Source organism: Parasteatoda tepidariorum, chromosome 8, assembly GCF_982258835.1.
Source record: "Parasteatoda tepidariorum strain Cologne lab strain chromosome 8, Ptep-v5.0, whole genome shotgun sequence".
NCBI lineage: Eukaryota > Metazoa > Arthropoda > Arachnida > Araneae > Theridiidae > Parasteatoda > Parasteatoda tepidariorum.
In genome coordinates this window covers 26,503,963-26,792,320 of record NC_141762.1, presented here as the reverse complement: position 1 = coordinate 26,792,320, position 288,358 = coordinate 26,503,963, and the positions used below count along the sequence as shown (strand labels likewise).

General features: G+C 29.1%; 2 protein-coding genes and 1 long non-coding RNA gene across 7 annotated transcripts; 1 reads left to right on the top strand and 2 right to left on the bottom strand.

Annotated features, from left to right (window-relative positions):
- Positions 1 to 77,515: 77,515 nt before the first annotated feature.
- Positions 77,516 to 207,767, top strand: LOC107451685 (neural cell adhesion molecule 1). Of its 5 annotated transcripts, none has more exons than XM_087150048.1 (17): positions 77,516 to 78,029; positions 169,969 to 170,304; positions 186,646 to 186,945; positions 188,256 to 188,510; positions 189,249 to 189,530; positions 190,468 to 190,734; positions 191,468 to 191,806; positions 192,820 to 193,116; positions 194,208 to 194,393; positions 195,054 to 195,149; positions 197,970 to 198,061; positions 199,021 to 199,204; positions 200,915 to 201,058; positions 201,774 to 201,804; positions 203,203 to 203,294; positions 205,378 to 205,581; positions 206,772 to 207,767. In XM_087150048.1, exons 1-17 carry the CDS (start codon positions 77,870 to 77,872, stop codon positions 206,930 to 206,932), a joined length of 3,426 nt encoding a protein of 1,141 aa, XP_087006174.1. In that variant the 5' UTR covers positions 77,516 to 77,869; the 3' UTR covers positions 206,933 to 207,767. The 5 variants fall into 5 exon arrangements, with proteins under 5 accessions (XP_087006174.1, XP_071036675.1, XP_087006173.1 ...); XM_071180574.2 differs by having other exon boundaries at positions 203,203 to 203,372; XM_087150047.1 differs by lacking the exon at positions 77,516 to 78,029 and adding an exon at positions 110,537 to 110,902.
- Positions 189,172 to 215,309, bottom strand: LOC122269535 (uncharacterized). Its single transcript, XR_006225246.3, has 2 exons — positions 215,174 to 215,309; positions 189,172 to 189,494 (listed from the first exon to the last, which is right to left on the bottom strand). It is a non-coding gene; the product is annotated as an uncharacterized LOC122269535 (long non-coding RNA).
- Positions 215,310 to 217,687: 2,378 nt separating this feature from the next.
- Positions 217,688 to 287,086, bottom strand: LOC107451606 (uncharacterized). The gene is made up of 40 exons (XM_087150045.1): positions 286,900 to 287,086; positions 283,053 to 283,237; positions 280,704 to 280,960; positions 278,508 to 278,567; positions 277,455 to 277,565; positions 277,165 to 277,283; positions 273,587 to 273,645; positions 272,418 to 272,470; positions 269,390 to 269,511; positions 268,151 to 268,277; positions 264,859 to 264,920; positions 263,809 to 263,921; positions 260,681 to 260,784; positions 257,983 to 258,024; positions 257,778 to 257,905; positions 256,186 to 256,256; positions 254,542 to 254,606; positions 252,920 to 253,067; positions 251,833 to 251,950; positions 247,931 to 248,028; positions 246,493 to 246,564; positions 244,922 to 245,028; positions 242,800 to 242,872; positions 241,699 to 241,800; positions 239,203 to 239,361; positions 236,913 to 237,047; positions 236,172 to 236,256; positions 235,962 to 236,050; positions 233,981 to 234,043; positions 232,306 to 232,398; positions 229,223 to 229,282; positions 227,988 to 228,088; positions 227,843 to 227,906; positions 226,485 to 226,648; positions 226,110 to 226,188; positions 224,869 to 224,923; positions 224,689 to 224,765; positions 223,239 to 223,341; positions 221,447 to 221,521; positions 217,688 to 217,950 (listed from the first exon to the last, which is right to left on the bottom strand). Exons 1-40 carry the CDS (start codon positions 286,961 to 286,963, stop codon positions 217,886 to 217,888), a joined length of 3,927 nt encoding a protein of 1,308 aa, XP_087006171.1. The 5' UTR covers positions 286,964 to 287,086; the 3' UTR covers positions 217,688 to 217,885.
- Between the last annotated feature and the right edge of the window lie 1,272 nt (positions 287,087 to 288,358).

The window sequence follows — 288,358 nt, the reverse complement described above, 5'->3', positions numbered from 1 at the left end:
GGTGCGAATAAAATTCTGGATGTTTAACCATATTGTGTGGAGGCAGTTAATAAACGGTTTTTCTCGCAAATAACAGTTTGAATACCATTTTATTTATAGTTATTTGACTGCTTTGTTTAAGTACGGTAAAATAACAATTAAATAAATTGTTATTTAACCATTTTTATTTTTAACGATGTATACGCGAGTCGAAGATTTTAGCAAAATATTTATTTTGGGGATGATACAGGTTGTAACTCCTGTTCTGAAAACAAAACAATGAACGGGAAGCGTACAGATCGCAACTTAAAAATCGATAATATTATTCGTAATAGCAATAACAATGTTTGTAAAGAACAAACAGTTCGTAAATTAGAATATATTCCCGCTGTAACTCCGTTTTGAAATATTTTTATTCTTATTTTGTAATGAATTATTCTGCTTCAATAATGTAGTGGGTCATGACTGAAAACTTTTTCCTCAGTTTTCAGGAAGTTCATCATTTTTGAAAGATATAACAAAATTAATCACGGCTATTGCTTTTCTAAAAGCATTTATTATAAAAGGTAAACAATAAACCAGGGTATTTAAGACATTTTATTTTTTATTTTACCAAACATATTTAAAAATAGTACTATTAACAATGGAATTGAAACTCAATTCATAAATGATACAAATAAAAAAAACAAATAAAAAATATACTGTAAGCAAATTTAAAAAAAAACGATGCAATTTTAAACCATAAGTAAATTACTAATGTTTTAACGATCATTCCGTGGAAGATTGTTTTGTTTTTTTCTCATAAAAACATGCTGCATCTGTGGAAATTATAAACATACTTTTAAACTTAATTATTTAATTTTCACAAATGAACTTCTGATATTTACTCTATTGGGTAGTATATTTCGATAAATGTAAAATCAAAAGTCGCCACTCAATCAAAATTTGAGATCTAAGGCGTGCAATGTTTTAGATTCTCAATTTATAAAAATTATGCCAATACGATTTTGCAATGAATATTTTTTGATAGGTAGTTAGCTAAATAGTTTACATTTGCCTGTTCTTAGCTTTTTGATTATCTTTTTTTTTATGTAATTAACGTTGACAGAATTTTTTAACGTCCTCTAAATCGGTTTTCATTAGTTTAAACTGTAAAAAAGCTGAGAACTATCTAAACACCGGGGAACATGTAGTTTTAAATTATTGACTCAAAACCACAAAAAAATTCATACAAGTTCTAAAAATTATCAAACTCTATTTATCCTAATTTAATAAAGCCTTCCCATTATATTCAATCTTTTTGAAAAGTATTGTGCTGTCTAATAATTCCATATCGTCAAAAGTTTGTTAAGTTCCAAAAGAAAAAAAAGAAGAAGAAGAAAACACAAATTAAAAATTTAAACAAAAACCTAAGATGGCAAGGGTATAGGCCTCTTAAATCTTAGCTCTAATTTTTTCAATGGTATTTATTGAAATGAGCAAACTAAAATCTACACCGCCATTAAATATTTACAAAGTGTTGAACTAAAATATCATTTAAGTTTTCAGCACTCTTAATAGGGTACTAAGTAGAACTAAATTAATGTCTCTATTAGATTTCAATATCTGATACTATGGTTCAATTTAAATGTAATCATGGTTAAATTTAACACTTTATTAAATTTGCACCTCGTTATGTTTATTAGCACTAATATTATATTTCAATGTTTATAGGTAATTTTTTTAGACTGAAGTATAATTTCTAAAAAATTTATTCTTCAAACGTAAGTTTAAAAACATTAAAGTTTAAAAGACGCTGCACATCAATTCAATTAAAACTCAATTCAAAAATGATGCAAAGAAAATTTTAAAAATTATTCATTTTTCGGATTAAAAAATGGTGCAATTTTAAAAATTAAAAATTTATTTATTTATTAATTATTTATTTATTAACATTTATAACGATTAAAAAAAAGGTCACACAATGAACAAACTAAAAAAGGATGCAATTTTAAAAAATGAAAACGCATTTATTCTCATAATGATTTAAAAATGAGCACAATTAATAATTTATTTACTTTTTAACGATTATAACATTTAACAACAACAACAAGAAAAAGAAAAAAAACAATGAACAAAACAAAAAAGGGTAATATTTAAACAAGGAAAAGTACTTACTTCTTTTTTTAGAAATTATTTTAATTAAATTTTTTCAGACAGTTATGATAATTCAGAAAAAAAGATACATGCTGGTTTGAAGAAGTTGTGCTCAACAAGCTTTAGACAACCAGTACTAAATATTAAAATTCTTCTCATTGTAAAGATTTCCCTTGTGTCAATATTCCTTTTAAAACTCTTCACTATATAAAGAGCCATGGGTAAAGACTGAGCAGACAGCACTTGACCTTCTCTTGAAAAAGGGATGTCGGCAAATATTGACTCTAAGAATATTAAAGACGTATGGCTTTTGTTGTATGAAAGAACCTTTATCTGGTTGTAACTGGATGTTTTCTTCCTTCTCCCAAAAAAATATATATCGTTTTTATGTTACCATTCTTTACCACTCTTTGGTACATTTTCTTCTTCCTCTTCAATTGTAGACCTTCTTTTGTTTACATTAAATCTCAGTTCTTGTTTGTTCCTAAAGAACACTTGGATCGAATTTTCTACCACCACCCAAATATGCGGTGGAACTTTTTTTTTATTTGCGATTCGTTGGTTTTCGTATTAAATATCGCCTGTTATTTTAAAAAAGAATGAAATGTTTTAGTAAAATCTATTTCTATTTTATTTAATGTTATTATTTTATCTATCTATTTAATTATTATAATTATTTGATTATTTATTTATTTTGTTATTTTATTAATTAATTTAATTAACTTATTTATTTATTTACTTTTATTCTAGAATCTATACTTTAATCAAATCGACTTCGATCAAAATTAATTAAAAGTTTGACTCTGAAGGCTGAAAAAAGTATTTGATCTTATGTAATTTGCTTAAACAAATATACATTATTATGTGAACAAAAAATATTACTTTGAAAGAATATTATGGGTATTATTTAAATTATAACTTATTACAAAACTAGCTTATTAATTTGGAACGTTTTTTGAATATTCTCAGTACTCGTACATGACTATTTAAGAAATTTTCTTGATGCTGGCATTTGTACGAGCGTGTACGTGCTAGATATTAGTATTTATAGTCAATTTTAATCTATAAAATCGTTTTTTTCCCCCTTGAACTTTCAAATTATAGAGAGTGCAACTCAACTTGTTTTTGCTTATTTCTTTTTACCTCTATGGAAATAAAATATATTTATTTTGATAATGTAAAAGAGTTTAAACTTGTTTCATTTACTTATGACTAGTCTGAAAACTCTGACACCAAATAGAATTATTTCACTATTATAATGCGAAGTTTAATAAATGAGTATACGATTATATCGATAGCTGTTTGTTTAATTAAAAGACCACGAGAGGAATATATTCTGCTTGTCAAAACCATCAACGTAAAATTTTTATCTGAGAAAATCAGGTAAAATTGTTCTTAAGCAATCTTCTTGTTAAAACTTTCCCGCCTTTAATGTATAAAATCGTTTGCTATTTGTGCACTTTGAAATCATAGAGGCGTAATTCGACTGCAACTCAATTCGTTTTTTCCCATTTCTCTTTACTTTTTAAGTCATTGTCATGGCAACGAATATTTGGGGAAAGGGAAAAGAATCGATGTAATGTAATACGCTTTTGTTTTGATTGCTTTCGCTATCACTAATTAAATTTTTTCTTCTTTTTTCAGGTAAGAAATTGAATTTCTTCTGCTTTTGCCTTCAGATCCCCAAAGACGAAACGACGTAGTCTTCCTTTTTGATTTACCGTATACAGTTTCTCTTTGACTTGGCTGGACAGCTATTCTAAAAATTCTCAGAGTAAAATAAACAATCATTTCCTTTATTTGTGTTATTACTTTTTTTTTCTTCTTTTTTTGCAGGAATTTTTTACATGAGGCATATTTAATTCTTTGTGTATCTTTTTGAAGCTATCGTTCGCCGAAAGAACAAATAATAATTAGGTTATTTATTGTTTTAAATGAGTTAATTTTTTTAATCTTATTTTCACTTTTTAAGAAAAATATTTAGTTTACTGAAGTAGTGTATGTACTTTGGATTAAATTCAACACATAAAGGAAATAATTATTTTATAAAAAAAAATAATAATAATGTAATTCGTTCGCTGAAAAATAACAAAAGAGAAATTGAAACAATGAGTACATTAAATATTTCTTGTGTTTATTTTAAAATAAATTCTAATTATAATTTTGTTACTATTACTTTAGAAGTTTAGATATTTATTTAGTTATGTTATATTTCTATAAAAGAAAACTATTAAATTGGACGTTTTTTTTTTTTTTTTTTTTTTTGCTAAAGAAAGGATTATCTTTAAAATAAAATTAATCTCTCCCCTTTTTCTATTGCTCTTTAAAGTTATTTTGTGCAATTGTTTATTTAAGCTATCTAATTAAATGTTTATTTTTTATACAAATATTTCGACAATGAAATAAGCTATTCATTAAAAATTTTAAAATTCCGAGAATGTAATAAAATTTAACTGTAATATCTTAACAAAGTAAACGTAAATAATTCAAGTCAATTTCATCAAAATTTAAAATAGAAACTTTTACCTCATATAAGAAAATATCGTTGCTTCATTTAAATTAAATTGATTAAACAATTTAAATATATAAATGCAATAGATATTATAGTTGGCTTGACAGTTATTTAATAGTCTTAGATTATAGAAATATAGTTATTTTACTCAAACTCAACTGATTAAAATATTTCGATAATAAAATAGTGTATTATTAAAACTTCTTTATATTCCTACAAATTGTACGTCAATGTACGTTATTGTTCATCATTATTGTTAAGTCTATTTATTATCAAAAAACATTAACGTATAAAAAAGTTATAGATAATGTAACCAAAATAATGTAAATAAGTAAAAAAATCACCGAAATTCAAACTGAAACTCTTCTTTTTTGTGGAAAAATACAGTTGCTTTGTTCAAATTGAGTTGATAAATCTATTTTAATTTCTAAATTTAATAGTTATTTAATTAATGCTATTTGATATTTAAAGAAAAGATAGTTTTAGCCCAACTAAATTGGTTAACAGTTTGAATTTTCATACATATTTTTTTAACTATGTAATGATTTATAATTAAAAGTTATTATTCGAGCTCAATTGATAAGAATAAAATTTATTTTCCAATAAAAAAATTTTCAATAAGGAAATAATTTATAACTGAAACTTTTTATAATTATTAAAATTTCTTCTATTAGTTATTATTCATCTTTATTACTACTGATAATTATTATTAAAATTCATAAATATAACAAAAAATTAAAGATAATGTTTAATCAAAAAAATAAAATAATTCAAAACAAATTCAGCTTTTATCTTGTAAGGAAAAATATACAGTTGTTTTAATGAATCTGAATTTATAAAACTATTCTATTTGATAAATTTAATAGTTAGTTCTTAGATATTTAATGAAAATATGGTTGTTTTATTCTTTCTAAATTCTTTAACAGTTTAAAAATTTTTCGATGATAAAATTATTTGTTATTAAAACAATTTAAATGTGAATAAAATCTAAATTATAGATTTTCAATCAATCGTCATTTTACTAGCTATAAATAATAATTAATGTAATAAACTATCTTATAAATATAATAAATTGATTTACATTAAGGTATTTTAAATTTCCCCGAGGTAAGCTTTCCAAAATCTACACTCAAAACTTTCACGTACGTGACTATTTTCGCATAAAGTCCTTCAAGTTAAACATTTTCATAACTCAATCATATTTCAAGAAATATTTGAATTTTATTCAAACTTTCTCGTTAAAAGATTGCTCCAAATTGCTTATTAGTAGCAATTTATGCACAAACGCAGCTGCACATTTCCTTCATATTATCCAGGATAAAATTCCAAGAAAGTCGTTTGTTTCAGCTTTTACCTCATCTTCCAGAGTCAGCGAGCAACAAGTTGTTATTAGACCCATAACTCCCATCCAATGCTTTAAAGCAGTCGACTAAACGAACTGTTTCTCTAATTAGCTATCAACGCAAAAGGTAAACATTTATGGGCTTCGTTTTCGACTGGATTATTAAAGCACAAAGCTGGGGACTACTTGTTTACGCAGAAACCGTTAGTCGATAACTCTTTTGATGTAAATGAGGAAGTAATTAACCCTTCTCAGAGTAAAATTCCCTTCGCCATGACGGATGAAATCAATTAAATAGCTACCCCATCGATTTATCTGCGCAAAAAGAAATGTATCTTCCTAAATTGCGGCTGAACAGCTATTTTGGTCTATAAATAATGAAGTCAATAGCTTATTTGTTTCAATTAACTTTTTCCTTTTTGTTCTTCTTTATTCCAGCCATTTGTCAATTTCGTCAGCAATATGTATTTGTCACAAGACAAATGATCGTTTGGAGGTATTTGGGGAAAAATTAAAGTGTGAAATGCCTGAAAGAAGAATGGGACGTATGTCATAGGTGCCAAGAATAATTGAAAAGCTTAGTGGGATAGATTAAATTGAAGAGCTCAGATGACAGGACAAATAGAAAAGTTTAAAAGAAATTTTAGAGAATCGGCTTAATAGTATAGAAAGCCCAAGAAACTGTTTATAAAATTTCGTTTTTCAATTTATAACTGTCTTATTTAAAGATTTGACAGTATAAATTTACGTTTTATACATAAAGCAGATAAAAACATTTCGATAAATTTAAGTGTTTTCAGAATGCCTCTTAAAATTTTCGTTTACTGAGTTCTTCAATTTGGATTTTTTAAATTTGAATTTATTCCAACTCCATGTTTCTTAGATATTTTTGAGTCGTGTATTGTATTGTGTGATATTTTGAAATGTGTAACAACTATCGAATCATAGTAACCAAAATCAGGTTTAATATTTATTTTTTATTTGTTGCTTTTTTTTTTCCTTCACAAATCTGATTTTTGTTGGTTTTTTAGTATTCAATAAAACAAGTATTAGTGACTTTAACTGCATCGACGTAAATTTCACGAATTAGTAAGAAACTATAACAAAAATTACAAAACATTTAACCACGTGGTTTTATATATCCAATCTTAAGTCAATGGAAAAGGCAGAAATCAGCAAAAAGTTGAAATAGTAGTTTTTACGGTCTGTCTAAGAGATGGCGCCTACATCACAAAAATCAGCCATTTTATTATTATATTTTCCATATTTTGTGTTTGTAATTTGTATGCTAAAACATCTTCTGCTGTTTGGTTTGCTATCGAGATGCGTTAATGGTTAAATATCAAAAGTTAAATATTTAATCAAGATTATTTACAATTTTTCTTTTAAATTGTATTCTGACATATACTCTAAAACAATAAAGAAGAACTTGATTTAAATAAGGAAAATTTACTTACTCTAAAAATATATTTAATGATACTGTATCACAAAAAGTTTATTTAAAATTAAAACAATGAAAAAACTGGATTTAGAAGTTGGGCCTAAGTCCATGATGACAAGATTAAATGGTCTTAAAATTGAAGAAAAATATCATTAACAATTGTATATTAATATTCTGATATGTTTTTAAAAAAACAATTAAGATCTATTTCAACAGTAACTAACACTATTCATTCACTTATGATATTTTTTTTTACATATTATTTTAATTTTTTTTAAAGCATTTAAATCAGATTTTAAATCAGCATTTAAATCAGACCATCACTTCATTCCTTTAATGTTTAGATTTAGAACAATATACCATTCTATTAATCATAATATAATAGTCAGTATGTAAAATTAATAATTGGTCATTATTTAAAAGTTGAAAAAAAAAAGTAAGTGACTGTGTAACAGATTTATCTAAAAAAAATCCAAGAAAATATATGTTTAGTGAAACGTCGAGTTAAATTAAGGAACATGAATAAACTTAGTTGACTTATCGAACAAAAAAAGAAAAAATCATATTTTACGAGAAAAAGAATGAAAATAATACAAAGAAATGAAGTCTCATTTGCACTGTTCTTAGAATTCCTGCATACTTTTATAAGATTTTACAATTTATTTTCTTAGGAATAAAAGGAAGAAAAAAAGGCATAAGTAATTTCAGTTTTAACAAGAGAAAGCAATGATAAAAAATAAAGAAAGTCGTCTACAAATTATGAATTTAAAGCAAACGAAAATAGAACTCGACTTGCAGACGACATCGAAATAACAGTTGGGGGAATTGTTAAATTCCTCCCCTTCCCATAATCCTTTATCGCAAGTCTTTGTTATTACAGTTGTTATTATTGCTATTATTTCCTTTGCTTGCTACTATCACCGAATAAATTTCCCTTGTGGTAAAGAATCTTTAGCGAAAGAATAGAATTCCCGCGTTCAAGCTAATTGCCCGAGCGAATGGCTTGAAATTTGCGAGGACAAAATAACGTCTTCTTCGCTCGCTGTAGCCGCGACCATGGAACTTTTTAAAGTGCACCATTAGTAAAACTATTCATCACAGCAGACCGAGGAGTCTACGGCGTTGGCAATTTAGAAACAAATGAGCAAAGGTTTCTCTTCCGATTGCTATGAAGAGCACTATTCCATTTTGAGGGTAATTTGAATTTTTGGCAATAAAATGTCCGCACACATCTTCTAGGAATGGAAAATGGGACAGAAAAAAAAAATAGAAATTTCCATTTGTAATGGTCGAAACGCGACGGTATTGTAGAGATACTAAGTTATTCTATGCAGCTGTGAATATACAATACCGTTTTGAAGTTGGACTTATTTATGAAGAGCGAACAATTGTGTTGCAAATGCGAAAATGGAGCAGTTGTTAGGTGTAGGAAACTTTTTGCTTCTCTTTTTATATTTTGTACTTTCATATTTATTTCCATTTTTTCCTCCCCCTTATTTAAGATTATTTCGAGATATTTTATTTAAATTTTCATTTTAAAGAATTCGTGATTTCGTTTATTGTATTTAGAAGTTTACCTCAGTGACTTTGTAATCTTTAACTTAGCTCGTAGTAAAAATATACAATCAAAATTTACGAAATTTTCTACTTTTTGACGAAATTATTTCCAGCTTCCGAGGGAACATTTCGTTAATTTGAGAAAATTACTATCTGGCAATCACGATATAATTCCCATACAGTGGCTCTCAAATGGTGTCTGCAAAAGGGTCACGAGAGTTATGAATTTTTTTTCTTACTAGTCATAATTTTTGAAGTCTGTAATTAAATTTTTTAAATATCCAAATAATGATCCGTTACTTATTTAATATTTCCATTATTTTAAGGAAATTATTTAATGGAAATGCTTGTGATGAAAGAAATAGTAACAAAACAATTTTTTTTTTCTATTAGCAATATAATGAATGAATTATAAAAAAAGGTATGCAAATGTAAAAAATTCCATTGGTATTTTTCATCAAATTAAAAAAACCAAATTCAGCAATGAGGAAGTTTCTTTGAAAATCATTTTCAACTTTTATTTTCTTCTCAACGTTCGTTTTATTTTAATTCATATTTAGGCTTATTCATTTTCAGTATATACATGCACTAAAATCAAATTAAGAACTAGACTGGACGCCACTCCAGACCTGTGAATGCAGCTGTCTGATATAAAACCCAATTTTATGCCTAATATTGATAAAACGATGTGATGAAAAAATTTTATCCTTCACTTATTCACTAAATATTTTCAAAGTAGTATTTTAAAACAACGTTAGATCATTACATATTTTTAAAATAACTTGTCGTCTGTTAATTAATCTATTCACAATTGCTGATGAAATTTATTAATTTAGTCTCAAGGTCTGGTTTCTTAGGACAAGCGCCTTATCTGAGCGTCAGCGGAAAGTTGACGTAGAGCTGATGCCAAAAAAATGCTTTTTTGTCAGCTCAGCGTGAGCAGTCGGTCCAACGCAGACATTATCTCTCATTGCGCATGCGTTAATAACGTAAACAAATATTTATTATGAATTTGTATTGATTTTGTTATTGTCGACCAGTGTTTTAGAGAACAAATAACTTTGTCCAAGAAAAAATACATTATAGCTGAGTTAAATGAAGAGTGCTATGTTAAATGAAGAAGCTATGTTTAATGTCAAAATCTTTTCTGATTTCAATGTGCTGTTGGATGTCGTCCGCCATTGTTTCTGCGGTTAACGTCACGTTGTAATCCAACTGCAGTTGAGTTGGACGGCAATTGTAGTTCAAGATGAGCGTTCGATGACGTATACTATCAAACTCACAAATGGACCAATCAGAGGATAGCGCTGATTTCCAGCTGACGGCGTCCTGTCCTAGCTCCACCAAAAGAAGGTCGGTCATTTAGAGTTCCACAAAAACAATTAGGAACCGCTGCCCTAATGGACTAGTCTTTTTGTTTTTCGGTGAAGATAAATCTCTTGATAAGATTCTAGATAGCTAGTTTCAACTTCGTGATTGGTTTTAACCAATATTGGAGCTTAGAGCGAGATTTTAAACTTCATCGAGAGTTCATCTTTCGATTGCCAGATAGCAAATTTGACGAAAAAACATTTTTGAGCTAGTGACAACAGAAAACCTCGTTTTTAGGCCTCGTGTAAACTGGGTGTAAAACTTATTTAAACAGTTCGCGTTATGGACTGCAAATTTTGGGGGTTTTAATTTGTTGTCAAAAAGAAGATCTTTCTAAGGTTACTCGTCGACTGTTAGCTGCTAAACGCACTGGGAACCTTCTTCTACTTAAAAAAAAAATAATTAAAATTGTGACTAAGTACTGACTGGTGAAATGTTTTGTAATCATATAGGATTTAAATAAAATCTCTTCCCCGTAAATCTCAATTTTTTTCAATGATGACACATAAACATTCTTCCATTAAGCTCTTCAATTAGGATTATATTTCTTAAATTATCCTCTTCAACTGCATTTTTGCTTAACTGGCTTATAATAGGCATCATTTAGGCTTGTTAATAATGAAGTTTTCCCAGTAATGCCATTTTATTTTTTAATCAGTCATTTTAAACCAAGTTTGATCTTATCAAATTTCAAAATTAAAGTCTCGCTTTTTACATCAAGTTCTACTAATTTTCTCTCTCCTTCTATTTCCTATCCTTGCGATAAAGATGATAAGTAATTTTGTTCCAAATGACATTATCTCTTTTAAGCTCTCAAAAAATTATGTCATTGCACTATTCGAGAGAAAAAAGCGTCACACTTCTGTTACTTTGCATTCTTTTTATCGGAATCTTTAATTCTGTAATTAACTCTATTTGAATTGCTAATTAGATACAAAACAAATGATTTCTTTAGCCTTAATAAAAGATTAATTTTCTTGTTTCTGTATAAACAAGTAAAAGACGCGTTTTTATATGAGTCTTAAATTGTATGATGTATCTTCTATGTATTAGCATTTGTCATCCTTTAAATAGCCGCCATAGATTAACTTATTTTGTTTAATGATTACAATGCTACACAACACATAAAAATGCTAAAGCGTTGAAAATAAAATTACATCACATTAAATGGTCGAAAATGTCATAAATGAAAAAGTACACTTTAATATGCTTAGCAAAAAAGAAAAAAAAAAAAAGACACACTTTTAACAATCACAATTTACGTTCTTGTAATCGCGTTTCAACTCCTACTTGTGTCCTTCAGCAATCAAACAGGTTTTGCTGTTTTCAGTGCTGACTTCCTCAGTAGTGATTTGTTAGATTTCAATTGCGCATTTGTTAGATATTTCGGTTAAAAAGATTAAATCGTAACCCATAATGTGAAAATTTTTATGTTTCAATTTGACAAGTTCTCTAAAGATACATATTAAGTGTGGCTACTACAAAAGCCTTAAATTATTATGAGCGGCCATCTTGAAATATCTATAATTTATTGTTGCATTTTTCGTACTAATTAATCTTTCGTAAACATAATTCATTTTAGAACCGAACATCGAGTCTAAAAATTAATTTTATTGTTGACATTTTGAACATGCAAGGAGGAAAAAAAGTCCGATAAAATTACCATACTGCTTGGTAATGACATTTCTGGCAAGGGAAATCATATTTCTGGTTAATGAAGCCACAATAAACGGTATTTAATCTATTTATTTGGTGATTTTTCCTTTCCTATAACATCGGTTTACCGGAAATTTTAGTTTTCGAAATTATAGTTCCTATAATTTAGCAAAAAAATACTAAATTGAAAAGTAAATGTTACGAAATAAATGGTTTTTAAGTCAAGCTCTAAAGCAGTGGTCTTGAACCTGGCAGTGGTATTTTATTTTGAGGGTCTGTTTAAATACAATTAAATTTGATTAAATCAAAGCAGCTTAAGATTTAAACAAATTAGAGTAAAAAGTACCGACATTCCCGGTAACGATACTTTTTGCCGTTAAATCCATTTATATCTGAATATATTACGAGACAAGAAATCTGATATACCGAAATTTTTACAGTAATAATTATCGTAAAATCACTGAATAATTCTAATTAAATTAATATTGCTGTAAGCATTACGGTCTTTCTTTCTTTTTTTTTTTTGCAGTAAAAGTGTATTTTACTGTAAAATTGTTCTTCACTGATGATGTACCCAAAGTGCCGGAACTTAATACCCTAATTTGATACGTAATTTTTTACAGTGCACTGAGATCAAATAATAAATATATGCTTAAAAAAAACATTTTTTAATAAGATAAAAACCACAACAAATGAGAAGAGGGAAAAAAAGGAATTTAAACTTAAAATGACCTTGTTGGCAAAGACATCGTCTGCTGTTAAAAATGAATATTTATAAATATAAATTCTTTGTCTCTTACTTGTCGAAAGAAAATAGAGGATGGCCTCATACATTTTTATCCATTTTCTATTTGATGAGAAGTTTAGAGGGCGTGGCTGTAATTGAAACGAGACGCTTGTTAACAGGTTTCAAATTTCAGGGTCATTTTTAATTAGTTCAAGCTGTATACCAAGCAGTTCCAGACAGCTATTAAGAAAGGATTGCGCAATTCAATATTTATTGCATCTCATTTTATTCTGCCACTAATTATAAAAGTTTTTATTTTTTCTATTGCTTTGACAGAGCAACAGATATGTTTAAGCAATATTTTAGTTACCATAAAACATAAATTATTTTTTTTTATGCCTTCAAAAATGTTTTAGTGATGTAATTTTTGGGAGTTGAAAAGTCATGAGTTCTGCTGAGAAATGTTTCCTTTTGGTTGCAAATTTAACCTTTATTAATTTATTTTTTAAAGCTTGCTAATGCTTACTTACATCAGTGTTTCTCTATCTAATTGACTTCAAAGGACCGATAAAATATTTCAGCGTTTTACTGATGACCAGTAATGCTAGTAATTTGGATTATTGGCAAAATTTACTGTAAAAAAGGGATAATCAAATTTCACGAAACTTTCTTCATTTGTGACGAAACCGTTTCCTGACATATGCTCCGAGCGAAAATTTCATCAAATTGACGAAATAACCATCACTTCTTCAAGGAAACGAATTTTGTCATTCTATTTTATTTCCAAAAAAGGGTAAAAATAGGAAGAAAACCTCACAATGCCTAACTTTTCTAATAATCACTTTATTGTGGACAACATGTAGCTAAGTCAATATCACCTTATTAACGCACGAAAGACAAATAGAATAGTGAGATAAATTTTCCCTATGCCTGGTACGCAGTTTCTGGTATGATGCAAAATACAAACCAGTCAGCTTATTTTGTTTCTTATTTTCGATCGTCTAGTCTTCTAATTTTATTCTAGTTTACAGTCTCCCACAACTCTCTACGATGAGATTTCGAGTTGAGGATACATTTAATGATATATTTGAGAGTGTCTGTTTTGTCACATACAGCGTGATTTCGTGACGAAATAATTCTCATAATTAACGAAATATGGCTCGAAGATTGCTGAAGTGTCAAGAGTGTGGGTTTTAATTTCGAGAGCGTACAAAATTACTGCACAAAAACAATATTTCGATCGTTTTTTTTTGTGATTATTCACATACACTCTGCTATGAAAAATTTTAAAAAGCCTAAACCTATTTAATTATAAATAAAATTTATCTATAAAGGCAGTTTTTTTTTTTTTTTTTTTTTTTTTCAATCGGGCAAATCAGACAGGTTTGAAAACGTGACATTTCTTATTTTCTACTTTTGTGAAACAATACTTTTTATGAAACGAGTTAGTCACGTGTCAGTGGCCGTTATTAAATTTAAGTTCACGCTAACAACAAGGACATAAATATTTTCAGTTGATCATTAGATCGAACTTCAAAAATTATTCCGAAATAAGTCTATTTTCTTAGACTTTAAAAACCAAAATCTACTATAACCAACTGTGAACTCCAAAGTATGTATTTCTGTGAATAGTATATATTGCCAATGAGTTGTATCAAAAAGAATATGTGGTGCCCTTCGCCAAAACTAGACAAGTCAGACATTATCTGGAAAAGAAGCCTTAAATATAGCAGAAACAAAATCAATTCACTGACTTACAGTGACTGATTAAACGTTTTCATAATATGGCGCTAAGATAGATAGACTTCGAAATTGGGCAACTCAGAGAAACAAGGCACATCGACCACAGGTCTATTGTACCCAATATAGCACTAAAGTTTGAGATCCGTATTTGAGCATGGGTGAAAGCCCTTATATAGCAAGACGGAAAAGAGAAAAACCTGGTACGTAAAACATTTCATTCCAGCAGTTTTTTCGAAAAAAAATGAAATATCTGTAACTATCAAGATTTCTTTTATAATTCTGGCATATATATAAAACTGCTTCTTTTCCAAGATAAAGTAGATATTGTTGAAAAATTTGAAAAAAGAATAAGTAAACTCCTCCCCAAAACTAGCTATAACTGAAATAGTTTTACTACCAGCCTTTCCTCTTTTCCGTCTCGCTTTTACTCCTGTATTTGAGTAATTAAATACAGAAATAGCTATGGGAAAGCTGTAAACTGTTTTAAAAAATGTGATTTAGGCCTAATATGAACTTATGAACCCCCCGTGGTGATCTCAAGTCTCAATCTGGAGCTTACTGAGGGGGGATTTGCACTTTTCCATCTAGTGACAGAATATTTTGATATATATATGTTTTTTTGTTCTGTTATTGTATATTATTTATTATTGTAACATAAGGCATTGTCATAATTGCTGCATTTCTATTGTTGTTTGTATTTTAAAAAGTAATCATAACCAATCAATAAACATAATAAAGACTATTTTAGTTTGATGATCACATTCATTAATGTATTCTAAACAATAATTAGCTACTCACTCATACGTTAACTTATTTTTCACAAGTTTGGTTGCTAATACTTTTGATAATGCCTCGTGCTATTGTTTTGTTCAAATTTTGGTGCCTTTTCAGCACAAAAGTTCGTGTAAATCATCATCTTTTCGCATAATTTGAGCTAAAGAAGTCCTCAAAAAGAAAAAGTGGCTAAAAAACTCTCCCCCCCCCCCAATATCTTTTTTAATTGTTTTGGCCCACTTAGTTAACATCCCTTAACTCATAAATCAAAAATTACAATTAAAAGTAATCGAAAACGCATCATGGAAACGTAAAAAAATATTTTTAAGTCAGTAACTTTGACTTCCCGTTTTTATCGTGAATAAAAAAACAATAATTATTTAATTGTATATTCCTTTATTTTTTTGTACGTCTTGATCATTATTATCTTTTTACTATAAATCATTTAATAATTTGCAAATATTATTCCGTATTTCACAGCAATTTAAAACTCACAGCAACTTCAATAATTGTTATTAATGTGTTTTCAAACCATTAACTTAACATCATATGGGATTTGTCCTCTTTACAAAACTCTTTATTATTCTTTTAAAAAATAGTACACAATAAATTCTCCTATGAGTTCATTAAGATATTGCAATTAATGTTCGTGCTAAATTTTTTTACTTCTAATGAGTATGAATGGATACCGAAATATTTTGAAATATACTGCTGTTGCTGTTATTTTTTAACTTCTACTTAATTTTTTTTTTCTATTTTCAGTTTATGTTTAAATGTTACTTTTTCTTACTCTTGGGGCACATTTTGTCCCTTCTTAATGAAATTCAAATGCGTGTATCTGTATTTTTTATGTGTTAGTAATCATTGAAATAATTTGCAATAAGCTCATTGCAAAACTTAAATAGTTTATTTATTTTTTTTAATTACTTCAAATTCGTCTTTATTTTTGTCTATTACTTTAATATGTAGATATAAATTAGAATATACTTTTCAAAGTGTGTGATAAATATTTACGTATCACAAAGACTAAAAAAAAAATGAAGAATATATAAATATTTTATTATGTTTTTAGTATTTTTATTGCAAGTAACATAACCGAAATGTAACCAAATTTTAAAGTAATATACTTGATTTTTGATTTAAAAATTTTATGAAATTTTTTTAAAAATATGTTTATTAGTGTCCATAAATTAATTTTCATGTGAGAAAAACGAAATTGTTTTCAAAGTCATCATTTCTGCATTTAAAAGTATAAGTAAATTACTTTTTGTATTACTATTATTACTTTTTGCTTTTCTAATCCCGAAGTTAGTTTTCCCCAGTTGACTTATTTTTGGTCTTGAACTTTCTTATTTCAAGACTAAAACTAAGTCAACGTAAGTCGCTAAGCTCTCAGTAATAATTTTAATAAACTTTATTCTATTATTTATTTTAATTAATTTTTAGCTGGTTTATTTAATTCTAAAAAGTTTTTTTGTTTATTTCAGTTCAATCGGAACTTATTTTAGCAATTTTCACATTGTACCCAAAATGCCTATTATTTTAATTTCCAATCACCGTCACTCACTTTTTATTACAACTAATCATTACAGATTCACTTATCCATTCCCTAATTACTTTTGACGACCCATCTTCGCTTCCAAGAACCAGTTTTAGTGTCTTTAGGTCACCCAGTTGTCAATAGATTCTTCCTAATTGCTTCCTAAGACATTCAAAATGCATCTGTCTCATCAAAAAGCATTTTTTCTTTTTTCTCTTGCTCAGATATTAGTCGTGCTTGGAATAAAACCTGTTTATCCACCTGTTTTTTTTATTCCATTTCAAATTCACCTGCTTGGTGCACCTTGATTAAGAACCGTAATTATTTTTGCATATTTTAATAACAAAGACGAGTTTTATTATGAAGAGAATGCTTTCAAGCCAAACTCGCGATATTGCTTATGGTGCCATTCTTTCATTGCTTTCGAAACGGGTTTTGTGTCACAAACTATTGTAAATAATGTGAGATCTAAAATATGAGTTGGTGGTACGGCTAGTTTTATTAGATAGCAAATATTGAGAATAAAAAATAATTCCTAAAAATCGTTATTCATAGAATCATTTGTTAAAATTGCTTAAAAATCTTTCAGTATGGTAAGCAATAGTAGTCGTTTGTTATTTTACTTAAAAATCGTCCAAAATAACAATAAAATAATCGTTTGCTACATTGCTCAAAAATTGTTCAATACAATAAAGAATTATAAATGCTTGATTATTTTCCTTAATTACGCAATAAAGCAAGTCATTGTTTGTTAGATTTCTTAAAATTCGTTCTATATAAAACGTTAGTAATCGTTCTTTACATTGTTTAAAGAACCTTCAAAACAAGAAATAATATCAATAATTTGTTATGTTACTCAAAGTTTATATAACAAAACAACTAATAATTTGTTACATTGTTTACAAAGTATTCAACCTAACAAACGTCAGTAATCGTTTGTTGTATTGCTTAAAAATCGTTCAAGGTGCTAAACAATAATAGACGTTTGTCTCATTGTTTAAAAATTAATACAACAAACGTTAGAAATGCTTTGTTATATTGCTCAAAAATTGTTCAATACAACAAACAACAATAATTATTTGATATTTTCCTTAATTATGCAATAAAACAAGTAATTGTTTGTTACATTGCTTAAAAATCATTCAATGTAACAAACAATATTAATTGTTTGCTATTTTTTTATTATTTTGATTATGTTTATGTGCTTAAAGAGATTATGTTTTAAACCATACTTTTTTCTCACTATGCTATTTTCTGTATTGATATAGCTGTCTTAAGCCTTGTAACGTTTATATTTGTCCCACAGAATTTGCACACTCTAAAAAAAAGAAACTTTTGAATTATAGCATTAAAATAGTTTAGATATACATATAAGAAAGTATCAATAACCAAGATATCAAAAGTCTTATGAAAACCTCTCAACTGTTTGAGATATAACTCTTGAGATCTGATTTCTCAACTGTTTGAGATACGTGTAAAAATGAAAAACTCAACTGCTCCAAATTCAACTTATTGCTCCGAAATAATGGCTCTAATTATTAAATATAAGAATACAATCGAATGAATAATGCACAGTTAAAGTTGCAAAAAGAACTCACGCCTAAATAACTCACTTTAAAATGTATTAATTGCATTGTGTAATTTACTCTAATTTCAAATGAAGCGAATCATTTGTGTAAAATGGAAACAGAAAAATCAAAATTGTCTCAAAACAGAAAAATTTCGAATGTGATTTATTGTGAAGTGCATTGAAAGGATTTCTAAAGACATTATTAAATTACTCAATTCATTCGCTTATGCCAGATACTAAAAACAATGGAACAAAAATATTATTTTCGGTTCAGACAACTATGCCATTGTTGTATATCATGTTTCGTTTCAAAATTGTTGAGTACATGTTGAAAGTAGTTCATGCAGAAGTTGTCGAAAACCTTTTAAATAAGTCAAACCTTTAGAGTATCTTAAAATTTAATTAAAAGAAAGATTTAGGTAATTTTTGTGAAGCCGGGTACACCACGTAAGAAGAACACCAGGTTCTAGGTCACCGGCTACGTCGATCACCGGTTACCGATAACACATATAGTTGTTTCAGATACGATAATACCGCGATTGATAACAGTATATATCGAATGTGGAAATATAGTGATAATTATAGATTTCTATAATTAACATACATGTTATTATTATAATCATTATCAATAATATAACACGGAGATAAAATTCTGTGAAATTACCGTATCGCATTTCTGCTAAAAAAAAAAAAATTAAAAAAAGAAAATAAGAAGAAAAAGCACAACTAGTTAATGAAACCAAAATATACGGTATTTAAACTATTCATTTGGTAATATTTCCGTTCATATGGTAATGATGGTTAACTGGAAAATTTAGTTTTCTTCATTATAGTTTTTATTACTGCACATTTAGTAAAAAATACAAAACTAAAAAATCAGTTTAACCGAATAAACGGCTTTCATGCCATCCTATTAGATATCATGATAAAATTACCAAATTTTACCACCTGTATCAAATTTTATCACACATTATAAAACCTTATTCTGTAGTTAATTTTATCAAAATCCATACCAAAGCGCTTTATAAAAAATTATCAAGCTTTTTCGTGTTCCCATAGAGCTAAAACACGGTTAATTCTCGATATTCCGGTACTTTTGTCCGTACATCTTTTATCAATGAATAAATTAAAAAGATAATATCGCAAAAAAAAAAAAAAAAAAACGCATAACCATAATTAGAGAATACGATATTGTGAATGCCGATAAATTTTATTCGAATAAGGCAAATATTGAACAATGTAAATAAATCAGTTAAATTGGAAAAATATCACAATATACTGTTAAACATTGATATTTTTGACCTTGAGAAGTTTCGCAAGGTACAACAACATGCTTTAATGCCCAAAGGTATAGTCATAGCATGATTTAAATAAAAATCAGAATTGTGGTCAATCTAAATTAAATATCATTATTTTCTTATATTAATTTAAAAATCTTTCTTCCCCTGAAACAAAAGGCAATTTAGTTGAATAGTTACATAAATTCATAATCAGAAAATAAATATAGAAGTGGAAAATGACATTTTAGTTAAGTTTTTCTCTCTCTAAAATTTCAATTCAATGCTTCGGATGCTACCTTTTGCTTTGATGTCATCGTTTGGTTAAGGTTATAATTAGAAAAAATATCGCTATTGTTGCCATTAGGAGCTCAGAAACTGTTAATGTCCCTAGTAATCTTCGACAAGGATTCGAAATGTAACTTGAGAAAGGTATTGATCCCAGAACACCGGGTATCCGGTTTTGGGCAGTTGTATAAAATTCAGTTCTTTTCTTTTCCGAATTTTTTTCTGTTGAAAGTTGCCGTTCAAAAGAAACTGCTTCATATCTCTAAACTCATCCTAAGCCAGATTACCAGATCATAGTTAAACATTCCATTAGCCAGATGATATGGTCAATCTCGAATGTCAGCCAGAATATCATCAAACTCATTGCTAGCTAAGTCATCGTTGTCATCATTGTCAGTAAAATCGCTGTCAGTATGCTTTTGGAACCACATGCATGGTCGCAAAATGGTTGAAAAAAATCACAAAGATTACCAGCTTCTAAAGTCATATTTCGATTCTGTCGACAACGCCAAAAATTCATTTTTATTTCCTGAAAAACACTCCCTTTTGTCTTATCGCCAAGCAATTCGTGAGAAACAATGTGTTTAATATTTGTCTCAAACACAAATTTATGTTCAATTTTCTTTTTAAAAAAATCCAACATCACCAGCCGGTAGGACGTACGTGGACAGAAACAAAATATGAATCGAAAACTTCCAAGATATTTGCTTTTTCTTGCAAGCCACTATATCCCAGGGCCATAAACTTTGTTTTATGTCGAACTAGATAATAAAGATGTAACATATTGAAAAAGAAAATTTCTGTTCCATTTTTTCCCCCCGTCAGCCAATCACTCCACAGGTGGGAGTATGGAACAGGAAAAGAACAAAAAAACATTCCAATAAAAATACTCGACGTGTTGATCAGAACCTAGAGAGGCATTACTTTCAAGAGAAGTGATATATAACTTATACGTTTTATGGACTAGGGAATACAGAAGGTGTGTTTCAATCCTTCGAACTATCGAAGAATAAAAGTGGACTGTGCAGAGAGGATTATGTGGATCCCAAAATTTTGATTTAGGATCCATAGGTCCTTACTTTGGTATGCAGGCGAAGGTTCCGTGCAGAAGCCATATTTCACGTTAAAAAATAAACATAAATATAAAACTCGCGCTTTTAAGCTTGTTTTATTTTAACGTTACGAGTCCGTAAAAAACTCGACAAAGTCTAGGCTGCAGGAGAGATTTGCTTGTCGGGAATACTTAATTTTTCAACGTTATTTATAGGTGTGCTTTTAAAATTTTGAAAAAGACATTACTGGTTGTACTATTCTTTCCCTCCTATCGGTAATTTATAGTCTAGACACCATATTTCAGAAGGAAAAAAAGTATAGTAGTTCGCAAAAATTAAATTGTCCTCTTACTCAGAGAAAACAAGAATGATCTCGACTTTCTTGAAAAATCTTGCGCCAACTAAACACGAACTTAAGTAATCGCTTATATTCCTGCTTAAAAGCTCTTCACTATAAAAAATTCCAAATAAAAAACGTTAGTAATCGTTTGTTATATAGTTTAAAAAGCGTTTATTGCTGCAAATTTTGTAATAATTTAATATACTATCTAAAACGTGTTCAATAAAACAAACATTAGTAATCGTTGCCTTAAAAGCGTTCATTTCAACGACCATTAGTAATAGTTTGTTATATAGTTAAAATACGTTCACTATAACAAAATATAGTAATCGTTAATTCTATTGTTTAATAAGCGTTCATTACCACAAAAGTTAATGATTGTCTGTTACATTGCTTAAAAAGCGTTAACAGACTACAATAAGTCGTATTTGCTTTTCTTAACGGAAGTGTTTTAGTGATTTCTTTTTCGTGAATATTTAATTTTTTTAACGTTACTTATGCACGCAATGTTACAATATTATCAATACTCTTTTAAATTTTTTAAACAGAACGAAGTTGTAAAAATTTTCCCTTTTGTGGCTTAATATATTTGAATAGATTTATGAGCCATATAATGACCTGAATAATGTTTTGTTCAGAGAGTTTTTGATGAAAATCATAGAGGTCATTCATTGGGCTGTTGCCTATTTCAAATTATCTATCTAGTCTAGAAACAATACTGAGCAACTGTTTCATGTAAAAATGTCATTTTTTGGGTAAAAATGTAATTTATCAGTAAGTGACCTACATTATATTTATTTGGGGTGTGGGGTGTAGGATGAATGTAAAATTCAAATTTGCAGTTTTGATGTTGTATTGGCAATTATTATTATTTGCAATTTCAAAAATAAGAACTCTTTATTTTATGAATTTATTTTCCATAATTTATTGATATACCTCCTCCCTTCTGTATCTCTATCTTTCGAATAATTTATAAAATTGAAACAATTTTCAAATTTGCTGAGTCAAATGAAATTCTGTCGAACAATTTCTACTTTTTGTGTAGAAGATATAATCGAAATATAATTTAAAGACATAATTTGTCGAAGATTTTCGAAGAAGAGATAATAATAATAAGAGTAAATAAGCGCGACGATTTAAATTAAAGTTTTCGCAGATAGTACGAAGACTAAATTATTGAGAACGTCAAATCTTCACCGAATTTAAATTTGAATATTTCTCCACTATATGAACGTATTTTTTATTTTCAAAAACAGCTTACCAAATCTTCTACGCTAATGAAAACATTAAAAGCGTTCAAAAATTAGTTATGCAAATTTATTCATAAAAGTTTCGCCCTTGACGTCTTATCCTTTGTGTACACTAATCATCACGGTTAATTGCGTCCGATTAGATACAAGAATGGGATATCACTACTGTTTAAGAAAATCTCATTAAGAACAATTCATAACCTTTAGAGCCATTTTTACGGCCTTGGTGTTGGGAGTTCGCATGCTTAAAGCTCGTGCACGAACGACAAAATGGCACGCAATTTTCCATTTAAAGCCGTACGAGCAGGCTCCCCCTTTTCTATTTGTCCGCAAAAGCGCGTGCAATGCGCCATGCATTATTATGCATACTCCGGTAATTCGTTTTTAATTAATCCGAAGCAACGACAGTTGCTCAATGTCGGTTTGTGGTCCTCTTTGTATGGGGGTTCGTTATTTTAAATCATCCAGAGTTTGTTTGGTTAATCGTTCGAGAAAGATATTAATCGTTATTGTTGGGAAATTTAATTTGTTTAATATGTTTGGATGAGGGAAAACACGAATGTTTTTTAGGTAAACAATGTTGGAATCTATGTAGAAATGCAGTGTTTTTTTTGTTTTGTAATTTTTATGTTCGTTGAATTTTTGTATGGAATGTATTATAACAAGATATGAATTGCTTTATGTTCTTAAAATGGCAGGGTCTTTCGTTTGATAATATAATTAGTTCTAACTAGCCCGCTTTCCTTTTGAAAAATTGCTTTACATTAAGGGAAAAAATGAGGCAAAAAAAAAAAATGTTATTTCATTACATGTTATTATAATAACTAAAACTCTTGCATTTTTTTTCTATTTTTTATTATTTTTTTATATTAAATAAAGATTTCGAACATCTTTTAACAGATAAGACAACTATTATTATGCTAATTGCTTTAAAAAGTAATAAAAGTTATGCTATTAGCAAATTTTTATTAAGTTAGTTCACTGTAAAAAATGGATACTCAAATTTCAGGAAATTGTTTCCTGGTATATGCTCCGTAATATCGTTTGTAAAATTTCGTAAAGTGGCTGAATAACTGCAACCACTCCTTCATGGAAACAAATTTCATCTAAAATAAAGAAATATTTCGTTATTCTGCATTGTTTAAAAAAGAAAAGAAAAAAAAGTAGCGTCTAACGTACTAAACTTTTCTAATGATCACTTCGTGGGTATAACTATATATGGGTGGATTTAACCAACACAAGAATTACACCCACTCTCACAGCGGGATTCAAGCCCGTGATCTTACTGGTTCGAGTTCAACTCCCTGTTAACAATCTCCCACATTGCACTACGATGAGGTTTCGAGTTGAGGAAACAGTTTCGTCATATATTTGAGAGTTCGTGTTTCGTCACAAATCACGTGATTTCGGGACGAAATGATTCTCAAAATTAACGAATATAGCTCAAAGAGTGTTGAATCGTCAAAAACGAGAATTTAATTTCTGAGAGTGTTGTGTTAGTAAATGCACCATATTAGCATTAATTTTTTATTTTTTTATTTTTTTTATTTTTTTATTTTAGTTTAAAAGACATAAATCTAGCTCGAACTTTGTAGCTTTTATTTCATAATAATTAAAAAAAAAAGCAATCGCACCGATCATAATCTTTAACGCTTTTGGTACGGATTTCTTTATATGCAATGCACACAGTATTCTTTTGAAATCTAAAATTTCCAAATAAGTCTACGGCATTAGATATTCAATTTAAACTTACTTTAAAAAGTAAAATAAAGGTCTAATCTACTCATTTATTTATACGTGTAAATATGAAAAAGAAACATTTTCAAAAGAAACAAGATTTCCAAAAAAAATTTATTAAGTCCAAAAGAATGAATGCTTTAGCAACAAGTTAAAAAGTAAAATGAATTTTTTCTGTCGAAAAATTTTCAGAGAATGCGTAATATTTATTAAATGTAGTTTTATTTTTTCTCTGGAATATTATATTTTTTTATGTCTCTGAGTTTTGAAAAAAAAAAGAAATAAAAAAAAAAGATTTAAAATTGTTTTTGTTGTAAATACATTTGTTGGGCTGCAGTTACCAATTTTCTGGATAAACATTTTTTTCAAGAATTTATTTATTTAATTTAGAAATGGTAACACCTGTGAAACAGCTAGCAAAAGTTCCTTAGCCTTTTTTGTTTTTTTTGCATTAATTCATAAATTGTAAATATTTTAGTTGCCATTTTTGGTTTGTAAGTTCACTGAATTCTTCAGTTCTGATTTGAAATTGAGTTTTCTCTACCAAAATCTTTACCTCGCTAAGAAAACCTTTTTTTCCTATAAATTTTTTTTGCGAAGAAGGGCCAAGCGTTTAATTTTTAAAAGTAATTTTTAATTAAGTAAGCCATTGTTAAATAATTCTTTTATCAGAGTTGTTTTGTATTTAAAATTCATGTAGTATACTAGGATCGATTCAAAACCTTTCTGGCTGCGAAGCAGATACTGTTGTTGCCCCATAAGTTACACATCTGCAATGTAAGTTAATTAAGTATTATATTTAAGCCTCTATTTCTTACAAATAAAATATTCCATGTCCTTTTCTTTTAAATTAGTTTTTAACTTAATCTTGTTGGATTTTGGTCCGAATTATTTTTCATTTCATAATCACATAGAACTCGGGGTCGATCTCAAAATCTTCAGGTTGAGGCGCAGATACTTTTACTGCCATATAGGTTCTTATTGGCATTTTGTAAATAAATAAATCAATTGTGTGTGAAAAAAGAAGAAAAATAAAACATTAATATTATTAGTTAAAATTCTCAATGAAATTTCCCCGAATTCACTGATTTTTTAAAACATTTTTTCAGAAAAAAAGTAGCACTCCTTTAATCAATTTTACTCTAGAATTCAAAATAACCAGAAAACTAATTAGAATTATGAAAATTCATAAAAAAATATATAAGTGCAAAATTTAAAGCATGTAAAGGCTAATATCTTCAAAATCATCCTAAATATTTTATTTATTTTAAATGTTTCTCCGATAGATTTCAGTATCGTACCCATTGAATTTCTAGATCGTCCTATCTTGGCGAACAATGAGTATCCTTTGGACAAGGTCCTATGAACTTTCCATGCCCATTATTTAAAGGAAACTCGTGAAATCGAATGAAACTGTCCATGAAAAAGTAAGCTTCCGTAAAATTCTGAAGAATACACTGACATTTTGTAGTATTCATATTAATTTGTTTAACAGCTCGATTAATAAACAACTTCATGAACTAATTTCTTCTCAATAAAATTATAAATACGAAACACAGAGAAGCTCATATTCTCAAAACCATCATTAATGTTTTATTTACCTAAAATATACGATAAATTTAAGTTTCGAACCGAAAGATAGATTCGATCATAGAAAAACCAATTGAAAATTCTTCAAGCCGGTGAGTTGGCAGTCGGCTTCAGTCTCTATCGATACACGAAAGGAAAAAAAAACTAAACGGAGCGGGTGAGGTGAAAGCGGGAGGATATTTGTTTTCGCTAGTTCAAAATTGAACATCGGCAGTCCTTTAGTGAAGTATATGTATATGTTTTCTAAGGGTAACGTTTTCCCAATAGAGTTTTTTTTTTTTTCTTTTTTGAATTTTGCCTCTGGTGGTGTCGATAACGGATTTTTTTTCTTTAAATTTATTTATGTTTTTTTTTTCTTCAACTTTCTACACTTTAGCACTGCTCTCTTTTTTTTCTTCCCCGGAATCGATTCCAGGAAAACAATTTAAATCCCGTTACAGGAAAAAAACATTGCAATTGATGGGGAGAATGTATATAACGGAAAGGGGAAGGGGTGAGAATAATTCGCTGAAAGAATTTTTTTTACCTTGGTTAAGATAACAAAGGTAAAAAAAAAAATCAAATACACTTTGCATTCAAAAGTCGAATTAATTTGTATTATTTATGACGTAATAAAAAAATATCATAATTTTTTCTGCAATTTTTTTTAGCCAAAAAATACTTCAAATATGAAATGTTTTCATACTTCTATACATGCATGACTAATAACGTTGTTTGTAACTAAAAATAAAAAAATAACGTTTTTTTTTTTTAAATTTTAAGATGATTAAAACATTTTATTTCTTAATTTTCTAGTTAATAATAACTCGTATTAACATTGTACTTGTTTAAATAGTTTATTGATTTAACTTTGTAACAATAATGTATTTAAGTAGTTAGCGAGATATCTTGCTAAACTTAATCAGTAGCACTTTGTTATAACAGAGATGACATGATATAAATAAAAATTTCACTGTTATAACGAATAAAATAAAATCTTGATAAAAAATTTTAACAAATTACTAGTTAAAGTTGGACTTGAAATGAAAGAAAATAATTATTTTAAGGCATTTTTGCAGTTAAATATTATTATTGTTTTAAAAATAAGTAATTTATTAAAAAGATATTAAACTTACTTGCTAATTCAGTTTAACTACTAAATTTCATTAACTATAAGGCTATAATATTACTATTAGTTTATGTACTATAGCATCTACCCCTTTGTTTTAAGCCCCCCCCCCCAAATATTGTCTCTCTTTTATACTAGCATTACCTCGCTGTTAATTTCATTTAGAATAAACCCTATTTTATGGTTTCTGCAGTTTACTGCTTATGAACATTATCCGAAATATACAGTAACTTCAATTAGCAGATTATATAATTTATTATGTATTACATTAGATTATTATTATGGTATCGATATTTTTGGTAAAAAGAACCCATAATTGTGGTTAACGAAACCAAAATATATGGTATTTAAGCCATTCATTTGGCAATTTTTGCTTTCACATGGTAACGGTTTACCTGAAATCCCGGTTTTCAAAATTACAGTTCTTATTGCCTCACAGTTCGTATTACCACACAGTTCTTATTACCACACAGTTCTTATTACCAAAATATCATGATAAAATTTCCAAATTTTATCGCACAATATAAAACCATATTTTACTGTTAATTTTACCAAAATCATTAATCAAGCGTTTTGGTTAAAATTACCGAGCTTTTTGATGCTCCCATAAATCCGAAAACGCAGCAAAGTTTACCATATTTTGGTAGTTTTGACCATGCTTACCTTTATTCTCATATAAGCACATATTTGCTAAATTATTTACTTCAAATTCCAACGTGTTTTATGGTACTTGTAGAATCTTTGTATTTTAAATTGATAAATAACATCTATTATCAAATAATCAGAGGATGATCTCGTAGTGGCTGGAGCGTATAATTTAGGATATCGTGAAGGTATTTAAATACCCGCGCTTACAACGGTATAAACATAAATTAATTATTAAATTTGTAACATGATCAATAAATGAAAAATTTGAAGGAAGAAGCAGTCCATTGTTCCTATAAATTTCTAATTAATCCTTTAAAATATTTTTTACATTTAAAATATTTCATGAATTCCTCAATCTTATTTAAAAAGCTCTGGTATTATTTATTTTCGTACAATCCTTTCAAAAAAAAATTTTTTTTTTATTTTTTTTTTTTTTTTGTCATCAATCTGAAAATACAGCTTAACATCTCGCACAATTCTTTGCTTGAGTTGTTTTCAATTAAAATGGAACAAGACCAGTTGATCGAAGTCATCCATCATCAATTTGATGTCGCTTTCACACTTCGATGCTGCGTTAATGAAACAGAATATGAGTAAGTGTGTACCAGAGGCAAGTTAAAATTATCTTGAGAGTTTGGGTACATTAAATCAGCTGTTTGAAAACTTTGAGGGCTGTAAAAAAAATCTGTACTAATACTAGAATATCTCTAGGAAAATGGGATTCCATTAACTTTTCTGGTAGAGTTACTGCATTAAATTTAGTAAATATGTTTACTAAGTTTAAAACAGTAAGGTTACTATAAAAGTTTATAGAATCTCAGTTTCCTGGAGATTTTCTAATATAATTGCAATTTTTTTTAACTTGGAAGCGAGTACTTTCTGAATGTCGTAAACACTAAACGGATTTTACGTTTCTTACTTATAAAAACTAAGCACCTGATAAAAATAAACTAGCAATATTTGGCTATTTACATAAAATGACTTACTTCAGCTTTGCTAGTCATCTTATAGACATTTTGTATTCTTTTTCGGTTATTTATTTTGTCATCTTGTTTAAGTATTTCATTAAATAGTTCTGATTATTTACTGCATTTATTTCTTCTCCACCATTAGCATTTTTGGTCTTATCTGTAACAAAAAGCTACATTTGGGACTATGAATCTCATCCTTAACAATAGTCTCATTTGTAAAGACGAGCATCTTTTGTTAACAATATTTGGCCATTTATAAGATGACTTATTTCAGTTTTGCAAGTAGTCTATAAAGCATCTTATATTCCTTATTTTCTATTTATTCCGTCATCTTGTTAAAGTATTTCATTAAATAGTTATAACTATTTACTGCATTTATTTCTACTCCATTACTATTATGATTAAATTTAAGCATTTTTTTAGTCTTACCTATAAAAAAAAGTCTTCATTTGTAGCAATGAATGTCATCCTTAACAATAGTCTCATCTGTAACGACGAGCATCTTTTCTTAACAATGAACTCCATTACTATTATGATTACATTTAAGCATTTTTTTAGTCTTATCTATAAAAAAAGTCTTCATTTGTAGCAATGAATGTCATCCTTAACAATAGTCTCATCTGTAATGACGAGCATCTTTTCTTAACAATGAACTACATCAATTATCATTAGTAGCAATGAGTCTCACCAGTAACAATGAGCCTCTTATATAACAATGATCATTTTCTGTAACAATGATCCTTTTCTGTAACAATGATTTCTGAGTTACGTCTATTATCGGCAGAAGAAGGAAAAGTAAGCATTTTGGGAAGCAACCCAAAAAGTTCACGGTTTTTATACATTGACTAACGCAACACAATTCGCGCTGGATAAAACGTAAATATTTCACTTTGAGGAGCAGTTCACTGGCAGTCGCTAATGTCTGACGAAACTATAAAAATGTAAATTATGCTCTTGCTAAGGGTTTACACTGTGTAAACAACATGCAGACTCTACGAGTGTGAGTTCGATTTTACCTTTTGTGGCAACTGCAGTTAAGAGAAGCAGTTTGGACACAACTATCCAATACCATGTTTTTTATTTTTTTATTCTTTTTGATACGTTGATTCAATTAAATGACAAGCCATAAACTATGTTCTTGTCCAGTGAATAGATAGTAAAAGCTGTGCAGACTCTTCGAGCCCATTGATTTGTATTCTGCGTGTGATTTGAATTGTGATAATCTTCATTATAGTTCAGATTGGAAAATGTTTCGGTGACGCCAATGTTGCAATTTTTTCATTTAAACTAAAAAATATTTCCATGAATTGTTGATTTCTTTCGCTTCTGAGATAATAACTAATTAACTTTTTTAATATGCAACTGACATCGCTTAATCCTTTTGATTTGAAAGAACCTTCTACTCTTTGTCCTTCAAAATCTTTGCATGAAGATACATGATGAAATTTCATTGTCTTCAGAATTTAGATTAAAGTTGCTATTGAACGTTTTTAATGTTTAACAACTACTCTTCATCCTTCGAAATCTTCATAATAATGTTTGAAGTCAGTCCATCGTCTGCAGAATTTAGATCAGAAATACCGGTGAACGTTTTAAATCTGGAACCAACTACATCCTTCGAAATCTTCGCATGATGATACTTTATGAAATTCCATTGTCTACAGAGCTTAGAAACATTTTTAATTTGGAACCAATCAAAAATGTTTCTAAGCTCTATAGAAACATTTGTAGTGTTGTCTTCATCCTTCAAAATCTTTACATGAAGTGATATTACATTGACAAAATTCCATTGTCTTCAGAGTTTAATAAATCAGAATTACTGGTAAATACTTTTAATTTGGAGCCAACTATCTTCGCTCTTCGAAAATCTTTGCATGGAGTGATGATACTTGATGAAATTCCATTGTTTACAGAGAGCTTGGAAACGTTTTTAATTTGGAACCAACTACTCTTCATCCTTCAAAATTTTCTCATGCAGTGATATTACATTGACAAAATTCCATTGTCTTCAGAGTTTAATAAATCAGAATTACTGGTAAATACTTTTAATTTGGAGCCAACTATCTTCGCTCTTCGAAAATCTTTGCATGGTGTGATGATACTTGATGAAATTCCATTGTTTACAGAGAGCTTGGAAACGTTTTTAATTTGGAACCAACTACTCTTCATTCTTCAAAATCTTCTCATGCAGTGATATTACATTGACAAAATTCCATTGTCTTCAGAGTTTAATAAATCAGAATTACTGGTAAATGCTTTTAATTTGGAGGCAACTATCTTCGCTGTTTAAAATCTTTGCAAGAGTAAGGATACTTGATGAAACAATTCTTTTATGTTCAGAGTTTACATCAAAATTACTGTCTAAGATGATTGTTGCTTATTCATCGGCGTCAATAAAATTTGCCAAATCACGAAAATAACTTTACTTAAATTTCTTCCGATTTATATTAATTCACTAAATCAAATCCAAAGATGGTCCGTAAAGAAAAAAAAACATTAATTTATTCCTAAATGGACGTTCAAATTGCAAAAATAAACCGTTCCCGGCACGGAATACCCGAACTTGAACATAAATACGCTAAATTAATGGGTTAGTCTCGAAAAGGAGTGTTAAAAGGCTAAAGAGAGTCATAAAAGAGTCGTAAGCAATAGTTATTTACCTTCTGTTTGTGATGGTAGGTGTCGCGTCAGTAGCATCCGAAAAATGAAACTCTCTGAGGCCAAGAGTGCAGTTGAATGTCGCAAGGTCTTTAACGATGAAAGCAACATCGAAACTGTTTTACATTACTTTCCTAATGTGCCCATTTATATTCTCTGCCTGTGATTGAAGTTGCTTTCCTAAAAGATTTTGAACAAAAGCCAATCGTGTGATTACTTAGAAAGCAACAACTTTATATTCCTTATTTTCCAACAAAATGGATTGAAGAAATATTCAGACAAACGTACATTAACTTAACGGCTTTTTGCTTGTTTTTTTATATAAATTCTTTCTTAAACACCTCATGAGGATTATTTTCTACTTTAAACGTCTGGTAACACAAGAAAAAAACATACTATAAAAGCTAAGAAATAGTGATATTTTTTAGCGAAGTTTAATCATTTGCTGTAATAGTGCTAATTAATTTTTGTAATGACTTTTTTCGTGTTTAATTAAATTTTGTTGTTAATGCAACTAAAAGCAAACTTTATCGTAACGTACATTCAATTAAGATCTTCTTTTTTTTTTATTTACTTTCTTTTTAAGTTTAACAGAAAAATGAATGAAGAAATATAAATTTAAAAGCACATTATAGTATTATAATGAGCATTTGCCTCATTTATTGTTCATAATTCGTTTTTTATGTATTCAAGATAAAGTGGTAAAAAGAATTGTTTCAGGAATTAAGAATGATTTATTTGAGTTTATGAACTCCTATATTAGTTAAGATAAAAAAATTATTATAAAAAAAATAACATGAATTAAAATAAGTATTAATAAAATTTTGAAAATAATGAAATGTTCCGGGTAAGTGAGTTGTATTTTATTTTAATTTATTCTTCAAAAATACCCAAAATTATCAATTACATAGTAATTATAACAGCTGCTATAACTTATTATTTTAACAATAGTTATAGCATAGCACAATTGATAATAACAATTACATAATACAACTATTATTATTGCAACTAATACAACTATTATTAACAACTATACATAAGAGTTACAACTAAGCAATTCTTATAACATTAACGGTTAGAACAATTGCTAAAAGTTACAACAGCAGTTATTAATAAGTAGAATAAAAATGCAATTCTCATTACATAACAGTTATGACTTAGTTGTTTTCATAATATAACAGTTATAACAATAGTTATTACATAACAGAATTATAAAAACACCTATTACATGTCATAGCAGTTATAAAATTAAATAAAATAAGTAACAAAGCTCTTCTCATAGCCTTATAGTTTGTAACAATAGTTGCAGCACAACATAGACGGCAGAGTCTCGCACTTTCCTGTCTCGCTTTTTCTATTCTTTTTACAATCACTCATTCATTTAACGGCTTATTCACTAACTATATCAAAAACTTCACTTGGACGTCACTATAGATAAGTCAAAAACTTCACTTATTCATAACTTCACATGGACGCCACTGTAGATTAGCCAGAAACTTCACTTATTCATAACTTCACATGGACGTCACTATAGATATGTCAGAAACTTCACTTATTCATAACTTCACATGGACGCCACTGTAGATTAGCCAGAAACTTCACTTATTCATAACTTCACTTGGACGTCACTATAGATAAGTCAGAAACTTCACTTATTCATAACTTCACTTGGGCGTCACTATAGATAAGTCAGAAACTTCACTTATTCATAACTTCACTTGAACGTCACAGTAGATAAGTCAGAAACTTCACTTATTCATAACTTCACTTGGACGTCACATAAGTCAGAAACTTCACTTATCTACAACTTCACTTGGTAAACTAAATCTAAGAAAAGTAAAGTAACAGTTGTCATAGCAAAAAAAATATTCAAAAAATTTACAAATTTAATAATACTTATATATTATAGTTAATTTTATAATATTATAATTATAGTTAATTGCTCGATAAGAATTGATTATAAAATTATTTTATATACATAATTAATTGTATGATAAGAATTGATTAAAAATATTATATTATAATTGTTTATTATTAATATAATTAATTGCATAACAATAATAATTGATTATAAAATTAATATTATAAATAATTATTATTAATATAATTATGTGTATGACAAGAAATGATTATTACATTAGTATTATAATTAATTATTTTAATTGTAATTAATTGTATGATGATAATTAATTACAATATAAATAAATAAAGTTATGACTAATTAAAGATAATTATTTGTAAGATTCGAATTAAATATAAAATTGATGTTATGATTAATTATTATAAATAATTAATATTGCTATAATTATATACCATATTTTATATATTATCTGTTACATTAAAAAATAACTTTAACCTGATGAGAAGTAAACTTAAAATACCTCCGGACCGTTAAGGGTTAAATGTTTGTTAATTTTTAATGTTAACCACGTAATGTTTGCATGGTGTTTAAATTTTATTTTTGGCAAGGAATAAAAATGTATAGGGAAGGCAGCGATTACAAAACACCCTGTGTATAGTGCGAGGTTAGGTACTTTTTATCTCACCTTAAGAAAAAAGAACCTCACAATAATGCAGAATTTATTTGTTCTTAACTATACCTTCATAACTAACGACAGCCACATCTTGAATTGTAAAATATAAAAAAATGTTCTTTTCTCCGCTGTAAACCATTTACTTTTTATGTGAAAGTGTTATCCCAAATATCGCTCTTACATACTATAATATTTTTTTTTTAGAGCACAAAAGGCTCGTATTGATATCTCTTTCCCAGTTTATACCAAACATAAAAATTAAATCCATTTCTTCACTTCAGTTCAATGCTGTTAACAGGTTACGAAAAGCTTTGGCCCTAAAAACTTGGTTACGGCTCTTTTAACGAAATTTATGAAGCGAACTTCAGGCTCGTTTTACTCTCCGGTACGAAATATTCCCTATTTTTCTCTTATATTACTTCATTTTTGTTATTATTATTTCTTTCACTATTTATCTATTTTATTGCTTCTATCGGCGACACACAATAAAATACATCGGATGGGAATCCGAGAAAAAAGAATTGCTTGATATATCTGTGGAAGAAAAATAAAATAATACCCTTCATAGTGAATGAAAAGCAAAAAATATAGCCTCAACTTAAAACGCGCCTGAAATATATTTTTTCTCAACTTTACCATTGGTGACCTAGAAGGGAAATGAAAAATCACCACAATACATTTGTTATGTTTGCGCATCGATTTTAAGCCCCTGTGTGTAAGCACCAAGCCCCAGTACAACGTGGGGCTGAAAAACAAAAATGGGGATTGCGAAAATGACACGCTTGGCGCCGTGGTGTCGGCGCACCGTCCCCTGCCACCCCCTTTGCCCGCAACAAACCGTCACTTCTCCTTTTGTTCCCCTCGAAGATGATTCTGCGCCCCTTTTTGCGCCCTCTTCTTTCTCCCACGGGTCTTTCTCGTTGATATCTTTCCCTTTGCGCCCTATCTTTTGTTAAACAAATTTTTCGGCGGAATCGTATGATTTATAAGATTGAGAAGAGGGCAATAGCCCAAAGAACTGGAGATGGAAATATAGCCCCTTGTCGCAGTTCATTTTGATATTCATGAGAAAGATTTGTTCAAGTTCGATTGTAGTTTCAAGCTATAAAAATCACATGATATGAATTGTTGAAGCATTAATTACTGTTGAAAAACACGTTGATTACATTATTTGATGCCTGATGACTTCAATTATGGACATTGAATTTAAAAGTAAAGAAATAAAAATCACATGATATGAATTGTTGAAGCATTAATTACTGTTGAAAAACACGTTGATTACATTACTTGATACCTGATGACTTCAATTATGTATATTGAATTTAAAAGTAAAGAAATAAAAATCACATGATATGAATTGTTAAAGCATTAATTACTATTGAAAAGCATGTTGATTACATTATTTGATGCCTGATGACTTCAGTCATGAATATTAAATTTAAATGTAAAGCAATAAAAATCATATGATATGAATTGTTGAAGCATTAGTTACTATTAAAAAGCGTGCTGATTACATTATTTGATGCCTGTTGACTTCAATCGTGAATATTGGATTTAAAAGTAAAGCAATGAAAATTACATGACATAATCAATTGATTATACCTCTTATATTGCTTATAGCTCATATCTTGCCATAGCTTAATATCCTAGGTAACAATTGTTTATACCTCTCCTCCCTCCTTTTCAGTAAAAATCTGTAAATCATATGCCCCTCTCACTATTAGCTGCTTGCGTAAGATTTGAATAGATCTTTATTTACCCCTCTTTCCTTGAGTAAATTCAAAATGGCGGCTTAAGCTCAAATCGGGGGAAGAAAATAACTTCAGTTTTTTTATATTAGGCCTAAACAACACCTCCTAGAACGCCTTCGAACAGATCTCTTTAGTAGTCCGAAGGAATTAGCATAAATTGCACAATGGGCGAATCAAGAAAGACATCACAAAGTCGCACAACTAAGGATCCGATTTCTCTTTTAGGGAAATGTGTGCGAAGGCCTTCTCTCTTCTAAGATGCATTTTTTTAAAATTTTGTACCCTTCATTGAACAGCTGACTCAATTTTTTTTGAGTTTGCGACTACTAAAGTTCAACTCTGCAACTTTTCAATTTTGAACCTAATCCAGAAGACAAGGGTTACAAGACAGGGAGACAAGAAGACAAGGGAGAAATTTACCTTCGTTGAGGTATTATTATTATTATTTTTTTTTTTTTATTTGGTGGAACTAACCCGCATTTGCGTTACGTGGAAAGGAAAACCACGAAAGTCTCCTACGGTTATCCTGACGACAAGGGGACTCTAGCCCAAGATCTGTCTACCACTGAGTATATTTTACGTTAGCACAGTGGTCGCTGCAAGCCGAGAGTGGAATTCGTTTGGACCGGCCATCGCTGGGATTCTAACCCGGATCACCTCATTGGAAGGCGAGCACTCCATGCCCTGAGCACCACGGCACTCTCAGAGGTATTTTCCCAAATCACAATTTTTAAGTTTCCCCTTATTATTTTCATATGGAAATAATATTTTCTGTGACGTAGAAACTAGCCCGTAATTGTCACAACTAATTAAAAATTTTCAACGAGAGATCTTTGCTCAATATTTAAAAAGACCTATTTTAATTCGTATAAAATTTCTGCGGTGTTAGAAGGTTGATCTTCAAACACTAGAATTCTTTCAGCTTTCGCCTAAAAGAACTTCCTATGCATTCCTTGGCGCAAAATAGAAAACACCAGACGCTAAAATTCCTCAAAATTTCGTTGCATTATCTAAAAGAACTGAATGAAGCATATTTCTCAGTTTGTACATTCTTTCATGGCCCTAGCTCAAGTCGTTTGGAAGAGAATTACGACAGAGATGCTAAATTTTCCGAACATCCCCCAACTCGACACTAGACTCTTCTAGGCGGAAGCAACTCCTTCGTATCCCGTTTGTCTTCCAAATCTATCCCGTTTTCAACAACTCCTCTTTCACCCCCACCCGTACCCCGTTACCCAGGGTTGACATCCCCGAAAAATGGATGACAGAGCTTTTGCCTTGTTCTCCGAACGGTCTGTCAACCCCTTTGTCCACCCCTGAACCCCTCTTTTTGTGGGATTTCATCCATATCCGTCCCTATAGGAGTGACCTTTAGAATAAGTGTTTAGGAAATTTTCCGGAACAGATATAAAATAAATTTTTAATACTTAATTTATCGTTGACTTGGTTTATTTTTAAACATTTCAAACAATGTCGGTATTCAGTGACGTGGCACTGAAATTTAGTTTATAGTTGGGAACATTTTTATCTTGTTTTGGCTTAAAATAGTTTTTATTTTCATAATTTAAATTTTAGTTTCAATGTTTTTCAAACAATGAAATGAAAACGTAAATAAGAATCAATATTTGAAAAGTGATTACGAGTTTTGAAATTTATCTAATTAATATAAGTTGGATTTAGAAATTTGTAATATTCAGTTAATTAATAATCATTTGAGTTTAAGAGATAGAAAAAATGAATAAAAGTCTTAACTTTGAAATAAAATATTAAGTAATGCATCCTAACGTGCTAAATAAAAACAAAACGATTTATGAAATGAAATAAATTTTTTATACTTAGTTTATCATTGACTTGGTTCATTTTAAACATTTCAAACAATGTCAGTATTCAAAGGCGTGGCACTGAATTTAGTTTATAGCATGGAATGTTTAGTTTTGGCTTAAAATATTTTTTATTTTCACAATTTGACTTTTAACTGCAATGTTTTGTTAATTTATCTTGGGCTTGCTTTATTTTTAAACATTTCAAACAATGTCGGTATTCAGTGACGTGGCACTGAAATTTAGTTTATAGAATAGAATCTGTTTAGTTTTGGCTTAAAATATTATTTATCTTTACAATTTAAATTTTAGCTGCAATGCTTTTTTTTTTTTTTTTTTTTAAATTTATCGTTGACTTGGTTTTATTTTTCAACGTTTCGAACAATGTTGGTATTTAGTGACGAGGAGCAAAATTTAGTTCTTTTTCATAGACTCTTTTTTTTTTTCTTGTTTAGTTTTGGCTTAAAATACTTTTTTATCTTCACAATTTAAATTTTAGCTGCAATATTTTTTAAATAATGAAATAATAAATTAAACATAAATTTGTGGTTTATTATTGCGTTGCAATATTGCATTACAATCCTTCAACTCTTTAAAAGATAGATATGAGATACGATATTTTATAACAATCGCCGATTTTGATGTAGCTTTTCTCAGAAAATGCAATTCATTTCTAAGAAGACGATATATATTGTTTCGTGCGCAACGCTCAACTCCTATTACGTCTGTTAACAATTTTTCAAACTATTTTTTAAACAAAAAAAAGAAAGAAGGATTTTTTTTCAAAACTATATCAAAGAGACTAGACGTATCCAAGAGACTAGTATAGCTGGGGGGGGGGGAATTATTTCTTCCAGAAAGGGGCTACAATAACATAGCATTAAAAAATATGCTTCAGTATACAAAATGTACTACAATTTAAAAAAAACTCTGCAATTTGACAGCTTTTAAAGTTTACTTCAAAGAGAATACTAAAAGGTGCTTTAAGTAAACAGTATACTCGAATGAGCTACAACATAACAACTTTCAAAGCGTGCTTCAAACAGAATCGAAAAATGTGTTTAGAACAAGAATCATACTAGAATGTGCTAAAATCTAAAAGCAAGTTATAATGTTTCAGCTTTCAAAGTGCACTTCAAAAAGAAAACAAAAATAGGATTTAAACGAACAACATATTAAATTGTGCTACAATCTAACAGCTTCCAAAGTGTACTTCAAAAAGAATACTAAAATGTGCTTTAAGCAAACAGCTTACTAGAATGTGCTACAATCTAAAAACGAGCTGTAATTTAACAGCTTTCAAAGTGTGATGTGTGCTTCAAACTAAATACAAAAATTTGTCTTAAGCAAACAGCATACTAAAATTCACTTCAAATATGCAATATTGAAAAATGTTCTTAAAAAAAACAACTTGCAAAAATATATTTCAAGAAAAGCAAACAACGTATTTTCTCAATTACTACTAAGACGAGAAATTTGTTCTTAAAGCACATTTCAGAAGTCGAGCATTAATTTTGGAACATCTGGTAGAATGTAGGCTCTTCTAAATGTCCGATCAACAATAGCTTCATGTCTTTGATACAATGTTAAAATCCGGGCTCTACATGCTTCTATTAAAGCTGGCTGTCAAAGAGGCAAGGGCTTTGTGACAAATAGCTCCAAACAGGACTCGATTTAAGGTGTATGGGTGGTGTTATCAATTTTCTAGAACGTTTTCCTCCATCGGAAACCATTGCCGAACACGAAGAAGTTTTCTTTTTTGAAGTTATAAGTCCATCCACTATTATAGAGAAGCGCCATTTTATTTGAATCTTCCTAAAATCTCTTTTGGAATATTTCTTTTAATGCCTCCAAAACGCCAGCTGGCTTTCTTTTGTCAGTAAATTGGCGACGGAAAAACATTTTGGTACGATAGCTGGCTTTTAGGCCTAAGTGTTGTCTCTAAAGTTATAATGTTTTTTTCTTCTTTCCCTTCTTTGAAATCGTATAAAGAGCATTAATTTACTTAGACACTACTGAAGAATATCAGTTTTCCAGTTCAAGACACTAATTTAATAAAGAAATAAATTTCATTGTGAGTTCTTGATTGTTTTCTTTTTTCTTTTATTTATTTTGTTATTGCTTATAATTAGAAATAAAATTAGTACATTTACAGTGTTAGTCTTTATCGCCCGGTAAAGTTACTAATACCCCCAGTCACGATAATGTGACGTGAATTCAGTTGAAGGGCTTAGGGCATTATATCGAATTTCTACTTCAAACTGTTACTCGTAATTGTTTTCAGATAGGTACTTAACAAATCAGTAAGAGATATGTTATGTTTTTTTAATTTTGATTATGATTCAAACGAGTTTTTACAGGAATTTTAATTTTCCCCCAGAAAAGGTTGGTGGTGCAGTGAGCAAAGAAATAAACGGACCACCTTGAATAACTTTAAATCTAATGGGCGGATCTTCACTTTCTAGGACTCAAACTTACTGGTTCGAGAGGGTGACTTAAAATATGCTAATAAGCACAAACGGTATTTTCAAGTTACGAAATCAGACCCAAAAGCGTATTTTCTCTTACTAAACATACCTTTTTTTTCAATGGATTTGGATTTCTGATACTCAAAATATAGAGGGTAGCCGCAATCTGGGACACATCGTCCCAATAGTTTGGACAGGAGAAAGGTTAAAAGTTTGGACCTCTTAATGTTAAGTTTATTTTTCACATTTCACATATCTCGAGTACATTTCGTGCGAATTAAAAAAAAAAACTTATAGTAAATATTTACTACTTACTATTATTTTATCTAATAATAAAAAAAATTATTAATAAGGAACACAATTTTTAGATCATTTTAAAGAATATAATTTAAAATGACAAAATACGAAATTTGAGCGAAATCAGTCGAATAGACACTGAGAAATCCAATTTTAAAAAAAAAAAGTCGTATATTTTCTTTTTTTTGCTCTCGGTACGTGTGAGAAAAGGTACTAGTACAAAAGCGGCCGAAAAAAATAGTTTAAAATCAATTCACGAAAAAAAAATAATAATAGCTGTCATCTCACAATTATTGATAACTGAATGAAATTAATATACAATTATTGAATACAGAATAAAAATAACACATAATTATAGCATACAGAATGAAAATAATATGCAATCATTGAATACAGAAGGAAAATAATACTCTATTATTGAAAACAGAAAGAAAATAATGCACAATTATTGAATACAGATTGAAAATAATACATAATTATTTATGACAAAGAATAAAACTAATAAAACTATTGAAATCACCAACTATTCGCATTTACAAGAACGTGAAAAATATTGACTCTTTTGTATTTATATTCAAACAAATGCAATAAATAAAAGTTTAACTATCACCCTCAATTTTTTTTTCATTGGTATTAAAGCAAATATCAATACAAGATTATACACAAAGAACTTTTATTCTAATTATACTAATATCGAACTTATGTCCAAGCAAAAAATGTTTGTCGGTTTCTCAATCTTTTTTTTTCTGTACTCCTTACAGTCAACTCCCCCTGACTATTACAAGATATAGAAATCTTCCATTTTCATGCTGTTCAACCATCCATAAAAGCAAAAGATTTTTTTTTTCTTTTGGACCCTTTGTAGGGGTCTGATACAAGTGAATTCTTACAGTCACATGTCGTCTGGCCAATATTTATCCTGAAATCTCCTTTGTCATGCTACTAGGGGTTGAGAGATATCAAGCTTCTAAAAACATTTCATGAAGAAAATAGAATTTAAAAAAAAGAAACATTTATGTATGAAGCATGCCTGCATTTTTGCACTTCGATACATTACACTTTTATTTTTGTCGCATTCGATGGAATTTTTTTTTTTGTGCGCATTGTAATGCTGCAAATATTTGGAGAGTAACATTTAGAATGTTTGAAGTAACACTTGTCGCTTCATTTGCATTTTTCTTAGAAATGATTTATTAATAGATTTGCGAATATTTTTTGTGAACCTCGGGGTAGTTTTACGTCACAAAGGAAACCGGTAAATGCGTTTGATTTATTCAGATGCTACAAAATGTTTGTGAATAATTAACATTTTTCTGGTTGTTGTTTATTTTTTCACACTAGAACATATTAACTCAAATATGCAATTAAAACTCTTGAAAGCTACTAGTTTTTATATATTTTTTTTGCTAGTATTTCTATTTTTACTCACACGAGCATAAGAGTTATATTTATTCTGAAATAAACATAATTCTCTTAACAAAACTGCGTGAAAAGCTCAACTGAAAAGATACAGGAAACGTTTTTGGTACTGTCATTCCACCACGACAAATTGTAGAGAGCTAAGTGAGCCTAAAGCGAACCGGTAGAGTTTATTCAAGTGATTTAGGCAACAAAAAAAAAAAGTCGAAGCGGTAGAGAAACAGAAAATCGGGATAAAGTAAATGTAGGCAATTTATTTGTCGTATTTTATTTTATAACTGTCATATTGAACAACAGACCTAATCTTTGTTTACGATTGCCAATGCTCAACTCCGTAGCCTTGTAGTTTTGAACACAACTCAGAAGATAAGGAAACTCAAGCATCGGGACAAACTATAGTCTTCATGGAGAACTTTTTGATCAAAACTAGCATTTCTGTTACATAGAGAAAGAAAACCAAACGTTCCACGGTTAGTCTGATGGCAAGGGGACTCTAACTCACGATTCATCTTCCACTCAGGATATTTATCGTCAGCATTGTGGTCGGTGCGAGCCAAGTGCAGAATTCTGCCAAGTGCATATCTGTCGCACGCATGAAGTATTAATTGGACGAAGGTTCTAAATGACATTTTAGTGAATATGAATAGATTATAGCTTGAAAGTATATGCGTTGACAATTGGAAATAAAGATGATGCCTTGACTTTATTTCTTGTTCGATAATTAAATGGAATTTTTAAAAAAAGGTAGATTATTTGTCGATTGTTCGCTACAATCACTTCAAGATTGTCACTTAATTTTTGCATCCAATAAGATTTACGAAATTTAAAAAAAGTTTGAGAAACTAAAATAGGACGTTATTGTTAAATTAGACTATATAGTAAAAAGTTATTTCTTCTATAAATCTTTTTCTTTTCCTCAATTAGTTCGTTTATGACTTTCTTCCTCGCAACTTGCAAGCATATTTCAACGACAGATGAAACATGTTTATCCAAATATACTGCTTCATAATTAAAACGATTTCAAGCATACTTCTCATTCCTTTAAAGTACATATTCTTTTCTCAGACATTATGCTCAAAACACGTTAGACTATTAGACTAAATGATCGAGTCTATGGGCTCAGCAATTCGTTGAAACTCAAACAGATATCTTCAACTAATATGAAGTCCTAGACAAAAGATTTGAACAAACTACTTTAGCCAATAGTCAAGAGAATGAGAAGGGAAATAAGAAAGGAGATTTTCGATTGCCCCCATCGATCGTAAGGGAGTGGAAAGAGCATCAGGAAATGGACAGCAATCAATCCTGGTGTCCCATTTCTGCCCTGTAAACCTTATTTATTTATGCAATGATTACAAAAGAATCGAATAGTTTCGTTCTATGGGAGGAAAGAGAAGTAGCCCAATTTAGGGTCTAATTACAGAAACCCGGAATGGAAGACATCAATAGCCACTATCTAAGAAACCTGTCTGTTCTTTTTTCATATAAACAAATAAATACATTAACATCGCAATACCCCTTTGAATTGATCACTTGCACTTTATTTGCCATCACTTTAATTATTTTATTAAAAATAATCAAAAAAGCGTTTTGAAATAGAGAAGATGTATTTGTAGTGTATTATAAGTCGTACGAAGTTAGTCAAAAACTTAGTAAATAGTAGTTCTGTATTTCAGTCTTATAGTTTTATCAATGTATTATAGGTAGTAAGAAGCTTGTCTAAAACCTAATAAATAGTAGTTCTGTATTTCAGTCTTATAGTTATATCAATGTATATCAGTTATAGTTATATCAGTTATATCCTTTATATCAATAAGTAGTAAGAAGCTTGTCCAAAACTTCATAAATAGTAGTTCCGTATTTCAGTTTTAGTTATATCAATGTATTATAAGTAGTAAGAAGCTTGTCAAAAACCTAATAAATAGTAGTTCTGTATATCAGTTTTAGTTATATCAATATATAAGTAGTAAGAAGCTTGTCCAAAGATGAATGCTTTTGTCATTCGAGCAAAAAGTATTCAAAATGGTCCGTTTTTCTTCAGCACTGTACGTTTACTGATACAATAGAAATCAATGATTCACAAAAAATGATACTGGAAATAAGTTATAAAAAATTACATGATATGGAAGGTAAATTCGTAAGATTATTAGGCACAATATTCAATTAAATTTTAAATAATTTTAATAATTAGAGAAGATTATTAATAATTTCTTTTAATTAAGAGAATGGTGAGCTTTTTTTTTATTCCTATATTTGTATATTAAATATTGATTAAGAAGATGCAAGCTATAAGCTTATACATCGACCAATTGGATTTAATTCACAAGAAGAGTGTCGGACTTTCAGCTTAGCAGAAATAAGCCGCCGAAGCGTAACCAATAAACCACATTACGTGCAGGACCAATATAAACAATTTCTTTCAATAATATAGTGGGGAATTAAAGCAGAAAGTAATTAAGAACCAAAAAAAAAAAAAAAAAATGCTATTTGCTTTTACAAGATAAATTCAAGAAAAGGAATATTATTATTTATCATTTACAACAGCACTCGAACAATACACAAACTTTTGCGCTACCTAATTACGCTGTTATTTAACTTAGCAACTAAAGTACATAATAGTTTGCACGATAATTTCACAAAGGAACGACACGAGTTGCTTTTATGCAAGTTGTTCGTATAATTAGGTAAAAGATCAGCAAAGGGTCGTTTAAGGCTACTGCACGAAGTTGCTTCATTCTCGATCTTTTATTCCATTTGTGCTTTTTACAGTTCTTACATCCTATTATTTATGCACCCTTAGGATGTGTGCATCTGTCGTTACCTTGGCAACGGAACGCTATCACGCAAAGACCGAAACTAACTTGTTGTCAGTTACGGCAGAGGGTAGTGGGTATATAATAGACCGAAGTGACACGTAACGATTTTGCGTGCAAAATAGAATGCGTATCTACTCGGAAATTATCAAATGAATATAGACAAACGATAATAAGGTGAATCCATTATTGGTAACAATTGGACAAAGTCGTTACTGTTTAGGGGTGGGGGTTACCAAAAGGGTGACTAATCTAGCATCAAAAAGAGCCTTTATCGAAGGTGTGTCCGTAAAATATAAAAACAAAGAACCTCATGGAAAGTGGGTATTGGCAATCGATAATGCAGTGAAGCGCTGTAAGAAAAAAAAATTTCAATAACGCTTTTTTTTAAGGGGGGGGGGTGAAAGAAAAAACTTTTTGCTTCTACGTAACTGAAGTTATTTATTTTTTTTTATCGTAAAAGTAGTTAGTTATTGAACATTTTTGTTTTATAGTTACGAAACAAAAATTAACAAGATAGCAAGCATTCAATTTTTTTTTATATAATAAAAGAATATTTAAAAAAATTAACTATTGTCTTTAGATTTTTTTTTTATTTTATGTTTAGGGCAAGTAAATGACACATATCTTGATTCAATATAATTATCTTACTACTCGTCATTTGAATTAAAGATACCAGCTTTGTTATCTTTTTATTTCATTTTATTGTGAAAATTTTAGATCTTACTACAACTTGATCGAAGATCGCGATTTACCAATACGATATCCGAAGCATTCGTAAATGTATTGGTGATAACTTGGCGAACAAAGTATTATTATTATATTAGGTATTCTTTGGCCAAGGGTGATAATATAGGTGGAGAATCTGGCACTTGTACAGTTATGATATCCAAATCATTGGTTAATGTATCGGTGATAATATAGTTGGTGAATGTGGCACTTGTTCAATTACGATACCCACATCATTGGTGAATGTGGCACTTGTGAAGTTATAATATAAGAATCATAGGTGAATGTGGCACTTGTTCAATTACGATACCCATATCATTGGTGAATGTGGCATTTGTGAAGTTATAATATAAGAATCATGGTTGAATGCATTAGTCTTAATGTAGTTGGTGAATGTGGCACTTGTTCAATTACGATACCCACATCATTGGTGAATGTGGCATTTGTGAAGTTATAATATAAGAATCATGGGTGAATGCATTAGTCTTAATATAGTTGGTTAATGTGACACTTATGCAATTACTGTATACGAATCATTGGTGAATGTATAGATTATAATATAGTTGGTTAATGTGGCACTTATGATAATACAGTATTCGATATATTAATATATTAGTGCGATGATATTATGAATATATTTATTAGGGAATATATTTGGTGAATGGGGTACTTGTATTAATACGATTTTCCAATTACTGATGATAAGATAGCTAGTTAATGTAGCCCTTGTACCAATACGATATTTTAAAATATTAGTGAATATATAGGTGATAATGTAATTAATGACTGTTGCATTTGTACTAATGTGGTACGAATTAATAATGAATGTATTGATGATAATGTTGTTAGTTAATTTGGCACTTAAGCTAATACGTATTCGAATTGCTGGTAAATGCATTGAAAAAATTAATAATAGAATCTAACACTTGAAAAAGTAATATATAATATCCTAAATAAATATATATAATAAAATATATAATATATATATATAACATAAGAACATTTTGCAAATGATATATAGTTTGACAGAATTGCCGTGCAATAGCAGAATCAACGCAAGCGACAAAAAATTATATTTGGCATTTTGTATGATAAGCAATTTATGGCTAAAAAAATTTTTTTTTTCAAAATTTAATTTTGTTTTTGTAAATTTTTCAAGCTCAACCCTAATTTAATCAATCACTTTTAATTAGAATTATTTAAATTTTTCAAAGTTTCTATGCAAATTTTACATCTCCTGTTGCTAATGCATTCAAACAAATTTAAACTGTATATATATATATATATATATATATATGACAGGGTGTGACATAAAGTAGTAAACTTTAGATGCATAATTCATTCGCTCAAGATTCTTTTTCGTACAAACTGGACTGCGAAATATTTCATTTGACAGAAATATTACGTAAACGAAAATTGTTCCTCGTCTGAAATACATCTAAAAACTAAATCCAGTCTGTTCCATTATCTATATCAACAGATCAAAATAAATATCTTCCCCCATTTTCGTATCCGTTGTTGAATTTTTCTAAATGTTCCAATCGATTCCTAAACTAGAAAACATATATGACAAGTAACCGATTGCCTGCATATATGAATAAATTCTTTAAGTGCTCCAACGGAGACAGAATCGGAAAAGAAAATGTGTCACTTCGCCGCCCTGATCGAAGGTCCTTGTGTATCTTCCAGAAAAGTTTGCAAGTTCCGCTTTTACCTCAACTTCCTTTTAATTGCTCCCTGCTGAGCGAAAAGATGGAAGCTTTCGGGATAGTATTGATTCAGTGATGCTAAGTTTGCTTACTACTAAAAGCATTGGTACTCTGCCATTTCTGCTTAAGAGTAAAATTGAATGAGTGTTAGTGCTATGTACCCCCAATGTATGGTGAAACAAAAATAGATGTGTAATTTGGTTAGTGCGAATTACAAAGGGGAAGTGATTAATGGGTTCTTTGCTAACACTACATTTAGCAATTATTTAGCGATGGGGATTATCCACTATAGTATTAGAGTTAACTATAATTGAATATAATGTTATTTTATAAGCATGTAAACATCTCACCTTTTTATTTATTTGGTTTGGCGTTTTGATTTTGGCTGAATTTATACGAAAATGTGTCATTTTCTGACTTTTAAAAGAGTGTTAAGCATTTTACCGTTTGTTAAAGTCCATTTTATTCTGGAGAAAGTTGTTTTGAAATGTGATAGCTTTCATAGCATACTTTTAATTATTAAAAAAAAATTTCTGACATTCCATATAAATCAAAATTTTGCTGCTAATACAGATATTTATGCTGGCGTCACTCCATTTGCTTGTCGGCTGAAATTTATCAAACATGAGGCAGTGTTGCCAACGATTTTAAACAAAAATGAAACCCAAACAAAAAAACTACGTGGCAAAAAATATTTTTTTCATCTTCTTGCGTGTGCTATGTTTCTATGCTTTTCCACTTCATAGAAGAATTTAGCATACCTTTAATGTAGTATGAATGTTGAAAAGACCTCAGCTTTTATGTAGTAAAGCTGTCCAAAACTTGGACGATGAAAATCGGTTATCATCCAAAACGCTCATAGAGGTTAAGGTTTCACAATTTTGCAGCAGGATGGTGGCAATGCACTACCAACAGCCTTTACTTTCCAGACAAACTCGAACCCTAAATCAGTCTGAAGCTGTTGTGACACCCAAGCTCGTGGTTATCACCACTAGGGACAGAATCCTTCTTCTTCCCAATAACACCGCAATGCTTTAACCAAGCTCGAGGCTCCTTTAATTAAGTAGTATATAGGATGTTCCGTAAGGACTACCCTTAATGTGTATTTTTTCTATTCTTATGAAAATTGGAAACTAAAAAATATGCACATTGACGGTCGCAAATCAATATTTAACTGAGAAAAAACGAAAACAAAATCGTTATGAAAATCTGACGTATCACACCACAAGAAGGCGAATGCAATAAACATTAATAGTTCTTGCAACTCGAGAAGAAGAATACCTCTGAAATCACATGGTTTTGCCTAATCACGTGGTTGTGCATAACTTGCTAACGGTACAGCAATAAAACTTGGTTTATTATTACGCTGATTCAATTTTTGGATCAGATTTAATTGGATACCTGTAAGCGACGTCAGGTGTGTTTATCGAACCTGATTGACAGCTGCATCGTGGCATTAACAAATGAAATGATTTATCCCACCGTGACGTCGCTTGCAGGTATGCAATCGGAGTTCAAAACTTAAAGGTGTTTTTAATAGTCGACTTTTAACCACTTTTTGTTTCCGCCAACATCAAACCTGTCTTGTTGCATTTATTATATTCGTCACTATGATACGTAAGTTTATCATAACGTTTTTTTTTTTTCTCAGTCAACTATTAATATGCAACCTGAATATGTATACTTTTTTGTCTTCATTTTTGATAAGGATTATTAAGAACGATTTTTAAGCAGTACCCTGTTTGTTGCAAATACATTAGCTTTTTTTTTCCTCTAACAAATTTTAAATTCAACTATGTCTAAGACTTATGTTTAATTTTGTCACTATTCCACTAATCTAATCGTAATCCACTCAGGAACTCGTGGCTGCAAAAAGAAAAAAAATAGAAAAGAAACGCCAGAACTCTTAATGAAAGTATAGTTAAAAATATATGGGTTTTAAAATAATTTTTTTAAAAACTAAGCTTCAGTTCAGTTCATAAGTATCATTTTTGAAATGCTTACTAAAACAGAAACATCTAATTGAAACCGACTATTAAAATTAAGATCAAAGAATTGTCTTGAAAAATAATACGCTAACTGACAAATTTGCTCTAATTATCATACGCAATTAGAGCCTTTACTCAGCGATTCCATCTGATTCTCGGATGAAAAGGTCGAGGTAATAATATTCTTGGAATTAAAATCCTTTTAGCTTTGCAATAATTAGACATATTTGTGAACGCAATAAAGATGCCTTGCCGATTTCGATTTCTCGAATTTAAGAACATTTACATATTCATTCCATTTACACAAATTATTTGAAATATGTAAAGACATTTAGAGTATTCTTCCTTGAAGCGATAGAAATGGAACGATTATTTCAAATTTTCCGCTTTAATCACGCCTAAATAACCCTGAAAATGTAAAAATTAAACTTTTATTTTTATTAATTTGCTTGCTTAATTAATTCAAAATGTCAGAACTTGTTAAAATGTCATTTATTTGTTTGTTTTTCTGCTATGCATTAAATAATTAAATATTCATTTATTTATAATTATTATCTTATATATATATTCTATTTCAAAATATTATAATGATTTTTTTAAAAAAAACGTCTATATTAGAAATTAAATTTATCATCTTGAAACTAAATGTTCAGTTATTTTCTTTTATTCTCAAGGCAATGTCAAAATATTTTAGTTCAAATTGCTTAAAATTGTTCATGAATGTTTTCTATATATATGACAATAGAAAAGACTACGAACTATTGGATTAAACTATTAGCTTATATCTAATAGCTAAAATAAACATAATTAATTGCAATTTTAGACTTTTTTCTACCAAACAAGCTTTTACATTTGCTGCAAAATATCTGAATATTAATATTATGTCTAATGCTTAATTTACAAAGTTGTATTTTTATGAGTATAATGAAGCATGTAAATAATGAAATAAAAGTAGCTTTTAATGTAGTTTTATGATTTCGTAAAAATGCCAATTTTTGGTCTGTTTTGACCAGCTTGCCATATTCCTAATATTATTTTTTTCTTTCCGTTTTTTGTATCCATGCCAAGTTTTAGTGCATAATACACAAATATATATGAATTCAAAATGAAGAATAAAACAAAGAAAAATTATAGACATATGAAAAAAAGGGGGGTGGGAAATAATAAGTAAATAAAATAACAAACAACAGTTTATTAAAAAAGAAAAAAAAATTATTAATTAAAAAACCGGAAAAAAAGCCGAAAAAAAAGATGTAATCTTTTCTTCAGCCCACACGATTATATCCGCAAAACAGAGTGCTTTCTGATATTGTATCAATAATATATATATATAATATATAGATATTGTATCAATATATATATATATATATATATATATATATATATATATATATATATATATATATATATATATATATATATATATATATATATATATATATATATATATATATATATATATATATATATATATGAGCAATTCTACAAATAAACGCCAGTTAGGCGGCCAAAAAATAATAAAAAAATTTTTGGGAGGCACACTATTTCTACATGAATTTTCTTCTTCCTTACACCCTAAAAAGGCGAGAAAAAATCGTGAACATGAAATTTTTTCTTTGTGACATACTTTAAATGTGACATACTCTTTCTGACATACTCAGATAAATCTGAGCCGTTTATTCAGATAAAACGATTTTTACATAAATATAATATTATTATAATGTCTCTCTAATATGTATTTATAGAGATTTCATAATATAAGATTATATTTTAGTATAAAAAACAAAACTAAAAAAATTTAATCAAAGTTCGTAAATTGAAAAAATCGGGAAAAATTCAAAATTGGTATTTTATCATTTAAAGTATGTCACAAAGAAAAAATTTCATGTTTAATATTTTTTCTTGCTTTTTCAGGGTGTAAAAAAGAAGAAAATTCATGTAGAAATAGCGTGCCCCCCCCCCCAAAAAAAAATTTTTTTGTTGTTGTTTGCCTAATTTGCGTTGATTTCTAGAATTGCTCATATCGTCGCTTTTATCGTCCTAAAACTTAAAAAAAATCGAAAAATGAGATATTTGGGTCATTTTGTGTAAAAAAATCACCCTTTTAGAGAAAAAAAGTATTATCTTCATAGTTCAATAAAATTAATTCAGAGAGCAGATAAATCGTTATCGCATTGGCGTGATTAGCATTAGATAGAAATTTCTCTCCTGAAAAATTTGCTTTTTTGAGTTACCGCGGTTTAGTTTCAAAGCGACGATATGAGAAATTCTACAAATAAACGCCAATTTTTATACTAAAATATAATCTTATACTATGAAATCTCTATAAATACATATTAGAGAGACATTATAATAATATTATATTTATGTAAAAATCGTTTTATCTGAATAAACGGCTCAGATTTATCTGAGTATGTCAGAAAGAGTATGTCACATTTAAAGTATGTCACAAAGAAAAAATTTCATGTTCACGATTTTTTCTCGCCTTTTTAGGGTGTAAGGAAGAAGAAAATTCATGTCGAAATAGTGTGCCCTCCAAATTTTTTTAAATTTTTTTTTGGCCGCCTAACTGGCGTTTATTTGTAGAATTGCTCATATATATATATATATATATATATATATATATATATATATATATATATATATATATATATATATATATATATATATATATATATATATATATATATATATATATATATATATATATATATATATTCTGAAAATATTCGAGTACCTTAACTTTGTTAGTTCTTAAGAATTTTCGCTTAACATAATAACGTCATTGTATTATTACTATGTACTATGCATTGTTAACGTATAATTCATAGAAGTGATAAATGAAATTTCTAGTTTCCTCCGAAAATCAATAAAAACTTCGAAGTTTATTTTCTTTTTTATACTTTTGTTGCGATTGATGTAGGGGGGGGGGAACTCCTTGTGATCTGGCTTCTCAAAAGTATTAGTACCTGGATAAATGTGACATTTTCTCAACTCCAACCTCCGCTTTCTCTTCTTAGAACGACTCTTTTCTGCTCATTTAACAGAATTTTCTACCGAACTTCCTTTGAGCCACCCTTTGCCACACCCCCGACGCCATTTCTACAGCCATTAATTTCTCAACTTTTACAATCGCGTGTTCTTCTGATAAAGACTCCTTCCAACACATCTATCGTTAAAGCCTCTTTTTGGAACCGAACCCCCGACCTTCACCCCTTTAAAAGCCTCTCTTGATAAATAACGAGACTTGACCAGATCTCCTCAGACCATTAAAAGTTTTAAACTTTAATTAAGGTCTGTACACTCTACTCTAAAAGCAGTTTCTCGAAGAGGACTGTTTGCTCTAAAAATTGGCGACTTAGAACAAAAGAACGCATTTATTCGAATAATAGATCATCCAGATCCATTAATTTGACACTGATACTAGCCTATGGACTTTCTTTTTTTTTTTTTTAGTTTGCTTTGTGAAGTTAGTCTTGGACTAGGGCTTTGTAATGGCTTTGGTCATTAGTCGTGAGATATTTCGTGAAAATGCCAAATTTTGATCAAACAGATTAGAACTTTTTTCTTTCTTTATTTAATGGTTTAACCTTCCTAACAGTTGAATTAATTTGGCAAAATATAATTAGTACTTTTTATTTTTTTAGTTTTTTAATAAAATTGCGTAGAATGTAGTTAAATCTGAAAAAAATTTCAGAAAGGAATTCTTTTTTTTTTTCTTTAATGCAGGTAAAAAAATAAATTTCATTAAATTTCAATGTTCTAAAATATTCACAAAAATCGCAAACTTTATTACATTGACGGATACAGGGTGTCTAGAAGCTTCTTGTGCAAATTTGCAGGGACATCATAAGAATTGAGAATTACTTAGCAACCGATGACCGGAAATGAACTCCGACGCCACTAGGGGCTCTTTTTTGTATGGAATCTGCTTGTGTGCATTTAAACCGGTACTTTTATTGGTCTATATTATGTTAATTTCGTGTTTTCTAATAATTATTGCCAAATATTGTAATCCAGATTAGCTCAGATTTATCTCTTTTATCGAAGCTTATTTATTTGGCGACAAGCTTGCAAATTTGTTCACCAAATGAGTAAATTACTTTAAAATTACGGAAAAATGTAGTTTTCGATAATAGTTATTCGAAGACATAAAACTAACGAAAAAGTAGAGGAATTTGAATAAATTACAATACTGATTCAAATATGCGCGGACAAACGATGCATAAAACGGAAATGACGTCAGCCGCGTACGAGTACATTTCCGGCCATGTTTTGCTGTGCAATTTTACAATTCTTATGATGTACCCTACGTCCCTTATCATGTTTGTATTCGAAGTTTCGGGACACCCTGTGCATAAAGCTTTCCAATAAAAAGATTATTTCGTAGAATATATTTTACAAAAAATATTCTGCAAAATAATTAGTTTGTTCAAGTAATCTATGAGAGTCAAGATTTATGAAATTTTCTGGAAATAATTCAATGTTTGCTTCTGGAAACAACTAGGTTAAAAAAATCACTAATTATTATTTTCCTTTTTTCATTTTAGGAAAGAAATGAATTATATTTTACGAAATATAATTCATTTCTTACCTAAAATGAATATATTTCTAGATACAAATGAATTATATTAATATATTTTACAAAAAATATTCTGGAAATATTCTGCAAAATAATTAGTTTGTTCAAGTAATCCATGAGAGTTAAGATTTATGAAATTTTCTGGAAATAATTCTATGTTTGCTTCTGGAAACAACTAGGTCAAAAAATCACTAATTATTATATTTTCCTTTTTTCATTTTAGGTAAGAAATGAATTGTGCAATGTGTGCTTTTTATGATTTCAGTAAGTAATAATATTTATTTTGATAAATAAAATTGATTTTTGTAATTGTTAAGGTTGTGAAAGAAGAAAAAAAGAAAAAAGGTTTGTTTAAAATGTACTGAAAAGGAAGCAATTTGCCTTTCTTCTAACAATGTCATTTCGTAAAGTAATTATTGGTGTTATAAATAGTCTAAAATACAATAAATAAGATATTTTTTTAAAAGTTTTATGCTTGCTAGGAGGTTCTGGTCACCATCCCTCTGGGTGGCCTTTCACTGCCCCCTTTAAAAGTTGATATTTTTCAACAAAAAACATCATTTTGTTAATAAAATTATCATATTATTAAAATTGTATAGTACACCAAAAAAATAAATAACCCTGAATATTTTTGATCTAATGATCGGATTTTCGCATTCTATGATGGTTAGAGGGGGTGATCTCAAATATGCTAATTGTTTAGTGCAGACGATATTTTAAGTTATAAAATCAGACACAAAAACGTACTTTCTATGAATAAACATACTTTTTTTAGACGGATTCGGATTTCTAACTACCAAAATATACGGGGTAGTTGCAATTTAAGAAGCATGGTCCCCATAGTTAGATCAGGATTTCGATCCAAAGTTAGGACCCCTAATGTCAATTTTATTTTTTGCGTATTTCACCATATTTCGAGAACTTTTTTTAGCGAAATTTTTTTTTTTTTATAAGAAAGACCATATTTTTAAGCAAAAATTATATAAGTGTTATGATTTACATCTGGTTTGTTACATTACATTCTTATTTTTTTCTTTGTTTTTTTCTATTTCATTTAGACATTTTTTTTCGGTTTCTTTTTCACATTAAGTTAAGCACGAGCTATTCAAATAAAATCTCGAAAATTTTTTCAATACCAATACATAAATAATCACTATTTAAAAGGAAAAAAATTCACTAAAAAGATGCAATAACTTTTGAACAAATTGGAATTTTCAGAAAAAGCTGTTCAACTGAAAATAACCCTTTTATCACGTTAAATTGCAACTCTGCAGTTGCCTGTCAGTGGGCACTAGATTGGCCAGAATGTTTATTTATTTTTACCACAAGTTTATCAATTAATAATTCTTAAATTAATAATCGAGAATCTCCAATTATCTTCATTCCATCAAATACCTTGTAGATTTTTTTACAACCTTCGTAATTTCAATTTCGAAATTTTGAAACAAATTAAAATTTCAAACAGAGAAAAAAAAAGAAGAAAAAAAAAAGAACTTGTGTTAAGTTTATAGTTCTTTTAGCTTGTCAAATTTCAACTTCATAGTTTCATTTTCAACTACAAGAAAAACAAATAGCTTAACCATTGCGTCACGGAAGCTAAAAAGTTTCATTATTTTATAAGTAAAAGAACTAAAATATTAAGGGGGCATATTTTACCTAGGGGGGGGGCAGAAGCGGTAACTTTTTACCCCATCCAAAGATTTCAAACATGCTCTTTAATTAAACTTTAATTTGATTTCAAATCAGAATTTACATATGTAGTACACTTCCCTTGTTAGAGAAGCACTTGTTGTAAGTTAAAAAATTTAACTAAATTGATGAAAAACAGCAAAGAATTTTTTTAAAATTATAATAGTTGTTTGCGCAATAATTTAAACGCAAGTTAATTAAATAATATATCTATTTTTTGTTTTAATAATGAATAATTATCATGCTTATTATAATTCAATGAGAGTAAAATAGACAATAAAATATCTCATCATTATAACTATAATATTTTTCGGATCATTAAAACTTTATGTTAAAATAGATCATCATCATGTTTTTTTTTTTTATTTCTTATATAAAGGAGTAAGATTAGCGAAAATAGTATCTCTTTTGCGTTGAATTTAGCTTAAACATTCATTATCTAAAACTTGTTATTTAGTAGTTTCCTTAAACAACATTGCATTTACAATAATTATATAATCTGAGTTTTAACAAATTGCAATTATATCAACTACCAGCTTCAAACTACCTATTAACCAAAAATCAGTTAATTTAACAATTATTCAATATCAGACACTAATATTATATGCTTAGTGTGCAATTTTAATTAATCCAATCTTTCCTCTTTAATAACAGCGTTGGGAAAGGCCAAACATGTAGTCATCAATTCTGTCTAACTACCAATGCATGGAGGAACTAAGGTGGGTAAAAGGTATAATCAAGGGAAATTTGCCGAAATGTTCCCCCGATATTGTGCACCCTATCGAATCCGTCGGTTTTTGAAAAGAAAAATACTGTTATTTGGAACATTCTTCCCAAAATAGAACATATCACAATCCTTGGCTCCCTTTCAGGTGAGAAAACGTGTATTTTAGATGATGACCACTTATGCTTGGTTGGCCAGCAGATATGTTCTTTTAACTTTTCCGATCTGTGTTCCTCTCTACTAAAGGTGTATTGGAAATCATTCAATTCAAATGGGAAAATAATGGGGGTGTTTATAAACAATCTTTGTTGTAAATTTCCTTATTTAATGCATTTTGAAATGTAATTGTTTTTTTTTTTTTTTTTTTTCCAAATTAAATTTCGGAAAAATAATGATGATATTTTGGATGTTTATAAACAATGTTAGTAGAAAATTTTATCATTAATTAGTTTCAATATTAATTGTGTTTTCCCAAATCATATTTAGGAAAATAATGAGGATATTTTTGATGTTTATAAAAAATGTTAGTAGAAAGTTTTATTATTAATTAGTTTCAATATTAATTGTGTTTTCCCAAATCATATTTAGGAAAATAATGAGGATATTTTGGATGTTTATAAAAAATGTTAGTAGAACATTTTATTATTAATTAGTTTCAATATTATTTGTGTTTTCCCAAATCATATTTAGGAAAATAATTGGGTTATTTTCTATGTTTAAAAACAATGTTAGTGGAAAATTTCATTATGTAATGCAGTGTTTCCCAAAGTGTGGTACGCGTACCCCCAGGGGTACGGGAACAGTTCAGCGAAGGTACGCGTTCTTAAGCGAAATATTTTGCAACAAACGAAAATTTCAAAAACTTTTATTTAAAAACAAAGCTAGCCATGGAAATTTACGATTGTTTATTTTTCTATTGGCTATTTTTTGCAGAGTTAACAGTTAATAATTAGTGGGTGATGTCAACAGATAATTGTGATTTTTAACTTTTATGCAATTTCTTTATAGTAAAGGTTTGTAATAAATTCTACTTATTTTTTATTATTTTTATAAAATATAATATTTATCCCTAACATAGAATATGGATTGCTGGTTAGTATCTACAAAACTTTGTACCACAAAAGAAATACACAGCGTTACGAAAAATTTAGAAAGGGTACACAAAAGTCATAAGTTTGCGAAACACTGATGTAATGAGTTTAGCAGTTGTGGTCGGTGCGAGCCGGTTGCGGAATTCTTATCGATGAGCAATTGCTTGGATTCGAACTCGGTTTACCTCTTTGAAAGGCGAAAGCTCTAACCCCTGAGCTACCACGGCTCTCAAGAATACTTTGTAGTTGATACTTATAAGGAAGTATCACTCACAAAGTGAATAAATTTCTTTGAAATATTTTCAAATGCATTCCCTACCACGCTTTAAATATCATACAAAGATTTTAGCAAGATATTTTCAGGAAAGCACTAAGGGTAGGAATTTTATTTATCGAATTATAATTTAAGCTCCTTTTTTTTCTTCTAGAAATACCCTAAGTTCGAAATGTATCTAATTCACCGAAGCAGCATCGATTCCCGTGAGTCTTGAAGTCCAAATTCACATTTCATTCAAAACGGAGCATAAGATAGAATTTATCGACATTTTACGTTCGATAACCCAATTAAAGGACTTAACTTAAAAGATGGCATCGTCGCAAGATATAAAGTTAAGTTGTTTCCCTCCTTCTCCTCCTACTTTAATACTCCAGTTTCGCATTTCTGTTTACTCAAGAAAACTAACACCACACATTTCTCTAAATATTGACTAAAGCTTTTGGCGCGCTATCGATGCCCCATACCTATTTACATATTCAAAAGCACTTTCTGCCATCATCTACTTTTAAGAAGCAATGTCGCCATATCCAATATGCAAATTAAGCTTGTTGAAGTTCCATCGCGCCATGGCTATTATAAGCACTACTGCCTTCTAAAATGCTCTATATTACAATCTGGGACCCGTGCATTTGATGAATAGCCTTTGGCAGTTCTAAGATTTAGACTGCTTAGAAAGTACATTTTCTATTATTATTTATCACCATCCCTGTTAGAGGGCGCTGCAGACGATTGAGGGTATCAGTTTATGGAAACAAATGGCCTTATTTAAAGCGCAAACGCGATTGCGAGTATTTTGACAAATCGAACTCAAATCTTTTAGATATTTATTCTCATCTGTTTTGAAATGTAAATATCTTAAGAGAATCAGGAAAGGTGGAACATTTTTGGGAAGTAAATAACAACACAAACAAAATGTAGTATTATTGTTGTTTTCATTTGTTGGAAGATGGATTGGGTATAAATATATTTTAAACCTATTTATTCGCGAGAGAATGGAATATTCACTATTTATAGTTCCAAGATGTTCAATCAAGTTGATCGAATTCTTTCAATTACTGTTTTTCTTTCTTTTTTTAAATTGAAGATTATGTATTTGACATAGAATAACTTATCATTTTTCTATTTCATATTCATTCATCTTAAATTATGATACAAATAAAAAAATTATAAGTGTATTTATTGATATTAATTTATTGATTATTATTATATTTATTATGCTCAATATTTGTTTGTTCTATACATTAATGATTTTTTAAAAAAATTAATGTATCAAGTTAATCAGATCAAAAATTCTGCATTTATCATCGAATAATTGGGTATTTTATCTTATAAGTTCTTCCTTTCTGAACTGGTTTTTATTAAAATTAATTAAATTTAATTAAAATTAATTAATTTATTAAAATTAATTAAATTTAATTAAAATTAATTAATTTATTAAAATTAATTAAATTTAATTAAAATTAATTAATTTATTAAAATTAATTAATTAATTTAATAAAATTAATTAATTTATTAAAATTAATTAATTTATTAAAACTAATTTCATTTATATTAATGCAAAAGTATTGGGATTAGCTAAATGTAATTGTAAAGAAAGTAAAGCATTCCGGTAACGGCCGTTAGGGCTCCACAATTTCTTAACCAACATCATGATTTTGGCAATGTGGTCAGCATTGAGCACAGGCCACATTTACATCCTAGATAAGCTGGTACCCATCGATCTGAAGCTCAATGGTCAAGCCGCTACTGGCGATCAAACCTCCGTTCTTCAGAATGATAGTTCAGCGCCTTAATCATTGAGTCATAATGACTCAAATGTAAATGTAATTAGTATTAATTTATTAGTTTGCATTATTTTGCTTGTATATATCTCAATAAAATGAGATTTTAAATCTATTAATTCCTGAAAGTTTTTGCTGATAATTTTTGTTTTTCAAGATGTTATTGATATTTCAAAAGATTGATCAAATTTAGGTGGGAAATTCAGTATTTGTCATCAAACTATTCAAATATCACCTCTTCCTCCTTAAAGTGCTTTTGTTAAATTTAAATAAATATTATTTTCAATAATAATATAAAAAAATATTATAGATGTTTTCATTTGTTTGAATAAAAGAAGATTTTCAACCAAGTTATTTCAGAGAGAATGGAATGTCTTATATTTATTGTTTAAAGATGTTTTTGATTATTTTCATAAGCTGATAAAATTTAGGTTGAAGATTGCAAATTTATCATTGAAACAATCACATTTTTTATTACGTAATTCTGATTTGAATAATGATTACTTACTTACTTCCTGGTGCTACAGTCCGTATTGGACCATGATCTCCTTCTACTCAAAAACCGTCAGTTTCGTAATTTTATTTTATAATTCCTCATTTTTAAAGTCTTGAGGTCTCGCAACCTCTTTTCCTCTGTCTTCCTAGTTTTTGTTAAATATGGTGTTAACCATTTCCAATTTTTTGTGCATCTGTAGTCATCCATTTTTTCTATGTGTCCCAACCATTAGATTCTGTAAATTAAATCATGTGATGACAACCTCATGATTTCATAAATTAATTTAAAAAATCAAGTTGTGTCTACCAAAGATTAATTAAAATAATCAAGTTGTTTACTTAAAATTAATAAAAAGTCAAATTGTTTACATAAAATTAATTAAAAGAATCAAGTTATTTATTTAAAATTAATTTTCAAAAAACAAGATGATTACTTAAAATTAATTAAAAATCGAGTTATTTACCTAAAATCAATTTCAAAACCAAGTTATTTACTTAAAATAATTAAAATTCAAGTTATTTAGTTTAAATTAATTTTTAAAAAATTAGTTTTTTTTACTTAAAATTAAAAAAATTAAGTTGTTTACCAAAAATTAGTCAAAAAATCAAGCTATTTACTGAAAAGTATTTAAAAATCAAATTCTTTACCTAAGTTATAAGTTTTAAATATCCTTATAAGAGTTTACTTATAAACGTACTTTATTTCTCTTACTATTTTCTGTCTGCCAATAATTTTTCAAACATTTAACTTTTATTTATTTATTTTGAAAAATTTTGTAATGGTGCCAAAAATAATTAAACACAAATATATACATTTGTACAATTTATTTGCTGGCTAAATCAAACTTTCAAGAACAACAACAAAAACGCGTATGCTACATTATCTTCTAATTTCTGTAAAAGGAAGATAAATAAATAAAAAACAATCGTTGTGGAATTTTAAATGGAAGGATCTACTGAAAAAAAAATGGTAAGTCAAAAGATTACTTTCTCGGTAATTGCACGAACTTATGGATAATTTGTTTCACTTAAAAGTTACTTTCCTACAAATTGTAAACAATACTTTTAAATGAAATCTACCTCTAAGCGTTACTTTTTGATCTGTTGTTTTCGACTCACGAGGAGTGCCACAAATAGCTGTAATTTCCTTAAACGGCAAGCATTTGAACTTAAACGCGATTTAGGAAAAACCTTTCAAGACGGAATTATGGGATTATGCGGGATTTCTGAAACTATTTTGCCAGTTATGATAATAATCATTGTTTCTGTTATCGTTTTTGAAATGGTATCAACCCTTAGGGTCCCTTTTCCCAAGATCGTTCTAAACATAAGAAACGTTCTCTTCAATTTTCTTTTCCTTGTGACGTTTCCTCTTTCCAATTAGCAGTTGAGGGTGAGCCTGCAGGCCTCTTGCCACTTTAGCACCTCAGCACGTACTGACAGTTCCCACGGCACTGTAGTGGGGCCTTCAAATACCCTTTTATTATTTGAGGGTATTTTTCGAAGCCAAAGAAAATAATAATAAAAAAAAGCCACACGTTGAGTGTCTTTTAAGAGGATGCCACATCGCGGGAGAAACTTTTCCTCTCTTCCACGAGTAATTTAAAATTTAATATGGCTTTTCGAAGCTCTGTCGCCAAGGAAAATAAAAAAGCCACAGTCTAAGTTACTTACACTGGAAACAAAACGATGATTTTAAACTATATATATCATCTTGCTGTGAAGAATTATCTAGGCCAATAACTTTAATATTTTTAAAATTCTTATTTTTTTAAAAAAATCACTAATTTGGCGACATTTTTCAACCTAAGAGAAAATGATCAAAACTGACTTATTCTCAGTTTTTGCAAAAATTTTCACGAGCCCATATAATGCAGCATTGGAGTAAGTTTTTAAATATTAAGAAAGTAGACCCAAAACGCTTTTTATTTCCACAAAACTGAGACTTTTCTCGATATTAACGTTTGGCTCCATTTTTAGAATAAGAATAGACAGTGCTAGTTTTTGATTGGCTAAACGTGTCGTAACAAGTCGTGAATAACTGTTGCTAACTCACAGCAATTATGAAAATAGCATGTTATTCGCCATAAAAAATAATTTCATATGTTGACGAAGTCTCCGGAAAACAACCTTTTAACGAATGAAAGAATTGGTATCAGGCAAACCTAGATGAACCACCATGAAGTTTCAATAGTTGAAAAAAAAAATGAACTTATAGAAATGCAAACAATTAATTGAAAAGAACTTCCTCATGTCGTAATCCTCATTTATCTTCTCATAATTTATTTTCATTTTGATATTTTGAAAAATTCTTTTCTGTATTTGAAACTTCATAGCTTACTCTAGGTCTGCCTGAGCTCATTTTTTCATTGATCTAAATTTTAAATTACTTATAAAGGGGAAAAAGAATTTGCGATGGGAAGTTTCTCCCGTGGTATAGAGTCGTCTTAAACTCAAAGTAAAAGTTTTGATTTAACTTTTAAATAATTTAATCGTTTAACATTTTCAATTTTTTGAATTTTCTTAATTTTGCCCCAGTATATGGTATATTAAATCTGTAGATACTGCGGTAACAATAAACTATGCATGATTACTCTAGCTGAATGCTTGTTCATCGCTCAGTGTGAAAAAAAAAGAAAACAATCAATAATTCAGTACTGAACAAAAACTACGAAATCACTCTCAAATAAAGGACATTACTGATTAAAAGAATTCTATTTTTTTTAAAAACATTTATTATTATCTGTTGCCCTTTCCTGTGACTTTACGTTATTAGATTATACAAAAACACGTTTTTAGTTGTTCATTCATCCCAGCAAAATAAAGACGAACTAAATACAGTATTGTTTGGCAAAATGCTGATGCTCGAGGCCATGAAATACAAAATTTTCTGATACCAAGCAATTTACTTCCGTATTTATATCCCTTCCGAGAGGCCATAAAAAGCATATTTTCACAGTACATATATTGAAAGTTCTCAGTATTGGTACAATTTTAATGCGTACCTAACATATTTATGAAATATTATAAATTTTGTACCTATATTCGAACATCCAGTAAAACTGCACCAATCACCATAATACTACCTATTACTAAAATAATTTAAGCGTTATTGGCGTCAATAATAGCATAGTTATTTTTCATACTTCTCTAAAAACGAAGTTAGTACTTTTTCTCAATTAATTTTGCTTTTTAGTAGATAACTTATTTCTTTTTATTTCAATTATTGTTTAATTTAAAGTTATTTAGTAATATAGCTACTCGTTTTAAAAGCATTATTGTAAACAAAATAAAATCGTGATTTCAGATAACTTTAGGAATACTAATTTGGTGACGTAGTCTACCTATGCTACCACGTTTACGTTGATCGTTGAGTTTATCTGACATAATGAATAAAAAGTAATTAAATATTAAAGGTCAAGCAACAAACTCCCTTTTATTTTTTTATTAAATAGAGCTATGATCTAGGAAACGTCACTGATGCTATCTTTAAAATATGTGACAAAACAGAATTGGGTACTTGCAACTCGAGAAGAAGTGAAGTGATTACGCCTAACCATGTGATTTAAATGAGATTTAATTGGATATCGGTAAGCGACGTCACGCGTGTCTGTCGATCCTGATTGGCTTCTGAATCGACTTTACTAACGATGACGACACAAGAATATAATTAAATCGGTATTCTTCAGGTCAGAAATATTAGATAGTTAACAAATTATTTGTCTATTAACAAATTAATTTTCAACTAACGAATTAATTGTCAAGTAACAAACTCGATAGTTAGTTTGAGTTGTTTATAAGGATAAAATTTTAAATATGTCAAATTCATGCAAAATTTTCTAAACTATTTTATCATCAATATTTTTTTTTCTTGCTTTGCTTTGGCATTTATCATTCGAATCTTTGCATTGCACTTCCTCGTGCCAATTAGGAACAACTGAAGATCGGGACACGTGACATTTAGCGGAGTATCACATGCCGACAGTTCCCACGACGAGAACTTTTTAACACCCCCTTTATATTTTTTTCCGTTTGGAAACATTTTGCAGTACCCTACACCCCCTTGTCTAGATCGTTTTCTCTTTTGTAAAGCACGCCCCCTGCCATGTCACAATAAGTACTTAGTGGGTGGTTAAATAGGAATGTTGGTTGCCGGCATGGGGTGGCCGACTGTGTCAAATTAGGCTTTCCTAAAGAATAAAATAGTTGCTATTTTTTGGGCATTTTTCACGTACTTTTGGGGTGGTCAGGTGATTTTTCTTGGAAGTGTCTGGTTTTAAAAAATTTCTCTACAGGGGTTGGAGATGAACCAAAACGGTTCACAAGTTTGCAATAAACGGAGACTTTTTGATTTATTGACATATGAATGGCACGTGTTCAGTCAAAATTTTAAAGGGGGGTTTCTGTTTTGGCTGCAATTCCTAAGATTTTGTGAGAGTGAAAGCTTCGAAATTACTTTTGAGAGACGCTATTAGAACTAGTAGCAAGAGAAGAGGTTCCGTTACATGGGAATGCAGTATGTTAAAAAATAAATAAATAAAAATAAGAAAAAGGTATAAGAAAAAAAACTTTTTTTCCCCATCGAACTTGCAAATTGCTTCGAATATAATATTTTTAAGAAGTGCATCATACTGATAAGTTTTTAAAACTAAAAAGCTGCAACATTTGAATAATTATTATAACTAAATTAAAAAGAAAACAATTAAAAAAAACATAAAATGTAACTTATTATTAATAAACTCATTATTATTAAATGTTTGAAAATGATCATTGTACCCGGTAGATTTGTAGGTTAAATTCAAGCATTACTTATTGAGCCGCGATGGCTCAGGGGATAGATCGTTCGCTTATGCGGCGAACCGGGTTCGAATCCCAGTCGATACGAATTTCGCATCCGGCTTGCACCGACCACAGCGCTGACGTGAAATATCCTCTGTAGTAATGGGTTAGAGTCCCCGGGCCGCCACATTTACCGTGGGAGGTTTTCGTGGTTTTCCTCCCATGTAACGCAAATGCGGGTTAGTTAACTCAAAAAGTTCTCCACGAAGGAAAAATTTTTCCCAATACTTGAACCAAGAGTTCGATTGTCTTCTGGATTGGGTTCAAAATTACAAGGCAGTCGTACATTAGCAGTCGTAAACCCAAAAATTGGGTCGGCTGTTCATCGAAGATTATAAAACAAAATTGAACATTATTTATTGGAGCCGCAATGGCTCTAATAAATCCAGCGTTAGCCTTCCAATGAGGTGAACCGGGTTCAAATCCCGACGATGGCTGGGCGATACGAACTCTGCACCCGGATCGCAGTGATCACAGTGCTGACGTAAAATATACGCAGTGGTAGACGGATCATGGGTAAGAGTCTCCTTGCCGTCATTCTAACAGTGGGAGGTTTTCGTGGCTTTCCACTCCACGTAACGCTAAATTTAAAATTCAGTGGAAGGAACTTTTAATACTTTATGTTTCTTGATGCAATTATGTTAAAAATAATTGTATAATAAATAATCTATCAATTAAATCAATTAACAATAATCTCTCAAGGGCTTAATCTTTTAAAAAATTAAAAATATTTCGATTTAATTCAATTTTTAAAAAAAATAACTAGTTGAATAATTATTATTTAAAAGTTATTATTTGCATTTAATATAACAAATCACAATACACGAAATCTAATTTTCGAAATTTAGAACAATTTTAGAACTGCCTTCAAGTCTTGATCATTTTGTTACATACACGATTAAAAAAAAATTCTGTTAAAATTACCGATCTGTATGGTAATGACATTTCTGGTTATAAGAACCAAAATATACTGTACTTATTCCGTTCATCTTATAATAGTTTACCGGAAATTCTAGCTTTTAAAATTATAGTTCTTATTACTTCACATTTAGTAAAAAATACAAAACTGAAAAGTAAATTTAACCGAATAAATGGTTTTAATGCTATGCTCTGAGGTATCGTTATAAAATTACCAAATGAATCAAATTTTATCACGTATTATAAAACCTTATTTTATTGTTAATTTTACCAAAATCATTACCAAAGCACTTCGGTAGAAATTACCGAGCTCCCATTGGTGTTCCCATTGAGTCAGAAAAGCTGTAAATTTTACCATATTCTGGTAGTTTTGTCAATTATTTTTCATTAGTGTAGGATAAAGTGGGGAAAGTAACTTTATGTAAACTGTAAATTAATCATACATCTAATTTCATTCAAATAATTAAATACTTAATTGCATTAAATTCTGCCTTAACGACCCGAATTGAATCGGTTGTAATTCATAAAATTATTTGAGAGGTACTTTTTCCCGGTGTTCTTATTTACCGGAGCTTTTTTTTCGGCTCTCTTTTTTCCGATGTTCTCATTTTTTCAGGATGCTTAAAAGCTCGATATTATTTGTTAAAAAAGAAAGGAAAAAAGAGAAAGAAAAAAAGAAAAAAAAAAGAAAGGAAAAAAGGAAAGAAAAAAAAAGAAAGGAAAAAAAGAAATAAAGAAAAAAAAGGAAAAAACGAAAGCAAGAAAGGAAAGGAAAAAAAAGGAAGGGAAAGAAAGAAAGAAAAGAAAGAAAGAAAGAAAAAAAAGAAGGAAAGAAAAAAGAAAAAAAAAAAGAAAGAAAGGAAAGAAAAGAAGAAGAAAAAGAACGAAAGAAAAAAAAAGAAAGAAAAAAAGAAAGGAAAAAAAAGAAAGGAAAAAAAAAAGAAAAGAAAAAAAAGGAGTATTTTGTGAGACGACAGAGCTTTCAAAAAATAGTCTTTCGAATTTAAATTTTAGGGTTATCGTTAAGTTTTTATCAGAACATTATTATTATTAAATTCAGGTTGAAAAAAATAAATAGATACGAAATCATGAAATTTTATGAACGTGAACTTTTCATAACTCTCTCCAACAAACTTTCTTTAAAGCCCTAGTGTATTATCTTAGAAAGAGTGGTTCTTCAGTTCGGAGTTTATCTTAAGACCAGTACGAAAATTCCTATTCTCCTTTCACTTTCTTTTAACTCACTGTTTTTCTTAGAATCCTATAGCTATTTCTCTTACAGAAGATTTCGATTTGTTCTTTTTTTTTTGAAAAAAATTTCTTTTTTTAGAACGGGCTGACTACGGCTTTTATTCTAGAACCTCTTATTTTTGTTCCTTTTTTACATTGAACTTGTTATAGGATTCTAAATAGAAAATAAGACAACGAAAGTGGATGAAATAAAGAATTTAAAAAAAAAAAAAAAGTTACCAAAGAGCTCCTTGTGATTGGCCGATTTTTGTCTTTCAGGGAAAAAGATTTTTTAATGGGAATCGAAAATAAAGGATTGAAGGAATGTTCGTTTTAGGACGATTGTTAGAGGGTCAAATATATAAATTTGTTGATGTTTCGGAGCATTTTATTACATTTAACTGAATGTTTTTGAGGACAGTGAACACAATTCAGTGAAAATTTTGAACTGAAGCAAATAGAAGTGATGAAAAGGTAAAATACGAGTTTTAAAAAAAATTTTAAATTCGATTTTCTTACAGCACTATTTGAGTTTACGAATGTGCTCAGTTGAAAGCTAGATGGAACTTATAATAATTACAATAAATGTATACAAAAATAAGATTTTTTATTTTCCCCCTTATTTTATTTATTTACTTTTTGTTTATTATTTTTTAATGAATTTAAATTTGGAAAATTAAATATAAAAAGGCAGAATATGAGAAAGCACAACAAGAAGATCGGCACTCAGGACAAAATTACAGGAGCATGAGATGAAAAGAAAATGATTTAAGATTAGCAATACATGAGTGGTAAGAAGAAAAACTTTTAACCCTCTTGGTGGCGCTTACTTGAAATAGTTTTACTCTTAAATGGGCAAACATATTTAAAGGAGTTCCCCCTGAAATGGGCAGGAGTCAGACAAAAGGAATGCCTCCCCCCTTTTCTTCCGTTTGCTGTTAAGGGAATTATTTACGCTCTATGTGGTCAGCTTTAGGATGGGAGGGTCAACCAAGGAAATGACAGTTTGATGGATGAATTTCGTTTTGTAGTTCACTTTTCAACTATCTTTTTTGAATCCTCCTGCAATTCAATGTTTGTTTTTAGAATGTTTTAATCTTTTTACAATTTATATTTAAAAGACATGACTGAATGGTTCTCGCCTTTCTCATTGATGAAGATTGTTAGACAAATTTTATTCCAGTTTAAGATAAAAATAAAAAATTAATTAATGAAAAATTATAATATGAATTTTGAAATAAAAAAAAATAAAGTTGAAAATAATTTGTAGTTTAAGTTTCTTTCTTTTTTATTATTAAATTTACATTGATTTAGTGCTTATCATCACTATGCATATCGTTTATAACTACTTTTAAGATCCTTTAATTTTCTATAATATTTAATTTTGCAGAGTGGCAATCTTTTTCTTTTATTTAATCTAAACCATGATCATTATCTTCTTTTCAAGTTATATATTCTCTGATTTGGAAAGTATATAATTTTAAATATAATTTTAACAACAATATTCAAAATGTAGTCACTTGTAATTTTGATTCGTGTTAGTTTAGCTCTCTAATTTTTATAAAATTAATGCTTTTTAACTCCTTATGTATCAAATAAATTTCATTATAGTTTATAAATAGTAATTCCATGCAGAAACTGGAAATTTTACACTAACTGAGTAATTACCATTATTATTTGCCTCATTACATTTTGAAAAGTTCCAGTCAACTATCATTATTTTTAAAGAAATGACATGGCTTGATAGCCTTTGATAAAATACTTAACTATTGAAGTCTGAATAAATCTTTGTAAATTTTTGCCCTATAAAATTTTATTCTTCCATTAAGGATTAGTAAACTGAAGTAGTATTTGAAGTAGCAACTGAAGAAGCACATTTGTAGCTTTTCTTAGAGAGAAAATATAGTTAAATTTTTTCTTCCTATTTCTCTGCTGCTTGATCTTTATCGATAATTTTTCCAAAAATTTTGGTTTTATAAGGCATACGCCATCAATTAAACAGAATTGTTTATTTTTATTTATATATTTATTTTAGTTGACATTTTCCTTATACAGTTGCCCCACTTAATTGCATAACTGATATTTGAATAACCCGCTTGCTTAAAGTAGTAGAAATTTTGAGAACCAAGATATATTGTATAGAAAAAATATTTAAATTTCCCCCGGGCAACTATTTAAGATTTTTTATTATCGCATAGAAACCTACCTAAAAGGAAAAAAATTTGCTCATTTAAAGTATTTTTTCGCTGCTCGGAGTGTATATATATATATATATATATATATATATATATATATATATATATATATATATATATATATATATATATATATATATATATATATATATATATATATATATATATATATATATATATATATATATATATATATATATATATTAAATGCCATTATATTCCACTTATATGGCAAAAGCTGCTTTTCTCTCGCTATTTCTGAGGAAAAAGCATAAAATAACTGATATGATATGTTTTAAATCAAATTGTTATGAATCAACTTGTTTTAACTAAGCTGATATTTTTGAACTGATGCTTATAAACTGATATGTTTGAATATATGAAATAAAATGTTTTAAATAAATATTGTTGGTAAAGTTTTGATATAAGTTTTTAAATTTTTAATAATTATTTTTGCAATCTCATTTCGAAAGCAATATAAATGGTTTATTAAAATATGCAAACTTTATTGTGTTCTTTTTAATCTCATTTCCGCAGAATTTTCATGGTTTTGTAAATTGGTAATAGTTTATTGCTAATAAAGGGAAATAGTTTTCTTATTCGATACTAAAATCAGAACTTTGGCATTTTGGAACATTTTCTTATTTGGCAGTCTTCAAATTAGTAAGTTCTCAAATAACATTTTATTTTTTTTTGAGAAGCCAGCTTTCAAATTCTTGTAAAGAATAAATTAGAAAGTTTAGAGACCAATTGGATGAATTTTATAAAGTTATATAAACATTATCCTTGCTAAACTTTATCACATTTCAAATTGAAATTTATTTCAGGAAAAATGAAATAAGGAAAGAGAAATTCCTGAATAACATGATGGAATATTTAAATTAGTTTGAAAATAGTAATGCGTATCCTTTAAATCGTTATATTTCTTGGTTCAATGCTATTATTAACGTATGAAAATTTTAAAAATTGCCCGTAATATTTTTTAATCGATGCAAACTATGTGTTGCATGGTTATTAGCTTGGTTTGCTATTATTCATTTTGTTTCTGATCAAAATTTTTTATTTTTCTGAATTTTTCAGAATTTAACAGATTTAATTCTATTTGAATTTTCAGGCATTCAAAAATAAATTTAAAAAATTTACAGGTAATTTACAAGTAAAGTACAGGAAATATAAGTGAAAATTCTAACTTGAGGGAATTCTGGCCCAAATAAACGTTGGTGTTAATAAAAACGAGCACACCCCCTAATCACTCTAAAAAATTATTCATTGTATAACTCAATAAAAAATTTATTTTTTAACTTTAATATAAGAAGATATCCAAAGAGCATTCATTTTCACATTTCTTTGCAGTTCTCCGATTTTTTCTTCAGTTTTTAGATTGACTTGAAGGTGGATACCTCGAGAGCAACTATTATTTAAAGTAGGCTTGATTTTAAATAGTTCAATGTTTCAAACAGATTGTATTTGAAACATTTTGGCAAAATCTTTTTTTGTCTATGATATCTATGAATATTCAATAGTATTCATCACATTATGCATGCCATAGACATTAGGTATAAACTATAAGATAACGATTAAGAGAATAGCTTAAAGCAAGTTTAAAATGAAAAACTTAGGTGGTTAATTGCAAAATTTTTATAGAATTTCCTCTTGTGGTTGTTTTTACTTAAAATCTCTACCTTTTTTGGTGTAAAGAAGAATAAAGGAAGAATATAAACTTAAATTTACTATTGATTTCAACATTTTTTTTTTCAGTATTACTTTTATTGGAATTTTGAATTGCATAAATTTTTTTTATTTTATAACGAATCAATAATTGAACAAAAAAAGAAGAAAAAAAAATTTGTTTTAGTAATAAATAAAACGGACCTATAATAAACAAACGTAAATTAAAAAAAATATACAAAGATCATAGTCTACATTTATGAATTTATATCCTTGAAATGATTCCATTTTTTGTGATTTCTTCATAATTATTTATATATCCAGTCTCTATCCATATCAGCAAACGTCATAGAAAGAAATTACAGATTGATCCAAACTGCGGTCAAAATTTTTTTTCCAATTTCTTGCATAGTCATAGATCCTTTGCACACACCAAGTTTAAAAATATGTAACCCTACTGAACAGAATTTTAACCTAATTTTCAGTCTAATAATATGACCAGGTTTAGAATTTCAATCAGGGAAACTGAATATTTCAATCAAACTTCATATTTTGTGATTTAATTTAAATGTTGGTTTTTCTATTGAAAATCATATATTTTAGTTTTTAAAAAAATCACTTTTTAATAAGAAAGTATTCTCAGAATAAAACAATTTTCTACTCATAATGTTAAAAAAAAATTAAATGAGCACTCCTATGTTTATGTTTAAATTCTCTATATTTTTGTGTAAAACTTCAATTTCCTTTTTTTACATATTCACATTTTTTGGAAGCTCACTGGCGTAAGAGCATGATCGTAGTCTTACTTCTAACTCCTTGCACGAATTTTGTTTTACAAAATATTTTTCAAATCTGATAAATTGAAATATATTCAGCAATAACGAAATGCAAATTAGTATTAAAAGTCTAAAGTTAAGATTACCAAAAAATTTCTTATTAGCTCTTGAGAAATTTTTAAAACTAGAAATGATTTTAAAGTGGTAATTAATTTGATATAAAATAACGCATTAAAGAAAATCTTTTGTTCAAACTACTATTCATAAATTTCTGGTAAGAGCTTTATAAAAACAGCTTTAAAATCCTTCAATTCTAAAATCAAAAAATGTTTTCATTAAATAGAACAATTTTATGATGACTGATTAGTTCAATATAATTATATACTCAGTAAACACGAATATACACGAACTGCATTGATTCTGATACCCCTATTAAAATTTAAAGTTTATAAGTTAGTAAAATAATTATTCTGAAATAAGAATAGAAATCAGATTGAGAAGCTGTGGACAAATTATATTGAATTTAGTTAGGAATTAGTGATCTAGAAGAAGGAAAAAACAAACATTATTTAAGAAATCACGACTTCATGAAAATCCAACACCAATAAGAGATAATTGATTTAAAAGTTTTTGCAACATAAAATATTTGCAGTTGACAATCTTTTTACCAATTAAATATAGAGTGAAAAAATTCATTGTTACAAAATCTATTTTAGACTTTGAGAATGGTCTATATTCAGCTTTTGGGAGTCTTGAAAGAGAGTATATACTCGCTTTATTTACACTACTTCAAAGTTTTATATCAAATCTACTTTTACTAGATGACATGACCATTTTAGTTATTTTATTAGTCAACTTATTAGAGAAAAAAAAAGGGGTGGCATATTTCATTTTGCGCTTTCTTTTGAAGCAATAATACATTCGAACTGAAGGAAACTGAAGATATCCTGGGGTCAACACTGTGTACTAAGTGTTAGTTTTCAAAGAATGAAAGCAAATGTTGCAAGAAATTTCTTGAAGAAGAATTCTTTCTAAGATTACAATAGGTGTATTCAATGCATGGGGAAATGGAGGATTGGCGTTTTGAAAGAGTGATATTTCCTTCTCTGCAAGGGGTCATTTCCTGTATCGCAGCCCAGTAGTTGCTAATTGTGTGGAATTCCAAGCTTCGTACATTTCTGGAAAAAAGGATAAATCACTCACTGAATCCTTGACACTCTGTTTTTAAACCTAGTCTTTAAATTTCTCTCTTCTCTGCCGGTCCTCTTACAAGAAAACATTTCCGGAGAAAAATTATTGCCTAATAGCTTGCAATGAGAAACGTATTTATATATGTAATTTGAAAAAGGAGGGATAGAACAGAACTTAACTAACAGTAAACAAATTAAAACCAAACATTTAATTTATTGTCCAAAATTATAAAGTAGTGCATAAAAATAAAATACCTTCACAGTAAAATAAAATTTGAAAATAAAATGTCCTTTAAAGATCATCTTTCTATGTAATAGAAAAACAATAAGAAATAAATCTTATCAGTTGAATCTGCTAATATACCTTTTTGAATAATATACTTTTAGATTTATTGTCAAGGCTCATCTTGAAGAATTCGTGTTCAAAATTGCAACCATTGTCAGAATGGTTGCAATATATATATATATATATATATATATATATATATATAAACTGCTGTTTGTAGAAAATGCAACACCATGAAAGAATCATCAGAATCAAATGAAATTTAATGCAGAAACGACTTGTACTGATACAAATAAATGATGAAATTTTCAAAACAAAAGAAACAAATTAAGCGTCCGAAATCAGTATTTGGTGCAGCCACCACGCGCTGCAATAAGTGCTGCTATACGACGTGCATGGAGTCAAACAGATGTTGAATATCTGCTTGAGGAAGAGAATTCCATATCGCTTGTATGCGCAACCAAAGTTCGTCTTTGGAAACTGCAGGACGCGGATCACGAGTGAGACGCCGACCAACCATATCCCACACGTGCTCAATAGGCGACATATCCGGCGAATAAGCAGGCCAAGGAAGAAGTTGCATGCGTTGTGCTGAACAGAAGTCTCTAACAGTCCGCGCAACATGTGGGCGTGCATTATCCTGCTGAAAGATAGCTCCAGGGATGCCTTGAAGGAAAGGAACGACTTCGGGCTGTAGCACTTCACGGACGTATCTGTTGCTATTGAGATTACCCTCAATTCGTATCAAATTGGATCGTCCATGATACGAAATCGCACCCCAGACCATAACTCCGGGTGTTCGACCACTATGTCGTTCAATAATACACTCAGGAAGGCAGCGTTGACCGGCATAACGTCTAACACGAACACGGCCATCATGGGTCCACAAATTGAAGCGTGATTCATCTGAAAAGACAACTTGGTGCCAATCAGCTCGCCAGTCTCTGTGCTCAAGAGCCCACTGCCGACGCAGCCGTCGATGATCCGCCGTGAGGGGAATCCTGTATAATGGCACCCTTGCACGCAATCCACGGCGCAGCAGACGACGACGAATTGACGAAGCCGACAATTGTACACCTGTAGCAGTAGACCAATGTGCTGCCAGCTGCCTGGAGGAAGCTGTGCGATCATTCACCGCCATGCGGAGCAGGTGTCGATCATCGCGCTCTGACGTCACCTTCTGTCGTCCAGTGCCTGTTTTTCGAGTTGTTCGGTGCTCGTCGGTCCACTGCTTCCAAACTCGCATCACTGTGGAACTGTTCCGCTGCATACGAGCTGCTATTGCGCGATAGGAAAATCCTCCTTCTCGAAGGCCGATTATCCTCCCTCGTTCAAACTCCGTAAGTTGCTTGAATTTCTTATTCTTCCGTCGTGGAGGCATACTCAGGTCTCACTAAACGTTTGCCACTAACAAATAATCATAGACTATTTTCAACGTCCCGCTACAGCACTTTATTTATACGCTTTCAGCATCAATTCAGAGGGCGCTGCGCGCACCACGCACGCGCGATGGCTCTGAAACTTTATTAATTTGCATAATATCCTATAATTGACATTTGCTGCGAATTTCATTTGATTCTGATGATTCCTTCATGGTGTTGCATTTTCTACAAACAGCAGTTTATATATATATATATATATATATATATATATATATATATATATATATATATATATATATATATATATATATATATATATATATATATATATATATATATATATATATATATATATATATATATATATATATATATATGGTTGCAATATAATAATATATATATATATGTAATTTTAAAAGTTATCCTTACTTTATCTCGCAAATAATTTTATTGTGACACCTTCAACGATGTTTTCTAGAATTTTAATACCTACCAAGATTGCAGGACCATCATATTTGATATTTTTGAAACAAATATTTTGTTATTAAATTTCTACGACAGTTAATTCATAAGTAAAAAAATTAAACATTTTTTGAACCGTTCGAAATGTTATCTTAGCATATATTCATTTCGCTAAATTATCTAGTAAAAATAATTTTCTTTAATTTCTCAAATATTAATTTTTGAAAAAATTTTTTTTACACCTTACTAAATAAATATTAGATTGTTTGGCCTTTTTTTTTTGGTCAAGTAAAAGTAAAGAACTGTGTAATACAAAAAACTTAACTTTGCGTTGCCTTTTCCTTTGATTATTGTCCTTAATATGTATTGATTATAATTAAATCAGAGATTTGAAACAAATACATAAAAATAGTATTATTAAAAAATTTTGATTGAAAAAAGAAACTTTTAAAAAATAAAAATTATTTTATACTCTTTCTTTTACCTAGTCTTGTTTTTTGTAGTAAAATGAAGTTAGTTTTGGATACATTTTTAATCAATATTAGTTTATTAAATAATAGATAACTTTATGAGGAATAAGAAAACTACTAAGCAATTTCTTGTTAAATAATAAGAATCCGAATCCGAATAACTATCCGAAGTCCATGCTAATTTGCAATTCGTTAAATTCCTTTATTATGACGCAATAAAACAAGTATCTTACTTAGTTTTAAGAATTTTACTCTCATTATTAATAAATTGCTTGATAGTATCACTTGATATTAAAATTGTCACAGGAAGTAATCAGAGTTTAGCTGGGAAAAATTGCTTCAAAGTATTATTATATGGTTTTAATATAAACTTAAAACTTTTAATTAAAATTAAACCTAAAAAGATATTTAATCTCGTTGGTTTCTTTGTAGTTATAAGATTTTTGATTTTGCAAAAAATGTTTTGAATATGCAAGTTATTTCTTAAAAAAATTCAATAACTGTCTTTCGTATTCTGTTTTTTCAAGATTTTATTTCTGTATAAATTTCAGACGCGATAATTAAAAGGAAATGCTTAAAACATCAAGAAAAAAAAAACAGAATTTTATTTATTCGCTCTTTATTTATTTATTTATTATTATTTTTTTTTTTTTTTTTGCATTTCCTTCTTTGCTTGAAAATTTTTAAAATAATGTAAAGAAAAAAAATGACTCTGATTAAAATAATGTTTGTAAAGTAAAATTTTAACATTTCAAAATTAGTGAGCTTGAAAAATAAGTAAGGAGTACTTTCTGGCAGTTGGAAAGAAATAAAATAAGTCAAAATCTAAACTAAGTTAAAATCTCTTCCAATTAAGTTCACAAAATAAAATTCAGTTAATGAATATTATCAAAATATCGAATTTACAGTACTTATAACGAAACTGCAGAACATTATTAATAGAGATATTCAAAAATTTATTCAAAATAAACAAATATTAAAAAATTTGAAAGTAATTTGCGATAATCTATTCCCCCCTCCCATTTTTCTAATTTTACCACGAAGAACTTCAATTTAAAAAAAATAATAATAATAAAAATTAAACAGCAATGAAAGCAACGAAATGTTTGATTTGGTATTAGCAAAAGAAAAAAAAAATTGAAATAAATAAATAAAACTTTAAATTAATTTTTCCACTTCACCAAAACCTTTTCTAATCAGTACCTTTTAACTACTAATGTACTATGAACTCTAAAATAGACTCACAACTCCTCTGTTATAGTGATTTATGATGACAGCTATCCCCACCTCTCAATTAGTACCCAGTCGGCGGTCGTAGGGGAAGGAAAAAAAATACCAGCGAAAAACTCGGGCGCGCCGCTAGAGAGGCAGATAGGCAACCCGAGTTATTCCGGGCTTGCCGCTTTGCGTGTAGATATGATTCCCGAGTTATTACGGGTTCGCCGCCAGGAGGGTTAAGTTATCAGGCAATTTAAGTCTCAAAAAAAGATTAATAAAAAATTTAAAAAGAATATTGAGCACAATAAACAAGCCGACTGATTAAAAAGAGTAAATGTTATTAATGGAATACAATAGTAAAACCAATATTAAAAAACGGCAAAAAAATAAAGTAATGAAGTTTTAAAAATGTTGATAAAGTTCAGCCAGTAAAATTAGCGTCCATAATGTCATTTTCTTCCAAATCGTCCTCAGGTGTTTGTTTTACTTTTTCAATAAAAAAAAAAATAAATAAATAAAAAAAAAGAGAGAGAACATTTTTATTATGGTAAACAAATTACACATTTACACTTTCTTTGAGAAATATCTTAAAAGTATGAAATGCATTATTTATTATTTAAAAACATTATTATTTATTACAAGAAATTAAGTAAAAGTAAGTAGTTTTTTAAAAAAAGTTATCGTTAAAACAACAGTATAAGCGTAAATTACTCTTTTAAAGTTGTTTTAACGATGTTATAAAAAATAAAAACAGTATTATTCATTAACAATAATTTTAATTAAAAAAAAGAAAATTATCATTCAAATAACCATAGAAGTCAAACAAAAGTTTCACTTTTATAGTTGCTTGAACGATCTCAATAATAATGAAAACCTAATTTCTTATTAACAGACATTTTAACTTCTATTGTTTGAACGACATCATTAATAAAAATAAATATTATTGCTGCAATTTTAATGTTTTCTTATTTTTAAGAAAAAGAAAGCTATTTTTATTACAACTGTAAAAGTGAAACAAAAGTTTCGCTCTTATTGTTGTTTGAACGATATTATTAATAATACAAACATTATTACTTATTTGCCGTCATTTTAACTTTTTTCAAAAGAAAATTATAAAGTTTAACAAAAGTTACATTTTATATTTGTTTGAATTAATATTTTTGAAAAAAAAAGCTACATTCCAAACGACATTAAAAGTGTAACAAAATGTCGTTTTATACTGTCTTAAAAGTTTAAAACTTGCCGCTCTGATACACCAAGCATTGATCACATTAAAGTAAAACAAAAAACGATTTTTTTCCAAGCACTTTATTTTTTTTCGTTCTGTTCTTGCTGAGCAATTTACAATTCGGAATTATCAAAAATAATAATTAGTTTGACGAACAATATTGTTCCCGATCCGCCAACTGGCCGCGAATCTAAAATGCTTTCACCTTCACCTGACGATACAACGAAACAGAAAACAGACAATGAACAACTGGCAGATGGGAGTAAAAGATAATAATCGTAATCCTCAACGAAACGAACGATTGCGGAGAAGGGGGGGATGGAAGAATCACGAATTTTGAACTTGCGGTGAGAGAAGGGAAGAGAGGGAGGTAGCATCAGCCGGCAAGAACGAAAAAACCGGAATCTCCCTTTGGTTTTTAGTCTGCACGTTTTCGTCCTCGGTGGTGGGTGACTGTGTAACGCCTGCGGATTCTGTATCGGCAAGAGTGCCGCAGAAGAAAAAATTCCTAACCGCAGTTCTCGTTTTAGAAAAGTTTTTATTATCGTCTGTTTTTTCAATATCGCTTGGATTATGACGAGTGCAAAACGGACCAATTCCTGGATTACAATGTTTAGGTGTTCATCTAGTACTCTGTGCGTGTGCCTTATGTTTATATTATTGTTCCTGTGTTTGTTGTCAACAGGGGGCGTAAAAGCTGCTCCTCAGTACTTCACCGATTTGGATGCAGAAGGTAAGATTTGTTTATAGTTTTTTAATCACGTGGTATTGCGATTTTATATAGGCGGAATGTTTCTGAACTAATTAAGTTATTTTCGATTCAACAAATAATTAAAGAATCAATTCGCAGAATCATTCTTAAGTATTATAATTGTAATTAATTAGTAGCTATCTAATTTGTATACATAATTAATTTATTAGTGCTTACGTAATTATATCGGCTATTTATTTTTAAATTTTTGTTTTTATGTAAAGTAGCGTTTCGGCAATTGTTGAAAGTTATCTTAAATTATGACTCATTTTCTTTCTGTTTATATGTAATTTCCTCTTTTTTTGCTGTCTTTTTTGACAAAATGATCGTCAGTATTCTACTGTCTTATTATTAAAAAATTACTTTAAAAATTAAATGTTTCAAACAATAAAAAATTTTTGGATTTTTTTTTCTAACTTTATTTATTTTTAAACGAAATAAGCTGAAATAAGTGAAGTGAAATATTTCATAAATCTGTTTTATTTAATACATTATATTTTATACATTATTAACATACATCTAAATGCATGTTTTTTTTCTTCTTAATTTAATAATATTTATAATACGTTTGGTGTAAATATACTAAGCTAATTGAAACACTAAGGAAATTGAAAACTGCAAAGTAATAATATTTCTTCAAATATTTTTGATATTTTAATTATTTTTTGATCTAATAATTATCGGATTTGACGTTGTCAGAAATAAAAAAACAACTATGTACTTCCTTTTTTTATGCATAAGTAAAAACAGAGTTATCATTTAAATTCATTCTTATTAACGTTAAAAGTTTTCTTTTGTAACTATTATATTTAGACTTACGAAAATAATCAGAAATGCGTATATTAATAATAATAGAACAAAGTTTTCGTTGCACTTCTGTTTGGACGAAATTTGATCCAACATTTTGTTGAAATTTCTTAATAAAAGTTTTAGTAAAATCAATAGTAACTAAGTAAGTTTTAAATATGCGTATTGTTTCCTTTTTTTTAAAATAGTATTTAAGATTTGCGAGCTCCAGAGAGTATTATTTTCTCATAAAATTTGTTCAATTCGTTTTGTTCTATTTTTCTATTCGTTTTATTTTCATTAAAATTATTCACTTTCTAAATCTAAGGAATATTTTAATTAATTTTGTATTGATTTGACTAAAGTTTTCTAACAGTCAGTATTCTATTCAGTTTAAAACGCTTTAAAAATCCCTATGTTCTGTAATGTTTTGATCGTAGTGCTGGTTTCATCCGGCAGATGGCGTTAGTAACAAAAGCCAAAACATCGTTAAAGAGGCAAAGGAGTACTGAAATACAATGAGAGGAAAATTGACGGGGGGCATAATAATTTCATTTTTCAGGAAACTAATTTTTTTTAGATATATTTTTTTTTAATCATTGATATTATTTCATTGCTTCCAAACTAAGAGAGTTCTTAAATTCTAGGTAAATTCCACAAGCAAGTTTTTAAATAAACCAGGTCCGTAGTTAAGTTAAAAATAACTAAAAATTTTTACTACTAAAATTTCTGATAGAATACGACCCGTTTCGTATTTTATTCAAAAATGATGGTTTAAAACTAAATGAGAAAACCATTCCGCAATTGTGGAGTTTTTAGTCAAAATTAAAAATTTTTTTTCCTGCTAACAACCCAAATTTGTATATTGCTGTTATTATCACTTTCTGCATTAGGCATTCTCATTAAAATTCTAAATTACGTAATTAGAAAAACCGAGTTCTGGCTGTTATCACTTTGGGAACAATTTAAATAGAAGACGGAATCTCGGCATCCAGTCCTTTTTTTAAGTTTTACCTAGATATTTGTTTTCGAATAAAGTAAAACTAATTATAATACTTTTTGAGTTACAAATTATTCTATATATATTAGAAGAAAACGGCTTACATTTGCTTTAGCAGTTAAAAGCGCTTTCACTTCCTAATTTTAACCTCTGATATTCTAAGTAAAGTTCTTCATTAAATTATCTTTTGGAAAAAGATGTATAAGTAAAAACGTAAGATGCGTTAAAAAAAAAGTTGTCGACACGCCAAAAATACATTTACCTCTTTTTCTTTTTTTTTTTTTATACTCTCCTAGAATTTTATTAGGAGTTTTTGATTGGACAAAAAAGAAAAACTTTTTTTTTTTCAAACCTCTTACAGAATTTGATATTCTTAAAGCCTAAACCGTGATTGATTAATAGCTATGGTTAAGATAGAAACGAAAAGAAAAAAAATATTATCTTCGAAGAAAAATGAAACATGACGCTGATATTTTTCCTATCTTGCTACTGTGAGCAGTTTTTGAAAATAAGAACAAAATACCTAACCAAGCAAATCTTGTAAGAGTTTCTCTTTTTTTTCCTACCCTCCCTACTTCCTCAAGCGGTTATTAATTTTCAATCGATAGAAATGTTCCATCTTAATCACAAAATCGAGGACTTGCTAGTAATTTAAATTGTGTAGATAATAGCTTTCTAGAGAAGTGACTTTAAATATATGTTCTAACTCCATTGTGATTTACGAATTTTTCATTAAAGTAATTAAAAACAATTGTTATAATTTTAACGTAATTAACACCATCAGAAAAAAAGTTATTCTGGTTGCTTGAAAAACAATGCCATATATTTTTCTCTAAATAAAAATTTATTTTATTGGTCTAAGCCAGTGGTTACCAATTGACGCCCACGCATTCGGCCCACGAAGCCTTTTTTTTTAGGCCCGCGAACTAAAATATATTAGTTGTCATTTTTTACGGACAATTTTTGTATGGGTTTAAATACTTTTCTTTCATTTAAAAAAAAAAACCCAATTTCTTTATTTCTGTGAAATTTAAGAAAATATTTATTATTATTGAAGAAAATATTTATTATTATTTGTAATTCAATACTTTTGTTTTGTACAACTTGTTAAAAATCTGACAGTAATATTTCATGTTCCTTCAAACAGTAAAGAGTCCTATATAAATTTTTGATAAAGTTGCGGCTCGCCATTTGACTGGTATTTTTAACTGCGGCCCCCTGCCTCATGTAAGTTGGATACCCCTGGTCTAATCAACCATTTAATTTGAAATTTATTTTTAAAAAAAATTACTTAATTTCATTTTATTGTAGTATAGGTACCATAAAAATTTAGAAAGAAATAATTGCACTATTTTTTTTCTCTACATTAGAAGTAATTAGGTCCTTATGTATTTATCCCATCGACCATCTGTGCTATATCTGAAAATAAATTTGGAAATGTTTCAAAATTAAATATTATCTTTCTTTTCTTTTCATGCTATGAGTTAGTTATATTTGTATTCTGACAATTTATAATCAATGATTTTATGAAAATAAATTAGAAAGAAATTAAAATGATTTTGACACGATGTTGGCGAAAATGCTTGACGGGAATATACGTAATACCAGTCCTATTTATTATTTATATGTTTCATTTATTTCAAAATCCTTGTTAAAAATCGACCTATTAATTAATGGTTGTGTGTCGCATTATGCCGGTTACTGAGTCATAGTGTTTTTTATGTTATAATCTTGTATGTGTCGTAAGTTAGTTGGAAAATATCTATCTAGCTTGTTGCATTGAGCTCAGATACTTTTAGGACAAAAGGAAACTACGTCATTCATTGTTTGACCATCCTGGTTTTTACAGACCTCTTCCAATGAACCCATACAAATACTTATAATCTAATCTATCATTATTTTATTTAATAACCGTCGTTGAACAGCCGACCCAACTTTTGAGTTTACGACTACCAATGTTCAAATCCGTATCCTTGTAATTTAGATCCCAATCCTGTGTGAAATTTGCCTTCGAAGAGGATTTTCGGATATAACTAACCCGCATTTGCGTTACATGGAGAGGAAAACCGCGAAAACCTCCCACTGTTAGCCTGACTTCAAGAGGACTTAACCATGATCCGTCTACCAATGCGGATATTTTTCGTCAGCACTGTGGTCGGTGCAAGCCAGGCGCGGAATTCGTATCGCCAAGCCATCGCTGAGATCGAACTTGCGTCACCTTGTTTGGAGGCTAGTGCTCTAGCCTCTGAGCCACCACGGCTAACTAACTGAGCTTATTGCTCAGTTACACTGGTTCACTATATTTCTCTATTCAAAGTGCTGGTGTAATTAAGCTTATGCTATAAGCCTAGGAAAATTTAGGCTGATTGAATAATTCTTTGTACATATTTCAATTAGCCAAAAGATATTTGAGCTATTTGTAATGAGCCTGAAATAATAATGTTGAATATTGGAATTGGACACTTACCGGGAGTCTGTCCAGACATTTTGTAAAAGGTCCGTTTTTCGTGAAATTGTGAAAAAATTACTCACATTCTTTCAACCAGGGTCCGCTTTTATGAATTTGTGCAAATAGGGTCCTTTATTGCAAAAAAACACTTTTTCAAGGAGTTTTTAAATTGTAAAGACATACAAGATTATGCTCAACACTGTAAAATTATAATTAAAAAAATTAAATTTTAAAAAATAAACATTAATTGCTGTTTCTAAATTAGAGATGCAACATACAAATATTTGGTATTTAGCCTATACTGCTGAACGTAGAATATTCATTTCGGACGAATAATGGAAGAATCGTCTGCCGAAGACAAAGCTTAATTCGTTTACATCCATCTTTCTTGCTTTCTGCCCTGGAAAGGGTTTATTCGATTAATAAAATAATAATGAAGATAAACAAATTTGTGAAGGGTCCGATTAAAAGAAAAATCATTTTGTGAAGGGTCCGATTAAAAGAAAAATCATTTTGTGAAGGGTCCGTTTTTAAGTTAAAGTATTTTGTGAAGGGTCCGTTAACGGACCCAAATTTCTTCTAAACAGACCCCTGCTTACAATTAGCCGACCAGAAATACATAAGAAAAGGATTTACTTTAATAGAGAATATATAGAAGAAGAATTAATACAATATTTCAAGTTTCAGCTTTAATTATAAATATGTAAGAATATTTACAGAGAATTGCTGTAATTATGTTTAGATACAATAATTTCATCAATTGTATATTTCATAATAGTTAAATGTAAATAATTTAATCCGTCATCTATGTACTCAGATTTTAAAAATCTTCTCTATGCGTCAGTCAGAACTTAGTCACTAGAACAAATTTCGTTTATTTTCTATCATGTTTCCGTTTATTTTAATAAGCTTATATAAACACTTTAACAGTACCGCATTCGTATATTTAATAATTCTATTTCATTTTATGAATATGAGTATTGCAGTTTCGTTGGAAAACTATAAAAATATCGGCTTCCGTTAATAAAGTAGGGTATGTCAGCTATCAAAGTTTCACCTGTCTTTTGTAAATAGAACACTAGAATGGTACTACTACATTCGCTGTTCCATGGTATTCTATTAAAGAATTCCGAAATAAAAATGGCTTTTCTAATAATGAATTGACTTATTCTTTTCCCAAATAATAGTGTCAAGACGAAAATGCAGCCTACCTACTTATTTAAATCTATATTTTGATGTATGTTATTATTTCCTGAAAGTGAAATAATGTTTTCGTTTATATATAATGTAATAATAATTATTTATATATTCGTGAAATAGTGCTTTAAATAATGCTTTCCCTCAAGGAAAACAAAAGAAAAGCTTCCTATTAATTTCTCCGAAATAAATTTAAGTCTTTTTTAAAAAACAATACTTTTTTTTATTTATTTTCTTAAAAATATTTTATATTATTAATGTTGGCAAAATTCTGTTTTCAGTTGTGTTCTTATTTTTTAATTATCTTTGTCAATTTATGGAATAGGATTATCTTAAAAAATTCATTTTCGTCTTGATTAGTATTTACTATTTGTTCGAAAATTTGTGCTATTTTATTTAACAATAGTGTAAAGACTTAAATGCATCTAAACTACTTATTTAAATCTATATTTTACTGTGTTATTATTTATTATTTTCTGAAAAGGAATTGTTATCGTTTGTTTCATTTTGAGATGTTTAAATATTGCTGAAACTTAAACAACTTCTATATATTACTCCAAAAATAAATTTAACTCTTACTAGAAAAAAAAAAATATTATTATTATTATTTTTTACTATATTCTTACAGAATTCTGTTTTCAGGTGTATTGTTAGAATTTAATTATCTTTTCCATTTATGCAACGGGATTATCGTCAGAAATTCATTAAATTCTAGTTTAATATTTACTATTTGTTCGAAAACTGCACTTATTGAGAACAGAATAAGTAGTTTGCGTTGCTAATGGTGATAATATTGATCTATAAGGTTAAATCGATTATCAGTGAAATCGATAACATAAAAATGGATGTTTGTCAAGGAGATTTTCTAATGCATGCAGTTGGTATTGTTCATGTCAGAACAGTTACTTTGCCCCATAAATATTGTTTGTCTCAATCATAAAATATTGTAAAATGGGACAAAATTGACGATAAATAAATGCATGTAAATGATTATTCTATGTCGAATTGTCAAACGATTTTATCATTTTTTTAAATTAAAATTATACGTAATTTAGAAATTCAAATGATGAATTTTGTTCTATTAATATTTTTTTTAAATTTATGCTGAGGATTTTTTTCTAAAGATAAATTCTGTTTTATTAATTGCAGCTTTTATTATTATTTATAAGCGCAAACGATTTTTTCCCTTGTAAATTTAAAAATTAAAGGAAATCAAAACGTATAAATGATAAGTATGACATTTATTGAATCTTTACTTCCCTTTAATTTTTGAACAAAAATAATTTTCACTTTTGAAGCTGACAAAATTAATGTGTGTGAATAAAATTTAACCCGCCTTTGATATGTATTTGCTTGCACTTATAATTTACATCAATTTTAATTATCGTGTTTCTGAACATAAGATAGTTTTATTACTTTCTTCTAAAGTAATTACTCTGTTAAAATTAAAACCATATAAAGTTATCATTCGTCTCCAGTTTTAAATGACTTTTAAAAAGCATTTCACTGTTTCCATGTGAAGGATCTTATTTTATCGCTTCTATCCAATCAAAATATTCTTTCTTTATTTTCAAGAATCATTCCCTTTTAGTCGTAATTTACTTTTCCTTATCAAAAACACTTCCGACTAAAAACTAATTTAAATACTCTCATCATTGAGATTAATTTAAATGTCATTCGAATTTTAAGCTAATGAAGTCAGTTGATTAAATTTTCCTTTAAGTAAATTTATCAGTTATTATTCTTTTTAATTTCAGTTTCTTAAACTTAAGTTTTAATGGTTTATCTTTTATCTTATTTAATAAAATTATTTTAGTTATTTTGGATAATGTTTAGTTACACGTAGCACATATTATTTTATTAGGATATTTGTAATAATTTTTAAGTTTATGAGGTTTATATTCATATGTTATGTTATTCTTTCTTATGTTTATGAAGTTTAAAAAAGAAGGTAGAAAACACTATTAGTTACATTCACAATGTATGTAACACTATTTTTCAACTTCAAAATGTATGTTACATATATTACTTTCACAATGTATGGCTGGCGTAAATTATATTATTAATTCTAAATATTAATTCAAATGTGTAATTACTAAAAAAAATAGAAACAAAATAGCTCTCTTTTAACTCTATTTTAACAAAATATTACGCTTTGTTATAAACAAAATATTGTGTGTAAACTTTGTATTTTATCTTGAATAATCTATTTCATTATTATTTTTAAATAAAAGCTTTATGAACTATGCTTAATATCTTTTAGACTTCTCGATTTAAGAAAGTAATTATTCTTTATTTAGTTAAAAATGAAAGTCAGTTTAAAAATTTGTTTTCTAATAAAACTATAATAGTCTGTTCAAATATGTGCAACCCAATTGATTCGAAGTTGAAGCAAAAATTCTTAAATTTCCTGGAAGAGTTTATTTTAAAAAATTCAGAATTTTATTAGGACATTTTTTTTTCTTCTTTCCTTTACAGTTTATGAGTACGTGTAATATTTTATTTTGCACCTCATTTAACTTGTAATTGTATTCGTCTGTCACACGAGAATTTTCTCCAAAATATTTTTCGGAATTAAGTTCCGAATGCCGTGGCTTGACATACCTCCTCTCGATCTTTTTGGGAATGGAACAATATCCTGTCGAAATATTCTCACTCCTCCCTTGTATCGTATTTTCCCCACTTCTAATATAAAGTTATGCGATTTCACGGTAAAGGGGAATAAAAAAAAACTCAGGTTATTGACTTGTTTCTCTTCCGATAAATCTGACACTTTTTTTTTTCTATTTCGAAGAAAGAAATAGGAGGGGGAAAAAATACAGCAATTTGTCGAATCCTTCAATCGAGAAATTAACTTCGAATCTTTTTATTTATTCGTTTTATTAAAAACTTTTTAAATGAGTAGAATTAATAATATTATTTCGATGCGTTTGTCTTTTGTAAATCGTTTTGTTTTTAGAAAATCGTTTTCATTTTTGTAGTTCGTTTTAGTCATTTGCTAAATTCTTTTTTATTAATTATTTGTCTTGCTTATTTTTTATTCATTCTTTTTTGAAGTTCAAACAAGCGTTGTTAATCTCTAACTGTGACTTATGAAGAGATAATAATTTATAGTTTGTTTAAATGAGAATTTATTTCTATTGTTTAGCCCTAATTAAATTTGTTTTCTGTTCTCTGAAATAAATTGAGTGTTGTTTTTCTTCAAACGATTTAATTTGCAACTTTTTTTTGTTGACATTTTCGAGATTTTGACATCTTTTGGTTAATAGTTGTTCTACCTTAGTTGTGGGATCGGGAGGTGAAAAATTTCGCTCAATTCCGGATACTATTAAAAGAAGAAAAAAATTTATACTCTACAAATAAAGTACAATTATTCAATTATATATATCTTTTGATTAATAATTTATTTAACCCGCTTTTTAAAAGATAATACAAATGAAGTTAATATATCTTTTGTTATAGTTTATTATTCATGAATTATCCCTAAAAAATCGTATAGCAATAAGATGATTGTGCCTTACGCTATTTGAAAAATTCGGTTATTTTCAAACAAGCGATGTCCCTTTGAAATGCTATATCTTATAGCAGATAATCTCCAGTATATTGTAATCAGCTTCGCAGTTTTTTGGGCTTATTGCAATGAGCTAACTCACCTTTAGGCTAACTAAAGGACAATCTTTGTTTCATTCTTTTTGAATAATTATTTTCGTATATTTTTTAATTAACATAAATTCATATGAGCTGATTGTAATGAATCGATAAAATACCAGGGTGAATATGGGAAATACTTTAGACTTTTCCAATTGGGCGATTTTTGCAAATAACAGCTACAAGCCGGATTTTCCAATCAGCCTACAGCATTTTCATGTATATCTGCGAGTGTTGATATATTTCTTTTCCTGTAGTGGTTTTACACCATTTTGTTACTTATTGTTAGTACAAATATATTTGTTAAAATTAATTCTTTGGGTGTTATAATATAAATTGCAATTTTAAGTAAAATACCTTTAATCGTTTTTAAAATATTGAACTATTCAGTTTAAAATTAGCATTTAGTGACAAACATTAGAAGCCGTTCAATATTACATAACCATTTGATAGGAGAAGGGGTTTGAGATTTGCTTATTTTTATTGACTAGAGGGCGTAAATTTAGAATCATAAATTCTGTTTTGTGCAAAGTTGTATATTTTGTTTGAATTTATCCTTAATAATAGTAATCAAATTTAAAACAAAAACGATGGGTGTTGCGAACTTTTCACGCAAACATAGGAGTATTTTGATATCTGTTTATTTTTGCTGACAAAGGGGGGGGGGGTCTAAATTTGAAAAACAAGAACTTGCTTATGTAATATTTGAAGAGCTGCGTAATATTTTCTTAAGATCCACGAGAAATTTTAAAAGAGAAAAGTCGTAGTTTTTCAAAAGTTTTATTTATTAAATGTGTACCCCAACCCCCTGAAGAAACATTTTTCCCTTGGTCATCTTTGCTCATCAAACTGGTCTGTTTTTTACTTTCTCACGCATCCACTTTAAATGTTATTCTTTTAGAGGTGTTGTTTATATTTGCGAGCAAATACTGTTCCGACCAGTGAAAGTAGGTTCTGGTCCACTGACCTCTGCGGCCACCTGTTGCTCATCTTCCCTTCCCATCATTCCCTGCGCCATCGTTACCTGACCAACAAAGATTGATGTATAGATAGATAGCTGTTGTGGGGGAGGGAATGAAACAGTTCATCATCTTCCAGAACAGCATCTTCTTTTTAGCTAGTTGCACTCTTCAACTTGTTCTAAGGAATAAAACCCTTTCACAATCACGTATCTTACAACTATGATGTATGACTGTTGTTTATTCATCGCAATTTTACAATCGGGGGTTGTATACTGTTAGTAGTTGCTTAAATGTAGGTTGTTTTTAAAAACCATAGTACTTTAAATGGGATGTTTATTAATCGTGCATTCTTCTAGCCGTTGGGGATCGTATAGTGTTTGTAGTTCCTTAAATGTAGGTTATTTTTTATATACAACATATTTTAAAGAGGATGCATATTAATCTGTACTAAAAATTCTTCCGGTCACTGGGGGCCGTATAGTGTTAACAGTTGCTTTATCTAGGTTATTTTACATGCAATATATTTTTAATATTAAGGATGCATAATATGTTTATAAATATAAGAATGTAAAGGTTAAAAACTTGAAAATGAATCTTCGTCGCTGATTTATGTGTTTGAAAATTTATTCGAATGTAAGCTGATTATAATGCCGAAATTTTTTTCAAACACAAGGAAATTTCTGAATTCGTTCTGAAAGAAATATGCAAAGGATATTATTTATGATTGTCTAAATAATTTCATAATTAGATGTGTTTTAGTACCGAAAATGAAGTGCTTGAAACAATATAATGGTAATCACTTATTCAAATTTTAATCTTTCGAAAAAGTGTGACGGATTATTTTATTGCTTTAAACCTAAACTTTTAATTTGAATATTAAATAAAATATATATATCACGTAGGCGCGCGTGTAGGTACGTATAATTTACGTGGGCCACATAAATAAAGAATCGTTATCTTTATGTTTCTAGTTTACTTCAAAAAAACTTCGTCTTATTTTATTTATTTATTTTTGTTTATTTATATTTTTTATTTATGTTTTTTTATTGCCAACCCTGCGTTAAAACTTTTTTTTTTTTCATTTTTACAAAAATTACAACGAATATTCCCAATTGTAGTTGTTAAGTTATTCATAAATCCCTAATTTTAAATTGCATCTGACAATGGTTTTATAACTTTTTTCGTCTTTATGTTTAGTCCAACATAATTAAAAAAAAAAGCGAGGAATTTTTGGTATATACTTAAACTATTCAGAAATCTGTCATGTTTATTCAATTGTATTTTTAAAAACTGTTTTAAGTGTTGAATTCCTTGAAGAATTGTCATTTTTATTACGTTTTCTTTCATTCCTACCTTTATTATTGCCATTTTCTTATTTGGAAAATTATTATTTTGATGTCATTTAAAAAATAAAGGGGGGGGGGATGAAAATAAATAGAAGAATTAAAATGAAAGTTAAAAGTTGACAATATCATTTTCGTGTAAATTGATTGTCATTTGAAATATGAAAACGTTCTTCTATTCGTTCACATATTCCATTATTCGATGCATAGTTTCTTATACATCGTTTGCTTTAAGTTAATATTCCAAAATCTATTCAAACAGTCTACAAATCATCGTTTGGGAAGTGATATTAAAAAGGTAAATAAAAATGCGCCATATTTATTTTTCAATTTGCTTTCATGCTCTTGAATAAGATCTTAGCATCGATTTCCGGATAAAAAGTAAAATGCATTCTAACTGTCATGTTATTCTAAGTTATTATTTAACAGAAAGAAAAAAACCCTTCAAAAGATTTATTGCTGTTGTGCCAGCGAAATTCATTATTTAGGCGCTACGTACTTACCTATACAAATGGATTGGCAGACTTGCACTTCTCAAATACTTTCAATAAAATTCAATTTGGCACAAAAAAACGCTTGTTCTTGCTTATTTTTCTTTATAAAGTGCCAATTTATGCTGTTGCTTTTATTCTAAAAACTCTTTGTCGTATGACTTTGTCCCTAATTGACATTTCAAAATGATTTATGTCATAGCCGTAGCCTGCTGCTTTGCATGGATCCTTATCAACTAGTGAAGTGCTGTTCTTACATTTTTAAGGCATGCTTGTTCTAAAGTTTATAGATCCTCTCCCCCTCCCAACCAGCGAAACAACTCCTTTTGCCCCTTTGTTTATTTTTTAATATATTCTGACAATAAATTTGTTTACATAGCATTTTAAAAAGCTGTTTTAGAAATTGTATAGTTGTCAGTAAGAGTTATGGACTCAAAATCTTTGAAATTATGAACGTAATCTAATGAATGTCGAGCTGTGACAGTTTAGATAGGATTCAAGTACCGAATTATTAATCAAATACAAATAAAAATTTCTCACCCTTCAAAATAATTATTTTATTTCATTCTTGTTTTTCTTGGTGATATCATATTTAGTGTTCGTATTTTTATATTTCCTGCTAACAACGATTAGAATTTGTAATAATAATTTATTTTACAATAATATTTTATTCAAAGTTATTCAGAATCGTTTATTTCAGAGATAATTCACTTTTCCTTTTCAAATCTTTTCGCAACTTAGTAACTTCAATTTAGAAGTCGCCGAAGCAAACAATAATCATCTACATACTTTTAAAATCAAATCCCATACGAATTAAACCAAAAATATTTGGAAAAGTAACTCTTCTCCGGATCATAGTGCTACAAAAGTTACTTCAACTTTCAGGAATTTGAATTTTAAATTCGAATAGTCGTGAGAAACGAAAATCCACTGCCAATCTTTTAAAACTCTAAAGGATTATTCTACCTTAAAAGTATTTATTCGTCGCTAAAACTTCTTGGACAAAGCGAGATCTAAGCTTCCTTTAAATCAGATCCACGCCAAGATATCTTCGGTTTGGGGAAGGTGGAATCCCGGCAGAGATTAGAACACTAATGAGTTCGATAAGCCCTTCCATTGGGGATGGTCAAATGCTTAAACATAAGGATACGTTCATCAAGATGAACAGACTGACGCCAGAGCCGTAGATGTTCATAATTCCCGAAGTATCGATGTCTGTTAGTACCCCATTGTCGCTGAGGGAATCTTGGTCATTTGTACTAGCTAGGGGAATTGAATTTGAATCAACGGTTGCCGTTAAACTTGGCAGTGTAATTACTAATCTCTACTGACCAGCAATTTCAGTTCATTATAATGTATCGAGGCGTGTCTCAATGATACTAGGGTGATGAAATATAGCTCATTTGTAAAATGGTGGGCAATATTGTATGATATCGTTATTTGGTTCAAAATTAGTCGAAAGTCATTTAATACTTAATAAGCTTTGTGGCTAATTTGCTACTGCATTTTCACCTTAAGGGCATATTGTTTTGGACGATCTTTTATTTAATTATAAATGTCGTAAGCAAATTAAATAATCCGACTCTTTGCAAACAGCCGCCATCATTTTGCACTGCACTAGGCTAATTGGAAGATTCTCTACTATTATTGTTTTCAGCGCTCTTTCATTTCAATTGGAAGCTAAATAAATAATCTGAGTCTTTGATCTCCTTAGACTTATTGAAGCCATATATCTTTAGGCTGATTGGAAAATATATCATTTATTGCTCAATTAAAAAACTGAATGTATATCAGGTAGTTAGCAATAAGCCCAGAGTAGTGAAAGCTTATTGTATGCATTGCCTTAAAGGTTTAAGCAAATCTCACATTTTCATTAGCCTTAGGAATGTAAGGATCATTGTAATAAGCTATCTGATAGATTAAACTGAAGACTTTTCCAATTCGCCAGACACTTTGCAACTTTTAACCTTAGCAAAGTCCGGATTTTTCAATATGCCTAACTACTTTAAAAAATGTGATTTCTTTATTTTCATTACAAGCCCAGTTAAAATTTATCCTGGTGTCAAAAAATGCTGATCGTTACTGAAGCTTGTGTGAAACATTATTTCTAGAAACACTTCTTTTTTGCAGCAGCAAAAAATTTTTTCCTTTCGATAAAACCGAAGACTGAAACATCTTCCATAATCAGTACATAAATCGCGAAACGGCTTATCATTAGAGACATAAGCCAGCTCTGTATTCTTTCTATCGCAATTTGAACTTCATCCCTTACCATATTGCACGCTTCAGTACTCAATATATCGGTTAGTTTTGGCGTGGGGGGATCGTTACCTGATGGGGGTGGCGCGGATGAGTGACCCCAGTGGAATTAATGACGCCCTGGGATTTATGGAGCGGAAGGCTAGATACCTGGCTAGTGTTCTTCTGTCTCTCCCCCCCCCCTTTTTTTTTTGTTCCGTCTTTTCCAACCACCCTCAGTTTTCGCAGATGATAGTTCTATCGGCCCACGGGGTCCATATCCGGTGTATGTAATTTGTATGGATTATATCGACTTCATCGGCATCGAGTGGATATTTCACGGTCGATAGTAATAGAACGTTGAAATAGAAAAACGCTGCTGCATCACAATTAGCTAGCAGTAGCCTGATTGGCAGATACAGATAAAACTATATCTATTTTTCAATAGATATTCAATATTTAGGAGATCCGAGGAATTTTTCTAATTTTTATCAATGCTAAAATCTTACACTGGGGAAGAGTTAATGGACTTTTACATTTCCCCCCATGTATTATTTTATTAAAATAAATAAATAATTAAAATTGTTAAAATTATTATTGCTAATTTTTAAAATTATTAATAATTTTCCTTAAAGCGGCTCTGTATTTAAAATATGAATTCTCTACTTCTTTATCTGTCTTTTTATAATCGCATCATTCGTAATTATTCTACCTGTTGATATTCATAACGTGGAATTTCTAAACAAGATGAATTATATTACTATAGATCGAAACTTGGACTGATAAAATACCTGCATCAAGGAAAAGCGACGATGTAATTTAAGAAGAATATTTAATTTTCTCTAGTGATTTTTTGTCTTCTTCGATTTCTTAAGTATCGTGTAAAAACGATGTTTTATATATGACAGCGCACGTTTTTATCCATAGCGATGATTTCATCAATGGAATTTCGTATTTTCGATACTGTACCTAAACCACATAACGCCCGAAAGTGCTGATTGCATACAAACCACCCTTAAAAATTTGCTTACTGGGAGAAAAAAAGAAAAAAAAAACCTACCCAAATTGGTGTTTGAGTCATTAGCGAACATGTATCCAGACAAACTTTTACTTTCATATACATATATATATAGAGAGAAGATTAAGTTAGGTTATAATTTTGTTTACATAAATCTGCCGCAGTTGTAACTTATTTTTTCGCTTTCCCTTTATCAATTTTGGCATTGGCATAGGCTTGTCATTTTGTGAAAACGGTATTTTCATACGTTCAATATGATGATTAATTGCATTGTTTAATAACATGGTATTTAATTGTTTACTATTTAGGTTGCTATATATTCGATATTTTTATTTATACCATTTTATGATTAAAGTTCTCTAAATGTTTTTTTCATAAACTTTAATGACGTAGCTCTAAGAATGACGGTTATTTTACGTAAAAGGCAATTATTTAAACCCTGGTGGTGCAGAGATAACGGTAATTACTTAATTTCGAAAGCAATTATCAAATTCTAATGATAGTTATTTAAATTCTAATGGCATAGTTTCCCACTTAAAAAAGAATCTAAAATCGTATCCCAAAAAGAATTGGCATTCTTAAGAATTCCAACGTGGAATTTGGGACGCTTCCTTTTGAAAATGAAATGCTATTTTATTGTCCATTTTATTTTTCATTGCAACTTTGTTTAAAGCATGGAAAATTATACATTTTTAAAGGCTATCTCTAACGTTATCAAATCTTCTCTAATGGCGTTTTCAAGTAATGATTCATAAGGATTGCAAAATTACAATTCCGCGCTAACGCCTTGGGCCATAGTGGGTGTTGAATTTTCATTATGGAAAGTTGGCATCTTTTATGCTATGGAATAAAGAAAGTACATTTCCTTTTCGCGTTTTTTTTGTAGGTCACAGTTAACTTTCAATTGAACTTACTTTCATATTCTGAAGAAATACGTGTCTTGGAAGAGTTCTTATTTTTGTTTATTTCTTTGCTTTCTTACTTGGATTAACTGGGCAAAAATGTATTCGTAGAATGGGGTTCATAGGTCAATTCAAATCAATTCAGTTATGCTGGTTTTATTAGGTTTCAATTGAGAGGATCTGTGTAAAAAGGGGTCATATCAGTTTTTGTTCAATATAATTTTTCTTTCAAATCATGGGATTTTATTTAAACACCATTCTTTCCTGCGCTCCTGTCATTTATAAGCGAGAGGCAAAAAAGGTCATGTCAAAGGTGGAAAAGTTTTTTATATCTACAAGATAGAATGGGAAAAAAAGCATGTGGTAGTTATTGATTCATCATATAGTTAGTGATCTCTTTCTGATATATGTGACTAATTAAAATTACGTGTATTTATGACAGTTATCTGTCGCTACATTCAAGTTTCTATGGACTATAATTAAATGTTTTCTTATAATTTATCCATGACTTTTGATAATCATTATTACATTTTACGGATTTATAAAAATTTTATTGGATCCCCTCATACAACTTTCCATTAACTGTTAATGATCATTACTCCATTAAATCTGTTAATTATTGGATGTTTTCATACAACTTACCAAAAACTGTTTATAATCATAATTCTATTAAATAACTTGATGTAAATTTTAATGCACTGTTTTGGATGTCTTCCTTCCTACAACTTATTGAAATCTTCCATTAAATCGCAAAAATTAAAGCGTCACAATTTGATTGTGTGTAAACTTGTCTTTGGAAAGATACATCTCATCATTAAGTTATTCTGTCGGATGTATTGAATTTCTCAATTAAGAATTGCAATATAATTTAAGGCCTGAACTAAGGATTTCAAATTATTAGCAAGTAAATTCGCCGAACATCAAAATCTTCGCCAATTTTCTAAAGTCTTCGCCAAATGCAAATCTTAACAATTTTTTATTATTAATATTTTTGTCATAGAAAACTATTTTACGGTAGTTTGTTTCAGGCTCATATTATTTGGATCCGATTCTAATTGGTCAGGCGGCGTATCTACCGAAAATCACTGTAATTAAATTTAAAAAAAATACAGATTTTTAAAAAAAAATTCATTTTGACATAATTTTGAGGATCAAGTAAAATATATATTTTTCTTTCCAGTAGAAAAAATCATTCGCTAATACTTCCGCTAGAACACAATTTTATTCGCCAAATGTATGATTTTATCACATTTGGCGAATGTGCGCGATGTGATATTCTTGAATAGCATAATTATTGCCATAAAAAATTTAATACGATCAATACATTCAGTTTTTCATTTAGAAATTCAATATAGTCAAAAATTTAAATTCTGTGAAAGATTATTCCTCGAATCCTCAATATAATCATTAGATAGTATATTTTTAAAAAGTATATTTATTGTTATAAAAATGAAGTACGATGTTTTGAGTTTCTCCACTTAGAATTTCACTGTAGTCTAACATGCAAATTCTATTATCGATGAATCTTTTAAAAATCTCCAATTCAATAATCTTCTTCGCGAACAGCATTTTAAGAATCTACGATCTTTAACTCAAAAATTTCCTTCTGATTCTAAATAGCTTTAGAATGCATGTTAATTGAGGCGGAACAAGTCAGAAACAGCAATTTATTTTTCATTCTTCCTTCCTTTTTTTTTCTTCCACGAAATTGTTATAAAAGAGAAAAGAGTGATTTATATATTATATTTTTTTCCCTCCTCTTTGAAATATGGTTGCTGGCCTGCCTGATTAACGCACTTGGCGATGTGGAAGGTAGCATATGGGAACATTATTCAAAGCCACGCAGAGATGTATGGTGTGATGGATTGTTCGGGGCCAGAGATCGGGCCTTTTTTTTCCGGAATTAACGATTCCAAGAGTTCTATGGATGCGCAATAAACGAGCGTTAATAGGCAACGACTGGTGGAATTCTGTGTGGCAATTGTTGATTCGACCATTTGTGATAGATTACGTCTTCAGCCACAAGAATCTTTAAAACCTAGAATTCGTGTTCTTCAGGCCTCTTCGTAGGGAGTCGGTGTTTTTGATGCGTTCGGATTCTACTTGCAAACGAGTTCTGAATACTAATTAGTCGTTTTCTTCTGACAAGGTTCTGTTTTTCGAAGAAAAGATAACATTTGAGCGAAGGTAAACTGGAATTTTGGAAGAAGAGTTGTTTTTGTTGAATTCTGATTTGATTTTGTTAAAAGCAAGGAAGAACAAGTTGAACTCAACTATACCTGAGGATAATAAGTAGCCCGCATTTTTTCATGGGTAAAAACAATCTAGGCAATAAGAAATGCCTGATGTATTGTTTCAGGCTGTAGATTATTTATTATACAAGCTAGCAAATTTGATTTTCTTGAGTTTCTTAAAACTTTAAGGTGATTTTTACTTTTTTTTTTGGTTGTGTTGATTTCCACTGTAAAAAAAAAAGCCTTTTTTTCAGTTACTTAAATTATGAAAGTAAAAGTTGCTTCAAAATTACAAAAACCGATTTAAATTGCGATTGATGATAGGAAATTGATAATTGGAAATACAAGCAATCAGAATGACTTATAATCTTAACTTCAAGTAATTAATTATTTGATCATAAATTAGGACTATATTTACATGAATTAATCGTCATTGTGATTTAAAATATAATTGTATGGTTACTAGTAAACACGACTACGATTGTAATAAAAATTATTATTACTTGAAATTTATGAAATTTTTTTTTAACAAAGGTTATGTTTGCATATTTTTAACTCTTCAAATTTTCTTTTCGTTACGTGGCATTTTTATTTTGACTGGGTGTTATCTTAAATATCAATTATCAAATATTGTTTTGATATATGAAATCGGCATACTAAATATATTGACATTAAATTTTATGTTTTAGGCAATGTAACGAGAATGGAGTATAAATGCTTTTATTCATTGTCGCAGTCATTAATTTAATTTTCTTTCGAAGTCATTTCATTTCAAAGTCACGACTAAACCAGGGGTCTGTTTAGAAGAAATTTGGGTCCGTTAACGGACCCTTCACAAAATATCTTTTCATAAAAACGGACCCTTCACAAAATATTTTAACTTAAAAACGGACCCTTCACAAAATATTTTAACTTAAAAACGGACCCTTCACAAAATGATTTTTCTTTTAATTGGACCCTTCACAAATTTGTTTATCTTCATTATTGTTTTGTTAATCGAATAAACCCTTTCCAGGGCAGAAAACAAGAAAAATGGATGTAAACGAATTAAGTTTTGTCTTCGGCAGACGATTCTTCCATTATTCGTCCGAAATGAATATTCTGCGTTCAGCAGTATAGGCTAAATATCAAATGTTGCATCGCTAATTTAGAAGCAGCAATTGCTGTTTATTTTTGAAAATTTAATTTTTTTATTATAATTTTACAGTGCCGAGCATAATCTTGTATCTATTTACAATTTAAAAAGTCCTTGAAAAAGTCTTTTTTTGCAATAACGGACCCTATTTGCACAAATTCATAAAAGCGGACCCTGGTTGAAAGAATGTGAGTAATTTTTTCACAATTTCACGAAAAACGGACCTTTCACAAAATGTCTGGACAGACCCCTGTAAACTTTTTACTATCTCTATCCAGCGCACAGTCACATAAATTCGGCTGGAATTTTGTATGTGAATTGAGTTACACTGTTAATGTTTCGTTGAAAAAAATATATTGAATTAGCCACTTTTCTCAAAATGGCCTTTTGTTTTTTTTTGAGAAGAGAAAAACAAACAAAAATTCTTTGAAAAGAACAAAGCCACTGTTTTTGTTCACCTTTTATGAACCATTTGTGAGACAAAGACCACATTTGGAGAACTTTCAACTTTTATCTTACTTTTTGAATGATTGCTCGAGTGATGTATGGCTTTCTGGAGTATTTTCCAGTTTTTATGTTTTAAGATTTCTTTTTTTTTTGTCTTTCGGCTTTGTTGACAGCTGAAATCGATTGCCATTTACTAGGGCATTCGAAATTGTCCGAAGTTTGGACTTAAAATTGTGTTCTTATTTATTTCTTGGTTTTCCATCAAGAGCTAAAGTCAATTTTTACTTTGTGGCAAATCATTATTTATTTATAACTTTGAACAGTAAGTTCTGAAGTGCTCCTTGGTTAGTGAGGCAGTCAAGTCATTTCAACACTTTGTCATCATTGCATTTCGTTTATGATTATATTAGTTAACATCATTATACTAGTTAGCAGAAATTGCAACGTACGTCGCAGAGCAATCAAACTCCTTGTTGGTCACTATATGTTGGAGCAGAACTTTTTACTGCAGAAGAATAATGAGGAAAATTGTATATGCTATTAATAATCTTCGTTTCATTATTTAAGTGTAATTTGGTTTCTAAAGATACACAGTGTGCTAAAATGTTGCAAAAAAAGTCAAATGACCATAAGATATCGACACAAAAAATAAGCCGTATGTAATATTCCACAACAAATAATACTGTAACTCTAATAATCGTTCAAATTTGGTCCCACCTTAATGTGGTGCTAAGTAAGTTAAACCAAAATAACGTACTTATTAAATTTGATTACACGACATTAAGCTTCAACTTACACTCTACCTTATAAAGTTTGCAACGAATTTACACCGTATTATGATTCTGGGTACTGATATTATGATTTAAAGTTGAACCTAATTTTTTAAGGGTGTACAAGAGTTGGTAAAATAAGCTACACGGATGTCAAATGTACTGTAAACCTATATATCAAATTATGATCGAAAAAAAGTTGAAAAGAAAATAAACCTTTTTTTTTTTTTTAACCAAAATGACTTGTATTGTCTGTGTCAAAATGCTTACTAAAAACATGAAGTGTTATCAATATATTGTGGTGATAGTTGTTATATTTCGAACGCTACATACGTAATATCCATTTGTGATAACTGCTTAAAGAGTAACTAAATACTCGATTTGAGCAATTATTATTAAAATCATTTCTACGATCTGAGTTATTGGCATTTAAGATGGTTAAAATCTATCTCTTTGTGCGAAACAACTGATCACGCTTAAATAAAATTTCACTCGCGCCATTTTTATGATGGACCGAAACTTCACTCGCTTCAATAGCCAATTTTTTTTCTTTTTTTTTTTGTTGCTCCATTTTAAAATTCTTATAACCCAGTTATTTTATGCTTCTAGGGCGATGCCAGCCGCAAGAACATTTATAAAATACCACCACTTACTCTTGATTCATGGCAGTAATTGCTTGGCGCTATGTGGGGAAAAAAGTTCTTTAACCGATAAAAATCATTCATATTTGCTTGCTATTTCTGTTTCTTAAGTTGGCAGCAGAGTGCATTTATATCGCACTGAGAGTCGTTTAAAAAGACATTATTTTAACCCCCTTCAAGAATTATGGAGAGATTTCTAGATCCTTAAATTCTACTTGGTATTCTGCGCGAAAATTTCTACCGGTTGTATTTATGGCTGGAATTTTTCTTTTGTGGTCTCATATTAGATTACGGGACCCCCCCCCTCTATTTCAACATTCTAAATTTTGTGAGCAAAGCGCCATTTGCCGCATGAATAAAACTATTTTATCGTCATGGAACTAGGAACACATTTGCGTAGGTGATGGCTATTATGGTATTTTATTAGGATGGAATTTTCCGGCCCACCCCCTATGAGGTCAATTTATGGCCTTATGATTTGTATTAAAATAATTAATGGTACACCACTTTAATATAATTATGACAAATTTAATTTATTGTATAGGAATGGATATGTTGTAAGAAAAAATTTTTTTTTTCCTGTGATTTTATTGGCTGTATTAACTTCCCGTTTATGGAAGTGGATAAAGTTGTGTTGTATTTAAAGTAAAGCGTCTATGGCAGTTAAAATTACCATTGCTTTTCGAAATGAATTGGACTATGTTTTTAAGATTAGATGATACTTCTCAAGAGTAGGGTACATCACTTTCAAAAGTAGTGGATGAATTAACGATGGTGATAGAAGTAGATTACGATTCGCATTACGAGTTTCGTTGCACATATGACAAAGTAAAAATACCATCTCCTTTTTAGTCTTCCTTAAAACGCAGTTCTTTTAATTTAATATAACGCTTCTTTTTTGTTTTGGGTCTTTTTCGTTAGTTAGCATCAGAAAAAATGTAGGAACCGGAAATTTCGAATAGCGATACATTTTATTCACATCATTTAGGAAACAGCAGTCCAGTGGCTAGAGAATCGAATTCCGGTCCGATTCGCAGAGTGCATGCGATATACGTGCTCAAGATCTGTGGAATCAAAAGTTACTTGTGGTTGGTCGTTTTGAACTACAGGGAAACCGGTTGAAATTTGATTATTCATAAATTTCTTTTGTCGAAAATATGGTACAAATAATCTTTGTGGCAGTCAGGTATCTTTTATTGCAGTATAATCCAGTACTACAGAGTTCCAGTTAAAATGTATGACTAATTGGACTGATGACTAAATTTTGATTCGCGATAAATTGTAGTCATTTTAAAACGTCGCTTTCAAATACCTGGAGGAGTGACAGACAAAACGTTTAAATACGTGAAGTTTTATTTTTTTATATTGTGAGACATAATCTTTTTAAATAATGGCAAAAGGGTGATTTTTGCTTAATGTGCAGCTTTCTTTGGAGCAAATATTAGATGTAATTTTATAAAAATAAGCTGAATTATAGTTGTCGAAAAAAATGTTTTATGAACTTTGAGAATTGTTAATAGCGAAACTTAAATCGTTGTACTTGAATTTGATCTTTTTATTTTGAATTAAAAAGTTCTACGCGAAATACTGCTTCAATTTTTTATAAATTTTGCCAGTTCTTCTTTTTTTCTTTATTTATATTTTACTTAAATAATTTTATAAAAATATCCAAACTATCAAAGAAATTATGGTTTATTGTTTAGATATAAATATAATTACATGTTTCAAAAACTCATTACTGATATAAAAAATTTTGAACTCGGAACCCCTGTGACTTTTCCACCGAAGCTCAGGGTTCTGCGGAACACCACTAGGGAACCTCTGAACTAATCTATTGTGATGCTGCCGTAGTAAAGGAGAAGAAGAGTTATTAATCTTCTTTTTTCTTTTAATAAAGATCTACAATTTTCAAAATAAATTTAAAGTATTTTACCTCGTTTATGTCTGTTGAAAGTGATATCATTTTCTCATTTTAGTTGATTCGATTAGAGTAAAATTTTATACTTTGTACCACGCCGTACTAGTTTGCAAAGATTTATATTTATTTATTTTATTCCAACACAAAGCTCAGTACGTGGAGCAAAACAGTAGCTTTAAATCGATTTTTCTTATCGATAAATCGATATTGTTTTTAAGTCTGTAAAGAAAATTAGATTGGCTTTATAAATTGAAAACTTAAATTTCAATTTGCTTGGCTTAGCTTTTGTGTTTTTATTTCACTGAAAGAGGCAGTGTATTTAGGAAAATGTTTTAAGATAATATTATTTACTTTTCTATCTGCAACTATAATGGAAATTTTAATATTGTTGATACAAAGTTTGCTTTGGTTGTTTTTCTTTATTAAATATTTGTAAAATCCATGCATGATGTATTTTTTAGATAGAGAATAATTATATATGCATTCCTTGTTATTTTATTGACAAATTGTTTCTGATGATTTTAGTCAAATGTATTGTTTTAACTCAGTATTTCCCAATATAATTGTTTGATTAAACAGATGGTATAAACTAAGTCTGACGCAGAAATTTAGCAAATCAGAGAATAGAACCATCGCTAAAGTTGTGGAATCCTAATAATGAAAGTAAATCCTCAGATGGAATTTGCCAATATGAAACTATTGTTTATTTTATAACCGTCGTTGAACAACTGACCTAATTTTTGGGTTTACGACTACTAATGCTCAACTCCGTAAACTTGTAATTTTGCACCCAGTCCAGAAGACCGGAACTCCTGGATCAAGTATGGGGGGGGGGAAATTTGCCTATTTGATAGAACTAACTCACATTTAAGTTACATGGGGAGGAAAACCATGAAAATCTCCTTCAGTTAGCCTGACGGCAAAGGGGCTCTAACCCATGATCCGTCAACTACTGAAGATAATTTAAGTCAGCACTGTGGTCGGTGCGAACCGGGTGCCAAATTCGTATCGCCCAGCCATCGCTGGGATTCGAACCCGGTTCACCTTATTGAAAGACGAACGCTCTATCCCCTTATCCCCCACGGCTCATGAAACTATTATTGTGAAAGCTATATGATCCTAACATCTCGAATTCCAGAATGTTTCCATTGTAAGTTTGGCTTTAAATTTAATTTATCGCTTCGCCAACATAAACTTATATGTATGAAACTGTTATAGTGAAAGCTAAATATGAACCTAACATCTCTTGAATTGCTGAATGTTTCCATTGTAAATTTAACGTTGAACTTCTCGCTTTGTCAACATACATTTTTCTGTTTAATCGTGAAATGTTCTTTTTTCGAGGAAGATTTGTTTTTGATCAAGTACTTTCATTTAAAGCAAATTCATTCGCACGCGTCTGTGAATTGAGGACAGTTTCAAGTCATTTAAAATTCACGGAAATGATAAATGAATAAATAAATGAATGGTTTTTCTGTGTCCACATTTACAACACTCATCTCTTTCTTACACTTTAATTCTAATAGAAATGAAATGGATTTTACTTGTATTCAAAATCATTGTTGTGACATTGTTTTTTAGAAATATATGCTATTTAGTTGACAACTCTGACTGAATTCTTTGCCAGAATTTGACGAATTGTGTCAAAAAGTGCTCGAAAATTACAGAAATCAAAAGTAAACGGTAAAATCTTATGTAAAAATTCACGGAAAGAGTTGAATTATATATAAGCGGATGCTTTTTTACAGTGTCTACACTTAAAACACTGCGACACGTCTTTATCTTACTTCTGTATCTATTAGACATTTAAATAAATTTTATAGAATCGTTATTATATCGTTTTTTTTTTTATAGAAATATGTGTCATTTAGTTAACCAGTATAACTGATTTTTTACTGGAGCGTGTTGAATTGTGTCAACAAGTGGTAAACATTTTTATAAATCAAAATTGTGTTTAAAATTTCGCGAAAGAGAAGGTGAATTAATTGATGATTTTTCCTTGTCCAGGTTTTCAACACTTCAACATATCTCTTTCTGACTGTTTTAATTGTAGTAAAAATTAAATAACGTTAACATCTAACTCTAATCTGAATCGCCATTGTTTATAGAAAAGCGCGTTAACAAGTTGGACACTATGCATTCTTTACCAGAGCTTGCCAAATTGTTTCAACAAGTGGCCAATCTGTGCGCCTGTTGGCATGGATACAATTTTTATGCCATGCGAGTGAAAGTTAGCATATGACATTTATTATTTTTGTCCTAAACACATTTAATTTTTTTTTTTTCAATGGGAGTGGTTTTTTGAAAACAGTCCAGACGATGCTTGGAAATTCTTTTGGATTCAACAAGTGTTCCCAGATTTTTCAGACTGAAATACTTGTTGAATTTCTAAAAGAAACACTTGGAGCTTTTTACAGCGGCATTTTTATCTTTTTTGAAGATTTGTAAATTAGAAGTGTACTTATTATAAGTTTTTTTAATAAGACTTATTGTTTATTAATTTTGGTCGACATTTTTAAAATGTGTTTATTTAGGTAAATTATTGAAACTGTTATATTATATCCATGTCTACGAATTTCATCAACAATGGTTTGAAATCTTAAAGTTTCAGATTAATGATTCTGAACCAATGCTTTAGTGAAACATTGGTGTTCCGCTATTTTATAAAAATTTAAAATTGTAGTAAATGAGAGCAGTACAGTACTATAAAACTTTCGGAAGAAACCTATATTATTTTTTAAGTAAAAGTGGATTGGTTGGCAAGTTGAGGAACATATTCAGAATTCAAAATAAAGCGCTTTTGAAAATCAAGATAAAACACATATTTTTTACACACAATTGGACAGAACAAGTATTTTCCAATTTGCCCTTATTATTGTTATTATTTACTATTTTTCGTTAATAATTGCTATATAAATTTATTTTATTTTGATCACACCTTGTACTCAACAACGTTGTTATTAATTAGATTACTAAAAGCATTTGCCTGATAATAATAAAAAAATAAATTGTATAGATATTAAAGATCAAATAGCGGACTTATCTATAGATTAAATAGTTGACTATTTCTTCCTCTCTTTTGCTCAGAAAGCTTATGATGTTAGTTTCTCTTCGGAAATGTAGATGGAGCTCTATAGGACAAAATTAATGAGTACTTTTTGATTAGCCGGGGTTTGATTAGCAAGCAAATTTAACTATTTTATTTCTATTTTATTTTTAAATTTTATTTAATTTTTTATTTATTTGCTTTTTATGTGTTTAAAAAATTTAATAAAATAAAAGTTGGTTTAGAGGTCTACATCGAATGTCGGACTTCCTAATTTTGCCCCATATGGGGCTCGAACTTTTGAAATTATAATATGTGCTACCACAAATTTTTGAAAGTGCTTTTTTTTAATGAAAGTTTTTTTTTTTGAAATTGCTCTTATTAACTATTGCTTTCAAACAAGTGGAAAATGAGGAGAAAGGTTAAATCTTAATTCAATTTTATCTCTGTTTTGGCAAAATATATAGTTTAAATTATTTTTAATGGAAAATTGAGCTATAATTTTTTTAATTAACCCACTAGAACAATAACAATATATTCAGGAATTAGCATCGTCTTGCGTGTTAGAAAAATAATAAATGTCAAATTTCTTGCCAGAAAGAAAAATCGCATAATATCTCTGATAAAGAGCAACAATGCAGCACTCAGCTTGCTTTGCATAATTTATTACTTACCGAATTTCTAAGATTTTTTTTCATCACCATATTACTTTAACTCTGAATAGGGGTGGGAAAAACAACGATTCGTGGATCGTGAGGTCTTCGATAATGAAACGAACTTTTAACACGTTCTCTGGAATCTTGAGTATGAAATCAGGAGCTGAAGAAAAGCTCGTCTGCCAAACGATTTTTTTTTTTACTTTACCTCTCTTTATCTGTTCCTTGATGGCGAATCCCTGTTCATGGTAAAAAGCACGTTTTTGCTTTCTTCTTTTAATACTATCCTCCACGTCGTCACGCGCAGGTCCAAAAATGTGGTAAAGCGCTGACCCAACATCTTTTTTCTGGACTTGTACTCAAACATTAGTGACCAAAAGGACGTCACGTCCGCGAGGTATTAATTTTTATGACTTCTACCCGGTGGTTTCGATTTTATATATTTATTCTTTTATTACTTTTGGCAAAATTCCCAATTCGTGGAGGTTTTTTTTTCTTCCTTCATCCCACCCTGAATATAATGACGGTAGGTAATGAAATTATATTTGACTACCACCCTTTTTTAGGTAACTGAGACCATTTTTTTTTTGTGCAACTGAATATTCTACTCGGGAAAGGACGTCGTAAATCCGTGGTAAATTTTTATACCTACGGGAAAATTAAACTTAACCCTCAGCTTAAATGCTGGAAATGGTATGAGATAAGAGGTGATTTTTATACTGTTCATACTGTACCTGGATAATCAGCTGTAAACTTAAAAGTTTTACGCTTTTGATGTCTGTATTTACAGGCAAATTATATTAGCTCTTAAAAAAGTTTCTATCGAAACTAGAATATACGATGATAACTTCCACGCGTTTATTGAAATCTTGCCGTATTACAAAGTTTTAATGAATTCAGCCATGAAAGAATATCTATTAATATCGCTTAATATTAAGCTATCAGTTATAACTCTGAATTATTGATACAGAATATACTTTGAACTTATTTAACATATTAGTACTCATTAAAAACTTACATTTTAGTACTTATTGAGAAATATTACAGACATTCTTATTTGAATTGTGATACCATTCCACGAAGACACAAATTCTAAGAAAAATCTGTTTAACGTTAAACCATAATATCGGTAGTTTGAAGTATAATATCGGTACCTTAAACCATAATACGGTGCAGATTTGCTATTACCTTAATAACGTGCTAAATTGAACAGTATTACTGTCAAATTTAACAGTATTATTGTTAAATTTGAGCATTTAAGAGGAGGCTCTATTATACCCGCAAAAGTAGTTTAAAATTTGTAGTATAGAAAGAGTGAGTTCTGACAAACCTAGAGCAGGGGTCTGTCCAGACATTTTGTGAAAGGTCCGTTTTTGTAAAATTGTGAAAAAATTACTCGTAATTTGTGAATATAAAATAAACGTTAAATCACATTCTTTCAACCAGGGTCCATTATTGCAAAAAAAAAAAAAAAAAAAAAAAAAAATTCAAGGAGTTTTTAAATTATAAAGACATACAAGATTATGCTCAACATTGTAAAGTTATAATTAAAAAAATCAAATTTTAAAAAATAAACGGCAATTGCAGCTACTAAATTAGCGATGCAACATACAAATATTTGGTATTTAGCCTTATACTGCTGAACGTAGAATATTCATTTCAGACGAATAAAGGAAGAAGCGTCTGCGGAAGACAAAATTTAGTTCGTTTGCATCTGTCTTTCTCCCCACCCCATTCCTGGGAAGGGTTTATTCGATTAATAAAACAATAATGAAAATAAACAAATTTGTGAAAGGTCCGTTTTTAAGTTAAAATATTTTGTGAACGGTCTGTTTTTATGAAAAGATATTTTGTGAAGGGTCCGTTAACGGACCCAAATTTCTTCTAAACAAACCCCTGTAGCCATGAAGTTTCAATGAAATTTTCAAAATGAAAATAAATTTTGAGAAGATGGCTTATCATTTTTCAATAGGGAAGTTCTCTTTAAATAATTTTTTTGCATTTTAATACTTTAAAATTTTTTTTCTTCAGTATTTGGAACTCTATGGCTTACTCTAGGGTTGCTTGAATTCACTTTTTTTATTTTTTAAATTAGTGATGGTGGTGAAATAGAATAATGCTATGAAGGATTTTTCTCTTGGTATGCTGTCCTCTTAAGAAGTGTATTAATATAGCTACAAGTGCTGGCCGGCTTAAGACTGAAATTTACCTCATTGAGCAACAGGCTGCGTTGAAATTTTTAATTATTATGATTAATTAAATTAACAAAAAATTAATGAACAAAAAAATAAATATTAATAAATTAAAACAATTGAAATTGAGTAGAAAAATTAATGAGTTAATAATATTTATAATTTTTTTTAAATATATTTTTGATTTTATGAAATTGTGTTTTAAATTTAAATATTTTTTCTGGAAGAACAATTAACTTATTTTTTGGTTAACATCTATTATTTTTAGTAGTTATTAAACTTTTTTATACACTTCATAATATTTTTCCTACATTTAAAGATAAATGAATACCGCAGAATTATCGCATATAAATGATGACGGCGATGGTCATGCGCTTAGTGTGAAAATGTTTTCAGAGATTAAGATTTTAATTGTTAGATTTAGAAACAAATTTGTCATTTCATACCATCTCATTTAGAATTACAAAAGCCTGTTTATAATCTTAATAAAATGTGTGTTTGCTGGCTGACATTTTTTTTAAATAAAAAATTATTTTATTAATATATTCCGACACTTTTTAGTAGAAGCTTGTAATGGAATTAACCTGACAAGAATTTATTTAAATTTTTATTTTGAATTGTTTTATGAATTATATTAAAAGAATTTAAAACCTAGGCGCTAATTGGAATGTAAATATCTAAATTTTATTAATATTTTATTTAAAAATTAATTCTGTTCTCTCAAATTTTTATTCCTTTTGCCGGAAAAACAACAAAAATAAGTTATGCATTATAATTCTTATTTAATTAAATCCATGTCTTGGCGTAGATATTTTCCCCTTGGAGCTTCAAATGTCCAGTCTTTTTGCAGAAATTTGCAAATGACGCGCCAACAGAAAAAAGCAGTAAATGCAAAACAACTATAGGGAACGAAGGCTAAACAAAATTCTTTATTTTTGAAGTAAATAAAGCAGTATTTTCTGTTCGGCTAATTCTTTAATCCCTTAGTTAAGTTTTTGGGCTCGAGGCTATAAATCCAACTTGACTTAATTCTTTCGCATTTATAACAAGTCTAGGTTAGGCTTGTTCGTATAATTTCCTGTTTTAAGTTCTATCCGCTTGGCTGAAAATTTTTAATCGGGATTTTCATTTTCTGCTTGAACTATTTTACCCTGTTTAAATTAAAAGCCATTTCATTTCATTCCTAGGAAGAGCTTTGTTAGTTTTGCTAATAAGTTTTGGGGCTTGGCGAAGATTTTTGATTTATTTATTCACCGTGGCTCACTTGCCTTATTTAAAGAGATTGTGGTTAATGAATTTTAACTTTTTTTTTTAAAGAAAGTAACTACATTAATCTACTAATGTTTTTCTAAAAGATTTTAAAGATAAATTGTTAAAATAGTGTATCGTGTGTTAATTTTTTTTTACTAATTTTAGGTGAGTAGGTGTTTCGTTTGTCATTAAAAGGTGTCGACCAAATTAAAATATTTTGTTCGCAAAAAAAGTTCTTAAAAATGACAGCTATAAAATCTGTCCTGATCATAAGCGATGTATTTGAAGTTGCCGCTGGTGATATCATCAGCTTATTTAAATCTAAATTTATTTACTTAGTATTTTGTGGAGGTAGATTTCTTTGCTAAGATTTTTATATTTCATATATAAAAGTAGTTCGGATTTTTGATTTCAATTTAAAACTGAAAAACATTATTTTGGAAGGGGATAATCAGTAAATGACTTCTTAAGGGCATTTTTATTCTATTTATAAAATAGGAATTTTCCCTGGATTTATATTAAATATATCTTCGAGAAAATTATATAGAACCATATTTCTACGGAATTTTTTATTTCTTAATTTTATTTAAACATACATCTTTCAAGGTTTTTTTTTAGAAAATAATATTGATTATGATTTATAGAATTTAAAAAAAAGACGCATAAAAATTAGAAAATCTAAACATATTTTCTAAATTCTGAAACTATAAAATTAAAGTTTTCATGTTTTGTTTAAAACGCGCTGTTTTTGGAAAGTAATATAAAATCAAATAAATTATGAGTTTGTAAAACTAAAGGTGGGAAATATCAAACTTTTAAATCATAAGAAAGAAAACATACGCCCAAAAGAAAATGTTATGAATTCAACTGATAAGTTTCAATTTGTGACTATAGAGCTCCTATATAAGAACAATTACAATCCTGATACCCTGATATTTTAGTACCCTGATCCTGTTACCCCTGCTTTTAGATCTGTATAAAATGTCGGTTAAAAGCAATAATATATTGTAACATAGTATAGAAAATATGAGACAAAAGAAAAAGGTTTCGAAATCTACTGATAAGTTATCCGGGTTGGCAGCACTTTTACGCATTTCAATAAAAACCTTGATATTTTTAATTTTCCTCATTTATATTCTTCCGGATTTAATAGCATATAGAAACAAGAACATTGGAATTCACGGAAAATGTGGGATAAAATAAAAACGATTAAAATTCTACTATTATATAAAAAAGCCTATAACAGGGATGATAGTACTTAATGACCAGCGAATTCCACTGATAAGTGCGAATCCGTGTTGACATTCTTATTCATTTCTATTGGAACATTAGCAGCCCCGATATTTTCTTATTTTTTTTAGATCCTTATTGAATTGATAACATTAAAAATTAAGAGTATTGGATTGTTTGGAAGATCTGAAGCGAAATAAAAACGCTTTAAATTCTATTTTTATACCGAAATACCTTTTTCAGGGATGATATTATATTGAAACAAGAATCTTAGAAACGATAATTAATTAATGTCGAGAGATAAATGCGAATCCGTGTTGACACATTTCTATAGAAACCTTAACAGCCCTAATATTTTCTCATTTATATCCTTATATATCCTTTTGGAATTGATAACATTTAAAAACAAGGATTTTGAAGTATAAAATCGAAAATGTAAGACAAAATAAAAGCATTTTTGAATACTACTGATAAGTGTGAATCCGTGTCAGAAAGAACTCCCCCGCATTCCTGTAGGCAGGAACCGTTTAAAACCCAGTCATTCATAAGCGATATTACTAGCCCTGATATTTTGAACCTTCCTATTTCAGATCTTTTATGCTGATGATAGCATTTAGAAACTAGAATATTTAGAAATGGTAACAACTTAATGATTTGGCCCAATAAACTTTTCAGACGAGAACAATAGCCGCCGTTACTGCAGAGGTTAGAATCAGTGCACAATTTCGAATTCCACTTCTATTTTTATCGAAATTATCTCCTCTTTTTCTGAAGTATTGAAAACAAAAATACCGGATGATTTGGTTGTTCTCATCCCACAAATTTCCGGTTTCGACAGTTGGTTCCCCTAGCTCCTGGAGCAAGTGGACACGCAAGAGAGGATATTCCAATCTTTCTTTTCCATCCTTCCTCTCCACCCCCATAGAACGTCTTCAAGAAGACAGGATACACGGTCAATTGCTAGAACGAAAACTTTACCTGCTTTCTCACGGAAAAGTTATATTTTATTATTCACCATTTAGAGGGTTGAGAATAAGTTTCTTGTGTGGAGTAGATGACCAATCGAACTGCAGGCCGGTGCTGTCTTCTGAGTTCTGTTTTATTCTTGGATTTATTCCTTCGAATATTGTTTTTGTTTGTGGATGGATGTCGTTTCTTGGATTGGTGTTCTGAAGTTAGTGTTTATTTGCAAGTGCGCGTTCTGTTAGGAATATTTAAAAACATGTTGGTGGACCTGTGTACTATGGATATAATGATCGCGCGGTTGTGCAATATTGTGAGGATTCTAGATATTACCACAGGTTTGGATTATTTTGTTTAGAAATAGAATGAATTACTTTTTTATATATTAAAATGTTGCGAAATGCTTGTGATATTACCTCAGGTTTGGATTATTTTATTTAAAAATAGAATAAATTACTTTTTTATTTATTAAAATGTTGCGAAATGCTTCAATTTCATATAAAACAATGTTTCGTTTATGATATTTTTGTGCGCGTGTTAATTTACATGTGTACGAATTTTTTTCATTAAATAATATTTGTTTGCTTTAGTTATTAAGACATAATTATTTATTATTAAGGTATAATAACTTTTGTATTGAGGTATAAATTATCTTTTCGTTTTAAACAATATTTGCTTGTCCCTAATATTGAATAAAAGTGAGTTTAAATTGGATTTACGTTAACATAATTAACAAAAAAAAAATAAATAATAATAATAATAAATAAATAAAATAAATAAATGTAAAAATATTTTTGGTTTAGCTTCATTTCATCGATAGGAAATATATTTAAAAGGGAAAGAAGAGAAAAATTACAAGCTTTAAAAAAAGCCTTCTTTGGATAGAATTTTTTTTAATCAAAATTTTGTTTTTGTGTAAATTATGATGAATGAAAACTCTTTTTTATTTTGTAAATGAATAGCGCTAGATCAAGAATGAATTCAAAGGCTCAATTTATTTATTTGTAATGTTTTTGTAATTTAAAAAAAAATTTTAAAAATATCCGGTGCTAATAATTTTTTTTCCTTTCTGTTTACATTTCGTTGAATGCCGAATTTTTTAATATTTCTTTTAAAAATTTATTGATTAATTCATTTAATATTTTTTCTATTTTAATTTGATTATGCTTTTTTATTAATATTTTCAACTAATTTATTTTTGTTTTCATTTTAGGTAAGATTGTGTTATTTTATACTGTTTACAAGTTTTTGTGGCTTGGTGAGTAATGAGAATTTTAAACCAACTCTTTGCAAACGAGTTTTAATATTACATTTAATGACTGAATTTTAAAACAAAATATTTTACTTAAGTTCCTTACAAATTTATCTACCAATTACTTTATAAAATTCACAAAATTAATTTAAAAAGACTTTATTTATTAATTATCAATTAATTATCTGTTAGGAAATAAGTTAATTTAAACTTTATTTTCTCCTCATTGTACCTCATTTTATTGTCACGGTGAAAGAAAGATCTATTAATAGACTATGTATAGCGAAATTTTTTTTCCTGGACTATTCGTTAAAAAAAAACTATGTTATGAGATAGTTTTAAATTTTGATAGAAAAAAGCCATTAATAAACTTATTATTGCTTTAGTAAAATGATTTTCAATTTAGTTTATATGAATTCATGAAATTACATTATTATTTTATTCATGCTTGCAAAAATGTTTAATAGTTTAAATTTTTTAATTGGATAATTATTTCTTCATTACTTTTAAAATATCTATTAAAAATAGCTTTTACCAATAAATTAGAATTTACCACTAAATGAGTTAATTGCTAATATCCTTTCTTTTTAATAAATAATTTAGAATTTTTTTCCCATAATTTCTTATTGTATTTTTATGTTATTTATATCATTTAGTAAGTCTATTCAATAATTACTTAAAAGAGAAGATGAATAAAGTAATAACTTTAAGATTTATTCAACCTTTCTAAGAAAATGTTTACCCGAAATTACATTAACTTAAGGACACTTAAATAAACTTTTATACCTCATCATAAATTAAATACCGCGCTTGTTTGGCGGCATTTGTTTTTATTTGCAAATATATTGTTAACTCTCTTCAGATTTATAAATCAGTGATAGGAATTAAAGCTATTAAGGAAGAAATTGTGGTAAATCGAATCGTTTGGCTAGAAATCACTTTACGATCTAATAAATTACGACCACTCATAACTAACTGAAGTTGGCGACAAAATGCGCGAGAGGGAAGAAAAAAAAAATACCTTTTGGCACCTTAGGCCCTGATCATTTTACTAAGTTGGTAGTGCCTCTTGACACCAAAGATCATAAAGTACCGGGTTTATACCCGTTATAAAAATATGTGCATTAAACGAAAATGAACGAAAGCATAATAAATTTATTTTAAGTACCATATAATGCAAAATGAGAGATCTTCACCCTTGGTAAACATGTAAAAGAGAGAAAGGTTGTTTATTAACCTAGGATTTTATGATGTTGTTGTAGGACAAGATTTTTATGCGATCTTCGTGATGAGCTCTAGGACACTGCTGTACTTACTAGAGTGGTACTGTTGCGTTCTTAGATGAGGTCTGATGATTAAAGTATTTTTTTTTTTTTTTTTTTACATGTTTTGGCTTTGATTACTTCTGGAAGTTAGATGATGCTTGGACTTTCGTTTTTAGTTTTAGACGAGTCTCGTTTACGAATCGTTGACTTTTGGCGATAATTATTTCGGCTTGGCTTATTTTGTGTATTTTTGAAACTTTTTTATTTAAATCGGAGTTCTCTGTAATTGCCACTGATTGATGCGTTGTTTTAAACAAATTAATCATCATAAAAAAATTTGTTTTAAAAGGATACTGATTTAAGATAGTTGTTCATTAATTGAATACTAGCTGATTATTTTATTATTATTTTTGCGTTAGATAAAAATGCTAAGATTGTTGTTAGATTTTTATTAAGGCTCTTTTTGAAAGTTCTGTTGTCAGATGAAATAATGCTTTTTAACAAATACGCTATTTTTATAACTGTTGAGTTTGTAACAAAAAACGTGTGTTTCTAAAAATAATTGTGAGCAGCTTGTAACAATGCACGTGAACTTGTTAGATTAATCGTGAGTTTGCGACAACACATGCGAGTTTATTGCAATAATTCTGGTCTGTTAGGTCAAGTTTGGTCTAACTTTAGCCTTTTACGCTAATTATTAACTATGAAAATAGCGTGAAATGTCAATATGAAGAAAAACTACAATTTCGTGAAAATTAAAAACGTTCGCGATCTAATATTTTATTATTTGAAAAATTACAGCTCAAGGGATAGAGCGCTCACCTCCCAATGTGGTGACCCTCGAGCCCAGCGATGGCTGTTCGATACAAATTCCGCTCCAAACTCGTACCGAACACAGTAAAATATCCTCAGTGGTAGACGTATCATGGGTTAAAGTCCTCTTGCCGTCAGGGTAACCGTGGGATGTTTTCGTGGTTTTCCTTTTCATATAACACAAATGTGGGTTAATTCCTAAGTCCTCCGCGAAAGCAAATTTCTTCCACTGCTTGATCCAATAAGTTCTCTTGTCTTCTATATTGGGTTCAAAATTACGAGGCTACAGAGTTGAACATTGGTAATCCTAAGCTTCGAATTGGGTCGGATATTCAATGCCGGTTATAACTAATGCTCATAACTCCCATAAAGATTTATAAAAATTAAGGATTAATTTTTGATTTTAGAGATTCTTATGTAGGTTAAAAATATTGCCATTTTATTATTTAAAAAAAAATTTTTTTTTTTATATATTTAAAGCATAGACTCTCGCAAAAACTCTTTCGCAAAGCAAAAAAAAAAAAAAAAAAAAAAAAAAAAAAAAAAAAAAAAACAGTTTAAATACCTTACACTCGAGGCAATGCAGTAACTTTAAACTATATACGCTTTCTTGCCATAAAAAATTATCCGGTCTTTAGAACAAACCAATAACTTTATTTAAAAATAAATTAAATTTTTAAAAAAAAATTGCCAATTTAGCGAGATTTTTCCTCTTAGATGAAAATCCTCGTAAATCATTATTACCACAGATAATGCGAAGTTTTCACAAAATTGTGACTTTTCTTCATATTGATTTTTGTGCCTTTTTTTATATAATTAGTATAACTCTGATTAAAATTATGGCCTAACAGTCATTAATACCTGTCACAAACTCACAATAGTTAAATTAACAATATATTATGCACTAAGAAGCGATTTTTTATGTGATGATTGAGCCTTGAAAAACGGCATATAAAAAATTTATTTGTGTATTTCACACAACTTACACGATGAAAGTGTGAAGAAAAAAAATGAGAATTTTCGGCTCCTTAAATTTTGTATTTGTATAAAAACAATAGTATTTTGGTGCTAAAAAGGTTTTTTCGTTATTTAAATTTTTACTTACAAAATAGGTTACCAAAAAACGCATTTAGAAATTCTAAGAACGTTCCATAAATATTTTTCAAAAGATATCTGCAAAATCGAATACAGCGTGGCAGAATAAAAATATAAAACCACATATTTCATTTTTATAGCGTCCTTATTTCGACTACACGAAGTTGTTTTTATTTTTTTTTATCCTTTCAACTTCTGGTGTGAAATCCAGTGAGATTTCTTCAAGCACAAAATAAAAGAAAGAAAGAATATGTGTAATACAGAGCTTTACCACGACTTTGGGCGATTGCTCTCGGCCAGACTTGCCTGATAACAGCCCCAATGTCCAATCTTTGGGTCCCAGAAAACGATTAGTGCCGGACAAAGAATATTTGGGAATAGTCCATCCGGGAGCTTAGACTGCAGACTTTACTTCTGAACTCCTAGGTCTAAAGATTGGAGATTCTACTACGAAAGCGTCAGTACGACTTTTCTTTTGGGCTTGTCTAGAACATAAATTCTTGCCGTGTTTGTACTAGCATGTCTTTATTTTTCTTTTCTTTTTGTACAAGTTCATTTTGTCCAGAAAACAGGCATTTTCTTCTGTTTACTTTTCTATCTTGCTTTTGTCTCGATGTGCTAAATGGACTGACTTGTTGGGTGTTGGGGTAAATTCGGGCAAAAGCTTCTGAATTGTTTTTCGCTTCTTTGCTTTCTTAATCTTCTTTATTTCTTTATTTTTTTTGAGAGTGTTAGATTTTGATTATTGTTGCTGACATGACGAAATCTTGGCAAGTTAATTATTTTTTTAAACAAGGTGCTTAGCTCTATTTGTTTTGCCCTGATTGTGTAACAGCTGATTGGGCATATTTTTGTTTCAATTGACTAACAGTTTGCAATTGAACCTTTAATATTTTAAATTAACGTAAGCTAACCGATATACCTCTATCTTTTCGGTTGTGTGTTATATCAGGATACGAACCCAGAATATATCTTATTAGTTATTTTATTTTATTCTATTACCGTCGCTGAGGCCCAATGCTTAATAGTCCTTGAAAACATTGGGATACTGGCTACGTCGGACAGTCGATCTACATTGAATTTGTGACTGCAATTTTGAGTCAGACCCAAAAGACAAGGTTACTCCTAAACATAGCAATGGGCAAGCTAGTTTTTGAGAATGACTCGCATTATATTAAAAGGAAAATCACAAAAACTTTTTATGTTTAACTCTACAGCAAGAGAAGTCTAACCTAGAGCAGTCTGGCTCTGGGGAATATTTTATAACAGCGCGAATAAGAGGTAGTTTACGAATCACTGCGATTCCAACCCAAGTCGCCTGCATGGAAAGAGATTGCTGTACTTTTTGAACCTCCCCATTGCTTTTGACATTTATTTTATATTTTCGGTTGTTAATTAGCACTGGGTTATTGAGCTATTGAAAATACAATAGTTGTTAATTAATACTGGGTCATTGAGCCATTGAAAACACAACAGTTGTCCATTAACAATAGGTTGTTCAGCTATTGAAAACACAACAGTTGTTAATTAACAATGGGTTATTGAGCTATTGAAAACACAACAGTTGAAAATAATCAATTGAAAATTATTATAATAAATGAAAACACAGCAATATCCACGCTTTGTAAGTTGAATTCAGCTATCATTTTAAACATAGACACATTACAGAAAGTTTTTTTAACGACCTAGTGCTGACTTGATTAGATTATGACAACCATAATAAAACATTATTGATATCATTAAAATAACCACCTACTGAATTTCTCTGTAATAATTAAGCAATCAGGATACCCTGTCTTAGGCCTAAATTGCATCTGCCACTGAGAATTACTGAATTACACATTCGTCACTTCCTCTTCAACATGAATTGCGGTCTAATTAAGACCTCAGCTGCTATATGCAAATATATTAAAGATGGTGCTCCTATTTTCAACAAAATTAGTTGTTCCTACCATATTCGGCTGCTTTTTCCATTGGCTTCATGCTGTTTCTGGCAGGAAATTGAGTTCCATGGGGTTGGCATGTGGGTCTGTTTGGTAGAAGGGTTGAAACCCCGTTGTATTAACACGCGAAGGGTGGTTCCTGGGGGCAATTAGCTTTGCTCCCTTGGACCGAACTTCCCCAGCATCCAAATTTTCTGGTGATGCTCCATTGCGTTTGCTCTCGACTTTTCTGCTGTCTTGTCGCTTTCAGTTTCTTTCCGGGCGAATGCTTGTTGTAAACACTTTCAACTTTCTTGATGTTATTTTCAACGACTCTGGTTTCGAATTTCTCGCAAATCACTTTTTTTTCTTCTTCTCCTGATATAAATCTTGCATTTTTCAGTCTTCTTGTTCAATGACTTCTTGAAGTTTGTTTGCATCAGGAAATCATGCATTATTAGTTTTTTTTTTAAATTTTTATTTTTTATATTTCATTTCTTTACTTTATTTATCTGTTTAAATGAGGCATGTTATGCGACAAAGCCTTTTGCCGTTTTCATTGCATATTTAAATTGTTTTCTTTTTTTGTTTTGTTTTTGAAAGTTAAGAAGCAGTTCTGGCATTATTTTATTTGTTTCTAAGTATACTTCAATTTCCCGCGTTATATATCTGATAATATCAAATGAAGAACGCGAGAAAATAATTAATATTTTTATGTTAACCCCTCTAGCAATAATTTAAATTTTAATTTTTCATTTAGTAATTCATTTGTTAGTCGAAATTTTTTTTTTTAATAGATATGTATAAAAAAGTAATTCTCTTAAATATGTAAACATTATTCTCCAGTTGCGCATACAAATAGCTCTAATAAATGCGTATAAAAGTAATTCATTATTTTACTATTTTACTACATATTTTTAAAAGCAAGGAATGAAATACGTAATTATTAAGAATGTTTTTAATACTATTTAATTTGTATATGTATATATCCATTTTTACATCAAACGTTCCCTTAGTATCGTTTCGAGATAGTTACTTTTTAAGTTTTCTGAATTTATTTCTGATAATAGCAGCATATATAAGCACTCTTTATTGCCTACATGGAAACAGTGGTTATCTTTTTTCTAACAAAAAACATCTCTCTCAGGCAATTTGAAAGTGTGGCTCATCATTATATTGTCCCACCCCATATTTTTCTTTTAGAACCTTAAATACTGTTATTACGCATATTCTTAACACTTATAGTATTAAAAAATATTTATATACAAGTATAAAACAAAGGAAATGAAGAAGTAAGGGTAAATTAAATTAGAAAAAAGTAAATATTATTTTCTCTACTTTCATTTCTATATTTACGAAACAAACGTTTGTTATTTGTTTGTATCTAAACATGCTTTCTCAATTTAGAAAACATAATTATAGCTTTAGTAAGATTAAAATTTCACTTTTGTTTTGATCATAAAAAAAGAATCCAAACTTGCATTAGATTAATTAAAATTACTTACTGATCCATGCATCATTTTGCGTTTTCTGTATTCTAATAAGTTTTCTAAAATGAAAATTAACCTTAAATTTTCCTTCGCCAATGGCGAAAAAATTACGTGATATTGGTAGCTAGCATGAAAGAACTCAATTTAAGCTAATTAGACATAATTAGCACGTCTCTGAAAAAATTCTTTCATTTAAATTTTTCGCCTTCATCTTTTTAGCTTCTCCTTTAAGCGGCAAAATTTAATTTTTCTTCCAATTATATTAATTTAATTCTTAATAGTATATGCATTTTGTTAAAATATTCCCAAAAGATTGTATTAGAAAGGAACCAAAATTTATTCTTATTTTTAACGGTATTTTATTTAAGAACTACTTATATGTTTTTGTAATTAAATTTTGATCTTAGTGTTAAAATTTTGATGAGGTTTAATTTTGATGTAAACTTTAAATAAAGAAAAAACTTAAATATTTTTCCGTATGTCTTTACATGTTAGGGATATATTTTTTTTTATTAAAGTGTTATTCCTTCCTCAATGGCACGACAGCCCCGGGTGGGCCCTGGCCTTCTCAATCAACTTCCTCCAGGCCTGTCTCTGCCTGGCAGTTGTCTTCCAGTTTGAGACTTTTAAGACTGAAAAGTCTCTTTCCACGCAGTCGGCCCATCTCAGCTTTGGTCGACCTCTGGGCCTTGATCCGATGGGCTGAGCCGAAAAGATTATGTTTGTCGGACGCTCTCTGTTCATCCGAATGATGTGACCAGCCCATTTAATTCTTTGAATTTTTACGTACTTGACAACTTCAGGCTCTCTAAGGGCCCGATAGAGTTGTGAGTTTGAACGTCTGTACCAAGTACCATCAACTTGTTTGCCCCCAAAAATGGATCTTAGGATCCGACGTTCGAAGATTCCCAAGGAATTCTCATCTTTCTGTGTTGTTGTCCAAGTTTCTGAGGCATATGTTAGGATAGGTCTGATCAAGCATTTATAAATTAACAGTTTAGTATCTCTTTTTAGTAGGTTTGAGTTTAAATATTTTTTTAATCCATAGAAACATTTACTTGCACTATTGATTCTTCTTTGTATTTCGGGTGCGATATTGCCATTAACGTTGACTTCAGAACCAAGATAAACAAAACTGTTTACTTTTTCAAACTTGTATTCACCAATTTGCAAGTGAGTTGTAGAATCAGTTATTTTGGTGCATTGCATGTACTTGGTTTTCTCCTGGTTAATAGTGAGATGCATTTTTTCTGCCTCTTTTTCCATGGATAGAAAGGCTTGCTTTAAGTCAGATTGTGTTCGAGCTATGATGTCAACGTCATCGGCAAAAGCGAAAATTTGGACAGACTTATGAAAGATATGTCCTCTGGTATTGATTCCTGAATCTCTGATAATTTTTTCTAATGCCAAATTGAAGAGTAGGCATGCCAAAGCATCGCCTTGCCTTACACCATTTTTTACCTCCATTGGTTCCGAGAAGTCATTTTGGATTTTAACTTTCTGCATGGTCTTACACTGTGTAAGTGTGGTGAGTCGTACAAGCTTGTCCGGGATATTGAATTCTCGCATAGCTTCAATGAGTCGCTTCCGGTTTACACTGTCGTAAGCAGTTTTGAAATCCACAAATAGGTGGTGGGTACCAATTCCAAATTCCCTGGTCTTTTCCAGAATCTGTCTTATGCAAAATATTTGGTCAGTGTGTAAAGTGTTATTAGTGTTAGTGTGTAAAGTGTTATTAGTGTTGTAATTAAGTTTGTAGTGTATCTACCACTACAAAAATGTAATTCTAATTCACTAGTATAAAAGACATGTTAACTTTATTCTATGAAGGGAGTTGATTCGTTCATCGAATTCTATCACAGCTATAATTCTGGTGGGGGAGTACTGTAGTGTATCTACCACTACAAAAATGTAATTCTAATTCACTAGTATAAAAGACATGTTAACTTTATTCTATGAAGGGGTACCCTTTCATAGATGACGGTTGACATGGTCGATAACTACTCTCCCCACATTGGTGACCCGGACGTGATGTGAACAGGCCTACCTTGACCAAAACTCATACTTCGATAAGAACACGACTACCTTGACAGTAACGCCCACTTCGATCTGAATACGCCTACCTCGATGGATGGTCCACATTGAACAGTTGACTTGCTGCTTGTGATTGCGACATTATCCACCTCCTCGTTATGTTGCTACTCTGTCTCGATCACACAAGTCTGCTTGCATACACTCGACTGCTAATGGCAACACAGGAGCGACCACGATCGTGAACTTAGTACAGCTCTCACGATCAGCAAACAGTACGGTGATCTTAATACAGCTCTCCCGACTTCTCACAAAACAGCAATGAATCAACTAGTGGTATTCGTTCATCGAATTCTATCACAGCTATAATTCTGGTGGGGGAGTACTGTAGTGTATCTACCACTACAAAAATGTAATTCTAATTCACTAGTATAAAAGACATGTTAACTTTATTCTATGAAGGGGTACCCTTTCATAGATGACGGTTGACATGGTCGATAACTACTCTCCCCACAAGTTAATTAAAAAATAACTATTCGTGAACTAAGAAATAGTAAATATTTAAGAAATTAAAACGATTTTTTTTTTATTTCAACCAAATCTGCGTTTAAATGATTGTATTTTTCTTTTCGTGTACATATAAAAAAAAAGAAGAAAAAAAGAGAACTTCTGTTTTTCTTCCTCTTTCTCTCTCTCTTTTAATTTTATTTATATACGTGGTTCTCATTTTAAGAACAATTTCATTTAATGAAATTATATGTTTCTGTTTACTAAGTTCGTAAAGTTTTAAACTTTTTAAATGAACTAGAGTAGTAATTTTTTTTTTTATTTTTTTTTTATGCGGATTAGGAAAACTGAGAAATTTTTAGAAAAAAAAAATTCTTTTAATTATAGTTTTTGAGTTCTTATTTACTTTTTTTGATCACATTTGACTTTGTTATGGCACGCTATGTTTTCTATTGACAAAATAAAAAAAAAAAAAAAAAAAAAAAGAAAGAAAAGAACGAAACTCTTTTTTAAGTAAATATTTACAATGATGAAAAATACTTTTTATTTCTTTTTTTTTTTTTTCCTTTCAAACTTTCATACAATATTTTAAACTATCCAAATTCCTTTAAAACAACTTTTTACGTTAAAAAAAAAAATCACAAATAGATATGATATTTTATTTTTAAGTAGCTAAATTCAAGAATAGTGTAATCTGTTAATTAGAATAAGTAATAGTATAATAATTTAAAATGTCAATTTTTAATTTATGTTATTTATCAGGATTAACGTAATCAAAAAGTTATAGTGGAATGTGGAAAGATTAAATAAATAAATTAATTAACAACTTTAAGGACTATTATTTTTTCACATAAAATATTCAATGGATCCACTTTGTTGATCAATAATAGTTTTATTTAAAAATTTTGCTGATCACAAATAGCTACGTTCCTCATTTACATACAAATCAAAAGAATACTGCTTCCTTTGTGGAGTTAATAAATATTTGCCTGTCATTTGCAAAAGATAATAGCGCTGCTGCCATATTAATGATATTGTGAATATCGTCTGCTTTTAAAATGGAATTCGAATAGATGTGGGAGTTGTTTATGGAACAAAAGAACTTGGTAGTTATTGGTAAACGGCCTGTGTCATTATTCAACGACAAATAAAATACTTGTGACGAAATTTAAAAAGGCAGGCTATCTAAAAGAGCAAAATATATCTTCTTGAGATATGTCTGACTGGATACATTTTGTTATAAATAAATAGCTAGAGCAATTCTATCTACAAATACGTCATGCAGAAAAAGTTAAAAAGCTTGAAGTTGTCGACAAATTTTACGCCCTTAACAATGGAATTTATGGACCATATATTGATGTTTTAAATATCGTCTGTCGGTACTCCTTGAATTATATTTCGCCATTTCACGCTTAAATAGTTCATAGTTTTAAGAAAATGTATCATTGTTTCTTCTTTCCATTTGGTTAATGTTTTACTGTTTAAATCTTTAAAGGGGCATTATAAAATAATTTTCTAACTCAAAGGCTTTCATTGCATTACGGTTTTAAAAATACTTATTAATGGATTTTGTTATAAACTTAAGTAAAACACTTCAATTTGCGATTAGAATAACTTAGCTTATAAATATTTTCTTTTTCGTAGTTCTAAAGGAAAATGCATTCTTTACTTGTTACCTTTTCAATAAAAATTGGTACTCTTTCGAAAATATTGTTTACGTATTCGAATTTGCTCAAGTTTATTCTTTTAAATTTGTTCTTTCGGTTTTTTATAAGAACTTTTTTTAAAAGTCTATTTTAAGATATTTAAAGAGGAGAGGATACAGCAAATAAGCCCTCAAAACTTCTGTTTTGGGGTCTCTCAAATATTGCATAAACATATTTTTGATTAGCTTACTTTAGCTGACTATACTATTGTGTAACCTGCCGCATGATGGTGACAATGTGCTTAGAATGGCATTCCGACCCCTTTTATTTCCCAGACTGGTGCCTATCGATTTGAAGCTGAGTGGACTTTGAGCCTCCACTGGGAATCGAACCCCAAACCTATGCAATGACAGTTACATACTTTAACCGCTGAGCCATTACGGCTCTTTACTGACTTGAGATTTATTTTTAAACGTACCCCTCACCCAAATTTGATTACTTTTGCAATTTACAAATTATTTCGTGGGAAGAATATTGAAGTTCTTGTTACTAAATATGTCACCTCTAATTTAAGCCTTATCGTAATTTCCATGCTCAAAAAGGTACTTATGTACTTTTTTAATCAGGCTCTTGGATGAAACTCAACTGATGTCTTATTCTACTTTTAAAACATTACTTATTTTCTAATATGAAATGACTAAATTTATCCGTGTTTACAAATTTACTTAATAACTTAAAGTACAAAAAAGCACATGGTATTACAAAGGTAATGTGCGCTGAGTAGTACACAGCAAAATGCAGTAAATCACTGCTATTACGTCTGCTAACTTTTAGTAACTTTCCTAAAATTATCTACCTTCACATAGGCTTTTAAACACTTGCCACATCTATTAACTTGAAAACTAATACTTGGCTTTATATTGGCGCAGAAAATTTCAATTCTCACACTAAGGGATATTAATTTATTATACTGCCTCGAACTGGGTGTTAGGTCACGCATTAAATATGACCTGTCAGATCATTGGAAGCTCATTTTTTGGTTGGACGGCGATATTTTTGGCTCTAGACCCCCGCCAATCGATATCCCTAAGGCCAGTTCATTAATTTCCCTGCTGGAGATAGAATCGCCAAGTGATTATTACTAATATTTGATAGTAGACCCCATCTTGACGCCGGGGAATGCACTTGCATGGCAGCTAATAGCCCAGACATTTGTTATCCTTATCTATTAAGAGTTATTGTCCGAATTTTCCCTGTTATACTTGGAATAGTTGACGCTACACATTTGTATGCATTATCATTAAATAAATATGCATCATAAAATGTTACGTTTCGCTAATATATTTAAAATTTTACTTCCCGGATAAAATATAATGTTTGATTTAAAATAATAAAATTTTATACGATGTTATATTAGCTTTTCCTTATCTGTTTTTTAATATATTTATTTTTAGTATCTTAGTGTTATATTTGGAATACTAGTTCGCTACGCATTTGTAGGAATTATCATTAAATAAAGAAGTATCATAAAATAATACGTTTTGCTAATATGTTTAAAATTTTACTTTGTATATCTCGGATCGAAGATTACGTTTGATTTTTAGTAATAAACATTAATAGGCTTTGTTAGCTTTTTCTTGTGTGTTTTAATTTAATTTTTTTTTCTGCTTTCTTTCTAGTATCTCAGTGTGTAGCGATATACTTGGAATAGTAGATTTGTTCGCATAATCATTAAATAAATATATACAATAAAATGTTATATTTAACTAATATTATTGATTTTAAAATTTCGTCTAGTATATTTTTAAGATATTTTTGACTTAAATCAATTAGATTTTTTTAAAGAAAATAATTGATCTATATCATTTGATTTTTTATTAAATAAGTCATTAATGAAAGTTTTAAAAGAATAAATAATGAAAGGGTACATAATTATATTTCAAAATAGACTAATAAATAAATAAAATTAGAGACTAAAAAGGTTAAGAGTATGTTAGATAACTGTTAAATTATAACTTTTCATTAGCTGCATGTAAAATAATTTGCTGATAATAAACATATTTCAACTATACCTATTTACTTTTATGTTTATATGAATACTTGAAATGCTTTTAAAACCTATTAAGTACGTAGTTAGTGTTTATCAATATTAAAAAAAAACTTGTTCTGCACAGTGAAATTTACAAAAAAAATTTTTTTCTTTAACATATTCTGATATAAACTAATTTACTCTTATTTGGATATCTAAATGACTAATTGTTTCCCTGTATTTTAAACTTTGGGATTTTTAGTTTGCTCAGAAATAACCATGATTTTATTTATTCAGTGATAAGTTTCGAATAAATAAATATTTTTTGAAACATTTTAGTTCAAATAGCTAAAATATCAATTATTTTAGCTATGTTGTTGTTTTTAAATATATTAAGTACTGTTAATACATATTGACAGTTGATTTAGCTCGTAAAAAAAAATCTGATTTCAATCAAATAAATTTCATTTATTTATTTTTTCAAATTTTCTACTTTGCCTTCATTTTTTTTTAATAATTTTTTTTGCCAATGTATGTCTATATACATAGGTTAATAAACAATATCCTTTTGAGAAACTTGCGAAATGATTTCCTGTAATTTTTTTTCTTCATTTCTTTATAATATTTCACTTTAAAAGAAAACTCAATCAATTTCAACTTAAGATAGCTTATACTAAATTTGTTTTTTTAATTAGACGATTTGTATTAAATAGGTTTTATGAATCATGCTATGTGAAGAAATAAAGCGTGAAAATAAATCTTAATATAACACCAATAAACAAGATTTTTAATTAAAAAGTTAATAAATACTTTTTATTCTCGCAATTAATAATTGTAGCTTTATTTATCCTTTATACACTTCATAATGTCACTAGCCATTTTTTAATATATATGGCTAATTGTAAATTGCAATTTGAAACTTATTTCCTAAGATTGTGTCATAATAACAATGAAAAGAATGGTAAATGATTATAATATGATAATGAATTTTGATGAAAAGAATATTTAAAAAAAGATGCTTTTGACCTATAAGCATGTTAAACTAAAATTACTTAAGTTATATTTTGATTATTCTTTCCATTATTACTTTATTTATTTTTGTGTTATAATTCATAATAATGAATCAATTAGTATGTATTAATTAAATTTAAATACGAATTTCTAATCTAGAGTTATAAGCAAACAAAATATGAATTGTATTCTAATAAGTCAACGCTTTTTTTTTCAAAAAAAATAGGAGGATGCAATTGGTCTTTAATTTCCAATTAAAATATTTATTTTTTTATGTAGGAGTGTCTTTTTCGCAAGTATTACCAATGGAAACATGAATTTTTAAATAACGTATGTGTCTTTGTTAGAAAAAAATAAAGCAAATAAATAATTTTAAGTAGAACCATGAATGGAATTTTTTTGAGCTTTAAGTAACGAGCATTGTATGATCGTTTATTTGCTTTTATTTCCATTTTTTGTTTGTCAATTATTGTTAAAAAGTAATTAATAAAGAAAAATTGCTCTGATGTAAGGGACTATTGGGATTAATTAAAATGTAAAAAAACTGCTTGTTAAAGATTAATTAAACATACGAATTACAAAAAGTTATTTTGTGATTTGTATTTAAAGTAAACTTATTTTTGCATTTACAAATTCCCACATGTATATTTAATTGATATCAATTGTTAAAATAAATAAATCAAATACATCTTAATTTCAAAAATACATAAATGATGAAATGATATACTACAGTTAAATATGCGAAAAATGTTCGAAAACAAATTATATTTTACTTTATTGTTTTTTATGTTATTAATTTGTTTTTAAAACAAGAAGAAAAAAAGTTGTTTAAAACCGAATAAATTTTGATTTGAACTTTTATCTTATATTTTTCTGAAAAAAGACCTAGATATGTCTTATTTTAATAAAAATTTAAAATTCAAAAAGCATTTTGTCTCAAATATTTTCTTCAACATATTCTCAAATTAAATTTTATTTTTCTCATCTTAGAAAAGTATTATTTTTAATTAAATTCGACATGCATGAGAAATTTTTTTGGCAATTATTTGAGCGACTCATTTAGTTTTGGCAAAATTTTGAAGCTACTAATTTTAGCGTATTTTAAACAGAAACTAAGTTCCGTTACCTTTTAAATAGTAAAAAATCGTTTGCGCCTCAAATTTGGTGCAACTGATTTTAGATTTTTACTGATATTGTCGGGAAATAGTGACTATCTCTGATATCCTTCCGGTTTCAACTTCTTAGAATGTGAAAAGTACTGATAGAGGGTTCCTGGGATTTAATATACGTGATAAATCCTTCTAATTAGGTGTGTCCGTACGGTAGGTTTCCTGTTTTCGTATAATTACAGACAACGGACTTGCGTGAAGCTCTCAAGCCATGTATCCTGTTTCCGAAGTTTCGACAATAGGGGTGGCGCACAGGACAACACCCCATTCCTGTATTTCTTCCGGGAAAAGACTTAATTTAATTATATCCGCCGTTTAAAGGAACAACTGACAGGAACGGAACATCTGTTCTAGGATTTGAACTGAAAAATCCGGGCTTTTTCACGGACTTTCCACATTCTGTTTAGACTCATTTGCATGTTATTGAGTCAGAAGCGTTACGCTTTGCTCTAGAGTTTATTAAAATAGCGAAGACTTCTTTTTAGTTTCACTATAGGCTGATAATTAGGTTTTAGTTTGGTATTAACTCGGGTTCTCCGATTTACTTGGATAGTTTTCTTTTTCTTATTCTATTAAAAGGCTCAGTTTTTGGGGTGTTGCTAATGAATGTATATGAGGAAATTAAAGTAGAATTTTAACTAATAGATGCAGAATTTTATACGAAATTAAATAAAAAAAAATATTAATCATTTCATAATTTATCATAAAATGGTAGTTTATAAAAATATGTATGTAATTTTTTTAAATCTTAATACAATTTTAATAATATTTTTAATATGTTTTATGATTAATGTTATAAACGTTATTTATATTAGTAATGTCATGATTGTCATTAAAAATAATTTAAATCATAATTATGGTTTCCCATAAGATTTAACAAAACAATTGCAGAATTAAAAATTGTTTGTAAATTTAGGTTTTGCGGAGAATACTTTCCAAATTTTTTACAACGATAAATAAATCATCCACAACCACTAAACAAAACTTTTAATTACTCCATTAGAAATAGAGATTAGGCTGGACGCAGTTGAGAGGGACCTAAAGATAATATGAATAACTAACTAGAAGGCCATGGCACAGAATTGATCAAGATGGCAAAAACTTATTGGGACGGCTTTGGCCTGTCATGGGCTGTAGTGACCAAACAGAAGAAATAGAGACTGTTTAAATATTACGCAAGCATGCATGTGATAATTTTGGACTCCTCCTCTTTCCTTGTCAGCAAAAATAAACAAACTACAAACGGCTTATTATTCCTGCATAAGATAATCACAACACCAACACCCTTTCTTTCCCCCCGTTAACTTTAACTGCAAATTCGTGATTTTAAGAATCATAAAACTTCATAATGCACAAAAAAATAATACATTTTTATAAAATTATATTGAATTATTTTCGAATTTTTTAAAATTCTTGAAGGACTCCCCCCCCCCCTGTTTTTTTCTTCTCTAAAATGTAACTTTTATTTCAATTTAAAAAAAATTGTTACGTTTAATTTGCATTTTTTTATGTTAGAAAATAAGGAATTTTTGTCTAACCTAACCATGGCTCATACACCTCCCCACGTTTCAGCAAACCCACCCCCTTTTTGTCGCCTACATAATATTTGAAGTTCTCTATACGCAGAGTAATAATAAAAGAAGGGAAAATGTATCCAAATGTATCTAGTTGTTTTTATTTTGTAATATGATGTGTTAAGAAAGGTGTTGTGTGTGTTTTGCATCAACTTTTTATTCTTCAAAGAAAGATGTATCATCGATGTCTTACTATGTTTGGATTATCCGTGCAATGTATGTTGAAAGTGTTAGTCCTATAACCTAGCTCAGAAAATTATCATTATGAAATCTATGAAATTAATTGTAAACAAATAATAACCGATAACTTTGACGAAATCAGCTATATACATGCACAAAAAGGAAACAACAACAACAAAAAATACCGCTGATGTCTTCTGGTGTTATCAAATATATGCTAGGATTTCACATCAATAGTTCTTGCTCTATGAACTAGATAATAAAATTATCTTATGAAATTCGAAAACTTATCAAGATCTGTTATTATATGGACGACAAATTTTCCGCTGCCGTCAAATAAACGATGTAAAACAACAAGCAAAAAAATTCGAAAAGCATTTTTGCTGAAGGAAGAAGAAAAAAAAGCAATCGAATAAATTCATCCAAACCAGCTAACGATAACTTTGAAGTAGTCAGTTACACACAAAGTAACAGCAAACGAGAAAAATAATAATAAAAAAAATATATCGTTAATGCCTTGTGATGTTAAGTTTGTTATTCAAATATATGCTGGAGATTTTATGTCGATAGTGCCTCGCTTTCTCGGTAAAAGAAAGTACAGCAGGGGAAAGAAATCGAATAAAGAATAAAAAAAAAAAAAAATATTCTTGCATCTCATAATTTATTCAGTGCAAGAATGTTGCTGTTCTTTAACGAAGAGTAAAACTAATATGAATAATTCATTAACGAACTAGAAAATTTGTCACAAAGAATTTTGGTTCTGTTGAACTAAGCCTCTAACATCTCTTGATATTTTTTCTTTTCCTAATTTTTTTTTTTGTTCGATATGATATGCGAATAAAAACAGAAATAAATTGAAAAAGCCTTTTGCTTTCATGGACTTGAAATTTTGCCATATTTTTATTGGCTTATAGGAACAATTTATCCATTAATTAATTTTTTTTATTGACATTGACTTAGTAAGAGTATTCTATTAATTTTTTCCTGAGTTAAATGTTATGCTCGAAAGTTGAAAACCTAATGGTAAACGAATGGTAATGTAGCAAATGGTTTTTTTCCCCCCCCCCCCGCATTTAATTTTTTTTTTTACTAAAATTTAAAAATCATTTGCGTTTTTTCAATTCTGAGTTAGAGAACTTTGTAAAAGTGCATGTTATTTGACTTTTTATTAAATTTGCGAAAACCTACTTAGGAACGGCTAGAAGCATCAAGAAACTAATTCGAAATATATAATTTTTTTATTCAGAACTTTTGTTTTAAGGACATTTTAAAATAAAATTAGTCATGGCCGTTGCTGCCGTTGATTTCTTTCGAAGGGGAAGCTAAGTTAAAGCACACAAAATAGTTCGATAACTTTCACAGACATAATAGCAATTCTAACCAATTTTTACTTTTTTTGTGTGTGAAATTTATCCAGGTAATTATGTTTTTTTTAATAATTTTTTTTACCTGTTTTAGCTTAAAACCAAATTTTTTATATTCTAAAATTTAAATTTAAATAATTTATTTAAATAAAAAAAGAAAGAAAATGATTTATAAATAATGGAATGAAGTATATATGCCTATAGCATGCAATACATTTTTAAACGATGACAAAACATAAACGGTATGCAAAAACAAAACATGTTTTTTTTTTTTTTAAACTGTCTTCATATTTTTTTTAATTGCTTGAAGAATTAGGGAGGGGGGGGGAATTTTTAAAGATTTCCAATTTTTTAGGAGGCATATTCCTCCAACAACATTTTTTACGTGAAATGTTTGATCTTTAAGGTTTCCAAGGTGTTATTTACATATTAAACAACAACACATGGATCCACCTACTATTTTAACACTGTAGTAGTTGAAAAATCAACCGGTGAGATTTTTTTCTTCATAATTTTGAAACTTTTACCTCTTTTAAATTCTTTTTTGAATTAATGTTCTATAATATAAACCCGTCGAAAACCATATTTTAGGCTTCTTTTTAAGAAGATAGCCATATTATGATTCAAATAAAATCAAATAATTTTTTGTCACATATAGGGCAGGAAATATCCTCATTTTTTGGTAAATCACTCTAAAATATTCAAAATCCCTGATTAAATCTTTAAGTAAATTTTTTTATATAAAGAAAAATTGCCTCTACAATTCGTCTCTAATTCATCATTATATGAAATTCTTCAATTCCAACCTTCCGAAAAATTCATAATTATTTAATCACGTAACACTTCATGTGTATTTGGTTCAGTTTTTACCATATATTTTTGAAAGTCATAAAACAAACTTGTTTCCCTAAATTTTTATTAAATAGGAATCTAAAATTAACACTTCAACTAGTTTAAGGCTTCCTATATAGCATAATTTTATAAAAATCATCGTTTTACGATTTTTAGTATCAGTGAATTATTTTTATATTAAAATACATATCGCTTATCAATTACGAGCGAAAAACACGTTTGCCTCTAAAATTAAAAAAGAACTTTCATTAACTGACTTGAAAGAGAGTATTTTACTCGGTTAAAATCCTGCATATTATGAAGGGGGTTTTGGCAGTTATTTTTCTACAACCCTGATTAGAATTTAATTAAATGGTGATTTATAAAAGGGTGCGAACCATCATTGTTTGCCAGTTACAACATTGTTCTTATAATAAAAGCTGTGGCAACGTTCGAGAGAGGGGCGAAAATGTCGTGGAAAGGAGGTTGTTAATTGTTGAGATAAGTTTCCATGACAAAAAAAACTTCTTCCTCAAAGCTGGCAAACCATTCTGCTGTAATGTCAAGCTTCTTTTTGACACATTCTTTTCATTTTTTGACTTATAGCTATATTCTTTCATAATTTTATGAAATAAATATGGTTGGTGTTATAATTATTTTTATTTCTTTTACCAAATTCTTGTTTTGTGCCGATGCTTTTGGTAACTAATTGAAATGATTGGCTAATGTTAAGTGATGTAAGCATTTTATAAATTTATATGTGCTTCCCCCCCCCCCCCCCATTGAAGAACTCTTTCATTCAATGCTTTTGCAAAGTAGAGCAACTTTTAATATAGTTGACTTATTCCAAGGACTTCGGAATTCTATTAATTATTTTTTAAACAAGAATAAAACTTTTATTAAAAAAAATTTTGTTACGGAATTGTTCAAACATTTTTAGAAATGCAGTCTTTTAGTTAGGCTTACCGAATAATTCTATTTTCAAACATTATTAAAATATTCAATTCAGAGATGGAACAAAATGTTTTCATGAAATTGTTCTCTTTTTTTCAAGACTTAAAGCTTTGCCTCCCTTTAGCCAGTGACCTCTATATCAATTTTGAAATTAGCTCAAAATGTCAATATGAGGAAAATCCACAATTTTGAGATAATGAAAAGAGTTTGTAAACTAATTTTTTTTAATATTTAAAAGTTACTCTGAGCTGTATCGCCTTGTCTCATAAAAATTTGCAAAACTTGAAAATTATTTATTTATTTTTATGTATGTGAGAAAGTCTTGCCTAATTGACAATTTTTGAAAAAAGTTAATTTTTGATAACGTGTTCAAAATAATGTGTTTTCTGGTCAGTAAAATGTTTAAATGAAATATTTAGATTTTTTTTAAAAACTTTTCTTCTATAAAATGGTATGCAAATAAATAGAGAATAAGTCATTGTTTTTCAAACTGACTTCAAAAGAAAATTTAAATGCTGCCTAGAACAAGGCGAAAGTTTTTTCCCACACGTTTTATTCCAACAAGCAAACCCATTGTCTTTCAGTTATAGAATAAACAATAGCGGAACGCCAAATCCAGTCTGCAGATTACCTTTTCCAACAGTTCCAGAGACAATATTCGAATGTTCTGATCTGTAGCTACTGTGTCGTCGTTACTAGAATTGCTTTTAAATCCACTTACAGATATTTCTTTGAGTACAAGCTGCAACTTTTCGCACGATCATTAAGAACTAGAATAAGGAACAGAATCTCATAAATACACACATCTCTTGCTTTTGTTAGTATTCGTTCTTTTTTGTTCCTATTCCCGTCTTTGTTAATCCTACCAGCTTTGCGAGAACTTGTTTTTTCTTCTTTTTTATTCCATCTTTTGATTCATACAGTTGTATAAATAAATCGAGGATTCTTGTTTGTTCTATCATTTATGGGACACGGACAGGTACTGTTGTGACAGTTTCACCATCTGCGTATTGTTGTTGGTATATCCAACGACTATTTGTTTCATGATTGTTGGAGGGAGTTTATGAAGGTATAAGTGATCTAGATTGGCAATGGAGTGCCATTTTTTATGATTCAAAAAATTGTATTGTATGTTATTGTTAATTGTGCGATAGAAATAAATCGGAGATAGTTTGAAGTTTCTCACAGTAACTCTTATTCAAATTCCATTTTATGATACCGTTTAATACCCATAATTAAAACAAAAAAAAAATCTTCTCTTGTTACTTAGGAGAGTATATCTTTCTTGGTTCCATAAATAGATTTTGAGATATAAACAAAAAAATGCCTTATAAAAATTCATCACTGTGCTCACGCAATATAGTTTATTTTTTAATGTTACTTTTTCTCAAATTTATTTATTTTGCAATTTTGAACTTATTTTTTATGGTAAAGAGAATTTAGTGTCTTCTATCAGTATATCAGCAATCAGTTTCTCGAATGTTAACAATATCTATTAGAGTTATCGCCTTTTAATAAAATTTATAGTTAAGTGTTCCTTTTTTTATCGATTTTTTAGCGTTTTTAATTTTGAAATATTTTATTCCACTTAAGAAATGTAAATAATGTGACAAATGTAGGTGAATCTAAAAATACATAGAACATTTTGGACAAGTTGAGGTTTAAAAGGCACCCCCGATTGTTTTAAGTTTGACAGTCACAAAAGTTGACGGAGAAAAAAGTTCTGATAAAAGTCGTATTGTTTGGTAATGGCATTTCTGGCAATAAAAAAGCATAATTCTGGTATTAAAGAAACCGAAATATGTGGTATTTATACCATTCATTTGGATATTTTTCTGTTCATATTGTAAACGTTTGCCGAAAATTCTGGTTTTCAAAATTATAGTTCGTATAACCACATATTTAATAAAAAACAATACAAGAAATTTAACCGAATAAATGGTTTTTATACAATGCTCTAACTAAGGTATCATGATAAAACTACTAAATTCTACCACATTAACCAAATTTTATTACTTATTATAAAATCAAATTTATTGTTAATTTTACCAAAATTATTACCAAAGCGCTTCGGTAAATAGTATCCAGCTTTTTGGTGTTCCCACCGAGCCAGGAACATTGTTAATTTCTGGCAGTTTTAACCATATTTTTTTTCTCAATGTAGGATAAGTTATCACAAAAATACGCATTTAACATTTGCCCGAGAAATTCCATTAAAAGAAGTAAAAAAAGTACGTATACACGCTATAAACATGCAATTTCGTTCGATTTTCTATAATAATTTCGACGTAAGTTTTTGTTCCTTCTTTCTTTTCGAAAAGAATTTGCATCTAAAATTTCACCTAAAATACCGAACCCTGTAAGATCGTGACATTTCTTTGTAAGAACATAAATACGTGTCAGTTTCCAAAAATATATTTCTATTTCTATTTATCTAAAAAACAGCACCACTCTTTTGTGACTTATTTTATACGAAATAAATTTCTCGTGAACATCTTTATTTCGTGAGATTTCGAAGTAGTTAAAAGCATTTGTCGTCCATAAAAAAAAAGGGGGGGGGAAATAATAATTCATTCGAAACAAAGTGCATAGTCCACTTTGTTCACAGAGATGACATGTTAGTTATAAACAAAAAGTAGAAAGTACTAAACAAAAGTTTATGTAAAATTTCGCAAAAGAACAAAAAAGAGAAGTCATTAGAGTTCCCAAGAAAAATTTTTGAGTCCCTGAAGGGAAAATGGCGCAGCTTTTTAGTTATTCTTTCTTTCTTTTTTATGTTCTTCTGATGCATCCATGCTCTTCTTTTCCTTGATCTCGTTATTCACGCTGCATTTCTTTCTTGATTGAAGGTATTGTTTTTAACTTTTCAGGATTTGTTAGTTGCCACGATCGGATCATTTTCTATCTAAATTTTTCCACTGGACTTCATATTTCGAAGCCTTCGCTACTGCCATTTTGAATATCTCTAAAATAATCTTGGCTTTTTGCTACAATTATTTCTGGGAGTTTTGAAATATGTAAATTAAACTATTGTTGTTTTGTTTACTTACATTATGTAAGTGTTACTTCTTCTCATTTTTTTTTTTAAATCTTCGTAATATTTAAGAATTGCTTGTTATAATGAAGCTAAATAGGTGATACTTGTTTTCTGGATTTGCTTTTTTTTTTTTAAATTTTACCTATACTTTTGTTAAATTTTTTCTAGACGCTTAGGCTTTTTTTAATAACGTTAAGTTTGAACAAAACTGCTGCTTTGTTTACTCGATTTGACTTTATTGAGACTCATAATTTCTATCATTTATTTAATTCCATCTTACATTCTTTTTTTTCCACATTTTTCTAATGACAAAACCTTTTTGTTGTTATTTACCTTAATCAAGCATTTTTTTTTGAAAATTTTAAAATTTTTTTTTAATTATTGTTGTTTTGTTGCTTAGTTTATTTACCTGTATTTTAATTTTTTTGCTAATGTTCACTGTTATTTTTATGATCTTTAAAGTATATAATCATCAATAACATGTTCGAAATTTGCTTTTGAAAATCATTAGCTGCTTTTCCCCCCCTTCAAAACTTATTTATTTTTTGTTTCACATATAAATTGTATTTTAAGGGGAAAAAATAATTTTATGATTAAATTTTTTTATTTTTGTAATCTATGTTTGAACTATTTAAATAACAGCTGAGTTTTTGTGTTAATAATAAATACTTTAGAAATATTTTACGTTTTAATTAATGTTCTCTAATAAAATCAAGAACGAGAAATTTTTTTTTTTATTTCATCTTAAGTAAAACAAATTTAAATTTATCGTTTATAAAAAAAAATGCTTTAAATGTTATGAAAGAACAAGAATAAAGCTCTTTAATGTAAATTAAGAATAAAATCTGCCAAAATTGCATAGTTATTGTTCTTTTTTTCCATCCGTTTTGAACCGGAAAAGAAAAAAAAAGAATTACATTGGAATTGTAAGCTGCTGTTGAAATAAGGAGAAAATTCATTATTTTACTATTTAAAGCTTGTTTTTTTTATTTTTCTTTAGGATGTCATTTGCTGAAAACGAGAAAAAAATTAAGAGCAGCTTTTCTAACTTCATGCGATTACATAACATACTTGTTCATAGCAATTTTATGAAGGAAAAAACAAAAATTTGTTTCGAAAATAATTAACTTCTCGGCGACAGCTTTAAAATGGACTGTTAAATGCATTCATAATTTTCTACAATCAATTTCTGCAAGAAATGTTTTAAATGATATTAATTATTTGTTTTAAATTTTTTTTTTCTAAATTACATTTTTAACTCGACTCATTACATTTTTAACTCGATTCATGTTGAAGTTTTTAATGTTAGTAAAATGTTTTTAAAAAGTACTTAAATTTTTACCATACATTGTTTGTTTCACTAATAATTTTTAAAAATTTCATAGCATAAAGGTTTTTGTATCTTAGTGTCGATTAAACGTTTAGAAACTGATGTTATAAATAATATTTTGCTAAGTTACATTTAAAACACAGTGTAATTTATTAAATAACAAACTTAAAAATATAATACAGTAATAAAATTGCGTCGAAACGTTTTAGTTTTTTTCTTCGTTTTTGCTAGCGTTGATTCCTCTAACGTCTTTCATAATACTCTTGATTTTTATTGTTCTCCTGCAATTTCGAATGTATAACAAAAATTGCCTCTTCCTACAAAGAAATATTTCTATACAAATTACTTTTTTTTTAATGAGCAAGTAACTTTAGATTAACCTTATGGGAAAAACAAGTTCCTTTAAAATTAAGCCATAGTTGCTTAGGATGTTACAACCTAGGTGACTTAATTAATCCCTAGGCTTAGAATTGTAATAATCTTGCTTCTTTTTTTTAAAGTAAAATTAATTCAAGGAATATTACATGCAACTCTCTGCAAGACATCCCTGCTGGAAGAAGAGTTGTTGCTCATTACAATCCTTCCCTGCTGGGCGACTCAATTACTACAAGGAACCCTTAGAAATGTCTTATTTACGAGGCTTGTTAAGATTTTCCGCCGTGGCCAACAGCTTGTCTTCATCTATCCAAAAGCTGAGTTTCTTGGGAGGTCATCCCACATTTAATCCACCCGGCGTCACAACGCTGATTAATAATTGATTGCTTCTTACTTTCCGTCCCAAAAAGCAACCAGTTTTGGTCTTAACCATGATGGCATATCCAGCAAGCAAAAATGACACGAATTGAGCCCCATTCAGTTTTCTTTGTGACACTTTCCCCCCCTTCTCATACATAATATATTTTTATTTTCGTTTGCTTTTTTATTATCGTATGCTTTTTTATTATCGTTTGCTTCTTTATTATCGTTTGCTTTTTTCCCCCAACTTCTTTCGCCATTTTTTTTTCTTCTGCAGAGAAAAATTAGTTTGGGTGTGTATTGAGTTACAAGAGCGAGTTCTTGTTACTTATTTGATGTTTTTGACACGGTAATAGGTGAGGTAACAAGTTGTTTCAATAGAGTTACAGAACATTTTTGAATAGTGTAAAATGATATCCCTTGCTTGTGATGGATATGATGATAAAAGATAAAATTTTATCCCGTAGGAAAATATTGTAGCCATTCATCATTCCTTCTTGGGCAACAAATTAAACAGTACTTTTAAAATTAATTATTTTAGCTTCCTGTAAATTGTTTTAACTTATGCTTTAAAAAGATTCAGTATTCTTGCACTATCTGACAAATAAGCATATCTTTTAACTATACAATTTTTTTGTTTATTTGTTCCAAAATATTTAAAGTTCGTTCCTATTCCGCCTACTTTGAAAGTATAGATAAGAGAAAATTAAATTTTCACGTATAAGTTTTATGATTTGCTTATTATTTAATGATTTTAAAAAAATGAGATAGTTTTTAATCTTTTTATATTAGAAACTCGTATTTTGTTTCCAGTTCTAATTCATTTTAGTTTAACTCATAAAATTCTTCACAAGAATAAAAAGCTACTCTTTTCTACTTCTGAGTGTCTAAGAGTCTTTCAGCTCCTTTTTTCTTTGTTCGAAATAAGATAGAAATTAACGTAATTACTTAATTTACTGTATTAATAATCTGTTCTCAAATAAATTCCAATTTATTCTCTAGAATCTATTACTATTTTTCTATCTTCTCAAATATTAACAAATGTCTATATCTTAACGTTTTTCACCATTCAAATTATATTTTAGAGCATTTTCTGTTCATATAAGTATGATATAACATGTAAACATACCTTTATTGAGTAATAAATTTATACTTTTATCTATATTTTTTTATTATATAGGTTTCTTTTTAAATACAATTTCATGAAATTTACAAATGCTCGCTTCCTTTGTGTAGTGATCTTGAAATTACAACCAGTTCAGTAAGTTTTATTAAAAAAAGGGACCGCATAAAATTTCCTTATCTTAATTTATTCTAACTTTCTAAAAAAAAAATCTCTTGCAGGATTTTACAAACTTTGTTTAACTAAATTTCCGTAATCTAGTTACTTTGTGTTGAATAACATCGTCCGCAGACTCTAAATTAATTTATCGACAAGTTTATTCTTTGTAAGTGACTTAGTCGACTGTATCATTAGATAAGAAACCTAAAAGTTACGGGGAGGCATTGGAAGCATAAATCTCATTGAAGGAACAGCCAGGTGATTAATTTTGTGAATTTGTTGTTTAGATGTCGGATCACACACACTCTTAAAATCTGGAGGAAAAGTTGTTAGTTTTTTCTTTTATCATCAGCATAGGCAGAAGTTAATACGATGGAAAATTTTGACGCATGTCGATGAAAATAATTTTTTTTTTTCATTTCTTTTTTATTACTTTATTCTTTCTCACCTTTTTTTTGCCATACATTTTTTTCCTTCTTATTACTTTTCTTCATAATTCTGCTATTTTCTTACGTTTAACATCGAACTTTTATCCTATTTGCATCTAGTGGTAATACAAAAAAAAAAAAAAAAAAAGAACTTTCTGACAGATTTTCTGAACAATTGTTAGATTAATTGTCATAAAAACATATCTTGCAACCAACAAGGAATCATTAAAAATACAGTTAATGCCTGTTTATTAATAAAAGATGCATAGTTCTTGTAATAAACATAAAATTTTGGATAAACAATGATTTCTCGGAAATAAAACAAATTCACAGATCATATTGACTGCGAAATGGCGCCAGAAATATTTAAATTTTAAACTATTGTATTTAAATGTAGTAATAAATATAATTTTGTCAGATTAATCAATATGGCAGTGCATTGATAGTCGTCACGATTTGTTTATTCAAAAATAAGCCTCGTTTACACGTCATTCTAATTAGTAAAAGTAATAGAGTTAAGGAGAAAAAGAACACAAAAAAAAAATTTAAAAAAAAAAGCGATTTAATAATTGGCGGCTTTTTTGAAAACGTTTTGTAAAATTCAATTTTAAGCTTTTGTTATTGTAGAAAAAAAAGCGGCATTTTGTGTACTATATTATTCTACTGCAAACGAGATTAAAACGTTAAACAAATCAATTATGCTTAATGTTATTTTGTTTTCACTGAAGAATACAGATGCAGATTCGAACGATTCTTTTAAAAGCACTTTCTTTAACGGTTCGTTTTTCCTTGGAATTCATACTACAATCCGAGAATTTCGAAGGATTAATCTTTACGTAAAATGTACTATAACGATTTTTTAAAAAATTTTTTTACATATAGTTATAAAACAGTTTTTTTTTCTATACAAAACTATTGTATAAATGGCAGCTTTTTGTGATCGTTTTTTATTTCAAACTTTTGTTATCGAATGAAATTAGTAACATTTTAAGTGGCAAATAATTCATCAGCAAAAGACTACATTATTTTAATATTTAGTAATCAAATTTAATTAATCTAAATATTTTGGTTTAATAACAAAAACAGTGAAAGATGTTAACTATTCCTGCCAATGCACTTTCTTCCAATTAAAGGATTTCTTCTTCATTTGAGTTCCTCTCAAGATTCGATTCGAGAAATTCGAAAGAGTAATCTCGACGTAAAATATACTCAAACGATCCAAAAACAAATATTGATATAGATCGTTACAAATGCAGAATAAATATTTAGTTTTAAGACGAATGGAATATATTTCGTGCGTTCCGTGATGCCATTTGTTCTACTTCATTGTCTTCTTAATATAAACAGGAACTCATGAATTTTGGTTTCTGTGTTTTGCTTAGTTCGTTTGTGATATTTACTTAATGGAGAGTTCATTCTTTTGCTCAAAATAAATTGTCGTATTTAGCTACTCTGTTTGTGCCGTATAGAACATTGTATACAAATTTATCTTAAACTGTCAAATTTCATATTAATAAATTTGTTAACGGAGAAGATTTCTATATTTTATTTAGTTACTACAGCTTTTTTTAAAATATTTTTTTGTTTAATTGGTCGATTTATGGTTTTTAAATTTTTTTTTATCAATCATTCATAAATTCCTTTTGTAGATCTTAAAACATGTTTATTTACAACTTTTTCTTGAAAATAAAATTCCGTAAACTCATTCGCCTTCAAACGTTATTCTCAATAAATAAAACAAAAACTTAAAAAATTAAAATGAATTTTAGATTGAAATAACCTCAAATTATATTTTAATAATCATTAAAACACATAGTTATAAAATTTCATATTTTTCTTTGCTCATATTATTTATTAGTTCAAGTTAGGCGTAAAAATATTTTGTTCTCTAGTCATTCGGTAATATTTTTACGACATACTTACTAAGCTATTTAAAGGCGCGGCTTACGCTACCCTTTGCCTAATTAGGTAACTCATTCTGCTACTTTAGCAATTTCGTCTTGTATTAATAATTCATATTACACTTAAGTTTATATTAGGTGATTTGCAAATGTATATATATATATTCTTTGATTAGTCCATTTAAATTCGATTAATAGATAGAGCTAACTTTTATTACTGTCTTACAGATAGGGCGAGATAAAATCTAGAACAGGTTTTAAGAACGTAAAAAGCAGGTGTTTTTAGAATTGTTTTCATCTTTTCTGTCATTTTTTCTACAAAATACGAAGGTCGCCGAAGTGACGCCTTGACAAAAAAAGAAAGAAAAGTATAATCCGACAGAAATCTTGAGTAAAAAGTAGGAAGGGGGGAAGGAAGAACTTATAAAAGAAAAGAAATGTTCCAAAAGGTCAGGTACATAACTCTTCAGGGCTGAAAGAACGTCCAAAGTGACACAAATCTTTGTCGCAAGTTTTGGATAGGGCGAGTTAAAGGTGCTGCAGCGCCCATTTTACATTCAGATTCATTTGTACAGGGAATGTAACATACCCCTCCCTCCCTAGTTCGAATATCGTTTGGCAGGTGATGCTGTGACAATGCCCCAGAACTATATTTTTATTCCATTGCTTATGCACTTCACGTACAAGTTTTAAGCTCTTTTTTCTCCTTCCTAGCTATAAATTTTCTTGGCTGAAAAATTTTTTTTAGTACAAAATATTCTTTTAAGTGGAAGGTGCCCTGCGTATATGCTACTCACTCTTCTATTCTTTGCGCTTGTTATTATGTCTTATTATACTACCAGCCTTATTTTTTTCCCCTTATTATTTTTCTAAATCTTTTGTGCCTGTACTCTCTTTCCAAAATCCTTATCACTCATGTAAAAAAAAGAACATTTCTTTTTGTTGCTATTTGAAAAAAGTTCTTTTATTCTAAAATGATGGATAACATCTATTTTTTTACTCGGGTATTTACCTGGAGTTGAGTTAATTCAACATAAAGGATTTCTGTTTTTCCGTTCGCAAATGAGAGAAAAGAATTTTGTAAATCAGAGAGCGTGACCGTGGTTTCGTTAGTTTTTTAAAAACTAACGTTTTTTTTCCCCCTGCCATTTATTTTAACTTTTACCATTTTGAAAAATGTAATCGCTCATTTTACAAGATGGGTCTGATCGCTCATAAACTAAGGCAAATTATGTTTTAATTTTCCATTTTCTGTCATTAAATGAAAAATTTGGAACTGTCGTAATTTTATATTTATCAGAATTTACAATTATAAACTTTTGATGCTTAATCAAAACACTAAGATGCCATTGAAATTGGCTGCAGTTTTAAAGTTACTACTAGTTTTATTCTTTTTCTTTTTTATCATTTATTAATCTATTCATTTTGTTGTTAAGTTAGAATTTTTTAGAAGCGTCCTTTTACCCTTCCATTTATTTCTACTAGTTGTTATTTTAGAAATTGTAATCATTACATTTGCAAAATGGTTCGCAATGCCGTTGTTTAATTTATTTATGTTAAAAATTAATGGTATTTACTGAAGAGAGAAGTTAAAATCTTACTTATCTTTTCCTTACAAATTTCTATCGATCTTCACTGTTAATCAATTGTGTGCAATTGGATTTTCCTCAAGAATTAAGACGAAATACGAAAAAAAAATTGGAAGTTGTTTTAAATATGACCTGATTTTTATTAGTTAATGAAGGTAATTGAAACTTAAAAAGAACGAATGTTTTAGAAATAAACGAAGTCTTATTTTGAATCATTTATTAAAAATGTTTTATTGGACTTAGTAAATGCATTTAACTTCTTTTTTTTATTTTATTTATATGAGTTAGTTCTAAAAATTAGATATTAAAAGAACTTTAGTATGAAGGGCCTTTTAAATATTACTTAAACGTCCAGGGAGGTGACTTGTTTTAACAAGCAAGGAAAAAACATCAGTAGTGCTTAACTTTAAGTGGTTTTTATCAGAAAAGAAATCCCTAACAATTAGAAACAATAATTTTGAGTTAGAGTAATTAAATTAAAGGATAAAATTTTAGTAAACATGGGGGCGAAAAGTTGGAATTTTGCTTATTTTTTTTTTGTAAGAGAGGAAAAAGTATAAAATCACTAAAAAGATTTTTACGAAACATTTTAATGGATCCCTTATTGTATGTATTATATAAAAACTCATTATCTCAACAACAACAAAAAAAATATTTGAAAATGTTTTAATTAAACCAATTTTTAATAAGTCCTTATTGTGATAAAATATATTTTATTTGTTTTATCAGTGTTGGCCGTTTAATTTAATTTTGGTTTAATATAATAATTATTAGTCATTCTAATTAATAAAGCCGATTAAAAATGCTGCCTTATTCCAATAAAGATAATTAAAAAGGTAGTTATCGAAAATAGTTAATGTAAAAATAAAGCATTTTTTAAAATTGCTAGTTTATTAAAGCATCCCTAGTCCAATTAAAAAAAAAAAATTCAAGTTTATACTAATTTTATTTTCTATGTCCAAGCTTTTTTAAGCTTTTAAATGCCTTGATGCACTCCATAACCAATACAATGACCATAAATTTAGATTTTTCGTTGTTCTAAGTAAAATTGAAAGAGAGACAGATCCGGACAATACGCTGGATTAGCTTGATCTCATAACTGAACTTTCGTATTTGGCTTTTTTTGTTGTTATGTTTAAATTTGTTTTTCTTTTCAAACTCACAACTGTTACGAAAATAGCATATTATTAAAATAAAAGCATTATTTTTTGCAACAACAGAATCTTCTACAACGAGGCATTATGTTCGACTTATTTTTTTTATCGAAGATTTTAGTTACTTTTATATCATATCACCCTTAAATACTATCATTTCTTAAAATATTCGAAAGATTATTCCGTGAATGATTTCATTTCTTTTATTGATACAGCTCTATCCGCGCAAGTCCTGCGTAAATAGAATAAGACCTCAATATCCTCCGGTTTTTCGTAATCACGAAAAGAAATATATTTCTTGATACTGTGCCCCATCCTTCAAAGTGCTGTCACTTGCTGCCGACAGCTCATTAGTAGAAAACGAATTTATTCCCACAACATATAGAAGGAAAATCCTGGAAGAATTGTCAATGGAAAGGCGACGAAACTGGAGCTCCTTTCTGCTCAAAATTTTTGATATAAACATTAAAAGAGAAGAAGAAAAAAATTCAATTGATTGATATTATTGCTTAATGGCAGATTATGTTAGGTGATTTTCGAAAATGCACAATTTTACAGGTTTAAGAATAAGTAATCCTTACAAACATTCATAGATATAAAGTCCCTATATATATTATCCCTAGATTAGTCTCTGGTAGAGATAAAAGAATTTTATGAATTTGAGAATAATTAACATTATTAATTGTAGAGTTAAATGACAACATATTGAGCAATATTTTAAAAAATGCTCGATTTTCCGGGTTTGTTAATACAAACATTCAAAGAGAAAAATTAATTTATATCACCTAATTAAAGAGCTAAATGTCAAAACATGTTAAGTTGTTTCTGAAAAAACTCTCTATTTTATATGTTAAAGAAATATAATCCTTATAAATATTCATAGATCTAATTATTTCACTTCATAATAATCAGTAATTGATATTATTGATTGAAAAGCTTAATAACAGAACATGTTAAGTTGTTTCTGAAAACACCCTCTATTTTATAAGTTGAAGAAATATAATCCTTACAAACATTCATAGATCTAATTATTTCACTCCATAATAATCAGTAATTGATTATTGATTGAAGAGCTTAATAACAGAACATATTGATTTTCATTTTAAAAATACTCAATTTTTTAGGTTTATGAATATATTATGGTATCAAATATTCACGAAGAAAAAAGTATTTCATTGATTTAACATTAATTGATTTTAGTAATTTGAAAGCTTAGTGTTAGAATTTGTTAAGTTACATTTTGAAAACTCTCCTTTCTAAAGGTTTAATAGTTATAAATATTTGTAGAAAAATTATGATATTACAATTATCGTTACGATTATCGCATTTTTCGAATTAAATATATTCGAAAAATATGATATTTATTACTCACAATAATATCGTTATTTTCGATATTTATTATAAGGCATGGTATTCATGATACATTGTGAAAATATTTTTTAAATTATTGTTATCGCGATATTTAAAGGACATCGATATAACGTTCAGCTCAAGTTGATAGTGCGTAGTTTTTTAGAACCGAAATATAAAGATTTTTTTTTTCTTTTTTTTTGTATGAAATAATCCATACTTCCAACATAACAGCAACAATCTAAACATTTCAAACACGCCAACAACAACACACAAAAAGAAAATCCTACAACCAAAATACCCCTCAAAAAAGAAAAGATCTACACAACTGCTGCATGCAGTCAGCATTTCCACTATTTCTCAATCGGACACATTATTCATGAGGGAGGAAGAACTTCAGAAGGCAAAAATAGTGGACAATGCAACTGACGCAATGGGAAAGTCGAATTTCTTCTCAGAGAGTTGGAATACCTGACTTGAGATTCGAACAGATCGAATTCGAAATCCTCCTGGCCATTGTGTCGAAATTCCAATGAGAGGCACGTAGCCGGTCTTAGTTAGAATAGAAGATTTTTCTTGCCACATTGGAAAAGGATGGGTGAGACATGGATCAAGAAATCAAAGCCAAGGATATAGGAAACGCGAATCGGCATAAAAAGTCCAATGACAAACATCTACACGAAGAATAAAAAAAAGTCGTTCTGAAAACAAAGGGATTCTTTGGCGCAACATTGATTTTGATGTTGTGGCAAGGTTGGGCACCGTCTAAATTGTTATCCTTCCGCCTTTTAGGACTAACCTTAATAAATTTTCCTAGAATAGGCAAAGCATTTTAACTTTTGAAATGAAGGTTGTGATTAAGAGAAATTAGAAACGGCAAATTTGCCGGGATATATGTCGTATTCTTTGAATGAGGAAAATATTTAGGAATTAAATTATAGATATAAAACATTTTAAACAAGCCATAACGAAGAATAGTGTTTCCCAACAAATAGGTGTGACCCAAAAAAACAATTAAAGTTTTGTACTCTAACTACATACGTGTTGTAAACATATTTCTTAAAATATTTAACTTTTAAACAAAATTTTCCCTAATGCAATATGTTGCTATTTTTTTTCATTGCCTTTTTTTGTTTAATTGCCATCTTATTATAATTAAAAATCCGCAATATAATCGATGCTTGTGATTAAATTTTAATTAAATTTTTTATTTAATGAATATAATGCTTTGATTGACGAAGCCTTTGATTAACATGTTGAAAATACTATTTATTGGGATTTGGAAACGTGATTAATTAAATCCTAAGAAATAGTAAATTATTCCTTTTTCATAATTGGTAAATTTGATATATTCTCATACGCTTATACACAATATCTTAGTTTTGGAATTATTCATTATAATGGGTAATCATTCACAATCAATAAACTAAATTATTTAAGTCTTGAATTTTCGCGATTCCTTAAATTATTAAAAATTATGAATTGGATTTAGATCAGTAGTTATGCTTGTTTAATTCTTGTTATTACTTATTTACTAATATTGTTATTTTTTTCTTTACAGGTAAGAAATATTTCTATTTTCGTTATTCTATTCTTCAATATGGGTGAGTCATAATTTTTGTAAAATAAGTCTCTCCGCTAGCTGTATTTAGTTTGTCAGAAGTAATTAAATTCTTTCTTAACATCTTAAAATTATGATTGGTATAGTTTCGGATAACGAAAGCAATTCTCTTTTCCTAATTTTAGATCAAAAGACAAAAATTCGATTAAAAAAAAAAACGTTGAAAAATACCCTTTTTTTTCTACAAATTTATCAAGAGAGTATTCGGTTGGAAATCAAGGAATGATGTTCTGAAACAAACATCTGTTGGAACAACTGTTCTTCTAATGACAAGCATTCCCTGCAGATGGCACTAATCCTCTCTTTTCTTGATAAATCATTATCTCTGGGGTTAAAAGGAGTTCGGGTTCTGTTACTGAAAGTCTTGTCAAAAATAATGGAAAATAATTCCGTTTTATACAGTTTACTTCATTGCGACCTCAAAAAATTAGTCCATTTTGTTTTTATTCTTTTTATTATGAACTTATACGTTTAAAGATTAAGGCCGAATGTTTTTTCCCCTCCTCAGACAATGCTTTTGAAAATGGCTCATGGTATATTTCATTCAGTGTGTTTAGAAATAGTGCATGAGTTTTTAAAAATAGAGTAAAAACTGGCTCTCGTTTTTTGTTGTTTTATATATATATATATATGTATGTGTGTGTGTGTAAAGAACAAGCGCATAATTTTTTTTCCTGCAATAATTTTAAAAATGGCACATTCTTTATTTCACTAAATATGTTAAGGAATGTTACACAAAAAAGGTACATTTTTTAAAATTGCAACAAATTGTTTAATAATGACCCGCATTTTTTTTATGCAATGTGTTAAACTAGCGCATGATATTTTTTTTGTTGTAAAATTAGTAAGTGGATATCTTTTTTTTTCTTTGTACGTGATTTTTATGCATAAGAACTTTTATCTTTATTAATTTGCCATGGTTTTATTTAATAATTACTACAGCCTTTTTTTTCATCAACTAGACTGCAAATGTTTCGAGTAAAACAAATATTTAATTATTATATGACATACGCTGTATTTTTATAAAATACAGCTTAACTACAATTAACTAATTTTTTACAGACATAATTAATTTACGGTTGTTAGTAAATTTATTAAATTAAATAAATTACATACGACACTAAATTCCCTTTGTGTAAAATATCAGTAATTTATTTATTTATTAATTATTATTTTTGTTTTTTTTTGTAATTTACTAAAGTTATGTTTTGGAAAATATTTCCCTTAAACATAAGAAAATATGTTTGCGGTTCGATTATTTTAGCTAACAAGGGGTCTCGAAATTACCAAAAATATGCTTCCGTAATATTTGAACGACCCCCTTTTTTTCAAAAACTTAATGTATTATATTTAATATCTAAACATTGTTCGTTTATTGTCTTATCAAATATAAAATGTTATTTTTGAAAAGCGTAAGTTATTTAATTAAAATAGACGATAAAGTGATCGTAATCATTAATAAGCATTAATAATTTGCATAAGCAGCATTAATTTGAGTTTAAAATTGCTATTATCTCTCCATCCCCATTTATACGAAACGGTGAAGTATGCATATTTTCTCACAGAATAAACGACAAGCAGCTAAATTCTTTTCAAGTACTACTATTAATTACTCTTAAATTACAAAATTGTTTAGTTACTAGTTTACAATAGTTAGTAAATGTATGAGTCGCCTCTAAAAGAAAATAGAACAAAATTACAGCAACTCAAAGGAGTAAGCATTTGTGTAAACGAACTGAACTTCATCACGAATCCCTTTCAGAATTTGAAAAAAATTAAATAAACGCATCTTTAAACACTGCATTTAAATTGAAAGGACTTGTTCATCATAACTACTTCTAGACTTATATCTAGAACTACTTCCTGAAACCAAACAAACGCGACGAAAAAACGTTTTTAAATTAATGCAGTACTGAAATGGGTAAGTGCTCTCTTGAAATTCGAAAGAGCTTTTCGGATATTCAAAATTAACTCGAGATTCCAGAACGTTCACGAACGAAACCTGAGAAAGATCTTATTCCTTGCAACTGGTGGTTTTCATCTTTGATGTAAAATTCAAAAGAGTTGGCGAATCTCCATTTTGAAAAGAATTTTTATCCTTTACTGTAAACTTGAGTTTAAAAAGGAGAAAGGAACGCTGAAGACATAGGAATGTCTGTGAAGAACTGTTATTTATGAAAGAGAAATTAAATTTGAATACGGGCAACAGTATATAAAAAAATTTAAAGTTAAATATTTAAATTGCTTTTGAAAAATGAGATCGATGGAACAAAATTATAATCATTGTTGAACTTATACCTAAAGGTATGGTTTAACAGAAAATTTCAACTAATATTTGTCTAGGTTTTTAAAATAAATTTTCTCTGTTTTGTCTGTGTTTTTTTAGCAAATTTTATTTTCTTAACTCGCGTTGACTTCGTAGTTATGAAAACTTAAAATCAAGGGCATCTATGATAAAAAATAAATAATTAATCTTAACTAATAAATTCCTACTAATGGCTTGGTTATTGTTCATTGAAAATATCGTTTTTATCTTTAAAAGAAACTACTTTTTAAACATAGATTATTTTTTGTTCGTGGAAAGCTATTTTGTATTCAGAATGGCTCAGATTTCCTTTACTATAATATTGATAAAAAAAATAAAAACATTCACATAGAATAAAAAAAAAAATTCTTGGAAGAATTTTATTGATATTACATAAATTTTGATTTTTTTTTCTAAATGGGGAAAAAAGAAAAGGAAAACTTTTCAAAATTGATTACAACTACAACATCGCTCGTTACAGAACACTTTTTGTAAAAACTCATTTCCAAATACAATATTTTCGCTAAAGCAGTTCATCCATAAATTATGATCTTTATTATCAGATCTCCCACAAAATCTGATCTTGATTTACGGTCAACTTATACTAATAGATCTTTCAGAAAATATGATCTTTAAAAACAGATACTTCGTAAAATGTGATCTTTAAAAACAGATCTTTTGTAAAATATGATCTTTAAAAACAGACTTTACTTAAAATATGATCTAGAGAAAGTTGCTTTTGTGGAAACTTCAGTTTCCATCTTTAAAAATGAACAAAAACAGGATACAAATAAGAAAATATTGATGAAGTACTGCTAATAATATTATTATTCAAAGTATTTATAGACAGTATATAACAGATGTATTGGTTTAAGATAGATTTTAGTTTTAAATCAACGAGTATATAATTTCTTCACTCTTGTTTATAATAGAATTTTTTCCATTCTCTTTATACAACTTCCCTACGCTCTTCAAGCTGCTGTTCACAGTGTTCATTGTCCTTGAAAACAGCGAGAATCAATGTTAGGTAGCAGGTGGGAAGACGAAATGGGTACAAAAAACTGTATTTTTTTTTTACTTCTGGAAAGAGTAAATGAACAGATGATTATATGTCTTTAAAAAAAGAATTCTGTTCTTAGTTTTTTTTTTCTCTCATTCCATCTTTGTATATCCCAACACCGTAGATTTGCTGAAAGAAGATGTCATTTCAGGTTGCGCCATTTTACCCTTACCAGTCGTTCTGTTCTTTTTGCCCGGTTGTTTATCGTCTTTTGTTCTAGATTGCTTCTATTTCTTTCTTTTTTTGTTCGAATATATCTATATGATAAGCTTGGTGGATTTGCTGTAGGAAATTTTCCAGGAAATGGGTGCCTATAAATGAAGTTGTGTCGGAGGATGTAGGGAGGGGAAAAAAATATTTGTCCTATCTTTTTCGCCATTTTGTTGCAAAATAGTACTCTGGAAGAAATCCTATTTGTTTCTTATGATCATTTTCGACACTTGGGAAGAAATTATTGTTAATGTTCAATAAGTTAAGGAAATTTGAAAATTGACAATGACCTGATTTGAAATTGAAAATACACTTCATTTGGTTATGCCGTTTCAAATTTAACGCACCTGTGTACAATTTTTTTGCATAAGCATAAACGCAATAGCTATTTAATATTAGAGCCTTATTTGAATAGAGGTTCAACTACATCTTTGCAATACAGAACTTTTGATTTCTTTTAAAAAATTTCATATCTTGCCTCATTTGTAATTCGCTTTTGGCAGCAGCAATAAGCTAGAGGTTTACTAGTTTTAAATTAAGTCGAACTAGATCTCTAATCAAATTAGGTCTTTATATAACCAACCAACATACATGTAGAATTTATCTTCCTTTGAGGTTATATCGATATCAATATTTTTAGTTCATTCTAGTTAACGGTGTGTAAATTATTGCTAATAAGTAAATATATGAAACTTTCTTATTATTTTAGTTTGCATATTGTTCTAAAAACATTAATTTAATTACTACATTATTTACTTATGTATTTTATCAAAAATTGATGCAACTGATTATAACGTATAAACTGAATATAGATGATTGAAAATAAATAAATAAACAAACATAAACTTTATGATAATTTGGTCTTTTTGTATATATGTTGTTCTAATAAAACAATACCAATTTAATAATTATTTTATTTCTTTATTTCATTTAAAACTGCTCAAAGAATATTATCTTAATATCCTACAATCATGTATCGTAATTTTGCAATAACAATGATATTGAAAATATAATGGTGTGGAAATGAAGAAAATTGTTTAATAGAAAAGTTTTTGACATGAAATCAAATTGGATTAATTTTAAATTACAACTAACGTAAAAACAAGTCTCAGCTCTGTAAATCCATCCGTATCCACAAACCTCTGATGCTTTATTTCAATTATTATGATGATGTTTGTTTGTACGTTTTTTTATTCTTTTATTAAAATAACGTACGTTTTTCTTTTCTCTTTTATATTTCAAATAATTTATAATAATCTCTCCTCCCTACTTATAATAAACTCGGCTAGTACAAACTATATAATCCGTTATGAAATCGAGTTTAGAAAGAAACCGATCTCGTTTTCCAAACGAACCAAGATAGAAGCTTAGATTTTTTTAAAAAAAGAATAAAATCAGATTTCTTTTAAAATCTCGAAAAAGCCCGTTTATGTCACAAACACGTTCATCTTGGATCAAAGGATTAGAATGATATGAAAGGCGTGACTTAAAGATAAACCGGGTTTTTGTTTGCAACGCCATTTAAGAAAATCTAGACTTACACGAACAAGAACCAACTCTCCTTCAAAAAAACCGGCTATATTGTGGAAGGAAAAAAAAGAAGAGGAAACAGAAAGTCTGGAGCATCTGCCACGAAATATTTCCTTCTGAACAGGTGTTGGAGAGATGGGCCAATGGAGGGCCCCTTCTGGGAAGAACACAGAGGCCCACCATTACATTAAGTGGCCTTCTTCCCATTAGCCTCCATCTTGAAAAGACCTGCCACTTATGACGTATCATTCACCATCATCTGTATCAAGGATACTGGGGAAACGCTCTCTTATGCATTTCTTTTGGAATGGGTTATAGATGGCATCTTAAGGGGAGGGGGAGTCTAATCTAGGCTAGAGAAGGATGTTGACCGAAAAAGAAAAGAAAAAAACGACTTTAGAGAATTCCAAGGTAGCGTATTTGAATATCGGTTTCTATTATTTGAAATATGAAAACGATTTTTGTAGTGTAATTTTTTTTTTAAAATTCATTTAGTTTTTTTGTTGACATTTTCCCGAATTTCGTAATGACAATCTTTCATAAAAGATGCCGTAATAAGTAGTAGTTGTTTTATCGAATGTGAAACATTTTATAATTTATAAGTTAGTATCAAATGGAATATGTGATTCGATGATTTAAAATGCGAAGATGAATTTTTATTATTCAATTCTTTTTTTTTTTTATATTTAATTCTTTTTTTTTATGTATTTAACTCAATTTGATGCTGATATAGTCGACTTTTTTTTTCACTGTTATTAAATAATAATAATTCATAAATAAATTAAAATGAAATAAGTAAGTAACATAAGTAAATAAAGAAATACCTCTTTAAAGGACTCACGAAAAAGACTAACTTGAGTTATAAAATTTTATTGTAACGCATTGAATTTGCTAAAAAGATCCTGTAAGATTCATGATAAAAATTGTTTTATAATTCTTCTCTTGTTAACAAAAATTTGCAAATTGTTTACTTCCACCTTACATAATGTATTTGGAAAAAAAATTAGGATAGATATTATTTATTGAATGTTTTATTTATATTATTAATTATTTTAAATAGTTCTTACATTTTTGATGTTAATGTGGGACTTAACAATAGAAACTTATCATTTCCGTTGTTTGACATTAAGAATATCTAAATTTTATATTGAACCATTTACGAAAAAATTGCATTGTTTGATAGAAGAAATTGTCAAGGATTTTTAAAGCCTTTGAAAAAGTAAAGAAAATCTAAACGTTCAGTGTTGTTGGCTTTTATTCTATCAACATAACCTTACCTCTTTTTTTTTAAATTCAAATATTTTATGATATCCTGTTAAGCCCCGTTTAAGTATTTCAACCTTTGTTTTTATATAAAGAAATAAAATCTATGGCATGCAAAAGATTCTGAAATGGTATTAAAATTTTTTATTCCAAATTTTATTTGGCTTTCCTGTTTTATATGTTTAGATACCTTTTCCTCTTCCGTAATCTTCTTTTTTCTTTCGATTTTTTAAATTTTACTTTTTTACCTGCTTGAACTTATTTTATTAATATAAATTGCAGAGTTTCATTGCATTTTTTATTGATTAAAATTTGATAAAATAGATTTGCAACCTTTTTTTTAATAATGTTAAGCAATTTTCGTTTTTTTACTATTTTTTGGTAAGTTATCATAATTTTTAGTCGTCTAAAGTAAATTTAAGTAGTTTATTAGTATTTTTCAGAGAGTTTCAGAATTTTTCGCTGATTATAATATGTTGTAATACTTTTTACAATAGCATTTTTTAATAAGGTGCAGTAATTTTTAGCATTCTTTTTTAAGTTTTATATTTAGCATTCTTTAATAAATTTTAATTGTTTCGTGGTAAATTTTAGAAATTTTTAGTATCAATTTTCGTCATTGTGACTAAGCTGCAGCAATATAAGTTCCTGTGATAGAAAGAGTATGTTATGATTCTCTTTGTTGATAAGAAAAGAACGGTCCAAAATCGCCAAAAATAGGCTTTTTTACATAATATTTTACTGGACCCAATTTTTTATTAAGGTGTAGCTATTTTAAGTTGATAATTTAAAGATTAATTTGATTACGAAAGCAGGATTAGTTTAAAGCATTTAGAAAAGAAGAAAAAAATTTTTACCATTTTGTTAAATGTTAATATTCTATTGAATCTCTATTCAAATTTATTCTTCCGGTCACTTGGAAATTCTAGAAATGTAAATTCCAAAACATTATACCCTAATATATTTAGAGATTTCATAGATGATTTCCGCTGTTGCTGAATTTCAGTATAATCTGTCCATTTTTTTACCAGTTGTCTTTATTAAGTTAATAGCAATTTTAATGATGTTTTAATAGGATTTTTTATTAGCTCTGTGTTGTCTAATGCATTTTTTTTCTGAACAATTACTGAAATGGACTGAATTATTTCAGGGTAGTCATGAAATTATAAGCTTTATTCTATTTTAAAAACACCGAGTTTTATTACTTTAAGTGGCTTGTAACGAAAGAAAAAATGTAATAAAATATAGAGAAATCGAATTTATCGTATAATATTCTATTCCATTATTCTTCCTATCTCTCTCTCTTTTTTTAATTCCCATAAATTTCTTTCCGCCTAAGGCAATACTTCCATCATCTTCGACCATTTCGAAATTAGATTCTTTTAAATGGCAACACTCATCCCTTTGCTCCAATCCCATTGACAATGGCAGGCGATACTTTTAGAACAAGATTTTTCGCTATAACTTTATAGCAGACGATAGAAATAATTCTGTGAATTGTTCTCTCGTGGCAACATTAATTGTACAGATAAGACCATTTACTTCCATTCGAGGAGTAACCTATGTTGTTAAATGGGCCGTCACTTTTTAGGAGTCGCTGGATGTCTCATGGGTGAATGCGAGTTACAACTTTCTTAAAGGTCGACATTATCGAGTTGAGCTTCCATTAATTTGAATGAGGGAAAAAATTCCCGTTCGTATTCGATTTTTAAGTGCAATAAGATTGTCTTCCAATCAAATTCGGTGTACCAGAAGCTAGTATGAAATCTTTTTTTTTCTTCTGCTTTTTTTAAAAAGATAGTCTTGACTTAAACGTTTGTAGTTTTTTCTTTCTTCCTTTTTTTTAAAGCTGTGGTAAAACGATAAAAAATATGAAAATACCGGATTTAGTATTTTATTTATAACAGTAATTTCACACATATGGATATTTATTTAATATTGAATTTAAATATGTAGCTGAAACACTGTATGTCTAATATTACATAACCATATTTATAGAGAATTTTAACTCCTTCTCCTATATTCTCAGCTAAAATGAGTAAATCACAACTACCTCATGTTCACATAAGATTTTTTTTCTAAAGTTAATCTTTTTTGAAGATTACAAGTTGTAATTTTCCAATAAAGGTCACGATTTACGTAAGCAATGCTTTTACCTCTCCAGCTTTATATTTTCATAATGTAAAATTTGAATAATCCTTAAAAGAGAAAGCAGTAAGAATATTTGAATGATCCTTGCAAGCGAAAGCAATAAGCACATTTGAATGGTCCCTGAAAGAGAAAGCAGTGAGCCGAATTTTTTATAAGTCTATCTAATAATTTATTTTAAAATTGAAGGTAGCAATTTAGTTTATATGCAGCTTTTCTGCTGCACTTTTCAAATATCAGTAGCATTCTTCTTTTGAAATTTTTTTCTTCTAAAAAATAACAATTTGAGCTCGTTAAGTTAGTTCATTAGATATAATAAATAATATATCGCCTTGTGTTAGATGAGCGATAAAACATTACATTGAGTCTATCGACCAATAATACTACTTCTCATTTAATCAAATAAAAATAGTATATCTCATTAGTTTGATGTCATCAAGAAACTACAGCAATAGAACTAATACATCTTATTGAGTCAGTCTATTAAAGAACAATAATTCTTTTTCAGTTTTCGAGTCGGTAATCCCATTCCTTAGCCTCGTGGCAATAAAATAATTAGCTCAACAACAGTAATACCTTATACCAAATCTAGTTCGTTTAACGGCAATAAAACTAGTTGGCCCAACATAAATAATACATAAGCTCAAGTAAACTCTACTAAGTTTACATAGTTCATCAAGTTGTGTACTTGATGAACAGTTAATTAGTTTTATCAATAGAATTTTGAAGAATCAAAAATTCTTCTTCAAGCATTAAATATTTTTATTCAAGAAAATTCACAAATTTGTGCAGATACCTATCTAGATCTTGCTGTTTCTCATTTAATTTTGCAAATTGATAATATATGCCGAACCACGATCTCATACTATCTTGATCAATTGAAATTTTTTTCAAAAGGATTTCAAAGTATCATCAACAACCATGGCAAGGTTGAATGAAACGTATTCAAGCCATCACTAATCCATAACTATAACAGAACTTTGGTATTATTGCTCAGAGGTAAACTAAAGCTTGCCTTTTATTAGGCTTTGTAGAGCTGTGATTATCTTGTTGTTCGTCTAATGGGAGCTAGTGTTTTATTGTTGTTGGTTAAGCTTTAGACCTAATGCTGCTAAAAAGTGAACAAGATTTAGTCTAAGGTCTTAGCTTAGGCTAAATCTTGTAAGGCTTAGTAAAGCTGTAGTTTTATTGTTGTTTGGCTAATAAGAGCTAATGTTTTATTGTTGTCAGTTTATTTTTAGTCCTATTTCTACCAAACCTAAACAAGATTTAGTCTAAGGTTTTATTATTGTTGAGCTAACTTTTTCCCCCTTTGCCACCAGCCTGACTAGATGGGATTTCCGAATCACTAGTTAGAACAAAGGCCTTCGGCTCAATTTTATTCCAATCGAAATTACGTTTGTATAAATATTATCCTTTTTTCCCCTTAGGTTTATTTTCTATGAGAAAAAACATATCCCTACCATATTTCTTTATTTTAAATGACTTAAAATGCCATAACAAACCTAATTTTAATTAACATTTCAATATTTAATTTGAATAACTTTATTTGACTCGGCAATCAGAAATGAAAATTTCGGAAATTCGTTGTGCTATTTTAATTCTTGCTTTTGCGAAACAATCTTAAGTCATCCCCAACTCGTTCGTCGATTGAATGAAGAACCATTATGGCTTCAAGATTTAATTTCCGGATCTGAATGTCCATTTAGCATTTTAATGGAACTCTTGAGAGAAGTTCCTTAATGACTACAGAATGCGTTCGGGAGCGATTAAACCCTTTTCTGCCTTTTAGAAACTGCCTCTTCTTTTTCGTTCCATGCAACTGGCATTAAAGAGTCCTTCCATCGAATTTCTATTTCGGATAAATGCTTCCTGTTGAAAGTGAAGAAGTTTTAAAAGAGTTATTTTGCATCACCATTTCCTAACCAGTTTTTCCCCCATACATTTGTTTCGCTAATTTGTTTTCACTTTGTTTAATTGGTAAATTTGTAAGCTTTGAATCTCTTTTTTTCCCCCCAACAAAATCGAAGTTTGAGATGCTGATAGGTTTGGTTGTTAGCGTCTCACTAGAGTTACACTAATGAATTCTTGCAACCGGTCTAGAATTCATCCTTAATGATGATCGAAAGTCCTCGAAGATCTAAAATGATGATCGATCAGTACCACAATTTAGATGTCACCAGGGCTCTTCTTCAATATATATATATATATATATTATATGAACAATATTAAGGTTCAGCACGCTCCAAAACTTTATAGAATGAATCATAAAATAGCATAGAGGGAATTTACCATTAACTATACAAAAGAATTTTGTAGCTTTGAACTGTAGAAATCATTCTCAGGGATCTGTATGGGCCGAATTTACTACCGTTTAGCGGTACCTTCACAAATTCAACTCTAGGGAAAACGGTAGTTTCACAAAATAAATTTTCTTAAAATTTTATTTTTTTATCCCTTAAGAAACGATAAATCCATATTTTTGTGTTGATTTTTCAATATAATTGTTAATTGTTCACAAATTATGTCAACATTTTCACAAAATAGGTATCTCTCAGAAAAACCTAGACAGACCTCTGATTCTATGTCTGATGTATTTTGATGCCCTTGAGTCTTATTTCATTCCAATCACAATGTCGATTCTCTAATAATTGATTCCAGTTCATGTCATTGGAATGGTATTCTTTCTTTGGCCAACAATACCCCATTGGATACCTTGGTTTTTTCCCTTTTAATTTCCTTCCGTATTGTTTGTTAGCTATTCTGCCTTTTCTAGCCTGTACGTTTTCATTCACATTAATGCCATCTTTACGACGTCGTGTTAAGATGTTCAAAATATGTCAACCTTCTTTTATTTCCATTCAAACTATAAATCGAAATAATTTTTTCAAGTTAAATTGTTTGTTTCATTTTTCTAGAGTGTGTTTGTTCCATGCGTTAAATATGATTAACAAATGATTCTTAAGTAACCATTATTGATTAAGTTTGTTAAAATTTAATTACGTTTTATATTCTTTAACCATAAATTTTTAAGTTTTAAGACAGGTTCTTCATTTATTTAATTTAGTGCCTCATTAGGGAGTTTTCTTTGGGCATTGACTAGTTCTTAATTAAAAATAAACCTTTCATTTTTATTCGAAATCGTTTATCTTACTTGACTTCTTAAATTATTCGCAGCGATTCAAACGAACAAGCAATTCTCATTCCTACTTGCAAACTTCAGCATTCACTTTGACAAGTTGAGCTAGAATAATTTAAGACTTAATTAGCACTTAATTTCTGAAGCAGTCGTTCCATTGGAACTAAATCCTTGTAAAGGAACGCAAAGGGTACAAAAAAAGAACAGCAAAGAAATGAAACTTACGTTTTACCTTGTTGCCACGACCCGAAAATAAATAACCTCATTAACGTGCTGGCGTTAAGAAGATCCCAGTGTTAATTGCTGTCAATTATTCAACTGTTTGTCGCCCAACTCGACTTAAACTAATCTTAGAGATTAAATTTGGCGACAGAAACTTATCGGTCGCTCAATATTTGGCATTCCTTTAAGTTTAATATTTATTTTTGCTCTCTCGCCTTACTGGTTTAATCAATTAAATATTAATTTAAATACTTTCATTTAAAATATTTGTTTCTGCTCGTAATTTTACATTGAGGCAATAGGAAAAAATGGAATCTCAATAATCTGTCTAAAAGATGTAATTAGATTTCGTACGTAATAATGTGATATTGTGAATGATTGAGGGTTTTTACTTTTTTAATTCTTTAATTTAATAGAAAAATTTAATGTAGGTTCAAGTTAGATGGTGGTGTCATTATTTCATAAAACTAACTTAAAGTAAGCCTTCTTTACTAAAGCAAGAAAAGGTTCTTATTTTTATTTAAAGCTTTAAAGCTTATTTACAAAAATAGCGTTACATAATTAGTAGGATGCTCCATAATTTACATCACCCAAACGATCGCGGTAGGAATAATCAAGTTACTCTGATCGCGGTCAGATGACGAGGACAACGCCTGAGCTGGTTCTAACCCCTCCAAACGCTTACGCCTCTAATAACGAGATGATTTTCACGACAGATTTAACTTGCAATTTGATGCATGTTTACGCCGGTTGAGTAGTCTGCCATAATCGAACTCACGACCTACTATCCCACCAGATTAGTGCGTTACATCTTTATCGACTACGTCACCGGAGTGCTGGTTCCGTAATTAAAACACGTATATATTTTTTAAATATTCGTGCAAAAATTAATAAATACACACATTAGAAGTCGCACATTAATATTTTAAGGTGGAGGGGGAGTTTTAAAAATACGACGAATCATTAACAAGGTTGTTCACAGGAAAATAAATTATAAGCATCAAAAGCAGAATTTTTTTTTCTTGAACAAACTTAAAAACAGCTGTGAAAAGAGATAATTAGAACACAGCTTTTTTTAATAAACTCTTCCCAATTGTGATTGAAATCTATATTGGTTCGACAGATTTTAATAACGTCTTTGATTTTGTCATTTAAATATTAATTTGCGACTGGTGTTTACATATTTATTTTAATTTCGGGCGTCTGACTCAAGCGTTGACAACTTTTTCTTGAGAAATACTTGGGATTTTTGGTGCGATGTAAAATTATTATGTAGATAAAATCTTATCAGAAAATCTTATCTGAAAAATAAGTAATCATAATCTTAAATATTTTATTTATTTTTAAAAAAAATTACAATTGTTTAGTTTATTTTAAAAAATAGTATAATAAAAATGTATTTCAATAAAATAAATATGTTATTTTATTTACTATAATTTTGAATAAATGAAGTAAAAAATTTTCCTATGCAAAATTTTATCGTAGCGATGATTGAAATTTTTAAAGCAATAACTTTGCATACTAAACTAGGTTAAAACTATATAAAAGCTGCCGACAAATTTAAACATCGCTGCAAAGTAGTTGAAATAAATTGCAAACAAAAGAAAAAAAAAATCTATTTTAGTTAATATTTTTAATGTTCCTTGATACTTCAAAATTGTAAAGCATGTACTCTTAGACTTTTTTGTTCTTTGCTTTTTTTATTTATTTAGTTAGTCAAGTATTCATTTTGTTTCACTTACCGAAGTTTCCGTCCTTTGATCATAGTTTTTCTGTTTAGATTTTATGTCCATAGAAAATGTTTTGTTAGGGAAAAAAAAGATAGTTTGGGTTTACCGGGAACTTTGCCAGTAAAAACTACTTTAGGAAATTTCCTGTTTCACGAACTTTTCTAGCAAATGATAGTTGTTTCGATACTTAGAAAACGGTGCTGTTATTTTTGAAGTGAGAATTCGATACTTTTTTAAAATGGAAACACTACTTACAAAATCAACCTAAAGATTGACCTTATTTATTGCATATTGTGATTAATCTCATTCTTTTTTTTTTCCTTCTTTTTCTAAAATGTTTTCTTTGTAATAATGTTAATTTTGTAACAAATAAATGTTAAATGATAATAACAATAAAGAGATTTTTGTAAGATCATTAGCTTTAAAGTTGCTTTTTCTTTTTAAGGTGGTAATAACAAGAACAAAAGTAACATTTTTCCCCAGTAGATATTGATGCTCTGAATTCGAATGTGTTCTTTATATTAGGTTATTTCCCAGCGATGATTGGTCGAGACGAATTCTGCACCCTGCTGGCACCGACCACATTGCTGTCGTAAACTATTCTCAGTCTTAGACGGATAATAGGTTAAAGTCCCCTTGTTGTCAAGCTAACCGTGGGCCGTTTTCGTGGTTTTTCTCTGCATGTAACGCAAATGCTGGTTAGTTCCATGAAAAAGTCCTCCACGTAGACCTACTTGTCCTGGAGTTCCCTTGTCTTCTGGATCAAAATTACAAGGCTGCGAGATTGAACATTACTAGTCCTAAACTCAAAATTGGCTTGGCTGTTCATTGACGGTTATAAAATAAAATAAAATTTTGTCCTTACAATTTTGAATAAAAAAGCCTTTAAATGATTAAATTTAAAAAAACTATCTGGTTTTTCGAGTTTATTATTTTTATTTTATTAATTTCTGTAATACATTAAAATTGTTAAGTTTACGCTGTTAAACAAAATCACGAAAGCGTTCTTATGTACTCTAAAAACTTCCAATGTTTCTCACTCATCCAACTAAAACTCCCCGCAAAAGAATAAACTTTGGTTCCATACTGAACCAGATTGTAAATTCTAACGTGGTACATTAGAAACTGCAGTGTTAGTTGTATTAGGCCATAGCACACTAACTGCCTCTATTCTAGTAGATTCTGCATTGCCACGATGGAGGAGGCACGTGACCGCTTCTCAATCTTCCAGAAAACTCCAGACTTAATCCCTTCCCCAGTGAAATCTTTTATAGGCGGACGTGGTAACATTTGAAATATTCATCTGGGACTTTATTCAGACTTCAGGATGGGTGTCGATCTTGAAAGACCGGCCATAAAAGTCCTAAAAATAGTTCCGGGTGTGCGGAAGATGCTAGTACCATGCATCATCCCCTGGGAACTTTTACCTGTCAATTTCTGGAACGTGCCTGTCGATGCGAACGTTCTTCTTGGAAAAGTGATTATTAGGTTATTCTTGTGAAATGCATGTTTGTCAAATGGATGTTTTTTACGTGATTAGTTTTTGTGCAATGATTTTAAGGCATTCGGGGGTGTAGATTGTTCGAATCATTATCGAGCCATTTTGGCAAATTGGTTATTTTCAGGTTCATTATTTTACTATTCTATTTGAGCGCTGTTTCATGTTCCGTAGCGTAATGAGCGAATTTGAATTTACATTGTAGCGAGTATAAAATAAGCAGTAGCAGGTAGTATACGTACCAGATAGGAATAGGTCTAAATATCCGTAATAGATATAAACTTAATAGCAGTTATAGTGTGTAGAATATTTATTACTGATGTAAGTCAAATATAGTCAGTCAAGTAGTATCTTTGCTGGCAGAGACAACATCTTAAGAGGACACTATATCGCGAGAGAAATTTTTCACGGCAAATTCTGTTTTACCTACATTAGTATTTAGAAAATTTAAATTATAAAAAAAGTCAGTTCTAATAAGCTCTAAAGTTTGAAAATTACTTTAAATTTTAAGTAACCGAAAATTTTATTTATTACACTTAAAATTATAAATTACTAATGACGGTAATAATATACATTATAAGTTATAAGTATTAAAAATCTGAAGTGTCTAAAATGTGTAAATAAACTAACATTTCATTTAGCTTTGCAAGTTTCCAAATATTTTGTTTATTTTTACTAATTCACATTAATTTTTTAAACTCTGTTTAAATGAAAGAAAATTGCTTGCAAGCTGGCCATTATTCAGATCTGTTAGAAAATCTCTTCTGACGCACAAGTTATTTTCAGTAAATAAGATCTTCTGAACTGATAATTATAATCTAAATATCTTCAGTAAATGGGTTTGATATCTACATTGTAATCGGATTATTATTTACCAAATATTAATCTAACAACAACTCAGATTTCAGATGGTTGTTCGTCTTGGAAGGCGAACTATCCTATTACTTAAAATAATTAATAATTTTACCCATTAAGAGATTGTCTTTAATTCTGGAAGAGTCCTTTAACGTAACGTATTATGCCTATGCCTTTGGTTTCTTGGTGGGATAATTGTTAATTGGTAATGTGTCTTTGTATATTTGAAGTACAGATTTGCGCATTGATTTTTAAAATTGTTCTTAATTGTTAAGTAGCCTTAGAAAGTGGGTATTTTTTAAGACAGTGCTTCCGAATTCCGCAGTGCTTTTAAGACCAACATTTGTTTTTTCATTGACATGACGGTATGACCAGGTAACAGAAACTGAGCTACCTATTTCGAATACGTAGTAATTATGTCCATTAAAAGATTACAGCTTATAATCTAGATTCCTTTAGCGTTACGTATTATGCCTCCAGTTTCTTAATTGTAAAGTGCATTGCTAATGCCTCTTGGCACATATGAAATACAGATTTGCGTATTGATTTTAAAAATTGTTCTTAATTGTTGAATAAGCTTAGAAAATAGATATTGGAACAGTGGTTTGCAAAGTGTACTCTCCGCAGCGTTAAGACCAACATTTTTTATTTTATGAACTTCATGACAAGTAGCAGAAACCGAGCTATGTAATTTCTAATACGTAGTTGTTTTGTTCATTAAAATATATTCTGAAAGATTCCCTTAGTGTAACGGTATTATGACTTGAGTTTTTTGATGGAAAAATGTATGGTTATGATGCGTCTTTGCATATCTGAAGAACAGAATTGTGTGTTGGTTTCTAAAATTGGTTTTAATTTATGATCAAGCTTAAAGAGTAGTTATTATTTAAGACGGAAGTTGACCATGCAAAGCTGTACTTAGTTGCAGATTATTTTTGGCCTCAAATTTCTGAAAATAATACGTCAACATTTTCTCTTAAGATTAAACCTGAATCAGTGTTGGTTTTGAGCTTTTATTTCTATCACGTAATTAACAAGGATTTAATTATATTCAATAAAATTATTATATTAAATTAATTATACTCCAATTAATTATATTTAAACTTAATTAAATATTTTTCGGCCTATACCTTACATACTAATGCTGAAAATTCTTTTACTGAGTCTCTGTGTTACAAAAATAGAAACACAGAGAAACAAAAATGTGTTACAAAAATTGCAATATTTCATTTTTAATATTTTTTCGCAATATAGATATATAGATATATTTTTATAGATATCGACAGGAATCAAGCCGAAATTCAATTATAAAAAGGAATTTTAAAAAAATAGCTACCATCGAAAAAGTTTATTGAATCTACAACTTTAAATATTTCGTTTTTTATTATTTTTATTTTTTGGAAAACGTCAGTTAAGTTCTTACAACTGACGAGGAAATCTACAAAACGTAATTTAACACAGCATTTTTTTTTATTTTTAAACTCACCTTTAAAAACTTATTCAATCGTGCCAAGTCTCCACTTGAAACATCTTTACATTTTTTTATTAACATTCTACTAAAAGTAATTATCATTTAACTAATATTTCAAGCAATACTCGTTCTTCTAAAAAAAGTTTTCTGCTCAACAATTTAAAGTTTCACGCTCCAGTTTGCCGCTACGAAACTTTCACGTCATTGAAAATTGGGCCAAATCCAAAGTTTTACAAACTCATAGTAACAAAAACTACCGAAAAAAAGAAAAATCAAATGGTTTTTCTTCCGTTGTTATTAATCGTCATATGCAATACCGTATTTCACTTGACAATGGGAAATTCTTTTACCCTTTAAACAATCTATTTACAACATTTTATTTTGCTCATATAACTATTTATCATTACACTTGCATGCACATGAACAGATATTTCTTTCTGAAAGATTTAAAATTAATGGACTCAAATTGAGATACTTTTGTTATTATATATTTATATGCGTTATCTTAATTTATGTAATTATTTTTTTTCTAATTTTTTTTTCTTTTCTCGATGGTATCTCAATTTATTTTAGGATACTGAAATTGTAATGAAGTCATCTTTTGAAAGAATTATTTTAAAATATATTTTCTCTTCATTTATTAGAAAAAACGGAAAAAACTATGTTTTGTAGTTCTTTTTTTATATCTAGAATATTATATACATAATAATTCATGCATGAAAAGTTTATTTGTTCTTGTATATTTACATAAATTGTCACTAAAGAATTTTCTCGATTTTTTAAGGGTACTATTACTTAAAGGTACTACCACTCTTTATTCTTGTATTTAGTGTTTTATGTACGCTATTTTATTTTTATAATATTTGTTCTTAAATAATAAAATTTCTTGTTTTAAGAAATCTTGATTTCTTTTAGAAGTTTAAAATCATATTTTGTAAGGTAAAGAATTTTGTAATCTGGAAACAAATAATTGTATTTAAAAAAGAAATTGAATCCCTGCAAGTGACGTCATCATAGGTAAATCGTGGCCTTTCTCGATTCAGAAGCCAATTGGGTATAATATAAAAAAAACACAACTACTTCCACTTAGTAGGAATAACATTTACCATGACGCAATGCTAAATTCTATGCCACTATCCACATAAATCAATTATTAATCAAATATCGAATATCAATTACTTTTCTTTATAATGCAATAAAATCTGGCGAGCAGCTATTTAAACGATCAAACACTTCGTTTGTTTATTTGTGGCTTGAAGTTAGGCTCGCAGAAAATGCCGTTCATGGGTTAAATTTAGTAGGAATAACACAACCTGTGACGTAGGCTATAGTATACCCAATTAGGTTCGACACAAACGTGTGACATAGCTCACAGATATCCAATTAAATCGGATTTAAGTCACATGATTAAGCATAATCACTTCACTTCTTCTCGAGTTGCAAGTACCCAATTGCATAACGAAATCTATTTCTAATCTATTAAACTAAATCTATTAACCTAATTAACAAAATCTATTAACCTAAACGGTTTGGTTTAGATTTAAAATCGTCAAATAATTCAAATCAGTTAGAATATATGTATTATTTGCTCATTCCAATGGGTTTGATTATTGTGACTTAAAAAGCATGTTTATAAAATTGTAAGTAAAAGTATTTGCTTTAAACAAAATCACCGCACAAATTATAATCATCAATGTTATCAGTAGATCCTACTTTTATCAATTTAACGAGTTAAAATAATTTATCAAAAGATATTATGAGAACTATTATAAATTTTTTTTTTTTATCTTATTCAACTATTAATCGATTTCTAAACCAAACCCAAACGATAAAAAATTGTCAAACGATATTCAAATCAGACAGAATATTTTTATTATTTGTTTATTTCAATGGATTTTATCATGGTGATTTTTAAAAGCATATTTATAAAATTATAAATAAAAGTATCTGCTTTAAACAATATTAAATAATATCCCCGCACAGCTCATAACGAGCAATAATATCAATCGAACGGGTTAAAATAATTTGTCAAACGATATCATTGCAGTAGAAAACAATAATAAAATAAAAAGACAAACGTAATGTTATTTTTACGCATATTTTCTAACATTATTTCATCATTTGTAAATCAAATAACAAAAATTCCGTCTCTTTTACATTCGCCAGATCTTTTTATGACTAGTGCTATAATTTCTTTTCCAACACCAGTCTGTTAAAAGAAGGTAGAAAACCTTTCGATATCCACTTTTAGCAAAGGATGGATGCTGTATTCTATCACTTATGATCAACGATCCAAATTGACGTTCGATTTTCAACAGAACGAATGGATTTTTCGGCGCTACTTCTTTTATTTTTCTTGGCGGCATTTGGAATCCATCAAGGAACATTTGGCGTGAATCTTACCACCGATATATCTCCAGAGAAAGTGAGGGTACGAAGCTGAAGGCACTATTGATAAATATAGATAGATTCTTTTCAATTTCCAACCGACTTATATATGCATTTATTCCTAGTTGGAGTAGGCGACTAGGCTTGCTTTAACATGTATCGAATAGTTTGACTTATTTTTATTATTTTTTAAATCTTAAAAGGAATAGTTACTTTACTCAGTAAATTTTTTTCTTTTGTTAAGCTTTATGGAGTTTAAATAAATTGTGGAAACGGTTTAGGAAATGTATATGCAAAACGAGTGTTTTAGAATGTATCATTGCTATTTCAAATTAAAAAAGAAATTTAAGCGAGCTCTCTGCCCAGTAGATGTAAATTTGTATGAATAATTGTAGAAAAATGTGAACTTGTGCCCATACTTTGAACTTGTCCTTTTTTTTAATATTCTTACATAATTTACATTAAATTTTATTTTATAACGAATGTTTAACTTAAAAAATTTTTTTTATTAAAAACATCGTCATATATTTTTAGAATTTTTTCGAATCATATTTTATTTCTTACAATAATACAGTCATTTATGAGGGTAAAGAACAATAGTTCGTCATTATTTTTCTTTAGATCAAAATCAACAGCTGTGACAAATTGTAAAATTGTTTTGGAAAAAGGAAATATGAAAAAAAAAAAAAATCCCTTGGGGGGAGTTAAAGGCGATTAATTCGGTGTTCCTGCTCATTATGTTCGAATAAAAAATTTATATATTTACTCAGAATAATGACGAAAAAATATCATCACCTGGTGTAATGTGAAAAGAAACGGCAAGAAAATAAAGAAAAAAAATAGTAGAATAAAAAACCTAATAGCCGTGAATCAACAGCAGTTACAAAGGTAGCCGAGAGAGAAAAAAAACTTATGCCGACATTCCTTACAACCTTTGTCTTGAACGCTTCTCCGAGAAGTTCTCACTTTCTTTAAGTAGAAAAAAATATATTATAAAAAAATATTCTTTTATATATTTGGGCGTCATCTGGCTACGCGAAGAAAACTTTTAACTGTAACCTAGTGGTCTTCTCTATATTCAAAAGAAGTTACTGAGTGAATCGTTTGCGAAAAGAGCTTTATGGAAATGAGCTGGTATCCACAAAGTGAAAATAATTGCCATCCCTGCGTAGAAGAAAAAAAATTAATCTGAAATAAATTCCGATGCCAACGGTGAAAAAAAAACTTTTTCGAAACAGAATCGTTTAGTGTTTGTATTGGGGGAGAGAGATATAAACTCTTCTTAAAGCATTTTTTCCCCAACTTTTCCCTTCATTTGATGCCAACAGTAAAGACGGAAATAATTATTCTTGTTCTATAATCCCCGGAGAATGTTTCTTAAAGAGAAGTACAAGGATTAATTTCGAATTTTTTTCTCGTTTTGAATGGCATTTTCTGGCGAAAATAAATAAAGAGAGTGATCTGTTTGTTACGAAAATGACTAAAAAAGAAATAAAAAGCAGATTTGTGTATGGGGGTACTTAGGAATCTTTAAAGAAAGATAATTACCTTTGCCAAAGCAAGAAAGACATATCGATATTTGCAAAAGATTTAGTTGATATATTTTTTATTATTATTATTAGTTTTGTAAAAACAATCTGATTTATTTAACTACCTCAAAATTCTAAAGAAGAATATATTATTTCATATTTGTATTTTCTAAATCTTGTTTTATGAATTGTGTAAATCACCAAGTGATCTTTCTTATTTTTATTATATATAATCCGTCTCTCAATGCTATTTTTTTTTAAACAAATTCTATTATGGATCCATTAAGAATAAATAGTTGCACACTTTTTCTCTTCTAAATTTTGCTTTTTTGCCAGCGTAATTTTAACAATTATAAAAATATATATTTATAAATTATCTTTTTTTGAAAGTTTTTTTAATAAAAAATTTATTTAATGTTTTTATGAATTATTCTTATACGAGTATTAATTAAAATTAATTACTCTTTATCAGACGTAAGATCAATATCAAACGTTAAATTCTTATTAAGCGACAACGATGTATATACGATTAGACAGTTCGAAATTGAAGAAATATGTAATACTATTCATGACCCTAGTGGGATTCGAACCTGCTACCATTGGCTTCACAATTATGCACCCTTACATTTCGGCCACCTAGCGGGCTCTTAATCAAACATAAATTCATGTATTTAAAAATATAATGTATAATTAAAAAAAAAATTCTTTTAAGAAAAAACTTATTTAAAAATCATTTTTAAATAATTTTATTTAATGTTTATATTATTTATAAAAATACGTATCTGTTTTTAAAAGATGAGAAATTAAGATAATTTGTAAATTATCTCTTGGAGTATAAAAAAATCAGAAAAATTCGTTAAAAACATGATTTTAGCGTTTTCAAAAAAATAAATTTTGTTATTGTAAATTTTATATCCTTTTAAAAAAAATGTAAGTTTTTTTTAATAATTTTTATTACTTCTAAATTAATCTTGTATCAATTCAAATTAATTGCACTTTATCATTTGTGCGATTAAATTATTGTTATATATATCAAGCAGCAACAAATTGACTGGTCCAAAAATTAAAGGAAATGGTAAATTATCTGGACTAATGTTAAACGTAATAGGAAAAGGGTTCTTAAAAGTTACTTTACGGAAATTTTCAATTCGTCATCAGTGATTTGCCGAAATTCTCCGAAAACAATAAAAAATCGAATAAAGCAGGGTGTAAAAGCCAAATTGCATTCTTCGAAGAACTGTAGCGTTTTATGGGACACCATTGACGGACGTAGCGTGATTCTTAAGAGAAAATGTTTTAATATCAAGCACTCCTTTAATTTCATTGCTCCAAATGGATGGGGCGGCCCTTACTGTTCTGCGCCCTCAGAGACTCCCTTTGATTTTTAAAGGTTTTACGATACTTTGACGGTGCTCATTCGCGTGATTGAAGCAGTACTTTCAGGGTACTGTTTTCGAATGGAATGACCTACGATAAGAAAAATCGTTTTCTTTTTCTTCTCAAGGAAAAATCGATTTCTGACTGAATTGTTTTAGCATACATAACGTTGGTATTCACTTGGTGGTTTCAACGATTTGTAGGGTTATTTTATCGTTTGAAAGGCGGTATGTATTATTTGTGTGTAAGTATATCGAACATTAGACTGGTATGGGTCTATTGAGATTATGACCCATTTGGAAATGTAACTGTATTTCTTGCAGTAGGCTTAAATCATATGGCGGTCAGTTTTTTTCTTTTCATTTTTTTCTTTTTTATCATTACTAAACGTAATGAAACGTCTGACTGTAAACCTGGAATTAGAATTTATTTTCATTATCGTAATGTTTTACCATAACGTCATGCAAATTGATTATGTATGTGATTTTAATTCTTAACAAGCAATATTTGCATTATTTTGCTTTTTAGGCGACTCAGCGACAAGAACGTTTAAATAATGTTTAACCCTTTGAAGCAGATGGGTTTTCTCATATATATATATTTCTGATACTTTAAATTACGAGCAAAAATATATTTTGCTATTTTTTAATTATCGAAAACATTTCAATAGTTTATGATAATATTATGAATTGTTTAGTTATCGTAATTTAATTTTTAGTTAAAATATAGAATTTGGTTTTTGCCATGCAATTTAAGCTCAAATTTCTACAATCGGTCTTGCAATGGAACAATCGATTCTTGTACTACAATGTTAAATAAAAATAATGACAGTGAAACATTGCATTATAATTTCATGTTAAAAATAAAAACAGAGAGTTCTCGTGATGTGGTTTTAAGTCAAAATCATCGGCTTTTTACAATACAAGTTTTAAGTCAAATTTGGACATGGGTCTTACCATGCTGTTTTAAATATAACGAAGGGTAATTTCTCTTGTAGTTTCGATGTCAAATTAGGTTCTTGCAAATGCAATTTTAAGTCCAAAAAAAAAAAAAAAAAAACTTTTTGCCATTTATTCAACTTTAAACGATATATTGATTACAACTTTTGTTTACCTACAGGTTGTTGCTCTGGGCAAGTTATGCTAGGTGATAGCAGGGACGTAGTACAAGGTGAAAGTTTACGACTTCCCTGTAGATTTCATTCAGCCTTAGGATCAAGTACTACGCTCTACTTTTGGAGTAGAGTGAATAAAGATGGTAAAGACAATGCAGCTATCAATGCTGCGGCATTGGACCCTCATTACAATATAGACTTCAGCCCTCAAGAGGGCAAATACGATCTGCTCATATCTCAAGCGAATTATGACAAAGACAATGGAAAGTTTGAATGCTGGTTGAAGGAAGGGGGCAGCGGAGTTGACATCTATAGTGTTTCTTACGTCGTAACTGTTTTAAGTAAGTACTATTTATTTTCTATTTTTTTTCTGTAATTTTAATAGCTAGAGTAAATAAAATAATAAGGAGCATAATTGGGCCAACTTTTTCTTTAGGTTGCCATAGTAATGTAAATTTCTTAATAACGTTTTATTTCTTATTAACATCTTATTTCGATCAGTACTTATCGGAAATCGGAGTTTTAAATTCCTTCTAATTTTCTGATTTCTTTTTAAAATTGTGATCTTTGAACGTAAAGAGCATAATTGGGCCATGGTCAAACTAACAGACATGGTCAAACTAGCTTAATAATATCTGCAACTGTTAAAGTTTGTTAATACTGTTCATAATTATGGTTTTAAAAATTAGCTTACTAGTTAATAAATATAGTGCTTGAAAATTCTTTAGCTTTGTTTAGAACAGCTTTTTAATTTTCTCCCCTTACGTTGTATTTTATATATATATATATATATATATATATATATATATATATATATATATATATATATATATATATATATATATATATATATATATATATATATATATATATATATATATATATATATATATATATATATATATATATATATATATATATATATATACACTACCGGTCAAAAGTTTGCGAAAATTTTGAAATCTACAAAAAAAAGTTCTAAATTCAAATGTTCATAGAACTGCGAAAAATCATTCAAATGGCATGAAAATTTGATATGTTCTAAGGTGAACTCTCTACAGTTAGTTACATATGATCAAATTGCAATACTTTGTTTTTTGCGAACTGAATCCAGCTTTTCATCATGAGTTGTTTCTATGGTGAAAAAAGTTGTTAAGTTTGAACACTTGCCAAACTTGCAAAAAAATTTTTTTGTACTTTCTGTTAATAGAAAATAGTTATTTGAACAGTTCTATGTAAGTCCTCAAAATTTCAAATCGATTTATTTTTTTTTGACGAAGTTATATAATTTTGAAAAACATGTGTAATTTTCTCGATTTTTAAGCATTCCACATTTGCGGTCCTTTGGTCTATACATCTTCGACCAAAGAACTTTTTAATTTTAATGTTTTCTATATTTTCAAATAATTAATATTGATTATAAAACAAATATTCTTATTTATTATTGTAATTATTGTTACTACAAGGAACTTATTATGAATATAATTAAAACAATATCTCATAGATGTCACATTTCATCTAAAATTTGTTTGTTCTTGCAAACGATGCTCTGATATTTGAATCGAAGTCAGTTATGGGACATTTTACAACAGGAATGGAACTCTATATCACTTGAAGTGATTAATGGTTTATTAGAACGAATGCTATGCATATGTAAGGCTATAATAAAAGCAAAAGGTGGATGGTTCGAGGAATCTAAGATTTAAAAGTTAATTTATTTAATTACAAAATACGAATAAGAATATGTTAAATATTTGACCTGTTGTAAATAAAATAGTTTAATAAAAATGCAAATTTTTTATACTATAGTTATTATTTTTTTAGAATTATTTATGTAATTATTGTTATAACTTTTTAATTTAATTTAATATAAAGTAAAAATATCACAACAAAACTAATACAGGTAAGCAATAAATATAAACAATAAATATAAACAATAATAATTACAATAATGAATAAGAGTATTTGTTTTATGATAAATATTAATTATTTGAAAATATAGAAACATAAAAATTAAAAAGTTCTTTGATAGAAGATGTATAGACCAGAAGACTGCATATGTGGAATGCTCAAAAATCGAGAGAAGTACACATGTTTTTCAAAATTCTATAACTTCGTCAAAAAAAATCGAATCAATTTGAAATTTTGAGGGCTTACATAGAACTGTTCAAATAACTATTTTCTATTAACAGAAAGTACAAAAAATATTTTTTGCAAGTTTGGCAAGTGTTCAAACTTAACAACTTTTTTCACCATAAAAACAATCCGTGATGAAAAGCTGGATTCAGTTCGCAAAAAACAAAGTATTGCAATTTGATCATATGTAACTAACAGTAGAGGGTTCACTTCAGAACATATCAAATTTTCATGCCATTTGAATGATTTTTCGCAGTTCTATGAACATTTGAATTTAGGCCTTTTCTTTGCAGATTTAAAAATTTTCGCAAACTTTTGACCGGTAGTGTATACTAAACATGTCTGTTAAACGGTTTTGGTTGTTAAACAAACATTTAGCTATATCTGATGTACTTTTAAAAATAATAAAACAAATACAAAATATAAAGTTACAGAATTTTTAAGGTTTGCATAATTTTTTAATTTTAATACGACCGATATTTAATTAGTTTTACGACATTTTTATTAAATGCGAGTAATTTTAAAATTCTCCGTAACGATGCTTTAATCATTTTATGATCTCGGTTTCGAAAATTTAATCTTTTATTACGGATCCAGGATAGGAAGAAAAAAAAAAGCTTAATTATTAATTAAATTTTACACGACATTTGAAAATTTTGTTCTTTAAAAAAGAATTCGTGTCTTTTTATGACAATTTGATGTGGAATCAACTTTCCATTGTTGTTTCCCATTTTCGTATCATAGCCCTCGTAAATCGCACCTCGTTACTTGAAATTCTCCAAACGAGGTTTGAAGAGAATAGAAAAAAAAGAACAATCAATGCACGTGATGAGCCTACGAAAAATATTCGATTTTGGCTTCCTTCCGCCTTCCAAAGAGCGCGAACTTGAGAAGATAAACAAAGCTCGATGATCGTTGCGAATTCTGGCATTAAGTTTACCATCGAAAAAAGAAAATGGCAAGTATTTTTGCTAAATGAAGCGTATAAGAGATGATTTTTAAGGTGTGTAATAATACACATAAAACTGAACTCCGTGTGCTATTAACTGCATGGAGTTGCTAGACCGTGAAAGAAAAATGTGGACTTGGCTCTACAAACTTTTAAGTTAGCCTTGCTAATTCAGGTGCATTTAAGCATTTCATATTTACTTTCCGTTTCTGTTCGTTAAATTTACTTCAAAAATTTAATTCGCTTCTATTATAAATTTTATGTTTAGTCTTAGTTGAGATTTGTTGTTGCATTAAAATTTTACTTTCTGGTCTTGTTTTATATTCTATTTTCTTTTTTCTACGAAATCCTTTGTAAAGTTGAGTTGTATTATTATGAACTATTTAATATTTTCAAAATAAAACAATCAATAAGCTAGTTAAATGAACCTCTTTACCCAATTTTATCGTTTGCCCTTAATTGTTTCGAAATTTCTCAACAACTGCTTGTTATTTTAATTGTTATCCATACTTTTTTTATAGCTGTTTATAAAAATATCTGAATAGATTTTACTTTTTCCTTTTTGTAAATTTTGAAATTATCGTCATTTTTAAAATTCTTGTTGACGATGATTCTTCATTTCAAATTTGCTTCGTATGATTTTATTTGATATTTTTCATTATTTCCATTTGATCCATTGTTTAAATTTTTAGTTTAAGCAAATGACAAAAATATAAAGCTAGTTTTTATTTCACAATCTCGGCTTAATTAAATTATTCCAGACACCTCCTGTTTTTTTTCTCCCAGTTATAATTTTTAACAATAACTTTTCATCATTAAATGGTGTTTTGCAAGAGGAAATCATGCCGAATGCAAATTTAACTGATCAGCAAAAAAAAATATTAATATTCCTAGAAATAATTTATGCTATTTTTTTTTAATTCTAGGAATACATCGTTAATGATCTGCAATTTAAAAAAAATTATTTCTTTGAATCGTTTATATATATTTTATTTTCGTGTTTGTTGGAAGTTATAATAAAGGAAAGTACTTTCCAATTACTAATAATAACTGATACTTTTTCAGAAATTATTTGGGAAAAATTTGAAATTATAATTTTGAGCATTTTTAACACTTAAGTAGCTGATCTTAGTGAAAAAAGATTAATCTTCGTCTATAACATAACGCATCCAAAATATCTGCGGATATTTTTAGGTGAAAAAAAAATACTTATTTTCAATCTTTGTTTCCTACTTTAGAAAGAATTCTACTTTTTTTAATAATATATTTTCATTATATTGTTATTCGTTGAATATCTTTTCCGTTTTCTTTATATCCGTCCTCATTTCTTTTTCTTTTTTCTTCATTGACTTTTGATAAAGCTCCTGAAAATAAAAATCAATGCAAGAAACAATGATATTCGAGAATTAGGTCAAACCAATACCGTAAAAAGAATCACGCAAAAGAAGTAAAGATGTTAAAACTGAAATATTTATTATTTAATACTTTTCTTTGGATTTGTTTTTTTCGATAGCTTAGTAATGTTGCATAGTTTTAAAAAAATAAATTTCTATTTAGTAATAAATTTTTATTTTAACGCACCTGCCAACTTTTATGCTTTTCAGAAAAATTCCTTCCCAGAGTTTAGGAAATGCTAATTCACTTAAAAATTGTGAGCTGGTATTTTGTTAAAATTTAGCCAACTATTAAAAAAACTTTTAAAAAACTTCGGACCTAGTATTTATGTGTTAAAATTATTTAAATGTAGCGGTTGCTAAAATTATTTTAAACCGCATTTATTTAAGCAAGAATAATTAATAAATTTTGCTACCAATTCAAATATAAAAATAAAATCATCGTGAAGAGTTGGCAGGTAATTTTATTTATAAATAACATTTTTATTTTTAAAAAAATATTGTCCGACGTAATTCTTCTAACACAGCTATAGAGATCAGACTATCATGTCAGCTACGAAAAGTCACAAAGATTAATAATAAATTAAATATAATTATGTTTGAAGTAAATAATGTTGGTGAGATTTGTCTTTAATTTACAAGTGTCAATTTACGTAATTATATTAAGGTAAAAGTAACAATTCTGACAGCACCTTTTTCCATGAAAAAATTGAATTTATTTTATTATGGTTCGCATAACATGTGTTATGTAGATTTAATAAAAAGAAAAATTTGCATAATAATATTTATCCAAAAAAATATAGGAAAAATGAAAAAACATTGATTTATTGTAGCCATTATATTTGATTACAATACGTTTTGAATTTTTGAATTACAAAAACGTAATAATGTTAAAATTAATCATACTTTTGCAAGATTTCATAGATTCATGTATTTTGTTTGAATAACTAAGAATAATATACCAGAATTGTTTATATCGCTACCATACTGTTAAAAAGAAAAAAAGAAAATTCTGACAATTATTAAGAAATAATTCAAGCGTTCAAATTTTGTACATTTTTTAAAAATTACATTTTAATGTAAAATCAAGTTTTATTTATCTTATTTATTATACTATTATCCTAAAATTAGTACTTAACGATATGCCTTTTTGTAGTTGGAGGAAACATACCTGCGGGAAAACTATTTCTAGTGCAAGTCCGAAAATATCTCTCTTGTGTGCATGCAGCGCCATCTCTTGCCAGAACTGTTATATAATTTTCGCATGTCGATCGATCGATGAATTTGCTCATCGATGAAGGCTTTTTATCCTCGTTGAAGTGACGTCACGCAGTTGGTAGAGGTGTCGAATGTCGCCAGGATGGCGGAGGTCAAGGCTGGCCCTTTTCTTTATTGAAGCACCCCTTTCGCATCCTTGCTTATCCCAAAAATATTTTTTAGAAGAAAATAAGCTCCGCCGGAAGCGGTTAAGTCGAAGAATCGATTCAACCGTGAATTATTGTTGCCACTATGTCTTAAATACGGCTGGCTGAACTCATAGCTAAAGCAGTCTTTAGGCTTATTCTTTAATGTTTTGTACCGCAATAAGCTTCATTACTTTCTTTACGCCAGGAGAAGAAAAAATAATAAAATGAGGAGAAATGCAAATTAAGAGCAGTTGTCTGGGAAAGTTATATTTTCTGCAAGACCTGTTCCTTGACGGGAAAATGCCTTCGGAAGAGTTATGCTGCTCCTCTTTTTATTTCATTTATCATTTCTGATATTAAGCTTATTTTATTATCATTGATATGGCAATCACCCTAAAATATTTTCCTTTTATAATACGCAATGAAATATTATGTTTTTTAAATACTCAACTAAGCTTGGTGTTGATAAACGGCTTGAATTATTCTAAAAACAATTGTTTACAATACTTGAACAATTGCTTGAATATGAATAAAATAGAAATATTGTAGAAATTTAAGAATGTTTTCTTAGCAAACACTAGTTTTTTGTTAGAAATAACTTAAAAACAGTCTACAATCATCACTACAATTTATAACCGAAGAATTGTTTACGCATATGGAAGAAATTTAAGGACGCCGTTTCTTTGGCGAAAACTAGTTTAACGTATTTATTTTTAAAGCATATTCAAACATTTAACATTTTAGTCAATCTACACACTTAAAAGATATTTATAACTGAAAGAATGTGTTTAAGGGAAATAGTTAAAGTTAAGTAGGGTAAATTTAAATGTTGGACTTAACAGTTTGGTAAAGGTTGCTTTCCTGCCTGGCGACCTCAGTAAAGGAAAAGCAGTTTTAAAGGATAAACAGTCAAATTAAAAACTTGTAGCCATTGTGCTCATTACCACAAATATATACAGCTTTGCTTTTAAAATGATATAATTCACGTTAAAATAACAATATTTCGTTATTATAAAATCTATCAGAACAACATAAATACATTTTTTGTAAGAGTCCTATTTTAATTGAAAATATTTTAGTGTGTTAAATAATATCGCAATGCCGTACACAATTCATGTTAGGCTTGAAGGGGATGATAACTAGAAATGTGACGTCACCCATTTTAGTTAAAATAAAAACTTTTAAAATAAGTAAGTTATGTATTTTTTAAAATTATGTTAACATATTACGAAATGGTTTGGATTGTAAGTTCTCAAAATTCAGTTCTACGGTTTGAAGATGTTACGCAATTTATAATTTATAACATTTTTAAAAAATTCAAAAACCACATTTTTTTTAAAAATTATATCTTAAGTTGGGAATCAAATATTGCATTGCAAAATTACAATTTTATATATATTATTGACCTCTAATATAATAAATTCTGTAAGCACAGTTTTGTAAAACAAGAGATAAATATTTCTAGTGCATAGAAACAAAATCACTCGAATATAATTTTTTAAAAAAATCACTTGTTTTTATAATTTCATCTTTGTTTTCTTTTAAATACTAAACTGACTAATATCATTTAACAATACATGCAAATCGTAAAACGAGCTTTTAAAACTATACTTAAAGTTGATTTTACGTGTGATTAAACTTAATACAAAGAACATACAGTTTTGTGTTTTTCGAGACTCTGTAAAAAAAAAAAAAAAAAAAAAAACTCTTACATCAAATAGGCACCAACGTCATTTAAAGTATCTTGTAAAACTTGGGGCTCCATTTTAAAGAAAGAAATCGTAAACCGAAAGGCAATCAGAATATACAAAAGAGATAAAAAAAAATAAATCTAATAAAAAAATAGAAAATAATTCAAAAAACAGATCTTCCATAAAAGCGTTTGTTTTTGTTCCATTTTGAAAGCGGGGGAATCAATAATTCAAAAGGATGATTGTTACTGTTTAGCCTAGAATAAAGTTTTAGGTCTTTTTCAAAAGCATTTTATGTTATTCTTTATCCATATTGCTTTTGAAGAAATGGTTTATTTTGGAAAATCTAGGATTGCCGAAATGGCTCACTACAAAATGTTTATCCTACATAGATAGAGGGGTTTTTCTTTTCGATGTTTCCTATGGAACACCTTTTTTTCCTCTCCTTATAACTTTATTTCTTGTTATCAAATACAACGAAAGAATTCTTAAAACGTAAAAAAATAATACAATTCTTTATAGGTTTAGGGTTAAATAAAACGACTTAAATATACAAAAGAAAATTCTGAAATGCCAACGATTGTTTTCGATGCATTGACTTATTCGTTTGTGTTTTAGTCTTATAAATTCTTTTTTTTTAACCAGTCATTATCGTTTTCATTTTTAGCAACAACAAAAAAAAAAAAAAAAATTGGCTTTTTCTATGATATACATTTTATATTTTTAAATGTACTTTTGGCAGACATTTGCATTAAGTTTTTTCTTCTTCTCATTTTATGTTTTTCACGATGCAGTAGTACAAAACTATAAATTTAAGAGTTACATTGCAATATTCGTTACATCTCTTAGTCATATGTATTTAATTTTCATCCTCCTCTTGTCCTTATTATTGCTTCTTTTCAGCAAACAACAATTTACAAAAAAGGATTGTATCTATTATTATGTGTTCGTATTTTTATATTTTTAAAGCACAATCATTTTTTAAAATTAAAAAAAAAAAGCTTATTTTTTCCCTTTTTCTATGGCGAAAAAAAACAGCATTTTTATCTTCGTTCAAGGTTGTTTAGCACCATTTTGAATTTTTGATTAGAATTTTGAGATTTATTTTCCTAATTTTATTTTTAAAAAAATTTTGATGATAGAACATTATTCAACAATCTAATACTTCTAAAAAAAGGGCATGGAAGAAAGGGATGGTTTTATTTGAGTGGGGAAAAATAGCGTGTGGTAATTTTTAGAACTTTAAAAAAAATTTTCTTCAGAACTTTTGTTTAAACTGGGAAAAACTGATTTGTGGGAAGCTGAAATTTTTTTAAGCATGTATTACGATAAAACAAAATAATTATTTTAATAATGCCGATTTCTGCTTTTTCTAATTGTACAGTTTTGTCATGAAAAAAATGATATTTATTCGATTTTGCCAGAACGACGAGCTTGTATTTTTAAATGTTTCAAAAGACGCAGTCAATTAAAGGGAAAAACAATTATCAATTTGCTTGTGCAGCAAATTAATTAACAATGATTAAAAACATATTTAACTTTTCCCTCCCCTTAATCACACGCAGACTTTTTTCAGTTACTTTGGCAATCTATTTTTATAGCAACGTGCTTATTTATTTTTTAGTAAATTATATAAATTAAGTAGGCATAAACTTATAATGTTACGAATATTTTTTGGTAATTATTAATTTTCTTTATTTTACAGTATCAAATATACTAAAAACCTATCTTCTGTCATCGCATTTTTTCTGAAACTTCGTTTAAAACCGAAATTATTGATTCCTTTTCATTTCCCAACTCTTACATGTTAATTGAATTTAAAAAAATTTTTTTTCTTCCTTTTCTGAAAAAAGGTCTAAACCTGAACGTTCCGTATTGAATGTTTCGTAGAAATGCCACGAAAGATGCTTTTTATGAAGATTCCATTCATCCTAATAAATGCAAAAGCATTTCTTTTCCGAACCAAAACCGTCTCTTAAGCTTCAACAAACTCAACAGAGCATGAAGCGTAGATATTTTCCCCATTAATGAGGGAAGAAGAATTTTCTTGTGGGAAAAAGGATGACGGTGGCACTGACTTGGGATAGCACAGGAAAGCTCGGTTGCTTTTCCGGTCCGTGGAGTCCGTCCGCATTACATCCCCAAATCTTCTGTGCTTTGGTGTGAATAATTCCGTCGCCAAACTGTCCCCTTCTCTGACAAAATGGCAATTAGCTGGGGCGAAAATTATTCCCGGGCAGAAAATTCTCGTGTAGAATTTTCAGATTTGTTTTGAAAAGAGAAGGATAACGCACGAGTTGTCTTTCCCCCAAAATAGATCGTTTTATCTTCTACAAATGGTTGAAGGGGTTAAGATGAAAATTGAAGTCGCAAAGTGCTTCTGATTGGCCCTCTGCTGCCTGCGTGTGCGACAAGGCAGCAAATTGTCTCGATTCGCAAACAATTAAATGGAACTAAGTCATTTGTCTAAGAACCACCAATGCATGCTGCTTAAGTTTTATTCTTACTTGTCTGTATCTGTTTAGTGCGACGGATAATCTATAAGATGTGTTGTTTCAAAAAAGAAAAAAATCCACTTTTTTCCCTAAGTTTAAAATGGAATAAAAATTGTATTTAATTTAATTCCTGCCGGGATAGTCTGGTTGGCAGAGCGCTGGACTCTCGCTTGCAAGAACGAATCAAGCATGCCGAAAACTCCCCGTGTAGAAAATGGTGTCTGGTGCACGTTAAATTTGTTGGGTCGCAAAGTCCTCTATAACAAATTAAACCTCTAGAATACTGAATTGGAGATTTATCGTTCTCTAGTTCAGGTCAAAATTATGATCTGCGGATGGATGGTTCGCCCCATAAACGGGTTAGAGGTATGGATGTGGCAGAAGTTGAGTTCTTGACCATAGATGGCGCCACTGGAAAACAAGAACAATCCCACCCCTTGCCTTAATGTCCTAGGACAACAACAACAGTTAAATTCCAGAAATACGATTTTAAATTTACTTAAAGACATTTTTCGACGATTTCTTCGAAAATATAAAGATAAATTTTTAAAAACATATGACTATTTCCACTCTTATCGTTTACAGACCTAATATGTTATCATTCATTGTTTAATGATAATATGTTAAGTTAAAAACCTTGATGTATTGGCGCTTTATTGTCAAATGTTCTGACATTTTATCATTTTTGCAAAAATAGCTGAAAATATTCATGCATTGCAACTCTTATTATCAAATGATTTAACATTTATCATTGTAAAGATAGCTTAAAACATTAATGTGTTGTCGCTCTTATTATCAAATGATCCGCCATGTTACCATTTTATGTAAAGATATAGCTAAATCATCACCATCATAGTTGGCCAGTCAGCCCAGTGTGGACCAATGCCTTCTTCTGAAGTTTTTCCATAACGATTTCCGATTTTTCTTAGATCTCTAATTCTGTTCATTAATTCTAAGAAAATCAGACTCCACCGAATCAGGCTATCTCAACCGTGACTTTCCCGCCCGCTTTCTTGTTCCAGTGGGTCTAATAAGAAAAGATATAGCTAAAAGTATTGCCTATTTTCGCGCTTATTGTTAACTGATCTAATATGTTATCATTCTTTGTGAAGGTAGCTCTTAATTCTACAATTTTAATTAATTAAATAGGATACAAAATGCTATGATACAAGGTACTATATATGAATATTATATGATATGAAGTGATATATATGATACAAAGTACTACATTTAATATGAAATTATTTTTTTAATAAATAAACTCACTCTTTTGTCCATTTAATAAATTCGTGCTTAAAAAGACCATCATTCTTTGTAAAAATAGCTAAAAAATATTTCCGTTTTAACGCTTATATTCTAAACTTCACTAACAAGTAATAATTTTGTGTGCTTAGATAGCAAAAAATATCTGTTTTCTCTCTTATGGTAAACTTATCATACATGTTGTTATTCTTTATTAAGGTTGCTCGTAATTCTGTAATTTTATTTAAATCTGAAACAAGATGCATAGTTAAGTAACGCTTAAAATGATCATTCCTTGTAAAGCGATGCTCGTAATTCTATAATTTTACTTAAATGGGGCACAAAATGCATAGTTAAGTAAAAGGCTTATTCTTCGTAAAGTTAACTCGCAATTTTCTAATTTTATTTCGTAAAATCTGCTTCAAATTGCATAATTCAATAGTGCTTACGATTATTATTCAATGTTAAGATAACTCGTAAATTCATTTTTATCTAACTGATCTTACGCTTGAAGTTTGAAATTAGTTCTCTGTACAGTATTGTTGTCATTCTCAAAATTCCTGATTTATCATTGCATCTCGCTGAAAGTTCGACCACCTTCTAAAAAAACAATTCTTTAGTGACTTCTTTATTCGGTTGCGCAAAGAATCTTTTGTCTTATTCCAACGATTTCTAGCGTTACGCGTGTCTCGGAAAGAAAAGAATCATACGAATTTTGATATTCTCTTTTATCTAATCAACCATCTGCAGTCGAGTTTCTCTACAATAGTATGGTTCCTGCTAGATAATGCACAAAACTGAGTTGCACAAGACTCAGGGGTTAAAAAGTCAAACGACTTTCCGACAATCAAACGATGAGTAAACCAGTCTTCTATCTCATTTCTAAATCATCCATGTCCTCATGTCAAAGTAAAAAAGAATTCTTTTCGTGAAAAAAAAAAATGCTTCCAAAATGGTAGTTTTTGTGTTCTGTTCAGGAGGCAAAAGTCATGAAGTATACCACTAATCCGTGGCACGGGCATCTAAAAAGAAAGACACGTTTCTATTGTTCCATAGCAGCACCTGTCAAGCCAGAAAAAATTCCAGAAGAATTTTGATTCCTTTTTATGGCGCACTTTGACCCATGATTCAGGGGGGAGCAGAAAAATACCGCCATTTGCACAGATTCCAGTTCAAAAGGTCGATTCGGCGTATGGCCGAAAAGCTATGATTTATTTTTCTTTTCCTCGACGATTATAAGCCTTATGCATTTTCAAAATTGCGTCGTATTTTTTTTACTCTTGCATCGTTAAATGCAAATTTTGTCTTGTTTGCACGGAATTAACTACAAAGAGGGTTTATTGTCCTGTTACCTATTGTTTTCTACCTTCCCAATGTTTAAACACGGTTGGTCTACAAAAAATATAATCATTAGAACTACTGGATGTTCCTAAAATTTTTTTTTTCTTCATCTTTCAAAATGGTAGCTACTAATATCTTTTCTACTGTTTTTACGGCTAAGATGTTTTTGTTGTAACAACCTGTTTCAGTCTCTTAATTATGAGGCCAAGCATGTCGTTACCAAATGATTTTGCAATATTTTTTTTCTTCTTTCTCCTAAGTCGTTTGCTTAAGCATTATTTTATGATACCCGAAGCTTCAGATTTGGCCGAATATTTAAAAATAATAAAAATAGAAAACAGGGTTTAATATTTTGCTTTAATTGCACGTATTTTCTGACCAAATTGCTGATAAAAAGAGGCTTAATTGCGAAAGCAAATCTTAACGTAATTTGTAGAGAACGTTTCGAAGTAAGACTAAAATAACGTTAAATATTTATCATAAGCGTATTTATAATAGAGTAAGTTTTAGCTCAAAGATTTTAAGTTAATTCATTCAATTTGTATTATTCAATTAGTAAAAAATCATTTTAAAAATCAATTACAGGTGCCAAATTTATTTTTGAAATGATAAAAGAACATGTACAAAAACATCTGTCTCGTTGCAAAATAAAGAGATCTAAATAAATATATATAAATGAACAAAAAGAGTTTCAAATAAAAAAAAGAACGTACAAAAATTTGTAAAAAGGGACATTTGCAAAAAGGGACATTGATATTTTGACTCAAATGTGATTTAAAGTTAATTAAAATATCGTCTAATTTACTTGCAATAGATACAAAAATACTTAGTGAGTTGTTAATAATAAAACGTTACGTGATATAGTATATATCTTTGGGAAAAACAAAGATAAGCAAATAAATATAAAAGGATTAAAAAGAGTTCCAGATGCAAATTAAGAGAAGAACGCAAAAATATTGTAAATGGGGACGTGTACTGCACCACACTGCGAAATCGTGATAGATGCTTTTTATAATTGTGCTCCTTTTAATATTCCAGGTTCCTTTCTTTTGTGTGTCTTAATAAGATTATGCTCGTTAGGTGCCTTACTTTTGTGCGCTTTTTTTTCAAATTCCGTTTGCTAGGTGCCTCACTTTGCATCATTTTAATAGTTCGTTCACTTGGTGCCTTACTTTTGTGCATCTTTTTAATGTTCCGTTCGCTATGTGCCTCACTTTTGTACGTCTCTTAAATATTCTATTCGCTATGTTACTTACTTTTATGTGTCTTCTTAACATTCCGTTTGGTAGATGCCTCATTTTAGTGCTTCTTTTGAAATTCTATTCGCTAGGTGACTTACTTTTATGTGTCTTCTTAATATTCCGTTTGGTAGATGCCTCACTTTAGTGCTTCTTTTGAAATTCTATTCGCTAGGTGACTTACTTTTATGTGTCTTCTTAATATTCCGTTTGGTAGATGCCTCACTTTAGTGCTTCTTTTGAAATTCTATTTGCTAGGTGCATCTTTTTTATGTCTCTCTCTATTTTTTTTTTTAATGTCTTTCGTCGCGTACTCATGGCATAAAATCCTTTTTCACGGTTACGCTCCTGTTCGCTGATATACTTTCATTTTTCATTTCACATTACTCAAAGATATATTTTTTTTCCTATCAAACTAAAAATGTCGAAGGATATTATGAGGTTTAATGATATTATACTGATGATTCACTAAAGACAGCTTTTAATTTAGCGAAAGTGCTCTTCAAATAGCTGTAAAAAAGGAGTACAAACCATAAGCCTGAACATTGATGGGCTTTTCTTTTCGTAGTGGTAATTTATTTTTAAAGTAACAGTGTTGTATTTTTATCATTGTGTCGCAGAGTGAAAGGAAAATTTATTGCTATAACATTAAGTCTTTTGGAATTTCGAGTTTTGTTTTTAGCGCTAAAGGCGTTATATAATTATCGTCTTAAAGGTTAAGCCACCCTAAAAATTGCTAGAAGTTTTAATGTAGTTCTTTTCTCTTTTGTGGGCACTATATTTTTTTTAAATCGAAAACATAACTGTCATTATTAAACTATTTCATTCTACTATTCGTACTTTTCTATTTCGTCACTACTATTAAAGAAATTATTTTGAAAAAAATGAACAATCTTTAATATTTATTCGCTGAAAATATTGTATTATTTCCATTATTTTAAAACAGTATTATTTTTTTTATAAATCTAATTAATTTAATCACTATAAATTGCTATTTTTATTAAATCAATTGAAATTTTTCGATAAATATTTCGTTTTTGATATAAGGGCACAAAAATAAGCCTACTTATCTGTTCTTGTTAGCAGCAGTAGTACTTTATTTACGTAATCCTGCTGTGAACTGATCGTAAAGACACGGTTCAGCAATGCCAAACATCACTGTCTGCACTTTGATCATCTTGCGTAGGGACCGAAGTTGCGCGGTATCGGTCTTCGTTAAGCTGTTCTACCGTTAATTGGAAGTCGTCATGCTATCAAAGCGGGGAAGCTATCCTCTCTGCAGAGATCAAAATTGTAATAGCATGTCTTCGGATCATCTTCAAGGGTGTTTCCCAGACCGTTGCCAGTCTCACGACATTGTCTGGGAAACATCCCTGAGGATGATCCGAAGACAATTTTGATCTCTGCAGAGAGAATAGCTTGCTTCCCCTGCTTCGATAGCATGACGACCTGCGAGCGGAGTCGAGCGCTTTACTGTAGAACAGTTTAACGAGGGCCGACACCGCACACCCTCGTTCCTTTCGCAAGCTGATCGAAGTGGTCTCAAATCCGCTCACTGGTTTCTGCCAGTGATGCTTGAAAAGTAGGAAGTGTCTTATCAGTCCACTGTGGGACACTTCTCGGGTGCGCATGTGAAATTAGGGTTTTGTTCAAAAGAAAGTGAAGTGAAGTATTTCTTATAGCTTAGTTTTTGTTTGTTTACATATTTTAATGAGATTAAAGACCCCACTAATTCGACGACTATGTTTAATATGGCATTTGTGAATTAGGTGGTTGGGTAATGTAAGTAAAACTTTAAAAATTATCTGTAACATTAATATGCACCATGTCATCTTGTATTATATAGTGTGGTATTTATTATAGCTTAGAAATATATAAATGTTATTAATAAACGCTACAAAATAAATAGTATTATGTAAACAGTTTAATTTGTAACTTGAGAAAATTTAAATAATATGATATTATCGTAATTTTTTATTGACTCTGCAAAAAATCTTGTTTTAGAATTCTTTTATTCTATCACTTAATGTTGAAGGAATTTCAGTTTTCAAAACAATATTTGTTTAAAATTCCACCTTCAACTTTTAAAAAAGATTTTAATCATAACACTATTTTAAAGTGTGAAGCCTAGAACTAAATTCCATGCTTGATATCCTCTGATTTCAATCACTGTTTTAACAATGATTAACTTTATCATATTTGTTGATTACAATCAAACTTTCTTTCAGTCATTTTAACACATTGATTCTATAAATTCAAATGAAATATATTGGAAATGCAAATTAATTAATTGAATTAATATGATATTTAAAAAAAGATCAATATACTTTGAAATACTTTTTAAGAACAATTGATTTAAAACACAAAAATATGCACATTAATGTTTCTTATTTCCAGGGGGGTGGAATTTATGGTGACTAGGACTATCAACAAACAAATTTATCAATTTTGGGTTGTTTTAAAGATTATTCTTACAACTTATGAACAGTTAATAGCTTTTGCTCAATTACAGAGAGATTTTTATCCTCAATTTTCATTAATACAGTTTAAGTTAATGTCAGTTACAGTTGAGAATTGTAGTGGTAGAGTTATATAGATCTTCAACTGTAATTATATTTTTTATTTCGACTCTTATTTATTATGATTAAGATTTTTGGTAAAGTTCTGGGTAATTTGCTTTTGCAGTTTATTTATACGAGTAATTGAGAATGCGAGCAGTAACCAAGAATCACTTTTGCTCGTTCACAAAATTAGCAAAAAATTAACCTGTATTTTATTTTACTTCCTTAGTTGTTCCTGGGGAACCTAGAATAACTCCACCAAAGCCCATAGCCAGGGAAGGAGAGTCCACAGCTCTTACTTGCTCAAGTGAAGGTGGAAGCCCAGATCCTACCATCCGCTGGTACAGAGATGGCGTCCTACTTCAAGGCATGGTCCAGAAAGGTGGCTCCAGGGAAAGGCCTACGTCCAGCGTACTGACCATCACTCCTAGACTAGAAGACGATGATTCTATCTATAGATGTGTTGTTTGGAACAGAGCTTTGAGGGAGGATCAAAAACTTGAAACAAGCGTCAGTCTTAGGGTTCACTGTAAGTTGTATTTTATCCCTTTCTTCTTTTCAAGGTAAACATTTCTTAAACTTTGTCAGCACAACTAAGGTCTAACAAGAACATTCATTGAGGGAATAAAATTGGGATGTCCAGGTTTTGTTGTAATGGGCTCAGGCAAATAATGAGTTCTAACTAGACTGAATAGTGAAAAACAAACTAAATTGGACAAATCAATTTGGGCAGAACAAAGGCCATAAAATATCGAACAATTCTATATATCTAAATAAGGTATGTTTTGAGCTACCATTGAATAGCAAGACAACTGAAATAAAGCGCAAAAAAAGTATAGAAAGAATAGTTTCGGTTCTATAAACAAAAATTAGTTTTAACACAAAATGACATTTTTGTGTTCTAACATTGAAGAAGTGGAAGGTTGTTGTTTTTAGAATTGAAAATATAGTATGTTCTTTTTTTATGTCTTTGTTTGCATGCTTAATTTACTCTGTTTTGCTTCATTCAAAATTCTATATCTAATAGTTATTTAGGCCAGATACTTGTTGATAACAAGCTCAAAGCAAAAAGTGCTCAAAATTGTTACCAATGTACCTGAATAGTCAAGTTCCTGCAGAACAATTTATGTTTTAAGCAGAACTATTAATGTTGAAGATACAATGAAACTTTATATGGTGTTAAAAAAAATTTTTTTTTATTATCCCAGAAGTTATACATTAGTTTGATATTTTATTAAGTTTCCTTTTTTCTAGAATTTCAGTTCTCAAAATAAATCTATTCATGACACATAAAAATAATAAGATGCTTAGTGGTATGTGAATAAAGCACAATCCATTTCTTTGCTTTCATTAGTGCTTTTTTTCCCCTTTTGTTGCTTTAAATCACTTTAATTGGCTTTGATTTGACTAGATAGAGATTTAGAGGTTCGGCAGCTCTAAAGAGCAGGGCACATCGACCAGAGGTCTATTGTACCCAAACCCTAACCTAAATCATAATGAACAAGGAGGCCTTATGGCTGAAATGAAATTCAACAAACATCTTACAGGAACATCTTGCACTTCCCAGTCCTTAATGCAGTGATATAATTAGACTAATAACAGTTGTTTATTTCTGACGACACCCACAGAACATATACTTAGTTCTGTTCCTCGGGATAACAGTGACTTAGAAATTATTCTGCAAAATCCATGAATATTTGTCTTATGACAATATTAGTTACATTAGTTAGCTACTAGAGACACAACAAGTTTAGGCTTGACCAGATAATGTGGTTGACTGCTAATTGTAATGGATATTCGTGTGTTTTACTTGTATTTATGGTTTTAAATTTCTTTCAGATTCACCTAGAATAACTGTGGGGCCCTCTAACCCTTTAAACGTCCTAGAAAATACTGATGCTCATTTAAGCTGCAATGTGATAGCATCACCCCCTGTTCGTTCTGTCAGGTGGTTGAGGAATGGAATGCTGATATCTAACACTCTCAATCATACTATCAGAGGTGTCACATCTGAAGACAGTGGTATTTATAGCTGTATCGCTGAAAATGGCATTGGAGAACCTACACAAGCCAACTTGGAATTATCTGTGCTTTGTAAGGAATGAAATATTTTGATGTTTATTGCTCAATTTTTAAAAATGCATCTTTAAATACACTGTTATATAGAAGGCAGCCGATTAGTTAAATGTTAATTTAATCTTTTATGATGTTAATGTACGATTTTCTTATTGAATATCCCTAAAGAGCAGATTTTAGACAGGAAAACAATTGGTGAAAAAGCTAATTAGGGTGTCAAAAATGTTCAGTCTTTTGAATGACAAAATATTATGAGTATATTGATAGCTTTTTTTAAATAATGGAAAACATTTTTTATTGTTCAAAAATTTTGAAGAAAATAATAATTAAAAAAAGACAACTATTTACTCTCCATTGTAATTTATTTGAACTCGTGTGCTTAAACTAAAATATTCTCTAGACGAAAAGTATGTCTAGATGAAAGTATAGTACTGGTTGTATTTTTTACCTTCACAAAAGGTACACACAATTACCTTTACCAGTGTCACAGCAAATAATTTAAAATCAGGCTGAAATATTATCTAGCTGTTACAAAAAGATAATTGATTAGAATGGCATACATCAGGTCTTATGGTTTTCTTGATTGGTTACCCTGAATGGTTATCTTGATTTAAAACACTCTGAAGCAATAGTTTAAGATACAATGAACAATAAAATAGTTTATAACAAAACTGTTACTGGATGTTATAAAGAGTTATTACTGTTATAACTGTTTAAATGAAGTGTTACAAATATTTAATGAATTTCAATTTTCAGATGGCCCCCAAGTGAGACTTCCAACATATCAGGAAGTAGCTGCTGGCGAACCTCTCATAGTTAAATGTGAAGTCTTGTCTAAACCTCCTCCTCATATGATCCAATGGCTGAAAGAAGGGGATCCATACTTCAGGCAAACAGGAGACACTCTACGAATTGATAAAATTACTGTAGATGATGGTGGACGATATATTTGCCAGGCTGCCACTTCATTCAGACCTTCAGGTTCTAACATCCAAACTGAAGCTACAGGAAATGGAACAGTTACAGTTAGAATCAAACGTATGTTAAGAAAATTTGTTTGCTTAACTTTAAAATGTTAAAAAATATTTTTTTCTTGATGGAGTCGAAAACTATGATTACACTTACACATAATTATTTCTATTATTCCATGCTGATTGAAAAGTAAATTAAGCAGTCTTGTAAGTTAGTTTCACAATTAAGACCTTTAATTTTCTGTAACCAAAGAAATTTACTCGACATAAATAAAATACTAAAAACTATTTTGAAGATTACAATTCATATCTGTAAACTTTTTCCAGTTTTAGAATTTACTATTGAATTTAAACTAATATAATGATAAAAAAATTTTCTTTAAATCTATCTGTAGGTCATTTTTGTTAATTTATACAGAAAAATGATTTGTTAAGTGGAATGTAAATTAACTAATCTAATTTTATGATTACAACCTGTTGCTTGTCTAAAAACCATCTAATTAATCTCACTAATTTCTTTTAAACAAAATACTTACTGAACAGAATGTGATCTAATTAGTGAAATAATCTCGATTCTTGTAACATGTTAGTTATTGTTGTATATTTTTAGTGATTGTGATATGATTTACTTAATTAAATGTAAATTAATTAGTGTTAACTAATTTATAACCTGTTAGTTATTATAGAATAGAACTTATTATGACCTGTTAGTTATTATAGAATTTTTGAAAGTTACATAAGACATTACAGAATATTTAGTCAAATAAATATATTGATTAAAACCTAATATTTTTCAAAATTCTCAAATCAAAGAATGTATTCTAAATAAAACCATCCAGATTGTAATTAAACGAGTGTAATTAAACGAGGACAACCTGTCAAAATTTAACTTTTTTCTGTCAAAGGGGACAAAAAAAAGGTTTCCTAGAAGGATTTTAAATCCTCTTTCCTGTTATTTTATCTTAACATTGATTACAAAACTGATGAAATTGTTTACATTTCAGATAAACCTGGCCAGGCTGAAATCCATCCTTCTCAACCTGTAGCCATTGCTGGTCGACCGTTTACACTCTCTTGCACAGCACACCCTCTTGGATGGCCAGTACCTGAATACAGGTGGTGGAAAGAAGGCCAGCAGAAAGAAGACCTTACTCAGAAACCGAATTATACCCTAATATCAGCTCACATGAGCCATGAAGGTAGATATTTCTGCCAGCCTTTTAATAGTCTTGGAAGGGGTGGATCAGCATCTGTGTATCTAACTGTGCATGGTACGTATTTTAAATAAAAAATTAATTATATAACCTTAATCAAATTTGTGTAAATTATAATTTTTATAGATTGAAATTACAATTAGATTTTTTGTATCGAATTCAGAGATTCCAATTCAGTTTTCTTCTTATCTAATTCCAATTCTTATCTTATGTTGTTCTTATCTAATTCCAATTAGGCAGTTTTTTTAAAAATCTATTTGAGATATGAATTAGGTTATTTATCTTTTATATCTAGTTTAGGCTTGAATTAGATTTTTCTATTCAATTCAGATTTGAATTAGGTTTTTTTGCACTTATTTATTCAGTACACTTAAATAATATTTCTTACTTTTTGTAAAAATTATGGAATTGTTAATTTTCAACCTAGCTATTAGCCCCAATGCTATTTTAAAATTTTAGATGCCTTTTTTTCATTTAGTTTCTTGTTGTATTATATCTCATAGTTTTGTTTTAATTCCTGTATACTCTTATAAAGTATACAAAATTGTATTGAATTATTTGCTAGCCAGTTGAATCTGAAAATTTCCCCTCAAAGTACTCTTCGATTCATCTAGCATTAATATTAAATGTTACTACTTAATTATTAAAAACAATTCAATTTATGAAAATTTTTGTGAGCCCATATTATGTGAGCCTGTGCTTGCTTTGTATAGTATACTTTTTAGTAACACAATTGATATACCCTTTTAAAAGTACTGAATTGTATTAAATATATTTACTTCTATTACAGAACCAGCATCTATCCTCATACCACTTAGACCTCAAACCATCAAAAAGGACAAAGAAAGAGATTACAGTATAACATGCAGAGCTCGTGGAAAGCCCAAACCAAAAGTCAGGTGGTTACAGAATGGCCAGGAAATATCTGAAGATAGCGGGCTGTTCCATATTTCAAATTCTGATAATGTAGAGGACAATAATGCATTCACCGTACAAAGTACTCTGTCGTTTACGGGACCCAGTCGTCGAGAGAATGGCCTCACTCCTGGCGACAGAGGAAGATATACTTGTGAATTTAATAATGGATTTGGCGAGAATGCTAGGTCTGAAATGATGCTCAGAATTGAACGTAAGTTTAATTCATTTATAAACTTCATTATATAAAATATTATAGTATTATAAATTTAGAATTCATTTTTTATCTATATGGTTCTTAAGGTAATATTTAAAAAAAAATTATATACTTATTAGAAAAATTAGCAGCTTTTTAAGAAAAAGCAAGTTAATTCTTTAAATTTTAATTTTTTTATTTAACACATCTGTATTTTATTTTGTTTGTATATCTACTTCATATAACTGAAAAAGTACGAGCCTGTAAATCTTAAAGTAACTCAAAACTTCTGTGAAAAATGGAAATATTTATTCTAAATTTTAAAAATAAATAGTTAAACTGTAGAGATAGTTGTATCTCTAGTACAAGAGCCATGTTTAGCTACACATCAATTCACACTCAATGAAAGAAATGTCAATAAAGTATAATTAAAAAACTTTTTTTGTTGCCACACTTTTCTTTTTAGGGTGATTCGTTACTAAAATATATTGTCCTAAAATTTTTATCATTGTCTGTTATCCACAAAAGGAGCTACCAACAGTTGATATATCGCTCATGGGCTGCAATAGTGGCACAACTTAAAAAATCAAGTTTTGAGATAAGTGGGTTTAAAGTTTTCATTGCTAAGGAAAATGCATAAGAAATGCTTTAGTTTGCTTAAACGAAGTTTACCTTCAAGTTAAATTATGAGTTGTGCTAGTATTGCTGCTGAAAGAATGTGTCTTTTCATATTTACACCTGTTATTAGTCCAAAACGGTTTTTTTTTTTAGTTGTGCCCCTATTGTAGCCCATGAGCGATATATTGTTTGTTTGTTTAATAATGGTAGAACACTAAATGTTTTTTCTGCCATACTTGCAGTTAAGTAGAATAACTGGTTTCCATAGCTACTGTCCAAACATGTCTACTTTTTGGAGCTCTTCCTATGGTGTTCAAATAGTAATTTGATGTAAAACATGTACAATTCATTTCAGTTACTGTAATCAAATAATGTATTAATGCCAAATGACTGAAATTGCTTCCTTGTTGCAGATTCCCCTGTGGTCCGACATACGTACAATCGAGTGGCTTTTGATGTGGGAGAGACCGCTGTTTTGCAGTGCAAAATGCAGGCTTACCCTAGCCCAACATTTGAATGGGTTTCGAGAGGACGTGTTCTGGACGAATATGGGAACTATGGTACGAACATCACAGACCTAGGCGAAGACATATATGCTGGCGTTCTCTCTATTCGGGACATGAAGGAAGAAGACTACGGAGAGTACACGTGTAGAGCTTCCAATCAAGTTGGGGATGACAAGAAAACCATTATCAGGCTTGTTAGGAAAGGTAAATAAAAATTTTGCACTCCTATCAATTGGCTTTGCATTGGTTGGGAGGGACAAAATTGAAGCGGATATTGCATTTTCGTCTTTACCACTTTATGCACATTGTCAATGATTTGAAATGTAACTTTTGTTTACATAGAAAATACTGCGAATTTCCTTGAGCTCTGTTTGTAGGTTATCTGTTGGACAAAGTATGCACTAAGATAATATATCATAATATTCTATGTCTAGAGCAGGGCATGAAATTTTAGTTTTAAAGGGTATGGCCTAACTAAAATTTTTGTTCATGGCTATTTTTATGTAAAATTTTTACAGTTGTAGTTTTGAAGAACTTTTTGATGGACAAATTGCCATGAAACAGTGTTTCCCAAAGTGTGGTATATGTACCCCCAGGGGTACGGGAACAGTTTAGCTAGGATACGCGTTCTTTTGCGAAATATCTTGCAAGAAACGAAAGTTTCAAACATTTATATTTAAAAGCAAAGCTAGCAATAAAAATTTATGATTACGTATTTTTCTATTGGCTATTTTGTGCAGAGTTAACAGTTAATAATTAGTGGTGTCAACAGCCAGTTGTGATTTTTAACTTTTGTGCAATTTTTTTATAGTAAAGGTTTGTATTAAATTCTACGTATTTTGATTGTTTTTATAAAATATAATTTTTATCCTGTTATTAAAGCAAAAACAATATCAACCATCTCACTGATGCAAATAAACTTATTAACACAACTTTGTACCAAGAAAGAAAAATAAACATTGTGTTAAAAAAAAATATATAAATTTTTTTATTAGTGGTACACAGCTTTGCGAAAAATTTAGAAAGGGTACATAAAAGTCATAAGTTTGGGAAACACTGCCATAAAAGAATGTAGAATCTGAAAATTGCTGAATAGCACAAAATATTATAAACTGTGGCGAATTCTCAGATTTCAGTCTCAGACATCACTTACTCGCCAATCCTAAATATTTGGTCGCTAACTGCAAGCTGACACGTGAAAATGAAATTAATTATATTTATTTTAAGTAGGAATAGCTAAGTCTTAATGCAAATTATTTATTTATTGTTAATTCTTCTTTTATTATTTTAAACAGGTCCTCCTGAGAGGCCTACTCACTTAGAGTTGATAGAAGTTAGTTCAGATAAAGTGACTTTGAGATGGCAAGAAGGATTCAATGGTGGTTTCGCCAACACTGAGTTTTTGGTTACGTATCTCAATACTGAAAATGGTCGACAAATGAATGAGTCCTGTCGGACTCAAAATTTGTGCCAAATCACTGGTATGTATTGATATCACACAAGTTTTTAAATTTGATATTGCTTATGACTTTCATGCATTTTTACTTTTTTAAATTTATTTTGTAAAATGTGTTGCTTATCATGCTAGAACAACACATATCAATGTTAAACAAAAAAAATGATTCTTTTACTCTTGTCAACCAAGAAGTAATATTACTCTAACGAGACTTTAAAAAAATAGACCGAAACTTGCTCATAAACACAAATAATATTCATATCACTTGCGTTTTAGGTATTCTTTAAGTTCCATTTTATAAAATGAGTGCTTTATAATGAAGGAACAGCTGTTGTTAATCAAGTCAAAATTTAAGAGAACAATAAGCTCATAAATGCAAAAACTCACATTACTTAATGTCATATGTTTTAGTCATTTTTTTTTATTTATTTTTATAAAATTAGTGGCTTATAAAGTAAAAATAGCTAAAACCAATTAAGTCAAAATTAAAAGGAATAGGCAACCTCAAACAAAAATTCACTAAAAAAAAACATAATTTATAAAACTTCTTTTTGTAATATTTTTTTTTAGGATTTCGAAACATCGTTAAAAATGTTTTCAATGTTAGCATTATTTTTAAAGTAAACTTCAAAAATAATCTAACGATTTTTAACTTGGAAGGAGATTAATTTTTCATTGTTCTTAGGTCTCTCTGCAAATACAGAATATCACTTCAAAGTTTTGGCTGTTAATCCCCGTGGTTATAGTCCATATTCAGAAGAGCTGTCTGTTACAACTAAAGGTACTTAGTATTTAAATGTTCAATGTAGCAGTAGATACATTTTGTATTAAACATTAATTAAATATTTATTATTTAATTCAATATTGATCCATTTATGATTGGAAGCAAAACTTATTTGTGTGTTGTGGATAAAACTTTATCAATTTAATCCTTAATATTGTTTTTTATTTGTGTTTAATTCATTTTAAAAGCATGGAATATTCAGTGCATGTATGTTGAAATCATAGTGTATTTCATGCATGTAAAATATATGTGTGCTCAGGCAAGTTAGACCAATGCATGTTGCTAAAGCTGGTTAGTTAATATAATTGTGATAAATAACAGTTAACTAAATATATGTTTGTATTGTAGGCTAATTGGTAAATCTGGCTATTTGCAAACAGTCAAAATTTCTCGTATTTTGCAATGTGCCATGCTAATTGGAAAAGTCAGTTGTTTCTAATCAGTCGAACACTATTTAGGCTTGTTGCAATGAGCCCAGATGCTTTTAGGCTACTAAGAAAATATAGCATTCATTCCTCAATTAGCCTGATAAATTTCAGGAAGTATGCCAGAATTGTTAAGGCTTATTACAAATTTATTAAACTTTGCAGATTGCCTTATTTTACTATGTGCCATGCTGGTTGAAAAAGTCTCCACTATTTTCTGATCAAACCAACACTTTTTAGATTTATGGCAATGAACCCAGATATTTTTAGGCTCATTCGAAAATCTATAATTTATATCTTAATAAGCCCGATTTATTTCAAGCAGTTTTCAAGAAATCCAGAGCAATGCTTTTTCAAAGTTTACGAAAATTATTTTAATAGTTTCTTTTTCTTTTTTTTTTGTAATTAAAATATAGGCTGATTGTAAGAAATCTAAGAAGTATCACACATACTAAAAAATACTTCTGACTTAGGTGATTAGCATAAAGCATTGTAAAACCCTTGTGACGTTTGCAAATAGACTAATTCTACAATTAGCTTAAGACATACGTAAATAGCTCTCCGATCAAAATTTTGCTTAAATTTTTTAATAAAAACTCTGCATAGTGTGAATACATTAATATGCTTGTTTGTGTTGTATTGTGGCTTTTCATTTATTAGTTGAAATTGTTAGTATAATTCTTAATGTTTCAATTAAGCGATTATAACAATTATAAGATAACAATTATGCGTTTATAATAAACATTTGACCATACAAATTAACAGCTGGTACAAAAATAATTATTCTGTGACGAATTGCAACATGCTTGAAGAAAAGTGTGCAAAGTTTTTTTTTACTTTTGCATTGATCTAACAATACTAACCCTTCAAGGAATTTACAATTTTAAAATTTCCTTTCTTTTTTAAAATAATTGTATTCTTTAATTACACTGCTGTAAATGCTTTTTAAGACTACTTACTAATTTTTATATTTCTTTCTTTTTTTACAGTGAATTTAAGAGGTAAGCATAAGACTTTAATAACAATTACTGATTTTTTTCCCTTATTTTTTTCTTCTCGTAAAACAATTGATATTTTTGTACCAGCTGTTCATATTCCTGTTTTATCATTTAATAGTTGGTGTGCTTAATTGTAGCTTTTAATGCTCTATGTTTTTGATGTTTCTTAAGTGGTAGCTATATTTTTTTTGGTGCTAAATTTAATACTTTCATTGTGCATTTGTACATTTATTTTATTATATTTTTTAAAATTTATGTGGTTTTCTGTAAATTTTGTAATGTCTGGCCTGTTATTAAAATATCTCCAATATCCTATAATCTTTTTTTCTTCCTAAATATTATCATTGATTAATGAATAACGTTAATTTTCTATCTCACAGTGCTAAGTATATTATTTCTAAAAAGATTTCCTTAATATTTGTGAGTTTGAGTATTGCTTACATGGCTTTTAGTTACTTTTTTTATTTAATTAATTTGATGCATTATATGTATTATTTTGCTCTTTGATGAAAAAAATCTTGTAACCTTCTTATTAATTGTTTAGCATTCCAAAAGTTGATTTCTCCTAATACTTGATCTAAGAGCTCGCTTGTCTTCTGGATTGGGTTCAAAATTACAAGGCTACGTAGTTGAACATTAGTAGTTGTATACCCAAAAATTGGGTCAGCTGTTCAACACTGGTTATAAAAAAAAATATGTTGGGAAAACTTAATTATTTTTCAATTTAGTTACTAAATAAAAGATTTTCTATAAACACAACTCTTAATAGAATGAAATATGAAACCTTATTAAAATTTTGAAAACAATTTGCACATTAGGGATTGGAAACTAATATTTAAGTGAGTAAGAAAAGGAAAATCATATCAAAATCTAAGAAATTTAAGGACAGCTCCAAAAGCATGAAAACCTGTTTGATTATCTGAGAAAACAAAAGCATGAAAAGCAATTATTAGGAAGCCTTCCAAGTTTCGTCAAGCAATCAAATCGGTTTTAGTTTTTTTCACTCTCTAGTGATTTGGTTTCTTTACCATTAAAGTGTATACTTCATTTCATTTTCAGTAAGAATTCTGAAGTGCATATTAAAAGTCATCATTTACTTATAATATCTACACTAAAGAGTTTAATTGTAACTTAAACCTATGGGAGCTATTAAACCTAATTAGACAATACTCATATCCATAATTTACATTTAACTGCACTAAGAAATATACATATAAAAATGTCTGAAGATCGTAATTGCATGTTTTCTAATAAAAAAGATAAAATCTTATATTTTTCATAATCTTTGTGTTTAGCTTTTCTAATTTTCATATTTATATAAAGTATCTATCTCGTAGTTTATTTGATATAAATATTCATAGTGCATGTGCTTAATAGAATATCTTTTATTGCAGACATGCCAAGACCAACAGAAGCACAATATGATCGTGATACTGGCTATCTTACATTTCATGTTGAATTAAGTTCATTAAAATTGTTGGCGAAGGTAACTATAAAATAACATATATTTTTTAAATAAGTTAAATAATGATGAAAATAATATCATTTAATTTCTCTCAATAATTCTGATAAAAGATATTTTTCCAAATTATTTTAGATCTTCAAATTTATTTAAGTTTTCCATTTGCACAATATGTATAAAATATTCTTATTTTTTTAAGTTACAGTAAATGCTCGATGTAACAAGTATGGTGTATTACAAGAGGTACACTATTGCAACAATTTTTCAAGTCTCTGCAAAAATGATAATATTAAAGTCACAAAAATTAGGAGGACAAACAACAACTTTACAAACAATTATTACAAACTTACTACAATTATGACAAAAAAATTTTTCGAGGGAAAACATTTTTATGCCATTTAAGTGTTCAATTTTAAATGGAAAACAGCAAATTGCGACATTTTTATTTCTGTTAATATTATAGAAAAGTGAAAATGAACATCATATCACCTTATTTTAACCCTTTAGCTTATAATAAGCAAATGTGTGAGCGTCTACGGGCCTAGTTGTAACTTTCTTTACAAATGTTTCTCTTAGGAAACCTGTGAAATACTTAAGAAATTGAAATCAACATTCTGTATTATCAATGATGTTGAAAACTTAATTTTATCTTTTAGTCTAAGCTACCCCAGACCAGGTTGTAATTTTTATTAAACAAGTTTCTTTTAGAAAACCTGCCAAACACTTTGAAAGAATCCTTCTTTTACAAACTGCTGATTATAATTCCTGACAGCTTAAAGTAGAAATCAACATTCCATGCTATCAATCACTTCAAAAACTACTACTGCATTTCATGTTATCTTTTAGTCTTTTTTACTGCTATTTTATGTTGTGTATTTGAATATAATGATAATTCTACCTGCTACTTTGATTTATCAAAATGGAATTAATTTTATTTTATTTATATTTTGAAATTTCAAATGGTTCTAATATTTATTTTTCAGATTGAGGCTAGACCTGTGGGATCAGAGATGTGGGTCCTACAGACTGTGATCTCGGTCATTAGACCCATAGAGAAAGTGCAGTTAAGCCCTCCTGATGAGGGATTTTCTGATGTGCGTGTCAAACTTTGTCTTGATAGTAATGACTCTTGGTGTGGTGATGCCAAATTGGCAAATCCTTTTGAAGGTAAGCTAAAGAAGAAGAAAAATTATATAAAGAAAAATCACACAAATATAAGATATTTTTTAAACATGCTTCAGGGTACGTAGAGTTTTTAAAAAGTGCTTAAAGGTGCTTATTTTTGATTTGCATTTTTTAAAAGCCCTTAAAGATGCTTTTTTTATTGGATGTTCTTAAAAAGTGTTAAAATTTTCCTTTACCCTGTTGATTTTTGCCACATATTATGCAAAAAGACTCTGTTCATATTGTTCTATTCGACGTTTTCACAATTAATTCGACCCCAATCTATTTCAATGTACTGTCGGTCCTTAGCGTATGAAAACGCCATTCGTTTAATCTTTCAAGATGCCATAATTTTTGACAATTGTCAAAAACAATGCCAATTTTTATTTTATTTTTTTGACATGACGGTTAAGTCTGGATAAAACCGTCAATTGTCAAAAACTTGCCAAACCTGCCAAATTATATTTTTTGAAAAGTGCTTATTTTTTGTTGAAAAATTTGGCTACTTGAATAAGTTTTAACTAGGAGGCATAAGTAAATGTTAATATTAAGTTCATGAAATATTAAAATTGGTGAAGCGATTCTCCATGTGTAAGGACATGTAATTATTATTTCTAAAAGCTCTTAAAATTTTATTTAAAAGACATTATTCATTCTATATCATTAATGTGCTTGAATAAATTCTGAGATGAAAGAAAACGAAACTATATTATTACATCTAGTAATATGTATATTACTCAAATTGGTGATAAAATATATCCAAACATTAATAAGTTTCGTGCATAAGTATTCCTAAAATTAGAAAGATTGCTACGTAGTTAGTTACAATTTTTCATAAATTTAAAGTATAAGGATAAATTGCCATTATAAATCTGTTATACTTTAACCTTCCAAGCATTGAATGCCTGGAAAAATCTGTACAAAAATTATCCTCCTGTGCAATATTTTTCTATTTAAATACCATTATGGAACAGGTTTTTTGTAGCAGGAAATGAAAACCTGCATCTGAAAGTTCGGAAAAAGCTGGTACTAAGAGCATCAGCATTAATACTACAGAGCTCAGAGCATTAATACTTTTTTTAATGTTCCTGTTAAATTAAGAGTTCATTAAAAATTATGTTCATTATAAAGTCATAGAGTTCATTATAAAAGAGTTTTCATATTAATATTTATTATTTCTAGTAGAAGAGTTAATAATTTTTGGTGGAATAGTTTCTATATTTTAATTACTTTAGAGTTATATATTGTTTCTTTCCATGTTAATAAATTAAAATGCTAATTTTTTTTTATAAATTAGTTTCCATATTATTACTTTCTACTGTTTCTTGTTGTAGCGTTATTAATAATTTTTTATAATAAAACATTAATGCTAATTGTCTCTTGTAAATGTGCTTCCATATTATTAATAATTTATTGCTTCTTGTAGAAAAGTTATTAATAATCTTTAGAACTGAACACTAATTGTTTTTTATATAACAGTTTCTGAATTTTTATTAATTTATCTTTAGAGTTATTTTGTATCTTGTAAAATTATCAATATTTATAGATTAAAACGCTAATTGTCTCTTGTAAATTACTTTCCATATTATTAATATTGTTTTTTTTTTAATAGAAAAGTCATTAATAGTTTTTTATTAATATGCCTTTAAAGTTTTTTGTTTATTTGTAAAATTATCAAAATTAATAGATTAAAATTCTACTTGTTTCTTGTAGAAGAGCTTCCAAATCCCAAAGATTCTAGAGCTGGTTTACCAACTGAGGCTGTCATGATAAGCATTGTTATTGGAGGTGTTGTATTTTTATTGGTTATCATTTTAAGCATTTGCTGCTGTTGGAAGAAGAGAGTAAATCACAAAGGTAACTCTAAATTTCCTCTACTCTATATCATAATTGAATAATTTACTTATTGTACAAGCATTACAATAGTTCATTTCAAATAGACTAACTTATGGTTACCTTTTATTTTTAGTTATGTTTTTTTTCTAATGAAACAAGATTCATACTTTCCCTAACACTTCGATTAACGTTCTTAATTATAATTTTTTTTAAAAATTCAGATTATTTAAAACTTATGAAATTGGAAAATTATGTAAAATTTAACTGAAAAATTAGAGGCAATACAATTTTGTTTACTTTTATGGAACTTAAATATAAAAATATATCCGGAATTTAAAATATGTAATGATTTTTAGTATCTTTCTGTTAGATGCAATGAGATTTTTTAAAAGAAAGAATTTTTATATAATGTACAGTCACTTTTTCAATTATTAAACATAACTGTGTATTTTTGATAATTTTAATTTCTGACTTAAACTTTTATATGAAGTTACATGTTATATGGGTTTTCCTAACTTTGATTTGATTTATATCATTGCTATTGTAGGGTTAAATAAATATATTTTATAATTTCATTTAAGCTCATACTATGTTATTAGTTTTGCGCATCAATGAATGCATATATCTATCTAAATATGTCCTATATCTTCAATATTTTTTATTACTTATATGCAATTTCATAAATTATTTTTTTAAAAAAGGTGCATGTAAATTTACTATTTTATTTTCATTTTAGAAAAGAAAGATTTTGAGATGGAAACAACAAAGTGAGTAACATTATTTCTAAAAAAATGTGTTTAAATGTTACTTGAATTTAAATTTTGATTCTTTCTATTATTTTATTTATCGAAGCTAATATAATTTAATTTTTGTCATACAATTTTGCAAATAGAAATGACTTCTTTCATTGGTAAAAATCTTTTATGCATTATAATATTGAAAATATATTGTTAATGTTTCATTTTCATAATAATAACTTAATTAAATAAGGTGCTTTAAATTTTCCATAATAAAAACATTTGCTACTTTATATGAAAGTGACAGTTTAAAAAAAATGGAATGATTTTTACGAAGCTCTTTACAAATATGAGTTGCATGTGCAAGTATGTATTGCATAAAACATATTGAAACAACAAAATTGTGAAGAGTAGGAGCATGGTGTGTTTTCTAAAGAAATATTCAAATATGACTTAATATCAACATATATATATATTATTCTTGCACGACAAGAAAGCTAATGTTGCTAACTATGCAGCTAAGAGATTCACTGGAATAAACTTAAATGTTGCTCATTATGCTTGATTGATTATGATTATGATGTTTTCTACACTAGGATGGGCTGCAAACTTTTATATATATTGTCTCCTATACTTTCGGGTTACTCTTTCCAGTGTGTTTTGACGCCATTTGAATCACGACGTGATCATTTTGTTTTGAGACTCTCTTTAGTAATATTTCTTGCATATTGCAGTGTTTATTACTGTATTAATTATTTTTTTTTTTAAAGTGTTATAAAACACTTCATACCTTGTCAACAATATACCTACTTCGGAATTTAAATCTAAATGATAATTTGCGAAAATTAACTTAATCTCGCTGCTCGAAGTGCATGCAAACGTTAACTTGTGATGGGGCACGGCTTTTAACAAGAACAGTAATAAACCAGTAAAAAAAGGCCAAATAAGCGAGTTCTTACTAAATATAGCAACCATGTCACCTTTTTTAACAATACATCTATAAATTACTAAAACAAATTTTCCAGGATTACTTAATATCATTAATATCTTATGAAATACAGCAGATTTGAGCTCAGAATTTTTTATAATTTACTACTTTTGTTAAAAACAAATTTATCTGTTAGAAAATATCGCCTCGCAGAATAAGCTGTAGTAAGCAGCTATATACTTTCTAACAGGAGGTAAAGCAGGTCAAGACCTAGATTGTTGTTGTTGACATTTGTATTGAAAACACTATCCATATGTAGCATTTAAAAATCCTTCTAAAATCAAACAAAAATTTTGGTGATTAGTTTTTTACTTATACCTCACCACTCCACCTATTTTTTTCCTCTTCAGCCTATTAAAGAAAAATCAAGTTGTTCTTTTCATTGGTTCTTCACTTACTGCCCTGTAAAGCATTGCTATAACCTTTTCTCTTGTTTTCAGTCCTAGACCAAAGGCTGTGACGCCACCTTACTTCCCAGACGGGGTTGTGAACAAGGGATTGGAGAGCGTGACGGACGACATGACAAAAGCAGGTATCTACACCACCAATACATCTGGCATCAATGGAGGGATCAATGGCCATATACCTTCTGGCAGTCACCTCAATTCTGGTGAGATCCTTAATTCTGCATCTCTCTGACGGAGTTGCAACACAACTTTTCTTGCCTTTTCTCTGCTTTGGCCATTCATCCTGCCATATATCTCAATGCTCTCTTTTTCTCTCTCTCTTTTTCTTAGTATACTTTTAGTGAAATATTAGTTATCTACTACTGTAGTTAGTTATTCTATGGTGACATTGTTTAGCTTTCTTTTTGTGTTTAGTATTTGCCTTTAGATGAACTCTTATATAAATGGTTTTTCGAAGCTCTTTTGCCAAGCAAAATTTTTTTTTTAAAAAAAGCAACAGTTTAGGTGTTTTCTAATTGAGGAAAAAGAATATATTTCTAAACTAAATTCACCATCTTGCTGTAAATAACTGAAATGCTTTAAAAGTTATTAACTTTTAAAGCATATTTAAAAACTGACAGTTTGGAGAGATTTTTCTGCCTAGATGAAAATCATGAAAAACTAATTTTTATGAGCGTATGAGAACAATGCAGCGTTTTAAACATTCACAAATGCTTTTCATTTTCATAACATTGGAGTTTTTCTTCATATTGACATTTTGGGCACTTTCAGATAAGTAAATCTTGAGCTAACAGTCATGAATAACTGTTGCAAACTCACAACAGTTATGAAAATAACATATTACTCACAAAAAAAGTGTTATTTCTTGCAAGGATAGAGCCTTAAAAAAACCTTGAGCAAAGTATTCCTTATTTATGGATCTTGACAAACACAAAATATATACTTGATAACACAAAATATGTATGTTTTTAGTACAAGAAAACTGTTAAGTGATATTTTAAAACTCTTTACTTCTCAGTATAGGAACTTATCAGTAAATCATTTATCGGTGAATTATCAGTAAATCATATTGATTTTGTCAAGTTTACTAATAAGTCAGCCTACAATAGAATGTAAATGTTATATAAAATCTTTTGTGCATTTATTATCCAAGAGCTACTCTTCTAAAAATGTAGATTAAAAATAAGTTTAATAGAAGCATAAAATGATACACTGATTGAGGTACTGAGCTGTCATTGCCACCTCTAGGGTTCTAACCCTAGTGGTGGCTTTAAGGTCACTCAGCTTCAGACCAATGGGTATCAGCTTGTTTGGGTACAATATGTAATGCTGGACACTTTACCTTTACCACCATCATGCTGTTAGTCTCAAAATGATGGAGCCTTAACCATTAGCAAAGGAATCTTACATTTATAACTTTTGCAACGAGTCGCTAATTAATGTTACCGATACTCAACACTGAACAGTAGGGAAGATTTTTTCAACTGTATTCAAATATCACTCAACATGTTCTTCTACGTAGCTCTTTATTGTGTTCAGAGTTACTGATCTGTATAATTCATGACAAATATGAATGTTATAGATGTATGAATGTTTATATTTATAATATTCATAAAGAGGATGATGTAAAATTTTAGTGGGTTATCAGAATTATATAGAACTTTAAAAAATTATTTTCCACATAATACCATCACAAAGGCTTGTATCATTACATCAAAATTTATAATAAACATATTTGAATTAGAAACTATATTAAAAAAATCAACATGTAAGTAAAGTAATTTTAAACACCATTTGTCTCAACTTAAACAGTTATATAAATTTTACTAACCATAAATTATGGTTCTGAAATAATTTATTAAAAATTTTAATATTTGATATCCATCCAATAATTTAATTTATAAACTTTTTTTTTACTGGGGCTCAAATTATTTTTTAGATACGAAATCAATTTACTTCTTTCAAAAGAAATTTATTTACCTATGAGTAAAATGAATGTGACCAAAATGGAAAAATTACTAACCCATTCGCAAAATTTTTATAGTGATAAGGTAAAAAAAAAAGTTCAATAGTAAAATCAATTAATTTTCATAACATATTAATTTTTCAGTACAGAAGAAACAAACTTTTAAGTAATTACATTTTATTGTTCATTAGTGATATGTTGGACAAGAAATTCATTACTCACACCATTTACTATTCATTTAGGAATGATGTATAATCCAGATCCTGATACTAGTCCCTGTAGTGCCCTAGATCATTCAGAACCCTGGTTGAAACCAACAGACGAGCTTGGAACAGAAGGTTCCTATCAGCCTTATGATTCTAGGTTACCTAATGGTTATTTTTACCCAGAAGATTATCAACCTTTAACAGAAGATTTAATGAACATTAAAAATAGAGACCATATACGTAAGTTAACGAACATAATTACCGTAATTTGTGTTGCTTTTAATTAGTTTTATTAAAAGTTAATTATTTTATATATTTTGTATGCAAAATCATATGTGGAAAAAATAGTTCAACATTTTTTCAGCCTTATAATTAAAAACTTGATTTGAGTAGTTAAGGCAGGTATTTTAATTGAATTAACTGAAGAGGTATGTGCACTTGATATTAATTCCCATAATTGATACCAAATGTTTTTTTCCTAGCTGATTTTGTAGTGGTTCAATTGAATCCATTTCACAAAATTTACTTTTTTATTTAAATGCATTTAATTTAGGCTGCTTTACCTTTTAAAATTAAACCGAATTTCAAGTTTTGGACTTTAATATCAGTTTTAAATTCAAAGAGACATTTATAAAATTTTAAATTATTTTCGGTATTATAGTACTAATGTTCTATGCATTATTCGTAGTATCTTTAATTTTTATAACTTTCCTAATAAATCTAAATTGTTAAAAAAAGAGAAATTAATGTTTGATAATTGATTGCAACCATGGGTGCAAGTCTTCCGTCCCCAGGACGGATTCCCGTCTTTCAAAAATGTCCGCGGACGGAAACAAGACTGACTCGCAGACGGAAATCGGAATTTTTTTTCCCTGTCCATAAAAATATTTCTTAGGTCTACGTTATTGGTCTATTTTCTTATGTCCTGTTGTTATTTTATCAAAAGACAGATGAATAAATATTTTTTGTACAGTATTTAATCTTGATGTATTATGGTAAAGCTTTCTTAGATAGTTTGCATACGTCGAGGGGGTATTGTGTATGTTAGATATTTCAGTCAAACAATTTTCAGTCTTGGCCTTTTTTCCAACTTGCACCCATGATTGCAACACATAGTATTTTCAGAGAGATTTAAAAATATGTAGCTCATAATTCATTTTCATTTAAAAACAAACTGTATGTATCATGTAATTAAGCTAGATTTAAAACAAAATTATTTGTTGCATACTAATACTCTAAATATGCTCACATTCTAATTGATATGTGCTTAGTCCAAATGTTTTTTTCTGCACAATTAAATTGCGTGATTTATTCTTGTAGCATCTTTAAAACATAGTTTTTTTAGCAATGAGAAAGCAAATCCTACTGTTTTAAACATATTCAAAAATTCTTTTAAAATTTATTTTCTAAACTGCTGATTTCCCTTTTAGATTCACCATACTACGATGTGAGTGGTCTGCCGGATCCATACGCCATGGGCGAGGAAGACAAACCACAACACATCTCCCTCTCGTACGACGAGAGTCATGAAAGTGGCTACTCCACACCTAACTCTAGATCGAGGAGAGTCATTCGGGAAATAATTGTCTGATGTGTTTTTCCTTTTGGGTCTTTGTTTTTAAAGACCAGTGTAATATAAACTGTGATAAACTGACAGTTGAACCCTGTCGTCTACAGAAAATAAACAAAGGTGCCGGCTGCCCAACGAGTGGCCAATCATTTTTTTGCCATTCCATGTACCAGGTGTCATGGAACAGCCTTCAAGAGTCTATAATCACCTGTTGCATTTTTTGTGCAAGGGTGTGGCGCCCTCTATCACCTCACTCCGTAATGGAGCTGATTTTTCAACTTTTTGCGAAAAAAATGAACCTAACCAAATCTAGGATCAACATAGTGGAAAAAAAGATAGTGATTTAATAAATTGGACAAGCCTGTTTCTATTGTATAATTTTTTTTGTTTTTGTCCTCCGGGTGAAACCAGGCTTTAAATTTGCCGATGCACAAGTCATTTTTGACTCGGTTGGCAAGGTTCCAAGCTGCTCCCTGGCTTGGATATGTATATAAATTCATAAGAGTATTCATATGAAGTGTATATAGTGACTGGAAAAAAGGAACTGAATATCTGGAACATTTTATTGGTTTGAAATGCTACTTCATTGCCTTAAGAGAGACAGAGCTGTATTGTGTCAAAATACTTTGTCTGTATATATGCTTTATGTAAAAGAAATGCACCGATGTTTAATCTTGAAGGAATTATTGGATTAACTCTTGAGTAGCAGTATTTTTTCTTTCACTGCAACAACCAATGCAAAGTGGAAAAAGTTAGCATGATTTGAAAGATTAATCAAAGCTTTCAGAAATGGTGCTATGTGAAAGAAAGTAAAAAAAATATATTAAGTAATGTACTGGTGTTTTTTTTTTTTTTTTTTTTTTTTTTTTTTAAAAACATGTAGAAACATTATACAAACTAATTGATGTTGAAATGAGCTATCACACATTCTTTTTTTTCCAAAGTGCAAACATAATTAATTTAAGTATGAAAAAAAAATTTTTTTTTCTGTTATAAAATTCAAAAAAAATTTCATTTGATAGCAAATAATCAATTTTGCATGCAACATATTTATTTTCATTTTTTAATGAGCTCAGTGCAAATCTTTTCTCAACAAAATCATAATAAAATAATTTTATAATTTCACATTCTTATAATAAATTTTTCCAGTAACAATAATTAATAAAAATTATTAACCTACATAGCTAATATTTTTCAATTTATTTTAGCACAATTTCTCAAAATTTTGAACGTAATCTTACAAAATATGCTAAGAGCTAATGGACTTTTGTAGTGAAAGAAATTAATATTCCCATAGAGTTAATCTAACATAATGCTACAAAAATATGAATCCAGGTAAATTCATTGACATCTTGTCTCAACCATTATTGAAGAATTAAATGGGAAAAAAAAGTTCTGCCCGCAATAAGCATTAACCAAATTAGAATTAAAGATACTGAAATTTTATGTCATATTCTAAGATGTTGATGCATTTTAAAACAAATTGTTTCATTCTTATAACAATTAAACTTAACTCGTTTTTTTTTCTCGCTATGTCCTTTAATCGTTAGCTTTCCCTTGTCACTTATGACTCTTTTTGTGAGTCAGTAGTTAAGTAAGGCAAGATTGAGTTAATGATATCACTTATTTATGACTGTTTATTTCTTTTACATAGAGTATAGTACCTATTTCATTTTTTGAATTTGGTACCAAAAAAGTAAATGGCATTTATAATCTGATGTTGATACTACATGAAGTGAAAGATGCAATTAATATTGTTACTGTTCATATTTTGTTGTTGACCAAAATATATATCAATATTCATCAATGCAATAAGGATATACCTGTATCAATTATACATATTCATTTTTAAGCCTTGTTAAATAGAGAGCGGTCGACTCTATATGTTTGTCATGTTATGGATAGTAAATTATCCTTAACTTGAGTATGAACTGTGATATAGTCACATGAGTCCTGCATATTTAAATTGTACTCCATACTCTTACAAAATTATGGAAAAAACTTAAGTGCTTCATCTTTTTCTGAAAAAATTTAAATTGAATTTGGACTTTTTTTAAATATCTAATTTAAAATAAACATTTAAAGATTAATTTCAAATACTGGTCTAATAAAAATGCATACATTTAATATATAAAAAAAATGTAAATACTATTTTCTCAATTCTAAATACCTAAGAAAAAAAATTTATTTATTCTGTAATTAATATAGATATTTTTAAAAGACTGATCTAACTGATGAAATCATAATGATCTGTTATAAATATATATACATTTTCAACTACGAAAGTAGCGTTTACTATTTTAAACAGAATCTATTGATAATTTTATTTATGTACTTTTTTTTGAGAATGAAACAGCACTATATTAATTAAATAATGATAACATGGCAGTGATTTTTTTTAATATACTAAAAAGGCTTTAATTTTAATTTACTTAATGTCTATCAGGGGTGCAATCAAATCACATTAAAAGCTAGATATAACTGCTATAATAAATTGACAACCAATTTTTTTTTTTTAAATAATCAATTTAAATATCACTAAAACATTTAAAATAATTATTTCAATTAGTTATGCTAATCATATTAAAATAAACTAACTATAAATTACGCCACAATAATTCATTTTTATGCTCTTAATTACAATACAATTTTTATATATCCGATACCTTCCTGAATTTTAATTATTTTAAAAATTGTTACTAGCATTAATAAATTTAAAATATCTTGATTAACTATATTAATTACGTTTAAATATAATAACTTAAAATTTATATAATGATAATTTCTTTATATGCCCTAACTAATAACAATAAAATTTTGTTATTTGTAGAGATGTACTCGGCACCATGGTTATCCTGCCCGATTTTCATTATCCGGACCCCACAAAAGTTTCACTACCCTGTGCCAGGTACCCAGAGTTTTAGTCGCAAGTATCGGCCAATGTAAACAGGGGTCTATGCAGCATAATACTCATTTTGTTTGACACGGCCATATTTAGAATTTTAATAACCTTGAAATTATTCATATATTTTTTATTCGTACCCGGACCTGCATTAATTTTAGGGAATCGGTACTCATCTAGTTATTAGTTACTTTCCTGAATTTTAATTATTATGTCTTAATATAAAATCATGCAAAAGTGTAAAAAAAAAATGCTATTCAAATGATTAAGCAAATAAGATGTATAAAATCTTCATATTCGGTTGTGCCCCTGATAATTAAAAACCTGATACAAGAAGCTGATACATTTCATTAAATTTTAATTTAGTTCCTATATCAAAATATAGTAGAATGACTATGTGTGCTAAATGAAAATATAGTGGCAGAAGCCGACTACCAGAAGAGAGATATATTTACAGCTCACTACTGAGAGTGTCTATTTACCGTCCATAAACACAACAAAAGAGAAGAGTTGTATATTTTGAGTAGTTTTGGTGCATACTGCGAAAATATTTGTCAGTTGTGTTGGCACGCCATTTCATTTGTAAACTACATAGGTGCTGTTGGGGACACAATTTTGAAAGTGAAGAACTCATTGCTAGAAAAATAAATATTTATATTACGCTGTCATTATCACAAATAGCAATACATTAATCACTCTTTATTGTGTGGAAATTTTTATTTTCTCTTTATTATGCAAAGCTAATAATGAAACCGTCCCGTAATATCAGTATTTTGTACAAAAAGATACCTTTACTTCCTCTTGTTAATAGAGAACAATATTTATGCCACATATCCTATTGTTTTCATATAAATCATACCTGCCTTTTCATATTATTTTTAACCCTTCTTTTAAAATATGTTTTAATTATTTTCTTTCCCCTTTTATGCTCTAAATTAATAAAATGTATATTTATCATCTTTCATATTGTTTTGCTTATGGTTTTCTAGAAACTGAAATATTGTAGGAATTTATTACAACTTTACTTTGTTTTGGTTTATTATAAACTTACATAATGTAGAAATTAATTGAAATTTTCCTTAGCATTACTTTGCTTTATTAGAATCAGACATAATATTAGAATTTATTAAAACTTTCCTTAATATTGTTTTGCTTAAGGTTTATACAGAAGGAAAGTATATAGAAATTTGTTATAACTTTACTTTATGGTTGATTGGAAACTTATAGTACCTATTCACTTTTTTTACTGATTATTTCTGCGTATTTGAAAGTTTTGATTCTGTCATATCTTTATTTTTATAATTTCAAAAAACAAGAGATTATTAAGTTTAAAATAATTAAAACCAGATATTTTTAAAAAAATTTCCAATACTTAAAACGAATTTTTTTGTATTATGTTGACAGAATATATGTGGTGTATTTTTAAAAAAATTACAGACTGAAATTTTTTAACACTAATGTCAGATAATATTCCTTTCATTTTTTAAAAAAAAGTCACTTAAAATTTTAATCATTAATAAGAATCTAAGTTTATTAACGGTGAAAAGGAGATTTATCTTCATTTTAAAAACCATTTTATTTTATCAAGGCAGGTATGGTTTTTTTTTTTAAAGAACTTCTTGTTGCTTTAAATAGGAATGCTTGAGCATATTAGCCTCAAAATGCTTATGTGATGATAATATTAACCTATATCCTCTACCTTTACTTTATTCATATTGTCCTACATCCTCTGTCTATATTTAATTCATGTTGTCCTATAGTAATTTTAAACAATAATGCTCAAGTTATTGAAGTGGAAACATTGTTATTATTTTATTTGTCATGCAATCAAACTTTTGTTTTGATCTCTTTTTATTGTTTGTGAATGAATGTTGTAATTTAACCAAGTCATGTTTTTGAATCTCTGACATTGTTTTTTTTTCCCCCTCCTCCATATGTCATGAATGCGATGATTCACACTTTAAAATATATTGTATATAGATATAAATATATATATACATACATATATCCTTTGTGTTCACTGTTTGTACAGTCAGATCTCCTCGCCTTGTGTTTGTTTTTTTAAAAAAAATAAATATGAATTTCTTTTCTTTTATGTCTTTATTTTTCTTAAAATAATATCAACATTAGAAATTGCCTGTGATGTACAGAGGCGTTTGAATTTAGCGGCCTTTAAACAACGCACTCTCCTGCTTGGTATTTTCTTAAATAAAAACTTTATTCTTCACTGTTCAGGTAACAAATTTTATAAAAAATGAAAACTTCATTTTAATTGCAACAAACTACAGCCAAGAGGAAAATCTCCAAAAAAGAGAGTTTGTCGTTAAAGGCTGCTGAATTGTAAATTGGCACCCGGGGTAGACTTCAATTTGAAGTTATGTTAGATACCCTAGTACTGTTGAAGTTATGTTGGATATGCCCTAATCAAAAAAAGGGAGAGAAAGCCAATTTTTATTTTTTTTAAAGAATATCGAAAAAAAAATCTAAGTCTGTATTTTAAATTTACCTGCATGAAAGTATAAATTATTCAGGGTGAAAAATTTATTATTTCTAAGAAAATAATATTTTTTTTCTTCAAAGAATGGTTAAAGTTTAACGATCGAAATTAGGATTTAAATTAATGAAAATTATTTAAACAATAATTGTGTGAACAAAAATATTACACAAATGAATATTATGATAATTATTAATCACAAAATTAATTTATTAAAAGTTGAAATGTTTTTATTCTAAATATGATTGAACAATAAAAGTGACAAAATTAAGTTACAAATATATTTTTATATAATAAAGTTCATTGCGCATAGTTAATTGTTTTTTTTCCCCTTTAAATCATATATATATATTTTTTTTATACTTAATAACTGCATCTAAATTATTTAGTTGTTCTAAAATTGTCAATGTATTTTATTACTCAATTATACGAAACTAATCAGCGAATAAATGAAATTGCAATTGTTTTTAATGTAAAGACACAGAAGTAATTTGTCAGTATGATGTCTAATGAGAAGCAAACTGACATAGATTGAACATAAAAAAAAAAAAAAAATCAATAATTCTTTGCATAGCGGATATTTTTTCATTTTTTATATATAAAAACTACATATTTAATAAGTTTTAATCACAATTATTTTTTTAAAAAAATGGGTGCATCGAATATATATTTATTCATAGTAAAAGGCCAAATTATTTTATTTAGGATGGTGAAAAATAACTTAATCACAAGTTACACTGCACAATGCATGTTCATCCCCCCCTTCTCTTATAAGTGAATAAAACTTTCATATTCAATGATATCTGACTAAAAAATAACCAAAAATCACAGTATATATACATAAGAGGTTTTAGGTATACATTTAAAAGTTTCATTATCATTGAAATCAAACTTAAAAAATTACAACCTTAAAACTACATATTTACACTGCATAAAAATATATAACTTAAAAAAAGAAAGAAAAGATAAAGTGATTTAATTAATCATGGCTTATTAATATTTAAAATTTATACTAAGTGAGAGGATATGTGTGAAAGATTGATAGATTTTTCCCCAAAAGATAATCAACCTTTAACAGGAGATTTAATGAACATTAAAAATAGAGAACATATACGTAAGTTATGTTTTTTAAAGAATATTGGAAAAGAAAATCTAAGTCTAAATTTTAAATCTATTTGATTGAAAGTAAAATTATTCTGGGATGAAAAATCTAATATTTCTAAGAAAATAATCTTTTTTTTTAAGGAAAGTTAAAAGTTTAATGATCTAAATTAATCTAATGAAAATTATTTAGACAATTAATAATTATATGAACAAAAATATTACTCAAAGGATGATAATTCTTTAAATCATAAATTATCACAAAATTAAATTATTAAAAGTTGGAATGTTTTTATCCTAAATTTCATTGAGCAACAAAAGCGATAAAAAAAAAACATAATACAAGTACAAAATAAATTTACAGATATACTTTTAGATAAGTAAGTTCTTATTGCTTAAGCATACTTAATTGTTTTTCATTTAAATCTGATTTTTTTTTTATTTAAAAAAATATTATTTAATAACTGCATCTAAATAGTTCAAAGAGTGTAAAATTATCAATGCATTTCATTACTCAATTATTCGAAACAAATCAACGAGTAAACCTACATTCGAATTTCGCGTTTTGTAATAAAATTATCGGGATTGAAAAAAAAAAATGAAAAAAAAGAACACTTGGAATTAAAAGGTAGCAACTACAAAAAGGATAAATAAACATGAATTGACGCAGAAATCGGCACAAACAAAGGATGTCAAAAGTGATGATTTAAAATGTGAAAATTACAAGTCGTTATAATGCCGGATTAGAAAGAAAAAAGAATATCAGGATTTTTTATTTAAAAAAATATTATTTAATAACTGCATCTAAATAGTTCAAAGAGTGTAAAATTGTCAATGCATTTCATTACTCAATTATTAGAAACAAATCAACCTACATTCGAATTTCGCGTTTTGTAATAAAATTATCGGGATTGAAAAAAAAATGAAAAAAAGAACACTTGGAATTAAAAGGTAGCAACTACAAAAAGGATAAATAAATAAGATAAATATAAATAAAGTGCACGTTGAAATGCACGATTCAAGTGTCATATTAATATAGATTAAAATTCGGATATAGATTAAAAGCAAGATTTGCAAAATCATGTCAACATGCGTAGGGGGGGATTAAAAATAGATTGGATTTACAATAAAATTGACACAAAGTAAGTACATCAAAGTGATTATTATTTGCAGGATTTGAAAGTCGCGAATCGTTATAATATCGTATTAAAAAAAAGATCGGGATTTTATAAAACACGTGGAAATCTGACAATAACCTTGAAAAGTCTCTTGGAATAAACAATGAAATGGACTTAAATAAGGAGTTTTAAAAGTGATTACTAAAATTCGAAATTCACGCACCATAATCTTGTCATATTAAGAATATCGGGATTTTTAAAACTTTACAAATCCGTAGTCATAATAATAGATTTGTAGCGTCAAAAACTTAAATGAGCAATTCAATTTTTTTTTTAATTTTTATTTTTCAAAAAAGAATTATAATAGTTTTCTTTTCTTAAGATGTTCTGATGCTACAGAGCTGCAGGATGTGATTCAAGCCACTTCTTATATTATATATTTATCTCACAAATTAGAAGATAATAACATCAGAAAGTGAGTTATTTTACATCGAGAATTGCACGAGCGTTTTTATTTATTTATGTTACCATTTTTTTACGTTCTTGTCGGTGAGGACAAAAACGTGTAAATCTTTCTTAAATAACGATTAAGCATATTATAAGAACTATATTTGCTTCTATGAATACATTAAAATAAAAAAGCTTACCTTTCAATTATGAAGAAATCGTCGGTTTATTTACCTTTTCCAAGCAAAATTAGAAACAAACACAGTCAGCACCGAACACAAACAAATACACGCGGTTTTGATTGATGATGCAATGGTTTTGAGAGCTCAGATTTTAACGCTCGAATACGCCCTCTATAGAAAGAGTTTAAGTGCATTTGGACTTGTGAATAATTTTACCAAATTCATAAGTTTATCTCAATTTTTCAAATACAAAATTATTATTTTCTCAGAAAGGAAAATATAAATAGAATAAACAACATCGAAAATAAATATATATGTAATATATTTTTGGTACAATAATCTATAAATTTTTTAAACATAAATTAATAATTTTCTTTAAAGGAAAAGGATATAAATTTTAGTTAATGATAATCATTATTATTACTGAAAATTATTTTAATTTTAAAACTATAAACATTATTTTTCAATTAAATAGCTTCTTTAAACTTAAATTGTCAAATATTTCGTGTTGGAATGAATGGATCAATGTGTTTTATAACATTTTCCATCTTGTAAAAGTTAGTTGAAAAACCAATTATTTTAATTTCAACTGCGCAACGTATATTAACAACAATGTTAAAAATCTTGCAATAAAAAAAAGCTGTTGCTAATTTTTTTAAAAAAATAATATGGGAAAGAATGGTGAAAGGTTTCATTATTTTAATATACACCAAAATGTTTTCATGTTTCAAAGCATACAATGATAACCAATATAACTTTTACTTATATTTAGTGGCATAGCTAGCAGTGAACAAGAGTATATCGCTGGTTCAAAATTAACGCACTTTTGCACTCACTTCTCATTCAAACGGCACTTATGTTTTCAGAAGCGTCGTTTTAATTTTGAACCAGCGATATGTCTCCAGTTGTAGCACAAGAGATGCGTCAATTTTTTTTATAACCCTCGTTGAACAGCCGACCCAATTTTTTGGGTTTACGACTACTAATGTTCAACTCCGTAGCCTTGTAATTTTGAATGCAGAAGACAAGGGAACTCCTGGATCCATTTGCGTTACATAGAGAGGAAGACCACGAAAACCTCCCACGGTTCGCCTGACGGCAAGGGGATTCTAACCCATGATCCGTCTACCATTGAGGATATTTCACGTCAGTACTGTGGTTGATTCAAGCCGGATGCGGAATTCGTTCGACTGGGATTCGAACCCGGTTCGCCTCATTGGAAGGCGAATGCTCTATCGCCTGAGCCATTGTTTCCCAAACTTATGACTTTTGTGTACCCTTTCTAAATTTTTCATAACGCTGTGTACCACTAATAAAAAAAAGGAATGTATTTTTTACCATAAAATTTTTTACCAAAGTTAAAAATCACAACTGGCTGTTGACACCACTAATCATTAACTGTTAACTCTGTAAAAAATAGCCAATAGAAAAATACGTAAATTTTCATGGCTAGCTTTGTTTTTAAATATATTTTTTGAAATCTTCATTTGCTGCAAGATATTTTGCATAAGAACGCGTACCCCCACTAAACTGTTTCCGTACCCCTGGGGGTACGCCTACCACACTTTGGGAAACACTGCCCTGAGAGTCATCATGGCTTGTTGTGCCAAATTTATATAAAAAATAAAATAAAAAGTAAACAAAAAATAAATAACTACATAATGTTCTGAATTTCTTTTCTCTAAATAAATAAATTTTTTAGGCTCTAAGCGAAATGATTGATTTAAAATGTTCTAAATGAAGTTAAATTGTTTCTCAAAAATTTAAAACTGAGTTGCTTCACTCAAATAAATAAAATAAAATTTTTTAACGATTTTGCTGTTAGCGATTCAAGAAAAAGAGTGATTGATTGGCTTTACTGAGAAAAAATAATTCATTGGATAGAAGTACAAAAGCTTTCAGAAAAAAAGTGTAAGATAAAATCAATTATTAAATTATAACAAATTATTTTTTGGAGAATTTTATAAAGTTAAAAATACCGAAACATTTTGTTAAAAGAAATAAAAAATATCCCAAAGCATCGGAACAATCTTGAACATTAAATGAAAATTTAGCCCACAGACTAGAAGATAAAAAACATAAAAACCCTCTTTTTATGAACCGAAGCAAATATACTAGCCCCTTCTTCCACCTCCCCTACAATTTTTGACTTTCCTAAACTGCTTAGTCCCATAATCTCCAAAGAAGTCAAAGATTTCTCCATTCATTTAGCAACATGGGAGAGTTTCATACGGCATTCTAGTTTAGTGAGGTAATAATGGAGAGAATTTTAATGAAGTATTGCTAAGTTGATGATATTTTAGCTGTTTGATAATAAATTTGCATCTGATTAAAGTGGATATAACAGATGGTAAAATAATTTAAATTAAGAAAAAATGCCAGCTTTTCTTAAAAATTCCCTGATTTTTATATAAATTTCCCTGATTTTTTCAGTATAAAAAAATTCCCTGATAATTCCAGGTTTTCAGGTGGGTGGCCACCCTGTAGTATTAATTTTCAAATGCACTGCATATAAGTCATAAACTGCAAAAATAATGGAAAACTTTGAAATAATTTATTGAATAAAAAATAAATATAACTGGAAATATCACATATTTTACAATTATATGCAAAAGGCAACAGATGAAATAAATTATTTCCAATTTAAATTAGTACACATAATGAAACAGTTCTTGCACTGTGAGTGATGGTAAAATGTTGTCATGATATTGTTATAAATTATTATCAAGCCTACTCTTCTGGCGGCTGTATCTTTTGTAAAATACCTCGATTACCATCCAAAATGACATAGTCTCCTAAAAAGGCAAAATTTGAAAAATAAGATAAAAATGAATAATGGCCATTTTATGCAAAAAATATGGATTAACATTATTATATAGGACATGGGTCAGGGGGACACATGTCCCCTAAATAATTTTCCTAAGCTTCAAAAAATTTTTAAAGTATTATATTTTAAAACCCCAACAGCTATTTTTTAATTTAAAACTTTAAAAGCCTAAAAAAATCAAATATTTTCGATAGTTAATAAATAATTGAAAGAAAATATTTTATGATCGTGACTTTTATGTAAAGGTTATCTTAAAAACCAGATAAATATTTTTTCTTTAAAGTTGTTACGATTCGAATTCAATGAAGCAAAATTTAAATATTATTTACTTAGATTATAATTATAGGTAGTGATATTTTAGTTTAGTTTATGCACAGTATAATTTTTTTTTTAACATTGTTACAATTAAACTTCAATGAAACAAAATTTAAGTACTATTTATTTAGATTATAACTGTAGATAGTGGCTATTTCACTTTAGTTTATGCACAATGTAATTTTTTAGTAGTGATTATTACTTATGAACACTTTATTTACATGATGCTTAAAAGTTTTTTAATATAATTTTCATTAGTTAGGAGGCTCCGTTCATCAACCGCCGCGGTTGCCTTTCAATCATCTCTGTTTTTTATTATTCTTAAAAGTCGATGTTTTTTTTTTTCTAAAAAAGAATATCATTTGCTTATATAATACATACAGTAATGTGTTAGAACATTTTGTTAATATGTTAATTGCAACAAGATCAAAGATTACTTAGATATAAAAAATATTCAACTATATTAAAAAAAAAAAATACAGAGCATGGGCCACAATAAGAAGAAATAAATATGAAGTAATTTTACTTGTTAACTATATATCAAGGGTAATTGTGGCCCAAAGAAAGTGAAAAACCCTAAAAAATTTATATCGATTTACATACCATACATGTTTTATACTTAACATAATTTTTTGAACCAACATATATAATTAAATTACCTACTAATGCAGAATATCACACCTTTAAAATCACAAATTCAAAAAATATTTTATCTTGCTCAAGAATCGCGATATTGAATATTAAAATCACGTGAATATGTATCGCGATATTGGATTTAAAAAACGCGAAAATAATAATTGTGAAATTGAATTAAATCGCGTGAATACGAATCACTGTGCATAATTTTTAGATTGTGAATACAATTCGTAATCTCGTAGTTTTTAAATTACGTATAAATAACTTAATCATGCCACATATCACATACAATGTTAAATAACTTATTAACAAAGCTTGTACCAAAAAATGAAAAAAATAAACATATTTTTAAAAAAATACATTCATTTTTTTATTAGTGGTACACAGCGTTACGAAAAATTTAGAAAGTGGTACACAAAAGTCATAAGTTTGGGAAACACTGGTAAAAGTACGAAGGTAGGGGAATTTCGAATTCTTTGGATAAGAGTAAAGACTATTTTTTGTGGACCTCAGCAGATATATTGCCTGGTATTTAGAAACCATTGCAGAGAGGATTTTTATGATGATATTGATAACGTTATTGAATCTGACACAAATGATGTTCTGGAATCTTTAAATGTATAACTTCATGGCATATTTTAAAAGTTTTTATTGAGTTATATTTTTTGAAATACTCTTGAACAAATGATCTTAACTTTTCTTAACCTTAATTTTTTCAAAACACAATTTAAAGTATAGCTTAAAAAAATCTTAGTAGGAAAAGGAAATAGTAAGAGATATAGCAAAATTAATTGTACATAACATCCTCGAAATATTTCCCATTTTAAAACTAATTTACCCCTATCTTAGTTTTTTTAATGCATTGATATTTCATGACCAATCAAAGTAAGAATTCATTACTGAAGTCGACACCCTGATATTTGTAAAATTTTAGGGATTTTACTAGGATATACGGTACTTAAAATTGTTAAACATTTCAGAATCTATTATACTGCAGTTTAAAGAAAATGTTAATCTAAACATTTATTGTATTATTTACTTTTTAGTATACATATTTTTATTTATTTTTCAAGAAGGAGATGATCCACATAGAGCCTAACACTAGCCTAAAATGCATTGTTATTAATAGACAAATATTTAAATAACTTAAAAATACAATTGCAATATAGGGTTTTGGTTTGTGATAGATTAATTAGCCTGAGTGGATAATTATTGAATTTTTTAGTACAAACAAATCTAATTTTAAACTTTAAAACATCACCTTTTAAATTATTTCTTTAACCTTACGTTAAACTCAAAATTAATACTTTCTTCAAACAATAAATTTAAGACAGCACTCAAATTCTACATAATTTAACAAAAGAAAAAATAATAATAATAAATAAATAAATAATTAAAAAAAATAAAAAAATTCACAAAACCTTTTTCTTTATTCAAAACAGGATTAAAGATAAACTCTATTGTATGTAATAGATATTTAAGATAAACTTCTCTTAAAAACTATTCATTTCTTGATTTATTTACTTTTCATGCAATAATTTGAAAATATGTAACAAACATGACTAAGAATTAAGAATACATTTAATTATTGGGGAAAAATGTCTAAATGTGATTTTCAGCAGTTATTGTATTCTTGTTTTATTTAGCTTGTTACTCATGATAAATAAAAAAAGTGAAACTCTATTACTGCAAACCCTTTTTTAAACTATGTTTCATATAAAAGAGGAAGTCTTTTAATCTTTGGTTAAAATACTATAAAACCCCTCTTATTGCTAGAAGATCTTGAAATTTATCATTAACTTTTGAAAAATAACATAGTTCAAATTTTTGTAATAGCTATTTGATAGTTCGTTAAAATTTCCTTTCCTTTGAAAATTTTTTAAAACACTTTTTAATAATTCAAGTTGTTCAAAAAATGTATGTAATTAAGCAATGAAGAGTTAAAAGCAATCTTTCACCTTTTTCTTGCTATGAACCAAAAAGCTATAAATAAATACAAAAATGAATGAGAAAGGCAAGAAGTGAATTTTTGAATTGTGGATCCGTCTGTTAGCATTTATATTTACAAATGTTTGTGAATCATAAGCCAGATTAGCTCTTTATTTTTTGCAAATTTATTTTTTTTCGACACATGGCTGAGTAATAGGCAAACCAAAAAAAAGAGATCTCATTCTTTTCAAAAAATTTTTAAAGCAAAAAAGACATTTTAGTCACAGAGCAGTCAAAAGGGTAGCACAAGAAGAAATTTTTTTTAAATTCATTTTTTTGTTTTGTTTATGTGAACCTCCTATTGGATTAAATATGACCGCTTAAACATATCTTACTTAAATAATCATAAAATATTTTTTATAAGTAAATAAAAACTGTTAGTGAGAACGCTATCTTCCAGTATGGAGAAAAATAGTTCAATCAAAATGAAGAGTAGAATATGAAACAGTTGTATTATTAAATTTTGAATGAATATAATTTGCTACAATATTATTCATTTCGAGCAAACAGATTGTACAACTTACCTGTTTGAAACTGTTTTGTGGCTCCATGTAAACCAGCAATACAAGGTATTCCATATTCTCTACTTACAACAGCACCTATTTGAAAAAAATAAAACATTACTTGATTGTTTCATTTCATTGATTGTTGTTTAAGTTAATAACCAGAATACCACAACAATACATCGAGCCATAAAATTTCATCTGGTTAAATAAAATTAAATCCATATAAGACAGATTTTTTAAAAAAAGAAACTAAATGCTATTTGATTTATGTATTTTGATTTATTCAAAAATGAATGTATTTACAGATTACTTGTGATAGAAAATGTGCTGATTTGAAAGACTAGTTGAAAGATTGATTGAAAGAAGGTTTTTGAATTTGATCAGAGAGATTATTTTAAAATGAGAAGTAACAGTAAATGAGTACTGGATACTACTTAAAGATTGTGGAACATGTTGAGATATAGAGTTTAACCTAAAAGAAAACCACAGTACAAATTCAGGTCTTCTCCATAGCATTTAATTTAGAGCTTGACTCTATTTTACACATAACGATGTTTAAATTGAGACAAAGGTATATACATAAATCACTTTCATATAAACAAAATAATTTTTATATACAGAAAGAAAGTATCATTTTATGTGAATGCAATTTTTTTTTTAGAAAATAATAAAAGTTTTTCTTTTTACAAATTCTAAGAATTTTAATTGTGTTTGAAGAATTTTATAGTCTTTATTGAATATTGAAACTAAAATTACCTTACAGATATCAATTCCTGAACAAATATTAAATTTAGTATCCTAGAACATACTTACAAATATAAAATAGAAGATACATTGATACAGCAAATTATTTTGTCCAACACTAATTCATAACAAAGTTTTACTAAAAACAATGCAATGCAATGCAATTTACATACAATGTAAACTTACCAAAAAGGATAGGGTATATTTTGTACTATGCACACTTAAGAAAAACTAACGTTAATAGAGGTTTAAAAAAAAGCACAGAAATGGACATACTATAGTTTCAGTTCATGAGGCTTTGTTGGGTACCCAACAAGGTATCCCTTGAAAGTATGTTTGGAGGAATTCAAGAAAAAAAATAGTATGTGGCTTAGAAGAACAAATTTAGAGCCTTATCACTCATATAACGAAACTCACATTATCAACTTCATTAAACAACAAAGAATAAAAAGGGCAGGGCACGTTATCAGAATGAACAAAGACTGTACCACAAAAAGAGTTTTCAATGCCAGGCCAGTTGGCACAGGAAAAAGAGGCAAACCAAATTTGAGACTGATATATGGCCTAGAAAAAGACCTTTTGGTCTTAAGAACTAAAAACTGGAAAACACTAGCAGGAAAAAGGTTAGCCTGGAAAAAACCTCTTGAGAAGGCCAAGGTCCACCCTGGGCTGGCGAGCCATGGATGATGATGATGACGGTAGTTTCAGTTCTATAAATAAGAATCTTCCTCAGTATCTGAACACCAAATGATGCAATAGAAAAGTCTTCTCTACTGTATCTTTTGACATTTAGACACTGAGGAAGGTTCTTGTTTATAAAATCAAAATACTATGTCCGTTTTTGCACTTTCATTTATGCTTTTCTCATGTTTTTTTTTTTTTGCTTTAGTCATTACATTTAAGTTTTTTTTAATAGCACTAACAAATAGCTATAAATTCGATATAACACAAATAAATTTAAATTAATACTATTCAAAAAAGTGAAATTTGACTTTTTGCATAAAATCAAGTAAATATAAAATTTTCCTTATAAATCAGTTTTTAAATTGCAAAAAGATGTGTTTACCATGCGAAATAAGTCCACCTAATTCTGTAACCACACCAGCAAGGTGAGGAAAATATGGACTCCATCCAATATCTGTGCTATAAGTGATCAATATTTCTCCTGGCTGAAGTAAAAAATAAAAGAAAAAACAAACATTTGAACTTGACAGAGAAACAATAAACATAAAAATGAAATATACAATAGGTTTAAAATATCAGGGTTTTTAGCATCTAGAACTTCAAAATTTGAAGTTTCTTTTCTTCATAGGCTGAAACAAAAATTTTCCTAGCAACCGAATTTAGGCAAAATAAATATATAGAAGATGTTCCAGTTGCATAGAACATGAAAAAATGTCAAACTGAGAATGTCAAAAAATAAAAATCTTGATAACTGGGCATGAAATTTCCCTTTTACATTACTTGGTGTATCAAATTAAAATTGCCATTGTACTAATTCTAGGAAAATTTTTATTAATGTATCGATACATGGGCCATGGTACTGATTTCAATAATATTGTACCGATGAGGGAAAGAATAATATCCGCATTTGAGTACCCTAATTAAGTGAATAGCAATATACCCACATATATAATTTAAGTTTAAAAAACGTGCTTCTCAAAAGAGATTTCAATTGTTGAACAGCTAATCATTGGCTGTGTGGATTATTAAGTCTACTGATGACTGGACTAGGTAGACAATACTACAATTAAGTTTTATTTTAAAAAACACAAAATACACTTTGTGATAAAATACTTAATGCAGAGTAGTCTTGTAGTACTGACTGGTTTTAATTCATTATGATTTAGTAAATTTACGTTTTGTGCAGATCAAATATCTTTCATGCTTTTATAGGGTAGGCAGCTAAGTCTGAGCTATTTTCTCTGCTAGTTCCTTTCTTGTTTGTAGCCCTTTTCTTGTTTTTATACAAAAGTTAGTTTAATCACTTTCCATCACTCATCTGGATGGCTAAAATGAGTCCTTTTAGGATCAAAATTTCTTATTTTTAAACTTGGAGTACCAAATATGAGCAGTTTTTTCTGCTATGGCACCTTCTCTATACACAGGACAAATGCCAAGAGCAGCTTTTGTGTCCATAGAACCTTGAAAAGCAAAAAGGAGGTGCCGAAAATGCTAATTTTTTCCCTTTAACTTAGCGTTCCATTTTAAGGTTCTGTAAACTAACTTGAGTGTAAAAACAGAATATCCACTTACGAATGATCTAAATCATTATGCCAAAACCGCCTAATAACGTATGTTAAAATTTCAATTAAAAAGGTGGGAACTCAGTTACCAAACTAATAGTAACCCTTTATAAAGGTAAAGTTAAATTGAGAATGTATGCTTTTAAATTTTTCTTGTAGTACTATCAAATAAATAAGTATGAAAATTTATTAATTTAAACACAAATTTAGCCTTTTTAGACCCAAATTTTAAATAATGAAACATTAATATAAATATTTATAGAAAATTACTTTAATATCAGAAGCTTCTTCCAAAGTTAGAGCTTTTCGAACAAAACCCTTAGCAATTCCTTGACTCACTGGTATACCTAGATTCATGTAAAAAATAAACAAAAAAAAAAGGCTATTTAATTATTTTTGAACACTCTCATTTAAAAATGCAATTCAAATTTAATGTTAAATAAAATTTACCTTGCATTGAAAAATTGACACTGTTAACAACAATTTCCATATCTGATTTATCTATCTGCAAAATATAAAAACATTAAAGATGAAGAACCAAAAAACATATGACTAATTTAAATGAAAACTACTAAGATAGTTAAATTATTCAAGTAAAAACCAAAAATTCAAAACATTTATAATTCTCGTGCTTAGAAAATGCTAAAAAAATATTTTTTGAAAGTTTTTTATGCCAAACACAGGATGTCTGAGAAAGTTTTAGATATAATTTTCCAGAGTTGTAAGCTAAAGCTAAGCTTCGTAAGCTAAATTACCAGAATCACTTTCTTATAATAATTTTCTTAAATTTACTAGTTATAAAAGAAAATTAAATTGTATAATATCAACTACGTAAATTTATACTACAATATATTTTTTCATATTTTTGTTAGAAAATATTTAAAAAGTAAATTGAAGATTAACATTTAAAAAACATAATTAGATGTAATATATTTATCATAAAATAAAATGAAAAAATTATAAAACTAAAAGTAAAGAGAAGTTCTAGACAATTTTATTTTTACAAGTATTTAAATAGCGTTTATCTATTAATAATTTCTTCATTTTTATCATGTACAGTGAGCAAAAAAAGTAAACAACCTGAATAAATTTTGATCTAATGATTGATTAGATTTTGATTCCTTATTTTTCACATACTGACTTAATCTTAATAATCTAAGGAACTAACCTTAAATATGCAAATTTTTAGTGCAGAGCATATTTTAAGTAGCAAAATAAGACACGAAAATGAACTGAAAAAATAAATTTTTTTCCTTCAAAATTTAGATTCCTGACCTTCATAACATGGAGGGCAGCTGCAATCTTGAAAAATGATATCAAGAGAGCAGTCGAAAATTTGGATTCCCTAAATGTTTTTTTAAAAATTGTTTGCCCCTTTCACTTTGTCTCAAGGACTTTTTAAGCGAATTGAAAAATTTTTGTAGTCTATATCATTTACAGACATTGAAATATAGATTATTTATATATTATTGAAAAAAGTGTCACAGTGCCATTGAAAACCAAGGGGAAAAAGGACAATCTAAATTCTTTACCAAAAATAGTTTTTAGATTAGCAGGAAAAGAAGTAATTTTTTACTTTTTCTAAAGGTCTAAAAGAGTCCAAATTTTTCTTTTATAATCTGATGTTATTTCAATAAAAATTGTCATATTTTCCTTCATTAAAAAGTTGTGGTAAAATTTTTGTAACTTACAGGTGCTGGGAAACCCTTCATTATTTCAGGAAATCTGTACTCATTAAGGATGGGGTACCTTTTTCGCCTCTGAATAGCTCTAAAAAAGTAAACATTTTAAAATTAAAAAAATTGCAATGATTATACTAAGTACATAAATAAGTAGAAAAACTGATATTACTCATTAATATTGATATATATATATTTATTATTATAAGAAAATTCTGATTATCCAAATACGATAGGTGACCTGGCAATAGCGAGCTGGCCCAGGCACTATTAATCAAGATTTTATTCACATTTTTAGAAAACTAGGAAGTTTTGAAATAGGCCTAAAAAGATCAGCTTCTGTTATAGATAAAAATGATATTAAACAGGAACAATCTTTTGACATACTTGGATATTACACTGGGTGATCGTGTTTTTAATAATTGGTCAATATCATCCAGCGTCATAAAGAAGAGGAGATCTTCATCGGGTATCCTTCCTTCATCAGCCATCATTTGCGCTAATCTCCTCCATCCTATTCGCCAATTATCTTGGCATTTAACCATCAGAGACTGCAACAAGATTATAAAAGTTAAAAAACTAGAAAAGTATAGTTAAGTTTTATTAGAAATTAATTGCCTCTCACTAATAAAAATGATTATTTTAAAGAACAATTTTTAGAAGTTGGTTTAGAAGTGGGGAATTTTTGTTATGATTAAGTAAAAAAAGTCAAGACCTCTAAATAGAATTTTATAATAAAAATAAAGGCTTTCCTTGCAAAAAAAAGTTGTTGCTAAAGTCCTAATTGTTGTCCTACCATTTGAAACCCATTAATAAAAATGTCAGGAAAGATTTACTAGTGAATGTAAAGATATCATATTTGGGGTTCATTAATAAAAATATACACATAAAAAATAAAGATCTCTGTTTAAATCTATTAATAAAAATAACTAAGATATTTTTTTTGAATCGAAACAATTTTTTTTAAAAATCATTGTTTGTTTTATTCAATATTTTTTGTGAATGTAAACACATATAAGTCCACTTTCTGAAAATTACCAATGAGGCTTTACCACTGCATTACTAACTATTTTAAAATTAGCATGTTGCTATGTCAATATTTTTGCAAAAAGAGATAAATTTTCTTTCTGCACATTACCTATGATGTTTTACCGATGCATTAGCAACGATTTTAAAATTACACATTGCTACATCATCATCCATTAAAATCATAAAAAACATCTTCTATATAAGTGAAATGTTTGTAAATTTATAGACATTCCGGAATTTTTAAGCCAAGTTAAATTTTAATCACCAGGCTTTTTAAATTATTTTATGACTGAAATAACAGCTTAGAAATGTACATACATCAAAGAAGGTTTATACTACAGTTTAACCTTCATAAAAATAACTAAACATTAATCATGAATCATAAAAATAACTAACCATTAGGTAATTTTTATTTACCCTATTTTCTAGAATATAAAAGGATTTCTTTTAGAGGGAAAAGGCAGAAATTTAGAATTAGTGTTACCTTTTAATAAACAAAGTAAGTAAAACACAAATTAATCAGGGTATGAAAATTGAATACATTAAATGCCCTAAAACCCAAAAAGGGAACACAAACTGCTGTAATGTTATTTTTTGGTTATGGTATCATTCAATTTTGCCGATTAAAACTTTATTAAAAATATTTATTTCAAATTTTTGGAGAAAAATACACGAAAAAATTAATCCGAAAATGAATTACTTGGTAAAATACATACCTTTGAAGCTTCTCTATACTGTACACCTTTTCTAGCATAAGGTACTATAAATTTCAAAAATAACCTATTGAATAATTAAAAATATTCAATTAATTACTGAAAATATAATTTTCTAAATCAACCAGTAAAAGATGAAAATGCATACCTTGCAATACGTCCAAGTGGAACATTCAACTCTGCAAAGACTTTATCAAGATCATCAGATGTTTTATCTTTGACTATTTTAGTTGCGCTTCCGGCCAGAGTCTGCAAACACAATAAGCAAAATAAAATTTTTAAAAATAAAAATTAAGATTTTTTTTAATACTATCTAATATGATCTGGTAATCTTACATACCTTACTTGTACAAATACACGGAAAAAAAATTCCGTTAATATGTAATTTTTAAACTTACATGACTTATATGTTACTAGTGACTAATATTGAGCTACACTAGAAGAATCATAACATTTCTTATACCAGTAGAGGCAATTATTTCTCTTGGTCTAGAAATAGTTCGTAGCAGTTTTCAGCTGCACTTTTAGATCATTTGGAAGAAAATGTTTTTAACTTTTTCACATGGGCTCGAAAAAAAGACATCGAGGTTTTAAGAGAGGCTCTTTTTGCCACTGGGGAAGTAAAGAACGAAAGGGTACCGATGTTCATAAAAAAGTAGGCGACAAGCGTTAAATAATTTTAACTTCCCGCTGTCTTTCGTAACTTTGTTTACTAACTCTTAAACCATGTAGTTAGGGATAATAGGAAGGCCACCAGAGGAGATTTCCTGCGCTTTTGTACAACTCGAAAAGTGCGTAAGAGAGAAATTATTAGAGAGAATAAAAGGCATAGACAAGGAAATAGTGATAGAGTTATAAACAATTTCTAGTAAGAAGTGTTAGTAAGAAGAAAGCAAAAATTCACCAGGACACCTCTGCACAAGAGCTAGATGCAGCTATACTGTGCCACATTCAAAATATAAATAAGTAAAATAAAAAAAGTTATGGCAGCAGTTAAGAGAAAAAACTTTTAACACAGTAAGAGAAGAATAAACAATATTATAAACCATTTTTAATGCATATAATTTGGAACAAAACAAGAAAGCAAAAGAATAAAAACTTCCTAGGGTACCTTCCAATCTTTACTGACCTTACCTAAGAAAGGTAAAAACAGTAAGGGACTCAAAAATGACTGAAAAATTCTATATATTTGACTTTCACATGAAATAATAATATCCTATGATGAATTAAATTTAAAAGTTATGGAATTTTTTTTCAAAATATCATGTACAATTTGCTCCAATCATAGCTAGATTATATAAATGGATTTGTAATGTACTTTGCTATTCCTAAGTTATAATGGCAAACAAATGTTTCAGATCTAAGAAAACTTAGTGCTGTTACCTGTAATAATTTAACCAGCAATTCGGGAGTTTCTCTCCATGGATGAGAATACATATCAAACTAAAATAAACAAAGTGACAAAAATAATCTTAATAAAGGAAATGTAAAAAATAAATTTTATAGACAATTAAAAATTCAGTTTTTACAATTTAAAAGCAACTATTAAGTTATTTTTAAAAATTATTAGCTACTTTTTCAATCTCTGATAACAATTTGAATGCTTAAAAACTGTTTTAAACAACTCTGAATTATTACTAAGAAGATTGATTTAATAACAAAACCTATGGTGAAAATGCATCACAATCAAGAATAAAATAAGACAAAATGTTCGTCTATAGTTAAAATTCAATTTGGAAAAGGTGTAATCCCCCCCCCCCGAAAAACTGCATAATGGGTTCAACTGTACCAAGTTTTTCAAAAACGTCATAATTTGTAAAAAATAAAATTCTGAATTTCCCTTTAAGGTTTTTTATACGAAAAAAGTGAGATAAGAAAATCTTAAATACTTCTGTAAAGATTGTAAATATGAATTAAATAGGTTAAGATTTGTCTCAAATACATTTCACTATAGTTAAAATTCAATTTGGAAAAGGTGCAATCCCCCCCCCCCCCGAAAAACTGCATAATGGGATCAACTGTATCAAGTTTTTCAAAAACGTCAGAATTTGTAAAAAATAAAATTCTGAATTTCCCTTTAAGGTTTTTTATACGAAAAAAGTGAGATAAGAAAATCTTAAATACTTCTGTAAATATTGTAAATATGAATTAAATAGGTTAAGATTTGTCTCAAATACATTTCACTCTGACTTGAAAATTCTATTTTGTGAGAAATGCTTTTAAAAGTTTTCTGGGATCACATAGTTGCTCAATTTAAAATTAAAGCACTTAAATATTTTTTCTGTACATAAATCTCAAGGTATATCCGCTATTGTGGGACTTTTTTAATAAAATATTAAAAAAAAAAAACTCTTTCACAACTCTTTTCACTTCTCTTATTCTCTCTTTTCACAATTCTGAGTGGTCTTACCAGGGTGTCCTTTATGGTCTTATCAGCCATAAATTTTCCTGACTTGTTAATTCCATCAAGAACACAAAATTTTCAAAGTCAAATTATTGACGTGTTTCATGAAAATTATATTAAAACAAACAAGATAAGTACTTATATTTCATATATTATAATATTTAGGTATATTATAATGCAGTTGTCTTCTAACGAAAGTTACTATTAACAAATCTTAAATATATATTTTCTATTTTACTTTATAAGCTTATTACCTTTTTTACTATAAAACATTTATATTTTTTCACTAAAAAGGTAAAACAGCATAGAATTTAAGAGGATATATGAAAATCGCAATGTTTGCATACTTTGTTCAAGCTTAATTTGGCAGCACTGTAGGAGGTGACAGACCATTGTCATGGAAACTGTCATATTTGGAAAATCTAAAAATAAGCATTTGTCACGTGGCGAATCAATGAAATAAAAGGTGGTGACTGAAATTAAATAAACAGCCAGTCACTTTTTTCCATTTTTTTATCCTTTCTTTCTTTGTTTAATGATAAAATTTTATCAATGCAGAGAGATTCCAGAAAACAGAAATTTCATTAAAATGTCCAATATTTCCATTCAAAATGTTGATCCTTCAGAATCTATCAATTTGTGATTGAAAGAATGACGTGGAAAGAGAGTTCTTTAATAATTCAAGTTCGCTGTACTTAGGGTATTTAAAAAGGGAACCGCTACCATTCTTTATCTTTTGCAATGCTGTCAAGTTCAGGTAGGACAAAGCATAGCTGATTATTCATATCTAATAAAGACTTAACTAAAAGTAACATTTTTAACATGAACTAAAAAGGTTTTTTTTAAGCTAGTATGCATATGTATGAAATTTTATAAATAAAAAAATTATAAAATAAGATTCATTATGCATTTTCTAGGACACAATTCTTTATTTAAATTAATAAAAGCTTTAAGTAAAAAAAAAATAATTGATATTGTTAACTTGTAATAGTAATTGTAGTAAAATATTCCAGTGACATGCATACCTGATGACTTTTATGATTTTCAAAATAGTTTTTTTCTAGAGGTAGGATGATGCGAATGAAATTGAGAATATATGTTGGTGCTTCTTAAAAATTTACCCAATTAAAAACACTATCGGAGAGCTAGCAAGCCTATTATATATATGTTAAATTATTCTAATTTAATGATAGTCAAAATCCTTTTAAGCCGTATTTATTTAATGAAGAATAAAATGTGATTCGATAAATTCTGCCAATACATTAAATATAAAATTGTCCAGGAAAACCGGAAGAGTTGGCAAGTATGATTATGGTACAGACAATGCTTGTTTCTACCTAATATTTTCCACAAGTACATTTTCTGTTATGATTTAAATTTTCAAACAGAATTTTTTTTTTTTACCTTTCCTCTAGGATTTAAAATATATCTGATTTTTCCAGGTATCTTACAGCCTTTCCAAGTAAATAGACACCCTGTTTTACCTTTTAAATTATATATCATAAAAGACACGAATTATACAATAACCAAAAAAAAATATATAATTAAAATTATCATACAATAAATTTAAAAACTGAGATAAAAAACAAAGCAACAAGTATCATAAAAACTGAGAACAAAGAAAGCATTTCACAAACATTCAAATTAGTTTTTATGTAATAATATTGGTAATTGTATAATAAGAGGCCCAGTGGCTGAGTGGTAGCACTCCCGCACCACAGGTCCAGGGTTCGATCCTCCGGCCGGGCAAGGTTGACTCAGCCCATCATCCCTTCAGTGGGTTGATAAATGAGTACCAAGCATGCTTGGGAACTAAACAGTGGGGGTTTCGCGTTCAACTAACCACCTAACCACAAATTCTGCTCCTGCACCCCAGAGCCCAACATCAAGAAAACTGAGATGGGCATAGTAAGCCTTGGCCCTCAATGGGCTGTCGCCCCACTGAGTTTAGTTTTAATTGTATAATAAAATAGGCAAGTACACACTTATATAAATTTTGAATTTCATTTCTGATACATAAAAACAGCTAGAGTAAATATGAATTATATTAGTGATGAGCAACCTCTTGTAAACACCTGTGTCCATGTCTTTCTATGAATTTTCTAAACTTAACCCCAGCAGATGACTGAGATGTTTGCAACCAGTTTAAGGCTTCCTGAAAAGGAAAATGAGTCTCAAACAATATAATTATTCAATAATTTTGATTTGTAATGCAAATTTGAATTAAACAATTCACCAAAATTTTTAATGTCAAACAAAACAAATAATTAAATTATTCTAGGTGATTTAAACCAACAGATTCAATTTAATTATGTATGGGTTCATACTTTATTTCAAAAAAGAAAAAAAAAATATCAGAGTATTCAGAATGTAGTAATATGCACAGTAACAGAATACATTAGTTAGGAAAAACAAGATTAGTATAATTAGACAAAATACAGGAATAAAATTTTAAAATCATGAAAAATTTAAAGCTAATATATATTATGATAAATATAAAATAACAACTCCATCATAATATCTGGCAGGATTATGGAATACCATTATATGTCCACATAATGATACAACAGCAAATCTAACTCTCGAGTTTAAACAATTCCCAATGTTTTAAAGAATTTCAAATAAAAGACTTTATTATTAACTATATTTTTTATCTTTAGTTCAAATTATAAATCAAAAACTTCATTCCAATAATTGCGTTCAAAATTATTCAAATATTTATTAAAGCAAGAAAACCATCACTATGCTATAATAATTTTTTTCTTTGCTTAAAATTGTTGCATTAACATACATAATGTTCATGATTAATATATATACATATATATATATATATAACCATGGCTGAAAAACCACGAGTTTTTTTTTAATCAATCGATTACAATAAACAGGTTTGAACTTTTGATTTGAATCACAGCCCATATTATAATTGTGAAAATTCAATTTTTATTTCAGATTAACAAGAATAAAGGGATGATGTAATTATTCAGTTTAGACAGGAATTTTTTATTTAAAATGAATTCGATATTTTTAAAACTGTTTAATTATTTTCTCTGTTAACTGCAGAATTTAATTTAATTCTGCTTTATGCTTGGAGTAAAGAGAAAATTTAAACTTAAGTTAGGTCAGAATTCAGAACAAAAAACACTTGAACAATAAAGTTAAAATTTACGATAGGAGCACGTAACCTATGCCCCTTGCAAAACCCAATGTGCAAAACAATTTTAAACAAAATATTAATCTAAAATTACAACATAAATAGCATGAGACATTTCATAACTGACCTTTAAGCTATTTCAATAAACATAGAAAAAAAAAACTGTATCAAAATTATAATTATAAATTACAAAATGTAGATGTATTTATTCAAGCTCTCAAAAGATTTAAATCTTAAAGGGGAAGATTAATTTAAAGGAGAAATGATACTTATAAATGATACTAATAATGACCAAGCGCTAAGGAAGGTTATTAATAATTGACATAAAACTGAATTCATTGCACATCTAAAAGTTTATATTTCTGTTATTTGCTTTGTTTTTATTTCTGTTATATTTTTTTAAAGCTTTGCACCCAAATTAAAAAAAAACCTAATTTACAGATAAACAAATGAATAAAACTGATATAAAATCATAGCATAGAAAGAGATGCATATTTATTTTTTACAGCAATAAATATATGCTATAATAAAATATTGAATATCCAAGCGATAGATGAATGAAAAAGGTAACATCAGATATTACCTCCGAGCTCATTTTCTTAAAATCTTCAGGCTTCATTTCTTGAGCAATTTGGAATGCTATATCCTGTGAAATGCAGAAGAAATAATTTGACGTTTGCAGTTTAAAATACACAATTAAATTAGTTTGATGTAAATGATATTTTAAGTAAGTATCTGAAAACTTCTCCAGATAAGGATCTGTTGCTTCTTTTTTTTTTCTTCTTCTTTAAAAATATATTTATCTACAACATTCATCCCAATTTTGGGGGAAAATTAGCATGTATTTAAGCTGAATAATTCATTTTTGTATCATATATGAAAAGATGGAACATATGTTAAATAAATATTTCCGCATAGCTTACAAAATCAATAAGACACAAAAGATCACAAGACAATTAGAATCATATACAATAAAAAATTTATTTAATTTTATTGTATATTTTTAAAGTTATAGCAAAAAAAGGCAATTTTTTTTTAAATAAAAAATGTCTACACTTTCCTAAATATTTAAACTAGACTTCCAAACTTTTTTGAAATCATTGCATATAATAACCAAACAAATTGTTTACAAGTTACAAATTGATTTAATTATTTAGAATTCATTTTTTGCATGGAATTATCTTTGGATAAGCGAATTTCAGAATTCTGTGCGAAATTTTTTTCGGTTTACTTGAAAATTTTTCAAGATATGGTAAAACTAACTACACTACACTCTCGATTATCCGTGTGCGGATTATCCGGTTTGCGGATTAACCGTGCTCATTCCGGAGTCACACAAAAAATATAAAGAGAAAAATTTTCAAGATTTAAAAAATTTGATTCATGAAGTTATAACACTACCAGATTTTTGGAAGCAATATTCGTTATTGGATTGCAGTATATGGAATATCAGCAACATGGTCAAAGGTAAAATCGTCTACGTTATCTATCTTGGAGAAAGATCATACTGCTTGATGAACAATCCTCTTCAGATGTTCAAGAAAAATATGATAACAGTATTCTCGAACAAGCAAAAGAAATCTAAGGTTTCGAAATTCTTGATGAAGAAAATTTAGAAGATTTATTTCAAAATGATGCATGTTAGCCTGGCTTCCAGTATTTGACTGATGAAGACATCGTTATGTTGTTAAATCAAATAGTGATGATAGTAACTAATGCAGAAGATGTAGTAAATGAATGAAATAAAATTTCTCATTCTACTGCTCTGTGGAAGCTTTATGGGAGGATTTGATTATGGTGACATTACTGCGGCTCGTAAAATATGTGTATCGATATATGGTGAAGACGCATTACACATTTTTTAAAAAGGAAAATTCCTAGTTTGATGTTATGCATGCAAATGTCAGTAATTTTTATATTTTTTGTACTGATATCTAATTTTTCTTTAACAAAAGGAGTTTTCGGATTATCCGTGTTTTTCGATTGTCCGTGCGACCTGTCCCGGTGATTACCCCGGATAATCGGGAGTGCACTGTATAACTAAGATAAACTTCGGATAAGATAATGAAGATAAACTTCACATTAAGGAGTTTAAACTTTGGATCACTCTTCTGAAGCAAACTATTGACACTATATTTTCAACATTGCGGCTACACTTGATATTTTGAAGGTAAGGAAATTAAATCTGTAAAAAAAGGCATGTTTATTCAGAGAAAGTACGTTTTAATATCTGATTTTATGACTTAATATCATCTGCAGCAATTCATTAGGATATTTGAGGTCACACGTTTAAACAATTAAGATTGAATCCTAATGCATGAAGATCCAATCGCTAGATCAAAAGTTATTCAGAATGCTCTATTTCTTTTTTTGGTGAAGTGCCCCCACCAAAATAGAAAATGTGCATAGAAAAAGTTAATAGATAATTGTTGCAGAACTGAAAAGTAAGTACCATCATTAGACTAGACTAAGGCACAAAGTTGTGACAAAAATGTGATATAATTAAAAAATATATAATTCTTGATTTACTTAAGTTGAAATTATTAATTAAGTAGAATTCATACTTGAGTAGCTGATGGTACATCTGCACTTTCCACATCTTCATTTGTTTTGAGTAGTTTAGCAAAATCCTTGTAAACAATGTCATCAAAATCTGAATAAATGAAAATAAAAGTCATGACAGAAAAATACCACTAATTTATGCAGTGATAAGCTTTTCTTTTTTTAAGACAATTTTAAAATTAAACAAATACATAAATTCAGCCAAAATTTACCTCCATGAGCAGCTCCTAAGTTAGAGAATATGATCATATTCAGTATCGAGGATGTTTGAGTACAAGTCATATGACATTCAGAAGACTGAAAGAAAAGAAAAAATCACAGAAAAATTAATTATTAAGTAAAAGAAGAAGAATATTAAAAACTTCTAGAAAAGATTACTTAATCAGGAATATTTGAAAAAAGCAGACTAAGAGTCCAAGTGGCAGTTAAAATTCTTAAGGTGCAGTGTAACCAGGCACTTTTACTTGATTTATGGTTGAATTAAATTATTCATAAAAAGTAAAGCCCATTATTTAAGTTTTATTAAAGAACTTAAATTATGTGCATTGTTTTTCAGAAAAAAAACCGTTTTTACATAATCTCTTAAATATGTGTTGAATTTTGCTATCAAAACTTAATCCTTACTTGCAAGTTTATTCGAATATAAAGAGAGAACAGATTTGCTTAAAAACTGCAATTCATTCTTAAAAATTTGTTTAAAATACAAAGAGTTTATACACCGAATAAAATTTTTTAAGTGCCATGTAACCTGATAATTAAATTATACACAAAGTAGTAAAGCATAATAATTTAAGAGTTTTTTTTTCTCTATGATGCATTTTATATTTACATTTTTTAAAAGATGTGTGTTAAAACTTGCTTTGAAACTCATCCCTTTTCATATATTAATACTAGTAACAAGAGATCAGCAATACTTAAAAACTTTATTTTAAATTTGTTTTAAAAGTTCTTACTAGAGAGAAATCTGTGCAGGTGTGTAGAATACCATCAAACAACTCTTTCGATGTGGTATATTTCTCAACAGGAAATCTGTATTTCGAATATGTTTCTTTGGCTCTTTTTAAAACGCTACTAGTAGACAGTACAGACTGAAATGAAGATTGTACATTTAGGTAATAGACTAAAATATTTTATCTATTTTTGCAAAATATTAGCAAAATGTTTTAAAATTTTTTCTTCTTCTTATAACGTATGATAAAGATAACCCCAAAATTTATATCACTGATTAAAAGAAGGTATATTGTGAGAGAAACTTAATGTTAAACTAATAAAAATTACATAGAACTTTCAAACTTAAATATTGAAAATTACATTTAAAATTTTAAGAACACAATGATAAATAAAAAAACAATATTCAATGAGAAAAATATTTAAATTTGCTCTGTCTTCACAAAGATCGCAAAATTTATGGGTTGTAAAAGTGGAGTGCTGCATATAAAAAATTTTTTTTCTATGGATCCATTTAAAATAATTATCTGTTTTCCAACAGAAAAAATTAAGGAAGACCAAGTAAAATGTTGTTTTATATTTCAAGAGTGGAGAAAACTCAAGTGAAACTTTATCAACGTGTTTCACTCTTAATGTCACTTTATTCTTAGAGGGAGGAAAAAATAAAAATGAAACTTTCTCTCAAAGTGGATATTAGCAGTATACTGCCTTGCAAAACAATAAACATCAACGTAAGCGACAAAAGATTCAAAATTGAGATTCATATATTTAGCATGTAACATAAATTACATGTTGCAAAAAACATTTTTTCTTAAAAAATAAATTTCGCTTTGTCAATTTTCTGAAATTTAATTTTAGCATAAGCAATAGGAAGAAAAAAGTAGAGAAGCTCTTTTCTCAGAATCTATTGCGAAGCACTTACGTTGTTTTTTCAATTGCACGGCAGTATAGTGATGCAAAGTTCAACAAACCATTACAAGATGCGCAGTTTACCTTTTTAAACTGTTTGATTCTATTTATAAGTTATACTATTTTACGTTATATATACATTACTATACATGTTTGATACTAGTTACATTTTTTATGCTTATTATAAGAACTTGGGCAATATGTTTGTCTCATTAGCTATACATTTCTTTTCTCTAAATTAAAAAAAAAAAACATTTTAAATGTAATGTTTTCAATGTTAAAAAGAGTTATTCAAATAGGAACAATACTTATTGGATAAATATATAAATTTATTATGTCCTTAAACTGAGCAGATAATCTTCGAATATAATATCCTTGAACTAGGTTATCATGTTCATCGCACTAAAATTACAGTTGGTTTGAATGAAATTTGATTTAATGTCACATAATTATTATTTTGTGTTAAATATTTTTAATTTGATATAAATAAATTTTCAATAGTCATACTTTGAAAAACCTGTTAATATATATGAAAAATTGCTTTTTAGCAAATAAAGTATCAATATCTAAACTGTTACAACCACTGTAGGCTTGTAACAAGTATTCATGACATTGTGACAGCATTGTCCTCATTAGCTAACACCTTCTAGGTTATCTAAAAATGATACAATATGAAGAAAGGCCAGTTTTTTATGTGAATGAAAAACATCTGCGATCTAATATAATTTAATATTTCTAAAGTTACTCTGCATTGTTTAGACTTATAAAAATATGAAAAAATAAGAAAATTTTTCATTGCTTTTTATAATTTTTCTCTACATAGTCTCACCAAATTAGTGATTTTTAAGAAAGTTTAACAATTTAACAGTGTCTATGCTTCAGAAAAGACAAATAAAATTACACTTTTTTAAAAATTGTCAATTTGATGAAATTTTAACGCCATAAGCAGAGTTGTAGTGGTAACATTTTAAATAATATTAATAATAAAAAAATAGACCACTAATTATTTTAATATTTTACAAAGCTGTGGCTTACAAATGATACTGGCTAAAGATAGATTTAACTTGGAACATGTTGCAAACTCAAAAACATATGAAAGAAGTATATTATAAAAAAAAAAGGTGCTATTTCCTTAAAAAAAAATTGCTTTACATGAAGTTAAGACAAGTCTTTGAGCAAAGAATTTAGTTTCAAACTAAAGTCATATTTAGAGTTTAAGACACTATAACTATTTTATTTTCTCAGTGAAAGTGCTTTGAAGAATATTTTTTAACGGGAAAAAATCACACTCTTCAAATATACACATATATTCAAGTTACAATAGTATTTTCAAGTTCAAAACAGAATTTTAAAAATTGAGTTGCAATTTTTAAAAAAAATTCATACTTTAACAATCAAACTTAAGGATTTAGGTTCAGGTATTAAGCCATATCTTGCTCGAGAAACATCATACATTTCTTCATTATCCGGAACTCTCCCAAAAAAGGATATAATTGCTGATTTTTTCAATGTAGAAAACTCTTCATTTGCACCCAAAGGAAACACCTAAATTTATTAAAAATTAAGTAATTGCTTGAAATAAAGAATAACATACAAATGTATGGTTGACATTTATCAGAAAGCAAATGCATCATTTTTACTAGCATTGATAAAAATGCAATGCATAAAATACATAAATATATGGCTGATATTTATCAGAAAGCAAATGCATCATTTAGTAACATTGATAAATGTGCAATGCATAAAATACATCTCCAAAATGCAGAAACATTTTCATGAAAGGAACTGATACAAAAAGTTACCAGGAATTGTTTTGAACTTTTAAGTACAAATCAATTTTTTGGAAATTAAGAAAAAAATCAAGTTTTATTCTTACTTATTATTTTGCAAGTTCTTAAAGTAATTTTAACTATATATTTTTAAAATAAATATTTTAGTACCAATTAAGAACATGACGAAATATTAAGAAATATTTATTCATATTCACACAAGCAAATTTTTTGTGAAAACCATTATTTTCCGAATTTTTTCTATAACCAATCTTAATCTTTTTATGCTCTTCTTGATAGAGAATATTTAATTTATAAAATGCTAGGAATCTATAAAATATTTGTTATTTTGCTGAGTGTTCACTGTTCTTTAATTCCCTCTTAGAAATAGAAGTATAGAGTAAACATGTCTCCTTCCATTGAAATAACATCGATTATTCTTTTAGTGGTCCATGAGCATTTGAAAATATGGTGAGAGTGATAAATTATAATTCTTAACGTCTAGTTTAAATATTAGTCAACATATATAATGGCTAGATGAAATGAAAAATTGCCGTACTGAAGCAAAATAAATTTTTATTAACGCTTGGCCACAAGTCGCTTTGGCTCAGGGGATAGAGCGTTTGCTTTCCAGTGTGAAGAAGGGGTTCGAATCATAGAAATGGCCGGTCGATACAAATTCCCCACCAGTCTCGCACCGACCACAGTATCCTCAGTGGTAGACAGATCATTGATTAGAGTCCTTTCTCCATGTAACGTAAATGCGGGTCAGTTCCATTAAAAAGTCCTTGATGTTAGTAAAATTTCCTCCCAATACTTGATCCAGGAGTTCTCTTGTTTTCTGGATTCAAAATTGCTAGGCTATGGTGTTGAACATTAGTTGCCATAAATCCAAAATTGTGTCACTTGTTCAACGAAGGTTATAAAATAAAAATAATAAACGCTTGGTCACAAGAGGCATTCTCATTACATGCATTGGCAGATTTTAAAACATTTTCACCACTCTAAATCAAAAAATAAGTTGCGTTTGAACCTTGTTTCTTTACTAAACTAATAATAAAAGTAGTTGCCAAGAATTGCTACAAAGTATCTTTTGTATCACACTTCTCACTACAGCACCTCTTTGAGAAACTAGTGAACTGCACTTCAAACAATGAAAAAAAGTAGCGGCTACAGTAGTTTTGCCATGTGTCGCACACTAATTTTACAGTTTGTTTCAATTGTAATGATTTAAATAAGAAACCTAGAAATGTACATACAAGCTGGGCGCTGCAAACTAATATTTTTGGGAGGGGAGAAATTCTCATTTTGCTGAATGAAATTCTTAATTTGACCGAATCTTATATGAAAGTAAATTTCATTTGCTTCAAATTTTTTTTAATTAGTTTGTTGCTAGTATTTTCACAATATATTATTTTATGCCACAAAATATATTACTGACTTAATTTATATTTAATTAATTATACCAATAAAAGAGCGAGATGGCTCAGTGGTTAAGACCTTGAACTGCAATTGGGAAAAAACTGGGGCTCGACCTTCTGCCTCAGTCACGACTTGAAGCCCATGGTCTGTGCACAATGCTGACCTCACTGCCACAATCAGGCCATTGGTCACAAAATTGAGCCTCCAAGGCTCCCCTGGCTTACAATATCGACTAATGTGGGAAACGCTTCACTTTTATTGAAAGCCAATAAAAAAATAATGCACCTTTTGATAAATAAACATAAAAAAGAAAATTTATTTGCAGCTAAAGTGAAGAAAATAATTTTAATAATCTATGAATTGAATAATAATTAATTAGGTAACAGAACAAGGAATAGAAATAAAATATCCTGAAAATGGTCCATTATTTGCACCAGCTGTAAACAAACGAATGAAAATTCAAATCAAAAAGAGTTAAATTGACTCATTATTCTACAAGTTTTACAATTTAATTTGAATTTTTGCTGAAAGCGGAGCGGTTGATATCCCTGCATGATTACAGAACATCCAGTAATGTTTTCACATTGAATAACATTTAATAAAAATACTTTACAATGAATAGCATGTAACAAAATTATTGAACAAATGATTACACATTAACATTGGAAATTGAATAGGATTACTAACTCACATCGGCAACATTAAAAATAAAATGATTAAGCATCATAAGCCAACCCTTTGAAAAGTACTGCGTCTTTCCTTTAAGTTGAAAAAGGGAAACTTTTTTATCACTCTGAAAAAGAAGTGCATAAATTTAATATATAATTTTATAAGTTAAAAATATAGATAAACATAAGATTAGAATTAAATGAAATGAATTAATTCAGAGGTTAATTTAATTTGAAACACATTTATATTATCATTATTTTTATGACGCTTATACTTATTTAATAAAACTTAATTAATAATTGAAGACAGAATGCCACTGATCTTCTTAAAATATACATCCACAGTAAATTTATTAATCTCACACTATATATATATATATATATATATATACATATAAAACATGTTCAAATTAAACCACACCATTAAAACTATGTTTAAATGAGCAATAAATAAGAAATTGTGAAAAATTAAATGTAAGAATAGTTTATGACATGAGGCATAAAAGATAGATTTTTTAAAGTTAATTTGTTTTCTTAAATTAGTTTAACAATTAATACATTGTTTACACAAAATTCTATTATAAGAAAATTTTTTTCTTAAAATATATTTTAAACATATAGCAGCAAATTGAATGAAATATAATTTAATACTCCGAGTTTATCAATAATGATTTATTAAAAATATAATAAAAAAACCTAAAAGGCAATAAAAATTACATTAGTTACATAATCTGTAAATTTTGAGTAAATTAAGTGAAAATTGAAGAAGTTACTAAACCGTTTATTATGCAAAATGCTGTTTTGTTGAATATTTACAAACAATTATTTAATCAAATTTTTTACTTTTCTGCGTCTCAACTTTAAGATTCAAGAAAATATTTACCAAATTATAGATTTATAAAAAAAAAATACAATCAAGTTATGTAAAAATAATTAATATATTTTTCTTTTAATTTCACAGTTCAACATTAAAAATTAAAAAAAATTTTTTTTTTTGAAAATATTAATAGATAATAAATGAGCTAACGCAAAAACTATTAAACAATTTTATAAAATATTGATAGTTAAGTAAACTAGTACAAAGAGAATGCGTAAAATACCAATATGATAAAATTTATGCTCACATTTAAGACAATTCTAAAACCTTTTACAGTCACATCCAAGCCTAAAGTAGAAAAGGCTTTTGGCACTACCTCTCTAAAATGAAATATAATTAATGTACAATTTATCAAATGTTATATTAAATTATGAAAACGCATCTAAATACAGTGAAAATCAGGAACAATCCACTCACAAAACCTTGCTATTTTATTATTTAAATATTATTAATTAATCATAATAAATAATACTTAATCCATAATCTTTTAATCCCAATACTTAAAAATTACAGTCAGTTATTGAAATTGATAAAAAGGGTTAAGGGTTCTTTTAAATATCAATAATTTAATTTATTTTATAGTTTGCTATGGCAGTCAATGAAATTTAATTACACTAAAACACAGTTTAAATGTTTATATTTTTCATTAAAAGATAAATAGGAAATGCACAAATCTAAACAAAAATGAGAAGGAAAATAAAATTTCTTCTTCAGTGACACAACAGCCCTGGGTGAGCCCAGACTTTCTCAAGAATTTTCCTCCAGACCTCTAAACTTTTTGGTCATGGTCTTCCAATCAGTAGGTCTTAAAATGGTGGGATTCCTTTCTAGGCAGGGTCGACCCTTAACTCTTGTTCCAGAGTTTCGGCAGAGAATATTTTCAATGTTGGACACTCTTTGTTTATTCTAATAACATGATCAGCCTACTAAATACTTTGGATTTTTATGTATTTGATGACGTTGGGTTTTTTGAAGGCACAATAAAGTTCTAAATTTGAGTGTTTGTGCCATAAGCTTGTATTTCTCCAAAAAATAGTTCCGATGAGTATGTGACTATAGGTCTGATTAAACATTTAAAAATTAATAGCTTAGTCTTTCTATAATTAAGTTTGAAATTAGATAGTTCTTTAATCTGTAAAAGCATCTGTTGGCAGCATTGTTTAGTATCTGAATTTTACATGTAATGTTGTTGTCAATGTTAACCTCAAAGTCCAAATATGTAAAGATATCAACTTTTGTAAATTTATGCTTACCAATTTGCAGATAGGTAGAAGAGTCTGTTACCTTACTGCACTGCATGTATTTAGCTTTTTTCTGGTTGCTGTTATACATATTTTACTTGCATCCTTTTCCAGGACTGAAAAAGGGCTTTTCCACAGCTTGCTTTAATGTCAATGTCTTCGATAAATGCAAAAAATTACACAGATTTATGAAATATATTTCCTCTGGTGTTGATTTTTTGAGTCACAAATGATCTTTTCTAATGCTATGTTGAAAAGTAAGCATGCCAAAGCATTACTCCTTCATTAAAAATCGTTCTGAATTTTAACTCGTTGCATGGTCTTATCTAGTGTAAGGGCAGTGAGTCTTACAAGCTTGTCAGGTTCATGGAAAGCTTCAATGAATAGTTTTATATTTATACTGTCATAAGCAGCTTTAAAATTAACAAAGAAAGAAATGTTGAGTTCCAATCCCAAATTATCTGGTTTTTTTCTCCAGAATCTGTAAGATGTTAAATATTTTGTCATTGTAGATCTACCCCTTCTGAATCTGCACTGATAATCTCAAAAAATGTTTTCCACATATGATTTAAGTTGATTAAACAGTATGTTTGAAAAAAAAAATATTAGTACATAGCAGACAAATTTCTTTGTTGTTAGCACATTCGAGTATGTCTCCTTTTTTGTAAATGAATCAGATTGTGCTAAGTCGCCATTCTTCTGAGAGTGTCACATGTTAACTCCAGAAGAGTCTGTTCCTCCAAAAGTGTTTAAATTGTAAATACTACTAAAAACATATTTTGCATTTTTTTTAAAAAATTTATATATATAAATCTTTGTATTTTTTAATTTATATTATTTAGAAAAGATCGTTTTTAAATGATTTTGTCACAGAAAAGTGCTATTTAAATTATTATAAGTTTTGAAAACTTTCATAATTTGCAATTCACTAAGAAAAAAAAATAGAATCTAGGCTTAATGCTACATTCAAAAAAGCTAGAAAAAATTATTTTCAAAATTTTGTATTTTTCATTAAATAAATAAAATTACTTTTACAGAAAAGCTTAAAGATATCATCATAGCTGTCAAAGTTTTGACTTCCATTGATATGAATTTAATTACTTAACTATTAATGAAAATAAATCATACCCAACATTAGAAACGGAATAGAAGTCATTTTCAACTCTCATTGCACAATCAAATTCGTGATCAATTTCATGAAAAGTTTCCTTCGAGCTGCTGGTAACAGGTCTTGACTGATACATTTAAAAAAAAATCAATTAAATAAATAAAATAAAAATACAGGATTACAAATATAATATGAAGTTCAATCAAGAAACATTCATACATTAAAAACATGTAAAAAAAGAAAAAAAGCATGTAAATTAAGTTTAATTAAAAACCTAATTACAATTTTAAAATATGAGGAAAATATATCTGATTTAGGTAGCGAAATGAGAATTTCATTGGATATCAGAAGTCTTGGATCAGACTATGTAAATTAGGTTAAATTAAAAATCTAACTTCAATCTTAAAATAAGAGGAAAGTCTCTTCCTCCAACAAAACTTAACTGATTTGTTTAAATATAAATTGTGTTGAATGTGAGGAGAAATCAACTTTAAATCTTAAAATGTGAAGAAAATGTCTCACTCTGAGAAAAGTATAACTGATTTGATTTAAATATCAAAACTGATATTTAATTGGGCATAGGAAGTCACAAAACAAAAGTTTACTAACTGCATTGCTTTTAAAGATATAAACTAAATAAAACAAAAATGGCGTAATAAATTGTTTTTCTTTCAATAAAAAATATTTTTTAACTTTATTTTGGAGAGTAATAATTTCTTTAATTTTTATAATTAATTTTAATAAAAAAATATACATGCTGTGAGCTTATTTAGACTGCAGCAAGTTGATTTAGATCTGTACAATTTAAAAAGTTATTTTTGGATGGTAGAGCAAACAGCTGGCTGCTTTGAAAGAAATTATTGATTCAGAAATTATTAAAAGTATAAAAATATAATTATTGAAAATAATTAAAAAATTAGTAAAATATGAAATTTAATTTAACAGGCTATACTATTGATTCAATTAAAGCTAATTTCTAGAAAATGTAGAATCAATCAGTGATAACATGAAGAATGTAAAGTGATTAAGTTAACCCAAAGTACGGGGGACAAAACTGCTGATTTTAAATTTTATAGTAATAAAATGGAGTGTTGGGATGTGAGCTGATTATTAAATTAGTGCAATGCTTGAAATGAAAAATAGACCATCTTAAAAACTTTTAATCTATTGATCATGATTGGATCCAATTTGCGAGCTTATTTTGGAAGAATTACAGAGGGAAAAATGGAAAAAGGTATCATTTTAAAAATTTTGATCTACTAGTCCGATTGTTTCGAGATAAGACTCATAGGTCGAGGGACTAACAATCCATTAAATTTGCTTGAAAAGTGCAAATATATATATATAAAAGATTTAGATGATTTGATTGAACAAAATTTGGCCAGAAGAACTGTGCGATAGCCAGATCAAACACTAAACAAGTGTAGAGATCATTTTAATAATATATTTTAATGTTCAGCATACTAGATTCACAACATATATAGATCACAATGATGTGATTGAGAGTTCATTATTTGTGGAAATAAATTTACCTTATGTATAATAAAACCTTTAATTACAAAACAGTTAAAAATTAACAAAAAATACTCACCTGAAAAATATGCAATTTTTCATGATAGAAGCCCCATTCTATATCACGATGGGAACGATAGTATTTTTCAATCTGCAAAAAAACATTATAGATTTAAGAATTTTATTTTTAAAAATTTATACAAATTTAAAAAAATAAAACTTAATTAAATAAAATAGCATTCCAACACCACAAGTCATTTAATTAAATGAATATGTTTTGGCAATATAAAGAGTACCTTCTGAAAATACAATGTGATGTTTTAAATCATACAAGCAGATTAGCGTAAAATTAAAAAACCATCTGCAGGCATTGATTAACTCTTGTAATTAGTTTCAACCCTTTCCTCACCACCTCATTTGGAAGAAATTTGTTTGAAAATCATGGATTTTTTTTAAAAAAATGTTTAATTTTATTGATTTATACCATAGGGATGAGTTCGTTAAAAAACCAAACGAGCTGAAAATAGAAACCCCAAAATGTTATGTGCAGTACACTTTTTAAATAAATGAATCATACGTCTCTTTCGAAGGAAAAAATAGGCTTAACCAAACAAATGTACTTAAATTGCTCATGTATTGATTAAAAAATCCAAATTTTCAACAAAAAATTTATTACCCTAATGACTATTTATAAAAATTAAGATTTATCTTAGTTACATTTTATTGATCAATTTTTTTTAACCTAATCAGCAAATATATAAAATTTTAGATTTTAAAAATGTATGATTCTGAACAAGGAGTAAGAAAGGAATGAACTAACTAAATAAATAATATTTAAACTTCATTAAATTACATTTCTCTTTAGCCATATTTGAATGATTTTTTTCAAATGTTGTATTTCACCATATAAAATTAAAATCTATAAAATGATATAAAACTTTACTGGTCATACAATTCTAAATTTTTTTTTAATACCATTATTTAAATAAAATAAAAAGTAATAAGTAGGTGCCTAAAAAACAATTTTTTGCATAGAATTACTTTTGAATAATGCGGGTTTTATGTAATCATAACCAAATCTGGTTTTTATGTAATCATAACCAAATCTGGTTTTTATGTAATCATAAACAAAACAATTTTCAATTTGATTAAAAAAGTTCTTGAGAAATGGCGAAATACACAAAAAGTAAAATTCCAGATTGCGGCTACCCCCTATATTTAGGGGGTCATTAAAAAAGGGTATGAGAAAGTATGTTTTTATATCTGATTTCGTAACTTAAAACAATCTCTCACGCAAAATAATTAGCATATTTGAGGGCACCCCTTTAAACCAGTAAGATTGAGTTTAAGTATATAAAAATCTGATAAATTAGGGTATTTTCTTTTTTTTTTGTGTGGGTGTGCACATTTTACAAACATAGAAAAAAGTTAATAGATAATTGCCAAAGAAATGAAAAACAAATCCCACCATTAGACTATAATTTAATATAAATATTAAAATACATAATTTACTGTACCTTTATAGCAACACTTCCTAATTGGAGAATCATTTCATCAGTGAGTGAACATACATTTTGCTGGCTTTCAGAAACTTCTTCAATCTTTGTCTCAGTTTCTGTAACATAAATAATTAAATAAGTATTTTTTCTTTCACATTTTACAATCCATACCAATCCAGTCATGGTGGCTGAGGGGATAGTTGTTGTTGTTGTAGTTCATTTACGCCACACTAGAGCAGCTGCACAATGGGCTATTGGTGACGGTCTGGGAAACATCCCTGAGGATGATCTGAAGACATGCCACCACAATTTTGATCCTCTGCAGAGGGGATGGCGCCCCCGCTTCGGTAGCGCAACGACCTGCGTGCGAAGTCGAGCTCTTTACGGTAGCGCAGTTTAACGAGGACCAATACCGCATATCCTCGGTCCCTACGCAGACTGATCCAAGTGGGTCACCCACCCGCACACTGACAGCAGCCAGTGATGCTTGACTTCGGTGATCTGCTGGGAACCGTGTCTTAATGATCAGTCCACTGCGGGTTGCTAAGGGGATAGAGCGTTCGTTATCATGAGTTGAATGGGTTCGAATCCCAGTGATAACTTGACCGTTACGAATTCTGCACCCGGCTCTCACCGACTACATAAACCGATAAAAAATATCCTCAGTGGTAGACCGAACATGGATTATAGTCCCTTTGCCATCTGGCTAATCGTGGGAGGCTTTCCCCCTCATGTAACACAAATGCGGGTTAGCTCCATAAAAAAATAAGTCTTCTTCAAAGGCAAATATCTTCCAATACTTGATCCAGGAATTCTTTTGCCTTCTGGATCAGGTTCAAAATTACAAGGTTACACAGTTGAATATTGAAAACACATAATTGTGTCGGCTGTTCAACGATGGTTAGGATCTATACTAATCAAACCCACCTAATAAATAGGGCAAAAATCAAGATCACTTAAAGAAGTAAACTATACTATCATAAATTCTACTTCTGGTTTATCTATGCATGCTAGGATTTATTTGGAGATTTCACTTCTCAGAAATTAATAACATTTGTAAACTGTTAAGATTAAGGATAATAAAGTTATAAGGGTTTTTATAAAGTTCATACTTCAATTTTAAGGAACTAATGATAAAAATAAATAAATAAGCTAAGAAAAATTTAGTTGTAGGTTTTGATTATCATTACATTTTTATATTACTTTTAGTTCACAATATTTCAAATGAGCAAAGAAGAAAATGCTTTTTTTTTTCTATTTGCAGAAACAAATAAAAAATAAACAGTTATAGAAAATCAGAAAATTTTGTTATTGGTCCTTAAGAAAACTAAAACAATTTAGTATTGATTTAGAGATAAAACTTTCCAACTAACTATTTATATCATAAATTAGTTTTACTTCATCCTCTTAAATAGTTTCAAAATTTTTTTTCTAGTTGAACATGGCCTTTTACTTGGATAGTGAACTATACAATTGGAGAAAAAACTAATACACAATTTCACATTTTGAAAAAATGAAGATTTTAAATGCATTGTACAATCCATTTACTATCTACATTTAGGGAAGATTTCCGTATGATCTGAGACAGAATGATCACTGAATTTTGGTGACTTCGAGGTCTCGCTAGCTCGCAAGAAAATTTATCCAATCCCCGAATTAAATCTTGCACATCCCAGAAAATATTTATAACACTAGTGACATTTTTATAACAATTTATGCAAAATGAAACCAGATAATTTCGTAATGGCGTAGCATTTATAAGTAGTTAGCAATAAAAAAACACAATAGAAGAATAAATTCATAAAAATATTAAACATAATGATTATTCATCGAGAATGATATTCTCAAACTCACTTCAGTGTCAATCACCAAAAAGTACAACAGAAAAGATAATCCTTAACACTGCGCCATATGAAAGATCCAACTTTTTTCCATAATTTTTATTTGTACAGAAAGAATATAGATCCATCTATGAGCTAAATTATTTCTTTTTAAAGGATAACAATACCAAGAAAATTTGAAAATAATCTGTTTTGGGCCTTAGTTTCGGATTGGATAGAAGGTGCGACGAGTTCTCTTCTACAAGCTTGTAGCTTTGTCTTACTATGCAGCTGCCTTGAGCTTACATATAAAGATAAAAACCTTCAATAATTTACAGACGGCGCTGCGAAATTATGAACTAACTAGCGGAGACTGCCAACTAAAGAGGCCGTGATGGCACAGGGAATAGAGCTTTCGCCTTGCAATTAGGGGACAAAAATTCAAATCCCAGCGATGGCTTGTCGATACGCATTCCATACCCGGCTTCCACTGACCACAGTGCTGGCATGAAATATACTCAGTGGTAGATGAATCATGGGTTAGAGTCCCCTTGCTGTTAGGCTAACCGAGGAAGGTTTTCGTGGTTTTTCACTCCTTGTAATGCAAATGCCAGTTCCAGTTAGTTTCATCAAAAAAAGTTTCCCTGATACTTGATCCAGGAGTTCCCTTGTCTTCTGGGTTGGATTAAAAATCACAAGGCTACGGAGGTGAACACTAGTTGTCGCAAGCTCAAGAATTAAACCGACGGTTATAAAATAAAATTACAACTGTAGAAAAATGTACAAAGAAAACAATGGAATAAAAAAATTTAGTATTTATTATTAGATAGAGAATTATTAACTCTTATATTTGAAACAGACAAAAAATTACCATCTGAATATTTCTGCAGGCCACGGGAATGCATCAAAAATTGAGCGTGATGAAAAGTCCATTTTCTTCGTTAAACTTGAAGTGAAATTTTTTTTCGAAATTTATATCGTTTGAAAGTTATATCGTTTGAAAGTTATTGCAATTTTAATTGTTTTTAAGGCAAATTTTTTAAAAAATCTTTTTGCTTTTTTTAAAAAAAAGAGTATTTATTTATTGCTGTAGAAAATTTATCGCTCTGGCGATCTTCCTTTATTGCTCGCATCTGATATAAAACGTAACAAAAAATAAAAAAATAAATATAATAAAAAGACAAGAAAGTGAAAGAAAAGATTTTACCAGATATGAATCTTAATATTAGCATCGAGATTTTTAAAAATATAAAAGATAAAAACTGTTTGCTACTTGATCTGCTATACGATATAAGGCTATCGTATTGTTATATGTTTATAACATGTAAAATTACATCATTTATTACTTCTTATTGTGTTGCACTTTCAGTATTTCAAAATTTTTCTTTTAGTGCAGTTTATTACTTTTCAAATACATGTATCCTTTCAATTCGTTATGATTAATATATTAACAAAATGTGTTTAAATAAAGTTATAATAATTAGATATTTTATAAACAAAATAAAGCTTTTAATCGATTTTTAACGGAAAAAAATTATGAATGTGAAGCAACCACGGTAGGTAAGTGGAGCGAACAGGGAGTGAAGCCTTACATTTTTATAAAACATGTATTAACAAAAGTTTCTTTGCTTAATAATTATACAAAGTTAACAAATATGTATCTGTTTTCTGAGAAAAATATCGACATTTTAGAGAGAAATAATGATTTAAGTTTGGTAATCATGGGGAGTTGGTGAGCCCAGTGAACAGGGGACGAAACTCCTTGCTCCTAGAGTTTTAAATAATTGAAACGATAAAGTATCGACAGTTTAGTTTGCGCCATTGCCTAATGCGAAAACCTATGCGAAAAATTCATCTTTCAAGTTTTCTTTCTGAACTGAGATAATTAAAATTTTTGAACCGTTAAAACCGCTAAAACCATTCAAATTTCAGGATTATACTATAAACGACTCTATAATTTTAAAAGAGACACACAGTTAAATTTCTCATTTTATAGGTGGCAATAATGATAATATGGTAATTTGTACTACATGTTGCCACTTTTGATTACATACTCATAATACCAAAATAAAAACTTAAAAAAATTCATTTACATCTCACCTCCAATGACGACTTTTCTTCTCTTCTGTCCAATGTCGGTAGATTTTATTTGAATTTCATCATTTTCATCTCTTTTCAAAACAATCATATCTGGTTCTTCTGAACCTGATACGACAGACTAAAATACCGTTACACAAAAAATATCATTAAAACAAATACATTTGCAACAACTTTAAAAATATGAAATCAGATGAATATCTATAGAGCAACAAAAAGATGATGAAGTAAAAGTTTTTAAATTCTAACTCTTGCACTTTGGTAGAATTGGATATATTTATACCGATTCTAAAAGGGTAATGGTGAACTTTAATAACACCTGAAGAGAGTTTACACATTAGTTGACGTATATTAATATTCAATCGGGAAATTAACATAAACGCAATCAAAATGTAAGTAACCACTACTGAGAGAGGTGAGACGGGTTAATAAAAAATTCGATTTGCTCCGATTTGATTGCCTGTTTCGATTAATTACTTTTTAACTCATTTTTTAATTTCTCCTGCCACGAAATAGGTCTTAATTGGTTTGTGATTCATTATTAGATTTTGACAGTGGCGTTTGTTTTTTCCACGCTTAAATATCAATTTGTAATTTCAAATGTGTATAGTTTCATTCATTTTTTTTAAAAATATGGATTTAAAAATATCATATATCAAGGATGGTGATTGCAGAGCACCCTTTATGCATTGATATAAATAGGCCATAATGGGCATTAAATTCTTAAAAAAAGAAATAAAGAAGTCCCCTGGGCTAGGTACTTCGAACCTAAATTTAATACTGGGATTGATTATGTGTTTATCTTATATTAGTGCTAAAACCACCATAATCACCATGAATAAACTCATAATAAAAGGAGTGAAATAAAGTTTGGTTGAGAGATAGAGAAACTAATGTGGTACAGCTTAATCGGACTGTAGAAAAATATTGAAGCATTAAAATTGTTTTTTAATTAATTGCGTTTTAATTGGTTAAAACATTTTGGAACTATCAGTTGGCAATAAGAAAACATCTATGTCAAATATTTTGTGATCTTGGCATCTTTTTTTGTGAGCAATATTTGAAAAACACATTTCTAAAATAAAATTACCTCTCCAAGTCCATAGTTTGCAGTCACTGACATCAAAGTTGGATTACCATTTAAAGGATCACAAGTAAATAACACACCAGCAACTTCACAAGGTATCATTTCTTGGATAACTACTGCCATGGGTGAATTATAGCACTGTCCATAACGCCTGCATCAAGAAAGAATGGACTGAATATCACACTTGAGCAAAATGTAACCGCATGCCTACCAACTTTTACTTTTTACAAAAAAGTTTTTCTCTAGTTTTAGGGAAATTCTATCCAAGCCTTTCAATTAATTACAAGTTTTCAATTTCTTATCAAGATTAGGATACAATCATATTTACCCGTATTAGTTGGCAGGCTTAAGTGAGTAATAATTGGCAGTTGTGCTAAATTACGTTTGTATCAAGATATAAGTTTCATATTTAATCCATGTTTTTTTTCCTTTCTTTTTCTTCTTAGATAAATAGAAATATTAAAAATGTTTACCATATATTTAGTTCTACCTACCATATTCCGCCTTCTCTGCCAATGAACCGCAAAGTGGCGAATTCACGCAAACGGACGATTATGTGGAACTCAGAAGTTGTCAATTTGTTTGGGCGGACCAAGTGATCATGACAGGAAAATTTTTAACCTTCTTATTTGCACTTAAAATACTAATACCGAGGATTTCAAACAATGGTGTAGAAGGCAGCGTGAATAAGCATGGATGCGGGGAGTGTTGATTAGGTGAAAATTGAGATTTTATTCTAAAGTGTTATAATATTTTGTAGGAAACTAAATCAATCATAACTTTGCACATGCACTAAAATTTCTTACCAAATTTCGTAACTTATCGTTGATGGAGTCTTGTAATACATTAAATCCAAATGAATTGCGAGTACCTAGGCATTTCCTATTGGTCGTACGTTTTCGTTTCGTTGCATAATTTCCAAAAAAAAAAGTTAAGTGCCATTTTGAGTTTTTTTCATTTGATTGTCTTATTGGTACAACATGCATTTGTAGGCTTGTGTGATCAATAAGGCTTATAAGCCTTATTTCAAGTAGAAAGACAGGTAGCACGATATAGATGATAGTACGAAGATACGTCCAGCGTAACAGAGGGATTCAAACCTGCTACCTCAACGCTATACTGCTTTGCCAGGGGGGCCCCTTTTCTTTTGAGGGAGCAGACGATTGTTCGACGATATTTGATAGGAAGACTCCCAAACAGCTTGAAAGACGAGTTCATATGGAAGTGGCTCTCATGGTACTCGACTATATGCCGAGCCATGTCTCTTTGCGACATGTCAGGTTCAATGAATCAGTGAGAGACCATCAAGGCTGGTACTGAGTAACCAGTAAAACAGTCTAGAATTAAAGTGAAAACAAAAATATGTCTGTCCTGTTAGCCATTTATAACCGCTTTTTTTCCCATTTTAATTCTGCACGAATGCATTTATGACTTCCCGAAGTGGTTAAGGATTATTCATTTTTTATTTGACTGATATGACACTGAGTTCACACTTTTTATACTGTTAAAAATTATTTCTATTTTGTTTTTTAAATAAAACTTTAATCAAACAAATAAAAATTTTTTTATTAAATTTGTTTTTATTTTTTAAAATTATTTATTTAAAAAAAAACGTGTTTTCTTACCTTTTATATTCAGTGGCAACAAAACTGAACTGTGATGCCCAACATTTTTTTACAGCGAGCAGAATCTAGAAAATGGAATTAGTATTAACGAATGAACTACTAAAGGATTCGAGTGCATTTTTTTCAAAAATATAAAAGCTGGATACTCTATTTCCATTTTTTAAATTTATTTCTGCCAAAGTTTAATTTCCTCCTGGAAGAACTTCCACAAATGGTAGTGAAAGACTAATTTAAATACAATAGATATAAATATAAATAATTATAGATAAAAATAAATTTTCACAATTGCTATGACTTGACTTGGAGAATAAGAAGATCTTTGCTCTACGCTTTTATCCTCTGTGCTGTAAGGACGAGTTCGGTTGAAAGTGGTGAGTTGAGTTGTTGATGATGATGGAAGAGTGAAAGTACATGATGTTCATGAAGAAACTTTAAACTAATTCAATGCAGAATTTGCAGTTTTCCGGGAAATCCAAGTACAGAATTTTGCAGTTCCAATATGCTCTCGGAGAGTTTAAATTGAGGATAATGAATAAGTGAAGATACAAAATGATCGTGAAGAACTAATTCGTTCCGAGAATTCAAAATCAAATTTTGGTTCCAACACTTTTGAAGAGACAGGAAAACTATTAGGAAAAAAAATACTCTTTTCCCCAGGCGATCAGAGAGGCTAACACAAATGAAATGAAAGTTCTGTTATCTTTGCATATATAGCATTTAATTGGATTGGTTACTTCGGAGATGCGAGATTAAAATATGCTATGACTCGCTATAACTTGCTTTTATATATAAGATGAATTAATTTGCATTTAATGGTAGACAAAATTATACAAAATTAAATATACACTACATGAATCCAAGAATTAAAAAGATATTTATAAGATGCATTACCACTTTAATTATAAAAATGAAATACTACGGACAATCCATAGCTTATAGCTGCTATGAATAAGGATTATGTTAAGCAGGCTAATTTCATCGTGAAAGATCACTAATTTAATCGTATATAGTTGATTATCATGAATTTATCGGGTCGTTCGGAAAGTTCGTGCCTATTTTCGATAGGTGGAACTTACAAAGGTTTGCCAAAGATATTCGGGTGGTAGTAAAATTTATACGATAAAATATGTTTTTTGTTTTTGGAAATGGATCTTTAAATTTTCCTAATCACAAAGGTTTAGAAACTTATTGCTTAGATAGAAGTCTGATATCTGCTAGATGAGTATTACCTAAATTTGGGAGGTTGCGAAATTAGGATCAAACCAATTCCGGACAACCAAATAGACTCTCTAAAATAACGATTGGCAATAATTTATTAAACATTTTTTAAAAACAATTTTGACCTTAATCGCAGTATAATTACAATATTTGTTTATCTCTTTGTAATAAGTAAAAAAATCCAAGAAATCTGTTACAATTTTTATTTTAAATAAAAAATTAACTCTTAGCACCCGCAATTAACAGTGTCCAAAAAAACGTAAGCCTTAACATCGTTTCAAATGTTTTATTTAACTAGGAGGAAAAAAAAACTTTCCTCTTTATTTAAGATGTATTTTTGATTAATTTGATTGAAATATCTGTTTAAAATTTTTTAGTAAAATCTGTAGTACATAAAAATTTATAGTATTTATAAAAGAAACATACCTCATCAATTCCTGATATTCCTAAAAATGTTTCCATTTGTCCGGCAGCAGACATTTGCTCAGTATCCTCACCTACAAAAATATATAATAATAACATTAACAGCAACAACAACAATAATAATAACAACAATAATTTTCATTATTTGAAATAATTAAAAAAAGCTAGACACATTTATATATTATCTAAGATTTTGGAGAAAAACGATGCAAAGTTTGTATTTTGAAGTATCTAAACGATGTATCTCGAAATTACTCTTTTAACACTTATTACAATGGTTAAAAAATACGAATGTAACCACTTGAAAATTACAAGACAGATCTCTGTATACACGCACTTATAATTATTTCACTTGGAAATTATAAGATATTACTCTATAATCACCATTTGAAAAATTATATGACATAGTTCTGTATTCATACTGTTAACCTTACTTCACTTGAAAATTGTTCTAGTAAGTACAATTTTCGAATTATAACCGGTGAGACATAGAATGCTTTAATATCATTAAAAGGACGGACATGCATTTAAAGACGTATCATATGATTGAGTGCTATAAAGATATTATATTTAGAACATAAACGATCAGCGCTTGATGCTTGCTTACAAAATGAATTCTTGTGTAAACTTATCACTATAAAAATTATAATTAAGATATTACTTTGTATTCACCACCTGAAAATTATAAGACATAACTCTGAATTCACACATTCACTTTTATTGAAAGGGCCGGGATAGCCTGATCGGCAGGGCACTGGGCCCATGCCCGAGAGTTCGTGGGTTCGAACCCCACCGGCCGAAGACTACCCATGTAGTAAAATGGTGACTGATGCACGTTAAATCTGTCGAGTTGCAAAGTCCTCCATGTTCCCATAACAAATCAACACCTCTGGGGTTACTGAATTGGAGATTGATCGTTCTCTGATATAGGTCAAAATTACGATCTGTGGATGAATGCATGGTTGTATGAATGAATCCGCCCTATAAACGGGCGTTACGTAATGGGTGTGGCAGAAGTCGAATTCTTGGCCATAGATGGCGCCACTGGAAAACAAGAAAAAACGCACCCCTCTACCTTAACAGACATACGAAAGCAAGCTTGAACTTGAAAATTGCAAAACATGCTTAATAATTCTCATTTACGGAGCCGTTGAGGCTTAGGGGATAGAGTACTCGTCCCCTTTGAGGTGAACCGGGTTCAAATCCAAGCACTGTCTGGTTGATTCGAATTCCGAACCCGTCTCTCACTGACGACAATTCCGTCTCCCACAGTGCTGACTTAAAATATTCTTAGTGGTAGACGGATCATGAGAGAGAGTCCTCTTGTCACCAGGCTAACTGTGGGAGGCTTTCGTGGGGTTTTTCCCCATGTAACGCAAATGTGGGTCAGTTCCATCAAAACGTCCTCCACGAAGGAAAATTTATCCCAATGATTGATACCGGAGTGCTCTTGTCTTCTGGATTGGGTTCAAAATTGCGATGCTTAGAAGTTGAACATCAGTAGTCTTAAATACAAAATTGGGTCGACTGTTCAAGGATGGTTATAAAAATAAAATAAGTAATCATTTACGAATGAGAAATAAAATTTCGATTACCTGTTGCTGAGGACCGGATAGCAAACTTTTGTGAATGAAGTTTTTCTTTAAAATGGTTCTTAAGCTCTTCTTCAATGACGCAATGAAGCAAAATTGGAAAGTTGTTGTTGATAACCAGCGTTTGGACCCTGCAAATGATTATACATAAAGATGGAAGTACTTTGTAAAGATAATTTAACTGTAAAGTAATATTAACTTGAATTACCTCTTACACGCTTCCATTACTTCTTCAGGTTTGCTATTTTTTCTAAAAAAAAAAAAAAAAAAAAAAGTTAACATTTAGGACGAATATATTTATTATATTCGATAATTATGTAATTTTCGTTCCCACTTTTTAAAATTTGTAAGAATCCTGACTACCCTATACCTGCCAACTTTTAATCCTTTCCATTATAATATTTCCCAGTGGTATAAAACTGGAATTAAAACTTCAATTTTAAGCAAACAAATACGTTGTATTTGAGAAAACTTAAGTTGACAATCATGATAGTAACGCTTATTGATATATGTGCTTAATTTTTGTAAGAATAGTGGTGATCAAAATCATTTAAAAATTAAATTTATAAAAGAAAAAATAGTGTATATTTACTACCACTTTAAATATGAAAATAAAATCTTCCGGAAAATCCGGAAGAGTTGGCAGGTATGATACCCTGAAGCTATTATCCCTTCACTGCGTAAGTGATGCAATAATGTCCTTTGAATAAAATACAACGGTACTGAAACGTACAGAGTGCAAATATTTTATGGACAATATTACAAAAGCATTGTACATAATATATGATAATATTCACATTGAATAATAATAATTGTTTAATAACCAGCAAAGTTTACAAGCAAATTAATCTTTGTTTAGGTGTTAAATATTATACCTGACAAAATTCACATAGAATAGGAAGTTGAACCATCAACAAATTATATTGGCAACTTAAACCATTGACTGAGTTTTGTAATATATTTATTCAAATGTACCATAACAGCATTTGATTAGAAAAGATTTGATTTGAATAACATTTGATTTGAATACTATTCATATACAGGCAAGGCGTTTTCCATTAAGATAAAGCGTTGAATACATTTGTGTCAACTTTTGTTTTGAAACATTTAATTTCTTGATATCTCGAGAGCTTTCTAAACGAATTTAAAATTTTTTGCGCACAAGTAAAAAATTTATTTATCCAAAGTAAATTCCATGCAAAATATAACTTTTAATAAATATTTATTTTTTATTATTTTATTTAAAAATGGACGAAAAAATTTTGAATTCTCAGAAACACAATTTTTTACATTGTTTTAAATAATAGAATTTTTACATGGTTAAACACAAAATTTAAGCGAAAGTGGTCAAATAGTGTCTAAGAAATCAAATTTCAATTATCTGGAACTATGCAACCGATATCGCTCTAATTTTGTATTTCATCATTTAAAATTGCAATCTTTAAAAGGATGTAAAAATTGTATATACATTACAATTCAAAAATTTTTCGACTTTGATTAAATACAGTAATGAAAAATAATAAATATTAAATAAAAATTACATTTTGCATAGAATTATTTTTGCCGAAACAAATGATATAATTAAATGTAAAAAATTTTCAATTTGCTTAACAAGTTTTCAAGACATGATGAATTATGCAAAAAATAAAATTAACATTAAGGTGTCTAAACTTTGAACCGCTCTCTTGACTAAACTATTACGACCATATTTCCCAGATTGCGGCTACAATACATAATTTGAGGATCAGAAATTAGAAAAAAAGTTATGTTTATTTAAAAAAAAACATTTTTGTGTCTGATTTAGTAACTTAAGATATTGTCTGCACTAATTAATTTGCATAGTTGAGATCACCCCCTCAAACCATTAAGATTGAGTCATAGAACATGAAGATTTGATCATTAGACCAAAAGTTAATTCTGGTTCGTTTTTTACTTTGAGCACTGTGTATACCTTTTCGTCCGGACGAGGAATTTTGCCAAGGATTCGAAAAATATATCCTAAGGACTTTCATTACCGAAAACTCACCATAGGTTTCTCTCCATATACCTCCATATACTCCGATACACTCTCGATTATCCGTGAGCGGTTTATCCGGTTTGCGGATTATCCGTGCTCATTCCGGAGTCACAAAAAATATAAAGAGAAACATTTTCAAAATTAAAAAACTTTGATTCATGAAGTTATGACACTACAAAATTTCTAGAAGCAATATTCGTTATTGGATTACAGTGTATGGAATATCAGCAGCATGGTCAAGGGTAAAATCGTCTATGTTATCACGATCTTGGAGAGAGATCATACCGCTTGATGAACAATCTTCTTCAGATGTTCAAGAAAAATATGATAACAGTATTTTCGAACAAGCAAAAAGAATCTAAGGTTTCGAAATTCTTGATGAAGGAAATTTAGAAGATTGGTTTCCAGTGTTTGACAGATGAAGGCATCGTTGTGTTGTTAAATCAAATAGTGATGATGGTAACTGATGCAGAAGATGTAGTAAATGAGGGAAATACAATTTCTCATACTGCTGCTCTGTGGAAACTTTATTAGATTATATGGGAGGATTTGATTACGGTGACATTACTGCGGTTCGTAAAATATGTGGTAAAAGGCGAAGACGCATTACACCTTTTTTTAAAAGGAAAATTCCTAGTCTGATGTTTTACAGCATGCAAATGTGAGTAATTTTTATATTTTTTGTACTGATATTGATTTTTTCTGTAATAAAAGGAGTTTTCGGATTATCCGTGTTTCACGATTGTCCGTTCGACCTGTCCCGGTGATTATCCCGGATAATCGGGAGTGCACTGTAATTCAGAGTGAAAAATGTTCTTTTTGTAAGCATAGGTTTTTTGTTTCTACTTAGAGTATTATATAGGTTAAAAAAAACAAGAGAATAACTTACTTATATGAGATTTGTTCAAGTATCCGTATTTCGTTCAATATGGGTTTAGTCACAAAACTGGAATACGCTGCTGTTGTTACAACAACACCATCGGGTACGGTGAACTAAAATAACATTGATCAAAATATGAACATAATATGAATAAAATTTTTTTTTCCATCCAATTCATCATCAGTTTTAAGAGGTCATGCAATAAAAAGAGTACCCGATTTTAAAATTTATTATCTCTAAGACATTTCGTGACAGTAAATTCTAATGACTCCAGTCAGTTTTGAGGTAGGTTTATGTTCATTCCTTCGAACTACTAGAATGAGCAGTAAGAAGACCTTCGCTCTTTAAGGAGGTTGTTGTTCATTTACGTTGCACTAGAGCTGCACAATGGGTTATTGGCGACGGTCTAGGAAACATCCCTGAGGATGATCCGAAGACATGCCATAGCAATTTTGATCTTCTGCGGAAGGTTCCCTATTTTGGTAGCCCGACAACCTGCTCACGAAGTCGAGCACTTTACGGTAGAACAGTTTAGCGAGTATATCTCACACCCTCGGTCCCTAAGCAGGCTTATCAAAGTGGTCACCCACCCGCTTACTGGCTGCAGCCAGTAATGTGTGACTTCGGTGTTCTATTGGGAACCGTGTCTTTAAGATCAGCCAAATGCGGAACGCAGTCTGTCTTGAAGTTTAAGTACATAACATAGAATATTTTAGTATTCTCTTCTACATAAACTTTAGAGAGAGACCAAAAATGAATAATGAAAAACCAATCATAATTAATGAAAAAATTAAAACCCTTTCGACAGTGCTTAACCTCTCCGGTGTAGTGTAGCGGAGATGCCAACTGCTCTATATTCGATAAGATGCCGGCCAGGTGGCCGAGCGGTCAGCGTGCCTGACTGTGAAGCCAATGGTTGCGGGTTCGAATCCCGCTCAGGGCATGGATGTTTCTCTCTGTGTGTGTTCTCTATTATGTGATGTGTGAATGTGGCCCACCCTATAAACGGGTCTGTGGCGTGGGTAATGTTGCTCGCCTCCGTGACTTAGGTTCACAGGTGCCCACTGGGTAACGTTAAATGAGTAACACCTCCGGCATCTTCCTAGGTGAAGAACGAAAGTTCAGTGCCTGCCGTTAAAAAAATATTTGCTAAAATATTTTTAAAAAAAGGTAGAGCTTTATGAACTAAACTTTGTAAATTCTCTGTTAATATTGCCAACATTTTACAAGGGTCAACACGGCCTGCCTGTAACAACAGGGTTGTCAACTGCTCCGCTTTCTGCAAAAATTTTAATAAATTGGAACCGAATTATATAGTAAAACTTGTTAAATAAGAATTATTTCGCCTACACTTTAAAAGTGTCACCTCGAGATAACTGCCATAAAGTTGGATTTCATATGATACTTTGAATTTTTGATAAGTACTGAGGGAAAATTAAATGAAAAATACTAAACTAAAAATTACTTAAAATTCGTTATCTCTAGAAAATAATTTTTTTCCAAAGCGGAGCAAGTTGGCAGCTCTGTAGCAAAGTGACGTAAGAAAATAAGCACGAGTTTTGGAATTATTTAGAAGTAATGGTGAGTAAAAACAATATAACTCGAATTTACTAAACCAAGAAACATATATTAAAAGACTATCACTCGAAAATATTAATCCGCTGCCCGGAGCAAATTGGCATCTTTAATTGTAGCCAGTCTGACAACACTAATTCAACAAATGTTACAAATCACTAGAAATGTAAAACTAATTGCTTTTAAACATTCAGGATCCACTATTCTTTGAACAGCAAAGAGCTAAGTATGTTGCTTCACTTAAAATGTATTGTCTAAGACTAAAATTACGTGTTTTTAATTGTATTACCCCTCCAGAGTTAGAATAAGCTGAATAGTTGCAGACCAATTGGATGAAACTAACCCGCATTTGCGTTTTACGGAAAGGAAAACCGCGAAAACCTCCCACAGTTAGCTGGACGGCAATGGGACTGACCCATGATCCGTCCATCACTGAGGATATTTTACGTCATCACTGCGGTCAGTGCGAGCAGGATGTGCGATTCATATCTACCAGATATTGTTGAGATTCGAACCCAGGTCACTAAGGTGAGCACTTTATCCCCTGGCTCGTACATTGTAATTGAGCAATATTTACTATAAATACAGTGTAGTTGCTACTTTTGTTATTAACGAAGTGAAAATTATCATTTTGTATTAAATTAATCATGCTCTGCTATTTTGTATATCACTTTTCATTTCTAACTCGTTCTGTTGTTTCAGATAGGTACGCTATTTTAGTAGTTTCATATCTACGACAGCAGTTAGCGCTTTTATCTTTTAGTGCATAGCCGCTTTACACTATCAAGACACCATTTTTATAAATCTAGCTGAAACTGTTCGAAAGTTGAAAATATAAATATAGTATTCAGTAGGCACACTGTATTACGGAAGATAAAATTAAAATTTTTTATCAAACTGTTAAGAATAATGTGAGGCCAATCACCACAAAGAAAGAATTAAAATAAACAAAAAAGTTTATTTTTTGGATGCAAACCGAAAAAAAACAACTAAGGTTGTGATGGTATTTAAAAATAGACATAAATAATACACTTTGGAGCTGCGCATTAAATATAGTTTATAGGCAAACAGCTATACGCAGAAGGTAAAAAGCGGAAAAAATATTATATTTTGTAAAAAATTAGAAAATGGTCTCATAATGGCGAGAAGCATGTAAAAGCCACCATTTTGTTAAATTTTTTTTCTTTTTACCTTACTAGATTGTTTTTACGGAGGTCGTTCGAATGCGCTAATATTGGCCACATTTCAACAGTGTGTTGCATTAGAATTACTTAGTCCAATAGAACTTTTCAGGAAACCTTTTAACCTCTAACTAATATATTAGGTTTATCTTACCTCCATCTTTGATATAGTTAACTTCGAAAATAATTCGTCAGGTTTTGATAAGGATTTCATTTTTTGTTCTCTCCCTTACATATTATTTTTTATTTTAAGACTATTTTTACACCATAAAATTCATCATCTCCGATACTATGTTTTCATTTCAGAAAATGATTTCAAAAATGTAGATTAAGGGCGGTGATTAATAACCTTAATATGTAATAAAATTGATTTCTTCTTACATTTCCAAAATTTTCACTCAAATAAGTGAGTTTCCCCAACGATGAACCTTTACCACCCGTCACCTCAGGTAGCTGGCAAATATCTTCTTTAAATGACACTACATTCGGAATTTCTGAAATGAAATTTAAGCAATTTCAGCGTACATTTCAATCAAAGAAATTAAGATGTATTGTAAAATAAAATAACCATATTCTTTATATGGTATGAAAAATAATAAGCAAATGATTTAAACATATCATGTTAGTTCAGAGTTTGTGCGGTCAGTGCTCCTCCAGCACCTCCTAAAAGAGGAAAGGCATTCGCATGAAATCTGATCTTTTAGTTGATATTTTCTCGTTGTGACAAACCTTATTATTTAGCCCCACTGCGCAGTTTATGTTTGTTCCTTCAGACTACTAGAATGAGTAATAAGGAAACCTTCGCTCTTAAGTAGGGATTGTCAAGATCGCATAGCTTCATCCTGGCTATCTTTACTTGTGAATACCTATGTTGAAACTGTTAATTATATCTTGAGCGTCGCACATATTTTTCTCCTTTCGAAAACAAGCTAGAATTTAAATTAATTTGTTATAAGCGCTTTTTCCTTTGCCGTCTACTGGCAGAATGATTTAGAATATTGTTAACAAACTTGAAGGTAAGATAGATCAAGATTTGCGAAGCAACCCATAAACTTATATGGCACCTTCTCGTTATATATTGGCTATTCATGCGCATTTGTAACATTTGATTGAATTAACTAAATCATCTTACTATCGTCTAATTTCATGTTTTCTGGGATTCATTGTTGAAAATTGTATTTAAATAGACTCAGGAAGAGCAATTTCATCGCAGTTTAAAGATTTAAATTAAAATAGCGAAAGGTAAGATAATTTAGATTTATTAAAAATAGTGTTTGAAATGAGCGATAACAGCCAGTTCAGAATGGGGAGGGACCTCCTGTGTTCTTGCAGTTATGGGTTGCTTTTCAAATCTCAACCCTTATAATTCCCTCACTCCAAGTTTGTAATCGTTGTCCTGAATCTTCCCGAAGAAAAAAGGAAAGATATTACCTCTTGGGACTTGAATTTTCTTCGCATTATGACAACTACATTCTATTTTCTTTGAAGGTGATCTGGAAAAAAAATTAATAAAATTTAATTATTCATAATTCAGTATGAGCAAAATAACTTTGTTTAGTTTTAGAGTTTTATTGAATCCCTTAGTAGGGCTTGGTGAGGTAATATGTGATGTGTTCGATTTTCAAATGTAGAGTGCGCAAAAAATAAAATAAAATAATGGATTAGCCTGAATAACTTTTGACCTAATGATCCGATCTTTACGCTTATAATTAAACTTAATGGTTCTGGGAATAGACCTCAAATATGCAAATTAATTAGAGCTGACTATATTTGAAGTTGCGAAATCAGGCACAAAAATGTACCTTTTCCTTTACGTACTTTTTTCTTTGCCTTTTTCTTTACGGATTCTGATTTCTGGCCCCCTTAATATAGGGGATAGCTGCAATTTGGAAAATATGGCAGTAATAGTTGGTCCAAAAAAAAAACAACGGTCCACAGTTTTGACCCCTTAATGTTAATTTTTCTTTTTGCATATTGCCTTTGACACAGAATTTTTATGAAACATATTTTTCTTGCTTTTTTTCATTACTTTGTATTAACTTAGGTCAAAATAAATGAAAAGTAATACATCTAATAATTTCGGTTATGAAATACAGTAGAAAACACCGGTGTTTTCTCCTATGTTAAAATTCCAAACATGACTCACTTCCAAACATTAATTTCCCAAATTTGAAACTGTTTAGATCTAAAAGAAACAACTATTCATAATTGAAATGTCTTTAATTTACTATATAAACTATTAATACATTTTTGAATATGAATGAAAAAAATTAAACGATTTTTTTTAAATTTTATATATGGTTGACCTTGTAAAGCTAAGCGCAGATGGATCTAGGGGTTAAAATTTTTCGTAAGACTTCCGAGTTACTCCCCTCGACTGATTTTTACGCCTAATATTGAAAAACCGCACCATCAAATATTACTATATTTGCAGTGTTTTCAATACGACACGTGTTTTCAATCTAACTTTCAACGAAACAAGTAACAAATGAATTCGTAAGACTCCGCAAGCTTGCTATGATGCTACCCAAAAAATAACTAACGCTGCTATTTTACACAAATATAGCCAAATAAGGGATATTACTCAAAACATGGCTAACCTTACACTTTGTTTATGCTGTGATATTAATTTTGTGAAATTTTTTTTAGGCTCACGACCTGTCAGAATTTATAAATTACAGAAAATTTTTATGAATGGTAAAATTACGTCTAAATTAAAATACAAATTACAATAATAAAACTTTCTAGAGTATTAAGCCTGCAAACACATTGCATCGTAAGCATAACACAGGCGGAGGGATACACCGGAAGTTTTCTAAATTTTTTCCGGTTTTAGGAATTTTGTTATTATTGTTTACATTCAATTAACCATCTATATTTAAGTAGAAATATAATCCCGATAATCTAACAGCTTTTTTTTGTTGGTAACTATTAGACCAGTGACTCCCAATTTTTCCGGCTATGGAACCCTGAATAATCAACCCACTTTCGACGGAATCCCTCCTTTATAAATAAAGTTTATTAAGATAATTGTAAAAGTTATAGGCTATAAGAGACTATTAAATATTTAATTAGATGCATGAGGATTTTAATTGTTTCATGAATAATAATCTTAAGTTTTGTTTTATGTCCGCAATCGAATTTGCAGTCCTAGTTATGAATTAGTTTTTGGTAAGCTGAAAAGGAATTAAATAAGACAATTTATGGTCTACTTTGAAATGAAAACTTAAAGGAACTGCGTGGAAAATGGTTACTGAAGAAACTTATTTCTTTACTAAAGATATTAGTTACTTTGTTTTGAGTCGAAAAGCGTGGTGGGAAATACTACTGCAATATTTTATAAATGCTTGTTCTTTTCATTATAAGTTCAATATATTGTTATTAGAAATATTATATTTTCTTTTAAAAAATCCCATTTCTATTTCTTTGGCATTTTGCTTGAGATAATTTCATAAAGGCAACTGAAACATTAAATAAATTACGACTTATAAGTTAGATCTAAATATAACCTGAGGTTTCGAAACTTTTCACTGGTTATAAAAATTTCTAACTCTCGTAACCCTTTAACTCTTCCACGGAGTCGTAGGTTTCCGTGGAACACCAATTGTGTTGAGGTTTGAGTTCGAGATTACTTAGATAGTTTGAGTTTCCTGTGCTGGCAACATCTTTCTTGTTTTTATATTCCTTTTGATGTAAATAAAAGTTAAGTTTTCTGTTTGTTCTACGTGACTTTCAGTCTAATTTACTCTCAAGGCTGGTGGGAACGCCTAATAGGCGTTGTCAAGCGATGTCTACGAAAGGTACTCGGACGAGCACTTCTTGACGAGGAAGGTCTGTCCACGGCCCTTATTGGAATAGAAGCCGCTCTGAACAGCCGACCATTGGTATACGAAAATGGAAAAGATGACAGTTCCACAGCCTTAACACCAAGCCATTTCTTGACAGGACGAAAACTAACGGCCATTCCATCCAGCCCAAATAACAACACAAAGCTAAGAAAAACCTACAAGCAGCAGCAGGACTTACTCGACTGCTTTTGGAAAAAATGGTCCAAGGAATATTTGCTTCATTTGCGGTCATTTCATCAAGTTCGTAATCAGGACAATATCATTAACATCCGAATTGGCGATATTGTACTTCTACAAGAAGATGTCCGACCACGTCACATGTGGAAGAAAGCTAGAGTGGTGAACTTGCATGAAGGACGAGATGGAAAAATAAGATCCTGTGAGCTGAGAGTTAATGGTCACAATATAACCCGTCCGGTAGCTCTGGTCATCCCCCTCGAGGTCGACCAGGGTGGGGAGGATGTTGAGGTTTGAGTTCGAGATTACTTAGATAGTTTGAGTTTCCTGTGCTGGCAACATCTTTCTTGTTTTTATATTCCTTTTGATGTAAATAAAAGTTAAGTTTTCAGTTTGTTCTACGTGACTTTCAGTCTGATTTGCTCTCAACAAAATCCAACAAATTGGGTACCGCTGTATTAGACTGTTTATTATAACTAAAAAATTTCAAAATCTATTTTTGCTAGCAATTGAAGCATTAATATATACATAAATGGGACACCGGAATCAACCTTTTGAGTCAAAAGGATAAGGAATAAAAAACTAGTTGCGCAAAATAAATAAAATGATTTCAAACAATTAATATTTTGTTGTACTCATGCCTAAAATTTTTTGGGAAATTAATTTACGCGATTTATCAAACATTAAAAACAACTTACCTTTTGAAAAGGATTCCGTATCCTTTTTCATCGCTTAAGTGTAACTCCAAAACTTTTAAATTGTTTGTAATCTCATTTGAAGAAATGATATCCGAAGATGATCCAAAAAGCTCGTACGGAAAAAGGTCTGTGAAATAGAATAAACACATTTAAGATGAAACATCATACTTCAAAATATCTAATAAAAATTAATATTATGTACTAAGTCAAAAAATTGTTCCACATACCGATCGAATTTCATTTGAAATATTGTATAATTATGCCAAAATGAAAGAAAAATCCGAATTATAATATTATAATTTATTAAAAATCAATTAATTATATGTATACAATGGACAAATAAAAAAAGAATCACTAATAATTTTGCTGCCTGTATCATTTCATTTCCTGTAATTGCTACTGAATTATTCGTAGTTGTTACGAAAGTATTTTCCCAGTGGTAACATAGACGTGCGAATAGGCATTAATATCTTACTACTTATATTGCAAATGTTTACCAATTAATATGTCCCGAAATCAAGAAAATTGCGCCATCAAAGCAAGAGTAATTACAATATTTATGTGCTCAGATTTAGACCGATAGTTTCACCAGGATATAGTCACTGTCCATACATCTTTCTGGGAACGGCCTGATTTATAACAGATTGTGACTTCCCCTAAGTCTGGAGTTGTCATCTTCGAATTATTTTATATGGAGATATTTGAAAAAAGTTAGGTACGCAGTATGCTCTACATCTAATACCGAGATAAAGGAGAAAATTGAACAAGAGATCAAAAATGTTTTCCCGCATATGTTGGCTCATTTCTTCGATAATCTTATTAACACTGCTTTTCGAAGCTGTGTTGCCAAGGAAATAAGAGTTTAAGTGCCTTATACTTGAAGCAATGCGATTATTTTAAACTATACATATAAACTTGCCGTGAAGAATTATCTGGGGTTTTAGAACGGACAAATTACTTAAATACTTAAAAAAATATTATCCTTTTTTTTTAAATATCGCCAACTTGGAGACATTTTTTCATTTAGATTAAATTATCAAAATTGCTACATTATTCTCAGTTTTTGCTAATTTTTACGAGCCCAGGTAATGCAGCATTGGAGTATGTTTTAAAATATTAAAAAATTAGACCACTGGTTATTGCAGAATACTCAGGATGGCCTTAACAATATATATTTGGATAATGTTACGGGACAAACGTTTCTAAACATAATTTGATCTGAAATAGAATTGGAATTACCTGTATTGAACTTCGATTTTATCTTATCGTTTTCAGTTTCATCTACTTTAGTAATGGTAGTTGATATTCTTTCAATGGTTTTCAGTTCCGTGTCAGACTGAACAACGAAGCCAAATGAGAAACTAATTTGTGTAAGGTAAAAAAATAATTTTATTTTTTAGTATCCATATGTACAGTGCTCCAAAAAGAAAGAAAAAGTGGACTTCCCTATTTAACTTTTGGCCTAATGATCGATTCTTCACGTTCTAGGTCTCAATCTTAATCGTTCGAGGGGTGACCTCAAACATGCTAATTAATTAGTTCAAATGATATTTTAAGTTACGAAATCAGACACAAAAACGCATTTTCTCTGAACAAACATACTTCCCCCCCCCCAACAGATTCGGATTTCTGACTCACTAAATATAGGGGGTAGCCATATATATGGCCCTCATAGTTTAGTCAGCAATGCTGTCCAAAGTTTGGACATTGTATAGTTAATTTTACTTTTCGCCTATTTCGACATATCTCGAAAACTCTTTAAGGGAAATGAACATTTTTTCCTACAGTAAGCGAAATAGATCGAATAGTTCTTAAGAAATCGAATTTTAAAAACGTCGTATATTTAAAATTCTGTTTCCCAGGTATTCAACTAATTTCACTCAAATTTTGTATTTTCCCGAGTAGAATTGCTTACTTTAAAATGATGTAAAATTTTTTATACCTTACAGTTAATAAATTTTTCGACTCTTATTGAATGAAATAATAAAAAATCATAAATATTAACTACAGTTTATTTTTCACCATGGAATTATCGTTGAATAAACGAATTTTGTAATTGTAATCAAAATTTTTTCAATTCGCTTGCAAATTTTTCGAGATATGGCGAAATACGCAAAAAATAAAATTAACATTAAGGGGTCTGAACTTTGAATCGTTCTCCTGACCAAACTATAGGAGCTATATTTCCTAGATTGCCGCTACCTCCTATATTTTAGAGGTCAGAAAACATAATCCGTTGATGAAAAGGTACGTTTGCTCTGAGAAAGAGCGTTTTTTTAATTTCGTAACTTAAAACATGGTTTGGGCTAATTAATTAGCATATTTGAGGCCACTCCCTCGAATTATTAAGATTGTGTTCTAGAACTTGAAGATCCGATCATTAGATCAAAAGTTATTCAGGGTGGCCCTGCTTTTGTGAGGCACTGTACTTCATATAATAAAAACTAGTAATAAAATTGCTTTAAAAGCAGCATCCATCTTAAAGAAGTAAAACGGGCAGACTCACAGTGATACATTAGTAACACGAAGCTCCTATCTATTTATTTAAAACTAAACTCAGCTGAGCGACAGCCCATAGAGGGCCAAGGCCTACTGTGCCCATCTCAGTTTTCTTGACCTTGGGCTCTGAGGTGCAGGAGCAGATGCTCCGGTCAGGGGGTCAGCCGAACGCGGAACCCCCAGTGTTTAGTTCCCATGCATTTAGTACTCATTTATCGACCCACTGAAGGGATGAAAGGCTGAGTCTGCCTTGCCCGGCCCGAGGATCGAACCAGGGACCTGTGGCACGACAGCACGAAGCGCTACCGCTCAGCCACCGGGTGTCATTTATTTATTTACTTATTCATAATTTATAGCTACATATATTTATATAATTTATAAATTTTTTTATAGCTATAAATGGATGTGTACGCTTATGTGCTTTAATTTTCTTAATTGGGACACGTAATTATATAACTGCAATTAAAAAAACTAATGTGTTAGCTAACATAAATAACAATCTCAATTTAAACATGTAACTACTATTGTTTTTTTCCTTTCTTTTTAAAGATAAATGCATGTAAAAATATATACGTCAATGGGTTGCTTGTTTTTCTTTTTAAAGATCAATTCACGTAAAAAGATATATGTCAATGGGCTGTTTTTTTTTCTTTTTAAAGATCAATGCATGTAAAAAGATAAACGTCAATGGGTTAAAATCGTTGTAAATGCAAATGAACCCTTTTGAAGGCCGTGGTAAGTATACTTACCACCACGTTTTACCACTTTTAATTTAAGTTTCCATTTTTCAATAACTTTAGCTTTCTTGAAGTGAGTTTAAATAAAATTGGTAACAATTTGTCACTTTTAAAAAACGTATAAAAGTTATAAAATACATAATTCCTTTTGAAGTTTGTAGTATTTAAGGAATTTATTTTATAAATAAAGAAAAATAAAAGTCAGTAAGTTCCTAATAGGTCATGTTGAATATACTTACCACCAAAAAAATGGCATTTTTATAAACTAAATGAGTTTTTTTTAATATCAATTACTGTTCTTGAAACAATTTCAATTCCAAAAATACTTTAATTTACCTTTACTAGAAATAAAAGGCCCGTTAAAGGGTTAAAGTATATAATTAAACTATTCTGTGGCGAGAGAGGCAGAAACGTATCTTTTTTGTATTAGTGTGATTAATTTCTCTGAAAAAGTCATAAGGACATTTACACATAACCAAATAGTTATTTTCTAGTAATACTTTAGTTTAAAAAACACTGATTTTAGATAAATTCAGATATCTATGAACATAATTTTATATTTGTTATATAAAATTAAACACGAATTTCTTCTTCTACCAAAATAAGTTCGAAGATCTAAATCAAGTTACCAGTCTTAATCTTTTTGAAAAAAGATCAAAACTCTTTCTTAATATGAAAACTGTTTCGTATATGTATTTTAAAAGTGAAAGCCAATCAAATTTTTGATAACACTATTTATTACATTTAGGCTTGATTTAGGACTGAAAATTATTAATTATATTTTAATTCATTATTTTCAGTTTTTGTATAACGATATTAATATAGTCTTAAAACTCTTAAAAATTTTTTAATGTTAATTTTAATTGATTCTATGGGGGGGGGTAATGCTGATTGATTCTCCTGAAAGGCGTTTGAAAATTATAGTTTATGCCCTGTAAAATAAGCGATTATAATTATATGTATTTAGTTTTTTTTAAATCTCTTAGTCAAGTATGTATCATTAAGAATTATTAAATTTATAATATAGTTACTTTTTAACGCTTTTTTCACAGGAAATGTTTCCAATATGGAAATAGGTTCCAGTCTGTAAAATAAGTTAATAATGTAATAAATCCAATAGAATTTCAATAAAATCAAAATTTTGTATGAATTTGTACTTGAACTAAAAAATTGCATTTCCAATAGTTAGGCAAAAAGAAAAACAAATTAAAAGAGAAAATTGAAGATGTATTTGCAGGAAAATCGAAACAAGAGGCTCAATTCAAAGTCTTTTAAAAAGATTTATAATTCTTTATGCTGGGTTTGTGAAATCCCTACATAATTTAAACGTGGTAATGATATTTGATAGATGTTATTATATAGATTTTTCTTGCTAACTTTTACTTTAAAAAAATTAAATAACATATTTTGGGCCTACTTATACTTTCTTGAAAATATTAAGCATAGTGGTGAACACAAATTAGCTAAATTACACTTTCTTTTATTAACTTTGCCGCCACTTTTTAAATTTTCTAAGGATCGTACGTATTTCTTTATTAGGACAATATATATTTGGAAGCGTGTGTGCTCACTGAGTTTTCATGGAATAAATCCTTATACAGTTATGCTTGTAATAAAGCAATAAAAAAAAGTAACTGGTTGAGTTGTAGATAATAAAGGGGACTTACGAATTACACTAGGGAACAATTTTTTTTTTGTTTTCTGTTGCATAAGATTTTGGAATGGATTTTAAATATTTTCACGTTCGCTGATTATCAAATCTTTTTACAAGTTACAGTTCTAATGTAATTTTATTCCTAACCAAGAATTTTTGTAAAACTTTTCCCGAGTGAATACTAAGTGCTCCCACTTCTCTGTTACATAAGGAGTGGTAGGAACAAGGCCTTGATCCATTTCAGTTACTGAGTTTATTCAGTTCAGTTATGATATACATTAAGGTCATATGCTTTTGTCTGTGTTATTTTCAAAGAAGCACACAATCGCTAAGTATCTATATAAACCTATACGGTTTTTACAAACTTGTACATTTGGTTAAAAAAATAAACTAAAAATGTAATTTTGAAAAACAAATCAGTCGCTTTCAGAGCAGCAGAACTAATTTCAGATTTGAGATCCCCACACCCGAATCAGGTATGACTATACTTGTATGAATGCAACAAAGAATTTGCTCATCAGTATTATTGATTGATGGTAAAATTACCTTTTTTGTGTATCCCATGATGTGATGGAATTCAGGTTCCCTAAATTTGGATAGGCTACCTGTAATGAAACATAAAACAATACTTAATATAGCATGGTGGCCTTTGCGAAAGCAATTTTTATTTTACTATAAAAAAAACGGTGCTTCCAAATCTCACAGCAAGGCAAAGTGTTAAACTAATTTAGTTATAACAGACAAGCTTTATTTACGTAACCAATAAGTAGTATTTGCAGAGTATCTTCCATTGGCCGAGATATTCAATTGAAAATCTCCCTTATTGGTACTGTTAATTACCACTTCTTTTTAAAAACTAATTCCTGTGCAGATTGTCACTTGCTAAATAAACTTGAAATAGTAAAGAATGAAATATATTATGATCAATACCAAAAGTTCCATACTACGTTAGGATTATTAAGAGATAACTAAAATCTTTTAAGCAGAAAAATATGACATGGCAAAATTTAGTGATATCTTTAACAAAGAAATCTTAACTGAAAATATTACACACAGCCCATTTGCAGTTTTTTTATCGGATGGTATAGAAGTATTGTAAATATTGGGCATAGTCATTTTTTCCAATCTATTATTATTCATATACATCAGACTGGTTGAGTAACCAGGAAGCAACCCATTTGAAGGTGGGTCTACCGGCCGTATGCCTATATTGTCATTTTCTAAAAAAAATCTACACAGTCCAGTCACATTAATGTGACCACTACCTGCTTTCGACGTCAACGTGAAATAACCAATCACAGAAGGCAGGTGGCAGAACATTACAGTGGATTGTATATATAGGATGTCCTAAGGCATCTGAAAGCATTTCAATCGTTGGCGTAATGCAGAAACGTAGCGATTTATCCGACGTCCAAAAGGGCATGATTATTGGCTTTCGGGCCAAGGGTGGAAGCATTTCGGAAATGGCTGATTTTCTGAACTGTTCGCGTGCCGCCGTGGTAAAAGTATACCGTGCATGGCAAAATGGCACTATACAAAACAAGCGGCGTGGCACATGTGGTGCACCACGGGCCATAGATGACAGAGGCGAACGAAAGCTACGGAGATGCGTTCGGGCGAATAGACGTGCAACTGTTGAGCAACTGACCTCCCAGATGAATCAAGGGGTTACAAAGAGTGTATCCTCAACCACTGTTCAGCGAATGTTGCTGCGCATGGGCCTCCGCAGCAGACGCCTGGTTAATGCACCTATGCTGACTGCTGTTCATCGGCGACGAAGGCTGGAATTTGTACGCCAGTACCGCAACTGGACGCCCACAGAGTGGCAACAGGTGGCTTTTTCCGATGAATCACATCGCACAGATGGACGTTGGCGTATACGGCGTGAAGCGTCTGAAAGCAAACAGACTGCAACAATTGCCGGAAGGCTGCAGGCTGGATGAGGGGGCATTATGGTTTGGGGAATGTTTTCCTGGCATTCACTGGGTGCACTCATCATTGTGGAAGGCTCGATGGATCAGCACAAGTACGCATCTGAATGTAATGACCATGTCCACCCCTACATGCGAATGATTTTTCCTCAGAATGATAGCATCTACCAGCAGGACAATGCGAGGTGTCATACAGCTCGCAGTGTATGTGCGTGGTTTGAAGAGCACCAGGATGAATTTACCGTACTCCCCTGGCCAGCAAACTCACCGGATTTAAGCCCAATCGAGAATCTGTGAGACCACCTCGATCGGGTTGTTCGCGCCATGGATCCTCAACCGCGTAATCTAGCGCAGCTGGCCACGGCACTGGAGTCGGCATGGCTCAATATCCCAGTGAACATCTTCAGAAACCTAATTGACTCTCTTCCGGCACGTCTCGCAGCGGTTCGCTCTGCCAAAGATGGTTATTCTGGATTTTGACAGGTGGTCACATTAATGTGACTGGACTGTGTACCTAGCAATGTGCCTAACTATGTGCAAACTATGTGCCTAGCATGTCATTATCCTATCTCCTGAAATCACATCAGATCCGATGAATCAATGAGAGCCCACTAGGGCTGGTACTGAGCAACCAGAACAATTCTAGGATTAAGATAAGTTGTATTTTAAAAATAAGTTAGGTCATAAATCCTCGAAAACTATCGATTTTGAAATAAAGGTCACAAAAGTTTTCGTGACCTTCATTTGGTAGATACCCTGTATATAAGATAATCGAATTTTTTATGGCTAAATGTTGTGATCGATGTATGTTTTGTTCAAATGGATCTATTTTCAGTTAGATTTTTGAATAAAAAACTTAATTGAATTAACTTTGTCTTACGAATCACTAATATCACGTTTATTTTTTCGGCTCAGTTGGCAATACTTAAGACATCTCCAACTTTTAAATGGCTTATTTTCCTATAAATTACTCAATTTTTGGGATACTTTAAAAATATCTTTCATTCTGCTGAGGTGAGTTGTTTGCATTAAAAATGTTTTTATATTTTTTAAAAGTGTGCTGGTTATGATCATGATACTTTGAAATAATACTTTTATTCAAAAGACATAATATTAGACAAAATCTGAAAAAAAAGATAAAAAAAGAAGTGCCAACTGAGTGCATGCCAACTAAAAGTGCCAACTGAAAACATGCTAAACAAAGATAAATTTAAATTTTTCTGAAGAGTTTTTCATGCAATTTATATTGCATTATTTCTTTAGGCAAATCTTTGTTTTCAAAATGGTGAAAAAGCAAAATGTACAATAGTATATTCTGGCGGAGGAAAACATTCTGTGCTAACTCTATATGTACAATCTTTTTTCAGCAGCACTTGTTTTTTTGGCAAATTTTGCCTACAAAACAGTTAGCACAATTTGAAAGATCATTCTTCAAGCATTTAGAAATTGTGTCTTTGTTATCCACGCAAAATTGGAGAATTCATGGAGCAGTTTTAATTAGCCTAAAGGCTTATTAACAGATTGTAAGAATTCTAAAAAGACCAGGCTAAATTGAATAGCCTAAAGGTTTTTCCAATAAGCCTGGCTAGAGTTGCGATTGTTCAGGGGATAGAGAGTACACCTTCCAATGAGGTGAACAGTTTTCGAATCCCAGTCATGGCTGGTCTATACGAGGACGTGAAATATCCTCAGTGGTAGATGGACCATGGGTTAGAGTCCCCTTGCCTTCAGACTAACTGTGGGAGGTTCTTGTGGTCTGCCTTTCCATGTAACGCAAATGCGGGTAAGTTCCTCCAAAGAGTCCTCCACGAAAGCAAATTTCTCCTAATACTTGATTCAGGAAATTCCTTGTCTTCTGTATTGGGCTCAAAATTACAAGGCTACTCAAAATTACAAGGCTCAAAATTACAAGGCTACAAAATTACAAGGCTACTAATACTACTGTACTTACTACTTACAAGGTACTATTCGTACTTAGTTGAACTATAGTAGTCCTAAACTCAAAAATTGGGTCGGCTGTTCAACGACTATTATAAAATAAAAAAATAAAAATAAACCTGGCTAAATTGAATATCCTGAAAATTTTTTCAATAAGCCTTGACTATTTCAAAATGACGATATCTACTAAGAGCCGGAAGACACAGCCAGACATTTCAAATTGCACAGAAATATGTGAAAATATAATATATTTACCTAAATATCTTAACCTATGACCAAACAAATACATCTCCTTTTCTTCGAATTCATTTTCAACCGTAATTGTACCATGAATTGTTCCTGCTTGTCCATAAAAGTCAAGAGCTTCTTCAAATCTGGAAAACATGCAGCTGAACTGTTAATTCTTATTATATGTTTATCATTTCTTATAATTCATTTTATATTAGTCATTAATATGAAGCCTGTTAAGTATTAAACCCACATAATGGTATCGAAACTTACTGAACGGCAATTTAAAAAAAAGAGAATATAATATGCATATTAACTCATTCAATGGTGGCTTCAAATGTCTCCATGAGGCTTTTGACAGACCATCAATTACGGTTCTTGAACTGATATCAGACTTAAAATCGAAGACATCAGATGCTGCCTTCCATCTGAAATTAAAAGAAGTTTTAAAAAGTTAATTTCTATTTATTAGGCATTCATTTCATCGGTCTATCTCTAAGTTGGTCACATTTGAATCTTCTCTTTCACACAATTACTGGATGTGGAAAAAATGTCCATACAAACTGTTTTTATTATAACTTTAAAATGGATAAATTAACAAACTGTAACAAATAGTAATAATAAGAGTAGACTTTCACTAATAAATACATTTTGTTAGTTTCAAATTGATCACTTTTTGCAGAGTTTGCGAACGTTCATTGAAATTTTCAGCAATGAGTAGCGAGTCAACTTTGGGAAAGATTCCTTTTCACTGATGAGGAGCTCTTTATAGTCCAACAAGCTCATGACTCCCTGAACGATCGGATTTGGAAACGCTCCAAGCATTCCGGAAATTATTGAACATCATCAAAACCAAAGTCTGTCATGATCTGGGGCAAAACTTGCCCAATCAGGTAAAAACCTTCTGTTTTTGTGGATGAGGCAGTTAAAATAAATCAAAAAGTGTACCAGTGGAATATTTTAGATGCTGCTGTACTTCCATGGGCTATAAAGCAATTCAGCAATGTAAACTGGAAGTTTCAACAAGACTGCACCAGTTCAAAAAAAGACCAAAAACACAAGTGAATGTAAGGTGCATTTTTGGGACATGATATCTCATCTGAAGAATGGAATTTCGTTATATACAGTGTAATAGTCACTATTTACTACACCGGAAGTCTTCGGCCGGCTGGATTCAAACTCCCGTTCTCATGAACGTGAGTCCAGCACCCTACCACGGCCCCATTTGAAACAAATAACAAGCAAGAATAAATTAAATTGTATCATAATCGGATAAAGATGATTATGCTAACTACTATTTTCAATCGTTCATTTTTAATTTTATTCTAGAATTAAAAATTTTTGTTAATAAAAAAGTATTTTAAACTTACAGAAAAGCGAATTTGACGTAAATCAGTTTCCCTTTTGTATGGTTATCTTCTGAAATTTCTCTGAAATAAAAACAGCAATAAGTAAGAAAAATATCACAGCAAAAGCTTAATAATTCCTTTAATTGTAGAATATATTATGCTTCAAGATAATATTTGGGTTAAATGACCCTATTATATAAAAAGAATAGGCTATAATTCGATCAATTATTTTAGTAAATTAATACATGACATTATTTGTCATTAAATGTAATCATGAACATGTTCTTAAAAGTGTTAATCTGTTATTCTTCTATTCTCTATTTTTGATTGTAATTAGAGTGACAGAAAAAAAAAAATATAAAAGAAACACTGGTGTCCCACCTGCAGCAAAGTGTAAAAAGGGTTTATTTATTTTAATGGAGTATCTTACAATTAAACTGATCAGGTCATGAATTTAATATTCAACAGTAAAATAATAAATTTAAGTCAATTATTGCCATATTGGTCATAAGTAAAAAACATTGCTTGTAGAGTGCAATTATCTAAATATCTAGGGGTGAAGTACTCCCGAGTCAAAAATCAGCCTTGTTCCTTTCCTTTGGAATGAATGGAAAAAAGGTTATATGAAATAATTTGCTATGTGTGGCAATTTGCAATGGGGACCAACCAGCGAGGCGGGTTTACGACTTTATGGTGGCCCTTACATAATAAAACCATCCTTCACTCCAGAGGTACGAATGGCACAGGACAGTTGGTTGGTTGTCGTACCCAGTCTACTAGATGGTGCCGTGGACGATCCACACAGCATGAGCTTTCTGCAAGCAATTGTCCGCTTACAGGTCTTCTTAGGGACAATAACTTATCTGCTGTATTGCAGCCATTATATCACGGCAAGTGAAACCATGATCAGGTCCCCGTTCGGTGTTGAGGCAGTTTTTGAAGTTAGTATGTTCTGGCTCCATTCTCCTGAATTCTCAACTCCCTGAATTATCGAGTTCTCTGTCTTGTTAGGATTTTAGTAAGTTTTCTGCTGGAGTCAAAATCGTAAATATGTCTCAACAAAATACCCCTATTCCTGAATTTTCAATTTGAAACTGAATTCATGTCACAAAGAGTAGCAGAATGAAGAAATTAAACATTCAGTAGTCTCGCTTCATTGAACAAGACGCCAGTAACCTCGTTGCGATCGATGCCAACATGGGTCGGTATCTATTGGATGATGCCAGTGTTTATTTTTTAGGTCGGTTTGGTCCAAAGCATCATGTATATTGTGTGTAATTATTGAGAAACCCCGTTAGATTGCTCGGAGGGCAGCCCTAGAGTCACTGAAGATTATTATTCCTCCAGCCTTCTCTGTATTCTCAAGGCTGTTATAAATATTAATGTTATTGATTTTATAAATGTAAATCACGGTGGTAGTTGCTATTGAACCATTAAGCAGACAAAATAAGTAAACATGAAGTTGAGTTTCTACCACTTCTTACAGCTTTAGTCGCCCGTGGCATCTCTGAAAGTGGAATTTCGAAAATGATGCAATGGTGCCGTAATCCTAGCGTTGTTTCTGTAAATATAGCAAACTTAAATCGTTAATTCCCTCCAATTGTTTCGAAAATTTACATTTTATTTCGCATGTTTCCGTACGCAATATTAAAAAAACGTATCAATTTTGCAATTAAAGAACAAAAAATCTTGAAATTTTTAATTATTAACTTTAAATTTGATTGCTACCATTTGACCTATGCATTAACTGAGTGTTATTAAAATATTCTTGGTAATTATAAATATAATAAAAAAACAATTTTTCATCCTATTAATACTACCAACATTTAAGTTTTTCCAGGTGCATACAAAACCTCCCAGACAATAACCTCCAACATCAGAAAGCCTCCACACGATTTTTTAAAAGTAATCTTCGCAGACTTTTTAAAAAGTGAACCAGTTGTGCGCATGAACCCAATTTCTATTTTAATAGTAATTAAGAGAAATTTATCATATATATTTGAGTATTGACTCTGAAGTGGTTGACAATTAAATAAGACAAATCAATTATATTCATAAATCAAACAAATTTTTAGACATATATTTGCTACCACTTTCTTATTTTAACTAGATTCTCTATTAAATGGCTCTTTCGTAAATTTGCTTGCCTTCAGAGTGGTCTGTTCGGACTACCTATAAGAAATAGTGTGGAGGCTAGACCGACAAAAGAAAACGAACCTTAAATATCCAGCATAAAACAGCCGCCATCTTCTCATTGGTGCGAGGCACTGAAGTTGAAGTCCACCACAAGAGAATGTCATTTCATTTGTGCAAGTCTGTTGGAAATCGAACGTTTTCTCTAGGTGTAAAACCTTTCCAGATTCAAGCTTTACATACACATTCGCTTCTGATCGGTCATTGCAATGTCTGTTAATTTTTAAAATTAGAGTTTCGGATTTTGAATTGGATCCGTAGAAGAATAACTCGTCCTCTCTCTGGAAAAAAAAAGCAAAGCGAAACAAGTGAGAAAATTTTATATAAACACACGAGCGATAAATAAACATTTTTGTTCACTTTTTTTAATAACATCGTATTAAAGCTGAAATTACTTATAACCCATTTATTTAAGAGGCCGAGATAATTGTTAAGGGCTTAATTGTAAAAATTTCGTACTTAGAATTGAATGCATTAAAATAACAGAGTTGCTACAATCTGGGCATTTTTTTTTAAAGTAGTAGGAAAATTAGAAGTAAAAATATAGATGTAAGGTAGGAGTAAAAATATAGATGCACAGTGCGCAAAAATCGGTCGAATGGTTCCTGAGAAATCAAATTTCAAATTCGATTTCTCAGGAACTATTAGACCAATTTCATTCAAATTTTGTATTTTGTCATGTAAAACTATATTCTTTAAAATGATTGAAAAAAATTGTGTACCTTACAATTCTAATTTTGTGGCTAATATTAAATAAAATAATAAAAAAAAATTATGAAAAATGAAATTAGGAAAAATAAAATTATGAAAAATAAAATAATAAAAAATAAAATAATAAAAAATAATAATAAATATTTATTGAAAGTTATATTTTGCACAGAATTATCTTTGGATAAATTAATTTTATAATTGTGTGTAAAAAGTTTTCAATTCACTTTTAAATTTCTCGAGATACGGCTGAATTCACAAAAATTAAATTTAAAATTAAAGGATATAAAATTTGGAGCACTCTCCGGACCAAATACATAAAAATATAACAAGTATTAATCATGACTGTAATTATTCTCAACTAGATGATGAACTGTTTAAAAAATCAATTTAAAAAAGGAAACAAAAAAACAAGTTAAAATGACAGTAAAACACTTTCGGTTTGTTAAATTCTGCGTAGGAAACCAGAGCGTTTTTTAAACATAGTTTAATTTTGTTCCGAAGAGAGCATACAGATGACACTGTGGCTATAAAAACTATGAAATAATGTCTTCTACTTCAAAAGTTACAGAATTTCACTTGAAATATTTGAGCAGCTATCAGTAAATTGTAGGGTTTGGACAAAAATGTGGAATTTTTATAGTAACTCTATATAAACATTTTTTCTTTCAGCAGAAAATGTTTTGGAATATTTAACATGGCAAAACTATTAGCACAATTTGAAACTTTTAGAAATGCGGTCATTTTTACTCGTGCAAAATTTGTATCCACCAAAATGATGTTAAGAAGCTAAAAGCTACTTTCATTTTTGGCTATTTTCATTCAAAAGCTACTATTCAAAAGCTATTTTCATTCAAAAGCTATTACAAAAGCTATTTTCATTCACATTTCACTATACCACTATTAGGAAAGCATTATATTATAAAAATTGGCTATGTAATGCTTTCAAAATTGCTGGTATAAAAACAAAAAAGAAGTTATAAACTTCGATCAAAATTTTGGATGGGTAAATATGAAATCATTTCTAAAAGCTTCAAGTATGATCTTTCAAATTGTACCAACAGTTCTGCCATGTAAAATCTTCCAAACCATTTGCTGCTAAAAAAATATTGTTTTCATAGTATTAGTATAGAAGTGTTTCCATTTTCTTGTCTAACGTCCTCTGACTACATATGCTTATACTACCATGTTTGTCCTCTGACTAAGACACATTTTTTCTGCAAATGGTAGTTCGTTTAAAAACTTTATTTTTCTTAGTATAATCAGTTCTATTTCTTAAAAAACTATCTATATGAATTTAGGTCTGAATTAAACCTGGTTTTCTTAGAACCATCCAGTGAACTGCACATTTCTATCTTTTTCTGCAGAAAAGCAGTTGGTCGTTTGCTTTTTGGACATGTAAACTGCCTCTTTCAAAATCAAATTACATAATTTTGAAAAACTTAAATCATATTTAGAGTGTCATTTTTAAAATAAAATTTAAACATGTCTCGAGACTTATTGAAATGTCTCTAACAATATTCGAAGCACTTTTAGAATTCGCTTTGAAAGTCATAGCTGCCAAATTTTACGTTTCTTGGAGAATTTTTTTTACACAGTGGTGCTAAAATAATAATTTGTGAAACCTCTTAAATTTATTGATGTCGAACTATGTTTTTTTTTTACCTTTAATAAGTGAAAATCTGTTTGTGGTCTTTCAAGATCATATTCTTCCTTAGGGTGTAGAAAATTTACTTTTATGGGATCATGTTTTGCAGAATAATCATACAAATCGAATCTCCTTTTGTGGCTACGCCTGTTTAATTTCACGCAAATAAATGCTATTATCCATTTCATACATTGTATAAGATCTGGAGGAAAAAAATATAAAGTTAACAGAAATTCCATAATAATGTAAATCATACTTAACACGTTGAGCGCCGCGTCAGCCATCGGTGGCTGACACTGGACTTTCCATTTAGGCTGCGTCAACCACCGGTGGCGGACACTGAAATTTCATTTGGGCTGCGTCTGCCACCGTTTGCTGACACTAACTTTTCACATAGGCCGCGAAAAACAGCTGGCTGACAGCGTATAACATGATATAGAACTATGAAATTTACACTCTCTTATGGAATTGCAGAAAGTGTATTCAAAATTTACTTAATTATTGTGATTCTTGATTTAATAAATTCAATTTAGTAGATTTTTATCCAACACTATTTTTAAACAATTCGTAGGCATATATAATTCACTACTTTTTTCAGATATGTCATTCTAAACCTTTTATAAACTAGCAAAATCTGTCTATATTTGCAAATTTAGTTTGTAGTTATTTACCATGTGGCCAGACGAGCTAGTCATGTAAAATTAGCGTGGCATTCAACGTGTTAAATTAGTTAGAGTCTGGCATTTTAGTGAAATAATTGAAAGAACACGCCTTAAATGATAGAAGCATATAACTTGGTGCGCATGTACCACACATATAAAGCTTTAATTTTGGAAGGGAAGCTATCTCAAACTTACCCCATAACAATAAAATCCCTGAAATGAAATGGAGCAATAAAACCTCGTTTAAAATAGCGGCCCCTGAAAAGTTTTTATACGCCATTTTTGAAGGATTTTTTTATTGATAATTTTAAATCATCTATGAAGGAAATGACTATTTTGGATATTTTGAGCATGAAGTTTTTTAATTTAATCAAAGCCTGTCACTTGGGGTAAGCACTAATATATATAATAATTATATTATTAGTGCTTACCCCAAGTAATATTTCCCTTATTTCATAAATATGATAAGAATATATTAATGAAATAAAGGAAATATTATTTAAAATAAAATAATTCAAATTACTTTTAATGCAAGAATTTGCATATCATCAAGAAACTAAAAGGATTGAGAAGTAATAAGGGCTATGGGTGAGCAAAGAGAGCGGGGTGGTATGCATTAATTACCCCAAGTGACATGCTATTTTAATCAAAGCATAATTTAATTAATTTTCTGAATTGTGGTAACCTTCTTTATAAAATTCTTCATTGTGAAAGAAAATATAAATATGGATCTAAAGTCTTGATGTATTATTTTTTAAAGATGCCGAACTTTTAAGAAATTGAATTGAAGCACATAAAGGGGAGGAAATAATATAATAAAGGTTACATAGGGGAATAAGTTTTTTGTTCCATTTATACAAATACTTGATCGTGTCTAATTCAGGTGTGGGAATTTCAAATCTGAAATTAGTTTTATTCAAAAAGTTATAGAGTTTTTTAAAAGAAATATTTATAGTTTAGTATATTTTTTGCCTAATGCATAGGTTCATAAAGACAGTATAGGTTTATCTACATACATATACGCATAGCATATACATTTAAGACAACGCATCGCATCAAAAGTATTATCGTCTTCTTCCCACCACTCCGTACGTAGCAGAAAAGAGTGGACACATAGCATTTATTCGAGTGAATTTTAAAAAATCATAGGATTGTATTATATTATTAAATTGTATAAAAAACTGTATCTTGTAGAGAGACACTGATTGCAGTTCTGGAATCAGCGACGAGTAAGGTATTTCAGATCTGTTCAAATGTTATTTTTTTCCTGCCTTATTGAATAAAAGTTAAAAAAATCTTCGAATTGTAAGGTGTACAAATATTTACATAATTTTAAACTATGAAATTTCAAATTTTAAAACTTAATCATTGAACAAAATTATTAAAAAATTGGTTGGATATTTTTTGGGCTAAGAAATTCAGCCAAAACCATAGTCATCTATTTATTTCTCAAGAATTATTCGACCAATTTTGTTCGATTATTATATTTTGCTACGTTAAATTACAAAGTTCAGAACGAAATACATTTTTTTCAATATTTTTAATGCAATAATTTTTCGAGCATTATTAAATAAAATGAATAATTGTTAAGAAACGTGTTTTTTTTTATTGAATTATCTTTGAATAAACAAATTTTATAATTATTTGCAACATTTAAGATTCACTCAAAAATTTCCCGAGATGAATTATGCAAAAAATTTTAACTATCATTGAGGAACTAAGCTTTCGATAGTCAGTTAGAATAGTCTGATAGTCAGTTATCCCAACAGTAAACATCTCCAATATTCTAGCGGCTGAAAATCTAAATCCTGCAAAAACAAGATAAGTTTATACAGAGAAAGAACGTTTTTCTGTCTGATTCCCTATTAACTGATATTAATTTATAAATAACTTACTTAATAACACTAATTAAATAGCATTTATGAGATATAAACGACTAAGATTGGCCTTTAGTTTTCAAAATCTGAACTTTAGATCTAAAATTATTTAGAATATTTTCTTTTGCCCACTACTTTATCGCATTTTGTATATGGTCAAAATTTTGGCATAAAAAATTAAATATGAAGTAATTGCTGAAGGCAGATGATGTTATTTATTAAAAAGGAAAAACAATATAAAATTGATTATAATTAATCATACCTGTAATTTTATGCACATGAAACCTACACAAAAATCAATGGGAAAGCTAGCCTCCATTGCAGTGATTTCTTCAAAATAAATAGAAAAAGGTCTTCGTGTTTTACATTATAAAAGGTAAAATAATTTTAATTATTTAAAATGAATTTTACCTGGCAATTTCGCATATATAAAACTCACGCAGAAAACAATGGAATAGACTGAATAGTACCCATTTTTGCGATTTCATTAACACGTTGAACGCCACGCTAATTTTACATGGCTTGCCCATCTAGCCAAACGGTAAATAGCTACAAACTAAATTTACAAATATTAGACAGATTTTGCTGGTTTTTTAAAAGGTTTAGTATGACATATCTGGAAAAAGTGGTGAATTATATAAGCCTATGAATTGTTTAGAAATAGTGGTGAATAAAAATCTACTAAATTGAGTTTATTAAACCAAAAATCACAATTAATAAACTACCACTAAAAATATTTAATTTCTGACCGGAGTAAGTTGGCATCTCTGTATATATAAATAAAACTGTTTTTGTGCTTTCTGTATGGCATTAATTTCTTCAAACCATTTTAGTAACGATAATAATATTTAAAAAAAATTACTCGAATTATGTGTTTCTAATAATCTTGGCTTCGCTGGTCACCGGTGACCCCCGTGGCGCTGCGAACAAACTCAGTGCCGGTCACCGGTGACCCCCGTGGCATTCTACGTGTTAAATAGAAAAATGCTAAACATGATTTATTTTAAATTACAATGTTAAAAGATAGCTTTAGGTAGGTTATTTTACACAATAAAATGAGAAAACAAAATTTAATTCATTAAAACTAATCGTACTTGAACATTTTATGCAAATGAAACCTACGCAAAAGACAATGGGAAAAAATAGAACAGCATTCAGTTTTGCTATTTCTTTTAATAAAAAAAGGTTAAACATGATTTATTTTTATTTATTTGACTGAAAAAAACTGATTTAGAAATTATTGCTTAAGTATATTATACATTATTTGTATTATTATACATTATAAAAATCGAAAACTAAATTAAATTAATTAAAAGGAATCATACCTGAACATTTCATACATATAAATCCCACGCAAAAAGCAATGGGAAAAGCAAGAATAGCACCCATTTTCGCGATTTCTTCAAAGTAAATCGAATGAATTTATGAACTGACTCTATGATAATTTATTTTACAATCAAATATCTCCATCAGATACGCTTTCGTGTTGAAAAATTCGTATAGAGATAGCGTTATTCATGATATCTCTCTGATTGCGCAATAAGGAAACTTTTCCTATTACACAACAATACGAAAGTCGGCATTCAAGAGCAGCTTTTGTTACCATTGATAAGGCTTAACGAGATTATAAATAGACGTCTCTTTTATTTACTATTGATACATACTGACATAATATTGTCGATGCAAAAACTAATTGAGAAATTTCACTATGTAATGCTACATTTTCGAAAGATCCTTGGGAAAAAAATTAAAGCAGATGTACTCAATTTTAATTCATTAACGCTATTCTATTTCTTATTTATGATGTTAAAATTCATAGTGTTAAAATTTTTTTATTATAGTTTATTTGGATGATTCTACTGTAAAAAAGATGATATTTTAAAAAGTGAATATTTTCTTACGCCAACTATAAATCAATTTTAGAAAAAAATCATTATGCCTTGATTACAGATTATAGTTTGATGCATTATAAAATAATTTTGCAACCAGCTTCTTTTTATTTAAAAGAAAAAGATCTTGCAAGTTAATTTACCAGTCAATCTAATTAAGTTACAGAATCTAATGAACTAATGCCTTGTCATGCGGCTGTAATTTAATTCAATGAGTTTTCGAGATGATTATCGATATTATGGAATTATAGACAGGCCTGCCAACACTACGCTTTTTGCAAAATACTTCATAGAGTGGTAGACATTTAAAAATTAAAGTTTTTAGAATTTTTGGTAATTTTGCCAACATTTTAAAAGGTAAGGATTAGTTTGGCATCATCTCTGAATAAACAGACTTTATTGCTTTATTGAAATTGCACACATTTTCAGGCTTTTGTGCTCAACGTTAGGCTTATAAACCTTCGTCAAGTAGGACAGATAGAACAATTCCGAGAAGGACATCACAAAGTATACATCCAGGGCTACGGCGAGATTCGAACCCACCACCTCCACACTTCGCACAACATTTGACGGGCGATACCACTCTATAATAGTTTAATAAGAAGAGTGATCGAAAGTTTGAGTATTTCCCTTTTTTGCTTACTACGTCAAATCTCTGAAAATATTGATGAAAATCAAACAATTTTTGCTTAGTATGAAACTCTTTTATCTTGCTCTACAAATCCCTTCGATCTATTAATCAGTAGCTTGAAAATAGCTTTCATATTCGTAAAGAGTATGAGTTGCTTCCAGTGGATACCATGGCTAATGTTTGATATACAATCAAGCATTAGTATGATATTAACATTTAAAAGTAGTCCTGTAGTGGACTGATCGTTAAGACGCGGTTCCCAAT

Bases quoted from the DNA above. Each gene is read 5' to 3' on its own strand.
- LOC107451685 (XM_087150046.1), top strand. From the start codon at position 110,656: ATGACCAATCGAACTGCAGGCCGGTGCTGTCTTCTGAGTTCTGTTTTA. The intron at 186,946-188,255 runs GTAAGTTGTATT...AATTTCTTTCAG, and splicing joins CGTCAGTCTTAGGGTTCACT to ATTCACCTAGAATAACTGTG. The intron at 203,373-205,377 runs GTGAGATCCTTA...CTATTCATTTAG, and splicing joins TGGCAGTCACCTCAATTCTG to GAATGATGTATAATCCAGAT.
- LOC107451606 (XM_087150045.1), bottom strand. From the start codon at position 286,963: ATGGGTGCTATTCTTGCTTTTCCCATTGCTTTTTGCGTGGGATTTATA. The intron at 272,471-273,586 runs GTAATTTTACCA...CTTATTTTACAG, and splicing joins TCATGGGATACACAAAAAAG to ACTGGAACCTATTTCCATAT. The intron at 268,278-269,389 runs GTAATTCCAATT...TCTATTTCACAG, and splicing joins AAAATCGAAGTTCAATACAG to ACCTTTTTCCGTACGAGCTT.